The 288,358-nt window shown below is 39.1% G+C and overlaps 2 protein-coding genes and 1 non-coding gene across 14 annotated transcripts; all 3 read left to right on the forward strand.

Moving 5' to 3' along the window:
• Positions 1-51,386: 51,386 nt before the first annotated feature.
• Positions 51,387-187,110, forward strand: IL1R1 (interleukin 1 receptor type 1). Of its 7 annotated transcripts, XM_066377493.1 has the most exons (15): positions 51,387-51,531; positions 51,630-51,783; positions 53,951-54,209; positions 127,698-127,774; positions 131,997-132,048; positions 132,442-132,508; positions 140,247-140,481; positions 140,590-140,779; positions 141,632-141,800; positions 143,603-143,668; positions 178,336-178,447; positions 179,755-179,906; positions 181,943-182,086; positions 182,775-182,942; positions 183,854-187,110. In XM_066377493.1, the coding sequence occupies exons 6-15, from the start codon at positions 132,448-132,450 to the stop codon at positions 184,273-184,275; spliced, it is 1,719 nt and encodes a 572-aa protein (XP_066233590.1). In that variant the 5' UTR covers positions 51,387-51,531; positions 51,630-51,783; positions 53,951-54,209; positions 127,698-127,774; positions 131,997-132,048; positions 132,442-132,447; the 3' UTR covers positions 184,276-187,110. The 7 variants fall into 7 exon arrangements, with proteins under 7 accessions (XP_066233590.1, XP_066233594.1, XP_066233589.1 ...); XM_066377492.1 differs by lacking the exons at positions 51,387-51,531; positions 51,630-51,783 and adding an exon at positions 75,465-75,533 and having other exon boundaries at positions 53,739-54,209; XM_066377491.1 differs by lacking the exons at positions 51,387-51,531; positions 51,630-51,783 and adding an exon at positions 130,676-130,839 and having other exon boundaries at positions 53,739-54,209.
• On the forward strand, positions 179,209-179,324 carry LOC136401854 (U5 spliceosomal RNA). The gene has a single exon (XR_010750781.1). It is a non-coding gene; the product is annotated as a U5 spliceosomal RNA (small nuclear RNA).
• A 53,506-nt stretch (positions 187,111-240,616) lies between the features above and the next one.
• Positions 240,617-281,447, forward strand: IL1RL2 (interleukin 1 receptor like 2). Of its 6 annotated transcripts, none has more exons than XM_066377504.1 (11): positions 240,645-240,743; positions 241,225-241,294; positions 242,101-242,335; positions 244,284-244,479; positions 245,236-245,395; positions 250,113-250,187; positions 253,926-254,055; positions 254,789-254,925; positions 267,225-267,368; positions 275,322-275,483; positions 278,066-281,447. In XM_066377504.1, the coding sequence occupies exons 1-11, from the start codon at positions 240,741-240,743 to the stop codon at positions 278,482-278,484; spliced, it is 1,731 nt and encodes a 576-aa protein (XP_066233601.1). In that variant the 5' UTR covers positions 240,645-240,740; the 3' UTR covers positions 278,485-281,447. The 6 variants fall into 6 exon arrangements, with proteins under 6 accessions (XP_066233598.1, XP_066233601.1, XP_066233595.1 ...); XM_066377498.1 differs by lacking the exon at positions 240,645-240,743 and adding an exon at positions 240,759-240,956; XM_066377501.1 differs by lacking the exon at positions 241,225-241,294 and having other exon boundaries at positions 240,617-240,743.
• The last annotated feature ends 6,911 nt before the right edge of the window (positions 281,448-288,358 follow it).

Raw genomic sequence — 288,358 nt, forward strand, 5'->3', positions numbered from 1 at the left:
ATTTGTGATAATATCAAGAGACATGTGTGATACTGAGATTGTTACATTTTTGAAAACAGAATTATCTTTCTAAGCGATATACAGAAATATTTATGGGTGATAGTTGAGATTTGCTTCAAAATAATCCAGTGCTAGGTGGGAGTATTGCTGAAATAAGACTGGCCAGGTGGCAACACTGATGATGGGGGTGCATGTGGTTACTTACATTGTTCTCTTATTTTTGTTTATGTTTAAAAATGTCCATAATACATAGGGAAAGAAATAACCCAAGTACCCACTAGACAAGAGAATGAGTATGTAAACTGAGGTATAATAGCATAGTGGAATCTTATACAGTAGTGAGAATGAACAAATTGTGGCTACATGCAATATTATGGATACATCTTAGAGGATGACCCTGTTATATATAAAGTGAAAAACAACTAAAACTAAACTCTCTCACTCTCTCTGTGTATACATACACTGTATACATATTTATGTATATTGAAAAGCACATATGTAATAAAACTATTTAAACTATATATAGATGCATGTGTCTATATTTAAAGGTCACATGTAGAAGTTTAATTGCTTAAATTGTCTACATTCCAACAAAACAAGGGAGCGAGAAACCCAAGGTTCAGAAGAGTGAATACATCTAGTGGCAGGTGGGAGATCTCATGTTGGCTGGTGGATTATTATTGTTTATTATCAAACAGATTACAAAACAGGGCACACATGGACAAATGAAGAGTACTTGTCTTGAATTAAGGATTCTGACTAATCTAATTCTGTGCACCTGCATCCAAATTAAAAAAAAACAACAAGGTGGTTTCTTTCCTTAATATGGCCAATTTAATTAATTTTATGTTGATTCTATTGGTTTAACTCTCTAAAGGTGAGGTTTTTTACCTCCCCCGATAAAATTGGGGGTGGGGGTGGGACAGGGCAGTATATAGCATTTGACAACCTCACACTGCAATGCATTACTTCTAGGAAAAGGAAAATACTTATGTAATTAAACAAGACCTCTCCAAGAACTCACTGGGAATGACAGTGGACACCAGAAACAAGTACCAACAATAATTTATGCAGTAAAAAATAAATTTGATATCTCAAGTATTTCATATGCTATAGAAATATAGAAGAGTTTTTCAAAAAGGCTGGAATGGAGCACTGACTGTGTGGGCCTGCAGGGAGGACCATTCTTGTTGAGACATCACCAGCATCTAGTGTGGTACCTTGCCACCTAGAAGGGATTTAAGAAATGTCTGCTGAGCAGATAGATAAATAAACTGCATGTTCCTTGGGTTTTCCCAGGACTGGCCAGCCTGTGTGGACAACAAATGTTGCTCCCAGGGGGACGCTTCTAAATTTCCTTGCTCTTAACCCGGTGCCCACGCTCGTATTGGTTATTCCCATGACTCCCATCACTAGCTGGCTTAGACACATTCACAAGCCTCATATTCTTGTGGTTGTTTACTTCTTGTCATTTCTACCTATTGGCGACTGCCACTCGTGCCAGCTCTTCGGGGCTCCTTGCTGCTGTTACTGCCCGCCAAAAGCGCACTGTCACCCCACAGAGAGCACTGTCCATCTGCTACCCTGGGCTGCAGCTGAGGTTCCCAGTGAAGCCAGGAGCCTCCCCGTATACTCCCGGAGATCCCACTTCCAGGGCTCACCCCATCAGTCAGTGGTGGCGTGGGTGCTCAGCCATGGGGTGTGCCCTCCTCCTTCCTGACGTGCCTGCAGAAACCACTTCTGTATTTTTCTTCAGGCAAAGGCTCATGCAATGCAAAGGAACTCCTAGAGGTGCTGCCCATGGGTCCTTCGGAACCAGCCCAGCTTACAGTTCCCAGTCTCCTGAGGGAGGCTGACGTGTTGGGTGTAGGTCAGGAGCTACTCAGCTGCAACAACCAGGGGAGAAAAAGTTTTCAATATGGGAGGAAAAAAAAGCAAGAAGGAAGAAGAGAAAATCAACATTTAAGCCTCTATGATGGGAACAATTTATATGTTTTATTCCATTTAATCCTCAAAAAAGTCTACAAGGTGACTACTGTAACCCACATTTTCGAGATGAGTAAGCAGAGGCTCATTTAGTGGAACTACATTGTTGAGAGTGTGGTTTAGATGTGCAGCAACACAGGAGTTCCTAATACCAAAGTCCAGAACTCCACATGGCTGGAGAACAGCTGGCCCCTGCTGGGCTGTGGCTTGGAGAGAACACAGGAAGGAACCAGGCAAATGCCTGCTGTCGGAGGAGTGGGGCAAGCTGGCTGCTGAGAAGCTCAGCTACACATTTTGGATTTCTCTCCAAAGTCACCAAAGAGGCAGCTGGAATCTGTGTGGGGACAAGAGTGACTCTAATAGGGGTTCCTTTACAAGGAACTGAACACAAGAAATGGAACCCTAGTGTTCCTGTCCCTTACAGTATTTTCCATGTTTTTGTTCTCTTGGCCTTTGGGACTCCAACCAGCCTGTGGCTAACTAGGGAGCTGCCATGTTCCACGGTGAGGGAGAGGAGCAGCCCACCAACCTAGTTCCTTTCACCTGTCTGAGGCTGCTTGCTCGTAATAGATACAAATGAACTTTTCTGAATCTTCCTGAGCCCGATGATGGACAACGTAGATATAGCACCTAGAAGACTCAGAAATGATTATGAGCAGCATGGAAATTAATTTGGATGCAAAACCATGCTATACTCAGGGCTGAAAAATCACCCTATTTCCTGTCCCAAATTACTGCATTGAAATGTAGGTTTTATTATTGTTCAGGGATGGTGAGGCTGATAGATAAGGGGATGACTGTCACTGAAAAGATGGTGTGTTACTCACCATTCCCAAGAGAAGGGCATTACCACGGGGAAGCTCCAGAGTGACTGGAAGGAGGGGACGTGAAGAGAAGCATCCACCTTTACTGTGGTTTCTATGGAAGGAAAGGGTAGGGAGGGAAGGCAGGCTCAGGGCGGGCTAGGCTGAATGATCGCTCTGGGGCCGAGGGGCTGTCCCAGTTTGTCTGGTGCCTGGTGTAGGGCAAGTGAATAGTGGCAAGGAGTATGAAAGACCCATGAAGGAAGTGGTTGAGGTGTGCGCTATGTATTGGTTGCTTTGCATTTGAAAACCACGCTCTAGGACCTGGTGAGCCCTGGGAGGGGCAGGCCCTTCAGAGTCAGCAAGGTCCGGATGTCAAAATATCAGAAATGCCTGGTTAACAAAATTATGCCCGGCCTTGTCTCATTCAAACACAGCTTATTTGAAGTTCTGAGAGGAAATTAAATGGCCAAAAGCGAAGAGCCAACAAAAATAGGATATATTCCAAGTTTTATTTTATTTTTGCAAGGATAATCTCAAATCCATTTTATGAAGTACAGTTATGCTAGTCAAGCAGTTGTCATTAATCTGTCCAGCATTAGCAGTAAAAGGTTACTGGAGCAGAAAAGTAGCTTTGTATCATATATAGCCTTGCCAATATCTAAAAGGACATAAAAAAATATTCTATAGCCCAAATTTGATTTTAAACTCCTTCCCATTATCAAGTTTCTAAGGAGACATTCAAGTTCAAAGATTAGGTTATTTTGCCCTTGTAAATTCAAATATAAAATAATAAACTTTAAAATGTTGAAATTAAGTCTGAGTTTTCTCCTTCATAATTCCTTCTTGCTCAGTCCCAGTGAGAAGACATTTCTGTCTGGGAAGAGGGTACAGCAGTCTTCTTTGGCCTCTCACATGTTCCCTTTAACAAGTCCCAGGTGTTAATACAAGATTATCACAGCGCTGCACCAAACTATAAAATAAGCTGTCCCCTGGATTCCAGAGCAATTTTCTGAGCAAACGTTGCTTTCAGAACCTGAGGGTTTGCAGTATCTACAGGAAAGCCTGGGGGTATCTGGGCTAAGAAGGGTAGTTCGTGGCCAGCAGAGGCTGTTGGTTCTTAGAGTGCAGACCCCAGACCTGCACCACCAGAATCACTGGGAACTCCGTGGAAAGGAGCTGCTCATGAGACTTGGCTGGACCCAGTGCCCATGGGTCAGGAAGCCCATCACGTGATCGAAGTGTGTGCTCAAGGTCTAAGCCTGTAATGCTGGTGGCCATGCGCAGGCAGGTTCACAATGGAGTTGGGCACATCACAGAAGAACCAGGAGTTGAAAGGCATTGGGCCATTCCCTTTTATTGGATTCTCGCAGAGGCAGGCCAGCAATCAGCCTCCAGGGAAAATACCTTTAGCCTTATGTAGGCAATACATGTGGCTTTCTGTCACGTGCTCACCCACTAATCATGCAAAGTGCAAGTGAGCAAGCCTAACACAGCTGTTTCCCCACCATCTCCAAGGGAAGCCCTTCAATTTCCCAGGCTCTGGGAACTTTTTGGTACCTTTTTTACTTTTTTTTAGTCAGTGAGAGGAGGGTGGCAGAGACAGACTCCCACATGTGCCCTGACTGGGATCCACCCGGCAAGCCCACTAGGGGGCAATGCTCTGCCCATCTGGGGCAATGCTCTGTTGCTCAACACCCAACTCTTCTTAGTGCTTGAGGCAGAGACCATGGAGCCATCCTCAGTGCCCAGGGCCAACTCACTCCAATTGAGCCATGGCTGCAAGAACAGAAGAGAGAGAGAGAGACAGAGAGAGAGAGAGAGAGAGAAGGGGAAGAGGATGGGGGTGGAGAAGTGGATGGGCACTTTTGTGTGCCCTGATTGGGAGTTGAACCTGGGACATCCACACACCAGGTTGATGCTCTACCACTGAGCCAACCGGCCAGAGTTGGTGCCTTTTTTCCTGACCCAGAATATTTGGATCTTCCTAATGAGTTTTTTCTCAAGAGTCTTGTGTGTTGAGCCCTGTCTGGTGGCAGAGCTTCCCAGTGTGTGGTTAGCAGGCACATACACTCCTGGGTTGGATAGCTGGTGACCGTGGCCTCTGGCTGTGGAAATTTCTAGGCCTCTGCACCTTTCCCAAGGGAGGGTTATCTTCCACCCCCCCCCCCCCAGGTACCAATTTACCCTCAGCAGATCCAGATTTACCCTACCTGTGCCTTGGGGTCCTGTGAAGGTGGCCCTCTCACTATGTGCTCCTCCGTCATCAGTTTTCCTCAGCTTTTGAATGATCAAGACCTTTTGTGGTGTTTCTCCTACATAAATGTTTTTTCTTAATATTTTAATTTTTTAAATTACAGTTAACATACAATAATTTACTAGTCTCAAGTGTATAACATAGTTGTTATACATTTATATACTTTACAAAGTGATTATTCCAATCAGTCTAGTACCCATATAGCACCATCCAAAGTTACAATATAATTGGCTATATTCCCTATGCTGTACTTTGCATTCTTGTGACTATTTTTTATAACCACCAGTTTGTATTTCCTAATCCCTCCACCGTTTTCACTCATTCCCCAAGCATACATTTCTGAAGTGAAGGGAGATGCTTTGACTCAGTGTGTATGAGGTGAATGGGGGCCCCAGCTTTAGCTGCATGCTGGGACCCTCTGGAGAGATTGAAGCAGTGTCAGTGACTTCTGGCCCCTCCATCCATTCTGCTGCAGCCGATCTGGGTGCTGGGAGTTGCCTAAGCCCTGCAGGTGGTGCTAATGAGCATTCTGGGTAAAGGGCCTGCTTTAACCTCTTCTGTTTTCAGGCTCGTGGGCCTGAAAGCCCTCCTTCATTTAACTTTGCTTTCTGGATCAGGCATTCCTTCATTCATTCTAGCATGTTACTCTGGATTTTCTCTCACTTGGGTCTTCCATGTGAGAACTATAACATCAGTCAGTTTGGGCTTCCCAGGAACACCCTGCTTACCTTTTCTAAACTAGATAATCCCACTCTATGCTCTCAGTCTAACATCTGTCCCTGGCTAGACTCAATGCCACTGTTGTAACAGTCCCCCTTTACTGTGCCTCGTTTGTGTGTATCTCCCTTTGTTACTGTCCTAATTATATACAATTTCCAGCCACATTCCTTCAGCAAATAATTCATACCCTGAACAAGCACAAAAATTTAAGATGCACTCTCCTTGGCCCAGGTGGGCAGGCAAGCTGGCTCTGCCAATTCAGGCCTCGGTGATAATGCAGAGGTGGTAGGAAGCTTGCCAGGTGGATCCCGGTAGGGGTGCATGCAGGGGTCTGTCTCTCACGCTCGCTTCTCACTTAAGCAAAATTAAATAAATTAATTAATTTTTTAAAAAAAGCTATGGGTGCTTTCCCTTGGGGGCGATGCTTCCCAACTGCTCTCCTTCCACTGTGAGGTGTGGTTCCCTGATGCCCTCAGCCACCACCGTGAGGGGCGGTGTTCCTGATCCTTTGCCCTCCCCTGTAAAAAGCATATTTCCAAAGTTTATTTCCTGGCCTGTCTCTGTGAGCCTTCAGTAAACGGGTATGGTCGTAGCCTGGCACCTCAAACGTAGTACAGGGCTGGGCAGTGCCTGCTCTGCTCCTCTCTGAAACTCACAAGGGGCCCCCACCTCCCTCCACTGGACTAGTGAGGGGTGATGGTCCAAGAGTGTGCAAATGGAAGAAAACACCGGGAGAGAAGACCAACCCTTACTCCCTAAAAACAAGTAATGTTTGGTTATTTGTAACAACTGTCCTGCAACTTCCATCATTATTTCTGTCCAATTCGTCATTATCAAGAATTTCTTCCCTGAAAAAGGAAGAGTAGAGTGGCTGGGCTCTGGTCAAAGTTTGAGTACCACTGGGCTATCTCCATGGAGGCCAGACTCAGCAGTGGGACAGAGCCTTTGTCCAAGCCTTTGTTTCTTGAGTGATGTGGTCTCACCCTCTGTCTGAAAGAACATTTGTACCAGAGCCAGTCCAGCTGTTGTTCCCAGACATTCAGAAGAGAGGAAGTCCTTCCATCCTGGTCCACAGTAGGTGATCGGTTAGTGCTTGTTGAATGAATAAATGAATGCCCAGAGACTGTTGGCTTTTCTGCAACTCGCTCTCCTCATGCTTTTTCTTCCTCCCTAAGCTCTACACCGATGTTAGGATTCTGTTCACTACACTACCAAGCCTTTTCCAAATCCTGGAACAATCATTCCTGGTCCTGAATTTCATTTGGGACTTTCTTACAATGCTTAGTGCTTTTCAATGACCATGTCCTTGATCACATATTTTCTCTTTTCTCCCTTATGATCTGTAATTTGAGGGCAGTTGCCAGGCTCTGACATTGTTTTATCTCTTTAATGCATTGTGCAAACTATCAGAAGAAAAAGCACATGGTAGACATGCAGAAGCTCTGAGCAGGAAAGCTGGTACCGGAGCCGCCACCCCCAAAGGGGACCTTGGTACGCAGAGGCCAGTTGAGCCAATCAGATTCTCTCCTGGTGCCTGACCACGCCACAGAGTCAGCCACAGAGTGCCAAAGCGGAGTGCTAGGTATGGCGGGGCTGGGTGTCCTGACCGCTCACAAGGAGGGTGTCTCTGCTCCCTTCTGCTGTCAGAGGCTCCTTTTAAGACTGAATGCTGCCAGGTTCTGCCAGCTTCATCTTCAGCCTTAAGCTCTTTTTATCTGAGGATGAAAAGAACTCTCACCCCCCTTTCGTTTTAGCTTAACATCTCTTTCAACAAAGTGGGGTCAATGGGAACTTGGTGTGAGCAGAGTAATTTAATAAGTTACTGGTCTGGTTCTGAGTGTCTTCTGTTCTGTGGACTTGGAATTTCCTGTTTAAACATTTCATCATTGGACACAGGGTACTTTCTGGCTTCTGATGCATAGAAGCCTATAATTAAATTATTTCAGAAGCCAAGAAAAACATTTTTTAGAATAAAGTCGTGTGGGAATTCTATCAGGTGCTAAGTATACTTTTCTTGGTAAACATTCAAATCTCCTTTATCCTTTATAGTCAGCATTTACTCAGCAGTGTCTATCCTGGAGGAAACTCAAGCTTATCTTCAAAGTCAAAATTTGATTTTTGAAACCTCCGGGAGATAAAGGATCCTGATGAGTTATCATAGGGATGGTAAATAAAAAGTTTCCTGTAGCACTCTTGAAATTACAGTCTCTCGGTATAGAAGACTTATGAAAAGGACACCCTCAGTGTCCTCAATCTCCCTTTCCATATGTCCCATTCCCCTAAATATAGAGCATGTGGTGATAGAGTAGGAGTGAGGGGGGGTTGGTGGACCATGAGCCTCTTAAATGCCCCATGCTAACTGAAAACACCGACTCCAATATTCTCCTCCAATAACCCAAAGAAGGTTCTCTATTTCCTTACTCTTAGAAGCAAATTATTTTTTTAAAAAAGAAAACAAATTAAACACCACCCCTGAGCTGTGCTTGGAGGGTTGTGGAGGAGTCCCACTGCCAGATGATAGAGCACTTCCTGGATTCCTAGGAGCTTGTGGAACAAGAATGGGCCTGGCGCTTCCACAGGTGTACATGCTTGTCCAGTCACACCAGCAGTGACTGCCACTGATGCATGGGCCATAAGGATGGCAACTAAATGTCTTTAGCTCTAGATCTGTACGCAGCTGGTTGCAAGTAACAGAAAACTGAATAGAATGGTTTAAACAACAACAACAAAATTTTTTTCTTACATTGTCATAATTATAGCTCCACAATGTAAGGGTAAGTGACTCTTGACATTTTGAACTCTTCTCATTGTCACAGGTTAGTGTTGGAGTGGCAGACATAGAGCTTACATTCAAGACAAGGAGAAGGGGAGAGGGAATGCTCAGGCTTTTCTCTACCTGCAAACCCTTGCTAGAGCTCCCAGAGGGTTCTTCTTATTTACCTTAGTCCCAAGGGAGTTTGAGCTCAAAAGTGGTGATCAATCTTTGCTGTACAGTCCCTGCAGAAGGGGTGTGGCCTCACGGGTGTTATCGAGGGATGACATGATGCAAACGAACTGGCTGTGAGGATTTAACCCAAGCATAAAATAGTGAAAGGGACATCAACAGGGTCTGTGGTGGATTAAAGACCATTGCCCATTCTTTGCTTCTCCCATCGTGAAGTGGCATTTAAATCTCCTTTCCTAAACTTGGTCTGATCTTAGTGACTTCCTTGGCTAATGGAATTAGGCAGAAGAGACTAATTTTTGGGACTTTCAAGATCTGTTCTACGAATCCCTGTAAGCTTGTGACTGGGAGGCTTGAAAGGAACACTCAACCTCTGGTCCTCAGCTACCATAAAAGGTGTCCAAATGCTCTGAAGCTGCCAGGCTGGAGAGACCCTATGTAAGCACTCCAGGTGTAAGCCGAGCCCAGCCTTTGAGCTGCCTCTGCTGAGGTGCCAGACATATATTAGAGTTCTGCACAGCAGGTCATCTTCTAGCTGTGTGCCAGAAAGCAGCCTCTGTTGACAGCATATGGAACAGATGAATCACCCAGCTGCCCATATTCCTGACCTACACAGTCATGAGATAAAGTAAGAAACTTGTTGTTTTAAGTTCCTAAGTTTAGGAGTAATTTCTTACTTAGCAGTAGGCAACTGGAACATGACCTTCACCTTCTAGTTTCTGAATCACTGTGGTCTTCCCTTAGAAGGACATATGCCATCTTTAGATTTAGGCAAAAATTTAGGTTCAAATTCAGTTGTTTGGATGAAGTTATAATATGTACACATTTAGACACCATCGGGAAGTTTAGACATCTCTTTTTCTCTGTGATCAATGTTTGAAATAAAAAAAAATTGATTGATTTTAGAGAGAGAAGAAATGGGGGAGAGAGATAGAGAGAAGGAGAGAAACATCTGCTTGTTATTCCACATATCTATACACTCATTAGTTGATTCATGTATGTGCCCTGACAGGGGATGAAACCCACAACCTTGATGTATCAGAACAATGCTATAAGCAACTGAGCTACTTGGTCAGGGCTTCATATCTGAAATTTTGGATTAAGCATCTGAAGAACTTGCCCCCAGTTGGTGAAAGCACACTCTGTTCTCAGCACTGAATTTTAAATGGTGGACATGAGTCTTAAGTGTCAATCTAGAGACATAACATACTAAGTGGTGGAAACTATACATATTCTGAGGAGGTTTCCATAAGAGGTTAGTAAGCACAGCAATGATTGTGAATGTGCTTTCTGAGAGAAAACTCAGCAGAAAGAGAAACAAAAACTTGAGGCATCTGGGAGAGACTAAGCTGGGTGCTCAAAAGGCAAAAGTATGGATTTGACAGTTTATGTCCAGACTAGAGGATTTCCGGCAGGAAGCAGTGGTGCACCATGCCACAGACAAGTTCTGAAACTACAGTGCAGCTTTCAGGTGCCCTCATCACAGTCTCTGGTGACCTTGGTTATTTATTGATTGTTGGAAAACAGACACCCTCTTTTACTAATTGTGTAATTAACTTAGTGAGGCACATCCCTTTTTGGGGGATGAATTGGAGAACCCCTTTTTCACTGAGTGGAGAGCCCCAATGAATCTTCAGTCCATTTTCATACCTGTTTAATAACAATGGGTTACTAGAACAGTTTAGTTCTAATTTTTAAGAGTTAGTCTTGCTCACTGTAGATTTTTTATTCTCACAATTATCCACTGTTGTGAGTGTGTATGTATGGATGTGTATGTGTTGTATGCTGTGTTTGTGATGAGCTTGTCATCTCACACCCTCTTTATTTACCGTGAACTCACACCTCTGGGTTGGTTGGGACCAGCAGGAGGGAAAGGAGAAGCTCTGTGGTTATATGCTTTTGAGCAGGCTGCTGTCCTTTTCCTACTGGCCATCACTGCTTTTCCATCTTCCCTTGAACTGGCCTGGGGTCCTTTTGGCACTTTACACCAAATTCTGGCTATCTGGAGGTGGGAAAGGGCACTGGTTGTTTCTCAAGGGTCCTGTGAAGGGTGATCTGATCCTGCACACCTACCTCATTTTTATGATAATCCCTAGCATCTTGGTCTTTCCTGGTTGAAGATCCTCAGCTTGTAGGCTAGCTTCAAAGATCATGCTTTCGATCAAAAAGAAAATAAGGCTGTTCCTGAGCCCTGAGTAAGTTTTAGTCATTTTGAAGAACGCTTTCATGAATGTTACTTAATCAGGTCCTCTCAACACTGGATGGAACAAAGGTCGAGAGGGGAAAGACAGCCACGCCACACTCATACTCAGGGGCATTGCCTGGATTTCCACCCCAGTTCCCTGCCTTTAAGACCAGTGTTTATTTTCTACACCATGTATACATTGCCACAATCAGTAATTTTTACTTCTGAGAACTTATTTGAGCCCCATTTTGTCTTTTTGAAGATATGGTAACCCAAAGTTCACTCTATTTTCAAATATGGCTGAAACTCATTTTTTTGTGTAAACACAGGATGATGGTTTGCTTATTACAGCAGTGGCTTTGCTGCCCTTTGACTTATAGATTTTTTATTCTCACAATGAAAGGATGTCAAGAAATGGTCCCAGTAAATGGTTGTATTTCTTCTCAGGGTAGTAATGAATAGGTTGAGTGTCTTTATCTTATAAAAATAGTATAGAAGACTTCAGTGGAAGTCATTTTAAGGAAAAGTATAATCATAAAATGTTCCCAGATAAGTAAAACCATAATTTCCTGCCCACTATGCATTGCATTGCCAGACCTTCTTGAAGTTCATCAGCTCTATCTGGAAATACTATCTGGAAAATTGAGAGTCATTGCAAAGTTAGAGATTTCCCCATGTACTCTCTCAGTTTAGACCACATAGGAGCACTCATTTATCTTGAAAGTTGGTTTTGGCCCTCAGGTTTCCTGTCTAGACTTGCTAAATGCCTGCTACTTTACTGGCTGTATTTTGAAGTCATCTGGTTAGATCTGGGGAGATCAGAAGTAGGACCAGAATACAGGGGAGATGATGCCATCCAGAGAAGGTAGTTTATCAAAACCTGGAACTTCCATTCAAACAAGTCAAGAATAGGCATGATACACCTATAGAATCATAAGGTAATTTAAATTAGATTAACTCAACATACCGGAACATACTAGAGGGTGCCACTTGATGTTTGAGAGGGACAAAGACAATGAAATATATAAATATCATTAAGGAAATGTATGGAAGTCACTCATGAAGAGGTGGCATATGTCAAAATAACAAAAGTTTTAAGTAGGATCTAAATTATTCTTTCTACTGCAATAAGTACATATCTATGAGATAATTTTTAAAGGTGTTTTTTGTGTCAGTATACTAAAAAATTATTTAACCATTCTGTATCATAAGAAATGAAGTCGATTCTAATTTTAATGATCATAAACAAAGTCACAATAAACATTCTAACCTCTTCTGATACCTATCTAATTACAGCAGTCCCTTGAATAACAATTTGTTTATAAGGTGTTGATGGGATACCACAGAAACTTTTGTTCATATCAGTTAGCTTATAGTAAAATTGGTTTTGTTTTACAACTTTCCTGCTTAAAGTTGCAGAACCTATTGATGATGTTAAATGAGGATCTATTGTACTTCCTTAAGTCAAATTCTCAGAAATGAATCTGCTGAGCCCCAAAGAGGTGCCTTTCAAAGGCTTTAGGTAAAATAGCTTCACAAAAGTACTACATATTTACAATTCTTGACATTGCTGAGAAGACATGTTTTCTTTTAGAGAAATGTAAGGTCAATAAGCCACTAAACCCAGGAAGTGGAATTCGCTCTTTAAGTGTTTTTCAGGATGTTACCCTGGGGAGAAGTGGATAACATCCTTGTTTCCCTCCAGTATTTGGAGGTTGCTTTCTCACATCAACACATAAATGGAATATGTCCAATATTTGGAATCAGCTATTTGATGGCCATGGTTATGATGCCATGTCATGCCGGCAAGTCCCAGGAATCCTCAGGCTATGAGTTTAGAACTGGGCTCTATGTGCCTGGGAGACCGTGGAACATAGCACTGAGGGGATGCTGCCCCAGGGATCTGTGAGCCCAGACTGCCAGGATCGTTAGGCTTTGGGCAGACAGATCATTGCTGAGTCAACTTTTCAGGTTCTTAGCAACAACACATTCTTACATGACCTGGGAGCTCCCTAAAATCTTGGAAGAAACTGAGTGCAGATCATTAATTTAATTAATTAGTTTATTTATTTTGTGAGAAAGAGAATAAAAAAGACAGGAAGGGAGAGTGAGGGTGAAAAGCATCGACTTGTAGTTACTTTTGCTTTAGTTATACATTGAGATTTTTATACATGCCTTGACCACGGTCATGCCAGTGGCCCCTTGCTCAAGCCAGAGATCTTGTGCTTTACATGGAGCAACCTTTGGCCTCAAGCTGGGATCATGTGGGTGATCTCCTGTTCAAGCTAGTAACCCAGTGCTGACGAGCCCACACTTAGAGCCAGTGACTTCACGGTTTCCAACTGGCCATGTTAGCATTCTGGCCTTTCTTCACTGAGTCACTACTGGTCAGGCCAGATTATTAAATTTAATTAAAATATTAACTTAAAATAATTATTCTTGCCCTGCCAGTTGGTTCATGATGGAACGTTGGCCTGGCATCTGGATGTCCTGGGTTTGATTCCTGGTCAAGGCACATAAGAGAAGCAACCACTTGCTTCTCCACCCTTTCTCCTTTCCCTTCTCTTTATCTGTCTCTTCTCCTCCCACAGCCAAGTCTCCATTGGAGCAAAGCTGGCTCGGGCACTGAGGATGGCTCCATGGCCTCCACCTCAGGCGCTAAAATGGCTTCAGTTGCAATGAAGCCATAGCTCCAGATGGGCAGAGCATCGGCCTCTAGTGGGCTTGCTTAGTGGATCCCAGTTATGATGCATGCAGGAGTCTGTCTCTCTGCCTCTCTGCTTCTCACTTAAGAAAAATACAAAAAACTATATTCTTAAAAGCAATTTCTGTACCAGACATTCAGTGAAAGTGGTTGACCAGAATGGCTGTGAGAAGGTATATTTGAGAAACCAAAGAAGAAAGGTTTTAGTTTTGTATTTACCATAGCCTGTACACAGAGAACTGCTTTTTCTGCACCTGCAACCTCTACTACCTCAATTTATTATATATTAAAAAACAAAAAACTCCAGGCAACAATTTTAGCCTTGCAGTTGTCTTTCACCTCCAGGCATTCCATTCCCTTCCTGGACTTCTCCAGAATGCACCAGGCCAAGGAGATGATGTATATGAGGTGGTTCATTAAGAACCAGAGTTCAAATCCCAGCTCAGCCATTTGCTGAATCACTGTGTGAAGATGGACAGGCATCTAAAATCTCTGTAAACTTGGAGGATCATTTTTATCTCATAGCATTTCTTTGGTGATTCAATTAAATAGGATAATACATGGTATCTGTCACAGAATAAATGCTTCTTAAATTATAGTTGTTATTAGATGACCAGTGATTATTTCCAACTCTAGGTCTCTGTGAGCCTAGGTCCTGGGCGTTTTCAAGTTCCAGTGATTTCTTATTTTGTTGGTTGACTTCCCAGATTTCTGGGAGTTTCATGTCCCTTGTGTCCACCCATATTCTGTTCAGCCTGAAGTTCTCTTCTAGGAACAGTGCCCCTTAAATCAGTGTTTGCTACTTGAACACACATCTTGCTTTCAATAACCTGTAACTCTTTGCAAACTATGGGTAATTTTTACATGCTGAACAGATTAGGGAGCCTGTATAAGGGCATGCCTAGTGGTTAGGGTCATACAGGTTTTAGAATACAAATCTGTAAAGCTAAAAAATATATTTTTAGAGTAAAATTGAATTTTGCCCTTCTGTTTCTAAAGCAGAAGCAAGGCATACTCCTGGATATATAGAAGATTTAATGGGTAATGAACACACAGTACAATATACAGGTGATCTATTATAGAGTTGTACACTTGAAACTTATATAATTTTATTAACTAATGTCACCCAGGTAAATTCAATTAAAATATAAATAAATAAAACATAAAAGTTTCAAAATAAAATAAATAAAAATAATGCATGACCCTGCAGAGCAGAGAGTGACCTAATGGGACATGTTTCCAGCATGTCAGCACCTGATGAGGGATGTGGTAGATGCGTAAATGTGTGAAATGGATGTGGGCCTCGGTAAAGTCTGGCCAACATGGTGGTCCTGGTCATGTTTCCATTAACATTTGTAAGTGAAGGTTATTTGGGGTTAGAACCAGAGTGATCACCTGCACTCACTGATTTGTGGAAGAGAAGTTTACCTCTTCATATACTGATTGTGCATCAGCCTCAAATATATCTGAAAGCATAAATAAGCGAATGTTATCTGTGGTTTTCTCTGGGAGGGAGGATGAGCATCTGGGATGGGAATGATACTACTTTTAAAAGCATTATTTTACCAAATGCTCATATTACTCTTCCACTGCTGACCTAGACTGACTTTCTCTAGCTATATTAGAAATAACTCTGTGATCTTAGCCATATATCATAAATATTCCTGAATTTCATGTTTCTTATTTGCAAAGCAAAGCATTTGAGTTAGTGTTCTTTTAACTTCTTTTCTAGTTCCTTCAAAGGGTTCATTAAAGACTCAAATACTTTAGGAAGTTGGTTGTCCCTGAAAACAATTTCCCACCTGAGATATTTAAGTTGGCAATGATGCCTGCATAGTGTTTTGCAACTCAACAATCCTGTTCCATGAAGAGCCAAGACAATGGAGATATCTAAGGTTAATCACACAAGCTTCCTTGTCGCCAAACAGGACCAGAACAGGATATTGTGTATCACTTCCAGTAGATTCAATATAGACAAGAGATCTTCCTGTTTGTGTGAATGGGCGGGTCTATTTAAATCCTTTTACGTCTAGCCAAAAACTGGGATTCAGGCGAACAACTAAAGGAAGCCAGTTGCTATTTGATGATGATGCATGAAGTCTTCTATGATCTCTCATCGAATGGCCTTGCGTTTAGAGCAGTGGTTCTCAACCTTTCTAATGCCATGACCCGCAATACAGTTCCTCATGTTGCGGTGACCCCAAACCAAAAAATAATTTTGGTGGCTACTTCATAACTGTAATTTTGCTACAGTTATGATTCGGAATGTAAATACCTGATATGCATTATATATTTTCCGATGGCTTTAGGTGACCCCACCGGGGTCGCGACCCACAGGTTGAGAACCGCTGGTTTAGAAGCTCTCCTCATTCTTGCCATTGATACCAACCAGTCTTTGAAAGAAACCATTGAGTCTTGGCTGGCTAGTAATCTTCAAAAAAATTCCTAGAGCCTGACCAGGCAGTGGTGCAGTGGATAGAGTGTCAGACTGGGATGCAGAGGACCCAGGTTCAAGACCCCGAGGCCGCCAGCTTGAGCGTGGGCTCATCTGGTTTGAGCAAAGCTCACCAGCTTGGACCCAAGGTCTCTGGCTTGAGCAAGGGGTCACTTGGTCTGCTGTAGCCCCCCAGTCAAGGCATATATGAGAAAGCAATCAATGAACAACTAAGGTGTCGCAATGAGAAACTGATGATTGATGTTCTCATCTCTCTCCGTTCCTGTCTGTCTGTTCTATCTATTCCTCTCTCTGACTCTCGTTCTGTCTCTGTAAAAAAACCCACAACACAAATCCCCTCCCCGCCCCCCAAAAAAACCCCAACAAAAAAAGAACACATTCCTAGAGTGGAAACATTCATGGTTTACCAATGCTAATGAGCTTAAATAAATAGATGGTCATTTCTCCCCTCAGTGGATGATTTTAACAGGCTGGAGGATACTGTTAACATTCATTTGAGGCAAATTGATAAAGTAGGGTCAGTGACAGGAACACAATTATATTGTTTAGTTTTTTAGGTTTTGTTTTCCAAAAATTTATCTCCTGTGTTTTCTAAATATGAAGAGGGTTAGGGTCGTGGATACATGGGCCATTTATTTGCCACTCTCAACTATTCAGAATAGAGTTAAGAGTTTGGAAGAAAGTGAAAATACCCTTTAGATGGTTATGATAATTATGTATTAGTTGTCTTTTACTGTTTAACACATTTCTGAAAATTTAGTTGTCTAACCAATGATAATCATGTATTAGGTCACAGTCTCTGAAGCCAGCAAGTTAGGAGTGCTTGCTGTGCTGGCTTAGGTGTTTCATGAGGTTGGTGCAAGAATTTCTGTCATATGAAGGCTTGACTCTGGCCTGAGGATTGGTTTCCAAGGTGACTTGTGACTGGCAAGTTGATGGTGGTTGTTGGCAGAGGACATCAGTTTTTGGCCATGTATATTCCCCATGGGACAGCTTGAGTGTCTTCTTTACTGGCTTCCTCCAAGGTGTGTGATCTTGAAATCATGTGGATGCTGCAATGCCTTTTATAACCTAGCCTTAGAAGTTACCTATCTCCTGTCATTTCCATAGCTCAGTCCTGATTTAATAGTAAAGATACAAAGGGCGTGAATACTAGAAGGTAAGGATCATCTGGTAAAGAAGAGTCATCTTGGAGGCTGAATACTGCAGAGTCTAGTAACATGCGGTAGCCAAAGATCTGAATCGGCCGTACTGTGACCCCATTTTTGAGGTCATTGATCTCTTAGACTGCCCTCTGTGTGCCCTAGGCCTACAGATGTTGCCACTACTTGGTTCAGCTATGGCTCCTTACTAATTCCTAAGGAAGTCTTTGGACTCAGGACTTTATTATAACCACAACAAGATTATTTGGTAATAAAATCCAGATGGCCCAAAGCCCACATGAATTTATGTACATCCAATTGTAATAATGCACAAATGTATACTCAGTATAATCCTGACAATAATTACCAATATTTCCTCTTTGGAGAATCAGTGACATTCACTGCCCTAAGGAGCTATGGCACTGTGTCTGTCCTAATCTGTCCTCTTCTTTGATTGACTTTGATGGCTTTTGTATTCCACATGATCCAAACTGTCTTACACTTTCGATTCAGCTGACATAGTAGTTATTACACATTGCTCAAAAATTGTCCTTATAGGACTGAGTCTTATTTGTGGTATCTCATGAGCTCCATTAACTGTGTTTCTAGTGCTCTTGATATTCATTCATTCACTCACTTACTCACTCATTCACTGATTCATTCATTTGTTCAACTGTGACCTTGTGCCTACTCTATGCCAGGACTGGTGTGGAGCACTGGTTTTCCTACTGTCTAGTGCATGATGTGTAGACCACAACAGGGCTTGAGCTGGGGTTTCCTCCATTACAGTAGGCTCTTCTAAATGCTTCTGTAAAACATCCTTTCACAAAGTGATGAGAAAGCTGCCTGCCACACAGATTTGAGAGGTAGCCCTCTTGTAGGCAGAGAACAAGTGCTGTTGGGGCTGACTGCACTAGACGAACCCCTGGAAAGGTCCTTCTTTTGTCACATGGCTCTCTTTTCTTTTTTTCCCCATGTTCCAACATCCTTTCAGTTGAGATACTCACAGGCTGTGGTGGCTGTGGGACTTTGCATCTTTCTTGATTTTTTGGTCTCTTTCACAAAGGTCTTATCCAAGAGCTTACTCATCCTCTGACACTTGCATATCTGGCCTCCCAATAACAAGGTCATTCAAATCAGCTCTTTAAAAAGGGGAAGTGGCTGCTTAAAGTGGGTAGCATGACAGTAATGTAAAAAGTCCATCAAAAGAGATTGAGGAAACATGAAACGATACAAAGTAGGTGTAAATACTTAGAGCAGCCATCCAGGGACATTAAGAGCATGGCCAGCTGCCCCACACTTCTTGTTAAGAGAAGCATAGAGCCCATACAATCCCTAGTCTACTGGAAGGAAAACCAGTCTGGGGACAAGGACTCTATGGCTATGTGGAAATGGACACTCTACTCAGTAAGGTGATTCGCAAGGAGAGGGGAGGCTTCTAGAACTCAGGAGTGATGGCAACTTGTTCTTCTTTTGAACAAGCTGGTTCTTCTGTTGAATTAACTCAGATGTCAGCCAGGCTATGAGAGTGGGATAAAATGAGCCTACAGATTCCTTGTTCATTAATATTATCATTTTGGGGGTGGTTATTAGGCTCTGCTTTGGTGTGGGTTTTAGGAAGTAACCAGGAATTGACAGATCACTTGTGTAGTGTATTGGGAGGAGACTGGTTTGTGGAGTGTGTTTGTCTGTGTGTGCATATGCCAGGCTGGTGGTGATTGGCATGTTTAGAATCATTAGCTTCCTCCACAGTTTATAAAGATGTGAGGGCATCTGCACACTTACCTTGCTCTTTCTCCTCCTTATGGAAAAAGTGTTTTCTCCGCCCAGCACAAAAGGTCATCTGTAAGCCAAGCACCAAAACAATTTTTTAAATATTCTAATTACCTGAAAGGGAAGACAAATAAACTGTTTAGTTAATACATTTGATTTCATGTTTGCGCCAGACCTGTGGTGGGGCAGTGGATAAAGCGTTGACCTGATTGCAGGTTTGCAGTAGGTATGTGGGATAGAGAAGTATAAGGGGTCCTTGGGTTATGACACATTTCCATTCTTACAACAGTGACATAACCCGAATTTTGGTATAAATTGAAACACACCCTAGAGCACAACCAAACTAGTTTGCCCACATAGCCTGTAAGAATGACACTAACAGTGTAAGCCAAAACACTCATGTCTCAATTTTTAAAATTTTTTTCTGGGAGTGAGCATCATAAACTCGAAATGTTGCATGTTGAGATGGCTGTAACTTGAAGACCCCCTGTAATAGCATTACCAGAAGTCACAAGGTTTCTCTGCTTGTTAATTGGAGGCACAGTTGTGTCAGATCTTTGACAGTTCACCAACACTCCCTGGGACGCTCTCATTCCAGAGAATCTGGTGTAAACCTAAAGGCAGTTGATTACTCAGCCATTCATGTGTGGACTTTAGGATGACAGTAAGGAAACCTAACATTTCTTGGCTGCCTGCTCTGACCCAGGCACCCATGCAAATTCTATTCATTGTAATGAGTCCTCTGAGCTGTCCCACTCAGTCCGTATCAATACTTTTCCTTTAAGAGATAAGCAGCCAGTTGACTTAGGGCTTGGTAGAATTGTCCACTACACTTTGGAGAGCAAGGTGAGGGAAGATTCCTATAGCCTGTGTCCATGTCTTTATGGACTCCTGTCTCTTTCTGGCAGACAGAAACCTTGCTGCTTTTCACAGCTAATGCCACATGAATGGCTCTTTTTAGCTCTGGTACTCTATGATAGGGAGCCCAGCTTAGGGTTTAGGCCCCACACCTCTCTGGGTTAACCTTTCCACAGTTGAGATAGTTCTCTGGAACCTCAGCCATGGCTTATGTGAGCAGGGCCAACTCTTTTTGCAACTCTGCCCTTCCTACCAGTCGCGATGCAGCTTCTTCTGTGAATTCTTGGCTATAAGACTCCTCTTCATTTAGTCCTGAGTTGGTTTTTCAAGATTATTGTGAAAATAAAAGCAGGGAAACCAGTTAGTGAGCTGGGACAATGGAGCCCAAGGCATGACAGGGTTCTGGGTTAAGGCAGTAGAGAGTCAGGGAAGAATACAAATTCAACATATGTTTTAGTAGCAGGTGCAATTGCACTTTTGAAGACTGAGAGCACTAGGCAGTTAGTTGACTGAACCAACAGGAGTGTTGATTTGGTGAGTGGCTATGCCATCACTCAGGACAAAATGGAGAACAGGGTGGGCAGATAGTGCAAGTGGTCTTTGGGTGCGGTGACACTATCAACCACAACCACGTTCATGATTCTCTCTGCTCTTAATCAAACTGACAACAAAACCTTCCTTGAAGCTTGAAGCTTTCTTCAGGGCACATTTCTGTGGTATCAGGCTTCTTGTAAGCATACCCTTTTCTCAAGTACACCTCTTTTCCTCCCGTTTTTTTACTCCAGACCAGAAATGAGAGCATCAGACCAGGGAGAGAGGTGTCCATGGGCACGAGCCCCTATAATCACCTTTTAATCACACACATGGTTGACCAAAAGCACTCGATTCATTTTGTGCTACACAGACTTAACCTAAGACCTCTTAAGAAATTTAATAAAAAGTCCTTCCTTCTTCCTGATTGGTGGTAGCACAGTGGATAGAGCATTGACCTGGGATGTTGAGGACCTAGGTTTAAAATGCTGAGGTCTCTGACTTGAATGCAGGTTCACCAGTTGAGCAAGGGTTCACTGGCTTGAGCATAGGATCATTGATGTGATCCCATGGTCTCTGGTTTGAAACCCAACATCATTGGCTTGAGCAAGCGGTCATTACCTTGGTTGGACCCCCCTGGTTAAGGCACTAATGAGAAGCAATAAATGAACAACTAAAAAGTGCCATGACTACAAGTTGATGCTTCTCATCTCTCTTCCTTCCTGTCTTTATCTCTCTGTCTCGGTCCCTCTCTCTCTTGCTAAAAAGAAAAGTCCCTCCCTCAGGGATGGGCAATGGGTTCTAATGATAATAAACAAGCACTCTGTAGGGGACTGAAGTATATGGTTCCTGCTTCAGGGTGTGTGCAAATAGAATGTGGCACCCTGGGGAGTTGTGTAATCAGGTTCTGCCAGCATGCAGTTTCCTGGAAGCAAACAGTTTCATTGCTGTTTCTACATCAGAATTAGCCAGACTTCCCATGAACATATTAAGAATGCATATGAAATTCTGGGACATTGGTCATGTATAATGTTAGTGGTGTATTTACAGTAAAATAAATTTCTTTCTCTTGAGAGCGAACAAGATCTAGACAGTTTATAATCATAGTCTAGAGGGGTCTAAGGTGAATACATTGTTTTTTGTGGGAAGTGGATCTGGTTAATAATTCCTGAAGAAGGGAGGGTTTGGGAGTGGGGAGCTACAAAGTAGAGCTGTCATCCAAGCCCTGAGACTTAGGGCTGGCGGTGTATCTGTCAGACAGGGCAGACTCAGCATTCACTTGGACTACTGAGAAAGAAGGACTCAGCATTGTCTTCAGCCCTCAGCCTGGTCCCAGAAAGGCTTGTCACACTGAGGGTGTCCTGAGACATCCTCTTTGACCTACATGGCTAGTGGGGAGGCCCTCATTGCCTGCTGAGCACTTGCACAGCTCGTCAGGGCTGCCACCCTGGCACAGTCCTGTGAGAGAAAGGAGCACCACCCTTTCTGGTGGCCTGATTCTCCCTCTGAAATGTTTGTTGCTGTTATTGTGTTATCGAATAAGAAGCCAGCAGAGACAAACAGTATGGGCTCTTCAGCAGCCCCACAGACAGCTCTGCTATGGGGTTGGTGGCAGTTGCAAAGGTGGGAATGAATTAAGAGAAGAAAAGAAAACTGCAGACTTTCTGAGCTAATTATTTTAGCTGTTAAAGAATAATAGTTTGGCTAATGCAGTCCAGAAAAGAAGAAGAAATCACATTTTTGAGATGTTCAGGGCTTATTTATTTATCACACAACTCTTTTTAAAATAGTGATTACCAGTTTCCTGAACTGAAGAGCCTTGTTTGGAGCCAGAGGTTCTCTGGGCAGTGGGAGTGATGGAATCAGGAGATGGTCTGTAAGTGACTGATCCTCAGACCCAGCTAGAACTTCTCGGGGTCCTTGGGCCAATTATTTAGCTTTTCTGTGCCTCAGTGTCCTCATCTGTAAAAGACCAATGATGAATATTGGTGGAAGCTAAGGCACAGGGTCTCTGTGGGGACTCTTGTTCATGAATTCCTGAGTGTCGACTTAGGGAACAAAACAGGTGCAGGTTCTAGTCCTTGAGGAGAATGAAGGAAAAACAATAGAGAAGTGGGGTCAGTCAGGTAGGGCCAGGACTAGGGAGAGGGAAACACATACCCAGGGCTCCAGACTGAAAGCTGCACACATGCTGTGGGCACCAGCAGGGCCCTGAGTGAGAGGCCTCCTTACATTGTGTTCTCTGGGCACCTAACTAGGTGGGGGTGCCGGGGGTAGTGTGGATCAAGGTAGGGGAAGTGAATAGCAAACCTCTTAATAGATATTAGCTGCTCTTAAAAGCAAAAACAAGAGGAGGCAGGGAAGATTCTGAAATAAAACTATGAATTCTCAAAAATTTGAACAAGGGGTGGGGGCATTGAGCATTGGAGCAAATAGTGAGACATACCTGGAAGTACTGGTTCCCAGCTCTAGCTGCACTTGAGAGAAGCTGGGAGTCAGGGCAGACATAAATTGAACAAAACAGCAAAAGCATTCATGCTGCAGTAAGAGCAGGCCAAGATATTTTAGTTCAGTTGATCTTGGCTGGGGCCCAACATTGTGACTCTGATAACATGGTCCAGGTTGAAAACTGTAACCTGAGAGGTGGAATGATATTTGAATCATAACATCGATCACCTGGTGGGAGCATACCATATGCCAATCACTGTGTCAAAGGTTTTCCAAAAAGTATCTCATTTTCCCTCCCCTAATTCTGCAGAGGAAGTAATACAGTCATTCCACTTCACAGATGAGAAAATGGAAATGATGAGATTTTATGTAAATTTCCCAAAGCCATGTAGTTCACCACCAACATGCATTGCTTTTCTGTCATAGCCTAGACAATAACTTATGTTTTCAATGGGTCAACTACATTATCAAGAAAATATTGAATGTGTGTCACGAGCTATGCTTAAGAACACAGGGCACAGTGGAATTTATTTTATAAAGATTAACAAAATAGTTGTAAGTTTACAAAGTTGACTGTTCAGGATTGTGAACTCTGATTCCTGGAAAATCCATTGACCAACGCCTTTCAGAATGTCGCCCAGTAAGTGCAATGTGTCTGCTCTACTCGGTAGAGCTGAATCAGGCATGAGGCGGGGCTTTTCAGTGCTGACGCACCAGAGCAGGAACTCAGAAGCACCGAAAACCCGTGCTCTTCTCCCTGAACCACAAGGTCAAGTTTAAGAGGAAACCGACGTTTCTGGAAGGAGAATTAGCCAACTCATAAAGGAACCACTAAATCTGGGAGGCCACGAAGGAGAGAAAATGCCAGAAATATAAAAGCTTTTAGCCATAGTGTGCAAGCTCACAAAGAGGGATTGGGACGGAGCTGCCCAGCAGTTCTGGAGTGAGAATGGAGAAGCTGAAGTTAGGGAGTGCCTGCTGATGGATGACAAGAAATCCAGTTCTGTCCTCTATCTCCTCCTCCTTCCAAAGTGTCACTGCAAAATCCCACTCTTCTTCTCACTACCTGTGTGACCTTAGGCAAGTTACTGACCTTTCGTGAGCCTTGACAAATGATAGCTAATGCCATTGTTTATTGTTATTCAAAGAGGCTGAGTCTTTACAGGATTATGTAATACATAACCCATCCTCATAAAGCACTGTGGTGGGCAAACTTTTCCAAAAACTACAAGATAGTAAATAGTCTAGACGTTGTGGGCCAAGAAACAAGTATATGTTTGCCTTGGGTAGCAGGCACACCTTCCGCCCAGATACATCTGTTGGAGACAGTCTCAGAAAGAGGAGCAACCTGCTGGCGCCTGGAAACCAGATCAGTGGAGTGGGGTGGTGAAGAAGACTGGGCCCTCACCATCAATTTCTCTTTGTCCCATGACACTCAGACCCTCTCCTCCTAAAGAGCCAGACTGTCTCTCCTCGGACAGTGGACCAAGAGTGAAGTGACGGGGTCTTTCACTCCCAGGCTGGGAACCCAGCTAATGCTGAGAGCAAAGTAGGAGCAAAGGTGGAGGGGACACTCCAGCTTAGATTAACAATGTTTGCTGGTGCTCCCAGGCCATACAAAAACAAGAATTAGGCAATACTTGACCTGTGCCCATGTTTGTTGATCCTTGATGTAGCAGGAAAGACCTAAATTTAACCCCAGTGCAAGTAGGGGGATGACCATTGAACATGCCATCACTTGCATTCTCCAAAGCATAACCTATTAATGAGTTATGAACACACTTCAATGGGTCATAGCATTTAAAAAAAATGAAACAGAGAGAATGGATCCAGATCTTCAGTTGCATCCGTGTGCACATCAATGTATGCTCTGGATGCAACGTCAAATATATCTCTTACCGAGGATTTGGCTCTAGGCATACCTTTTGGCTTTTGCAAAGCTCAGAAGACATCTATTTCTTATCTATTCACCAAGTATACATGGAGCACTACCTTGTGAAAGTTCAGGTATAAGTACTTTAAAGAAAGAGGTCAAGCATAACCTTCTGTTATCTTGAAATTCACCATTTTAGCACATGGGCTGGGAATGAAGGGAGAAGTTGATTCTACTAGCATGCAGAACAAATGTATATTCCTGGGAGGACCCTGGAGATGGGCAGGTCTGTGCTAGCATAGCCCTCACCATCATATCTCACACATTTGCACAAGCAGAACATCTCAAAGAGTCTTCAATCTAGTGGTTTTCAGACTATGCTCTGAGGAACCCTAGTGTTTCTTCATGTGCCTGGAGATCCCAAAGGGAAGAGACTCCCGCCTTCCCTCCACAATTTCAATCAGAGGAGTTGCTTTGCATTTTCTTTGCTATATATTGAGATGATGCTACTTTCTTCTGACTAAAGGGCTCCAATTCTAGAACATTAAACAAGCAAGAGGCATGACAACCATCTTATTTTATCCAACTGACTTTATACCTGGGAAAACCTAAAGTACTCCAGAAAAGAATAGCAGTGTGAATTAAGACTGGCCTTCAGATCTCTACTCCGACCTATCCAGTGATCCTTCTACCCCAACGAGATGCTGACTAAGGAGTGCTCAGCCCTGCTCTGAGGGTGACTCCAGTTACCACATCACAGTCCAGCCAGTAAGAGACAATGTTATAACACTGAGCTCAACATCAAGGGAAAAATCCAGGAGGATACATTGTTTCAAATAATTATTGAGAAGTTGTCACAATTTGTTCCCCAGAATTAGTTATCATGGTTTGGGCACAATCAAGCTTTGGGGTCTTGGACAAGACACTTCACTTCTCTGGACTTTGGTTCACTGAAGTTCATTGAAGTCTTCTCTGATTCTCTGTTCTGAGTCTTCAGAAAAAGGCAACTTCAGGCCAAATTATTCTGGTAACCATTATTTTATCTCACTACTATGTCACACCTTTAAGGAGTGCTAACAGTTGTCATCTACAGCCAGTCTGGGCAACAAGACAGAGCTTCTTGGAGAAACCATGGAGATGGAGAGGGTAACTCAGGGCTTCTGCTCCTAAGTCTGCTCAGCCCTGCAGAGAACAAGGCAGCTTTTTTTGAGATTGAGAGCATTAACTGAGCTGTCCCAAATGTTGAAGCAACTCTGCAAGTTTATGAGATGTCATATGATTGTCCAAGGTGTGTAGAATTGGGATGGGGAGAAAAAGGGGCAGGAAGAGGTCAGAAAGAAGGAAAAGAGAGAGAAAGAGAAGGAAAGTTAGGGAAGGAGCTTGAGTTTGAGGCTTGAAGATATCGGTTATCACTTGTTGACTGTCTTCTGTGACAAGAATTTTATATACATTATCATCTCAGTAATATTTATAGTACAGTATATACACAATAAACACATTTTACAACAAAGAAAAGTGAGACCCAGAGAGATTAAAAAAATAATTTCAGTAACATAGCTATCAAATGACAGGTCTGGTCTTTCACCTTGGTTTCTCTGATTCCCAATTTTTTGATCATCCTACTCTCTCATGATGTCTCAAGTGTGAGGCTTAGATGTGCCCAGAATATTTGTCACTCAATGTTGTGCAGGGATAGACCAGAAGAGACGGTGGTCATCTTTACCACTTAGAGTGAAAATGGGCCATGAGATGGGCAGATGTTCAAACTCAGCTAGAACATTGCGTCTTTGGCAAGAAGGTGACCATCTGGGACATCTCTAGTCTCCAGTGTCTGGTCATCAAATGCACCCAAATCTTCACAAGTCTGGTATCCCATAAGGCAGTGGTCCCCAACCATTTTTGGGCAATGGACTGGTTTAATGTCAGAAAATATTTTCATGGACTGGTCTTTAGGGTGGAACAGATAAATGTAACACGTGACTAAGACAAGCATCAAGAGTGAGTCTTAGATGGATGTAACAGAGGGAATCTGGTCATTTTTAAAAATAACACATCATTTAGACTTAAATATAAATAAAATGGAAATAATGTAAGTTATTTATTCTTTCTCTGCGGACCAGTACCAAATGGCCCATGGACTGGTACCAGTCCATGGCCAGGGGGTTGGGGACCACTGCCATAAGGCAACAATAAAGACAGAACTATTATTCATAAAGATACTGGTAACCCTTTATATACAATATTTTCACAAACTCTTTACAACTTTGACTGTTTCCTGAAGAACTATATTTTATGAATAAGATTATTTATAAGTGGTCCCACCATAGTGGGGGAAAAAACAAATTTGGAACTGAAAAGTCCCTTCACCTCTCTTAACCTCTGATTCTTCGTTGGCAAAATTGAAATAACCACCATAACGTCCACACAGGATCGATGTGAAGATCAAATGAAGTGATGTGTCTAAATCTTATAAGTGCCTAGATAGTAGTTATTTGATTTTCATGCCTCTAGGCAATCTGTTGTCCCATTAAATGGAGGATGCTCCCCTTGTCTCGAGAAGAGGCTGGAGGAGAGGATGATAGTCCTTCTGAAATTCTATGGGTTTTCTCTCATTTGATTTTTATAGCAATTCAATGGGGAATTGAGTGTGATACACTGTTCCCACCTACTTTACAGGTGAGGAGCAGGAAGTTTGGGAAAGTCAGTTAAATGTGGGCAGGCTAGCTTGCCCCACCAGGGAAAGCTGCAGATATTGAAATTACAGATAGAAGAGACCTGGGAGCAAGGGACACACATATCATTGTCACCTCAGTAGACTCCTGGTACCCCACTTAGTTCAGTAAAATGCACTGAAGGTTTGGAGCCAAATGCCCAGCTATCATTTAACTCCGAGGAGGGGAAATATCTGGGAGGGAAGAGGGCCAAGAAAGAAAAGCCTCAATTAGTTTTGGGAAAACATCATGGGCTTAGAATTTTTAAACATCACTTTGGTTGTGTCCTGGGGTTTCTCATGTAGGAAGTAATTAAGAAGCTGCTACAGTGAGAAGTTGGGTCCCCACATCTCAGGTGTTATCCCATTTGTTCACAGGCATGTATTCATGTGCCAGAAACTATCTTCTACCAACCTTCCAATAATTGCTCTGTGACCCACAGGAGAGGGAAAACTTGTACTCACAAGTAAACAAACTTCAAAGGGCTGTATACAAGGGAAAACTGATCATGTACCTTGGAAAAGATGTGAAAATACATTTCATAACAGGGGCAGTGACTATTTATTCAGCAGTATACAGAAGGCTAGTACAAAGAAGATCTGTAGACAGATCATGAAGACTGTTCTAGGGAGTAACACTGTAAGGTCTTTATGATTAGGTGAGTTTTTAAATTTTAGGATGTGTGGTGTAAGTTCTGTTGAATATGGAAGGTCTGGCTTCCTAAAAAAGATGTGAAAATAAATTACCCCAAATTTACAACTGAAGCTATGTACACAAGTGTCTGAGGTTGTGAGTACCCAGAAAAAGATTCAGGGTTCCAATGGGGTTCCAATTAGCATGTGACATGGGCCAAGCGACTCACGGGACACCTCAGCTCTCCACCTACAAACAGAGCACCTCTTGAAATGAGGTGACATGAATAGAATCATTTCACATGACTCCATAGTTAAGGTATCATGTAATTTATTTTTTCCCAATTATTTTTTTCTGGTCTTTAATGAAAATCTCAAAAAAAAGGGTATTTCTATGAACACAAATCACTGAGTTGTCAGCATAGCCCTGAGAAAGTGATGACTTATTTTGGTTCTCAGAGGGGTTTCCTAACTTGAGAGGTTCCCCTGGCGAGTCCACCCCCTCATTTCTGAACAGGAAAAAGAACCATTTACCACCACAGTCTCCATACTGGACAAACCATTTGTTGAAACAGCATGATGTTGAGTATAAGTTAAATAATGCAAATGAGTGCCACATTTCACTTGAATTCACTTGATCTTGACTGATGAGAGACATTGCAAAGGCTTTGATTTATTTCAAGAATAAATTCCAAGCTTTTCATTTCAATCTAGTATTCCACTTTCAGCTCTGGATGTAATAGTAGCAACTAAAAAACTAAGAAAAGAAAAAATTTCAAGGAGAAAGAAGACCCACATTCCCTTCCCTATGATAATCTCATGGAGAGATGTCTTGCCTGAGTTACAACCAGCCAACATCTTACACTGAATGTGTCTGTACCCATCTTTGATTGTCATGTAACACTGCACTCTCAGAATGTCAAGTACATGAAAAAAAAAAAAAGAATGTCAAGTACATGAGAAAAAATAATCCCCAAACAATTTACCTACATGGTAGCCTTAAGAAATAAACCAGAATATTCTTCTCACTATTTTTAGAAATGAGAACACAGTAATACAAAGAAAGGCACACTATTTGAGATGGTGAATGGATAAGGACAGGTCACCTAGGCCTTAACTGATAATATCATACTCACAGCTACAGTAATTAGTTCAGACAGGGGCACAGGGCATAAACTGGGCAAGTTAAATGCTTCCTTGGGATTTTACAGCCAGAAATGTAGGGGAATATGATCTTTCATGTGGATTGTTGTGCAAATATAAGGTACACCGTGAGCTATCAGTGGCCAATATACTTACCACATGAAGAGAACCTGTTTGTCCAAGAGACACAAAGATAAGGCACCTTGATTATCCTTGGATCCAGCCAAGCTTGAAATGGTTCTTTTCCTGGTTTTTACTTTACTGTTTTATGAACCAATAGATTTCTTCTCTCTCTCTCTCATGAGCTACTTTGAGATGCGTTTTCATCTGCAAATAAAAAATATTTATTAATGCAAGTGCTTAGTTTTGAGGGGTAAGATTATGTGTAAAAACTTTTATGCCTTTTGATTCCCAACCAGGGCACACAGGAGAAGCACCTCTCTGCTTCTCCACACTTCCCCCTCTCCTTCCTCTCTGTCTCTCTCTTCCTCTCTCTCAGCCAGGGCTCCATTGGAGCAGTTTACCTGGGCACTGAGGATGGCTCCAAGGCCTCTGCCTTAGGTGCTAAAATGGCCTCAGTTGCAATGGAGCAATGCCCTAGATGGGAAGAGGGTTGCCCACTAGTGGGCTTGCTGAGTGTATCCTGGTTGAGCTCATGTGGGATTCTGTCTCTCTGCCTCCCTGCTTCTCATTACAGAAAAATACAAAAACAAACAAACAAAAAAACTAAGAAAAGAAAAAATTTCAAGGAGAAAGAAGACCCACATCCCCTTCCCTATGATAATCCCATGGAGAGATGTCTTGCCTGAGTTCCAACCAGCCAACATCTTACACTGAATGTGTCTGTACCAAAAGAAACTTTTATGCTTTTAATCATCTGTATATTTCAACCATGATTCAGAAAAATACCTCCACAAAGAACCCTAAGTGACCCAAATGAAAAACATGCAAACTAGAAATCTTGAAAAGTATAACCTTTATAAATACATTGAAGACAGAAGTTGGCTGCTCATTCTGTCCAAATTTGAAGTTAATCATTGGTCAAAGATAGTCAAACTAGGGGTTTTCCAAACTAGGATGTGTAACAGGATTTTGCCATTTGAATGTTATCCAAAGAAAATACTTCAAAAGAGAAAATGTCAGTGGACTCACTCAGCCTTTTAATTTAAGAAGAAAAAAATGTTTGTTATTGTGAAGCTATAAAAACATTTCCAGGAAACTAAAGTATAATGTTTTCTGGAAAATATAATTGCTGTTTTGTGCTCACTAAGATGTTTTATTAGTAAAGAGCATTTTATACCGTGTCTCTAATTTCTGGTCTGCTGTTGCTGGTGGGCCAGTGTTCTCATGTAATCCTCAGTTCACTGTGAAGAATACTCACAAGCTGAACACTATGAGGCCCACAGTGTCATAGGCACAGTCCTAACTATGACTTTGCAAGGTACATATTCTAACAGAGAAACCCCAAAAAGGTAAATTTAACAGTTCTGTACCCAAGATCCCAGATTTATACAATAGAGTTGGAATTAAAGACCCTAGTATGTGTTCTCAGCCCAGTTTCTTGTGGTTCTCAGTTGTAAATGGTAAAGAAAATTCACTTGGCAAATGTATTAGCACTGAATTATTGCCATTCTCACCACCACACAGTCAAGACCGCATGATGATCATCTTCCATGGTGAGGTAAGATGTGAGCTATTGGAATGATGCTTAGTCTGTTAACATTTCTCAGATTCTATTACCCCATGATTATAAGTTGAAGAATGATGGTTTTGCAAGGAACTCATGGGTTGAATAGAAATACTTTTCTTTTTCTTTTTCTTTTTTCTTTTTTCTTTTTTAACAGAAGGAGAAATTGAGGTGACCAAGATTACACAGCAGTGCCTGGTGACAGAGCTTAGGCCTAAACACAGGTCTCTCTCACCTGAACAATCACTTTGCCTCTTGAACTTTTCTATCTTACTATATGTTTGTCTGCAGCCTGGTGCCCAACAATTCCAGGACCATCTGCACATGGTTAGTCTTGCAGGATAACAGATGGGCAGACTTGATGGAAGTCTAAAGACTAGAGCTTTGCTTGATTCCAACTCCCCAAAACTCTGGTGACATTTGTACTTTTATAAAACTGTTAATTTTTTCCATTTTCCTTGTATTTTAAGAATTGGTGTCAATGTTTTGATAAACATACTAAACATTTTGAAAGCAAATCTTGAGCAAGATGTAATCCTCACCTCCTCCCAGGAATAAACTGGAGTTATAAATAAATTTAAAAAGAATAATCAAGAAAAAGCAAGACAAACTAAATGAAGAGGAGTCTTATAGCCAAAGATTCACAGAAGAAGCCATATTGAAAAAGGTAGGAAAGGTAGAGATGTGAAAATGACTGGCCCTGCTCCTGCAAGTTTTGACTGAGGTTCCGAGGAAATATCTCACTGTAGTAGGGGTGCTAATCTTGAGAAGTGTCGGGCCTAAACTCTAAGCCAGGTACCCACAAGGAATTAGGCTGTAAAAAGCATCAAGATTTTTGTATGCCAGAAAGAGTTGGAAGTCCACAGAAGCATGGGCAACCTATTAAACAGCCAATGCACAAAATACTGGTTATAGCTACTTGCCATGGGCTGTGTGGAATAGTGTTCTTTGAAAGGAGTCTGCAGTTTGTGGCTCTGGGAAGAGACATGGTAGGGGTCAACCACCAAGACCTCCTTGCTGAGTCATCTCCAATACCAAAATCAACACCTTTATTGGGTAGAGCATTCCATTTTGTGCAAGCCCGGGAAAAAAACAGTTGGCTCACCTCAGAAATCTCTATTCCCACATCTTATGAAGATTGGGCCCTGCTGAGGAGTTAGAGGCCCTGACAAGAGAGTAGGGGTCTAGACATAATTGGGGGTGACAGAGATTCAGTTGTCTGCTTTGAAATGGGAGGTATTACCCTCACTTTCCCAAGAATCTGAATGGTCATTTCCCGTCATGGAGATTTAGTAGAGCCACTCTCCTGGATGTTGGCAGACCATATCTTGGGGTTCTGGAGGCCTCACCCACCTGAATCTTAGTGGCTCCACCCCACTGAGGTCAGAGGAGAAATCTGGGACAGACTGAGTTCTGTCTCTGGGCTGGTAGCCTCACCTACTACCTTTCCTGAAGCCAGATGAGCACCTCTCCATCATGGGAGATCCACTAGCCTCATCTTCCAGACTCTACCAAAGGATCTTACAATGGCCAAGCCCAATAAGCAGCCAGCAGACAGAGGCAGCTGGAGGTGGACCTCAGGGTGCCTTAGGTCTTTTGCTGACCTGTCCTTAGCCTTAGTGTGGGTAAAAGCCAACTTTGGTATACAACTTGGTCCTTCCCACACACACTTAAGCAAGAAAAATCAGTTTGTTACATACAAGGGATCTCCCATAAAGCTGTCAGCTGATTTCTCAACAGAAACATTTCAAGCCAGAGGGATTGGCATGAAATATTCAAAGTGATGAAAAACAAGGACTTATAACCAAGACTACTTTACCTAGCAGGGCTGTCATTTAAAATTGAAGGAGACATAAAGAGCTTCCCAAACAATAAATAGCTAAAGAAGTTTGTTACCACCAAACCGGTATTACAAAAAATGTTAAAAGGCATGCTTGAAGAAGAAGAAGGAAAAGGAGAAGGAGGGGGAGGAAGAAGACGAGTGAGAAGAGGATGAGAAGGAGGAGAAGAAGAGAAACACAGTTAAAAGAATAAAATGGCAATAAATACATACCTATCAAAAATCACTTTAAATGTAAGTGACTTAAATGTTTCAATCAAAGGTCATAGTTTACTTTAATGGATAAGAAAGCAAGACCCATATATATATATATATATGCTGTCTGCAAGAGACCTGCTTCAGAATGAAAGATACACACAGACTAAAAGTCCAGGGAATGAAGATATTTTATGCAAATGGAAATAAATAAAAAAAGTGGAGTAAAATACTTATCTTACAAAATAGACTTTAAAATGAAGGAAATATTAAGAGATAAGGAAGGACACTACATAATGATAGAGGGAGCAATTCAACAATAGGACAGAACCCTTGGTAAACATTTATATACCCAAAGTTAGTGCATCTAAATATGTAAAGCAAATCTTGGTGGAATAAAAGGGAGAGATCAACAGCAATACAATTATAGTGGTGATTTAAAACCCCATTGACATCAATGGATAGATATATCTTGCAGACAGAAAATTAAAAAGAAAACAGCAGCCTTAAATGACACACTATATCAGCTGGATTTAATTGATATCTTCAGAACATTTACTCCAAAGAAGTAAAACAGTCATTATTTGCAAATTACATGCTACTGTAAATAGAGAACCCTAAAGACTCCACCAAAAAAATTACTGGAACTGATAAATTAATTTAGTAAAGAAACAAGATACAAAATATATATCCAGAAACCAGTTGCATTTTTATACATCAATGAAAACCTATCAGAAACAAACAAATAAAAAGCAACCCCTTTCACAGTTCCTTCAAAAAAAAATACCTAAAAATAAATTTAAGCAAGGGTGTAAAAACTTATACAAACAATTGGAATCATATACCATGTTCAAGGATAGAATAAATTAACATCATTAAAATGTCCATATTACCTAAAGCAATCTATAGATCCAATGCTGTTCTTATCAAGATACCAATGGGGTATTTTACAGAACTAGAACAAATATTCCAAAAATTTATGTGGAAATACAAATAACTCCAAATGGCTACAGCCTTCTTGAGAAAGAAGAACAAAGTTGGAAGAATCATGCTACCTTATATCAAAGTATACTACAAGGCCATAGTAACCAAAGCAGCATGGTACTGGCATAAAACCAGACATATACATCTAGGAAAGATAACAGAGAGCCCCCAAATCAACTCATACCTATCTGACCAATTAATATTTATAAAAGGAGACAAGAACATACAAAGGGGTAAAGACAGCCTGTTCTATGAATGATGTTGGGGAAACTGGACAAATATAGGCAAATAAATGAAACTAGACAATCTTTTTACAACATACACAAGAATAGACTCAAAATAGGTTAAACTGTTAAATATTAGACAGGAAATAATAAAAGTCCTAGAAGAAAACATAGGCAGGAAACAGTCGGACATAGCTCTTAATATTTTTTCAGATATATCTTCTTGGGCAAGGGAAAGAAGATCAAAGATAAACAAATGGGACTGCATCAAACTAAAATGGTTTTCCCTGGCCAGTTGGCTCAGTGGTAGAGCATCGGCCTGGCGTGTAGGAGTCCCGGGTTCGATTCCCGGCCAGGGCACACAGGAGAAGTGCCCATCTGCTTCTCCACCTCTCCCCCTCTCATTCCTCTCTGTCTCTCTCTTCCCCTCCTGTAGCCAAGGCTCCACTGGAGTAAAGTTGGCCTGGGTGCTGAGGATGGCTCTGTGGCCTCTGCCTCAGGTGCTAGAATGGCTCTGATTGCAGCAGAGCGACACCCCAGATGGGCAGAGAATCCCCCCCTGGTGGGCATGCCAGGTGGATCCCGGTCGGGCACATGTGGGAGTCTATCTGACTGCCTCCCCATTTCCAACTTCAGAAAAATACAAAAAACAAACAAAGAAAAACAACAACAACAACAAACTAAAATGGTTTTGCACAGCAAACAAAATCACCACAAAATGAAAAGACAACTTACTGAATAGGAGAACATATGCACCCAAGCATCTGACAAGGGAATAATATCTAAAATTCACAAAGAACTTATAAAACTCAATATATACACACAAGAAAACAAACATTCTGATAAAAAGTTGTCAAAGGTCCTGAGTAATTTTCTAGAGAGGACATACAGATGGCCAATAGATGTATGAAAAGATGCTCCACATCACTAATCACCAGAGAAATGTAAGTAGTGTAACCTCACACCTGTCAGAAATGTAACTTCATACTTGTCAGAATGGCCTTCATTAATAAATCAACAAACAAGTGATGGTGAGGGTGTGGAGAAAAGGGAACCCTCATGCACTGTGGTGAGAATGCAGACGGGTACAGCTGCTGTAGAAAACAGTATATACTTTCCTCAAATAATTAAAAATAAAACTGTCTTTTGACCCAATGTTCCTACTTCTGTGAATATATCCTAAGAATCCCAAAACACTAATTTGAAAGAATATGCTCCCTTATCTTCATTTGGTTATTTACAATAACCAAAATCTAGAAACAGAACAAGTGCCCATCAATAGATGATTGGATAAAACAGTAGTAGTATATTTACACAATGGAATACTATGTAGCCATAAAAAGAAGAAAATCTTACCTTTTTTGACAGCATGAATGAACCTGGAGATTATTATTCTAAGTGAAATAAGCCAATCCAGGAAAGACAAGTACCATATGATTTCACTCATATGTAGAATCTAATAAACAAAATAAACTAACAAGCAGAACAGAAACAGACTCATAGACAGAAAGCAGGCTGACAGCTGTTGGGGGCAGACTTGGGGGAGGGTAGTGGAGGGATAGGAAACAGGAAAGAACAAAAAAAGAAAAAACTCATAAAACAGAAATATTTATAGCATGAAAATATAACATTTTCTCATAATCTTATAATGCATACTTTAAAAATTATGTATAAATAATCAAAATAAGTAAATAAATGAACTATTTAAAGATTCTCACCTGCTCCCTGCCCCTGTCCTCTCATCTCTGTTCATATTGTCACTGGAGCAGCCCAGTGACACCCACTGACACCCACTAACGCGACCATTGGACCTGCTTTATTCCTGTCTCTGAGGCAGTGTTTTGTGGGGGTGGCTTCGGAAGTTTCCAGAGACCTTCTGTAGCTTGTTAGGGCTGTGGGCATACCGAAGCTTCCCACAGGCCATCTCACAGGCACACCACCCACTTGCTGCCCACCCACAGGTTCCACGTTGGCAGCAGGGCTTCAGTATGATTGTTTGCATGGAAGTGAAGACATAGATGCCTCCTTGGTTTGGCCCTTCCCATCCCTACTTCCAGTGCAGCTCCAAACTCAGTCATATTCCCTTAGTACAGGGGTCCCCAAACTTTTTACACAGGGGTCCAGTTCACTGTACCTCAGACCATTGGAGGGCCAGACTATAAAAAAAAACTATGAACAAATCCCTATGCACACTGCACATATCTTATTTTAAAGAAAAAAAAAACAAAATGGGAACAAATACAATATTTAAAATAAAGAACAAGTAAATTTAAATCAACAAACTGACCAGTATTTCAATGGGAACTATGCTCCTGTCACAGACCACCAATGAGAGAGGTGCCCCTTCCGGATGTGCGGCGGGGGCCAGATAAATGGCCTCAGGGGGCCACATGTGGCCCGCGGGCCATAGTTTGGGAACCCCTGCCTTAGTACTTTTTGTGTTATGTGCTTGTTCAAATGAGTATGTCTCCTGAGTTATAGGTTTCAGTTCATGGAATAAACTCTATGCCCCAGGTTTCTAGGCTTTTGGCTCTTGATAGATAAGAATAGGTTTCTTGAATTTCACAATTAAAAGCAAAAATAAAAAAACTCACACAAGTAGTTTTTCACTCAAAGGCCGGACTTAAAAGTCAAGGCTTTTAAGATGAGTGTTTTGACAACAATCAGTAGCTACATGAGATTCTGATTTAATCCTGCAACTGCCCTCTCTGTAAGACAGTGCTCAGGGAAAGCTGCCTCCCACGGCAGAGGGAGGGCAGTGGGTATGGGAAGCACAGGCGGAGAAGTGAGTTTGGAGGGTGGTTTGAAAGCTTCTGGGAGAAACTGAAAATTTGACTTTGAGGGGAGGGTCACCTCTGCCTAAGCCTGGAAACTTATAACAGAAAAGGAGCCTGGCACGAACCCATGCATACAGCTGGCTGAGTCTGTGGCGTGGGAACGTTATAAAACAGCCTGACCCCTGGGCACATCAGGGAGAGCAGAGTGGAGGAAGGTGGTGCAGTTAGTTCCTCAGAAAGTTTACCTTGAGCCACCTACTGGCTCAAGATAGGCACAGCTGGGTGCCACGCCTGGCCTCCCACTCCATTCTTAGTGTCTTGTATTCATAGCATGCCCTTCCTTGACAAAGCATTTTGCCTCAGCCTGCACTCTGCAGAGTGGGTGTGATTATTAGTATTCCTGGAAAGGAAGACGGGCCCCAACAAAAGCAATTCATCTTCGTCAGGTCCCAGAGGAAGGTCATTCAGTGTTTGTTGAGCAACCCTGTATGTCAGGTATGAGCAACACAAAGTTTTGTTTCTTTTGTACTTTATAAAATTTTCAAATGACACACTAGAACTCTGGCATTTAAATGAAAATCTACAAGGAGTTTGATATCTTTCTAAGTCTCTGTAACACATTATACTGTGCATAGGAATATTTCTCACCTTACATACACATACACAAACATACATACATGCCCTGCCTTGTTCAACATTTCATTTAGAAGAATTGCTAGCCTGATAACCAACGATAACTGACAACAATATAAAACATTATTGAAGACCCTTTAAAACATCAAACAAAGTAAAACAGAGCTGTGAGCTTCCATAGAAGGGGCTCCCTCGCCACTGGCCTCTGGGCTGCAGGGCTGGCTTCTCTCTTCTCCTTCCTCTGGAGAAAGGAGACCTGGCCCCAAGTATTCTGGGGATGAGGCCCAAGGTTCCACTCATTGGCAGCTCTTTGCTTGCATTTTTTCATATTGAAAATGGGAGGTGACATCAGTTTAAGAAAAATTTGTTTTGACTAATTATCTGAAAAGTACATTGAGCAGCCGGATGATATTGCCAAGGCTCCTTTTCAGCTGGCTGGTTCAGTGTGTCTAAGGTTCCCCAAAGGGCCCTTCTTGGTTTTCCTGAGGGTACGTCTGTGCCTGTGTCACTACCAGGGTCAGGATGTCCAGCATGGCCCCTCAGGAAAGTATTGCTGCCTCTGAGGTGGTGGAAAAGATGTAATGTCAGAGGAAGATCCATTGATCTCCAAGCAAAAATTATTTTCAGGGAGGTCTCTCTTTACTCTAAGAAAATTGAATAACAACTGCTATTAATTAGCCAGTTTGTGCCAGGCTTCTGTGAAGTAGTTTTTATTTATTTGAATTACTTTTAGAGGTCAAGACACACATTGTATTTTAAGAAAGACAAGGAATTGGAGAAAATAATCAAAGCCAATTGATCTTATTAAGATATTTGGTGACAATGCCTTTAATATCTGTTATAAGATAATTTATTAAATGATGTGATCTAGAGCACTTCAGAGTTCCAAAACTGAAATACATATTTATGCATATCTTTATATATTAAAAGTAATACATACTTATCGCTAAAACTTAAAAAATTCAGAAGTATATAAACTTAGAAATAAAAGTACACCCTTTCCTTATGATTCTAATTCATATCTCTATCTACGGATCAGCTTACTTTTTTAACTAAAATGGGAGATACCAGTAAAAATACCTAATAGAAATCCATGCGTGGCATTGTTTATACAGCTACCTATACTTTTTATTCCCTGCACAGTATTTTATTATATGGCTGTGTCATAATTTATTGAACCAATTCCTTACTGATGGCTAAGTCATGAGGCTTTTGTCCTCAGGTATCAGAAAAAGACTCAAACTGGTTTAAACAATAAAGAAATAGCTTATGTCACTAAAGTTTAGAGAAAGGGTGGCTTCAAGATGGGATCAGGCTAGTGGCTCTAGCTCCATTGGTTGTTATTCTTTTTAGTATTTCCTCTGTGTGTTGTTGTTCTTGTTTTTAGAAGGTTGTCTTCCCTCATGGTGGAAAATGGTTGTTGTAGCAGCACCAGGTGCTAAAACCTCACATCGGGTCTCAGAGGAAGAGACAAGCCTCTATGCCAAGACAGAGTCATAATTCATGCTGGCTGGACCTTTGTAACCTTCCTTAATCTGTTGCAATGTCCAATAAAGAGTGCTCATTTTTTTCTTGACATTCTACTAAGTGGGAAGATTGGAATAATTTTCACAATGACATTTAATAGAGTAGTAAAACCATAAAACAAGGAATTTTATTCTCATTTAAAACAAAGCTTATTTCAAATGATAGAATTTTTGGTGACTTTTATTTTTTTCTTTACTAAACATTTCTGTAGTTCATGAATTTTTCAATGCATCATTTTTATAATAAGATAAACAATGTCATTTGCCATTATATATGTGTGTGTGAATATATATACACAATCTTATGTATTTACATAGATCCTTCATACATTTTTCACTTGTTTTCTGACTTGAATCTTGGCAAAATCTGTGGTTAAGTTGGATTACCTTGGGCCACTTTTAACCAATCATGTGACCTTGCACAGGACCCAACTTCCTCAAGACTTGCAAGTAACACAGGTTGTTGGTAGTGGGAGTTGAATTAGACTGCCTCTAAAGACCCTCTCAGCTGACAGACCTTTGGCTCTTTGAGCTTCCTCTTATCCAGACAAAAACTTCTTTACCAAATCTCCTCTGTTAAGCAGTTTGGACAAGAAAATATGTGTGCATTCAACAAATATGCATAATGGCATGCTATGACTACGACTCTGTGCTAGAGCCATGGTAGACACTCAAAAAGTCTTGGTACAATAACCCTACCTTAGGAGCTTGTGAGCTGGTAGTGGCAATGAAGTGATTCATGAAGTTATAACAAATGTTGAAAAGCATACCTAAAATGGGAGATACAGATTTAAATGTTGCAAAAATGCAAAGATGAGCACCATCTATTTGAAAAGAAAACAATGAATGCTACTTCTTTTCCATGAGATTAGATTGCCACTTTAGAGCTCTTAATTTATTATATATATATGGTATATATAAAGCTCAGAAATTATATAATATATAATTATATGTAAGTATTTAATACATAATGTATAGTAATATATGATAATATATATATAATATCTTAATCCTTGATTTTAGAACAGCAGTAAAACACACATGCATATACACAAAACACACATATTACATAAAACTGGTGTGTAGAAATCACAGAACTCTAAATTCAGAGCTGGCTATAAAGAGAAAAATTTAATACATGCATTAAAAAAATGATTTCTCACTATTTAATAGTTTAACTTGAAATTCTTCCCTCCTTAGCAACCTTTTCAAGGAACACACTGGAAAAATATTCTCTGAAAAATTTGCTAAGAAGGCAAAGTCATAGTTTGTTGTTTTAAACTTGGTTATTATTAACTCTACCAATTCTCATCTCTGTTTCTGTTTCTTTCCCACTGTCTTAAAGCTCTGGCACCATTCTCTCTGCAAGGTGAGTAAGTCCAGTGTGAGTTTGAGCTCTTGCTGCTCAAATCTGAACCCAATCCCCAGCCCAGCATAAATCCGAAAACCTTACCAGTTACCTAATGTCTCTGCCTTAAAGGCTACTGACTTCCAGTGTGAAGGAAGATTCAGGATTCCCCAAGTTTGGTATCCTCACCACTACTTTTCTCATTATCTTTGTTTCAGACATTAGATTCTGTCTCATCCTTAGTTTCCCTTTCAGCTGTATTTCTGTCTAGGCCGCGGAAAGTTTTAGGTCTTCTGCTTTGGCTACCGACTGCAGAAACAACCATGGAACACTGATCTGCCTATTTGGGTTTGCAACTTTCTTTTCGGTTCAGTGCATCAAATTGCTTGGAACCAATGGAATAAGTGGGCATTCTCTAGTGAAGCAATTCTTTCCTCTTTACAGACTTTTGTGGTCCTCTGCCAAGGAGGGCTCAACTGTCATTCAGACATTCTGGTATTATTTATCCTCCTTCACCTGCAGTTTTTCTATGTCTTTCCCAAAAGAACTTAGTCAATAGGGTCTGGGGTTTTCGATTCAATCCTTCTTAGGACAGAGTATGTGATTGTCATAACCATAGGAAAGACACCTACGAATCCAGAGGCTGTAAAGTTATTTTACTGTAAAAGGATAGAGAAATTGAAGGAGGAAATTCCATAAATTAGAAACTGACATAGATGACTCCAAATATGATTTTCAAGCTCTTACCTGAGAAGGTGTTCAGCTGTGGGTGTTGGTTCCAAGGTAATGTGAGAATTATACATGAAGTTATAACACATTCATTACTCTCCACACTTCCTTTGTGCTATATGTCACACAATACATTGTTATTTTGGCCTCTAAAAATTATCTTTTAAAGAATTTAAATAATAAAAAAAATCTTATGTATGTACCCATGGAGTTGCTATTTCAGTTGCTGTTTATTCCTCTATATAGATCTAGATTTCTGTTGGTTTAATTTTCTTTTTGCCTGGAGGACTTCCTTTAAAATTATAGGTTGACTAGTAATAAATTATTTCAGCTTTTGCATGTCTGAAAATAACTTTTTTTTCCTTAATTTTAAAAGACATTTTTGCTGAGTAAACAATTGTAGGTTGACAGTTTTTATTTATTTATTCTTTAGTGCTTCAAAGATATTGGCCTGAAGTTTTCTACCTTGCATCATTTCTGGTAAGAAATCAACTTTCAACCATATCTTTGTTCCTCTGTTCTCTGGCAGCTTTTCAAGTTTTTTCTTTGTCACAGATTCTAAACATGTTAATTATGATGTGTCATGGGGTAGTTTTTTCATGTTTCCTATGCTAGAAATCTGTTGCATCTCTTGGATTTGTGGGTTTATAATTTGCCTCATGTTTGAAAAATTTTTGGCCTTATTTCTTCAAATATATTTTTTCTAGCCACCCCCCTTACCTTGCTTCCCTGCACAAATTTTAGAGACTACAATCATAGGCATATTTGGATGCTTTAATTTGTCACAATGCATCTAAATGTTCTGTTTACTTTACTCCACTTTTTTTTATTCTCCTTGTTTCATTTTTGGATGGTTTCTCTTTCTATGTCTCAGGAATAAAAATTTTTATTTCATTAAGTGTGATTTGAATCTTAAAAAATCTCTTTCATGTCTCTACTAAACATGTCTGGATTAGCATTCTGAACATAGGGAATAACTGTTTTAAGATTCTTGTTTATTAATTCCATAATGTGTGTTGTTTCTGGGTAAGTTTTGATTAATTGATTTTCTTCTCATGATGGGTTATGTTCTCCTGTTTTTTTGCTTTCTCGGTAGTTTTTGATTGAATGGTAGACATTGTAAATTTTGCATTGGCAGGCAAAATATACATTTTTCTCAACTGCACATTGAACATTATCTGGAATAGACCATATGTTAGGTCATAAAATAATCCTCAATGCATTTAAAAAGATTGAAATTATACAAAGTTTATTCTTCAATCACAATGGAATGAAGTTAAAAATCAATAAGAAAAAGAAATTTAGGAAGTTCATGAATGTGTGGAAATTAAACAATATATTCCTAAATAATAAATGAATCAAAGAATAAATTAAAAGAGAAATGATAAATAGTTTAAGATGAAAGAAAATAAAAACACAACATGCCAAATGCATAAAATGCAACTAAAGCAATACATAGAGGATGATGTAGAAATGTAAATGACAGTATTTTAAAAGATCTCAAGAAAATAATCTATGTTTTCTACTTTCAGAAACTAGAAAAAGAAAAGAAATAATCTAATTAAACAATGATAACAGGATTTGAACAACCATTTCTCCAAAGAACTAATATAAATGATCAATAAACACATGAAAAAGATGTTTAACATTAATCTTTAGGGACTGTAAATCACAATATAATGAGAAACCACCTCACATCTACAGAATAACTAAAATGAAAACACAGGTAATAATAAATGTTGATGAAGATGTGGAGAAATGGAACATTCATTCACTGTTGGCAAGAATGGAAAGTGCTACAGCTACTTTGTAAAATGGTTTGGCAGTTCTTCAAAATGTTCAACCTAGAGTTACCCTATGAGTCAGCAATTCTACTCCTATCCAATGAAACACAAATAACCTGTTTACTATTGTTCATAGCAACATTATCTGTAATAGTTAAGAAGTGGAAGCTACCCATATGTCCACTAACTAATAAATGGACAAACAAAATGTGGTATAGCCACACAATGAAATACTATTTGGCCATAAAAAGAAATAAAATACTACCAATCTACACTACATCGTGGATTAAGGTTGAAATCACTATGTTAGTAAAAAAGAAGGTAATTGCAAAAGACCATCTTTATATGAAATGTCTAGAATAAGTAAATCCATAAAACAGAAAGTAGTTTAGTGGTTGCCAGGGGATGGGAAAAAGAGGAGTGGAAAATAGCTAACCACTAATGTACATGAGGTTTCTTTTTGGGGTGATGAAAATATTCTGAAATTATAGGGGCAGGCAAAAGTAGTTTACAGTTGTGAGTGTATGAAACAGTTTATTCTTATATTACTATGTACTAATTATTTTACTTTTTTTGAGAGACAGAGACAGAGACAGACAGGAAGGGAGAGAGATGAAAAGCATATCAACTTGTAGTTGCAGCACTTTTTGTTGTTCATTGTTTACTTCTCATATGTGCTTTGATTAGGGGGCTCTAGCTGAGCCATGACCACTTGATGAGGCCAACGACCTTGGGCTTCAAGCCAGCAGCCTTTGGGCTCAAGCTGTGACCATGGGGTCATGTCTATGATCCCATGCTCAAACCAGTGATCCCATGCTCAAACCAGTGATCCCATGCTCAAGATGGGGAGTCTGTGCTCAAGCCAGCAACCCTGTGCTCAAGCTGATGAGCTTTCACTCAAGCCAGATGAGCCCAATCTCAAGTCAGTGACCTCTAGGTCGCTGGGTCTTCAGTTTTCCAAGTTGACACTTTATCCACTATACCATCTCCTGGTCAGGCTAATTCTTGTATTATTTACTTGTATTACAGCTATAACTATACTGTTATCTATCCACCCCTGTACAGAGTGATGATAGATGCCCAACTTCATGAATATATTAAAACCCACTGAATTGTACATTTTTCAAAGGAAGAATTTTATAGTGTGTAAATTATATCTCAATAAACCTTTGTTAAAAATAAAAATATATGAGAACAGTGGTGGGAGTCAACTGGTTTGCACCAGTTCGGCAAAACCGATACCTATTTTTTGTTGAGTTCAGCGAATCAGGTGTTAAAAATGGCATTTGTAATCAGAGTTCTCTCTAAGGTGGGCTCCTGGGCAGTCATCCAATGTGGAAATCACAAATTCACATTCCTTACTGTTTTTTAACATTCATCTATGCAACAGTGTATTCTAAGCGCCCATAGTAATGTTCATTCCGTCCATAGGTAAAAAAATTGCAAGTGAGGACGCCAGTCAAAAGCAATATGGAAATACCTTAAATAACAGTTTTATTTTTTTTGTCAGGTATTATTTAATATTTTTTTCATTAATATTTTAAAAATTTCTTATACCATAACCTAGTTTTGTGTACCTCTTTTATTGTTCTTATTTAAATATTAAATGCATGAAATCATAAACTACCTTTCGGTATCTCTTTTTTTATACTTAAAATGGTCATTAGGGCAGAGAACTGGTTGTTAAATTATTTGAATCCCACCATTATATGAGAGCTCCTATTTCTAAATGCAGACATTTTAAAAATTCTTGTAGAAATATGCTGAATTAATTGAAGCCGGTTGTGGCTGGGAGAGTTAGAACCACACCCAAACGTCTATCTGGTTCTCTTCCAAGAATCAAAGACAGAATCTTCTAACCTGAAACATTTCAAAGCATCTATCATCCTGGTTCTGTCAATGATTGAATTCTCACAGCGGAATAAGAGTGAGGATTGAGTTAGACTCGTGGTACCCCGGGACAGAAAAGAACAGCTTTTCCTCCATTCTATGCTCAGGGAAGCACCTTTGCTACCAGTGAGTAATTCAGGTTCCTGATGGAAAGAGAGCCAGAACCCTTGTCACACTTGATTAGAAGTTCACAGTTAATTAGACCTGAATGACTATTTAATTTTTGTGTGCAAGTTGGAGTGCACATGCAGGAGCTCTTGTACAGTAAGGAATTGCTACCCTGAGTGATGTTAGGGCCTCAGGTTGCTAGTGGATTTAGGCTATCTGACCAGGGGCAGTTTTAGGGGCTCCTCTCTTGGTTATCTCAGTGTTCAGTCAGTCACTCATCATAATGACCAATTTTTTATTGAATTTATTAGAGTAATATTAGTTAACATGATTATACAAGTTTCAGATGTCCAATTCTATAACACATCTCTGTATATTGTATTGTGTGTTCACCCTCAGTTGTCAGTGACACTGTGGGAGTGTACAGAACAGAGAAAATGCAATCTATTTTTAAAGAAGCTAAAATATGGGTCACAGAATGTCTCATTTCAGTGTTTCTCAAACCTCAGCTAATCTCTCAGGATCACTGGAGGACACAGATTGCTAGTTTCTGTATCAGTAGATGTGGGTCAGACATCGTACCATTTTGCCATTCACGCACATGATTTTTTCTTTTCCTCATCCTTCTTTTTCTTCTCTAAATTTTCTTTCATTTCTTTTTGGATTTATAATGAGCTCTTTCTTTGCTTCCTTATATTGTATATTACCTTCATGAAATTTTAAGCTAATCCTTTAATAAGTGTTATTTCTGGAATTTTTTCCCACTTGGTCCATTGCTAGAAAAGACAAGAAAAGAAAGTATGTATTGTACCTTCTCAAAAATTACTTTCTTGTTTGTCTTGAGGCCAAGGATGTGTAGTATATCTGGGAATGCTATGGATGAAAGTACATTCTTTTCGTTTTCAGACATCATTTATTTACTTTATTTTTTTAATTGATTTTACTTTATTGTGTTTACATAGATTCTAGTGTTGCCCTGAATGCACCCTCCTCCCCCATATTCCCCTCAACATCCCCCTTGCCTTCCTCCCTATAGCGCCCTCCCCCCTTCTCTTCAGGTTAATCCCATCCTGTCATCATTGATTTACTTGATAAAATCATTTTGGAATCAGAATAGATTACAAGTTGTTTTTCTTGAAAATGGTGTTATGATTATTCTATACAATCAGCCTAAGGCAGGTGATAACAGAGGTGTTGGTTTTCCTGCTTTTTCTTTTTCAATCTGTTCTGACAAAAAGACAGTCTTATCTTATGAAGTCATGGAATACTACTTCTCTCTCTTTAGATGCTCTAAGTGAACATAGCTTCTGAGGGGCTGTCTTCAGGGAAAGATTTTGTTCTGGGAAACGTTGAAGATAGTTGTCTGCTCAGTGAAAGAGAGCTAATAGTCCAGGCTATTAGATTGTCCAGGTAGGTCCCTCAGAAATTGTTAGTTTTTCAATGTTTTCTAGTAACTAACATGGTGAAAGTGAAGCTTTGCAAGTGAACAACTTCCTCCCAGGAACTATAGTCAGGGTTGGAGTTTGGACTAGTGCCAGTTTTATGAGAGAACAGAAGTGACGTTAGAAGCTTCATGAAGTCAGCAGGGCCCGCTCCCATGGGACTGAAAGATCTGGAGGGCAGACATGTGACTCAGCACACGGGAGCAAATGCTGTTTCTGAGACGTTTCTGAGAACGTCTAGTCCTGCTCTGGACCTGAAGATTTCCTGTTGCTGACTCAGTTCCATACTTCAGAGAACATTTTCATTGAGTAGGCATTTGGAAATAAAATACAAAATATGAGCAAAGTTACTCTGAGAAACTTTCCAATCTGTCAGCTACAGAAGTGTACTAACAATGCCTATAATGGACTCATTTATTTTTTCTTCTCTTCTTTTCTTTTCTTTTTTTCTTTTTCTTCTCTCTTTTCTTCTTTGCTTCTTCTCTTCCCCTAACCCTTCCCTTCCCTTCCTTTCTTCTCCTTTCTCTCTCTCTTTCTTTCTTTCTTTCTTTCTTTCTTTCTTTCTTTCTTTCTTTCTTTCTTTCTCTCTCTCTCCCTCCCTCCCTCCCTCCCTCCTTCCCTCCCTTCCTCCCTTCCTCCCTCCCTCCCTCCCTCCTTCCCTCTTTCTTTCTTTCTTTCTTTCTTTCTTTCTTTCTTTCTTTCTTTCTTTCTTTCTTTCTTTCTTTCTTTCTTTCTTTCTTTCTTTCTTTCTCTCTCTCTCTCTCTCTCTCTCTCTCTCTCTCTCTCTCTCTTTCTTTCTTTCTTTCTTTCTTTCTTTCTTTCTTTCTTTCTTTCTTTCTTCTTTCATTCATTTCTTTTTTTTTTCAGTAGCTACTTTCTCCCCAGATGGACGTTTGTTCTTCAGGGTGCTGGAGTGTACCTGGATGAGGTGATAGCATTACCTTGTGCTTAGTTCTACTCATTTCTTTTTATTTTCTTTTTTCTTTTTAAATAAAGTAACTGAAATGTCTGAGTGGTCAAGAGTAAACCCTGAATCAGCCTTGACACAAGCAGATATGGGCTCTTTTGTTTTCAGCTTCTCTGGTCTAATGTCTGATTGAAGTAACAGAACCGTTCGATAGATCTGAGCACTGCTGACGAATCATTTAAGCACTTTCCTCAAGTATCTAAAACTAAAATCTCAGTTATTTAAAAACTACAGTGTAGCCTAGTGTGTTGTAAAGATGAAAAAAATCAATATATACTTTAGTCAAATATTTGTTTTGGCATTACTACTTAGCTCTGTGGCCTTGGGAAAGGCCTCCTTGAGTCTCTGACTCTCAGTTTCCTTTCAGTAAATCAGGCAAAAATAAGATAGGCCTTGGAAGAAGCCCGTTTAAATAAAGCCTGATTAAATTAAACACAGCCCATTGATGTTACATTAAAGTAAGTTATGCAAAAGTGAACTTATCATGGACAACTCGATGCATTTTTACAAAATCAAGTTTTGTGACTCCACTATAATTTATTCATATAGTATACTGTTGATGACACTTAGGTAGTTTCTAGTTTTGGGCTATGATGTACAGTGCTGTTATGAATATTCTGTGTTTTGGTGAACATTTCTACATTTTTCTGTTGGTCATAACCCCAAAGTGAAAAATAAATTCTTACTCCCAAGCCCTTAAAATTTATTTCACTTTTTTTTGTTAAAAGTCTTTATTGTTTTACCTTTCACATTTAGATCAGCACTCTGTCTATAATTGACTTTTGTGTATGATGTTAGGTGGTAATTTAAGGTCCAATTTTAATTTTTCCATTTTAATATAAGAAATGATTTATTTACAGAAATGAATTCACTTTTCTGACTTACTTCAGTATCATGTTTGCTGTGACTCAGATAACTGTGTATATAGGAGTTTCTTTCTGGACTATTCATCCTGTTGTCTCGGTCAGTGTACTTGTCCTTACACTGATACTATACTGTCTTAATTACTATAGCATTAAAATAAGACAATATCTGATGGCTAAGTCCTTCAGCTTTATACTTCTCCAGATAGCCATTTTTGTGATTTTTTTCAGTATAGAGAACTTTCATATTTATTTGATTTGTTTTAAGCCAATTCTATTTTTAATGAGAATATATATGTCATTCAAATTTTTATTTATTGCTTATTCATTAATAAAAATAAAATTGGTTTTTATATTGACCCTTTACCTAATAACTTTGCTAAATTCAATATATAATATATATAAACTTATGAATTATATATATTACTTTGTAGATGTTTTTGTTTTTGCATATTATAAGTGTAAAAAAATGTTAACTGCAAATAACGGCATTTGTTTGCGAAGCTTGGTTTCAATGGTTATAGAGTCCCTAGTGAATACTCTAATTGTCTTTCCACATTTAGAACATATTGTTCCAATGTTCTTGTACTTTCTTCTTTTATTAAATTTTTATTTTTAGTTTATTGTGTTGCCATGGTTTCAAATGTCTCACTCAATATAATACCCTTTACACACCACATCATGCCCCCCATGCCTCATGCAAAGTCTTTTTCTACACACATTTCCCACCTTTTGACCCCCTCACCCTACCTTTCCCCCCTCTCTCTCTGGCTATTGTCACCCTGCTGTTTGTATATTTGTGATACAGTGGTCTCTCGTCTATCATGGGGGTTAGGTTCCAGAACCCCAGTGATAGGTGAAAATCTGTGAAGTAGCAACTTTATATTTATTGTATTATTTATATATATTTTAAGGCTTTATAACCTTCCTTACACTCTTATAAACCTATTGCACATTGTTATTAACCTTTTCCACACTTACTTTGCCAGAGAAATAATTAAAATAATAAATATCAAAATACCTGTATACCACAAAATCCCAAGATATAGCAAAAAATCCACAATACAAAATTAGATATATACAATGTAAAAAACCCCGATGCAGCGAGACCTAGAAAAGTGAACCGCGATATGGTGAGGGACAACTGTATATATATATGATTTTGGTTAATCCCATTACATTCTTTGATTCTGTCCCCTCATCTCCCTTCCTTTTGACAGCTGACCATCTGTTTCCTGTGACCCTGCCTCTAATTTCTATTTTGTTTTGTTTCTATTTTGTTCCTCAGTTTATTGCATAATAATCTCCAGTCTATCCATGCTTATATGATTTATATAACTCAACAACAAAAAACACCCAAACAATTCAATTAAAAAATGGGCAAAAAACCTGAATAGGCACTTTTCTGAAGAGGACATATGGATGGCCAGTAAACATATGAAAAGATGCTTAATGTCACTAATCATCAGAGAAATGCAAATTAAAACCACACTGAGATATCATCTTACTCTTGTCAAATGGCTGTCATCAATAAATGAACAAAAAACAAGTACTGGCGAGGATGTGGAGAAAAGGGAACCCTCATGCACTGCTGGTGGGAATGCAGACTGGTGCAGCCACTGTGGAAAGCAGTGTGGAGTTACCTCAAAAAATTAAAAAATGGAACTGCCTTCTGATTCAATGATCCCGATTCTGGGAATTTTTCTTAAGAATCCTGAAACACCAATTTAAAAGGATTTATACACCCCTATGTTCATTGCAGCATTATTTATAATAGCCAAGATTTGGAAACAGTGGGTGAGTGGATAAAAAACTGTGCTACATTTACACAATGGATATTACTTAGCCATAAAAAAAGGAAATCTTGTGCTATGCTAAGTGAAATAAGCCAGTCAGGAAAAGACAAGTACCATATGACCTCACTCACATGTAGAATCTAATGAATAAAATGAACTAACAAACAAAATACATAGACAGCAAGCTAACAACTGTCAGGGCAAAAGTGTTGGATAAGTGGGTTGGAGGGTTTGAGAAAGAAAGGACGAAAAAAAGTAAAAATTCATAGACAGAAACTACAGTGTGGTGATTGCTGGCATTGGGGGGCAGGGGATGTGAGGTAGAGGAAAGTATGGGGGGGATAAATGGTGATGGATGAAGACTTGACAGTATACAGAAATGTGCTGTAGAACTGAGCACCTGAAACCAGTATAATTATGTTAGCTAGTGTCACCCCAATAAATTCAATCAATCAATCAATAAACCAAAATTTTGGAAGAGAAACATTTAAAAAAAATAAATAAATGCAGCTTCTGATTGAGTAGTACAGATATTGAGCCTGAGATTCTGCATCCCTAACATGTTTCCTCATGGTACTGCTGGTTCCTGGACATACTTTGTGCAGCAAGGGCTTAAACTATACTCTATTTTATTTTCAGATGCAGAAACTGAGCTACAGAGAAATGAAGTGATTTCCTTTAAGCCACAGGAATGAAGTTAGAGCAGACTTTTTTATTCAAGTCTCCTGGGGCCCAAGTCAATGTTTTTTAATTACAAAACTAATGGACTTAGTAAAACAGAGGTCTACCATCCTTTTTCAGGACCCATGGCATGTGGAAGAAGAGTTGAGGCTAGATTCCGGGTATGTACATGCTTGCACACGCATGCACTCTTACACACACATATTGTTCATTCTTCTTTACCTTCTCCTTTCTTACCAATTGTGATCTTCGGGAAACATGGTTCATGGATCACAGGGACCACATGTATTCCAATCACTTTAAAGATATTCTTAAATACAAGTTAATTGTGAATGTGTAAGCTTTTCCCTGAAATATTCCAGGATATACATAAATTATTTCTGACTCTTTAAATGAAAATACAGATGTTCTGGAGATTGGCAAAGACCATGTTATTGATAAATCCAGGTCATAATGATATCTTCTGATAATTTTAATAGTTACTCTGGGCTTGGCCTAGTAAATTCTGTGCTCTAGCATTCATAAACAACCCTGGGGTTTGGGAGATTTTTCTTTAACTTCTGGTATTGAATTTTTCTTGCCAGCTATGACTGTTTTCCCTGAACTCTGTGGGGGAACTAAGCAATTGCAAAATCCCAGTGTGTGTGGATGTGTGCATGTGTTCGTGTGTGTGTTCACACATGTTAACTCAATAGCACAGATTCCTGACATTTTTCTCCTCACTGAGAAGCAGAAAAGAGGGAGGGAGAAAAAATAGTCTTGAGTGGAAAAGAGAGTCAGAAAAATCCTTGAAATGACATCTCTCCTTTCTGCTAGGATCTGAAAAGATAATAAGCTAAACTGATTTTTAAACTGGGTCACAAAGTTCCATTTTGGGAAGCAAATAAGTATGGTAAGTTAAGCCCTTAGATCATGTTCACAGTCTACCTATCTACTTGATAATAAGTTTCTTGGGGCCATGGCTTGGTGTTCCTGTTTTTTTTTCCAAAGAGCCCAGAGGAAGGTCTTGTGCCCAGTGGGAGGACAGAAGCATTTCTTGAATAAGATATTCATCCTTCAGGTGCAGCAACCCGGGAAGATGCTATTGTGTTTGAGTGTAACAGCCATCTGGGAACTCACGAGCAGGCATTTATTTGTCTAAACGGTACAAACCACTGCTGACTACTACTTCTCCTTACTGGCCTCATCTTGCCCACACAAATCCTCCTTTGTTTTCTCTCTTTATTTCTGGGAAGAAAGATTTAAAGGGCAAAAGAAAAGGAAGAGGAACAGCCAGAGGAGGATAGGGAAGGGAGATGGGAGAAGGAGAAGAGAGGGAAGAGCCAGTGGCAGACCAGCTGCTTGTGCAGAGGAAAAGGAGCTTCGACTCCTTCGCCCAAGCTGTCCCTCCATCTGGCTTCCCAGCTGCCTCTGCTCTCTGCGGCAGGGGCTTGTGCATGTCAGGACACTCTTGGTTGCAGTAATCAAAAGCTCAACTCCACTGACCTGGTTTAGAAACACCAAAGAGGACATATTGGCTCTCGTCATTGAACATTCCAGAGATAATCTGGGTTGAATCAGCTTCTAGCATGTTCTCTGGAAAACCTCCTCTGTGTGTGGGCTTCATCATCAGATGTGTTTTTCTCTTTGTCTTAAGAGGGGTGCCCATGACAGCTTCTTGAAGGGGTGCTTCCCAGCACTGTTGAGCAGAAGCACTAAGTGTTGGTCAGGCTGGGCCAGCCCTATCCTCTCACTCTGCCCAGAAGTATGCCATGTACTGCCTGGCTTTGCTCAGGGTGTGCCCATCTTTGAGGTCGTTGGAAGGGAGGATGGGATGACCTCTGCTGGTTCAGAACAGTGGGAACAGAACATGGTTCAGATCAGTTGGGGGTGGTGTTCATCTCCACAATGGAGGAAAGGTAAAGAGTTTTCCCCAGTCTTTGAGGGGCTTCTCAGCTATTTCTGTGAGATTGTCTTTAGTGGACTATTGGGTCATCAGATGGACTAGACCTGAACATTCACACACAGACAGGTTAACATCAGTAAAACCATTACAGGAATGTCACCTTAAACTTCAAGAGCCATCTGGTTATCCTTAATGTTTTTGAAATTCCTGTCCATGGCTAAAGGGGAACATTTTGTCACTCAGTTAAAGCTCATTAATCTACCTATTATAGTCAGGAAATTGTACTGTCCCTGAGTACATATGCCCTGTTCTCAGATAAATAACATTGATCCCATGTAAAACTTGAAGAGCAGTGCCAGACTGGGTTCTTTCATTACTGACTAACAGATTTTGGGGGGAAAGTACCTTCTTTTTCTATGCTCAGTTTCTTTATCTGTAAAATGGGTCCAAAGAATTTAAATTTCCTAGAAAACTGAATGGCTAGTACATGCTCACTCTTGCTGTCTTTGTTATTATCACAGAGAGAAGGCACAGGTTTGGAGCAAGGAGACACAGTCAGGATGATGCAGGGAGTCTACCTGAGTGAATGGTGGTGAAGACTGGGAGTAGCAGGAGGAGAAAAGAAGGGGGAATGTGTGAGTGTGGGTGAGGGTCACATTCAAGAGGATAAGGAGAGAGGGGCAGGACGTTGGCTGCAGAGCATGTGCAGGCAAAGGTTTGAGCAGTGTCTTCTGGTGTCAGTGAGTGGCTCATCCAGATTGGTGCAGGGGCTTTTGTTTCAAGGGCGCTGGGGACAAGGTAGGAAGGTGGGTGGAGGCCAGCTGATGGAGGGCTTGCATGCCAGAGCAGGAGGTGTGGCTGTATTCCCTGTTGTGCTGCAGATTTTAGAGTAGCACTCTGGTAAGCTGTGTAGTGTTGAGAATATGAATTTGAATGCGGGACACAGGAGTGGCCATCGGCCCTGGATGGGTTACGCTGTCTCAGGGCACATGGCTTGGTGGTGAGCACATCATGAAGAGGTCCCATGCTGGAAACCTGGAAAACACTGGATTAAGGATCCTGTAGCATCATGTCTGTGGATGCTGTTGTAAGAAGGATTGGGAAGTCAGCAGGAGAAGGAGAGGGCCTGAGACCCCAGGCTCAGATGATGGGGACATATCACAGGCTAGACATGTCGGGAAGTGTTGTAGAGTTTTAATGTGAAGTCACATGAGCAGAGAGAGGCAGGACCTTGCGAAACGCTGGACGTGAGACCACAGTGCAGAGTGCGGTATTTTCTAAGGTTCTGGCTCGTTTTCTGAATGATTTTGGCTGTCTGCCTGGCTCTGAGTTTCCTCCTTCCAGTTCCCCACGTGTCCCTGCTGAGGGCTGGAGCCCACACAGGCTCGGATACAGGCGTCTCTCAGAGCCCACTTTTTTCTTTCAGCTTTAGCACAGTTGGGTCGTCTGACAGGATGTGAGGTGTCACTTCCACGCTGCAGGAACCAGATCCATAGCTCTTCTGAAAACGAAAGAAGAATTAGCCACTCTATCCAAGGCTGACTTCAAAATGCGTGTTTGTTTTTCATAACCAGTATCAGCTCAGGGGGCTCCACTTGTGGGCAGAACCCTGTGGGCCTGCGCTGAGAACGACCACCTCCCGCGAGGCCCGCCATTCCCAAGTCTCCAAGTGATGAAGAAAGAAGGTAAGATGATGAAATGCACTTCATGTTTTTGTTCCTGTACTTTTTCCTCCTTTTTGTTTACTTGTACAGGGATGAAATGTTTAGGTGGAACAAACAGAATCTGATGAAACTGATAATGTTACATTGTTTGTTGAAACAAGATTTGAAGATTTTCTGGGAGTTTCCTGGCTCTGTAGACATATTTAACATTAAAGTATGTCTGGGAGCCATAGTAAAAAAAAAACTATGATATGGCTGTTTTAGTCTCTGGAAGGTTAACCATGCAATATATGGGAAATATATTTTATTACCCTCTACTACTTATAAACCATAAATAGTTTTGTGATTTTTGGTAGATTGTGAGGTTTAATTGCAGGGTGTTATAATAAAGTCTTTTTATTTGTCCCTGATGTTACAATTAAGATTTATTTGATCACTTTCCATTAAGCTTCTACAGATTCAAGGGATATAATCTGACTCAATATTTGACTGAAGGCATTGCATTATTATAAACAGACCCACTGGGTGCATTTAAAATGATAATGTATTGTGTCAGCAAGACTTGTATGTGTTTCCTTCAATAAGGGCTTAAAATGAAACCTTAGAAGCAGGAGCATATTTTTTTCAGAGGCTTTACAGATGTGAGACCTATCGCTACAAGAAAGGCTGTGCACTCTCCTAAGCGGTGATAAACATTGCCCTGTATTTTTTATTGGACACCCTTGACCTCTTGTCTGTCAGCACTGTTGTTGTGTGAATGAACAAGAAATTGGGACACAATCTGGCGGAGTCAAGAAAGGAAATAAGAAAACAAAAAGGAGAACAAAATGATGTTTAACGTTCAACTTAATCAAACTTAAAACTCGGTTCTTGTGTAAAATGGCAGTTTGTACTGTGACTACGAGGGTGGGAAGAGATGGATGTGGGAGGAGTTGTTTTGAAGGATATAGCTAATGAACAGCAGGTTTGGGAAAACAAAGTGTTTGTTCCCAGGTGATTAGAGACCATGTGTTGTGGAGTCTGAGTGTGTTCTCTATAAATTGTCAATCTGTTGGATAAAGAAAGAGGACAGTGCTGCTCAAAGGAGCAGAAAACACTTCTTGAGATGAATTTGACCTTCTTGATAGTGATGATGAATCTAAAAAAGATACTAATGGCCTTTCTCAAATCACTTGCAGTTGTTAATCTTGTAGCCCACACACACTTTGGGCACCTGCCTGTTAGCTTACATGGAAGAAAAATTTGACAGGTGTGGTTAAGGACTGGCTAAGACCACTTCTAAAACATATGCTTAAAATTATACACGAAAAGCACATATTCACTGTCAAAAATAAAACTAAAAGAAAATACATATAGATAAATTAAAAGGTGAAAGATAAAAACCTATTATTATACAACATTGTGGTAAGACATTTATATAATTTACAAAGTTATCCCCCCGATGAGTTTAGTACTCACCTGGCAAATGAAACTACATATTATAAACAATTGAATGTTAACTGTAATTGAGAAAAAATTTTTTTTGACAGAGACAGAGAGAGAGTCAGAGAGAGGGATAGATAAGGACAGACAGACAGGAAGGGAGAGAGATGAGAAGCATCAATTATTAGTTTTTCATTGCGGCACCTTAGTTGTTCATTGATTGCTTTCTCATATGTGCCTTGACAGGGGGGCTACAGCAGACTGAGTAACCCCTTGCTCAAGCCAGCAACCTTGGCCTCAAGCTGGTGAGCTTTTTGCTCAAACCAGATGAGCCCGTGCTCAAGCTGGCGACCTTGGGATCTCGAACCTGGGTCCTTAGTGTCCCACTCTGACGCTCTATCCACTGCACCACTGCCTGGTCAGGCTAATTGAAATATTTTTAAAAATGCAAAACCCCTATCAATTTGAGATAAACACTGTTAACATTTTGGTGGGTGTGCTTTTTTCTTTCAACATATGTACATTTGGAGAAAATTTTGTACTTGTACTGTGCTTGTTATTTCCCTCTCAGAAATTATTGTCAACATCTTGCCATGTGAACCAATTTTTTTTTTCTATAGAAGCTTCTAAATCCCATTATACAGATGATTTGTTCACTCTTGTTGGAATATATTTCATTGTTTTCTATTATTAATATTACTAAGACTAACATCTTTGTAGTGAAAACTTCTTATCAATCACTTCCGGATTCTTTCATTAGGACCATTTAACAGAGATGGAATTGTGGGGTGAAAAGGCACGAGTATGCTTGAAGCTCTTGATACTTGCTACTAAATTAATTTAGGAAAATGCTATTAATTTATAGTCCCTCCAGTGCTGTATGAATACCATTTTCCAACATATTGGGTTTTAACATTAAAAGAAGAGTACTAATCTGGGCCCTGGCCGGTTGGCTCAGTGGTAGAATGTCGGCCTGGCGTGCAAAAGTCCTGGGTTTGATTCCTGGCCAGGGCACACAGGAGAAGCGCCCATCTGCTTCTCCACCCCTCGCCCTCTCCTTCCTCTCTGTCTCTCTCTTCCCCTCCCGCAGCGGAGGCTCCATTGGAGCAGAGATGGCCCGGGCGCTGGGGATGGCTCCTTGGCCTCTGCCCCAGGCGCTAGAGTGGCTCTGGTTGCAACAGAGCGACGCCCCGGAGGGGCAGAGCATCGCCCCCTGGCGGGCAGAGCTTCGCCCCTGGTGGGCGTGCCGGGTGGATCCCGGTCAGGCGCATGCGAGAGTCTGTCTGACTGTCTCTCCCCGTTTCCAGCTCCAGAAAAATACAAAAAAAAAAAAAAAAAAAAAAAAAAGGAGAGTACTAATCTGATAACTGGCAAGGCTACTTTGTTGTCTTAATTTGCTTCAAGGAAACCATTTGTGAAACCTTCAGGTTTCTTATTCTACCTCCTGTGGGTTCAGTTTCTTGTCTTTTTGGCTACTTATTAACGAAACAAACATCTCTTATAGTAATTTAGGACAACCTAATTTCTCAGCCCTTTGACCTCATTTAATGTTGCTCAGCCAAGTCTGCTGAGTGTGAGTGAATTTGATGCTTTTGATCTGATTTTTTACCATTTGAACAACCAAGGGAAAATCCCAGTATTTATAATTTTTATCTCATTTTTAATCTTTAAAATTTAGAGATAAGAACTGACTTTCTACCTCACCACAGGGCTGCACTGGGATCATAAGGAGACAAGATAGAGGGAAGTTCTTCGAATAAAAAAAATGTAAAAATACGAAACAGTACTATGGTTATGATTGTTACTATGAAGTTTATTTTTATTCTGACTTTATAAAGCATGTAGTGTTTGGGGAGCTGGATGCTGATACTTTGGCAAAGTCTTCTAATCCTGCGCTTGGAAAGCTGTGAGTGCACTAGAGTGGGTTTCTCCATTCATAGATTCAGTGGCAGTATTTGGTGCCTGCTGGCAATGCATGGACATACTTCAGATTAAACATGGTTTTTACTTGGCTGCTTCTTTGTCTTGCTTGTTGTATGCAAGGACAACACTCTATCCTTCTTCTGTTGCATTGTCATTGCCCACTTGCTTGGCTCTGACCCCTAGTGAGAGCTCCTTGAAGGCAAGGGCTGGTTTTATGTGCGTTTCTCTCTCCAGAGCCTGGTTTTGTGTCTGACACCCTGTGGGGGCTCAATAAATGTTTCTTTTTTCTTCTTCTTTTTATTCAGCGAGGCGGGGAAGGCAGAGACAGACTCCTGCATGCGCCCCGACCAGGATCCAGCCAGCAAGCCCACTATGGGTGATGCTCTGCCCATCTGGGGCGTTGCTTTGTTGCTTAGCAACAGAACTCTTCTTAGTGTCTGAAGTGGAGACCATGGAGTCATCCTTAGTGCCAGGGGCCAACCTGCTCCAATTGAGCCATGGCTGCAGGAAGGGAAGAGAGAGAGAGAGAGAGAGAGAGAGAGAGAGAGAGAAGCAAGAGGGGGAGGGATTGAGGAGCAGACAAGGACTTCTTCTCTGTGCCCTGACCAGGAATCAACCCAGGACATCCACATGCCAGGCTGATGCTCTACCACTGAGCCAACCAGCCAGGGCCAATAAATGTTTCTTGAATGAGGCAACCGAAGAGAGCTAGAAACATTGTTACCTGATATTGTAAAGACAGGAACATCCCAAAAAGGGATTACAGAAAATTTGTAAAAAAAAAATGGAGCTTTTTAAGCGGGCAAATAGATGATTTTGTTTGTTTAGTTTAGTTTAGATTGGCTTTCATTTTTATTGAGTGAATCTTTAAAGCTCTTAATAAATATTAGGCAAATGCATATAAGCATGAGTAGAAGCAGGATAATGGAGAGCACAGCTTTGGTAAGTGCAAGTGAATACGGAGTTTCACTCTGATCCTCTGTTTCATGTTAGGCTGTTACAGTGAGGACCAAAATGATATTTAGCAATGGTTTAAATTTGGTACTGAATAGAAAATCATGATGGCTAATGATAGAGTACCCACCACTATGTGTGAGACCTGGTTCTGAGTGCCTCATAGAGGAGGTAGTCATTATTATCGCCTGCTTTTGCAGATTAAGTAAGTGAAGCACAATTGATTTGCCTGAGTTATACCAGTAGTTGGTGCACAGCTGGAATTTTTTACATCAACAGTTTTATTCTGGAGTCCATGCATTGGTGAGGGTAGGACTGACCAATGAAGAAGGACAACTTTCTGGGTAGTGTACTGTGCAGATATATGGTTTTGGGAAGGCTGATGACGTTCATGTTCATTTGGGTATATGGTCACCATTTATTGCATTCCCACTAAGGAAACGCACTGTTCTGGGTTCTTTACACCCCTTATTTCTAATATTTCTCACAAACTTACAAGATTGGTATCATTATTGCAGCTTAGGGCTAAACCACTTGAGACTCTGAGAGATTCAGTAAGTGGCCCGAAGGTGGCAGCTAGGGCTAAAAGAACCTAGCCTGCGGGCCAAATTGATGTGGACAGCTGAGCGCTGATGTTCTTGGTTCTTCCATCCAAAGGTGCCGAGCGGTCATTTGTGCTGCATTTGGAGGTGCTGAGTCTGGAAACCCAACCACATCAGACCCTTACTTGGGGGTTAGGGGAGAGGCGTCGAACCTCAGTCATCCTAAATTTCGTGGACCAGTGTGAATGGCTCCTGGGATTGATTTTCAGAGCAGATGCTCACTGGCAGGACCATCCAATTTATCATATCAATCCAGACATGCTAAATGTTTGAAATACATGGGGACATTTTCCTAATAAGTCTTATCTTGATTCCCCAGTTCTGTGCCAAGGAAGTTTTAAGACTTTTTCCAAGGGCCTAAGTGGTATATATGTTTGCTAGCTTGGGAGCAGAGGCCCAAATTTGTTTTATTCTGGGAACTTATTTATCTTCTCTTTGCTTATTTATTCCAGTTATGAAGGTAAGTGTATAATTTATATTGGTATTTTATGTATTTTTCTCTTAAACTTTTCAGTAAGATTTTGGAATTAAAATTATTTTAAAATAGATGACATATGGTATATTTACTTTTGAATAGATATCACACAATTTTTTTTTATTTTTATTGAGAGGCAGGAGGCTGAGATACAGACTTCCATATGTGCCCCGACTGGTATCCACCTGGCAAGCCCCCTACCAGGTGATGTTCTGCCCATCTGGGGCTGCTGTTCCGTTGCTTAGCAACTGAACTGTTTTAGCACCTGAGGCAAGGTCATAGGGCCATCCTTAGTACCTGGGGCCAACTTGATCGAATCATTTGAGCCATGGCTGCAGGAAGGGAAGAGAAAGAGAGAGAGAGAGAGAGAAAGAAAGAAGGAGGAGGGGTGGAGAAGCAGATGATCACTTCTCTTGTGTGCCCTGACCAGGAATCAAACCCAGGACTTTAACACTCTGGACTGACGCTCTACCACTGAGTCAACTGGCTGTGGCTGATATCACACAATTTAAAGGGCTATTCAGTGAGTCTCTCTCTTTCTTTTTCCCAGCCATCTCTTTTCCTCCTTCTTACTAATGGGTAACGGTTATTAACATTTTCTTTATTTCTTTCCACCTCTTTCATCCTGTGTTAGTCAAGGTTTCCCAGAGACACAGGACCAGTAGGATACATGTATCTCTCTAGAAAGGAATTTTTATAAGCTATTGGCTCATATGTTTTTAGAGGATAAGAAATCCTATGATGGGCCATTGCAGGCCATAGATCCAAGAAACCTAGTGCTTGGGAGCCAGAGAGCCATTGGTGGGCATTCCAGTCCTTCTCTGAAGGCCTAAGAACCAAGGGCACCAGGGAGAGAAGACAATATCTTAGCTCAGGCAGTCAGACAGAGTGATTCCAATCTTCCTTTGCTTTCTCACTCTACTTAGTCCACGAGCAGACTAGATGATGTCTGCCCACATCAGGAGGACCATCTGCTTTATTAGGTCCACCAATTCAGATACTAATTTCTTTCAGAGACTCTCTCAGACACACCCAGACACAGTGTTTAACCAGCTCTCAGGGCATCCATGACCCAGTCAACTTGATGCAGCAAATTAACCATGACACACACTAATATTACTTTGTTTCATTTCTGTATCTAACAAGTGATATTCTTAACCTTTTGGGAGACTCTTTTATAATTTACAGTTTTTTCACTATTACAACCAACGTTTCAATGAAAAATAGCCTTGCCCACATCATTTCGTAGAAGTGTAAGCAAGTGTGTTGGCTAAATTTCTAGAGGTTGAGTTGCCAGGTCAAAGGCTATATGTATTTGTGGTTTTGATATTTATTTAAAAATTGTCCACCCACTACCCATCAGGCATGTGCAAAGGAATGTTTCCTTATGTGTTTGTCAACACGTTATGCTAGCTAGCTGGTTTTTATTAAACTCTGGTGGTCTTATGGGAAGAAGAGATGAACTCAGTATGTTTTTCAAATTTTCATATCACTTGTTATGATGGAGGTTTTTTTATTAAACCTTTTTAAGAGAAGTTTTAGGTTCACAGCAAGATTGAGGGGAAGCACAGAGAATTCTAATGTACTACCTAACCCCACACATATAAAAACTCCCCTGTGATTGATACAGCTGCCTCCTTAGAATGGTACATTTGTTACAATTGATGACTCTGCAGGGACTGACTCATTATTATCACCCGAAGTCCATGGTGTCCGTTAGGGTTCACTGGTGGTGAACATTCTTGGGGTCTGGACAAATGTGTAATAACATGGATCCATCATTGTAGTGTCATACGGAGTACTTTCATAGCCCTAAAGTCCTCTGTGCTTAACCTATTTATCCCTCACCACCTCAACACCAGGGAGCCACTGATCTTTTTACTGTCTCTACAGCTTTGTCTTCCAGAATATCATGTACAGTGGTCCCTCTTCCATTGCGGGCGTTAGGTTCCAGAACCCTCTGTGATAGGCCAAATATGAAGTAGTGACCTTATATTTATTTTATTATTTACAGATATTTTAAAGCTTTATAACCCTCCCCCACTCTTATAAACCTTTCCTACACTGTTATTAACCTTTCCCACACTCTTATAAACACTTTCTACACTTCAAACCTATGTAAAATCCTGCAATATAGTGTAAAATCTGATACAAAATTAGATATATACAATTTAAAAATCCGTGATGCAGTGAGACCTCGAAAAATGAACTGTGATATGGCGAGGGATGACTGTAGTTAGAATCATACAGTAAGTAGCCTTTCAGATTGACTTATTTTATTTAGTAATATGCGTTTAAATTTCCTTTCAGTTTTTTTTAAATTTTTCATTGCTTAATAGCTCATTTCTTTTTAGTGTTGAATAATACTCTACTCTCTGGACAAACCACTCTCTGCCTACTGAAAGATATCTTGCTTGAAATTATGAAGTTTTGGAAATTATGAATAAAATTTCTATAAATACCCATGTGCAAGTTTTGGTGTGGCTATAAGTTTTCAGCTCTTTTGCTAAAATACCAGAGAGTGGGATGGCTGGACCCTAGAGTAAGGAGTGTGCCTGGTTTTGTTAGGAGCAGTCATGCTGTCTTCCACAGTGGCCGTAGAGTTTTGGTTTTCTGTTAGAAATGAATAAGAGGTCCAGTTGTTCCAGACCCTTGTCATTATCTGTCACTTGTCTGTGTTCTGAATTTTGGCTATTTAAATAGATGTGCAGTGGTATTGAGATTATTTTAAAAACATTTATGATTGTAACTTTTGGTTCATTTAACAATTGTTTAATCCCTCCCTGGCTGTGTGGCCAGCTTTCAGAAGCCACAGTGGGGAATGCAGATCTGGCTGCTGTCTGCAGGGGTCACAAGAAATAGCCATGCAGCGGCATGAGTAGCACCCGTAATGATAAGCACTATGAGCCTGGTGATAGGGTGTACTGGTAGGGGAGGGGTGAGGTCTGAAGCAGACAGGCTTAGGGAAGAGGGGACAGCAGCAACTGAGCTGTGTTGGAGGATTAGAAAAAGGGCATGCACATGGCAGTGCAGTGAGAAGGAAGAAGATTCTAGGTGAGCTGAGAGACAGAGGCGGGGGCCAGATCACTATGAGCATTTGCACTAATGGCAAGGACTTTGAATTTTCTTCTAAATTTCAGGTAGCTTCAGTCACAGGCTGGGAAGACAGTGCTGGAATCTAAAGTCCTACTTCATAGACCATAAATGCCAATGACCTGATGTCAAGGAGGCACAGCTCCCATGCACAAGCACTGGGGGATGTCATTGTAATTACTGGAAAAGGTTGTGTCAGGAGTGATATCTGTTTTAAATCTTGCACCTAGGACACAGCACACCCTCTTGTCCCACCCTAAATTCCTATGTTTGTGACAAGTGATGAAAACTTCCCTAAATATGGCATTGGAGACACTCTATGTCTCCCAGAAATAAGACATAGTTTATAAAGGGCTCTCTCATTCATAATCTTATGCAGTAATAAATGCACTGATCATCCAGACAACTTGTTATGGAATATTCAGTCTGGGCTAAGCCTTATGCTGGTGCTCCAGGTAGTGAGAGGAAGAGATAAAGCAAGGGAAATGACAAAGATGAAGGAAATATGACGCAGCTTACAGTCTAGTTTTGTGACAGAATCAAATGTCAGCAATGCAAAAGAATGCAGGAAGGGTACAGTGGAGAGGGCTAGGTCACTTATGTGTTCCCAGTGAGAGCTCTGGCCTTGCAGTGTGGGGGCACATGCAAATCCGCCTCAGGGACCTGTGTGGTGTTGGGGAGACCTTTGGGGCTGTAACTTCTCTTATATCCTTCTCTGCAGGTGTGAGAAGGGTTATCCTCTAACTTTAGAGCTGAAGGAACAGGATCTTTATTCCAGACCACTGAATAGACAAGGGAGGAGTTGGCACTGGTCTCTGGACTCCAAAGCCATGGCTCTCTTTGCTCCACAATAGAGCAGAATTACTAAGCCTGATTGTCTGGGGAAGGCCCTCAGGAGAAGATCTCTGTCTGCTCTGCATCCTCTTCTCTCTGCCCCTCTGGTCCCACTGTTCTGGAGCTGCTTTGTTCACCAGTCTACAGCATGGGTAGAGCCCCACAGGAAGTGTGTGACCTGGACCACAACCTTGGGTGCCCGAGGATGAGGCTCTGAGCCAAGAGATACTTCCATATTGTGAAGAAACACAGGGGACCCAGACACAGCACTCAGGCCTATCACTGTGACGGAACTAGTCATTTGCAGAGTTGAGTGGGGATTAGTGTGTGTGTGAGTGTGAGTGTGAGTGTGTATATGTGTGGTGTTCCTAAGATGAATGCTTTGGGACCCAGTAGATGTGTTAAGGCATGCAGGTTTCCATGGATGTAGAAACATCTGGGCAGAAAGTGGGAAGGCTTCCAGGTCATTTAACACCCCAGGGAGCTTTGCCTCTTGGTCCAGAGAAAAGAGGACAGGGTTTGCTTCTGAGACAAAGAGACTCTGCGGTGAATTTTAGGTGCTCAACCCAGACAGAATTGCTCTAGGGAACACAGCATGGGTGATAATGATAAGCAAAAGAGGCCTCCAAAGGAATATTTACAGGAGAAAAGTCCTGAAATATATTTATAAAGCTTGAAATGTCTGACTAAGCGGTGGCGCAGTGGATAGAGCATCAGACTGGGATGAGGAGGACCCCGGTTCGAGACTCCAAGGTCACCAGCTTGAGTGCAGGCTCATCTGGTTTGAGCAAGGCTCACCAGTTTGAGCCCAAGGTTGCTGGCTCGAGCAAGGGGTCACTCAGTTTGCTGTAGCCCCCCCCCCCCCCCCGTCAAGGCACATATGAGAAATCGATCAATGAACAACTAAGGTGTCGCAACAAAAAACTGATGATTGATGCTCCTCATCTCTCTGCGTTTCTGTCTGTCCCTATCTATCCCTCTTTCTGACTCTCGATCTCTGTTTAAAAACAAACAAACAAAAAAAAACTTGAAATGTGGCTGTGCTAATCATAATTAAAATAAATATTTTAGGATTTACAGGTTTTTAGGCTTTTATTTTTTTTTATTTATTTTTTTTGTATTTTTCTGAAGCTGGAAACGGGGAGGCCGTGAGACAGACTCCCGCATGTGCCCAACTGGGATCAATCCAGCATGCCCACCAGGGGGTGATGCTCTGCCCATCTTGGGGCGTCGCTCTGCTGCAATCAGAGCCATTCTAGTGCCTGAGGCAGAGGCCACAGAGCCATCCTCAATGCCCGGGCAAACTTTGCTCCAATGGAGCCCTGGCTGCGGGAGGGGAAGAGAGAGGAAGGAGAGGGGGAGGGGTAGAGAAGCAGATGGGCACTTCTCCTGTGTGCCTTGGCCGGGAATCGAACCCGGAACTCCCCTCACGCCAGGCTGACGCTCTACCACTGAGCCAACCGGCCAGGGCCAGGTAGTTAGGCTTTTAGTTTTCCTATATCTGTTTAGTCTGTCCATGACTATGGTATGACTAGCATTAAAGACTAGGATTTCAGTAAAAATTTTGCAACTTTGGTGTCTGAAGCCAATCGCCAAATCAAAGAATGAATGAAGGATGACATTGGTATAGAACTAGGTGACAGCATGCTTGTGTCTTTTGTGGAAGTTTGCCTCTTTTTAAAATAATTTTAATAATTTAATAATTTGTGAATACACTTATAAGTTATGCTCTGCTTTTTTTCTAAACATGCTGAACCTCTTGGCAACGAGGCCTTTTTTAGCTGAGACTAGCAGTGTTGCTTTTAGTGACTCAAGCCCCTCAGTCATTTATGCCAGCAACATATTCAAACATGAGCCACAAAACCAACATATTCTAAAGCCATGAGTTAGCTCCCCTAAAGACTGATGTAGGTTCCCTGATTCTATGCTCAGAGTTAGTGAGAGGGTAGAACTTGATGGAAAATCCTGGAAAGACTTTTCTTAGCTCTTTTATCACTTGCAATTTTATTTGCTAGTCCCTCTGTCTCTCCACTGGGCTGATCAACAGCTCTTCTATCTTGGAGGTACCAATAGCGCCAGGCCTGCCTGCCCAGGCACCAGCAGTCGTCCAGCTCCTCCCGGCAACATCTGGGCACTTTTCATACATTGCCTATGTTCCTTACACAGGCTTTAGCATTACAAATTGTCCCAAAAGAAACTGAGGTCCAGAGATAGCAGGCGGTTTCTTACGATTAGGTAGTAAACAACTAAGAGTCAGGATTTGACATGGGTCGGCTGGACTCTCACACCTGTTTTCATGTCATTGTGCTGAAAGAAGGGGACTGGAGGAAAGGTCGCAATAGAACTATTTTATGGGATAGTTCTATTGAAGATGTAATTGGAGCAGTCAGGTGTGTATGAGTGCTAGGGTTTTTCAGAGTTTGTTCTTATGAAGACACCAATAAGGCTCCCTTCCATGACCTCTGATAGGAGTGCATCATTCCAATAGGCACATGTTATCTGTGAGCTAGTTTTTTAAAAAACGTATTATGTACAAGGGTTAATTTCCAGCCTCTGAAATGGCAAATAGACAATATTTAAGCTAAATCAATGCAACTGAAATATATAAATTCAAGTATAATAAGGACCTGATAGATATTTCTCTGAAATGATTAAACAGACCCTGCCTGAAGTAGGTAAGAGAAACCTGGTGTCACAAATAGTATAACCTGTTTGTTAAAAAATAATCCATATGTCAAAAATATAAGAGAGAAGTGTTGACAAAGGTATGGAAAAAACTAAATCCTTGTTACTATTGGTGGGAATGTAAATTATACAGTGACAAGAAAAACAGTATGGAGGTTTCCCCCAAAACTATAAGAGTACTACCATACGACCCAGCCACTCACTTCTGGGTATTTATCTGAAGGACATGAAAATAGGATCTCGAAAAGAGTTCTCCACACGCATGTTTATTGTAGCATTATTCACCATAGCCAAGGTACGGAAACAACCTGTGTTCCATACTATATATCTAAGATGGATAGAACATGAAGGCATTAAGCTAAGTGAAATAAGCTAGACAGAGAAAGACAAACAATATCGCTTATATGTAGAAGCTGAACTCAGAAAAACAAAGGGTAGAGTGGTATTAGCAGGAGCTTGGTGGAGGTGGAGGGTGGTGAAATGGAGAGATGTTGGCCAAAGAATACAGACTTACAGTTATAAGATGGACAAGTTTGGGGATCTAATGTACAGCATAGTGATTACAGTTAATGATACTGCATATATGCTTGAAAGTTGCAGAGAGTAGATCTTAAAATAAATGCTAATTCTGTGACATGATAGAGGTGTTAGCTAATGCTACGGTATTAAAATATATAAATATATCAAATCAACACATGGATACTTTAGATTTATACAATGTTATATGTCAACTATACTTTAATAAAGCTGAAAACAATACAACTAAACAGAAAGAGGATAATCTGTAAAACTATTAGCAAAGATTCACAGGATTTCTTTTTGGGAGGGAAACTGTACAATTTATAGTCAGTGGTGAGAGAATGTGTACTTAGACTTAGTTGACTTCAAAAACCTGTGTGAGCTATTCATGACTACCTCTTTAAATAAATCTTCCCCAAGGTCTAAACATTTCTCTAGATTAGTTCAGTGGATGACTGAGTTGACTCATATAGAGAAGGGGGAGGTTGCATGTTTACTATTATAATAACATGAAAAATTACACCCAACACCAATTACCATGCTTGAATATTTATCATCAACCTCAAATTCTGAGATTTACTTAACTGCAAGATCAGAGTTCTAAACTTTTTTTTAACCTGGTTGAAATTTTAAAGAAATTTTGTAAGGTAATGTGACATAGTATATAGAAATTAGGTTCATAGACAAGTAAAAAATGCTGGTGGGGATGGAGTGGTGAGGACAGGCACTTTGTTTCATCTGGAACTGATGTACAGATCATAAACCATCATTCCAGGCAAACCTGCTGTGTGTAGATGAGCCCTTGAAGCCAAACTCTGCATTCGCCTGGTCCCAGTCTGCTGTGGCAACATGGGAAGGGGTGTCAACTGTGTTAGTGAACCCACTCAAGGACATACAAACAAATCAAACCTTGCTGAATATATGTTCACCCTCTGTGATAAACAGCTGTCAGTCCTGGCCAAATATTGGAATCACCCAAGGAGCCTTAAAAAAAAAAAAAAAAGAACTGACCCCCTCCCCATACACTACTACTCCTGAGCTTTTGATGTGATTGGTTTGGGATGGAGCCTGGGCACAGGGATTTTTAAAAACTCACCAGGAAATTAGACTGTGCAACTGGTAGAAGGTGGGTTGAAAAACCACTGACCCAGGAAGTAGACAGCTATAAATTCAGCATGTTATGGATGTAAACAAGAAACTGGCTGAACCAGGCTGTCCTGAGTGATTGCCAAATCCAGCCTGCCAGAGGCATGTAGGTCTATTTCCCAGAACACCTTATCTCCATGATTTAGCAAAGGCTCTCTGTCGTGTCAGTGTGGTCTGAATTTTCTAAGACACAGTGAGTATCAATACAGTTAACTCTTGAACATGCAGGGATTACGGGCACTGATCTGTGCACAGCTGAAAATGCATGTATAATTTTTGACTGCCCCACAAGCTTAACTTCTAACAGCCTACTATTGACTGTTTACCAATAAAATAAACAGTCAATTAACACATATTTTGTATGTCATATGTGACATAGACTATATTCTTGCAATAAAGTAAACTAGAGAACAGAAACTGTGATTAAGAAAATCATAAGCAAGAGGAAATACATTTATAGTATTTATTGAAAAAAAATCCATGCATAAGTGGACTTGTGCAGTTCACACTTGCATTGTTCAAAGGTCACCTGTTAATGTACCAGTTCATTCATTTAGCACAGATTTAAAGATCTGATTTGTTCAAGCTAAAGGGGAAGAGTCTACTTTTCAGCATGGGGCTGTGTAGCAGGGAAGAGAAGAACTCAAACAATGCAAGGTGATGGTTGCCAGTGCTCTCTGGAGGGGGAGGTGAAGCACAAAGGTTGGAGAGGAGATAGGAGGGTGAGAAGACCCTAGAATACATTCTGGAAGGGGTGTTAAGGATTTAGAGTGGCCTTGGAAGGATGAGAAGGAGGGAGCTGAGCCTGAGGAGGAAAAAGGTCAATTTTCTGGGTAGCCTTTTTCTAGGAGAGGCTGTGATGAGGAGCTGTAAAGAGAATTGGGGTGTCATTTGATCCAAGCCAAGAAGCATCAAGTGCCAGGTGGGAAATATTTTAAAAAGTAGGCTTGAGAGACACTAACATGGATTTGGAATGTGAGATCCAGTGACCAGGGCTTTATCTAGGAGCCAGTGGGGAGCCTTGCCTGGCACGTTTTAACAGCCATGATTGAAGCATGGGATAGATTGGGGCTTGCCTAGCACTTTTCATCCGGTTCATCTGCATCATTTAGAAGACAAGTGTGTTTGGTACAACCATCTGGTTTGACAGGGTGGGAAAGAAGCTTGTGTGGGTTGCACATGTCAGTTTTCATTGACAAGGTGGGTGTATTGCATTTGAGGTGGTTCTAACTTTTCCCAATGGCTGCCTTATTCATCTCTCCTTTTCTCTAAACTCTACCACTTGTCCCTCCCCAGTCCTCCTGAGGAAGACATTTAAGAGCTTTCCCCCTCATCCTACACAAATATTTTTGTCTGGATTAGTAACAGTGAAATTCTGAATGTAAAAATATTGTGTGGCCAGCCATTAAAAGATTTGATAATTGGCATAGTATTTAAAAATCTTGGCCACATGGACTCTTCAGTGAATATGTTAACTGTTTTTCTTTCTTTTTTTCAAAATAACAGAAACAAAATTTAAAAATCAGCCAGGTTTTGGCACAACTGACCAACACACTTTGGTAAACAATGTTTCTGGATTAATTTTAATGCATCTCAATGCTCTTCAGTGAATATTATTTACAAGAAAGTCTGTAAGTGCTGGTAGTAAACCAGCCTGAAAGGGGAGTAGACAGAGATCAGTTTCCCTGGACTTGAGATCACTCTGTCTCAGTCTGATTTTCTGATTTTAAAGTACAGAAAATATTTATTAAGTGCTTTGCACTGAGTTAGACATGTTAGAGGATACAAAAAAAAAAAAAAGGCTTTTGTCCCCAAACCTCTTGGGTTTGCTTTTTCTCTGTTGGAAGATGTGCGTGAACACATGGCAGCGGGCCTTCCATACTTGGTCCCAGTGTTTGCTTTAGGGCTGGGATACCATTTTTTCTAGATAAAATTTGCATATCTATTGTTTCTCAGTTCTGCTTCTTACTGCTGTCATATGAATTCATAATACCACTGCAATATGTTTGACCCAGTTTGAAAGAATCTAAAAATAAATGGTGAAGGAAAAACAATTATTTACAAATGAATCTTAGGTATGTGACACAGTAAGGAAATAAAATACCAAAAAGTCTCAATTTTAATGTCTTGGTTTTTAATATTGGGCAGTGTTGTCCCATATCTACACCCTTTCTCCTCAAACCAAGTGTCCAATTTTGAATTTGAAGGACATCCTTATTCTACACTTGAAATCATGGTGCCTTCCTGACTTATCTTTGGTGGGCCAAGATAACACACAAAATACCCACTATGTGCTAACTACCACAATAAGCACTTTTTCTGTCTTGTCACATTGTGGCCAGATGGGCTCTGTTATCCCCATGTCACAGATGGGGAGCTAAATCTGAGAAAGCACAACTGGAAAGAGGCCATGATGACCTCCACTAGCTACGACATGAAGCTCTTTGTAGCAGCCCTGCGTACAAACATTTGTTGCTTCACTTTCTTGCTGACATCACACAGTAGAGTGGTGGCATATGTTAGCATGAGTTACCTCTGACTTCTTAGATCCTTAGACAGCTGCCAACATTTCTCTTCACTCTGCTCAAAGAGCTGTCTTTGAGTCTTATCTTTTCTTCTGACATGTTCTCACCTTATTTATTTATTTATTTATTTATTTATTTATTTATTTATTTATTTATTTAGGTGACTCTCACTTTGTTCCAAAGAGGACTGGAGGCAGCTGTTGCTTGTTTAAATATTTGTCCAGGTCTTCTGGCCCCTTAGAGATGTGTCATAGTGTTTCTCGTAAACAGTGCTTGTGTGGGAGGGGACACTGCTGTGCAGAAGACATTAACTCCATCTGGAGCACCAGTGTCAAAAGTTACCTTCATTAATTAAGACTCTGAAAAAGTGCCAACACTGCTGTCTTTTGGGAGTTTTCCATCAAAATTAGTACATGGACATGGTAAAGAATATGTTTGTGAAGTATCAAGAGAAGAAAAAAATATATATAATTTGCTCAAAATAAGCATATGAATCTGTCAGAAGCAAAGAAAACATTTACTGAAAGGCATTGATAAAAATCATAATTCAGTGCTGAAGTTAGGGACCTTTCTTTCATAATTCAAACATATCTAGTTTAAACTTAAGCTCTTTACTGCTCTTCAAAAATATGCCTTTGTCCATCGAGGGTTTTCCCTTTCAAAACACTTTGTACTATCATATAAACTTGGGATATTTACCATGGAAACCAAATTACAATTCCTTTGATCTGCTAAAAATTAGAATATAAACTTTGTGCAGTCAGTAGGTGATTGTTTTATATGTAACTTCATCAAATTAACTAAAACTGAAACCTCAATGACAAAGTGTCATAAAGCAGTTGTAATATTCACTTGAGCATCAGGTGTTGAGAAGGATGTATGGTACACCTGGTGACAGGTGGCCTTCTCAGCTTGCTGGGGACAAAGGCTGAGGGCTTCACGAAAGTTACGGAAGTAACAGACCTCTTGCTCTTGGTCACACAGGTGGGTTTTAGTTGTAACTCATTCTCTTGGTTATTAATATCTTTTCAGAACTCTGTAACGGCCCCTTTGAGAACGCAGGTGGACAAATGGTGTTATCTTGAATTGGCTCAATCTGAAAGGTTTTGAGATCTCAAGCTTTCTTTTACAACCTCAGTATAATCAGATTTCACATGCTTATTTGCCTAGATCAACCCACATCTCTGTCATGTGGTATTTAATATTAAATACTTCAGCACAGAGACTTTGATGTGTTGTGTGAGTGTGCATATTGTGTGTGTGTGGGTATTGTACAAATGTGAGTTTTTTGTGTATATTGTATGTTGTGTTCTGAGGTTTGAAACCCAGAGGTCGCTGGCTTGAGTGTGGGCTCTTCTGGCTTCAGCACAGGCTCACCAGATTGAGTGCCTGGTTGCCAGCTTGAGCATGGGATCATCAACGTGATCTCATGGTCTCTGGTTTGAAGTCCAAAGTTGCTGGCTTGAGCCCAAGGTCCCAAGGTCACTGGCTTGAGCAAGGGGTCACTGGCTCAGCTGGAGCCTCTGGTCAAAGCACATATCAGAAACAATCAATGAACAGCTAAAGTGCCACAACTATGAGTTGATACTCTTCATTTCTCTCTCTTCCTATCTCTCTCTCTCATCCTTTCTCTCTCTCTCTCTCTCTCTCTCTCTCTCTCTCTCTCTCTATATATATATATATATATATATATATATATATATGAACAATCAATGAACACTTTAGCTGTTCATTGATTGTTTCTGATATGTGCTTTGACCAGAGGCTCCAGCTGAGCCAGTGACCCCTTGCTCAAGCCAGTGACCTTGGGACCTTGGGCTCAAGCCAGCAACTTTGGACTTCAAACCAGAGACCATAAGATCACGTTGGTGATCCCATGCTCAAGCTGGCAACCAGGCACTCAAGCTGGTGAGCCTGTGCTGAAGCCAGAAGAGCCCACACTCAAGCCAGCGACCTCTGGGTTTCAAAACTCAGACCTCATTATCCCAGGTGGATGCTCTATTCACTGTGCCACCATTGGTCAGGCTGTGTGTGTATATATTCATGCGTTTTTTTGTGTGTGTGTTTTGTGAATATTTTATATGTTGTCTGAGAACCCACCATATATTTTACCAGGTGCTTCATAAATATTTATTAAAGGGAAAAAAGCCCCATAATTTCTGCCCTAGTGAAGCTCACTGTACAAACTCAAAGGTTGGATTGTCAATTTCTTGTGGGCACACTGTGTTTTGTGTTCATTTTTATGTTCTTTAGTGTCGCACAGAGGGAGGTGGTGCTGGCATAGAATAAGTAGGGGCTCAGGTGGGACATGTATATTGTGTACCAACACAGTTCTTCTCCCAAGCTTAGTCTTCTTGAAGCAGATACTTATTTTTCACATCCAGCTTCTGACACACTACATAACTTTCTTCTTTATTAGTTTATGTTTTATTGTCTATAGAATGTGAGCTTTATGTGGATGGGAATCTCATCTGCTTTGTTGCCAGTTATGTTCCAAGAACCCAGAACAATGCCTGGCATAGAATGCAAGCTCTATACATATTTATTGACTGAATACATGCAAGAATAAACAAATTTCAACATGTTTTGTCTAAGTCAATATTTTTAGTCAAATACAGGTATTATTATCACTGCCATAGTTTACTTTAGATCTCAGTAACTCCTGGTAAATAGCCTCTGAAGATTTCTCTCTCTTCCTCAAAGAGAGAAGTCTTTGGTCCTCTTCTGAAGGTGACTATAGTACCCTGTTGGGATCACCTCCCATGCTAGTATTATGGGAAGGAGTAGTTAATCCCATGGTGAGAAGTATCATCCTCCTTGATCGGTGGTGGTGGCCTCTGTCTTGGGTCTTTGCTGCATCCTTTGCATTATGTGTTTATTGTGGGCTGACAGGTCTCACCTGGGGTTTGAGACATCTAGCCTCCCAGTCCTAATAACCGAGGGCCTTGCCATAACCATAGATGTGGTTCCAGGAACTCTTGGCAGCTTCTCCCATTTTGCTGGAACAACTCCCTGGGCTCTGTGAATTCCCCTGTGCCTGGATGGAATCCAGGTATCACTCCATGCCCACCTTCTCTGAGGGAATTGTCATCTCTCAGACAATCCCGGGGAATGAGGCCACCAACCCAATGACTGCAAGTTTCTACTCTCCCTTCTAGACTTGACTGTAAGAGCCAAGTTGTTGCTTCCTTCTTTTTCTCTTTCTCTGGGCTCTTCCCATCAGCCACAGGATGTCCCTTCCTTCACCAATCCCCAGCTGTGTGGTGGAAGAGTTCCCCTGCCCTTCCCTAGCCTTGCTTATTCTTTGCTTTATGGGTTTAGTCTTCCCTGATTCTTGAAATGTAAAACCCAGTTTAATAAGTTCCAAATAAATCCTGTTTTTCTCTGTACCTGACACAGTTTTCACCACTTTAAGATACATCTTCTAATACATGACAGATCATAGTTACTTGGCAACATTTTTTTTTTCCTATTGTATATATTACAATTAATGACATTTTCTATTGTGCATATTACAATTAAAGGCTATGGACTTAAACTCTATTCTGAAACTCTATGGTCATTGATCTAAACTCTATTCTCAAGTTTAAAGATGAACAATATCTTCTTTGTTCTTGCCTTCATCTTCCTCTCTCAAGGTAATGGATGCCTCTCTTTCAAAGGTGTAAAGCCACCAGGCAACTGGAAATAATTAAAGGGTAAATGAAAACAGTATACATTGCCTCATATGTTAAAAAATGTAATTACCAGAACATAAGATCACCCTTTGAATCAATAGAAATGAGATTAGACCACCTTCATGCAAAGTAGACTGGCTTTCAAGCTATCCCTTGGAATACAGCTAAAGAAAAATGTGTGTTCATCTCAAAGAGGCCTGACCTTACATGAAGAAAAGACACAAGGTGACCCAGACATTGGGACAGTGCCCATTCAGTCCATGGACAAGTCACAAATACCTGATACTAAAATCACCCTCCTGTTTGAGTCCTTGATCATTAAGAACACTCTGATGATATCATGCTTTCCCTAGTGTGTCCTTTCTAGAGAAGAAAACAGGTTGTCAGTAAATAGTAATAGCTTGTCCCTTTTGCAGTTATAGTTTTTATTTTAAGCTAAAAGTCAGAATTCTATTCTGGACTTAAACATTTGTCTCAGAACATTATGAGTGTAGGACACGAAGAACCCTGAATCTGTATGATGAGAGCTGGGCCCTAGAGACAAGTGAATACACAGGTGAAGGGAGTTTTTCAGGACACTTGGGGTTAGCCAGATGTCCTTTATAGGTACACTTTAACCTCAAACAAAGCATTTATTTTGAAACTTTTATACACAGGTCAGAGTTTTTTTATTGTTCTGTCTGTTCTATTTCTGTCTCTGTTTTTGTCTCTGTCTCTCTCACACACACATAAATTATACACACACAATAAGAAATGCATGGGCAGAGAATAAAAATGGGCCAAATCTGGCAATAGCAACCAAATCTAAGATAAATTTTCCCTAATAAGAGCATGGACACCGAGTTAGATGTACATGATTGTAAACAATAGAAGTTGGCCATTGAAAGAACCATGGACTTTCATGGTTTGAATAAGCTTTATTAGTTTGAATAAGCTAATTTTGATCAAGCAAAAAGAGAGAATTGTAGTCAACATTCAGGAATGCCTCCAACCCAAGGCAGAGATGCAATCTGCTTCTGGAAGGGTGGGAAGCAGCTGGAAATATTGTTTGTCAGAATCTAAAGAACTCTCTTTTCTTTTCTTGTCTCGACTTTTTGCTTTCTCTTCCTCTGCAACCTGGCTTTCTTTGCCTTTCTGGTTTGTATGAAAGAAGTCACCCTGAATCTCACAAAAGAAGTCAAAAACAGAATAGTATCTTCTTTGTTTTGAGTCCATCAATAACACATAGAAATTAGCTCTGTATTTCAAGATCGATGCAAACTTCTTGGGAGGGAGAATGTGAAAGTTCTACCTATGGGTTTACTAAACACCCTTGGCCCAATCAGACATGGTCAAAAATTTCTTCCAGGACATAGGGGGTGATGTCAGAGAAATGGCAGCATGAGAGTTACTCCCGATCTCTTCCCTTGAAATTTCAACAGGTTTTGGAACTATATGCAGAGAAAAAAACCCAGATGAACCTGAAATATACACACACCAGATAGACAAAGGTATGATTGTGTGAGAAGGTGGGCCAAAGATAGAATCCATTCATGGAAGAAAAAAGCTAGAGGACAGAGTTTCTCTCTTTCCTCACTGATCTGAGGGAGGGAGGCACAGTTAGTGCGGGCTTTGTTTCAGAGCTGGGAGAAGAGGAGAGACTGAGGGGAAGGAGCCGAAATAAGGCCTGCAGCCAAGATTGGGAGCAGGGCTGGTTCATGCATCTGCCTTACCTGTTTGCAATTGCAGGCACTGGGCACACATAAAGCCTGTGGCATGCTTCCAAGAACTGTGTGCATATAGCACATGGAAATTGGCCCACAGCGTGCTGAGGCACATTTTAACTGCCTGTGTGGGCCCACAGAGTTCGGACTACCTGGTGCGGAGGTGCCTTCCAGCTGCCTGTGGGGCCCATGGATCTGGCCTGTATGGATGGAGGCATGCTTGATCAGCAATCTGTGCCCCTCCTGCTCCTGAAGCTCAAGCTTGGGCATCAGCTCATGGAGCAAAGCCCCTGCCTTACACAGGGATGTGCTCTGAGTGATATTGGAGGGACTAGGCTGGGTCACCCCATCCTCCCAGATCCCGCATTGCTCTCCTTGCTGTGCAAACACTGGCAGTGGTGGATCCCCCTCAGCTGGGTCTTCAGGTTGCTCTATCCTGTGAAAGGTGTGGGTACCTGGGCACTTGATGCCCTGCTTTATTGGGACATGGGAAGGGGTGCAGGAGGACCCCAGATGGCCATTGCTAGAGCCATAAAATTGCAAAGCACTAATAACAAGCCCCTCTTACCAACACAACTGCTGGCCCTGCCTGCATCATTACAACACTGATGCTTTAGCAGAACTCTGCCCAAGAATCTCTCAGAGGCAAATCTTATAGTATAGCGCCTCCTGTGAGAAAAAGCAATAAGTTATATCTCAAAATTGGAAAAAAAAACCTTTTTATTTACTTTTTTTCATTTTTTCTTCTTTCTATTTTTCCCATTTAAACTCACTATCCTTAGTAGGTATATTTTATATTCTTGGTTTTTGCAAGGGTTTTGTTTCTGACACTTTCTCTTTTACTTCTTTTTATTTTTCTCTTCCCTTTCTCAAAATTTTCTTTTTTTTTCTCTGACCTGAACATCATTTCTTATCAAATTATTATATTTTGGACTCATACTCTTTTTTTATTAATTTTAATTTATTGTATTAACATGGATTCAAGTGTTTCAATGAATAAAACACCCTCACCCCCACCTCTGTGTCCCTATTTATACCCCTTTTGCCCCCCTCCCCCTAACTCCCTCCTCCTTTCCTCTGAGATTTACTGTACTGTTATCTTATCTCTGTGATATATATATATAATTTCCTATGGCCATCCCCACAGTGTCTTTCCCTTGGCCTCCAACTTTACACTCTTCTCACACATTTCTAGTTCTCTCAGCTCTCCCTCCACTGGAGCCCTGGGTAAGTGGCTGTGAACAAGATATTCTGTGCAGGCCCTTTAAGAGGGAGCCTACATCTTCAAGAGCTCTGTCTTTTTCTCCCAGACAGAAACTCAGCTCTTTTCACTGCAAAATGCTATGTGGGCACCTCTTCTATGCTCTGGGTCTCTAGGCTGGAGCTAAGGGCCTGGGGCTGAGGACCCACACTTTTAGGCAGCCCTCTCCACAGTGAGAGTTCCTCCAGACCCTCAGCCACCACTCACCCCTGGGAGTGGTGTAGCCCTTTCTGCGTCTCTGCCCTTTCTACCAATCTTGGTGAGGCTTCTTCTGTGATCTTTGGTTATAGACTCCTCTTTATTTAATCCAAAGTTGGTTTTTAAAGATTAATGCTCTTAAATTAAATTGTAATTTAATTTGGTCCTCAGAGGTGGTAGTTGGAACCTCTGCCTGCTATGTCGCCATCTTTGAATCCCCCTCATACTTACTTTTTTTTGTGGCGCTTAGTTTGTTTTTGAATTTATTATTCTCTCTTTTTAAATTTTTTCTCAGTTTCTGCTTTTTGTTATCTGTACTTTTTGTTCTACTTATCATTATTTATAGAATTTTTATTTTTTCAATTTTTATTATTTTTAGTTATTTCTTGTTAGTGTTATTAACAATGCCACTCTCAGATTCTATCAATGAAAAAGAAATAAAATAGAGATATACAAGACAGAGATATAGCTTGATGATGAAAAAAAATCTCCAGAAAAATGTCTCAATTATATGGAAATCTTGGAGCTAAATGCCAGAGGATTCAAAATTCAAGCTCTAAAAATACTCAATAAGATATAAGAAAATGCTGAAAGGCAATTTAGTGAGCTAAAAAAACAACTTGAACAAAAAGAGTACTTCACCAAGAAAATTGAAATATAAAAAAGAACGAAACATAGATGAAAAACTCAATACATGAACTGAAAAATGAAGTAACAAGCTTAACTAATAGAACAGGCCAGATAGAGGAGAGAATTAGTGACATTGAAGACAGGCAACTAGAGAAACTACAGAGAGAAGAAGAGAGAGACTCATGAATTAAAAAATATAAGAAAGTCTTACAAGAATTCACTGACTCCATCAGAAAGAGCAACATAAGAATAATAGGTATACTAGAAGACGAAGAGAGGAAAAAAGGAATAGAGAACACATTGAAACAAATAATCGATGAGAACTTCCCAAGCCTGTGGAAAAAGTTAGAGCCTTGAATCCAAGAAGGAAACAGAACACTGAGTTACCTCAACCCAAACAAACCTACCGCAGCCACATCATAATGAAATTATCACAAATAAGTGACAAAGGAAGAATCCTCAAGCAGCTAGGGATAAGAAGAATATAATATATAAAGAAAGACCCATTAGGCTATCATCAGATTTCTCAGAAGAAACTCTATAAGCCAGAAGAGAGTGGACCCCTACATTTAAAATACTGACAGAGAGAAAGTATCAGTTAAGAATACTATATCCATCAAAGCTATCCTTCAAATATGAAGGGAAAATGAAAACATTTACAGACATAGAGAAGCTGAGGAAATTTATCACCAGAAAACCCCCACTACAAGAAATACTAAAGAAGATTATCTGACCAGATACAAAGAACAGAACAAAACAAAATTACAGGTGAAAGCTCCAACAAGACCACAATAAAACAAAAATACTCTATGACAGCAATAACATAAAAGGGGAGAGGATAAAGATCAGCAGTAACAAAGCAGGATGGAGTGCAGAAGCACTCATGAGATAATGAACTCTAATAAATATGATAATTTTTTTAATAACCCAATGGTAACCACCCCTGAAAATGCCACTACTGAAACACATAGCTTAAAAAAAGAAGAAACAGAGGATAGAAGTATGGAATTCCACCAAACAAAAACAAATGACAGAAAAACAGTAAAGAAGAATGAAACAAGACACAGAGCTATCAGAAAGCAGTATATAAAATGGCAATAAGAAATCCTCAAGTGTTAATAATTACACTAAATGTATATGGATTGAACTCACCAGTAAAGAGGCAAAACCCAACTATATGCTGCCTTCAAAAGACACATCTAAGCTACAATGATAAAAATAGATTCAAAGTAAAAGGTTGGAAAAAAATTCTTCAAACAAATAATATCCAAAGAAAAGCAGGTGTAGCCATACTCATATCTGACAATGCTGACTATAAGACAGTAAAGGTAAGCAGAGACAAAGATGGTCATTTCATAATGATAAAGAGGAAATTTTATCAAGAAGACATAACACTTCTTAATATATATGCACCAAATCAGGGAGCACCAAAATATATAAGACAGCTACAAACTGATCTAAAAATACAAACTGACAAGAATACAATTATATTTGGAGATCTCAGTACACCATCAATGGCTTTAGATCATTCATCCAAACAGAAAATCAACAAAGAAATATCCGCCTTAAATGAATCACTAGAAAAAATCAATATCATAGAAATCTACAAGACATTTTATCCCAAAATGTCAGCATATACATTCTTCTCCAGTGTACATGGCACATTCTCAGGAATAGAACATATGCTGGGCCACAACACTAAAATCAACAAATTTAGAAAGATTGAAATTATACCAAGCATATTCTCTGACCATAATCCTTTGAAACTAGAATTCACTTGCAAAAAAGAAGTAAAAAAACCAACAAAAATGTGGAAATTAAACAACATCCTTCTAAAAAATGACTGAATCAAAGAATAAATAAAAGCAGGGAGTAATAGATATATACAGGCAAATGAAAATGATGAAACAACATATTAGAAACTCTGAGGTGCATTGAAAGCAGTAATAAGAAGGAAGTTCATACCATTACAGGCTTATAAGAAAAAACAAGAAAGAGCCCAATTAAACAACTTAACATCACACCTTGAAGAACTAGAAAAAGAAGAACCAGCGCAATCCAAAACCAGTGGAAGAAAGAAAATAATAAAAATTAGAGAAGAAATAAATGAAATAGAGAACAGAAAAACTATAGAAAAAATCAATACAACAATTAGGTGGTTCTTTGAAAAGATCAACAAAATTGACAAACCATTGGCAAGATTCATTAAGAAAAAAAGAGAATGGACTAATATAAACAAAATCCTAAATGAAAGAAGAGAAATCACCACAGAAATCATAGAAATTTAAAGGATCATTGTAGAATACTATAAAAAACTTTATGCCACCAAATTCAACAATCTAGAAGAAATGGACAAATTCCTAGAACAATATAACCTTCCTAGACTGAATCATAAAGTAGAAAGCCTAAATAGACCCATAAGCAGGGAGGAAATAGAAACAACTATCAAAAACCTCCCCCAAAATAAAAGTCTGAGGCCAGAAAGCTATACTAGTGAATTCTACCAAACCTTCATAGATTTGGTTTCTATCCTTCTCAAAGTCTTCCAAAAAATTGAGTAAGAAGCCATACTTTTAGCCACATTTTATGAGGCCAACATAACCCTCATACCAAAATATGGCAAAGACAACACACAAAAAAGAAAACTACAGACTAATATCTTTAATGAATACAGATACAAATATCCTAAACAAAATACTAGCAAATCAAATACAACAACACATTAAAAAAATAATACATCATGATCAAGTATGATTCATCCCAGAAACACAAGGATGGTTCAATATATGTAAAACAATTAATGTAATACACCATATCAACAAAACAAAGAACAAAAACCACATGATCCTATCAATAGATGAAGAAAAGGCATTCGATAAAATACAACATCCTTTTATGTCTAATACATTTAACAAAATAGGTATAGAAGGAAAATATCTCAACACAATTAAGGCCATTTATGACAAACTATCAGCTAACATCATACTAAATGGTTAAAAACTGAAAATGTTTTCTCTAAAATCAGAAAGTAGACAAGGCTGCCCACTCTCTCCACTCTCATTCAACACAGGGCTGGAGGTTTCAGCCAGAGCAATTGGACAAGAGAAAGAAATAAAAGGCATTCATATTGGGAAAGAAGAAGTAAAGGTTTTACTTTTTGCAGATGACATGATTGTATATATAAAAAACCCCACAGACTCCACAGAAAAGCTATTAGAAACAATAAACCAGTACAGTAAGTTTGCTTTCTTATATGCAAACAATGAAACTTCAGAAAATGAACTAAAAAAATAATCCCTTTTACAGTTGCAACAAAGAAAATAAAATACCTAGGAATAAACATAACAAAGAATGTAAAGGACCTATATACTGAAAATTACAAAGTGTTATTAAAGGAAACTGAAAAAGATACTTCTTGATCTTGGATAAGAAGAATAAATATAGTTAAAATGGCCAAATTACCCAAAGTAATATATAAATTTAATGCTATTCCCATCAAAATCCCAATGTCACTTTTTAAGAAATGAAACAAAAAATCATCAGGTTTAAATGGAATCATAAAAAGTCCTAAATAACCAAAGTAATTCTAAGGAAAAAAAAAAAGCTGGAGGCATTAGAATATCTGACTTCAAATTATACTACAGAGCCACGATAATCAAAACAACATGGTATTGGCAGAAAAATAGACACACAGTGCAATGGAACAGAATCAAGAGCCCAGAAATAAAACCACATAAATATGGTCAAATCTTCTTTGATAAAGGAGCCAAAAACACAGTGAAGAAAAGAAAGCCTCTTCAGCCTGACCAGGCAGTGGTGCAGTGGATAGAGCATAGGACTGAGATGTGGAGGACCCAGGTTCGAGATCCTGAGGTCACCAGCTTGAATGTGGGCTCATCTGGTTTGAGCAAGACTCACCAGCTTGACCCCAAGGTGGCTGGCTCGAGCAAGGGGTCACTTGGTGTGCTGTAGCCCCCTGGTCAAGGCACATATAAGAAATCAATCAATGAACAATTAAGGAACCACAATGAAGAACTGATGTTTCTCATCTCTCTCCCTTCCTGTCTGTCTTTCCCTATCTGTCCCTCTCTCTGACTCTCCCTGTCTCTGCCACACACACATACAAAAGCCTCTTCAGTAAATGGTGCTGGAAAAATTGGAAAGCTACATGCAAAAGAATGAAACTTGACAACAGTTTGTCTTCTAGCACAAAAATTAGTTCAAAATGGATCAAAGACCTAAATATATAAGTTCTGAAACAATAAATTGCACAAAAGAAAACATAGATACTAAACTCATGGACCTTGGCCATAGAAAATATTTTATGTATTTGACCCCAAAGGCAAGGGAAATAAAGGCAAAGATAAATAAGTGGGACTACATCAAACTAAGAATATTCTGCGCAACAAAAGAAACTGACAACAAAACAAACAGACAGATAACTAAATGGGAGATATTTTTAAACAACAGATCAGATAAGGGATTAGTAGCCAAAATATATAAAGAACTCACAAAACTCAGCAACAAACAAGCAAACAATACAATAAAAAAATACAAAGAGGACATGAACAGACACTTCTCCCAAGAAGAAATACAAATGGCCAATAGATATAGGAAAAGGCACTGATCTTCACTAGCTATTAGAGAAATAGAAATCAAAACTACAGTGAGATACCACCTCACACCTGTTAGATTTAGCTATTATCAACAAGACAGGTAATAACAAGTGTTGGAGGCTGTGGAGAAAAAGGAACCCTCATTCACTGTTGGTGGGAATGTAAATTAGTACAACCATTATGGAAGAAAGTTATGGTGGTTCCTTAAAAAATTAAGAATAGAACTACCATAATGACCCAGCAATCCTTCTACTGGGTATATACCCCCAAAACTCAAAAACATTGGTACATAAAGACATATGCACCCCCATGTTAATTGCAGCATTGTTCATGGTGGCCAACACATGGAAACAACCAAAATGCCCTTCAATAGAGGATTGGATAAAGATGTGGTACATATATACAATGGAATACTACTCAGCCATAGGAAATGATGACATACTATCATTCACAGCAACATGGATGGACTTTAATAACATTATACTGAGTGAAATAAGTAAATCAGAAAAAGCCAAGAACTGTATGACTCCATACATAGGTGGGACACAAAATTGAGACTGATGGACAGAGATAAGAGTGCAGTGGTTACCAGGGGGAGAGGAAAGGAGGAGAGGAAGGGAAGTAGGGGGAGGCACAGGAGCATAAAGAGAAACAGATATAAAGTGAGGGAGGATGATTTGACTTTAGGTGATGGGTATACAACATAATTAACTGTCCAAATGATGTGGAGATGTTTTCTCTAAATCTAAGTACTCTAGTTGACCAGTATAACCATGTTAAATTTAATTGTCTAAACAAAAATAAAATAAAAAAGAGTATCTTCCTAGTCCCACACCTATAGACTGGAGGTGGGGGTCAGGGAAATTGGTTAGCTTTCCTGACACAAAGAAGCATGAGTAAGGGCCAACCCAAATACATTTACATAAGTGGAGAAAGAGTGAAAGTAACCTTGAGTTAAATATTGAAGCACATCCAGTCTATTTCCTTAGGGTGACATTCCATTCCAATCTAAGGTATATTGATTCAAAAGATAATATAATATAATGTCAAAGTTTTATTAATCAAAGCTATTTAACCACAGATGTGCCAGTGCCATGCTATTCGTATTACATGTAAAGTTGTGTTTATACCTTATTGGGAAAGCATTGTGAAGCTCACTTTGTGAAGCAAGCTGAGTTTTCTTCCAAATGCATTTAGCTTTATTGGAATGAAGTACTCCTAGAATTCCATGCTTAAAACAAATTTGGATAAATCAAAGCAAAATTAACCATTAATGGACTAAGGGAAATAGTTCTGAATTATATCGATAATTTTTATATATGCAACAATAAAATGTTACAGTTTAAAATAATTTACACTAATACAATTCCAAGGAAATATAAAAATATAGGTAGTGTCTTATATAGGTCTTTCTAGGCTGATAGACATCAAGAAATGAGATTTAGAAGAGATTGTAAAGGGAAATGGAGAGGAAGAGGGAGAGGAAAAGGGGAAAATGTAAGGAGTAAGATGGAGAGAAAAGAGGGTCTACTGGGTGAGATGATCAAAATATGGCATTCAGATGGTACCCTCAATATTGAGATAGAGAAAGCTTAAATAAGGATGACTTGGAATGTGGCAGAGTGACTACCCTTGTAGCTCTTGAGGCTGATGACTGGAAGGATTCTCCAGAAGCTCTTCCTTGGCTTCTACCAGATTATCTAGAACCTATTGCTCATTTAGCATGTTTTGTCTTCCTTCTGCACAACAACTTGGCAGGGAAATCACAGTGGAGGATCTACTCTTGCAACTTCCTTCATCATCTTTGCATGAGGAATAATTCTTAGCAGGGATTTAATCTGGTTCAATGTCTCCTTTTCCCTTTGGTCATCACTCTTGGTAATTTATTGTTTCTTGGACTGAGAGCTCCTAAAGAAGTGAAGGGAAGAGTTTCTGAAATGAGTGAAGGTCAGTCACAAAGGTGAGTTTAGACTTAAGTCACATTTAACAGCCAGAATACACAGTGTGGCACAAAGAGAGGAATTGGAATAAGGGAGATGTTTAAAGGGAAAAGCACAAAATGTTAAGACCTTCCAGCTCCACTGTGGCACTTGTTTAGAGATGTCAACCAACATATTGGGTCAAGTCCTTCTTGAGGTCTTGGATATAATATACTAAAGCAGAGTTCACATTAATATAAACAAGTTCAAAACAAAAAGCTCTAGTTACCTGAGCTTTGAAAGGAAAGCTAAGCAAAGCTGACATGGCCTCTCAGAGGGTCTGTCATTGAAAAATACTTCCTTTGTGATGTTTGGGAAGCTGCAAGACTTGCAATTTAAAAGGGTCCTTCTAAATGACTGACTTGTTGTGAAACCAGCTGTAAAATGTAGATGAAGAATGGAGCAAAATCAAAGATGAACAAATAAACAACAAAGACAATTCAAGGAAAATTGTATCTTTATCTCCAACCCATAACTTTCTTTTTTTTTTAATTCATTTTAGAGAGGAGAGGGAGAGAGAGAGAGAGAGAGAGAGAGAGAGAGAGAGAGAGAGAGAGAGATGGGGGGAGGAGCTGGAAGCATCAACTCCCATATGTGCCTTGACCAGGCAAGCCCAGGGTTTTGAACCGGTGACCTCAGCATTTCCAGGTCGACGCTTTATCCACTGCACCACCGCAGGTCAGGCCCATAACTTTCTTTTGAGGGATGAATTAGAAGGTTTAGATTAGTAGTTCTTAATTTCAATAGACTTAACACTGTTTTTCTTAATAAATATAACATTCTCTTTACTATCCTGTAATAAAATTCACTGATCATATAACATATGCACAGTGGTGGGATTCAAATAATTTAACAACTGCTTCTCTGCCCTAACAATCATTTTAAGTATAAAAGAACAATATACCAAAAGGTAGCTTATTATTTAATTCATTTAATACTTAAATAATAGTAAAAGAAGTACAGAAAAGTAGATTATGGTATAAGAAAGAGTTTTAAAATTTAATGAAAAAATATTAAATATTGTCTGACAAAAATAAGAAAACTGTTAAAATATTTCCATATTGCTTCTTGACTGACATCCTTACTTGCAATTTTTTTTCCACCTATGGACAGAATATGGGTGCTTAAAACACTGATGCAGATGAACGTTTAAAAAGAGTAAAGAATATAAATTTATGATTTCTACATTGGGGGACTGCCCAGGCTCCCACCTTAGAAAGAACCCTGATTACAAGTGCCATTTTAACAACTGGTCAAACTTAACAAAAATTTAGTTACTGATTCTGTCAAACCAGTGCAAACCTGCGAAATTCCACCACTGCTTATGCATGGTATTAAAAATTCAAACCATAATGTGAAGGAGAAATGAAAGTCATTTTATCTTGAGTCCAGTATATACCTAAGTAGGCATGACTGAACTAGGAGACACAGAGAAGGTGTTAGATGCAGTGATACACAGAGAAGTCCGTAATATGGCGGCTGTAAATACAGATGGAAGTGGTCTATGCTTTTCTGGAGATTCAGATATCATGAATGGTACTTCCTTTGGTGATGTGAATTTTTCTTCCTGAGAAAAATCTTTCTTCAATTTTCATAGAAAAAATTTTTACTTCGCCTAAATTTTCATGGTAGCTTTATTTCTGGAAAATTCAATATATACTAAACCTGTACAAAAAGTACTTTGGGTATCTATGGAAAACAGAGTTAGACTCCAGGCTCAAATTTTGTCTGCATTGTGGTCTGGTGAGATACTTGAAAATTTTGTAGGATGGGGCATGATTTCTTGTGCAGTGCTGTCCTGGGTGTTATAGCACCTCTAGTAGCCCTAACTTCTGTCCGCTAAATACAGTCTACCAAACAGACAATCCAAAGTACTTCCTCTTGTACTGAAAACTTCCTTAGGGTCTGCCCTGCTCCTCTGGAGACCCACTACCACACAGTCATAGGTTGGAAGGGCTCTTAGGCATTTCTGGTCTTCCTGGTTATGAAGTGTTTGTCTAAGGAGCAGTTGGCAGATTCCCAGGTACCATTTAGACAGTCTGTTCAGGAGGTTGACTCTCTGGAGCACAGAGACAGGGATGAGGTCCACTGATCTAGCGGTTCCTCAATCTGATTTATGAGGTTGCTTTTCTATTGCTGAGGCCAATGGCTGTCCCACCTGGGTGTGAAGGAGGAAGGTTTTTAGGGTTAGTTTTTTTCCCAGCTCACTTACTAGCCCAAAAGGCAAGCCATCAATTAGAGCAGCTGATCTAAGCTCCTATATACATCCCCCTTCTGGGTCTTGAGTGTGGCATCCTTGGAGATGGTTGGTTATTGAATTGGACTTCAGCTTTCTCAGCCCTTCTTTGCATGTTCAGGCCCCTCACTTTATCAAGGATGAGAAACACTCTCCAGGTCTCCATCTTTTGATGTCCCATTGGCTGAGTCAGCTTTCTACCTATCTTTAGAGGGATTCAAGACAGGAAAGTTGTCCTAAAACTAATGACCTGAACGTTTGCATGGATAGGGTTGGCGAGACCACATAAAGATGGCGGAGAGTATGGATAACTGTTGTGAAAAAGAGTTGGGGCAAAGAAGAGAAAATATTGTAAAAATAGAAAGGATAAAACATGCTGGAAAGTGCAAGGACTTTCAATGTGCAGAGTTAAGTGATTTATTCATTCATCTATTTATTCATTCAGTAATTTAAATGCACTTAGCACATTCAAACTTTCTTCAAGATGATGGTAATACAGCAATGAATAAAACAGACCCAAACCTTTCTCTCATGGTGCTCACATTATAGTAGGGACAGACAGTTAATAAAACAAGATCACAATCAATATAGTAAGTTAGATGGTGACACATATTATGAAGCACCAGTAAGGACTTCCGACGGAGTAAGGATATGTGTTTGTGCGTATGTGAGTGTACGTGCACCTCTAATGTCTAATGACATACAATACCTGTTTGGCAATGAGGAGGGGCATTGCTTTGGCAACAGTGATCTCAAATTTAGCAGTGTAGAGGGGGTGGGAAAGAGATATTGCAGTTGTCAAGACAGGAAATTATTCAAGTCTGGGTAAAACTTTTTAACAGAGAAAAACAGAATCATTCTAGTATGGTAATAACTAAATTTCTATGTTTGTGTAAGGAATATTGAGAAACTTCTGATTCCAAACTGACCTTTTGTTTCCTCTAAGTCTCTGTTTACCTCTGAGTACTGTTTCAATTTCAGTTCCTGGTAGTTCTCTGCAATATAGATGCATTTCACTGCTCTATCACACAGAGACCAAGTTATTTATACATTTCACACTTACTTTCAAGGTTGTGCAGACGCATCCTGCTTTTCAAATGTGGTTTTGGTTGGTGTTTTTGGAATGAAGACTTCATCAGCTGTGTTAATTCATGTGACACTTTTAGCCAGAAATATTGATCCACTCTTTACCAGAAAACTCCCTATTCCAAAATGACATCACTTAGGACAGCGGTTCTCAACCTGTGGGTCGTGACACCAGTGGGGGTCGAATGACCAAAACACAGGGGTCGGCTAAAGCCATTGGAAAGTACATATTAGGCGACCCCTGTGTTTTGGTCGTTCGACCCCCACCGGGGTCGCGACCCACAGATTGAGAACCGCTGCCTTAGGAATTTATGCCTAATAAAACTTCTGTAGTATTTGCTTATATGCATAATGTTATGCAGTTACAAACATTGTCAGGTATATTCACTGGGGAACAAATTTTTTTTTCATTTTCTGTTGCATGAAGTTTTAGAACTGTTTCTAAATATTTCTGCATCGCTGATTCCAAATCTGAAATCCGTTTTTTGGTGCATGCTCTAGTTTTTACCCAATTTTAATTTTTTTTTTTGGTTAAAGTTAATGCCATGCATTGGTTTTTAAATTGGAGTTAAAGGGCAATGACTCTTGGATTGAACATAACCATAATGTTTTACAAACATCACTTTTACATAATTGTAGTTGTTTTTAAATGTAAAAAATTATTATCTGAAAAAAAAACACCCTCTTATTTTAAGAGTGAATCATAGCTTTTTTGAGTAGGCGTAAATGTAAAAATAGTCCTGACACCTTCTGTTATATGTGGCTGTTACACACTTCAACGTCAAAGGCGCAATATTTTATCATTTGTGACATGTGCATATGTGCCTAATTTCAAGTTCCCCTTGGCAATCAAGACAAGAATTGGGCTCCTCATATTGTGTGTCATAATTGGGAGGAAAACGCAAAGGAATACCTTTTGGTATTCCCATGGTTTGGCGTGAACCTAAGGACCACAGCAGTGACTATTATTTCTTTCTGATCCATACAAAGGGCATCGGCAAGAAAAAATGGCATATGATTGCATATCCTAATATTCCTTCAGCAATACGACTATTCCACACTCTGAGATACTCCCGGTTCCAGTTTTCAATGGTTTTATTTCATCTAAGGATGAAGAAAGTGAACATGGTGATCAAGTGTATTTTTTATAAAGATTTTATTCATTCATTATAGAGAGGGGGGAAGAGAGAAAGAGAGAGAGAGAGAGAGAGAGAGAGAGAGAGAGAAGGGGGAGGAGCAGAAAGCATCAACTCCCATATGTGCCTTGACTAGGCAAGCCCAGGGTTTTGAACCTGCAACCTCAGCATTTCCAGGTTGACACTTTATCCACTGCGCCACCAAAGGTCAGGTGATCAAGTGTATTTTGATAAGATGCATGAGGAAATGGTTGTAGAATCTGAATGGTCTTCTTCTGATGCCAAGCAGTCATTAACCCCTTAGCAGTTTAGCCAACCTGAATTGAATGAATTAGTAAGAGATTTGGGCCTATCAAAGAAAGCAGCTGAGTTATTAGCCTCCAGGCTCTAAGAAAAGAATGTATTTCACCGGTCAGCTAAAGTATCCCATTTCAGGAAGTGCAAACAAATTTTTGTGAACTTTTTTTCCAAAGACAAACACTTTGTTTACTGTCATGATATCAGTAGTCTGCTCAGTCAGCTAGGCATTACCACTTACAGTCCAACAGAATGGCAGCTATTTCTTGACAGCTCTAAATGGAGTCTGAAATGTGTTCTCCTAATGTTTATGCAGCAGTTCCAATTGGTTATTCAACTCATCTGCGAGAAGATTATAATGACATAAAAATTGTCCTCGACTTTCTGAAGTATGAGAAGCTTAACTGGATCATTTGTGTGAATCTTAAAATGGTAAATTTCCTGCTAGGACAACAGAAAGGTTTCACGAAGTATCCTTGCTTTCTGTGTTTGTGGGACAGCTGAGCTCGGGAGAAACACTGGACACAGAAGGAGTGGCCGAAACATGAAGCTCTGGAAGAAGAGATGCAAAATATTGTGAATGCACCTGTAGTTAATTGAGACAGGATCATTTTCCCCCCACTTCACATCAAACTTGGCTTAATGAAGCAGTTTGCCCAGGCTTTGAATAGAGAAAGTGAATGCTTTCAACATATTATTTCTGCTTTTCCTGCCTTGTCTTTCGAGAAGATAAAAGCAGGTGTATTCTATGGACCTCAAATTCAAACCCTCATACGTGAAGAAGAATTTGCCAGGAAGATGAATAAGGAGGAGAAAGCACATGGCAGTCTTTTGTGGCAGTTACAAAGAACTTCCTTGATAACAAAAAAGCAGAAAACTATGAACTTCTGGTTCAAAAGATGCTGTTGGCTTTCCGTGACATTGGATATAACATGAGTGTTAAGATTCACTTCCTGAACAGTCACCTTGATAAGTTTCCTGAAAATCTTGGCGCTGTTAGTGATGAGCAGACTACTGTTAAAGCATCAAACAAGATTGTCCTCAACAAGTACACAAACGCAAGAGCTACAAACACAAATTTTTGCCTGAATAGAATTTAAATAAGTTTTGTGCAAGTTTTATGATTAAAATAAGTGTTTTAATATGTTCTATTTTAAAATTGAAGATAAATTTTGATGCAATCATGTATTAGTGTATTAGTGTATTTACTGCATTATATAAATTATATTTTTACAAAGATGATGCCCAAGAAGACATTCTACTACATTATGTTAAACTAAATGTTGAAAAATTTTACAATAAGATGAAAACCTAAAATCCTGAGTTGCAAAAAGTATGTAGCTTACAGAGAAAAACTAATGTCAGATTTGAGATCAGCACACTTGAATTAGGTATGAATAAGTGTTTTTGTGGATGTAACAAAAATTTTGTTCCCCAGTGTTATCTGTAATTTCTGAAAAACTTTTCAGCGTAACTGGGCAAGAATTTTTCTTACCCATTTCATAGGTTCATAAAACTTGACTAAGTTACCCAAATAAAATTAGCATCTGACAAATAATGATCATCTCTACCATTAACTATGTCAGACAGTGTTTAAATGCTTTTTACATAATAACTTTTTCAGTCCTCACAACAATCCAATAAAGTGGGGACTATTAGTAACATTATTTTACTGTCCAAGAAACTAAGACATAGAAAAGTTCAGTGGCTTGCTCAGTCTACATAGCTGGTACATGGTAGAGCTGCACTCCAACCTGCAGCAGCTCCTGCATATTTTAGGGTTTTTTTTTTTTTTTTTTTTTACTGTACAGAGAGTGACATCACAACAGTAAAAGGTAGCAGTGTGAGTGGGAAAGACTTTGGAGAATGTGCTGAGTCCCAGTTCTATTATTTAACTCACGGGATAATCTGAGATAAGTTCCTTAAGCTTTCTGGAATGTCTGTTTTCTGTCTATGAAACAAGGGGATAGTGATACTATTCATGGTGTGGTGAACTTGAAACATGACATCTTATTAAAACACCTAACATTGTCAGACATGTAATAGGTGCTTGGTATTTATGTTTCCTTCTTACATAAATCATCAGTTATTAGGCATGGGTCAGATGGTTAGGAATGTTGTGGTGAGATGAATTGGAAATGGGTCTGACTGGCAGTGGTGCAGTAGATTGAGCATTGGCCCAGAAAGTTGAGGGTCCTGGTTCAAAACCCTGAAGTCACTGGCTAGAGTATGGGCTCAGTGACTTACATGCCAGCTCGCCAGCTGGAGTGCAAGGCTGCTGCCTACAGTGTGGGGTCATCCACATGATCCCAATATCTCTGACTTGAGCAAGGGGTCACTGGCTTAGCTGGAGTCCTCTGGTCAACACATGTATGGCAAGAAATCAATGAACAACTAAAGTGAAGCAACTAGAGTTGATGTTTCTCATCTCTCTCCTCTCTCCTCTCCTTTTGTCTTTCTCTCTTAAAAAAAATCGGAAATAGCCCTGGTGTTTTGCATACCATTTGAGACATTCAGGATGGGACCTGTGCTATGTAAAAGAGCAGTAAAGATCTCAGTGATGAGTTAGGGTATGATTCCTTATGGATGAGGCTTATAGAGGCTGCTGTTCTGTGAATATATCACTTCTAAGTCTAGGTAAAGGTGAAGCCTCTGGTGTTGGGGTGATTCTCCCTTTAGGCTGCTGGATCTGCTCTTTGTCCTTATTCCTGAGAGTATGCTTCCATGAACTAAACAGCAGTCTTTGTAGGGCTGCAAAAGCTTTATGTAGAAGTACTCAAACTTTTGTTGTAAGAATCCCTTTGCATTCTTAAAAATTATTGAGAACTTTCAAAAGATTTATTTTCATGGTTAACTCTATTGATATTAACTGTATTAGAAATGAAAACAATTTTAAAAATGAATTTTTATTGATCATTTAAAATAACAATAAATTTATTACCTTTAACATAAATAACATTCCTTTTATAAAATATGTATTTTGAAAACAAAAACATATTAGAGAAGTGTTTTAGTGTAGAAAAGCATTGTTTTACATAGTTATGGAAATCACTTCAATATTTGGTGCATCAGAAGACTGATGAATTTTCATATCTGCTTCTGCATTCAGCCTTTGACATACATATATCATGTAGCTTCTGAAAACATACACTTGTGACAGAATATGTGTGTAGAAGGGACACATTATTATTATTAGAGTAGTTTTGACTTGTGAACCCTTGAAAGGGTCTCAGGGACATTTGAGAGCCACTCATGTAGAATACCTTTTTCTCTTTAATATTTTTTCTAACATTCTCAGAATTTCTTCTCAACTTCTCCCTCTGGATGGCTCTGTTAAACCAACCAATCACAGTTGCCAGTAATCTGTTCTTTAAAAGTCTTGGGTTTAACAAATCTGTAGATAGAAGATTGTGTTCTTTGGACTTTATATATATTTTTTCCTCACTATTTTATTTGCCTTTTTTTCCTCCTTTCTTCCTTTCTTTCTACCCTTTCTTCCTTCTCAACTATTTTTCCTTCCTGTTCTTTGTGGCACAACCATGGGAGTTTTTAATTTATGCTGGGGCTTCACAACTAGCCTCTTTGCCTCAAGGACACTTGCCAGGCTGTCCCTTACCTGACATCAGTCACAATTTGCTTCCTCAAAAGTCTTGACTTGCGTCAGCTTGGTGTGTGGATGTCCCAGGTTTGATTCCTGGCCAGGGCACACAGGAGAAGCACCCATATGCTTCTCTACCCTTCTGTCTCTCCTTTCTCTCTGTCTCTCTCTTTCTCTCCTGCAGCCAAAGCGCCATTGGAGCAAAGTTGACCTGGGTTCTGAGGATTGCTCCATGGCCTCTGCCTCAGGTGCTAGAATGGCTCTGGTTGCAATGGAGCAATGTCCTAGATGGGCAAACTATCGCTCCCTAGTAGGCATGCCAGGTGGATCCCGGTCGGGCTCATGTGAGAGTCTGTCTCTTTGCCTCCCCGCTTCTCACTTCAGAAAAAAAGAAAGTCTTGTCTTGGCTAACACTTATTAATTCTGAGTTATGTTCTATCAGTATTTCAAACACTTTCCAAACACAATTAAAAGAAAAAAAATTTTAAGGTTGTGCCACTTTAGTGGCAGACTATGGAAACTATGTCCCAGAATTTTACTGCCAGCCAAAATTGAGCAGTAGGGCCTGGATTTAGTTTAAAACAAACAAACAAACAAAAACAGAGGCAGTCCCCAAAACATAAACAATACATGAAACTAGATTGCTTAAGATGTTCAAATTCAGCCAATGAAAGACAGTGATCCTTAAGAGACAGGAACCAAATGAGGTGAGCCCTGCAGTTGTTCCTGCATACTGACTTGAAAGAGTTTCCAGGATGTGGAAGAGTGTAAAGCCATTCCACATGAAAGGGGACCAAAGCGCAATTGAAGAGACAGAGCTGAGAGCCAAGGAAGACCAAAGTAGCACCAGGTCACAGGAAGGATGCTGTAGAGGAGAGAGCTGCAACTAGAGAGAACTTCAGATCTGCAGAGGGTCCCCTTAAGAATCAGCAGTGTACCAATCAGTGCATGCATGTGAGGAAACTAACCTGCTCACAAAAATTAGGGGATATTTTATCACTTAAATTAATTTTGAAATAACCCCTAATTTTTGTGAGCAGTATACTTGAGGCCAGAAAAAGAGCTAACCTAAAGGATTAAATAAAATAGGAGAGAGTGCACAAGGCTAGAAATAATTTCTACCTCCCAAACTGGAAAACCTCATAAGTCACAGGCATTTGGAAGAAGACTAAGAAAGATCATGCTTCAGCAGTAAGACAAAATAAACTCCAAAATGTATGCTGCTGTGGCCTTGCCTAACAAGTCATAAAAACAAGACCCAGATAATCAAAGTATTTATAAAAACTCAGATATATCCCAGAACACAAAAACATCCAGCATCCAAAAAGTTAAACTCCACAATGTTTGGCATTAATAAAAATTAGCATGTATGCAAAGAATAAGAAAATAAGAAGAAAAATAAATCAAAAGCAACAAAGCACACACACGTTAGAATTAGAAGATGAAGATACAGTATTAGAACAGTTACTATAATTGCGTTTCATATGTTCAAAGAGTTATGCAGGTTAATAAAATATGCAAAAAAAAAGACACTTGCAACTTTTAGAGAGGAAAACTATAATATCTGAGATAAAAATATACTGGATGGGATTAACAACAGATTAGACATTGAAGAAGAATTTAAAGATAGAACAATAAAAACTATCAAAATGAAATACAGAGGAGGGAAAACAAACAGTATCAATAAACTGTAAGACAGTTTCAAGCAGCTAAGTACACATGTAATTGAAGTCCCTAAAACAAAGGAGGGGAGATGACAGAAGAAATATTTGAAAATAATGGCCAAAACTTTTTTCAAATTAGAGGAAAATTATAAACCCACAAGTCCAGGAAGCTCAATGACCCCTAATATACACACACAAAATATACCAAATTTCATTATAATCAAATTACTTAAAGTAATAAGGAAAAAAATCTTAAAAATAGCCAAAGGGGGGAAGAAAAAATATCTGAAGAGGAAATAGGATGACATAACAGATTTCTCACAGAAAAAAATGTGAGCTAGAGACTTTGGAGTCTTATGTCTAATGTACTGAAAGAAAAAAGTAAAACTGTCAACTTAGAAATCTATACACACACAAAAAAATCTTTCAAAAATAAGGCAAAATTAAACTCTTTTAAACATAAAAAGCTGAATTAGTCACCTGCAAATCTGTACTACAAAAATATTAAATGGAATAGTTTGGCAGAAGGAAAATGAAACAAACTAGATCTATCCAAAAGAATAAAAGACACTAGAAATGGCAATAAAATTATTACTTACATTTCTTTAAAAGAAAATTGACTCTTTAAATAGAAGAAATAATAGTGTAGTGTGAGATTGATAACATATGTAAAAATAAAATGAATGACAAAAATTGCACAAAGGCCAGAGAGGGAGAAATGGAAATATGGTATTGTAAGATTATTATATGTGAAATGATATATCACTTAAGGAGAAATTTTTAAATGTCCAGTTGAAAAAGCAGAAAAGTGTCAGATTAATGACTTCAGCTTCCACCTTAAGTAACCAGAAAAAGAATAAATTATATCAAGAGCAAGCAGAGGATAAGAAAAAAAAATAAAGATCAAAACAAAAAGCAATTAAATAGATAATAAAAACACAATAGAGATAATCAGTGACACCAAAAGCTGGTTCATGAGAATATCAATAAAGTTGACAAATATCTAGCAATAATTATTAAGAATAATCAGGAATTAGCCTGATCAGGCAGTGGCTCAGTGGATAGAGCATAGGACTGGGATGCAGAGGACCCAGGTTCGAAACCCTAAGGTCTCCAGCATGAGTGCGGGCTCATCTGGTTTGAACAAGGCTCACTAGCTTGAGCCCAAGGTCACTGGCTTGAGCAAGGGGTCACCTTGGTCTGCTGCAGCTTCCCCCCTGGTCAGGGCACATATGAGAAACAATCAATGAACAACTAAGGTGCCACATCGAAGAATTGTTGCTTCTCATCCCTCTTTCTTCCTGTCTGTCTGTCCTTATCTGTCCCTCTCTCTGTCTCTCTCTGTCCCTGTCACAAAGAAATATCAGGAATTATGTGCTATCACTGCACTACCTTACAACTATTAAAAGAATAATACAATACTAGAAATAAAATTATGCAAAAAACTATTAAAACTGAGGTGAAATGGACAAATTCTTTGAAAGATATCTAATTCAAGAAGAAATAGATTACTTGAATAGCCCTCTGCTAAAGAAAATAAATTTGTAGTTAAAAACCTTTCCACAAAAAAAACTTCAGAATCAAATCACTTCCTTTGTGAATTCCATCAAACACTTAAGAAGAATTAATATTAATTCTGCATAAATTCTTCCAGAAAATTGAAGAGAAATATATACTATCCAACTCAAGAGTTCTTTGCAACTCTATAAGACTAGCATTACTCAGATATCAAAAACAAACAGATTAGAAAAAAGATAACTACTGACCAAGATTCCTCATGAGGGAAGGTATGATTTAGCTGAGCAACGAGAGACAGATTGAGTGATGACATGGTGGATTGAAAGGAAAGACAAAGGTATGAAGATGTTTTTCTGCTGAGGTAAAAATTTAAAATGAGCAGATTGTTTATTTTTGGATGAAAACTAGCTTGCCAGAGACTGACACAAGTTCCAAAGATCCTGAATTTTCTAGACTTTAGAGAAACAATGATCAATAGAATGGTTTGTAGTGGCGGAGATATTCAATGGCTGTGCTGTTCAATATGGCAGCCACTAGTAATATGGAGCCAGTGCATCTCAGGAACTGAATTTTTAATTTTATTTATTTGTGAATAATTTAAATAGCTTCATTTTTCCATGTGTTATCTGAATCAGACAACATAGATCTATAGAAATATGCCTTCTGAGAGCCCATGCATAAGTTATACTCAGGGAAACTTCTGTATTTCCTGACCAAAGTCTTGTCCAATCTGGATCCTGAATGTTTTATGCCATTGTTGGAGAATTGAGATCTTAGGCTTTCACTATTGCCACTCAAGGCCCAGTGATATTCATCTCCTATGAGGACAATGACAACTATGTTTTAGATTGTAAGCTGAGCTCATCAGCAGACCTAACTATCCCAGAGTAGGAAACAATCAGCACCCACCATCCAGGCTCTTTTTTTTTTTTTTTTTTTTTTTTTTTGTATTTTTCTGAAGCTAGAAACAGGGAGAGACAATCAGACAGACTCCCGCATGCGCCCGACCGGGATCCACCCGGCATGCCCACCAGGGGGCGACACTCTGCCCACCAGGGGGCGATGCTCTGCCCCTCCGGGGCATCGCTCTGCGACCAGAGCCACTCTAGCACCTGGGGCAGAGGCCAAGGAGCCATCCCCAGCGCCCGGGCCATCTTTGCTCCAATGGAGCCTCGGCTGCGGGAGGGGAAGAGAGAGACAGAGAGGAAGGAGAGGGGGAGGGGTGGAGAAGCAGATGGGCGCTTCTCCTGTGTGCCCTGGCCGGGAATCGAATCCGGGACTTCTGCACGCCAGGCCGACGCTCTACCACTGAGCCAACCGGCCAGGGCCCATCCAGGCTCTTAATTCAGTGATTTACTTATGAAGATGTGAAGAAGGAATCACTGGCACTATGTCCTCTTCTCCCAACCCTTGAATCCAAGGCAGAGAACTGCCCCAGCTCTCATCTGCCCTTAGGATAGTCAAAGACAACAGTAATTGTTATTGGAGAGCAGTTCACTTACAGCTAAGTTGATACCAACTTGTTTTTTTCTGAGGAAAGAGGAAAGAAGGGAATAGTTGTCTAAAGTTTCAACTACTTTTGCTAGTGGAGGCTTATTTCTCATGGATTGCACTATTTCTTGAAAAATCATTGAATAACAACTCTAGAAACTAAATAATTCTTGCAGTTAGCATTTATTGAAAAAAAACAAGGTTATAGTTACTTCTTTTATTCTACAAATCTTTGTCTAAAAATTCTAAGCATGTTTAAAATCAAATCTACTTGACCATTTCCTATTGCTCATTTTTTCCTTTGTTTGCTGATGAGATAATAATGATAATTTTAAGGACGTCCTTTGTAGCTGGGCAGGGTTTAGAGGTGAGCTGGAGAAGGTGTAATTTTAATTCTGAGGGCCTGGCATGCTAAGCTGACTCTATATGGTACAGCATGGGCCATTAAGAATCATGACAGATTTCTGAGTATGGTCACTGCTTTCTTATTACTGAACTACAAACACAGTGACTTAAAACAGCATTCTGTTTATTATCTACATGATTCTGTGGGTTCCTGGGGCTTATCTGGATGGTTCTCCTTTGGGGCCTCTATTGTGAAGTAGTCAGAAAGTGGCTGATTAGGGTTGACAGGTTTAATAACCAAAATGGTGTACTCTCATGACTGCAGTTGGTTCTTACTTACTCCACAAGTGGATAAGCTAGGCCTGTGGACTGCAGTGCCTCCATGTGGCTTGGGATTGCTAATAGAGGGCAGTCTCAGTACAGTAATACTTCTTACCTGGCAGCTTTCGGCACCAGGAGTGAGTGTTCCAAGAAGCCCAGGAAGAAGTTAGAAGCTTTTTGATGATAAAGACTCAAAAGTCCCAGAAGGGCAATTCCACCTTTTTCTATTGCTGAAATTCATTGAATAAATCACTGACACCACCCCAGACTCAAGGGGAGGGAATTTAGACTTCACCTCTGTAGGGGAAACAGCTGTTAGGATTGTTTGCTTGCACTTTGCATGATTAGTGTGTGAGCACCTGGCAGGGCCACGTGTTTGTAGCTACATAAGGCTATGGGTACTTTTCCTCAGTGGGGATCACTTGCCCTCTGCTGTGAGAAGAGGTTTTCCCCTGCCTGTTTGCTCCCCCACCATTGCAAGAATCTTATAAATGGTAATAGGCCCAACACTTTCTGGCTCTGCAGTTCCTGTACCTTTTGCCTGAATCCAATGTGAACCTGCCTGGCCTCAGACACTGGTTTTACATCTGGCATAGTTGGAAAGATTCAGGTCAGATTAGTATGGAGCGCCACCAACACCCTTGAAGAGTGGGCTAGAAGAGTGGCCATTCCTGAGCATGTGGTTTTCTGTGGTTACCCTGTTGGGGGCCATGGGCTGGTTGTTTGTTTGTTTTTTGTTTTTTTTTTTTACAGCCCTGCAAGCAAAAACTAAAAGCTTTGACCAACTTCAAGAGCTCCAGTGTGAGCTTGAGGCTGAGTGCCAACAATGCCTAGAACTGGAATGGTTGCTTGAGGAAGAATTGTGGGTTTGAGACCTTCAATTTACACTAGAAGCTGAACTCTGGCAGCAGCAGTTGTTAGAGAAACAGCTGCGGGTTCAAGAGCTCCAGCTTCAGTTTTTTAGGCCAAGAGCCAGCAGCCATAAGAGCCAAAGTGGCCTCTGAAGAAGTGCTGATGTAGTGACTCTGAGTCAGGTGTTTCAAACTCCTCCTTCTCTGAAGAGGAGGAGGAGGTTCTGGCTGAAACTGTGGTTGGCAGACTCAGAGCCAGGCTGGTGGTCACTCAGAAGGTAAAAACCCAGCAGCAAAAAGTGCCTCAGGGGCAGGCACAACCTCCCTCCACAAATAGTTGAGCACTCTTTGGTCCAGCCCTACACTCAGATAGAGTTAATGGAGTTAGGGGCAAAATTCAGGCAGAAACCCACTGAGCTCCTGGCAGCTTGGTTGTTGCAGTAGTGGGACATAGGGCATTATGTTCTTTGGAGCAGAGATGGAGAAATTAGCCACCATTACCACACACTCCTTGAGACAGTGTCTTCAGAACTGCCATGACAACCCAGGAAATCATACCCTATTAGGATGGGTGATGGTTGACATTTATACAGTATGGCAGAATGCTAGAGACTTTCTGGGGCTGGTGAATTGGTGGCAGTCATATACTGAACTGCAATAGGTCCTCTAGGAACTGGGTATGAGGAATGCTGCTTTCAACCTGAGGTCCCATAGGCCAGATGAAGAAATACATATTGCAGGGATGAGAGACCTTATTCTCAGAAGTGTCCCATCTGCTCTTTTTGGGTCACAAGTGGCTATCTTGACCCTCTATGTGGGGCAGCCCATCAACACTGTTATACAGATGGTGGCATATTTGGGAGAGGTAGAAGCAGTGTGGTGCTGTGGGGGACAAGTGGGCTGTTGCCTGTGCTGCCCCTCTCTCCCTATAACAGGAGAAATGGGTCTGTAAATGTTACCCAAACAGATGTGGACAGATTTGATTGAGGCCAGGGAAGATAGAGAGAAATTATATGGCAGGTTGTGGGGCAGCTGTGTTAGGCTTGCTTGCAGGGTTACCAGCTGTAATCACTTTGTGTGATTGGTGTGTGGGTGTGTAGCAGTGCCATGTGTGTATGGCTTATATAAGGCTTGCACTTGAGAGAGATGGGGAAGTGTGAATGTGCAAATTGCCTGCCCGCCACTGTGAGGGGCCATTTTTCTGTTTGTTTGCCTTTGAGACAGTTTTCCCTGCCTGTGTGTTTGTCTGCCATTGTGAAACTCTATTAAACAAAATGGTCCAATGCTTTCTGGTTTCACAGTTTCTCTACTGTCTCCCTGAATCCAGTGTGAACCTGCCTGGCCTCAGTCACTGGCAGTACATCTGGCATAGTGGGCAGGATTTGTAGCAGATGGGAATGGAGCCGCAGCCACCCTTGAGGGGTGGGGTTAGAGGACTGGTTGTTGTTATGGCTCCTGTGGCTGTGCTTTTGGGGTCCGTGGGCTGGCTGTTTTTTACAGCCCTGTGAGAGGCTTCTTGAGGTCAATAGCTCCAGAATGAGCTACAAACCTAGTGGCAGCAATGGTTTGAACTGGAGTGCTGGAGAAGGAGGCTGAAAGGATTCATGAATTGCAGTTTGCCCTGGAAGTTGAACATTGGCAGTGGCAGTTGTTGGAGGAACAACTGCAGGTTCAGCATCAGGCCAAGAGCCAGTAGCTGCAGGAGCTGAAGATGGAACTATGTTGGCAGAGTGGCTCTGAGTTGGCTGAAGCAGATGTTTTCAGCTCCTCTTCTGAGGATGAGGAGGCTTGGCTGAAGCTGCCATTCGCACACTCAGAGCTTGGCTAGTGGTCGTCCAGAAGGTAAAAACCCAGCAGCAAAGAGTACCTACTGAGCCCCTGGTAGAATGCTGCAATTGTGGGATGTAGGGGTGAATGGCATCATGCTCTCCAGAACAGAAATGGAGAGGTTGGTCACTGTTGCCCATGTTCCTCCTTGGGGCAGTGTCTTCAGAGCTTCTATGACTACAAGGATGAAGGAGGAGACCTGAGGCCTTATGTGAACCTAGTTGCCTGTAATAGACATTTACCTTGGTGATTTGCACAGACAGCTGTGTTGTTGATCATGAACTGACTCTTGGACTGCAACCAGAGGGGGGGTCACTGGCTCCCTTGTTGGATGGACATGCCGCCTTTGGACAGTATGAGAGACCCTGATTGGGGGGGCAGTTTTGGTGGACGCCCTTCTGCACCAGGAAGCTGCTTCTCACCCAGTTGCAGAGACACACCAAGGACACTTTTTGCTCTCAATGGACATGGCCCTGAACTGTACAAGCACTGCTCCCCCCCCCCCATGATGGTTGGCCTTGTTGGCACCATGGAATGGGGAGTTGGAGGTGGGCTTCCAGTTAATTCCCTTGGAAGAGTGCTCAGGGAGACATTGTGAAGGGCACATCTGTAATTGTCATTTTTGGAATGTATATAATGTACCTATTGTGAGGTGAGCAACCCTAAAGGGATGGAATGTGGGATAGCTGTGTTAGACTTGCTTGCGGGGTTACTGGCGGTAAGCACTTTGTGTGATTGTTACATGGTACATAGCAATGCCACGTGTGTATGACCTATATAAGGCTAGGGGTGCTTGCACTCAGGGAGATTGCGATACATGGATTGCCTGCCCCCCACTGTGAGGGCCATTTTGCTGTTTGTTTGCCTGAGAGGCGGTTTCCCCTGCCTGTGTGCTTGTCCGCCATTGTGAGACTATTAAATGGAATGGCCCAACGCTTTCTGGCTCTGCAGTTTCTCTACCATCTGCCTGAATCCAATGTGGACCTGCCTGGCCTTGGCCATTGGCATTACACAGGTCTAATAGAGGCTTGTTAGAGCTTTGGTGGCAGCTTGAGCTGCAAAAGAGGTTCTGACCACTAAGAAAGTGGGGATAGTGGGTCGCCCTGGCAGCAGCCAAGAAAATGGCTGGGGTTTGGGTTGCATGGTTGCAAGATTACTTGTTAGAGATAGCTGAGGGAGAGGAGGATCCCCAAGGCCCATTGTTCCAGTTTGAATAGGGGGAAGGTCAAGGGACCCATCTAACAGAGACGTGTGGGGACTGGAGACCCCATAAGGAATTGACAATCCACTGGTCAGCTTCTAGAACTGTCAAGGTGGCACAGACCTTGAATGCATTTGATCCCTAAGCTTTGAGAGCTTGACATTCATGTGACCTCTGAGAGGTTTGGATGGGGCCCCAAAGGACGAGCACTTATGGAAAGGTGCTTAGGTCTGTTATCAAAGTGCTGTATGGCTAGTTGCCTGTAATGGACCTTCACCTTGGGTGATTTGTATAGACAGCCGGGCTGTCTATCATGGACTGATCACTGAGTGAGGTAATGGACTCTTGAAGCAGGCACTTCAATAAGAAGGAAGCCCCATCTCCCTTGCTGGATAGACACACTACTTGTGGACAAGAGACCTTGATGGAAGGCCCCCAGCACCTGAGGAGGCCCTTGTATGCCAGGAAGCTGCTCTCATCCAGTTGCAGATATGCACCAAGGACATTTTACTAAAGCTGGGCTTTGGGCAGCAGGGCAACGTACTCCTGCCTGTCACAATAGCCTTCCTTAAAGGCCAACAGCTTCAATGGACATGGTCTTGGATTGTACAGGCCGCCAACCTGATGGGTGCCTGTGTTGGAACTGTGGAGTAGAGGGCTGGAGGTAGGCCTCCAGTTAACTCCCTGGGCAACCAATACCTAGTCACCTAAGGTATTATCCCTTGAGTGCTCAGGGAGATGTCATTGTGAACAGCATCTTTGTAATTATCGTCATCTTTGGTATAGCTTGTGCTATGGCTATAGTCTCTTTTTATGTAATGTACCTCACTCCTTGCACAGGGATCAATGTGGAAGATACTTGTTGCATAGATTGTGAGGCAAGCAACCCCAAATGAGTGGACTGTAGGTAAAACAGCTATGTTCAGCTTGCTTGCTTGCACTTTGCATGATTAGTGCGTGAGCACGTGACAGAGCCACGTGTGTGTAGCCTATATAAGGCTATGGGTATTTTCCTTCAGCTGGGATCACCTGCCTGCCACTGCAAGGGACAGTTTTCCTGTTTGCTAGCCTGCCATTGGGAGAATCTAACAAATGGGAATGGCCCACTGCCTTGAGGAGATGTTTTCCCCTGCCTGTTTCCTTGCCTGCCACTGGGAGAATCTAATAAACGGGAATGGCCCACAGCTTTCTGGTTCCACAGTTCTTCTATCATCTGCCTGAATCTAATGTGAACCTGCTTGACCTTGGCCATCGGCATTACAACCTCTTAATTGGAGGAGGAGCAAAAAATTTCAACCATCTTTAATTTACTACAGTGATCATATGAAAAAGAAATTACTTAGAGAAAATAAATTGGCAGTTCTATTCAGAAAGAATCAGAGTTGAAAGGCTATGTGGGGCAGCTGTTAGGCTTGCTCACTGGTTTACTGGCTGCAAGCACTTGGCCTGATTAGTGCATGAGCACATGGCATTGCCACATATGTGTGTATGGCCTATATAAGGCTATGTGTGGTTGTGCTCAGGGGGTTTGTGGATGCGGATTGCCTGCCCGCCACTGTGAGGGCCATTTTTGCTGCTTGTTTGCCTAAGAGGCGGTTTCCCTGCCTGTGTGCTTGTCCACATTGTGAGACTTTATTAAACAGAATGGCCCAACCCTTTCCGGCTCTGCAGTTTTTCTACTGTCTACCCGAATCCAGTGTGAACCTGCCTGGCCTTGGCCACTGGCATTACATCTGGAGTGATTGGCAGAATTCAGAGCAGATAGGTATGGAGCCACTGAAACCCTGGTGGAATGGAATAGAGGAGTGGTTGTTCCCAGTGGCTCTCCTATTTGGGATCATGGGCTGGCTATTTTTTATAATCCTGTGAGAAGAAACCAAGAGCTCTGTGCGAGAGGCTGAGTGAGGTTGCAAGCTCCAGGATGAGCTGCATACTGAGTGCTGACGGTGTGAACTAGAGCAAGCACTGAAGATGGACACCGATCGGGTCTGAGAATTGCAGTGGGTGGTATAGGCTGAGTGCCAACAGCACCTGGAACTGGAGCCGTCTCTGGACAAATAGTTACAGGTTCGTGAGTTGCAGTTTGCCCTGGAAGCTGAACATTGGCAGCGATGGCTTTTGGAGGAACAACTGTGGTTTCAGGAGCTTGAGAGTCAACTTCAGGCCGAGAGCTGGCAGGCACAGGAGCTGAAGCATGCACAGACAATGAAGCTGTATTCATGCCAGCAGAGTGGCTCTGAGTCAGTGGGAGCAGGCATTTCTAACTTCTCCTCTTCTGAGGGGGAGACTCAGACCACATCTGCCATCTGCAGAATCAGAGCCTGGCCAGTGGTTGCCAAGAAGGTATAATCCCAGCAGGCAAGAGTCCCTCAGGGGCAGCTACAGCCTCCTAACTAGATAGTGGAATACTCTGTGGTCTGGCTCTACACCTGGGCAGAGCTGATGGAGTTGGGGGTGTAATTCAGGCAGAAACCCACTGAGCCCCTGGCAGCCTGCTAGATATGGTTGTGGGACATAGTGGTGGATGGCATTATGAGCTCCAGAACAGAGATGGACCATAGGCTGTGAGGGTTGCTTCCCGTGCTGCCCTCCCGACTAACAACAGAAACAGTCCTGTGAAAGTTACCTGAATACAGATGTGGGTAGATTTGATTGTGGCTGAGGCAGATAGAAATTAGATAGCAAGTCTAGTAAAGTCTTGTTGGAGCTTTGGTGGCAGCTTGAATCAGAACAGAGGTTCCAAGTGCTGAAAAAGCAGGGTAAGCAGGTGGCCCCGGCATCTGCCAGGAAAATGGCTGGAGTTCAGGTTACAGAATCCCCAAGACTCCTTGTCCCAATTTGAATAGGGGGAAGGGCGAGGGACCCATTCAACAGGGATTGGCAGAGGCCAGAGGCCCCATGTGAAATTGGCAATCCACTGGTCCCCTTCTAATGTGCAGCAGGTGTTGGCATTAGAAGGTAATAGGTGCACTTTTTTTTTTTTCAGCAGCAGCAGCAGCTAAGAGAACTGTTAAGGCAACACAGGCCTTAAATGTGTTTGACCCCGCCAGGTCCTGTGAGCTTGTTGAGGGGTTTGGATGGGGCTTGTGTCAATGGACAGCATACTATGGAAAGGTGCTGAGGTTCGTTAATAAAGAGCTATATGGTTAGTTGCCTATAATAGACGTTTACCTTGGTGAGTTGCACAGACAGCTGGGCTGTTGATTGTGGACTGACTCTTGGACTGCAACCAGAGGGGGGTCACTGGCTCCCTTGTTGGATGGACATGTCACCTTTGGGCAGTATGATAGACCCTGATGGGGGGGCAGCACCTGTGGAAGCCCTCCTGCACCAGGAAACTGCTCTCACCCAGTTGCACAGATGTACCATGGACAGTTTTTGCTCTCAATGGACATGGCCCTGGACTGTACAGCCCACCCCATGATGGGTGGCCTTGTTGGCACTGTTGGGTGGGGAGTTGGAGGTGGACCTCCAGGTGACACCCTAGGCAAAGCACTCAGGGAGACATTGTGAAGGGCACCTTTATAATTATTGTAATTATATTGTATAACTTTTGCTGTTGCCTTAGTCTCTGTTTCCTGTCATGTAGATTGTGAAGCTAGCAACCCTAAAGGGGTGGAATGTGGGGCAGCTGTGTTAGGCTTGCTCTCTGGTTTACCGGCTGCAAGCACTTTGCCTGATTAATATGTGAGCACTTGGCAGCACCATGTGTGTATGGCCTGTATAAGGCTATGGGTGCTAGCAGTCAGGGGGACTGCGGCTGTACAGATTGTGTGCCTGACACTGTGAGGGGCCATTTTGCTGTTTGTTTGCCTGAGGAGCGGTTTCCCCTGCCTGTGTGCTTGCCTTTGGGAGACTTTATTAAACAGAATGGCCCAACTGTTTCCGTCTCCATAGTTTTTCTACCATCTGCCCAGCTCCTATGTGAACCTACCTGGCTTCGGCTGCTGGCATCACAGGCTGCAACATTAAAGTCTGGCTTGCAGGAAAGGGAAAGTGATAAAACTTAGAGACAAATTACAGAAACTTTCAGAGAACCAAAAATGGTGAAACTGTATAGAATTAAAGGGGAAAGAATATTACATTTAAAAATGACTTTAGGGGAAGGCAGTACTCTTATTATGTGAGTCACATATGACTAAGCACAAAGGTTTTAATAAGCCTTTCTTGTATGACGTGGTTAAGCTCATAAGCCTTTTGGATAGTGATGGATGGTTTGGTTATTGGTGCTTTACATTTCATATGTTGAAGCAATCATCACATCAAAGACAGCTGGCAGTGGAGAGTGGCTAGAGTCCACTTCTGTTAGCTGCAGCAGTTCTTGGAATTAACAAATTTGGTCACTGTGACTACTGCTGTGCTCTTTCTGTGTTAGCTTGGGAAAATCCAAGTGCAAGAAGTCTCTTTCAGTATTTCCTCATTGAGTATGATTAATGCTGCTAATAGAACAAGTTGGCTGGGTGGCCACCATGTCTATCTTTTCTTCCATTTCTCGCAGGGTGGGTTAAGAAATAGTTTAATGCCTAAGGCGATTTTATTATATTTTACATTTTCTTAGCACCTCTTATTTCTAGTCTACATGTGACTTTCTGATTTATTGAGGTTATGCATAATCAGACGAGCCTGAATAGAAAGATGATCATGGAAGTCCACCTATATACAACTGCTTAGAGAAAGGGAAAATGTTGAGGTGATCAGAACTAAGGAGGTGCAGAGATGGAGAGTAATAAAAGACATAGATTTAAAAAGTGGTTATTTGGAGGTTAGCAGATGGAAAATGTGTGAAAGGAGCAGAAAACTAGGCTATAGAGCTATAGAAGGAAGTCCATCTAGGACAGTGGTTTTCAATTTATCTCATGGAACACTGTGGTTCTGGGCGTGGTTACTGGCAGTTCCATAAACCAAAAAAAAAAAAAAAAGTGTGATTTTTTTATTTTATTTTCCACAATTAAAGTCAATTTAGCTCATGAAACTTCATTTCCATCTGGTGCCACAAGAAAAAATCTTGCCAGTTCAGAATTGTTTAATCTTCACTGGTTTAAGACTCAGTCTCTCTGGGGTAACAGTCATATCTGTTCAAAATTCTTCCCTCTCCAAACCCTTTTATGTCTCTAGATGGTAACTTGAGTTCTTTGGGGAGGGCATGGGCAATGCTTAAGCCTTGTTCTGGCACCCGGAAGGGTTTCTATCTATAGGTTATTCTCTGGATTTACTGACCTCAGCTGACAGTGCACTTGCCCTATAGTCCTCAACTACAAGGGCTCTTCTAGATGTTGGCCTTCTCAGGCCCTTTGCAAGCCCTTTGAGGATTTGGGCACTCTTAGCACTCTGAGATGCACTGGACTTTGTCCTCAGACCCAGTCAGTTCTGTGGTTAGTGCCTGCCTTGGCATGGACCATGCTGGTGGGCATGGGCTTTTGTATGACACTGGTGGTGTCCAGGGCTACTGTAATGCTGGTGGCCGAGGCCAGGCAGGTTCACACTGGATTTGGGCAGATGGTGGAGAAACTGTGGAGCTGGAAAGCATTGGGTCATTACCATTTAATAAAGTCTCACAATGTGGACAAGCACACAGCCAGGGAAAACCACTTCTTAGGCAAACAAATGGCAAACTGGCCCCTCACAGTGGCGGGTAGGCAATCTGTGCCTCTCCAATCCCCCTGAGTACAAGCAGCAGTGGCCTTATAGAGGCCATACACATGTGGTGCTGCCAGGTGTTCACACATGAATAAGGCAATGGGCTTGCAGCTGGTACACCAGTGAGCAAGCTTAACACAGCTGCTCCACAGCTACCCACTGGGGAGCCCAGCAGTACTTCTCCCTTTCAGGATTCCTGTCACTCTCTGCTCTCAAGAGAACACTAGAGTTTCTCCTGCTTGGTGGTGGTGAAGAATGGGGGAACCGTTACAACTCTCAGACTTCTTCCAACGTTGGGAAACACCCTTCATTTTCCCTCTACTTTTCTTCCCGCCCTTTCCTCAAGTCTGCTTCTTTGAGTGGGAAAATCAATACTTTTACATCAGAATACATTCTTCTGAACTCAGTGGTTTAAGATATTCAGGCTATGCAAGGTCTCCAACATTTGTTTTCAAAAAAACAAGCACAATAATGCTCTCCCTTGAAAGGCTTTCATGCCAGTGTTCATGTTTATAACAGACACATATGTCATAGGAAGTTTTTATTTTTCAGGTCATCAGATCAGGTTGTACTGGGCTATGTGATTTTGTTTCATGTGCATTATTAGGTACTCTTTCCTCAAAGGATCTCATGATCTGAAAAGCTTGACAGGTGACAGACTGAAAATCCTTGGTCTCTCTTAAGGAAGGTGGCCCCCAGGGATGGCAGATAGTCAAGTCTTTCAAATTATAAGAGTCTCGAGGTGGGGGAATAGTGAGGAAGATATGCTCCAAAAGGTGTCCCAAGGCTAGAGTATTTTGTTTCTCCGGAGTTTTTGTAAAGAACATCTGTAACAGCTTGATGGAGTGGTGTGTTTCACCCTGAAGCATACACTCGCATTCAGAACATTTGTGTGGAGCTGAGGCCAGACTGGGGAGTGACATGGGAGTGACAGTCTGCCCCTCATGATGCTTACAACCCAAGGGGTGGAGTAAGGCAGGTGGACAACTGAGTTACCTAGAAAAGGAAGCAAAGGGAAGAGAGAGAGGAAGTGGTCAGCATGGCTGGGTGAGAAAAGAGGTAAATTCAAGGTCCCAGATAGAATAGTGGTTATAGGTGAGAAGGAGAGGTCTTCAAATCCCATCCCCACTTGTGCAGGTATTTAAGACTCCCACCTGATTCTAGGGACCCTATGTGTTAGCAGGGCATTTGGGGTAGGGGGGAGGTGTCAGAATGTAAAGAAAAATGAAATAAAAGTACAATTTAATTTCCACATTATTGCAAAAATAAATTTTACTTTCTATTTGTGAACTATTCAAAAACCTTCATTACATAAATGGTGAGATCAGGTTATGTTCATCAACATATAGCTTCCGACCTAGTTCTGCAGCATGGATCCAGGCCCACCTATTTTAGTGTTCAGTGACTGCCACTTGTACACGTGTGCTGTAGTAGCTTCCTGTGAAAGGTTTGGAGTAGGGGCATCACAGGGGAACTTGTAAGAACAATTGTTCACTGGCCGCACAGTGAATTTCACTATTGCCTGGGAGCTTCCCAAACACTGACCTTCATGCCTCCGTCCATCCATCCCAGAGATTCTGATATGGCCCATCGGTCATTTGTGGTTCAGATCTCCACAGTGCTTCTAATGTGGAGTTAGGGTTGCGAGGACCAGCATTCTAAAAAGGGATACTAAGAGGATGTAACTTCTGATGAATTCTCATAATATTATGTCACTGGCTTCAGATTTGAGCATGTTTTCCCTAGAAAGAGGAACCATATAAGCTCTGAAACCAGATTTAAAAAAAAAAAAATTGTCATTATGCCAGCCCACAAGACAGTGTTAGGGCTGATGACTTATTGCTGCTTGTTCCTTTATACTTTGCTCCAGCTCGGAATTATCTGGGGCAGCCCAAGTCACCTCAATGCTTGAGTTTCTGATGGAAATATCAAGGGATGGGGTAAGGAAACAAGCTCCTGTCCAGCCTGGACGGGATACAGGAAGGGATGGAGTGTTGTGTAAGGAGGAAGCAAGCGTTTACTCAGTGGCCCCTGGAAGATGACTCAGCCTTCCAAACAAGCTGAGATCCAGGTGCTTGTTGGAGAGGAACTGAGCGGTCGGGGAAGACCAGGTTCCAAGCTGCTGGTAGATAGTCTTGGAGCCTGGACTCCAGCATCAGTCCGTCCCTCCCTGCTTGGAGTTTTAGGTGTGAACCTGGCCATTGATTGCAGTCCTCTGAGTAAAAACTTTCATTTGCAAAATGAGTTAGTGGGAGTAACAGGGTTTTAAGCTAAAAGAATACCGGGTGTGGCCAAGAAGCCCAGTATCAAGACTACCACGTGTAAACTGCTTTTTCATCCTGGGCGTATAACAACAACAATAAAAGTACCAGGCGACTCCAGTGGAATATCAGCTCCTATCGCTGGTTTCCAGTAACTGTTTATGTCATCCTCCCGTCACTCCCCGTAAGCTGGGAGCTGCTGTGACCCCTTTTCACAGGAGAGGAACCAAAGGAATAAAGAAGTAGGTGACTCGACCAAGGTCACCAAGGCGCTGGAGCTCGGTCACACAGGTGAGTGCTGAGCGTTTAAATCCAGCTCGAGCGCAAGTCTGGGGCCCCGCAGTGGGTGGCAGCGCGACAGCGAGGTCTGGGAGAGAAGTCCCAAGTCACTCGGGCCGGACGGGGACGGGCGTCACTGGGCCTCACTGCCTCCGCCCCCAGCCCGCCCGGTGCAGGTGGGGCTGGAGCCCTTGCCGCGCCTCGTGGTCTGGAGCGCGCAGGGCGGGTGCTGCTCGTGCCCGCCACTGGGAGCCAGGAACCAGGAGCCAGGAACCGGTCAGAAAACGCAGCGGTGGCCAGTGGAGGGATCGTGGCCTAGCTGCGCTCCCCGGGGCGGTGGTAATGTGAGCGCCCAGCTCCACACCCGGAGCACCCGCGCTCAGCTCGTGGGTCGATGGGCAGGGTGTGTTGCCACCCGCACGCCCCGTTGGAGCTAGCCCAGATGGGACCGCTGGAGCGGGCGGAGCAGGGCAGGGGTCATAGGTGGGGGGCGGCTGGGGACTTGGACACCTTCGAGGCATCCCTTTTCCTTTCTGCAGAGCATAGAGTGCGGCCTTTCAAAGTTACCCATGGTATTCAGTTTGTGTAGGAGGGCGATGGTGATTACCTCTGTGCGGTTCTTTTTCGTTTGTATTGCTGTTTGGAGCAGGATCAAGGTAGTTAAGATCCTTTCTTGAGGGAGGGGGGGAGGGCGGACTTGCCGATGGTTCTGGATAGTTCTAGGTGGTGTGCACGTATGTGGGCTGTGTGTATTTGTGTGTGTGTGTGTATGTGTAAATAGCTTCCAGATGTTGTAATCTGGCCACGTTGAACTGGTTTAGGAGTGTCCCTCTATAGGGGTTTAGGAATTTACCTCTTAAGGGTTTAGGCTCAGAAGGGCCAGGCTCTTTAAAAAGAAGAGGGATGAATGCTCTGAACACAGTGGGCATTGTTTCTCCAGATCAAGGACAGTACTGGGTGGTATACCTACAGTTACCAAGACAATGCTCATTCAGAACAGGTATGTCCAGCACTTTACAGTTTATAAGGCCCTTTTGCACTTATTTCTCTTTTATCCTCCTAACAGTTTTGTGAGATGCTACTATTACCCTTTGTTTTCATTAAAGGGAACAGAAGCTTAGCAGGGTGACTGACCTGTGGGAGAACTGGCACCAGAGGAGAGTGAGAGTTCCAGACTCCAAACATCATGACTTCTACTTATGGCATGGTGGCTCCCAGCAGCCGCTACTTCTCAGGGTTGTTCCTCTGCTCAGCTGGTAGGGAGGAACACTGCTGAGCAGGGTGTGAGATTCCTGCCAGGAGCTGTTATCTGCCCTGTTTCCTAGATGCAGGACATGCTTGTCAGATGGTCACTTTCCAGTGGTGTTAGCTCCAGAGCTTAGAAACTGAGTAAGGGCCACTGAAGTCATGCAGAAAACGTAAACTGACATTCTCCTTCATGAAACATGATGCCTGGGTCACCCTGACTGAGGGCCAAGCCTCTGGATGTTGAATATACAAATAAAATTCTTCTGTGACTACTGATGGGCTGAGGAGAGGCAGAAGTGCCTCCCACTCCCTCCAATTTACTGTGCCGCTATGGTGGTTTTTTTCTCTCTTGACTCCTTTAATTTCTTATTTATTTAATATCCTACTTAATATTTCATTTAGTATTTGGTATTCATGTCCTATACTATGTTGTGTAGTAGACAAAAGTGTGGGGCCTTTGGGATGGGGATTGGTTGGGAGGAGGGGTGTGGACCCTGGTTTATTTCCACTCTTATTTGGCTAGCCGACACTCTGATGTGTGACATTCTGGGGTGACCTCCGTGTGGTTTCAGAAAGGATGATTGACCTGAATTCTCATATGGCCAAACCCTCCATTTCTAATAAACTTTGCTGAGTCTGGTGTGGCAATAAAGTGGCAACAAGGCTTACTTTATGGCTTTGAAACAACTAGCATCTTTTGAATAATTCCTTTACTCTTGGTGAAACATTTCATAAAATTAGTCACTTACTTACTTATCAAATGCTTATTGGATGTGTATTTTGTACCAGATACGGTTTAAAGCACTAAAGATAGAGCAGTGACTGTAATAGATGAAAGTCATGCCCTCTAATGGACATGAGTGCTCCGGGTGAAGTCAAAGGACCTCTTCATCTCTCTGCATGATGGATGTCATGAATTCACCCCTCTGAGCAGGGTGTGGGTACACTGGCTGCTCACACGCAGGATCAGCTCCAGTGGAGAAGACAAGAAGAAAGTGGACATGGACACAGCTCCTTGGCTCCCTAAAGAATAGCAGGGCTTTTGAGATAGACTTGGTGGCTTGGCTCTTAACTTGGACCAGGGCAGATGGGAAACCTGTGGCTGGAATGTGCAATGGGAGCTGTGTATCTACCTGGAAGCAGGGAGAGATGTTGTGGAAAAAATGGGCCATTTTCAAAGTGGCCAAGCTGGACAGTTGCACTAAAGCTGCCATAGCCTTGGGGGTAGGAATCACAGATATTATTATCATCATGCTATGTGACAGACCCACTGTGAACTTTTCACTTTCAGGGACAAAAGTCCTCAGGGAGCCCTGTGACACATGGGCCATGACCTAGCTGTATGTTCCCTCCCTGCTGTGGGCAGCAGGCAGTTGGCTTGGGTTTTCCTGTCCTTGAGGCTGTCAGGTAGGCTGACAGGGTCTGTACTGTCAGCAGCTTTGTCCCTCCCCACTGGTTGCCTGCCATGGCCCAGGAAATGCTGCTGAAGCTTCCTGGCCATGCCCAGCAATGGGGAGCATGTGGAGGCCCTGGCAGAGCTTTTCGTCAAATGCTGAAAGGGGCTGAGTACCCACGGCCCCTGGTCACCTGCACATCTTTGGATTCTGTGCTGCTTCCTCTTTTCATGGCTGTGGCAGAGTAATGGAGGCAATTTTTTTCATTCCTTTCTGTTCTGGAAAGGATTTATAAGATTACATGCATTAAAAACAGGTGGAAACAAAAACAAGATATAGAGACAGAATGGAGACAAAGAGTAGAGACAAGTGGAGCCTGAGTCTAGAAAGGAATACCACAGTCAGCCTTACAGTTTTATTCTCTATGGCTTCAGTTACCTGTGATCAACTGTACTCTGAAAATATTAAATGAAAAATTACAGAAGTAAATGATATGTTTTAAATAGTGCACTGTTCTGAGAAGTGTGTTGAAATCTTGTACCATCCACTCCATTCCACCCGGACGAGGACGTGACTCATCCTTTGTCTGGTCTCTCCATGCTATGCATGCTCCTTGTCTGTTAGTTGCTTGTCAGATTGACTGTCACAGTAATCACAGTATAGCAGTGCTTGTGTTCAAGTCACCCTTATTTTACTTGATAATGGCTGAAAGTGCAAGCATAGTGATGCTGACAATTCATGCATGCCATAGAGAAGCCATCAGGTGCTTTCTTTCCGTGAAAAATTATGTACATATAGGAAAAAACATAGTAGAGATAGCCCTTGGTATTGTCTATGGTTTCAGGCATCCACTGGGGATCTCAGAAAGTATTGCCTGTGGATAAAGGAGGACTACTGTAAAATGTAAACCTTGCTGCACTATATGCTTATAAAATCACCAAGTGGGTCTGTGAATATGGAGGTGAGACCCGTGCCCCAATCCTGCCTTTCCCTTGGTACCCTGAGACATGCCAGGATTGGACCACAGAGCAAACAGATGAACATCTCCAGAGTATGTCCAGGTACTGGTGTTTTAAAGCCCCCAAATGGGTCTAACACGTAGTCAGGGTTGGTATGCATGTTCTTGCAGGCAGGGGGCACAGTTGTCTGTGTTTTCAAGATGGAAAAGAAGTGTTCAGGAGAAGTAAAAGCATTCCTGGTACAGAGAGAAGCCAGAACTTTCTTGTGAAGGTCCTCATGTAATAGCAAGTTTGAGGGTTTCTCTTGAAATGACTCTCAGTGAAAGTGGAGTTTGGTAGCCGCATTTCAGCTGGAGTCAGGGTGCTAATGGGTGGGGCATTGAGGCAACATGGGCCCCACATGTCTGGCTTCCCTAACTGAAGAATGTATAACCAACCCTCTGGAATGCAGTCAGTGTTCCTCAACAAGAGTGAAGAGTTAGATGCTGTCACTTTAGGTCAGTGCTGTGCACTTATTCAAAACCCAATATCCTCTTTTAATGCAAGTATTTTATAACACTGTTTTTAAAATTCTGAAGCAATATAATAAAACTTACCTACAACATAATTTGCAAATAATCAATACAATAGCTAAATGTGTGTGTGTGTGTGTGTGTGTGTGTGTGTGTGTATATATATATATATATATATATATATATATATATATATATATATAAAATTTGTATTAAAATGTGCATTTTGGTGTGTGGATGTGTGGGCAGAGGCAAACTAGAACCTAATGAGATCACCAGATGCTTTATGTAGACTTAATGTAGAAAAGCATAGGACAGCTACAATTGCAGTCTGGAACAGATGTAATTCATCCACAACTCCATGATGAATGACTCTTGGTCAAGGTCTTAATGGTAGTCAGAGGCAGTCTCTCAATTTTTAGAGTAGATGCATTTCTGGGAAATTCAGTATGTATGGAAAGTGTGCTAACAATGCATATATATTTTATATAAGTATAGGATGGGTCAGGTGCTGGGCTCAAGAATAATAAATGATGTTTTCCAACAGTGTAAATGTCTGTGTAACACCTGGCAGTCTTGTAGAATAAAGGACAAGTCTTCACTGGACAGAACTTCCTTTCACTGTTTTAGATATCTGGCATTTCTGGCTTCGAGTACTAAATGCATCATTGTGAGCGTTTAAAAATCTTCCCCGCAGTTTCCAAAACGCTTCCCAGGGGCCATACTTGCCCTTTGAGAACCACTGTTTTCCTCACAGCACTTGGAAGGAAGTGAGTAAAGCACTCATGCACATGTGTGCCCCAAAGAAGTAGGAGCCAATGGGGTGTAACCTTGCTGACAGTCTGCACTCATGTTAACTGTCAAAGGATAGTGAAAATGGTGATTAGAATCAGAACATTGGGGACCGTGTGCAGTTGGGGGGAGTGACAGCTAAGGGACATGAGGAGAGAACTTTAGGGGGGATGGAAATGGTTTATATCTTAAAAGAATACTGGTATATGCAGTTGTCACAGTTAATGGAATTGTACACTTAAGATTTGTTGTGTGTTTACCAAATGTGTGTTTTGAAAAACTCACAGGAGTTAAAACAATGCAAAATTCTTTTGGAGAATGCCTACTCCTCTGAGACTCTACCTGTAGACCCTCCTGTTCTTGCCTGACTGGTAGACAGTGCTCGGGGACTCCCAAATTTCTGACAAAGCTTGTGTGGTAGGACTCAGTGTCATAGTCTTTGGCAAGCACCTCAGTTGGAGTTGTGCTAGAAGGATGATAGAAGCTGGGAAGGGCAAGGCAGAGCACTTTAAAAAGGGACAAGGGGCAGGAGACCAGACCATTCTTGTCTCTGGGTCTGGTTCCTGTTGTCCAGGAGCCCTGGGAGGTTTGAAGGGGCAAAATGTAGATCTAGTGGTGAAGAGGCTTGGGCATTCATGTCTGTGGTCCTCTTATGAGAGTATTCCCATCTCTTGTGCTTTATCCCCCCCTCCCCCCATGCCCTTAAAACCCACATGAACCACCAATCTGGTGGCTTTGTACCTTGTAATGGCTGTATAACTTAGATCTCATGGCAACCCCAAAGAGCTCTGTGGCTTTTTTTTAATCTTCATATCCTTGTGCAGGAGATCTTTGAATGACTAAAAAATATCCTTTGCTTCATTTGTACAACTAAATAAGTCACATAAATTGACTGTGAGCTAGGCTTTTGGATCCATCGGCCGATTGGAAGATTGCCAGGCTTTCGGTGGTTCTTGGGATTTCAGGGTTTCTGAGCTGTTGAGTGTTTCTGTTGCCTTTTTTGTGGAGTGGTTCTGTTTGTTCATCATTCTGCAGAGCTTTTTTTTGGGGGGGGGGATCTGTGAGAACCATAATGAACCACAGTTGGGTTTTAGGATGCCAGCGTGTGGAGGAGTGTGTGTCGCTCATCAATGCAGAATGTAAACAGCGTGTCACATTTGGAGAATCCTTTGAAGTCACTTCCATGTTCTCCATCCCTGTCTTGAGTGGGGGACCATCCTGGAAGCCTGCTCAGTAGTCAGGGTTAAGTGTTTTCTGTCTGGCTCCATGCATGTGAGTTTGTGGGGCCCAGGTGCTTCCATTCGCACAGTTGGGATGGCAAGAGGACTGTGGGTGTTGACAGAGGACAGTATGTCTCAGGGTTTCCCACCAAAGAACTCCTCTAGGGAAACGAAAAGCAAATGCTCAGTTAAGCAGTTCAAAATACCCCCTTTAAGAGCTTTATCTTCAATATCTCATGTTTTATCTCTTGGAAGTTTTTTTCCCATTTCATAATGTAGCCTTTTTTTCTCTAATACAAAAATGATATTTCCTCAGGAAGACTGACTCTGAGTTCTTGGGCTACATATAATTTCTGCTTGGTGGTAAAAGTACAGAATTCTTAAGTGTTTTCTTCAATCATGTGGTTCTATGGCTTTATAAATGTCTTCATGCCCGGTCTTTAAAACTGACGTTTTGGGTCTTAACAATATTGGAGATTGTTAATAACTGTTTGAATCCTGGTAACAGGTAAAGATCATAATTTTCAGTTTTGTTTTAATACCATAACCTCTTCCTCATATGTATTTTCACAGGTTCTCAATAGATGATGGAGGTTGTGATATTTCATGAGCCAAAGAACCTGCTTTAGTTCTTGCTTTGTCCAGAGACTCATCCACAGTCATTTCTCAGTGCTTGTCAATTAGGTGGAGCCTAATTCTGTGAATGTTTCTTTTTCCTATATTTCTTTCTTCCTTTTCTGTCTGTCTTTCTTTTTTTACGTGAGAGGAGGGGAAATAGTGAGACAGATTCTCTCATGTGCCCCAACCAGGATCCACCCAGCAACCCCCGTCTGAGGCCAATGCTCAGACTATCTGAGCTATCCTCAGTGCCTGGGGCTGATACTCGAACCAATCAAGCCACTGGCTGCAAGAGGAGAAGAGAGAGTGAAGGGGGAGGGAGAGGAGGAGAGAAGCAGATGGTTGCTTCTCCAGTGTGCCCTGACTGGAGATTGAACCCTGGACACTAGGCCAACACTCTACCCACTGAGCCACCTGTCCAGGGCCGAATATTTCTTCATCATGTCAAATAAATATATCTACACATGCTAATTAAGGTTTGAGATGCAAAGCTTATTAAATTATACTGTGTGATTATTTTTGAGGTGCTTAATGTGAAGAGTGAGTTGTACGAGGTAGAAGTGTGGAAAGTAGCCTGACCAGGCGGTGGCGCAGTGGGTAGAGTGTCGGACTGGGAAGCGGAAGACCCAGGTTCGAGACCCCGAGGTCGCCAGCTTAAGTGTAGGCTCATCTTGTTTGAGCAAAACTCACCAGCTTGGACCCAAGGTCGCTGGCTCAAGCAAGGGGTCATTCGGTCTGCTGTAGCCCCCCAGTCAAGGCACATATGAGAAAGGAATCAGTGAACATCTAAGGTGTCGCTACGGAAAACTAATGATTGATACTTCTCATCTCTCTTCATTCCTGTCTATCTGTCCCTATCTATCCCTCTCTCTGTCTCTGTAAAAAAAAAAGTGTGGAAAGTACCATTAGGACTTTCTTTTCCATTGCAGAAGTGGGACTCTGCTATTTCTGGTCCCCTGGAAGAAGGAGGAGTCACCTACTACTGTCTTATCTCTCTTCAAGGGCATTTGCAGATGTTTGGCTGGGCAAAATGTCCCTTAGACCCAGGAAAGAGAGGTTCCACCCAGGCCCTGGAGGGTTTTGCTCTGTGTCTCAGCCAGCCACATGCTTGGCATAGCCTTGAGTCTGTTGGACCAAGAGGATATGTCCACCGGAATCAGTGCTCACTAGCACCTCTGTCTAGACCATGATCCATGTACCCAGTGAGACAGCTGGAATTTTTTGCCCCAGCAGCCTGTGGGCCTCATGTACAACTCACTCCATTGTCTGTGTGCCTCTCTGGTATGCAAAGTGGCCAGGGCCTTACTGGAGTGAGGGAAGGGGATATGTGGTTTGGGGTGTCTACCTGTGCATGCTGGGGGCCCCTCCAAATATGGGATGGAGCTGAAGGCAGGCTGGGAGTTAGGCCTGGAGGTTAATATAGGGAGAAACAGCACAAGGCACTGCTCTGTGCAGACGCATTGTGTACACTGCCCCCAGTGCCAGGTGCCTCTGCTGCTGCCACTGTTCCTGCAAGTAGAGCTACGCTGCTCATGCATCCTCATGCTGTCTGGGGTGTGTTTGCTTTGTGTCACCTTGGTCCCATGCCTGGCTTTTGTCTCGGAAGGCAAGATTCACAATGTGGGGTAATGCCTCAGGAATGAGAAGCCAATTCCCCAAGAATAAGAAGGTGCTAAAGACACCATGTGGTCAGCAATCAGTAGGAATGAATGCCTCTCCCCTGCACTGGGCCCTGAGTCTTCAGGAATCTGAGCGGGTTTGTGTGACGTGCCTCTGTTCCCCAGCAGTTCCATTTCGTGTGTCTGCACTGACTGAAGTTTCTTACAGAGTAACAGGACAGTGCTATAGATAAAGTCAATCCTTCCTGGAAGAGGGGCTTCTCTTGGGGCCCAATATGTTGTTCACTGTTAGTTCTTTTATCTAATCTCTGCTTTGTAATTCAGTTCACGTGAAATTTCTTATTTTGGGTCTAGTAAGAAATGGCTATGAAGTCTCAAACATACATTTTCATTTTATCTTTAATAAGCAAGTAGCTTTGTATGTAAGTTCCGTGTACCACCTGGTCATGTTGTCATATACCAATATTTCTAAATATGTCAGAATCACCAGAAAGTAAGGGGAACTACCCTGGGAAATTTAGAATGGCCAGTTTTTTCCTGCGATTGCCACAGTAAGCTATGCTTCCTGTATGTATTCACACCTGATATCCTAGAGGAAATGGGCCAGGCTGCTGGATATGGGGTGACTGGCAAAGGCCTTCAGTCAACCCCAGCCCTGGCTGCCTGCCCTGGGCTGGGCATCAGGACCTCCATGCACCGCCTCGCCTTCTCATGTCAGCTGGAAGCTGCTCTAGAGAGGGTGGCAGGGAGTCTGGGAAATTTCACAGGTAGCAGGAAGGAGCAGTGTGTTAGGACTGGTTAATTTAATATGGGAGTTAATCTTTTGCCCTTCTTTGTTTTATGTGTAAGATTCATCTGCAGAATTACACAGTGAAATAAATCTGTGACATTATTACCAACATTTTCTAAGATTGTATTTTGAATTTTACTATAAACCAGTTTCAGAAATCATGACAGACTTCCCAAAGTTGCCTCTGAAGAAGGGAGGTCTTGCTTACCTGGTGTTCAGTGTCCTCTGGCTGACAGCTTCCTTCTCCAGGTCTGCTCCAACTGCTCCCACCCTTGGTCTGCCCCAGCCTCCTAACTTCCAGCCCTTTGTCTGACTCCTCCAGGTTTCCACCTTCCACAGTCTCATTCCTGGCCATCACGAGACTCCAGTAATGGTTCCCCTGGCATTTCTGTTCTCTGACTTACACCTGGTACCCAGTGTCATCCTTTGCCCCTTTGATTCTAGGCCAGGTTTCTGTCCCCATGTGATCTGCTGCAAAGATGGCGGGTGGATTCCTCCCTCCCTTCCTCCCTTCCTCCCTTCCTCCCTCCTATACTTGCCTTCTTCCCTTATTCTCTCCCTCCCTTCTGTTTTTTCTCCCTCCTTTCCCAACCCCTCCCTCCCTCCTTTTCTTAATTTCTCTCTTCCTCTCTTTCTTCCCTTCCTTCTGAACTATTTGTTGAGCTCCTATCGTATGTAATATATGTAGGGTGGGACTCTCCTCATAGGAGTATGGGAAAGAAGAGGAGCTTCTCTGTACTTTTCTGCCCTGGCCCAGCAACCAGGGAAGCTACCCATTGCTGCCAGAAGGAGAAACTAGGTTCTCAGCACTCCTGGCAGTGGAGGAAGGCAGTGTCTACAGGGGTCCCTGGGAGAGGCTGCTGATCAGAATATGCTCAAGCAGGGAAGTCCTAGAAGAAGCACGCCAGCCAGGATGGGTAGAATTGAATGACAGTCTTGGAAATGCTACCTAGGCACCGCAGAGGCAGAATGGCACAGTGTGTACAGAGGGGCAGGCAGGAGACCTAGAAGGCGACAGTGCGCGTTGGAAGAGGAAGGTAGAAGAGCAGGCGGGGAGTGGTCCCATCCCAGGAAGTCAGGTAGGAGGGAAGGGGTAGGGCCAGGTGCTGCAGAGCTGTCCTGTAGGTTGAGACTGAGGCCCTTTGCATGGGGGTACTCTGAGCGTGGTGGCCTGGGTCGTGTGCCTCAGAGGAATTGTGAGGACAGGAGGCAGCCGGCAGTGCTGTCTAGCATTGGGTGGGAAGTGGAGGAAGTTTAATGCAAAGAGGAAGAAGGAAAGTGAAGTGTTTGGGGAGACATATAGTGTCAGGTCCTCTGTACATGGTTTCCATGGCTTCCAAATATATCCACTCCTCTTGCTCGTCTTTCCTCCTTGCCACATCTCTTCATTTTTCTGACATTCTCCACTCAGTGCCCATCAGCTGCAATCATTTCTTGGCTGCACGATGGGAGGTTGGGGCACTGTGTTGGTACCATGAACAGGAGGATCACATGGTCTTCTCTTTGATTTGGTGGTATGTTATGAGTCACATTGATGAGCTGCCATACCTCTGGAACCTGTTATGTTGCGTCTTTTCTCATAAGTCTAGAGTGACTGCTAAGGTAGTATTTAGTCCACTTTGTCTAAACAGAATGTTATTTGTGCTTTTTTATGGATTGGACATGAAAGCCTTCCAAGCTTTCCAAAGGCCTAAGGAGGTGATTCAGACCTCATAAAATAGAAGACTTGGAAATACTAAAATTAAACTGCAACAGCAGAGAGAATGAGTGGTGAAGTGTCTACAGGACATAATGGGATGGAAGATACAACTCAACCTTTTTGAAGTTATTTTTAATTATTTTAATTTGCAATGCAGGTATAGTTCGTTTGGTATAAGGAAAGGCGAGGATTCAGTGATTATGTGTATTTTTATTTTTTAGACAATTAATTTTAACAGGGTAACATTGATCAACTAGAATACATAGATTTAGAGAAAACATCTCCACATCATTTGGACAGTCAATTATGTTGTATACCCATCACCCCAAGTCAAATCATCCTCTGTTACCCTATATTTGTTTCTCTTTATGCCCCTCCCCTCCTCCCATCCCTTTTCTTCTCCTCCCTCCCCCTCCCTATGGTAACCACTGCACTCCTATCTATGTCTATGAGTCTCAATTTTGTGTCCCACCTATGTATGGAATCATACAATTCTTATCTTTTTCTGATTTACTTATTTCACTCAGTCTTATGTTATCAAGGTCCATCCATGTTGTTGTAAATGTCACTATGTCATCATTTCTTATGGCTGAGTAGAATTCCATAGTGTATATGTGCCACATCTTCCTTATCCAATCCTCTATTGAAGGACATTTTGGTTGTTTCCATGTTTTGGCCACTGTGAACAACGAGTATGCCTTTTCTTTTGTTTTGTTTTTTTTTAATTAAATTTAATGCAGTGATATTGATAAATCAGGGTACATATGTTGAGAGAAAACATCTCCAGATTATTTTGACATTTGATTGTGCTGTATACCCCTCCCCCAAAGTCAAATTGTCTTCTGTCACCTTCTATCTGGTTTTCTTTGTGCCCCTCCCCTCCCCCACCCCCTCTCTCCTTTCTCGCCCCATTCCCCCTCCCCCACCCCCATCCCTGTTGTCATCACATTCTTGTTCATGTTTCTGAGTCTCATTTTTATGTCCCATTTATGTATGGGTTCATATAGTTCTTACTTTTTTCTGATTTACTTATTTCACTCTGTATAATGTTATCAAGGTCCATCCATGTTATTGTAAATGATCTGATGTCATCATTTCTTATGGCTGAGTAGTATTCCATAGTATATATATACCAAGGCTTTTTAATCCACTCGTCCTCTGATGGACACTTGGGCTGTTTCCAGATCTTCGCTATTGTGAACAATGCTGCCACAAACATGGGGGTGCATTTCTCCTTTTGGAGCCATTCTATGGTGTTCTTAGGGTATATTCCTAAAAGTGGTATAGCTGGATCAAAAGGCAGTTCGATTTTCAATTTTTTGAGGAATCTCCATACTGTTTTCCATAGTGGCTGCACCAGTCTGCATTCCCACCAGCAGTGCAGGAGGGTTCCCTTTTCTTCACATCCTCGCCAGCTTACTGCCTATATTTTCTTCTAAAATGCTTATGGTTTCATGGCCTACATTTAAGTCTTTTATCCATTTTGAGTTTATTTTTGTGAGTGATGTAAGCTGGTGATCTAGTTTCATTTTTTTTGCAGGTAGCTGTCCAATTTTCCCAACACCATTTGTTAAAGAGGTTGTCTTTACTCCATTGTATTTCCTTACCTCCTTTGTCAAATATCAGTTGTCCATAGAGTTATGGGTTTATTTCTGGGTTCTCTGTTCTGTTCCATTGATCTGTATGCCTGTTCTTATGCCAGTACCAGGCTGTTTTGAGTACAATGCCCTTGTAGTATAACTTGATGTCAGGAAGTGTGATATCTCCCACTTTATTCTTCCTTTTTAAGATTGCTGAGGCTATTCGTGTTCTTTTTTGGTTCCATATAAATTTTTGGAATAAGTGATCTATATCTTTGAAGTATGTCATTGGTATTTTAATTGGTATTGCATTGAATTTATAGATTGCTTTGGGTAATATAGACATTTTAATGATGTTTATTCTTCCTAACCATGAGCATGGTATATGCTTCCACTTGTTTGTATCTTCTTTGATTTCTTTTATCAATGCTTTATAATTTTCCGAGTACAAGTCTTTAGTCTCCTTGGTTAAGTTTACTCCTAGGTACTTTATTTTTTTTGTTGTAATAGTGAAGGGGATTGTTTCCTTAATTTCTCTTTCCTACTGTTCATTGTTGGCATATAAAAATGCCTCTGATTTCTGAGTATTGATTTTATATCCTGCCACTTTGCTGAATTCATTTATCAGGTCCAGTAGAATTTTGACTGAGACTTTAGGGTTTTCTATATACAATATCATATCATCTGCAAATAATGATAGTTTTACTTCTTCTTTTCCCATTTGGATGCCTTTTATTTCTTTTTCTTGTCTGATTGCTGTGGCTAGGACTTCCAGAACTATGCTGAATAAGAGTGGTGAAAGGGGGCACCCCTGCCTTGTTCCTGATCTTAAGGGGATTTCTTTTAATTTTTGCTCAGTAAGTATAATGTTGGCTGTGGGTTTGTCATAGATAGCCTTTATCGTGTTGAGGTATGTTCCCTGTATTCCCACTTTGCTGAGAGTTTTGATCATAAATGGGTCCTGGATTTTATCAAATCTTTTTCTGCATCTATTGAAATTATCATATGGTTTTTCTCCTTCTTTTTGTTTATGTGATGAATCACATTGATTGATTTACGAATGTTGTACCAGCCTTGCCTCCCCAGAATAAATCCCACTTGATCATGGTGTATGATTTTTTCCATATATTGTTGGATCCGGTTTGCTAATATTTTGTTGAGGATTTTAGCATCTATATTCATCAGAGATATTGGCTCATAATTTTCATTCTTTGTGTTGTCTTTGCCTGGTTTTGTAATCAGAATTATGCTCGCCTCATAAAAGAAGCTTGGAAATCTTCCTTCCTCTTGAATTTTTTGAAATAGTTTGAGAAGGATAGGAATTAGTTCTTCTTTGAATATTTGGTAGAATTCAGTTGTGAAGCCATTGGGCCCTGGACTTTTCTTTGTTGGGAGTTTTTTGATAAATGTTTCAATCTCATTTGGTGTAATCGGTCTGTTTAGGTTTTCTGATTCTTCCAGATTGATTTTTGGAAGATTATATGTTTCAAAAAGTTTGTCCATTTCATCTAGGTTGTCGAGTTTTTTGGCATACAATGCTTCATAGTATTTTCTTACAATATTTTGTATTTCTATTGTGTCAGTCATTATTTCTCCACTCTCATTTCTAATTTTATTTATTTGAGTCCTCTCTCTCTTTTTCTTGGTGATTCTAGTTAAAGGTTCATCAATCTTGTTTACCTTTTCAAAGAACCAGCCCCTAGTTTTATTGATCCTCTGAATTGTTTATTTAGCCTCTATGTCATTTATTTCTGCTCTGATCTTTATTATTTCCTTCCTTCTCCTACATTTGGGATTTACTTGCTGTTCTTTTTCTAGTTCTTTTAGATGCAGGGTTAAGTTGTTTATATGAGCTTTTTCTAGCTTCTTAAAGTGTGCCTCTAGTGCTATGAACTTCCCTCTCAGTACTGCTTTTGCTGTGTCCATAAATTTTGAGTTGTTGTATGCTCATTGTCATTTGTTTTTAGGAATTTTTTATTTCTTCTTTGATTTCATTCTTAATCCATTCATTATTTAACAACCTGCTATTTGGTTTCCATGTGTTTGAGAATTTTTGAGCTTTTCTGTTGTGGTTCATTTCTAGTTTCATGCCGTTGTGATCGGAGAAAGTGCTTGATATGATTTCAATCTTCTTAAATTTGTTGAGACCACTTTTGTGCCCTAACATGTGGTCTATCCTAGAGAATGTACCATGAGCACTTGAAAAGAATGTATATTCTGCTGCTTTAGGGTGAAAGGTTCTGAAGATATCTATTAAATTGAGTTGATCTAGTGTGTCCTTTCAGTCTGCTGTTTCTTTGTTAATTTTTTTCTTGAAGATCTATCTAGTGATGTTAGTAGGGTATTGAAATCCCCCACTATTATAGTGTTGCTGTTGATCTCACCCTTTAATTCCATTAAAGTCTGCTTTATATATTTAGGTGCTCCTATATTAGGTGCATAGATATTTATAATAGTTATATCTTCCTGTTGGATTACTCCATTTATCATTATCTAGTGGCCTTCTTTATCTCTTACTATATCCTTTGTTTTAAAGTCCAATTTGTCTGATATAAGTATTGCTACCCCAGCTTTTTTTTCATTTCCATTTGCATGAAATGTTTTTTTCCATCGTTTTACCTTCAATCTGTGTGTATCTTTTGTTCTAAGGTGTGTCTCGTGTAGACAAGCATATGTACGGGTCCTGTTTTCTTATCCACGCAGCTACTCTATGTCTTTTGATTGGATCATTTAATCCATTTACATTTAAGGTTATTATTGATATGTAGTTGTTTATTGCCATTTTATTCTTTAAAGCTGTATTCCTTTTTTGCTATATTCTTTTCCTACTTTGATCTGTTTACAACAGGCCCCTTAACATTTCCTGCAGCATTGGTTTGGTTGTAATGAATTCCTTGAGTTGTTTTTTGTCTGGAAAGCTTTTTATTTCTCCTTCAATTTTAAATGATAGCCTTGCTGGATAAAGTAGTCTTGGTTGTAGGTTCTTGTTCTGCATTACTTTGAATATTTGTTGCCATTCCTTATGGCCTCAAGTGTTTTTGTTGAGAAGTCGGACGTCATCCTTATAGGGGCTCCTTTGTAGGTGATATCTTTTTTCTCTCTTGAGAATTTAAATATTGTCTCTTTATCGCTTAGCTTTGGTATTTTAATTATGATGTGTCTTGGTGTAGGTTTCTTTGGGTTTCTCTTTAATGGAGTCCTCTGTGCTCCTTGAACTTGTGAGAGTTTCTGTTATATTAATTTAGGGAAGTTTTCAGCTATGATATGATTGAACAAAGTCTCTATCCCTTGTTCTTTTTCTTCTTCTTCAGGAACCCCTATGATGCGGATGTTATTTCTCTTCATGTTGTTATAGAGCTCTCTAAGAGTTTCCTCAGACTTTTTGAGTCTCTTTTCTTTTTTCTTCTCTGCTTTCATGCCTTCATTCTAGTTGTCCTCCAACTCACTGATTCGATCCTCAGCTCTATCTATCCTGTTTTTAATTTGTTCCATTGTGGTCTTTATTTCTGATATTGTATTTGTCATCTCCAACTGATTCTTTTTTATACTTGCTATTTCTTTATTTAGGTGTTCATAATGACCATCCATTGTTGTTCTAAGATCCCTAAGCATCCTTACAATCATTATTTTGAACTCCCCATCTGGAAGTTTGTTTATTTCCATATCACTCAGTTCATCTCCTGAAGGTGTCTCTTGTGGTTTCATTTGGATTGCACTTTTTTGTCTTCTCATTATGTCTGTGTTTGGGTGTTTTGCTTATAGAGCTGGTTGAGTCTAGGCTTGGTGTTGTCTGTCTCCTGTTTTCAGTTGTGTTATTTCTAGGCCTTCTTGGGTTGGTATCAGCTATTATTTGTAATCCACTTTCAGATTTGGGCAGCTTTGAAGTCTTGATTTGTTTGTTTTCTTAACAGGTGATAGTCTTGTTTACTGATCTCAGCAGGGGTCTTCCTTGAAACTGTATCCAGGAATGTGATGGGTGTAACCTGAGACTCTGAAGGCCTCTTACACCAACTAATCTCTTTGGGGGCAGGGTGTTTTCTCAGCTTCAGTAGGGGGAGGTGTATCTCAGATCTCCATGGAGACCTGAGTTACTGCCCCTCCTCCCCACTTCTTGTTTTCAGCTGTGTCTTGTTGCGCTGATTGGAGCTGGAGAGATGTCTGGAGATCTCTGATCCGGAAGCAATTCAGTACTGTTTGTGAGGAAGGATCAGTCCCTCCCCCAACTATGGCCGCCTCCAGCATGAATGAGTCAGCTTTTTTTAGGTTGTTTCCTGCATTCCTTAGCCCCTCACAGTCTGTCCCTCTCTCTTTCCTTTCCACTTGGAAGATAAGCTGGTCTTTTCAACACACCTCGCTCCTTGGTTGCCAGGCAAAGGGCTATGAGCAGTATTTTCTGCTTTTTTTCCTGGAGTTAGATCCCCTCTGGGCTCTCAGCCTCACCCCCCCCCCATTCCTGTAAGCAGGGAAGATTCAGGCACTCCCTACCAGGTTTTTTGTGGCTTCTTCTTTGCTCCTTGGTTTTTGAGAGCTGTTCTTGTAGCCCAGAGTTGGTTTTTCATGCTTATTTTTCCTAAATTGATTTGTATTCCAGTTTGGTGGTGAGAGCTGGGCATCTGTGCATCTGCCTACTCCACTGTCATCTTCAGGTCCATAGGTGGCTTACATTTCTTACACTTCTATTTTCTTGCAGTCCTTCTTCTAAATCGCGCGCATCTCTGCCAAGCAGCCTGCTGAGACCTCACGTTGTTTCCACTTGAGTATGCCTATTCTTAAAAAGAGCTTGTTCGTTTGGTTTTGACATCTGGTGCATTTCTCTGAGCTCTATTCTCCAAGTGCATTAGGCTATGAGGTCCCAGAGGTGTGGGATTCATTTCTGCATCTGTGTCTAGCACTGTACCAGGCATGTGCATAAATGCCTCACCTAGTGACTTGATTTTCTGAGACTGGGGAATGTACATGCCTTTAACAATGACTTGGTTTTGTAAGCTTTTTTAAAAAAATTTTTTATGCCTGTTAAGATCTTTGTGGCTGTTGGTGACTTTAAGATTATTCACTCAAACTTAGGCCCATGTGTTCTTCCTCCTGCAGGTAGATGTGCCCTGTGAAGATGGTGATCCTTTCCTGAGCAGCAGGACCACTTCCTACAGGAAAAGGCCTTTTTGGAGGTAACAAGGCTAGTTCACCCCAGGGGTCCACCATCAGCTGAAGTCCTGCATCCTCAGTTTTAGGTGACTCTGGAATACCTCATATTGTGTACAAAATATTTTATTTTTCTCAGTACATTTTTCTTTGGGTCAACTCCATGGTTTTATCAGATTTCTGAATGTGTCTGTGATCCCATTCAGAGCACTTCCACTCACTTCCCCCTCACTTCCCCAGGGTTACTATTCCCAGAGCTACAGCTATGACATATGTTGTGATGGCTTCTAATTCCGTATCTGTGCGCTGGCCAGTTCCAGCATGTTCCAGGCCCTGCTGTCCACTTTACTGAACTTTCACTCACACTCATAGAGTCTTGATTTCAGTTGGAAGCAGCACTGCTCACCTAGTCCCAGGAGACATAGGTCTGTTGATGCCATGAGTGACAACCTCTGGGTGTCTCCTTGTGATGGCTGGATGTCAGAACCTGCCCTCCTTACCTAGATCTGCTACACGCTGGTCCCCACCTGAATGAATCTGGGCTGGTAAGTCCCAGACCCACTCAGTCACCCCTTCTTTGCCTCTGAAGGGTTATGACCTGTGCCTCCATCTGTCAGTCTGTCCCTGCTGGCTGGCTCACGTCTCTCCTCTGGTTCTCCCCCATGGCAGCCTACTCTCCCACTTTCCCAGTTGTCCCCAGTTTATATGCTATACCAGGGCCGACATTTCTGTAACAAATGAAAATCTGATTGTATCCTACCCCATGGCTTAAAACAAGTGATGTTTTTGGCCACCTACAAAGTACAGTCCCAATGCCTCAGAAAGACTTTTCCAGTTTTGGGTACTTTCAAGTCTCTCTAGCTTTGCCTGTTGACACCCTACCTTTGCTTTATGCTCCAAATATGATCTCTTCCATGCCCTATCACCCTGACTTTTCTGAACTTTCACTCACTCAGTCCTCCTCCAGGCTGCATCGGGGTCTAGCCTCCCTCATCTTCTGTGCATCTCTGTTCCCATGGCTACCCCCCACTACTATAGAACTCTCCATGAACATGCCTATTCCCCCATCACTCTATAACTCTCCATGGATATACACATTTCCCCTGCTGGCTGATGACCTCACTGAGCCAGGCCCTAGGTCATTATTCCTACTTTTGTTTCCGGGGCCATCTGTAGATGCAGGCACATAGTAGGTATTCAATAAACAATTATTGAATTTGGCAGTGAACGAATGAAGAAATGAATGGACCGTTCAAGGCATTTCCCTAAATCCTATATTTGTCATCAGAGCATGCAGTGATTTATAATGGTGAACATTTGTATGTAATCATTTGCCAGATAATTGTCTCAGCCCTTAAATGAAGACAACTCATTTAATTCTCACAACAAATGTCAATGTTACTGTTATTCTGTTTTTTTCAAATGGGGCACTGGAGCATGAAAGTTGAGTGCTGTTGATGGGGTATGTGGAATGCATCTTGTGATCCCATGTGGCCAGCTGCCTAAATTGTGACCTCCTTGCAAAGAAAGTTCTTCTTCAATATTTTATTTATCTATTGATTTATTTAGTTTTTCTGTTTTTGTCTCTGACATTAGCACACTGCCTGGCCCACAGTTGAATACAAGTGTTGTTGAGGGGCTTCCTGACTTGGTCAGTTTTTCAGTGACTGGCAATGTGGAGGCTGGTCCCATTTGGCTTTTCATGTGGAATTTCAGTCTTGGTTTGTGTTAATTTTTGTTGGGAGTGTGGTTTGTTTAGTCTCGGGTACATCTTTACCTTTTTCCTTTCCATGGTGCTTACTCCCTTGTGTCATCTGACCCTAACCCTACTGCCATGCCTGGAGCTGAACCCCTGACCTTAAGGTTCTGGGACTTGCATGGATTCAAAAAGTCCCCTTCTGGGAAAAGGGGCCACTTTCCCATTCTGCTTTTTCCCAGAATAGTTCTGGGAAAGATAAATAAAACTGGGACATATGGGGCTTGGCTTCTTTGTTTTATGGACTATTAGAATAAGAAGAAGTCTGAGATCATCTGACTCCTTGACCACCTGTACAAATGAGGGAATGGAAGCCCAGAGAAAAGTCACACTAGGCAGCCGAGTATGGCTTTGGACTTTCAATTATTATTTTCATATTATCTTTAAATTTTAGTAATATAATTTAACTGAATATATCCCGAGTATTATTGCTTCAACATGTAACATAAAATTACATCAATTTAAATATTATTATTATTTTCCTTTTCTTGTTATCTTTTGCTCAATTCTTCGACCCCCTTACCTGGTCCTCCTTCCCAAACAGCTGTCAGCATGCTCTCTATGAGCCTGTCTCTATTTTGCTTGTTAGTTCAATAGATTCCATATATGAGTGAAATCATATGGTACTTGTCTTTCTCTGACTGGCTGAGACTTGTAGTTATTAATTTTTCTTTTTGCTCACAATTCATTAAAAATTTTATCTTAAGATATGCTCTGTATGAATGCAGTCTAACATCTTCTTTTGCTTCTCCCCAGCCTCGTAATCAGACAAGCCAGGTCTTGTACTAAATGAACTAACAGCTGGCCATGTTCATTAGTGGTACAGTGCCTTTCATTTGTTTTTGAGAAACTAACGTGAGTTATTGCGTGGCTTGGAACTGGTAATTGGGAAACATTTTAACCTTTTATTTTCTTCTTCCCTAGCAGAGAGACTTAAAACACATTTCCTTACTGATATGGAAAGAGCTAATAGGCATGCTGTAAGACGTCAAAGCTTTCTGTCATATTTTAATAATATGAATATAGTTGGGTTTTTTTTGTGTGTGACAGAGACAGAGAGAGGGACAGACAGATAGGAAGGGAGAGAGATGAGAAGCATCAGTTCTTCATTGAGACACCTTAGTTGTTCACTAATTGCTTTCTCATATGTGCCTTGATTGGGGGGCTACAGCAGACTGAGGGACCCCTTGCTCAAACCAGTGAGCTTGGGCTCAAGCTGGTGAGCCCTGCTCAAACCAGATGATCCTGCACTCAAGCTGGTGACCTTGGGTGTTCGAACCTGGGTCCTCCGCACCCCAGTCTGACGTTCTATTCACTGCGCTACTGCCTGCTCAGGTGAATATAGTTTAAATGTAAATATGATAGTACTATGAATCTAGGCTAATTTGGGAGAAGGCCAATTTATGTGAATAGAGGCAAAATTACAAGGCATTTAAGGAATACATTTATTTAAAACTACATTGTAACATTTTTATACCTTTTAATGCCACTTCTTAAATAGAACATTTTCCAGCTACTGTTTAAATGATTTTAAGTCATTAGAGAATGAACTAGTGATGTCTTGGTGAAAATATTTTGTGTTTGCAATTAACTTATAAATGGCAGATTTTATCAAAGCATAAAATTATCAAAGCACGGTCTGTTCTGGACCTTGCCACTAAAATTGGTGAGACAATAACCATTGCTTTTGTTCATTTTTTTCCCCATCCATTCCATGAGAACTAATTAAGAACTTCTGAGTCCTAGTGCTAAATGCTGGGGGATGTGGCTCTTGTCCTCATGAGTGGTGGCTGCTATAGTGCAGTGCTGTCCCTGTCCTTGGTGGGGGAGCAAGTTTGTTGGGGAGAGTTTGGTTTGGAGCCTAAGAGTTTGAGGTACTCAGGGGCCCTCAAATATAGATTTGTGCAAAAGTTTCCTGAAGGTCCAAGACGGGAACTTACTGCATAATAGGGTCCTCATCCAGGAGCACCTAACAGGAACACCCAAAAAGAAGAGAGGTTATACTGAACATTAACTTCATTTGGGCTTGAGAAGTTTAGAAAAGTAGGCAAAATTGAAAAATTTCCCCCCCACATTCACTTGAAATTATTTTAGTGATTTTTTGTAGATAACTCAATGCTATGGTCTCCTTCCAGCATGAAATAAGTGCTGATGAACTTTCTGCCATATATGTGGACAAAGCCTTATAATTAAAATAAGTTACTAAGACTACAGTTTAATACATAGTCCTACTGATGATCTATACCTGTTGTAGCTAATGCTATGTTGGTATGGCCTTCCAAGCCACAATTTATTTTTACTTTGTAATATAATTAATACATGCTCATTGTAGAAATTTTAGAAAGCGCCAGAGAAGGGAAAACCACCCAACCACAAGAACCAACCCAATTAATATATATATTGTTATCTTTTTGGTCTTTTGTGTGTGTGTGTGTGCATTTTCATGCAAATGCATAATTTTATATAAGTAACTTAGTGTCTTACCATTTAAGATGAAGGTGTGACCTCTGAGCTGGACCTGGAAGTGAGGGGTGACTTTTGCAAGTGAGTACTGTTACTTGCTGTGTGCCAGGCAGGGAACAAATCCATATGATTAGTAGTAAGCTGGTTTAGGGTCTAGTAAGTGTTCTACTTTGAATGTAGTGTAAATAAGATTTGGGGGAAATTTAAATGGTATTCAAGACTAAAAATGAATATTGGGACAGATGAAGGAAGTTTTCCTAATCTTGAGTTGAACTAGTCCCCACTTCTGTTAAAGGTCTTTATTTCCCCTTCCCCCATTTCCTATCCAGAAAGATGATCACATTAATGATTTGGAGAGACTAAACCTATCAGTGTGACATGGTGGTGAGGGTGGGAACAGGTATTAACTTTAGAGATTTTCTGGAATAGTAACATTTTTTATTTTTTGTTTTTCCTCCATTCCTGTTTCTCTAGGAGAATATGAAAGTGTTACTCAGTCTTGTTTGTTTCCTAGCTCTACTGATTTCTTCTCTGGAGGCCGGTAAGTTAAGCATTTCTGTGTATTATTATTGGTTTAGATTATTTGAGCCAATAAGTCTACCCTTTGCTGAGGAGACCTGCGTGTGTTAGAGTGTGCCTTCAATACTTAATGCTGTTTACAACTCTGCTTTCAGCTTTACTTCCTGCTTGTGTTTGACCTTAAGGTCATCCATATTTAAGTGACTTGTGCCTTCTGTGGTTTTCCCTTGGCATGTACACAGCCCTGCATACATATGCACACTTCTGAATTACCCAGGAATATATTAGAGCTTTTCAAATCTCCCCATGGGCATTTAGTTCCCCAGATCTTCCTTTTTCTTTTGGCCAGACTCTTTGTGTCAATTGGTATCATGGCTTCAGGCAGCTTCAGTGTTAAACAGTTGCCATTGATTGGTATTTTTAAACAAACATTCAAGGAGTAGGACTTTTCCTGTGGAGCTCTGAGTCAGGACAATAACAACACCATTCTGTGAGTGTGACTTTTCCACAGAACTTCCAGTCATGCCAAATTGTGGAAATGCTCAGGAATGGGACATTGTAAGGGCCCCTAAACCTAGCGTGCTCTTGCAAGCCTGCTGGTTTTCACAGCTGTTGGGAAGGCTGCTGCTTTTCAAGTTTATAGTGGAGCTGGAAATAGAGGAGGACAAGAGTAATTTAAGTTACAAAACCACAAATCCTGCGGTTCTCCAGAGATTCGGCTGTTGCTGGTGTTTTTTAAAATAAATGTTCTCATTGTTGCAACCTATTGATTTTGAAAAATTTCCAGTCTTTTTGTTGTTTTTAAGGAGGAATGAATTTATGGAGATCTACCATTTAGAAATCCTGCCTCAAAAGCTCAGAAGTGTTTTGTTTTTTGTGTTTTATTTTACATAAGGATAGCCATATTTTTTATAAGACTGTCTTTTCTCCAGTGAACTTCCTTCATGCCTCTGTAAAAAAAATCAGTTGAATATGTTTGTGTAATTTATTTCTGGGACCTCTGTTCTGTTCAGTGACCTACTTAGCTTTATGCCAATACTACACTGTCTTAATTTGTATGGCTTTATAATAAATGTTGCAATAGGCAGTATAACTCTTTTAATTTGGTTCTTTTTAAAACAAAGTTGTTTTGACTAATTACATATAAATTTTAGAATCAGCTTATAAATTTATATAAAAATGCCTGCTCAGATTTTGATGGGGATTGAGTTGAATATAATCAATTTGGAGACAACTAACATCTTAATGATATTGAATGTTCTAATCTATAAACAGATTATACAGGGAGGGGTTCCTCAGGGTAAGACAGTCTCGACATATGATATTTCGAGTTTATGATGCTCACTCCCATAAAAAGTTTAAAGTCTCAACTTTAAAAAATTGAGACTTGAGTGTTTTGGCTTACACCATTAGCATTGTACTTACAGACCATGTGGGTGAACTACAATAGTTTGGTTTTGTGCAGTGGAAGAATACGCAGTATTCTTTTTCTGTAGCTTAGTTGTGTTTTTTGTTCTAGATTATGATTTTACAACTGTGTTAGGATAGGTAAGTGGCTTAGGCTAGGGTGTGTTTCAACTTACACCAAAATTCGGGTTACGTCACTGTTGTAGGAATAGAACTGTGTCTTAACCCGAGGACACCTTATATATTTCTCCATTTATTTAGATGGTGTTTAATTAATTAATTAATTAATTAATTTTTTGTGTGTTTAATTTATTTAAGCACTGTTTTATACTTTCAATTGGATAGGTCTGATGCATATTTTATCAGATTTATCCTTAATTATTCATACCTTTTGATACCATTGTAAATGGTATTTTTTAAGATTCAGCTTTTCATTGTTCTTAGCTAGTACATGCAAACCCATTCAATTTAGCATACTCATTTACATTGCAATTTATTCTTCGAGGTCTTCTGTAGATTTCATAGTATATTCCACATACATGATCCTGTTGTTTCCAACAAATAAAGCCATTTTACTTTATCCTTCAATCTGGATGTCATTTATTTTTTTCTTGCCTTAATGTACTAATTAGATTTTCCAGTACACTGTTGAATAAAAGTGGTTAGAGTAAACATCCTTACCTTACTCTTAAGCTTAGTATATATGAGAGCTGTAGGTTTTTCATAGCTGTACTTCATCAGGTTCATGAAATTTTCCTCTATTCCTAGTTTGCTGAGAGTTTTTATCATGAATAGATATTGGATTTTGTCAATTTCTCTGCATCTACTGAGATATTATATAGTTTTTCTTTTAAACTCTGTTAATATATGGAATTTCATTGATTGAAGTTTTTGAATGTGAGTCCAACTTTGCATTTCTAGAATATTATATACATCATAATATATTATTGTTTTTGATATGTTGTGGGATTCAGTTTGCTAAACTGTTTTAAAAAGATTTTGCATCATTGTTGATGATGAAGATTGGCTTATGTTTTATTTTATTTTATTTTCTTGTAATGTCTTTGTTTGGTTTGGTATTAGAATAATGTTGACCTCATAGAGTGAATTGAAAAGTGTTACCTAACTCTTCAATTTTCTGGAAGAGTTTGTGAAAATTGGTGTTGTTTCTTCTGTGAATATGCCAGTGAAGCCATCTAGGCCTGAGATTTTCTTTGTGGAAGGTTTTAGCTATAAATTTATTTTCTTTAATATCTATAGGACCATTCAGGTTATTTATTTCTTCTTGAGGGAGCTCTTATATTGTCTGTGCCTTTCAAAGAATTTGCTCATTTCACATAAGTTGTTGAATTTATTGGCATAAATTTGTTCTTAACATTTTCTTATTACCCCTTTAAGACTGTTTTAATGAGAGATATCATCTCTCTTTCTTCCTGGACAGTCTGGCTAGAGATTTAACCAATCTTAATGATTTTTTGAAGGAACTTGCTTTTCGTATCTTTGATTTTTCTCTATTGTTTTTTGTTTTCCATTTCATTGATTATCTCTTGGATTTATATTATTTTTATCTTCTTATTTTGAGTACAGTTCTTTTTCTCTCATTTATTAAGTGGAAATTGAAGTCGTCACTATGAGATCTTTTTTCTGATATAAGTATTTACTACTGTTCGTTTTTCTCTAGACTATTTTCATTACATACCATTAATTTTGACATGTTGTGCTTTCCTATCATTCAGTTAAAATACTTTCTATTCTCTCTTTTTATTTCTTCTTTGATTCATGGGTTATTTAGACATGTGATTTTTAGTTTTTTTATGAATAATACTTTTTATGATTGCATTCTGCATACTGTTAAAGTTATGTTCTAGTCTGCTGGTACTTGATGGAGCTGATAATTTAGAACAGTATGGTGTCCTAGTTGACAGTATATATTTTTTAAACATTTAAAATGTTTTCTCAAATATACTGGGAATTCCTAGACATCTTTCTGTTACTGGTTTCTAATTGAATCCCATTGGCACCAAAGAATATACTTTGTCTAATTTAAATCCTTTTAAATGTATCAGTTATTGGGTTATGAGCATGAATATTACATATCTTGATAACTTTGTTGTGTTTATTTTAAAAATGTGTATTCTGCTATTGGTGGGTAGGATTTTCTATAAATATCAATTATGCCAAATTAGTTGATATATAGTTCAAATCTTTTATATCATTCCTGATTATTTATCTAATTGTTCTACTTATTTATCAATCACTGGAAGTAGGGTATTGGAATCTCTGACTATAATTGTGGGCTTCTCTATTTCTCCTTGCAGTCTAGCAGTTTTTGCTTCTGGTATTTTGAAGCACTGTTAGTAAGTGAGTAAACATTTAGGATTACTATGTACTTCTGACGAATGACTTCTTTATCATGATAATAACCTTCTTAACTTTTTTTTTTTTTTAACAGAGACAGAGAGAGTCAGAGAGAGGGATAGATAGGGACAGACAGGAACGGAGAGATGAGAAGCATCAATCATTAGTTTTTCATTGCGCGTTGCGACTTCTTAGTTGTTCATTAATTGCTTTCTCATATGTGCCCTGACCGCGGGCCTTCAGCAGACTGAGTAACCCCTTGCTGGAGCCAGCGACCCTGGGTCCAAGCTGGTGAGCTTTTTGCTCAAGCCAGATGAGTCCGTGCTCAAGCTGGCGACCTCAGGGTCTCGAACCTGGGTCCTTCCACATCCCAGTCCAACGCTCTATCCACTGCGCCACCACCTGGTCAGGCATAACCTTTTTTTTTTTTTTTTTTTTTTGTATTTCTCTGAAGCTGGAAATGGGGAGAGACAGTCAGACAGACTCCTGCATGCGCGCGACCAGGATCCACCTGGCACACCCACCAGGGGGCGACGCTCTGCCCACCAGGGGGCGTTTCTCTGTCACGACCAGAGCCACTCTCGTGCCTGGGGCAGAGGCCAAGGAGCCATCCCCAGTGCCCAGGCCATCTTTGCTCCAATGGAGCCTCGGCTGCGGGAGGGGAAGAGAGAGACAGAGAGGAAGGAGAGGGGGAGGGGTGGAGAAGCAGATGGGCTCTTCTCCTGTGTGCCCTGGCCGGGAATCAAACCTGGGACTTCTGCATGCCAGGTCAACGCTCTACCACTGAGCCAACCGGCCAGGGCCAGGCATAACCTTTTTAACTTTTTAAAATTAGTATTAACATTCTATATTCCCCTCTGCTTTTTAAAAAAGTTTTTGATGTATGTGTATCTTTATATTTAATTTTGTTTTATTGATTGCTTTTAGAGAGACAGAGAGAGAGAGAGAGAAAGAGAGAGAGAGAGAGAGAGAGAAAGAGAGCATTCATTTGTTGTTCCACGGGTTGTACATTCATTGGTTGCCTCCTGTATGTACTCTGACCAAGGATTGAACCCACAACCTTGCTGTTTCTGGATGATGCTCTAACCAACTGAGCTAACTGGCCAGGGTCTGTATCTTTATACTTAAAGTTTGTGTAAGGCCTGACCAGTGGTAGCTCAGTGGATGAAGTGCCGGTTTGAAACCTTGGACTTGCCTGGTCAAGGCACATAAGACAAGCCATCAATGAACAGCTAAAGTGAAGCAACTATGAATTGATACTTCTTTCTCTCCCTCCCTCCCCTATGAAGTCAATAAATAAAATCTTTAAAGAGTGTGTGTGTTAGGCAGCATACAGTCGAATCCTTCTTACCTTATCTAATCTGACCATGTCTGCCTTTAGGTAGGGGTGTTTAGACCATTAAAACTTTAAAATATGATTATTAATATGTTTGAGTTTAATTTTAGGACCTTGTTATTTTAGTTTCTATTTCTCTCATAAAATCATTGTTTTTTCTCTTTTTGCTGCCTTTTGGATTGATTGAGGTTTTTATATGATTCATTTTATCTCCTGTGTTGGCTTATACTAGTAACTGTTTTTGTTCTTGTTTTTTAAATAATTGCTCTTGGGATTCTAGTGTCCATTTCTTTTTATCATTGTTTACCTTTAAGTAGTACTATATCATTTCACATATGGTATGAGAAACTTAAAACAATATACATCTTTCTAGATCTTGGCCCTACTGTTTCTTTGCATTTTACTACTTTATATGTTATAAATTTCACAATACATTATTATTTTTGCTTTAAAAATTCAGTTATTTTTAAAAGGATATAAATAATAAAAGAATTATTTTATAATTACCCATATAGTTAATATTTCTGGTGTATTTATTCTTTGTGTAGATTCATTTTTTATTGACCTTATTTTCTTTATTTCTGAAGGGCTTCTTATATTTTTCTGATAGTACAGATCGATTTGTGATGAATTTTTACAGTTTGTATAAAATATGTAAGAAATTTTATTTTGCCTTTATTTTTGAAAGATACTTTCACTGAATATAGAATTCTAGGTTATTTTTTTTCTTTCAGTACTTACCTTTATTTTTGTTTCCTTCGGCCTGTTGTGTTTCTGACAAGAAGGCCATATCCTTTTCCTTTGTTTGGCAGAGTTTCCTTCGTGCTTCTTTTGCTTGGGCTTTATTGTGATTTTGGGGTTTGTGAGTTCCTTATTTCAAAATATCTTGAAAAACTTTAACCAGTATGTCTTCAAATACTTTTTATGTTTCATTCACCTTTCCTCCTTTTCAGGGATTGCTATTACATGTATTGAAGTTGTCCTACAGCCAACTAACGCCCTGTTTATTTTGTTCTGATATTTTTCTCTCTGTGTTTAATTTTGAATAGTTTCTAATGTCTTAAAGTTCACAAATCTTTTCTCCTGAAATGTCAAGTTGGCCATTAATCACATTGAGTGTTATCTTTGTAAGTCAACATAGTTTTCATCTCTAGAAATTTGCTTTCAGTATTTTTTTAAAAAAAACTCTGATGTCTGTTCTCAACATGTTTGATTATCTTGAATAAGTAGAGTGCAGTAGTAGTAGCTATTTTAGTTTTTCCATTGATTAATTTGTCATCTCTTTCATTTCTGGGTTTATATTGATTATTTTCTACTTTTTATTGGTTATATTGTACTGCTTCTTTGCATGCCTAGTAAACTTTGATTAGATATTAGACATTGTTATTTTTGCCATGTTGGGTGCTAGATATTTTTGTATTACTAAAAAATGTTCTTGGGTTTGTTCTGTCACAGGTTTGTTACTTGATTCTTTTGGGTATTTAAAAAATTATTTTTTCATTGATTTGAGAGACAGTGAGGAAGGGAAAGAGAGAGGTTGGGGAAGGAAGAGAGAGAGAGAGAGAGAAGCATTAATTAGTTGTTACATTACACTTAGTTGTTCCATTTAGCTGTGTACTCATTGGTTACTTCTTATATGTGCCCTGACCAGGGATCAAACCTGCACCCTTGGTGCACTGGAACAGGGCTTTTTCCACTGAGCAGCTCAGGCAGGGCCTGATCCTTTTAGGTCTTTCTTTTAAATTTTATTAGTCATGATCAGAAAAAAGTTTTATTCTAGGCCTAATTTGCCCCACCTACTGAGTCATAGTCCTTCTGGCTATTCTACTTTATGTCCCATGGTTAATGAAGCTTTCCATTCCAGTTGTTAACAGCAACTATTTCCAGAATGGTGTGTGTTCCAGGTATTATATACTCTAATTCTTTTGACAGTTCTCACTCTGGTGGGAAGTTTTATTATAAACTTATACTAAGCAATACTCAACTGAAACCTGAGAGACGCTCTGTAGATCTCCAAAGTGCTTGCTCCCTTCCTCTCTCTTTCCCTTTTCTTCTCTCAGTGTAGTGCTAATCTTTTTGGTATTCTGCTCTGCAAGCTTTTGGTTCACCTGGATTCCCAGCTCAATTTCCTCAACTCAGAGAACAATGGACTTTGTCTTTGATTTCTCCTTGTAATATCATTGCTTTGAATCTCTCTAGGCAGTAATTTGGAAAAATTACAGGACTTGCCTCCTTTCATTCCATCCCTACTGGTATCTATGTCCTTTGTCCAGAGGCTCAAAGTCTTGAACACTGTTGTTTCATATCCTTTGTCCATTTTTCAGTTGTTCAGGTAGGAGGGTAAGTCCAGTCCCTGATACTCCATCTTGTACTGAAGCAGATCTTTTGCCTGCTACATTTTCACCAGTTTTTAGATGAATTAAGAGAGGAGGAGAGATTAAATTACTTTCTCAGGGCACTCAGGTAGTAACACAACTGGATTTGAATATAAATATTTCAGACTTCCACGATAAGGCTGTTAAATCAAAAGGATGTTAAAACTCTCATAGTTCATATAAACTGATGTATTGAATACTTGATATGTTTCTATATAGATGTTACAGTAAGAAATATTGACAAATTTCATACAGAATTTGCTTTTCCTTTCTCCTTTTTAAAGGTGAATGTGAGGAACGTGAAGAACGAGTAATTTTAGTTTCTTCTGCATATGAAATTGATGTTCGTTCATGTCCTCTTAACCCAAATGAAAAAAAAGGCACTATAAATTGGTATAAAAATGATAGCAAGACATCTATATCTACAGAGAAAGACTCCAGAATTCATCAGCACAAAGATAAACTTTGGTTTGTTCCAACTGAGGTTGAGGATTCAGGACATTACTTTTGTGCAGTGAGGTAAGAAAGGAACTAATGTGTTACAAACATATGTTTTATGTATCTACAGTAGTTAAAAACGGAAAAATCCTTTAATGGTGCTTAATTCTTCTATTTTGATTTGTTTAGTAATTCAACTTACTGCCTCAAGATTAAAATAACTGCAAAATTTGTACAACATGAACCTGACTTATGTTATAGTGCACAAGCTTTATATACACAGAGACTACCTATTGCAGGAAATGGACAACTTGTTTGTCCTCATTTGGATTCCTTTAAAGATGAAAACAATAAGTTACCTGAAATACAGTGGTATAAGGTAATATTATATTAAATATACTTTTTACTTTTATTAAATATATATATATATTTTACTTCCCCAGCTAGTACAATATCTTTCTGTCATAGACAATATGTTGAATCTGCAAAGTACTTTTACATTTGGCATATTGTTTTCTTTGAGTGGTGAAACTTAATAGGCAATTTTAAACAAACGTTGTAAAACTACATATATTTTATTTGCAGCTTAATTAAAATCTTACTTTTTTATTTTTGTTTAATAAGTTTTTGTTGAGAAGAGTATAGTAAGAATAAAAAATTTAAAGAAAAGACTGAATATAAATTATAGCATTTTTAAGAAATAATTATTTACTACAAAATATATTCTTTAATGTTTTATTAAAAATATCAAGTGGTCCTTAAATAACTTGGTAGTTTCTGTAACAGTCTTAAAAGTGATGGCTAGCACTGCATGGAACACATCATGTTTGGTACCTTGGACCTACCTAGTTAGTTGGAGCTTACTTGGGAATGCAATCTATGAAGGGTAAGAAACTCAAAATCAATAATATAAGTGAAGAAAGAAAGTGCAGCATTACAAAGAAATTATAGTGTGTTTTCTTTTTAATGCCAAATAAATTTGTCTTTAAAGGGCAAGGCTCATAGGCCTAAACATTTAATATCCTAAGATTATAATTTTGACATTTGCCATAAAATTGCAATATTGAAACTTGTATGCAAGGAACCTTTCTTTGAATATCTATGCATATTTGTGTATATATACTTATAAAATATACATGTGCTGATATGAAAACAATGGAATTTTTTTTCCTGGCAGACTAGAGAAAGTTATTAATTGGTTGCAATATTTCATTCCTGTCATTTTATCTAGGATTGCAAACCTTTACTTCTTGATAATATAAACTTTGTTGGAGAATCAAGTAAACTCATCATCATAAATGTGACTGAAGCTCATAAAGGGAACTATACTTGTCTTGCGTCCCACACCTACTTGGGAAAGCAATATCGCATCACCCGCGCTGTAGAACTTTTAACTCTCGGTGAGTCCTAGTTTCAGTCCTAGGAAATTAAATCTGGGCAGGCCCAGAGACCATGATGCTGATACTGCTTTCGCTGTCAATGAAGGAACTGAGTCTGTGAGAAGCTATGACTAAATCCATGGCTTAAGCCAAAGGTCACATGGTTTTAGTTTTTGTTGCTAAATAGTATGTACATTACTTTCATTCCTGCTTCAGATGCAGTTCTAATTAAACATCAATGTGAGCTACATTTTCAATGGAACTAGGAGGCTCATTCTTTGAGATGGCTAAAGATGCTTCTTTCTGAGAGTTCTGGGGCTGGTTGCTGGCTGGTATATGAGGATACTCTGATGACCTTCCCTTGGGGAATCTGAGTGTTTAGCGATGAGCATGGTGGCATGGATGCTAAGGGGCTTTGGAATAAGTTACGCTTCCAGAATCTACCTCTTGGTAGATCCCTGTAGCCCAGTTACTTTACATATCTAAGCCTCTGTACAAAGATGGTACAACTTTTCCAAGTTGTTGGAAAGATTAGAGATCAACTGTATGGTTATGTGTCTGGTGCAGAACAGATAAGCAATCAGTAGATATATTGATAATTATTCTTGTTAATTTCTGGAGGCTTTTAATTCTCTAATAACCATGTTTCATATTAAAAACTATTTCACAACAAAATGCACTCTTACAAATTACCTAGGGATGGGAAGAATGTTCAACCTTTCTGTAAGTATCAGATTTTGTTAAGTATTCAGTAATATACAAAGAGTTACTCTAACCAGGGGTTTGAAAGTAAAAGGGGTCTCTATTAATAATTATGCTGGGACTACAGGCATAAATAGGGAATATCCCAGAGTCACCCAGAATATGATTGCCTACATCTAGATGAGCTTTCGCAATTGTATAATAATTTACGTTTTCCCAAAGTTTATTTTATTAAATCAGAGTTAATTTCTATAAGCTATTTGAGATTTTAGTAGCCTTTCTCTGGTCATTCTAAGGCTCTGGTTTTTTTCTTGAGGTATAGAAACCAGACCAACAGATATATTTTTTATCTCCTTTTCTGATTCCTTATGTAGAAATAATATACTTAACTATGGATGAGATAATTTTTATTTTCTTCTAAAGGAAGATTCATAGCTATTTATTAAACAGCTACTCTATGCCAAGCACTGTTCTAGGTATATATTAGCAAACAAGAGCCAGTATCCTGCTTTGATGGAGCTGGCTTGTTTTTATGTTTTGTTTTTGTTTTTGAATACTTGACATTCAAGTTTGTAGATTCTCAAGATTGGCCATGGGTTATCCCTTAAAGCCAATTTTCTTGTAAATAAAATTCAGAATAATTACTGGAGCTACTTAATATTTGTATGCCTGATAATAAATACTGCCAAATTCCTTGACATTCTACTCTTGCATTATAATTAAAAGTACTGATTATAACAGGTCCAACACTGGATGACCCCTCTGGGGAGTAATGCTCCACCCATGGAAGTACCTGTCCACTTGTTCCTGATTTGCTCTAAGAGAGGCATTGTCTGGAGCCCCAGGCCCTGGTGTTGTGTGTGGTTTTCTGTAGCACCAACCTCCATGGGTTCAGAAGGGTGTAGGCTTTGTAGTGGGTATTCATGTTTTTTCTGTGGCTGCATGTTGCCCTCCTTCCTTCACCTCTTGCCTTCTCTCCAGCCTTAAATGCTCTATGCACTTGAGAGAATATTTGCCTGGATACTGTGTAGTATATTTTGGTATATTTGTCCAAGTGTTGTTATTAATTGAGATTCTGATCTATACAAGACTGAGAAACACTATGTATGTTTTTCTTTCAGAGGAAAATAGGCCCATGAGGCCCGTGATTGTTAGTCCAGTTAATAAGACGATGGAAGTGGTCTTAGGTAAGTGGCCTCCAATTGGTATGCTGAAAGAATTATTTTGAATTCAAGGCTAAGATAAATTATACTTTTATGACACATAACTTGAGCTGTTTACTGGATATATCTATAATTAGAGAGACAGTGGCATAGATTATGTCTAACTGTTTCTTTGGATTTCTTGTTTCTTATGGCACAAATCTTATCTTTTATGATGAACCCATCCTTGCTTTCTTGTGGAAACTTATTACTCATGAAAACAGTTGCTAAGGGCCAATATTAGCAGACCTAGGAATGAGAAGTATAATTTATTTGGCACACGATGAATCTCTTACAAGTAGATTTAAGCTTTTAGGCAGAAGAGTAAGACTACAGGTCAAAAAGATAGTCATTTTACACCTGGGGCTTAGGGGCAGAGACACACCCACCACCTTTCCTAATCCCTGAATTGCTGCAGGCTCTAGATCAGGGGTAGTCAACCTATTTATACCTACCGCCCACTTTTGTATCTCTATTAGTAGTAAAATTTTCTAACCGCCCACCGGTTCCACAGTAATGGTGATTTATAAAGTAGGGAAGTAACTTTACTTTATAAAATTTATAAAGCAGAGTTACAGCAAGTTAAAGCATATAATAATAATTACTTACCAAGTACTTTATGTCGGATTTTTGCTAAATTTGGCAGAATAAATCTTTATAAAACAACTTACTATAGTTAAATCTATCTTTTTATTTATACTTTGGTTGCTCCACTACCACCAGCCATGAAAGCTGGAATGCCTACTAGTGGGCAGTAGGGACCAGGTTGACACCACTGCTCTAGACTCTACCAGAGGTTTATTCAATGGTTCGGCCCAACAAGCAGCCAACGGACTGGCTGCAGGAGGTGTTACTCAGGGAACTTTGGCCTTTTAAGTGGACCTTCCCCCCAGGCCCAGAGTGGGTAAAAGCCAGCCAAGGTGTGCAGCTTTGTATTTCCATGTGCACCTGGGCCCAGCAGCGGCAGCCACAAAATCTGAATTGCTTGTAGCTCCAAGAAAGTTGCTGAGGGCCAGTCATGGGCAGTGTCTTCCACTGGTCTGTACTGGGTTCCTAACAGGGAAGCCCAGGGATGGCACATCCAGTGGCCAGCTGTAGAGAGCATTGGTTCAGGACCTAACAACCCTTGTTATAGTGGTATCCTAAAGAAGGGCTTTTCACACCTGACCCAACTGATGCGAGTTCCGCTCTCTGTGATCAGCACTGGCAGAGTGGCTCATGTGCATTGGATAGGGTGGAGCTTCACAGTTAGCCAGCCTGGGTGCTGGATATCCTACTTGCTGGGCTAAATTCCACAAGAGAAAGGGAGACAGGCTTGGAGTATGTACATTTAATGTGTGGGTCCCTGTAAGCCTATTGTTGGATCTGGTTGAGGGGCTAAGCAACTTTCTGGGGAGGCACAGTCAACCCCCAGGAGAGGACTCTCTCAGTCTTCCTCCCTGGGACCAGGGTCTCACCAGCTTTAAAAACTGCAGAGGGGACTGTTGGCCACACTTGATCTGAACCTGCTGCTCAACTTGTTGGGGAGAAATAAAATTTGAGAATCCAGCAATGGCTGAGGGATTAAGCTCTGGAGGAGAGGCCAAATTGCCTGGACTGAGATCCTGACCAAGAGACCCCTGAATTAGGGGGTCCCACTAACATTGTATTCCCAACCTCAGTTGCCCTAAGCTACCAAGCATGCAACCTGTAGAGGGGTTGGTTTGGTGAGGCCTGTATGATCCCACACTACAGTCTTTCTACAGAAGACTCTGTGGGAAGACCAAGCAGCTGCCAGAGGAAGAGGAACAGCTGAAAAGTGGAGACAGATCTTACAGAGCTTGGGGCTTTTACAGAGCTGCTGTCATCTCTAAGCAGGAGGTAGCTGATCCTTATACAAAGGTTGGTCCCTCCCACACTACCCAGGCACAGAAAATGTAGACACAAACAGCTTAAAGAGCCATAGCTGCAGATAGGTAGCCCTCAGCGGGTTACAAACAACAGATGACACCAACCCAAGAAGATCTAGAGCCAACACAACTGGTAGTGGGTGGCAGACACCACAAAACACAGACTCAGCTACACAAGCAGCAGGCCCAATGGAGGAGTCTAGCAGGCACCAGACACTGTGAAGAATAAATACGCTCAACAGGACAGACATTGCACAGTGTGTAATACACATGATCAAAGTTAACTCTTAGATCCAGCCAGCCTGAAGTGATAACAGTATCCACAAAAGGACCAATAGCATTCAATACTCATATATAGCAAGAGGGAAAATAGTACCCACAAGAAGTATTCCTAAAACAAGGGGAACAGGTGTCTGGGAGGTCAGTACCACTGAGCTCATCTTCTTCATAAAGACACCACAAAACTTTCAAAGTCAGTGCTACCTAATACACAGACAAAATGGCAAACAGAGAAATGGGACTCAAATGAATCAACAAGAGAAATCCTTCAAAAACAAACAAAATGAAATGGAAGTAACCAAACTATCAGATGTACAGTTTAAAATAATGATTTTTAGGATGCTTAAGGATCTTAGCGCAACAATGGATGGATGTAATGAGCACCTAAATAAAGAGATAGCAAGCATAAAAAAAGACATTAAAATTATAAAAAAGGACCAGTCAGGACAAATACAATATCAGAAATGAAGACTCAATAGAAGGAATCAACAGCAGGCTAGATAAAGCAGAGGATCGAATCAGTGATTTGGAGACCAAGATAAACAGAAGCACAGAAACAGAGCAACAAAAAAGAAAACTAGCTCAAAAAGACTGAGGAAATGCTAAGAGAGCTCTGTGACAACATGAAGAGAAACAACATATGCATCATAGGGATTCCTGAAGAAGAAGAGAAAGAACAAGGAATAGAGAAGCTATTTGAAGAAATCATAGCTGAAAATTTTTCTAAACCGATAGAAAATGTCACACAAATTTAAGAAGCACAGAGAGGCCTGACCAGGTGGTGGCACAGTGGATAAAGCACTAGACTATGATGCAGAGGACCCAGGTTCTAAACACAGGGGTTGTGGGCTTGAGCATGGCTCATCTGGTTTGAGCAAGGCTCACCAACTTGAGGCCATGGTTGCTGGCTTGAACAAGGGGTCACTCAGTGCGCTGTAGCCTCCCAGTCAAGGCACATATGAGAAAGCAATCAGTAAATAACTAAGGTGCCACAATGAAGAATTGATGCTTCTCATCTCTTTCACTTCCTGTCTGTCTGTTCGTATCTGTCCCTCTCTCTATCTCTTTCAGTCTATGTCACACACACACACACACACACACAAAAAGCACAGAGGGTCCCATTAAGAGAAACCCAAGAAGGCCTACACCAAGACACATCATAATTAAAGTGCCAAAATTAAGAGACCAAGAAATAATACTAAAAGCTTCAAGAGAAAAGCAGTTAATTACCTACAGAGGAGCCTCCATAAGGATGATATTGGACTTCTCAACAGAAACAGTTGAGGCCAGAGGGATTGGCCAGAAATATTCAAAGTGATGCAAAACAAGAACCTACAACCAAGACTTCTTTATCCAGCAAGGCTATCATTTAAAATTGAAGGAGAAATAAAAAGCTCACCAGACAAAAAACAACAACAACAAAATAATTACAACCAAACCTGTACTGCAAGAAATGTTAAGGGGCCTGCTGTAAAAAGAGCAAAGGAAAAACAGAAATTGAGAAAAAGAGGATTGTAGATTTAAAAGATAAAATGGCAATAAATAAATACACATCAATTATAATTTTAAATGTAAATGGATTAAATGCCCCAATCAAAAGACATAGGGTAGCTGCATGGATAAGAAAACAGGACCCATACATATGCTGTCTACAAGAGACACATCTCAGAACAAAAGATACATATAAACTGAAAGTGAAGGTATAGATAAAAGTCTTTCATGAAAATGGGAATGTAAAAAAAGTTGGGGTATCAATAATTATATCAGACAAAATAGACTTTAAAACGAAGGCTATAGGAAGGGATAAAGAAAGTCACTATATAATGATAAAGGGAGCAACCCAACAGGAGGATATAACCATTGTAAATATTTATGTGCCTAATATAGGAGCACCTAAATATATAAAGCAGACTTTGATGGAAATAAAGCATGAGATCGACAGCAATACTATAATCATAGAGCATTTGAATATCCCACTAACATCAATGGATAGATCCTCAAGACACAAAATTAATAAAGAAGCAGTGCCATTAAATGACACACTGGATTTAATTGATATCTTCAGAGTTTATCACCCCAAAGTAGCAGAATATACATTCTTTACAAGAGCTCATGGTATGTTCTCTAGGGTAGACTACATGTGAGGATACAAAACAAGTCTAAATAAAATTAAGAAGATTGAAGTCATATCAAGCATCTTCTCTGCTTACAGTGGCATAAAACTAGAAATCAAATGCAATAGAAAACTGAAAAACATTGAGACACTTGAAGGCTAAATAGCATGTTATTATTAATAAGTAACAAATGTGTTAACAATGAGATAAAGAAAGAAATAAAAAATTTCCTTGAAACAAATGAAAATGGTGGACATACAACAAATCAAAATTTATGGGACATGGTAGTCCTGAAAGGGAAGTTCATAGCATTACAGGCATACATTAAGAAGCAAGAAAAAGCTCAAAAAATAAAAATTAAAAAAAAGACAACAATAAGCCTAGACTCAATCAGCTCTATAAACAATACACCCAAACATACAGACATAATGAGAAGACAGAGAAATACAATCCAAATGAAACCACAAGAGAAACCTTCAGGAAATGAACTGAGTGATATGGAAATAACCAAACTTCCAAATGCAGAGTTTAAAATAATGATTGTAAGGATGCTTAGGGATCTTAGAACAACAATGGATGGTCATTACAAACACCTAAATAAAGAAATAGCAAATATAAAAAAGGATATTGAAATATTAAAATAGAATCAGTCGGACATGAAAAATACAATATCAGAAATGAAGACCGCAATGGAAGGAATTAAAAATAGGATGGATGAAACTAAGGATTGAATCAGTGAGTTGGAGGACAAGATGAATGAAGTCATGGAAGCATAGCAGAAAAAAGTAAAGAGACTCAAAAAGTCTGAGGAAACTCATAGAGCTCTGTGACAACATGAAGAGAAATAACATCCACATCATAGGGGTTCCTGAAGAAGAAGAGAAAGATCAAGGGATAGAGACTTTGTTTAATCATATCATAGCAGAAAACTTCCCTAAATTCATGCATGAAAAACTCTCACAATTCAAGAAGCACAGAGAACTCTATTAAAGAGAAACCCAAAGAAATCTACACCAAGACACTTCATAATTAAAATATCAAAGCTAAGTGATAAAGAGAAAATATTAAAAGCTGCTAGAGAAAAAAAGCTATCACCTACAAAGGAGCCACCATAAGCATGACATCCGACTTCTCAACAGAAACACATAAGGCCAGAAGGGAATAGCAAGAAATATTCAAAGTAATACAGAACAAGAACCTACAAGCAAGACTTCTTTATCCAGCAAGGCTATCATTTAAAATTGAAGGAGAAATAAAAACTTTCCCAGACAAAAAAAACAAAACAAAACAAAACAAAAAAAAACCCTCAAGGAATTCATTACAACCAAACCAATGCTGCAGGAAATGTTAAGGGGCCTATTGTAAACAGATCAAAGTTGGAAAAGAATAGAGCAAAAGAGGAATACAACTTTAAAGAATAAAATGGCAATAAACAACTACATTGTTTATCAATGTAGTTGATACATTGATACATTATCAATAATAACCTTAAATGTAAATGGATTAAATGATCCAATCAAAAGACATAGGGTAACTGCATAGATAAGAAAACAGGACCAGTACATATGCTGTCTACAAGAGACACACCTTAAAACAAAAGGTACACATAGACTGAAGGTAAAAGGAAGGAAAAAAATATTTCATGGAAATGAAAAAAAAGCTGAGGTAGCAATACTTATATCAGACAAAATGGACTTTAAAACAAAGGCTATAAAAAGAGATGAAGAAGGCCAATACATAATGATAAAGGGAGCAATTGAACAGGAAGATATAACTATTATAAATATCTATGCACCTAATATAGGAGCACCTAAATATATAAAGCAGACTTTGATGGATATAAAGGGTGAGATCAACAGCAATACTATAATAGTAGGGGATTTCAATACCCCACTAACATCACTAAATAGATCCTCAAGAAAGAAAATTAACAAAGAAACAGCAGACTGAAAGAACACACTAGATCAACTCGATTTAATAGATATCTTCAGAACCTTTCATCCTAAAGCAGCAGAATATACGTTCTTTTCACGTGCTCATGGTACATTCTCTTGGATAGACCACATGTTAGGGCACAAAAGTGGTCTCAACAAATTTAAGAAGATTGAAATTATATCAAGCACTTTCTCTGATCACAATGGCATGAAACTAGACATCAACCACAACAGAATACTCAAAAATTCTCAAACACATGGAAACTAAAGAGCAGGTTGTTAAATAACAAATATATTAACAGTGAGATCAAAGAAGAAATAAAAAAGTTCCTAGAAATGAATGATAATGAGCATATAACAACTCAAAATTTATGAGACAAAGCAAAAGCAATACTCAGAGGGAAGTTCATAGCACTACAGGCACACTTTAAGAAGCTAGAAAAAGCTCAAATAAACAATTTAACCCTGCATCTAAAAGAAGTAGAAAAAGAACAGCAAGTAAAGGCCAACTGTAGTAGAAGGAAGAAAATAATAAAGGTCAGAAATAAATGACATAGAGGCTAAAGAAACAATACAGAAGATCAATGAAACCAGGAGCTGGTTCTTTGAAAAGGTAAACAAGATTGATGAAACTTTAACTAGACTCACCAAGAAAAAAAGAGAGAGGACTAAATTAAATAAAATATGAAATGAGAGAGGAGAAATAACTGACACAACAGAAATACAAAATATTGTAAAAAAAATACTATGAAGAACTGTGTGCCAAAATATCTAGACAACCTAGATGAAATGGACAAAATCCTTGAAACATACAATCTTCCAAAAATCAATCTGGAAGAATCAGAAAACCTAACCAGACCGATTACAACAAATGAGATTGAAACAGTTATCAAAAAACTCCCAACAAAGAAAAGTCCTGAGCCTGATGGCTTCAGAAGTGAATTCTACAAAATATTCAAAGAATAACTAACTTCTATCCTTCTCAAGCTATTTCAAAACATTTAAGAGGAAGGAAAATTTTCAAGCTCCTTTTATGAGGCGAGCATAATTCTGATTCCAAAACCAGGCAAAGACAACACAAAGAAAGAAAATTATAGGCCGATATCCCTGATGAATATAGATGCTTAAAATCCTCAACAAAATATTAGCAAACTGGATCCAACAATATATATAAAAAAATCATACACCATGATCAAGTGGGATTTTTTCTGGGGAGGCAAAGCTGGTACAATATTTGCAAATCAATCAATGTGATTCATCACATAAACAAAAGGAAAGAGAAAAACTACATTATAATATAAATAGATGCCGAAAAAGCATTTGATAAAATCCAGCACCCATTTATGATCAAAACTCTCAGCAAAGTGGAATACAGGGAACATATTTCAACATGATAAAGGCTATCTATGACAAACCCACAGCCAACATTATACTTATTGAGCAAAAATTAAAAGAAATCCCCTTAAGATCAGGAAAAAGGCAGGGGTGCCCCCTTTCACCACTCTTATTCAGCATAGTTCTGGAAGTCCTAGCCACAGCAATCAGACAAGAAAAAGAAATAAAAGGCATCCAAATGGGAAAAGAAGAAGTAAAACTATCATTATTTGCAGATGATATGATATTGTATATAGAAAACCCTAAAGTCTCAGTCAAAAAACTACTGGACCTGATAAATGGTTTTAACAAATTGGCAGGATGTAAAGTTAATACTCAGAAATCAGAGGCATTTTTATACACAAACAATGAACAGTCAGAAAGAGAAATTAAGGAAACAATCCCCTTCACTATTGCAACCAAAAAATAAAGTACCTAAGAGTAAATTTAACCGAGAAGATTAAAGACTTGTACTCGGAAAATTATAAAACATTTATAAAAGAAATCAAGGAAGATACAAACAAGTGGAAGCATATACTGTGCTCATGGTTAGGAAGAATAAACATCATTAAAATGTCTATATTACCCAAAACAATCTATAAATTCAATGCAATACCCATTAAAATAACAATGACATACTTCAAAGATATAGAACACATATCCCCAAAATTTATATATCTTGTAGCAATATTTTTGCCTATTTATCCCCATAGGCAAGTGAAATAAAGGACAAATTTAAAAAATTAGACTATATCATATGAAAAAGCTTTTGCACAGCAAAAGACACCATAAACAAAATAAAAAGACAACCCACACAATGGGAGAACAGATTTGCCAGTATATCTGATAAGGGGCTAATAACCAAAATTTATAAAGAACTTCTAAAACTCAACCAGGAAGGTAAACAATCCAATTAAAATATGGGCAAAGGAACTGAGTAGACACTTCTACAAAGAGGACACAAAGATGACTAATAGGCATATGAAATAATATTCAACGTCATTAATTATCAGAGAAATGCAAATTAAAACCACAATGAGATTCTACCTCATACCTGTCAGAATGGTGCTCATTAAGAAATCAATGCACAATAAGTGTTGACTAAGGTGTGGAGGAAAGGGAACCCTCCTGCACTGCTGGTGGGAATGCAGACTTGTATAGCCAGTGTGGAAAACAGTATAATTTCCTCAAAAAGTTAAAATTGGAACTGCCTTTTGACCCAGCTATCCCACCTTTAGAAATACAGTGGTATCTTGAGATACGAGTTTAATTCATTTTGTAGCTGAGCTCGTAAGTCAGTCAACTCATATATCAAATTTCTCCCTTTTAAAATAACTGAAATAGATTTAATCCATTTCAGCCCTGTAAAGCATCCCCAAACCATCCTAAATTATGAAAAGACTTATTTTTAATTAAGGAACACACATGTATACCTTACCAATCCATAACAAAATATATGAAATAAAAGAAAAAAAGTGTTATTTATTACTGTATTCTTACCTTGGAGACAGACAAGTGCAGCTAACAGAGGTGAATGGCAGAGGAGAAGGGAGGGAGGAATGGATGCAGGCAGTGTAGACACGTAAACTAAAACTGCACTTTCTTAACACTAAATGTAAACTAAAACTGCATTTTCTTTACTTTAAACAAAACTAAAACTGCACGTTCTTTACTTAAAATGAAACCACAATTCTAGCCAGAGCAATCAGACAAGACAAAGAAATAAAAAGCATCCATATCGGAAAAGAAGAAGTAAAGGTATCACTTTTTGCAGATGATATGATCCTATACATTGAAAACCCCAAAGAATCCACAAAAAGACTACTAGAAACAATAAGCCAATACAGTAAGGTCGCAGGATACAAAATTAACATACAGAAGTCAATAGCCTTTCTATATGCCAACAATGAAACAATTGAGAACGAACTCAAAAGAATAATCCCCTTCACGATTGCAACAAAAAAAATAAAATACTTAGGAATAAACATAACAAAGAATGTAAAGGACTTATATAATGAAAACTATAAACCATTGTTAAGGGAAATCGAAAAAGATATAATGAGATGGAAGAATATACCTTGTTCTTGGCTAGGAAGAATAAATATAATCAAGATGGCTATATTACCCAAAGCAATATACAAATTTAATGCAATTCCCATCAAACTTCCAATGACGTTTTTTAAAGAAATAGAGCAAAAAATAATCAGAATTATATGGAACTATAAAAAACCCCGAATAGCCAAAGCAATTCTAAAGAAAAAGAATGAAGCTGGGGGCATTACAATACCTGACTTCAAACTCTATTATAGGGCCACTACAATCAAAACAGCATGGTATTGGCAGAAAAATAGACACTCAGACCAATGGAACAGAATAGAAAGTCCAGAAATAAAACCACATATATATATATAGTCAAATAATTTTTGATAAAGGGGCCAAGAACACACAATGGAGAAAAGAAAGCCTCTTCAATAAATGGTGCTGGGAAAACTGGAAAGCCACATGCAAAAGAATGAAACTGGACGACAGTCTCTCCCCCTGTACAAAAATTAACTCAAAATGGATCAAAGATCTAAACATAAGACCTGAAACAATTAAGTACATAGAAGAAGACATAGGTACTCAACTCATGGACCTGGGTTTTAAAGAGCATTTTATGAATTTGACTCCAATGGCAAGAGAAGTGAAGGCAAAAATTAATGAATGGGACTACATCCGACTAAGAAGTTTTTGCTCAGCAAGAGAAACTGATAAGACAATAAACAGACAGCCAACTAAATGGGAAATGATATTTTCAAACAACAGCTCAGATAAGGGCCTAATATCCAAAATATACAAAGAACTCATAAAACTCCACAACAAACAAACAAACAATCCAATAAAAAAATGGGAAGAGGACATGAATAGACACTTCTCCCAGGAAGAAATACAAATGGCCAACAGATATATGAAAAGATGCTCATCTTCTTTAGCTATTAGAGAAATGCAAATCAAAACTGCAATGAGATACCACCTCACACCTGTTCAATTAGTTGTTATTAGCAAGACAGGTAATAGCAAATGTTGGAGAGGCTGTGGAGAAAAAGGAACCCTCATACGCTGTTGGTGGGAATGTAAAGTAGTACAACCATTATGGAAGAAAGTATGGTGGTTCCTCAAAAAACTGAAAATAGAACTACCTTATGACCCAGCAATCCCTCTACTGGGTATATATCCCAAAAACTCAGAAACATTGATACGTAAAGACACATGCAGCCCCATGTTCATTGCAGCATTGTTCACAGTGGCCAGGACATGGAAACAACCAAAAAGCCCATCAATAGATGACTGGATAAAGAAGATGTGGCACATATACACTATGGAATACTACTGAGCCATAAGAAATGATGACATTGGAACATTTACAGCAAAATGGTGGGATCTTGATAACATGATACGAAGCGAAATAAGTAAATCAGAAAAAACCAGGAACTGCATTATTCCATACGTAGGTGGGACATAAAAGTGAAACTAAGAGACATTGATAAGAGTGTGGTGGTTACGGGGGGAGGGGGGAATGGGAGAGGGAAAGGGGGTGGGGAGGGGCACAAAGAAAACAAGATAGAAGGTGACAGAGGACAATCTGACTTTGGGTGGTGGGTATGCAACATAATTGAACGACAAGATAACCTGGACTTGTTATCTTTGAATATATGTATCCTGATTTATTGATGTCACCCCATTAAAAAAATAAAATTATTAAAAAGAAAATGAAACCACAAAAACTTAATTGTAAAAAAATGCATTTTCTTAACTTTAAGCTAAAGCTAAGCTTAACATTATGTATTTTTTATTTAATCATCACCTGTTTTTGCCTTTTTGGCTGCACTTTCGACAATTTCACTTGTAGGACTTTTGAATAAAAATCTATCCAAAGAGGTTTGCTTTTGCCTGCCTTTTAAAATGTTACGGAAATGTGACAAACAAGTGTCATTAAAAAGTGCTGAAGCACGACCAGTTGAAACTTTTTCTGGGTGTTTCTTTTCAGTTAAACTTGAAAACTTCTCCCACATTGCCAGCATGTCTTTAATTTCACTTGTAGAAATCACTTCTTCCGACTCCACCTTCTCCTCACTATGAATCTGTTGCATCATCTGTAGCTCCTTCAACTCCTCAGTTGAGAGTTTCTCTTCATGTTTCTCAACGAGCTCGTTTACATCACCCTCATCTACCTCCAGACCCATCGACTTTCTGAGGGACACAATCTCCTCCAACGTTTCTACCTCAGTCTCGGTCTCTGGTTCGAATCCTTCAAAGTACCTGTCTGCAACAACATGGGGCCATAACTTTTTCCATGCCGAGTTCAAGGTTTTTCTTGTAACCTCTTGCCATGCCAAGTCAATAATGCATAAACATATCATGATGTTGTAGTGATCTTCCCAAAACTCTCAAAGGGTTAGAATTGTATTCTCAGTCTCCTCAAAGCAGCAGCGGAACAAGTGCTTTGTATAAAGCTTTTTAAAATTGGAAATGACCTGTTGATCCATAGGTTCCAAGATTGAAGTCGTGTTGGGTGGGAGGTAGAGGACTTTCATGAATTTGCACTCATCGAGAATGTCATCTTCAAGACCAGGTGGGTGGGCTGGAGCATTATCAAGAATTAGTAATGCTTTCATTGGGAGTTTATTTTCTTGAAGATATTTCTTCACTGCAGGACCAAAGATGAGATTTACTCATTCAATAAAAAACTGCTGCATAACCCATGCCCTAACATTGGTGTGCCACATAACCTGCAATTTTTCTTTAAGAATCTTGTGAGTCTTAAAAGCTCAAGGATTTTCAGAATGATACACTAGCAGTGGCTTTACTTTACAGTCACTGCTAGCATTTGCACACAATGCAAGGGTCAGACGGTCCTTCATGGGTTAATGGCCTGGCAGCTTCTTCTCTTCTGCAGTGATGAAAGTCCTCCAGGGCATTTTTTTCCAAAACTATCCTGTTTCATCACAGTTGAACACTTGCTGGGGGATGTAGACTTCCTCTGCGATAAGCATAGCAAAATGTGCAATGTACTCCTCAGTTGCCTTAACATCAGCACTCACAGCTTCACCATGCCTCACCACCGTGTGGATGCCAGATCACTTTTTGAAATTTTCAAATCAGCCGTGACTTGCCTTAAACATATCTTCTGCTGCCTCTTTTGAGGTTGATGGTTCTTCTTCAAGTCGCTGTAAATAATATGTACCTTTTTGCATATTACAGTCTCCATCACTGTAAGTCCTGCCTGCTTTTCTCTTTACCCACACCAGCAGAAGCTTTTCCATTTCTTCATGGATATTTGTTCTTAATTGGGACAGAATTGTAGTTCCTTTCACTGGATTTGCAGTTTTGATGGCATCCTTTTGTTTAAGGATGGTACAAATTGTAGATGTATTGAAGTCGTACAGCCTTGCCAGTTCAATCACTCATACACCACACTCATGTTTTTCTATTATTTCTTGCTTTACTTCTACCGACATCATTCTCTTCTTTTCACCACTGTCCTTTACATTCACTTTCTTCAGCCCCATGATATCACACAAAAAAAGTTAATAAAAAATGCAAAAATGATGCAAGAACGAGTACAGTGTGTGAGATTTTACTTGATTCTGTGGGTAACACAGAAAGAACGAGATGCTGGTGTTGTGCTGCTGGTACTGGACCTATGCGTCAATGTACCAACTAGTGGCAGCTTCCCAAATCATAAATCATACCTCAGAATTTCTCTTGGATCTTGAACAAAAATCCAGACCAAGTCGCAGCTCATATCTTAAAAAAAGTATGTTGGTCTGCTCGTATCTCAAGATACCACTGTATATCCTAATAATACCAAATCACTGATTCAAAAGAAGATATGCATTCTCATATGTATTGCAGCATTGTTTACAATAGCCAAGAATTGGAAACAGCCCAAGTGCCCATCAGTAGACGAGTGGATTAAAAAAAGTTGTGGTACATATATACAATGGAATAATATGTGGCCATGAAAAAGAAGGAAATCTTACCTTTTGTGATAGCATGGATGGACCTGGAGATCATTATGCTAAGTGAAATAATCCAGGCAGAGAAAAACAAATATCATATGATCTCACTTATATGTGGAATTTAAAGAACAAAGTAAACCAAAGAACAGAATAGAGGCAGAGGCAGGGTCACAGGGAGCAGAGGGACAGCTAGTTGTCAGAGGGAAGGGTGATGAGGGAATAGGATCAGAGGAGGTGAAGAAATTAGTGAAATTATATATACATACATAACACATAGATACAGATAACGTTATCTGGACATAAATCCCAAAAGGAAGGGGGAGGGAATTATGGAAGGGGGGCAGGAGGGGTGTAATTGGGGGCATGGGGGTGAGGTGAGGGTATTAAATTGAGTGGGACAATTGAATCCATGTTAACAAAATAAATTAAAATTAATAATTTTTTTTTAAAAAAAGAAACAATGAGTATTTAGAGAAGATTTTAAAGACCTTTAAAACCACTAATAAACTCTCTTTAGAGATAAAAATTATGTAATAAATATTAAAATAAAACTAGTCATTTTAGAAAAATACTGTTTCAAGTTAGTGAACACTTTTTATTTCAGGAATAAAGAAATCTTATAAGCATTTAGAACTGCACTAAGAAATTCAATAGCCACTGCCACATGTGGTTATGTATATGTAAGTTTAAATTACATAAATTAATTCAATTGAAAACTAGTTTCTCAGTCAAGAGTTTAATAGCCATATATGACCAGTGACTACAGTATTAACACAAACAGAAGATATTTTCACCAACACTGAAAGTTCTATTAGAAACTATTGCTCTCAACATAAAAATAGATATTTGTACCAGAGTATCAAAAATCAAGTTGGCATACAGAATTATTTTATATAATAGTAACTGCATTAAGACAATGAACAATTTACAGAGATTTGAAGATGAGAATTTGTGACCTGTGGATTCTGTATTTAGCCAAGTTGTTATTCATGGTAAAAGGTGATATAAAGACATTCTTTTTTTTTTTTTTTTTGTATTTTTCTGAAGCTAGAAACAGGGAGAGAGAGTCAGACAGACTCCCGCATACACCCGACCGGGATCCACCTGGCACGCCCACCAGGGGGCGACGCTCTGCCCACCAGGGGGCGATGCTCTGCCCCTCCGGGGTGTTGCTCTGCCATGACCAGAGCCACTTTAGCACCTAGGGCAGAGGCCAAGGAGCCATCCCCAGCGCCTGGGCCAGCTTTGCTCCAATGGAGCCTCGGCTGCAGGAGGGGAAGAGAGAGACAGAGAGGAAGGAGAGGGGGAGGGGTGGAGAAGCAGATGGGTGCTTCTCCTGTGTGCCCTGGCCGGGAATCGAACCCGGGACTTCTGCACGCCAGGCCGACGCTCTACCACTGAGCGAACCGGCCAGGGCTAAAGACATTCTTAAGCCCTGACTGGTTGGCTCAGTGGTAGAATGTCTGCCTGGTGTGTGGAAGTCTCTGATTTGATTCCTGGTCAGGGCACACCAGAGAGTGATCATCTACTTCTGCCCCCCTTCTTTCTCTATCTTTCTCTTCCCCTCCAGCATTTATGACTTGGTTGGTTGGAACAAAGTTGGCCCCGTGGTGCTGAGGATAGCTACATGTCCTCACCTCAAGTGCTAAAATAGCTTGGTTGTTGAGCAGTGGCCCAAACCATCGCCTGGTAGGGGGGCTTGCCAGGTGGATCCTTCTCAGGGTGCATGCAAGAGTCTGTTTCTGCCTCCCCATCTCTCAACTTAATTTAAAAAGAAAAAGAAAAAAACCTGACTAGGTGGTGCAGTGGATAGAGCATTGGACTGGAATGTAGAGGACCCAGGTTTGAAACCCTGAGGTTGCCAGCTTGAGCTCAGGTTCATCTGGTTTGAGCAAGGCTCACCAGCTTGAGCCCAAGATCGCTGGCTTGAGCAAGGGGTCACTTGGTCTGCTGCAGCTACCCCCCCCCATCAAGGCACATATGAGAAAGCAATCAATGAACAACTAAAGGTGCCACAACAAAGAATTGATGCTTCTCATCTCTTTCCCTTCCTATCTTTCTGTCCCTATTTATGCCTCTCTCTGTCACAAAAAAAGAAAAAGACATTCTTTGATATAAACTAACAAATATATGAAAACTTAAAATTAAACATAGGCTAATAGAGTCTAGAGCAGTACTTCCTAATCTTTTCTTTTCATGATATTTTTTAGAACCTAAAAAGGCATTTTTCACTCTAGTTCTCTTCCCTATCTCAAATTTTTAATACCACAGATATAGTATCTACCTGTTGATGTACGATGGTACTTTGAGGGACCACAAACCATTGTAACAGCTTATTTTCTTGCCCCTTTAAAACAATAAAACAGTCAAAGTATTATGTGCCCAAGATAAAATGTACATGGATATTTTCTTGATTTGGTGCTAGAGAGATATTTTAGAAAATAATAGTGAAAACAGATGAACAGTTATAAATTTTACCAAAGAAAGGAAAAATATCTGTACCAAGGAATTTCTATAAACAAAAAAATGAAATGAAAGCAACTAACTCTGAAGGATTTTTCGAATAGTTTTTATGTATGACGAAAAGTTAGTGTCTTTGATGAATAAAGAACTGCAAATCATGTTTTATATAAAAATGCAGTTAAATAACAGTAGGGATAGCAAGCAATTCTTAAAGGGAAATGAATACTAATCTTATGAAAAACATGTTAATTTACTGTTAACTCAAGAAATGCAGGTGCAAATTTAAACAGATTATTTTTCCTCTGAATTGGCAATGACTAATCTGGGGGTTTGGAGGATAAGTGGTCCTTGCCCATGCTGCTAGGCACAGCGTGAAATGTACAATTTCATTTGGGAGAGGGGGATTGGCCTTTAAAATGTGTAACTCAAATGGATTAAAGTCTTAAGTTTTAGACTTGGAGCCATAAAATCCTAGAAGAAAACAAGCAATAAAATCTTGGACATTTCTTGTAGCAATATTTTTTTCTAATATATCACCTTGGGCAAAGAAGACAAAAGAAAAAATAAACATTTGGGATTATATCAAACTAAAAAGTTTTTGCACAGCAAAGGAAACCATTAACAAAATGAAAAGACAAATCATCCACTGAATGGGAGAACATAGTCACTGATACATATGAAAAGGGCTTAATTTCCAAAATTTATTAGGAACTTACAAAGCTCAACACCAAAATAAATAAATAAATAAATAAATAAATAAATAACCCAACTACAGCAACAACAATAAAAAAATCCAATTAAGAAATAGGCAAAAGAACTGAATAGACATTTCTCCAAACAGAAGGGAGATGACCAATAGACATATAAAAAGATACTCAATGTCAGTAATTATCTGAGAAATGCAAATTAGAACCACAATGAGATATCACCTCATACCTATACCTAACAAAATGGCTATCATTAATAAATCCTTAAACAACAAGTGTTGGGGAGAGTGTGGAGAAAAGGGAACCCTTGTGCACTGCTGGTGGTAATGCAGATTCGTGCAGCAACTGTGGCAAGGAGTATGGAGTTACTTTAAAAAATTAAAAATGAAGCCTGACCAGGCAGTGGCACAGTGGATAGAGCATCAGACTGGTATGAGGAGGACCCAGATTTGAGACCCCGAGGTCGCTAGCTTGAGCGTGGGCTCATCTGGTTTGAGCAAGGCTCACCAGCTTGAGCCCAAGGTCTCTGGCTCGAGCAAGGGGTTACTTGGTCTGCTGTAGCCCCCTGGTCAAGGCATATATGAGAAATCAATCAATGAACAACTAAGGAGCTGCAACAAAGAATTGATGTTTCTCATCTCTCCCTTCCTGTCTATCTCTATCTGTCCCTCTCTCTGACTCTCTCTGTCTCTGTCACAAAAAAAATTAAAAATGGCAATGCCTTATGACCCAGTAATTCCACTTCTGGGAATATATCCAAAGAAACCCAAAATACTAATTCTGAAGAATATATGCACCCTTGAGGCAAGACAAGATGGCCACGGAGTAGGCAGACGTTCCAAGTCCCACATTCCAGAACCAAAGTGGATTACAACTTAATTTTGAGACCAACTTTGGACTAAACTAAGAGGATTCCACAACCAAAGAACACCAAAGAACCCACACTGAGACTGGTAGGAAAGGAGGAGATGTGGAAAGGGGTTTCCTGCTCCCAGGAGCGAGCAGTGGCCCTGAGTGACTCTCGTGGTGGGGAGGATTGCCTGGCAAGTTGTGGATCCTCAGCCCCAGAACTGGAGTCCCAGCCTAGAGCGCTGGAGCCTGGAAGGGGCAAATATACTGTATTTGGCTGAGAAAGGAGCCTAGATACTGTTTGAGAGAAGGAGACAGAACTCTTGGACCCAGGCTCCATATTAAAGGGACCGTACAAAGAGCCTCGCTCACAGTCACCTGCCCAGGGCTCCAGGAGTGGGGAGAGCTTGGAGGACTGGAGTTGCCAGGGGAGAGAGTGGTCTCAGAGGCCCAGGGGGAGACATTTTTAGGGATGGACACCACAACTCCTGGGCTAAAAAATGCCCCAAATCTAATGTGAACATTTTTCCTTGGAGCAGTAACACCAGCAAAGGGAAGAAATTACCCCACATACCGGAGGTTCTCCTGCTCCAGTCAGAACAAGGAGGCTCTTAGAAGCAGGTAGCACATTAGGGACACAGGTACTGAGTGCTGGGGTCTGAGCTACACTGCCCCTCCATGCTGCTGAGTGCTCACTGGAGACGGGTGGGCAGGTGGCAGTGGTGTGCAGCTGCAGGAGCCAAGGCGGTCCAAGCGAGCATGCGTGGGCCTGCCCATGAAAGCAGAAGCTGCGGAGGCAGCTGCAGAGGTTGGAGTAAGCACGCTAGCCTGCCTGGGATGAGAGCCCAGGCAACTACAGAGGCAGTCTGAGCATGCACGAATGGGCCCATCTGCAGAGTTGGGAGCCACAGTGGCTGCTGTGAAGGTCAAGTGAGTGCGCAACACCCACGGCTGAGCCTGGGTGACTGAAGAGGTGGTCCAAGCAGGCGCATGCGGGCCACCCACAAAGACAAGAGCAGAGCTGGGTGTCTTGGCGGCTGCTGCGGAGGTCCAAGCTTGTGTGCAATCCCGCCTGCCCTTGGAAGCAGAGGGGACCTGGATGACAGCAGAGATGGTTTAAGCATCTGTGTGCATGTCTGCCTGCAGAGGAAGAAACTGCACAGCTGCTGCGGAAGTCCAAGCTTATGCAATCATGCCTGAGGTGTGGGTCTGCCTCTGGCAGTGGCTGAGGCTGGGGTGACAGCAGAAGCAGTCTAAACAGGTGTAGGGGGAAGCGCGGTGGGCTGCTGCAGAGTTCCAGGCTTGCACGCAATCCAGCCCACAGCGTGAGCCCACTCTTCATGGTGGCTGGGGACCCAGAAACCTAGGGGGTGGTTTGAGTGGGCATGCATGGGCACACCAGGAAGAGCAGAAGCTGTGGTGGCTGCGGAGGCAAGCTGGCACTGGCAGTGCCCGAGCCCAAAAATCAAAGGTGGCAATAGCAGAGGTAGGGGGGCCGGCAGGCAGACCACACATCAGGAGTACAGAGGCTATACCCACTAGATCCCTGAGACCACAACCTTCTGAGTGCTGAAAAAAAAGAAAAAAACAAATTAAAATTAAATTAAAAGTCTGGATAGAAAGACATCTGAGGCTAAGGGGTAAGCCACATCCAATACCAGACCTAATCACTGAATTATAGTACTGAGCCCAACAAGTAGCCAGCAATAAGAGGAAGCAGAAAGTGGATCTCAAGGGAACTTGAACTTTTAAAGGAACTTCCCCCAGGCCAAGAGTAGATAAAAGCTAGCCTAGGAGTGCAGTGATATTTACAATGGCACCTGGGCCCAGCAGAGGCAGCCACAAGATCTGGATCACCTATAGCTCCAAAAAGGTTGATAAGAGCCAGTCACAGGCTCCCACTGATCTGCACCAGTCTCCTGCCAGGGAGGTCCAGGCAGGCACATCCAGTGGCCAGATATGGAAAGCATCAGTTCAGGACCTAACAACTCTTGTTAGAATGGTAGCTTAAGGAATCACTCTGCACATCTGACCCAGCTAAGACACAGGAAATGCTGATACAAATAGCAAAAGGAATAGTGATAACAGATAAGTAGTTCACAGCATATTACAAACAACAGCTGATACCAGCCCAAGAAGACCTACAAACAACACAACTGAAAATTGGAGGCAGACAATACCAACACTAGACTCAGCTAGCTATACAAAAACACACCAAAAGAAAAAGTGTATACACAGACAAAATGGGAAGACAAAGAAATGCAATCCAAATGAATCAACAAGAGAAATCCCCCCAAAAAGAACTGAGTGATCTGGAAATAACCAAATTACCAGATGCAGAGTTTAAAATAATGATTGTTAGAATGCTCAAAGATCTTAGAGCAACAATGGATGGACATAATGAACACCTAAAGAGATAACAGCATTAAAAAGGACATTGAAATCATAAAAAAGAACCAGACAGAAATGACAAACACAATATCAGAAATGAAGACTACACTAGAAGGAATTAAAAGAAGGCTGGATGAAGCAGAGGATTGAATCAGCATCTTAGAGGACAAAATAAGCGAAAGCACGAAAACAAAACAGGAAAAAGAAAAAAGGATCAAAAAGTCTGAGGAAACTCTAAGAGAGCTCTGTGACAACATGAAGAGAAACAATATCCATGTAATAGGGGTACCAGAAGGAGAAGAGAAAGAACAAGGGATAGAGAACCTGATTGAAGAAATTATAGCTGAAAATTTTCCTAAATTTATTGAGGAAAGAGTCACACAGGTTCAAGAGCAGAGAAAAAAGAACCCCCCGAAAAGAATCCCATTAATAAAGAACCCAAAGAGACCCACACCAAGACTCATCATAATCAAAATGCCAAAGCTAAGAAATAAAGAAAGAATACTAAAAGCTGCAAGAGAAAAACAGTCAATCACCTACAAAGGAATCCCCATAAGGATAACATCCAACTTTTCAACAGAAACACTTGAAGCCAGAAAGGAATAGCAAGAAATATTCAAAGTAATGCAGAACAAGAGCCTACAACCAAGACTTTCTTTATCCAGCAAGGCTATTGCTTAAGATTGAAGGAGAAATAAAAAGCTTCCCAGACAAAAAAAAATAAAGAACTAAAGGGATTCATCACAACCAAACCAATGCTGCAAAAAAATGTTAAGGGGCCTATTGTAGACAGAACATAGCTGGAAAAAAAAAATCTAGTAAAGGAGGAATGTAGATTTAAAGAAAATAAACAACTATATATCAATAATAACCTTAAATGTAAATGGATTAAATACTCCAATAAAAGACATATGGTAGCTGAATGGATAAGAAAACAGGACCTGTACATATGCTGTCTATAAGAGACCCACCTCAAAACAAAAGATACATATAGACTGAAAGTAAAAAGATGGAAAAAATATTTAATGCAAATGGAAATGAAGAAAAAAAATGCTGGGGTAGCAATACTTATATATGATAAAATAAACTTTAAAACAGACTATAGCAAGGGATAAAGAAGGTCACTACATAATGATAAAGGGAACAATCCAACAGGAAGAGATAAATATTATAAATATTTATGCACCTAATATAGGAGCACCTAAATATATAAAGCAGACTTTGATGGATATAAAGGGTGAGATCAACAGCAATACTATAATAGAAGGGGATTTCAATACCCCACTAACATCACTGGATAGATCCTCAAGAAAGAAAATGAACAAAGCAACAGCAGAATTACAGGACACACTAGGTCAACTGGATTTAATAGATATCTTCAGAACGTTTCACCATAAAGCAGCAGAATATACATTCTTTTCAAGTGCTCATGGTACATTCTCTAAGATAGACCACATATTAGGGCATAAAATGAGTCCCAACAAATTTAAGGAAATTGAAGTCATATCAAGCATCTTCTCTGACCACAATGGCATGAAACTGGAAATCAAGTACAATAGAAAAACTGAAAAACTTTCAAACACCTGGAAAATAAACAGCATGTTATTAAATAACGAATGGCTCAACAATGAAATCAAGGAAGAAATTAAAAATTTTCTTGGGACCAGAGGAAACAGAACAGAGGAAAAGGGAATGATAGGATGGGATGAACCTGAAGGGAAGGGGGAGGGCGCTATGGGGAGGAGGGCAAGGGAGATGTTGAGGAGAATACGGGAGAGGGAGGATGCATTTGGGGCAACACTAGAATCTATGTAAACTCAATAAATTAAAATCAATAAAAAAATTTTCATGAAAAAAATGAAAATGAGCATACAACGACTCAAAATCTATTGGACAGAGCAGAAGCAGTCCTGACAGGGAAGTTCATAGCATTACAGGGATAATTTAAGAAGCTAGAAAAAGCTTAAATAAACAACTTAACCTTGCAACTAAAAGAACTAGAATAAGGCCTGACCTGTGGTGGCGCAGTGGATAAAGCATCGACCTGGAAATGCTGAGGTTGCCGGTTTGAAACCCTGGGCTTGCCTGGTCAAGGCATATATGGGAGTTGATGCTTCCAGCTCCTCCCCCCTTTCTCACTCTCTGTCTCTCTCCTCTCTCTCTGTCTCTCCCTCTCCTCTCTAAAATAAAAAAAAAGAACTAGAATAAGAACAGCAATTAAACCCCCGAGGAAGTAGAAGGAAGGACATAATAAAGATCAGAGTGGAAATTGATGACATAGAGACTAAAAAACAATACAGAGAATCAATGAAACCAAGAGCTGATTCTTTGAAATGGTAAACAAGATCAATGAAACCTTAGCCAGACTCAACAAGAGAAAAAGAGAGAGGACTCAAAAAATAAAATTAGAAATTAGAGTGGAGATGTAACAACTGACACAGCAGAAATACAGATAATTGTAAGAAAATACTATGAAGAAATGCATGCCAAAAAATTAGACAAGCTAGGTGAAATGAACAAAGTTTTTGAAACATATAATCTTTCAAACAGCAATCTAGAAGAATCAGAAATCTTAAATAGACCGATTACAACAAATGAGATTAAAATGGTTATAAAATACTCCCAACAAACAAAAGCCCTGGGACAGATGGCTTCACAGGTGAATTTTGCCAAATATTCAAAGAAGAACTAACTCCTATCCTTCTTAAGCTATTTCAAAAATTTCAAAGGAAGGAAAACTTCCAAGCTCCTTTTATAAGGTGAGCATAAATCTGATTCCAAAACTAGGCAAAGATAACACAAAGAAAGAAAACTATAGACCAATATCCCTGATGAACTTAGATGCTAAAATTCTCAATAAAATATTAGCAAACCAGATCCAGCAATACATGAAAAAAATCATACATCATGATCAAGTGGGATTTATTCTGGGGAGACAAGGCTGTACAACATTTGAAAACCAATCAATGTGATTCATCACATAAACAAATGGAAGGATAAGAACCACATGATAATATAAATAGATGCAGAAAAAGCATTTGATAAAATCCAGCACCCATTTTTGATCAAAACTCTCAGCTTGGAGATGACGTCAGAGTAATGGCGTGGTAGGAAGCGATACCGATAAATCTCCCCCAAAACTCAACAAGATCTTCAACCAGAAACAGAAAAACCTATCCTTGGAGCCTCCAGATGTTTCGCAATACACCTGAAGGTATGGTCGAGCAAAAAATTGGCTAAATATATAATCAAACCCCGAAGGAAATAGGGAGTAAGAAATGCTCTGCCTTCCTCACTAACCTAAACAGGGTGGCTTTCACTGGGAACTGAGAATATAGAAACTGAGGTGGGTAAAGGGTAAAGGGGGTGAATAGATCCAGGCCGCGGCACAAACGGCCGAACCAGGCTGTGGCACAGAGATCCAAGCCGAGGAAAAACTGTTCCTGTGGCAACCCAGTCAATACAAGCTAACACTCGCACCAAACCCAGACAAAGAAACACAAGCGGAGCAGCCATTTTCCCCGATCTCCTGGTCAGTGTGCGCAGATAGTGGGCGAGAGATTCCTTCCAAAGACCTGAGAGTGTGTGCCCGTGTTGTCCCACAGAGAGGCAGAGTCAGAGGCCTTTGTGTGGGCCAAAAGCAGAATCTCCGGGCCGCCCCAGCGCCCTGGGAAAGCCGCGCATGGAGAGGGAGCGAGAACTAATTCCAACACTGGAACTTTTCCGTGTGGGAGGGGGATTCACTCAGAGGGTGAGGTGGCAGACCTGATATCCTGGTCGGTGCGCACACAGAGTGAGCAAGAGATTTCTCCCAGCACCTCAGGAGTGGGTGCCCGTGTTACCCCACAGAGGGGCTGAGTCAGAGGCCTCTGTGTGGGCCGAAAGCGGAATCTCCGGGCCGCCCCAGCGCCCTGGGAAAGCCACGCACGGGGACGGAGTAAGAGCCAATTCCAACACAGGAACTTTTCTGTGTGGGAGGGAGATTCACTCAGAGGGTGAGGCGGCTGGCCTGATATACTGGTCTGCGTGCGCAGATAATGAGCGAGAGATTCCTCCGAGTGCCTCGGCAGTGCCCGCCCGTGTTATCCCACAGAGGGGCAGAGTCAGGGTCCTTTGTGTGGGCCAAAAAGCGGAATCTCAGGCCGCCCCAGTGCCTTGAAAAAGCCGCACCCGGGGACAGAGCAAGAGCCAATTCCAATGCTGGAACTTTTCCGTGTGGGTGGGGGTTTCATTCAGAGTGTGAGACTGCTGGCCTGATATCCTGATCTGTGCACGCAGATAGTGGGCAAGAGATTCCTCCAAGTGCCTCGCGGTGCACGCCCGTGTTATCCCACAGAGTGGCAGAGCCAGAGGTCTTTGAGTGGGTGGAAGCCTTGCCTGATTATGCTAGCAGCTCTGACTGACTGAGCCTTACCCAGAGCCCTGTGCTGAGTGGGAATAGAGTGGGGAGTTGCCAGCTCTTTGAGCCTCTTACTATCCAGGCAGAGGCAGCAGCAACCCCATAGCTGGATTATCAGGCTACTAATTGAGGAAGGAAAGACTAGGAGAAAGGCTCCAGGAACACGGACTCTCTCACTGGCAGAGCCTATAAATACTAATGAGCCTTGACTGCCAACGAGACTGAAGCACAATACACGACATCGCCACAGAGACTTATCAACTGCAAACCTCTACCTGAGCGTGCCAAAGGGGCAGAACCCGAGGCACAGAGTCACCGACCAGGAAGAGGGAGAGAAAAGAAAAAGCAAGAAGATAACCTCTCAAAATCAAGAAATATACGCAGACTTTATAGCCTATCCCATTTTATTATATTTGTTCATTTGTTTCTCTTATCTTCATTCTTGATATTTTTTATTCCTCCTCCAATTTGGTCATTTAACTCTCTGCCGGTCTTACTCTTTTCTCTCCTTGAACTACACTACCCATAAGTGTTACATCTCCCATTATCTTTTCTTTCCTCTTCCTTTCTCTCTATGAGGGTTGCACTCCAAAACACTTAACTCTCTCTCTCTCTCTCCTCTTTTTTCTTTTTTCTTCTTTTAGTGGTTCCCTCTTTTTTCTCTCTCTCTTTCTTTTCTCCCTCTATATTAGTTTCTTCCTTTCTCCATTACGTCTCCTCTCATTCAAACCTCAATAACGAACAATATCTTATCTGGGACTCAAACTTATGTTTGTGGCATTTTGGGGGGTTTTTACTTCACCTTTTTAACACACTAGCAGTGCTCCCATCCCTGGCTCTCCATTTTATCTAGTTCTTGTTCCACTAAATACAACAGTAATTTTTAATTTGACCCCCCATTTTCCTCTTTCCCTCTATTCCTCTCATCATAACTCTTAGTCAACCAACACCTAAAAGAAAATCATTTTATTATTGACCCAATATTCTTTCTTATTTGCTTTTTGTGGGTTCATATGCCCTTTTTTTTCTTTTTGCCCCTTTATTACTTCTCCCCAATTCAGGCCCTCCATTCCAGGCATTGTTTGTTCTATTTAGTACAATATAATTCACAGTTCACCACAAGATTTTCTCAAGAAAGAGGGGAGAGGAGAGGAGAGAAAAAAAGGAGGGGGGGGATAATTTCCTTTTTGTTTTTATTTTAATTTTATTTTTCTCTATTTCATTATTAACTTTTTTTAAAAAAATAACACTTCAATTTTTTATTTTTTTAACTTTTTATTCTTTATTTAATCACATTAATGCTATCAACAAAACCACCCTCAGTTGCCATTAAGAAAGAGAAAATCAAATATCATGGATACAAAAGAAAGAGAGGTAACACAGCTAGATGAGAAAAAAATCTATGGAGAAAAAATTTAATATATTGAAACCTTGGAGGTAAATGACAGAGAATTTAAGATAGAAATCCTAAAAATCCTCCAAGATATACAAGAAAACACAGAAAGGCAATTTAGGGAGCTCAGAAAACAACTCAATGAACACAAAGAATATATTTCCAAGGAAATTGAAACTATAAAAACAAATCAAACAGAGATGAAAAACTCAATTCACGAGCTGAAAAATGAGGTAACAAGCTTAGCTAATAGAATAGGCCAGATAGAAGAGAGGATTAGTGAAATAGAAGACAAGCAACTTGAGGCACAACAGAGAGAAGAAGAAAGAGACTCAAAAATTTAAAAAAATGAGACAGCCCTACAAGAATTATCTGACTCCATCAAAAAGAATAACATAAGAATAATAGGTATATCAGAGGGAGAAGAGAGAGAAAATGGAATGGAGAACATACTCAAACAAATAATAGATGAGAACTTCCCAAGCCTGTAGAAAGAACTAAAGCCTCAAATTCAAGAAGCAAAGAGATCTCAGAGTTTTCTTAACCCCAACAAACCTACTCCAAGGCATATCATAATGAAATTGGCACAAACCAACGGCAAAGAATAAATTCTCAAGGCAGCCAGGGAAAAGAAGAATACAATATATAAAGGAAGGCCCAATAGATTATCATCAGATTTCTCAGCAGAAACTCTACAAGCTAGAAGAGAGTGGACCCCAATATTTAAAGTCCTGAAAGAGAGGAACTTTCAGCCACGAATACTATACCCATCAAAGCTATCCTTTAAATATGAAGGAGAAATAAAAACATTCACAGATACAGAAAAGATGAGGGAATTTATCATCAAAAAACGCCCACTCCAGGAATTACTAAAGGGGGTTCTCCAATCAGATACAAAGAACAAAAAAAAAACAACAAAGCCACAAGTAAAAGTTCCAAGAAGAACACAATAAAACCAAATTTAAACTGTGACAACAACAAAAAGAAAGGGGGGAAGAGGATGGAGATTAACAGTAGCAAAGGACGATGGAGTGCAAAAGTACTCACAAATAGTGTGCTACAATGAACAGGGTAGGAACCCTTTTCATTACTTAAAGGTAACCACCATTGAAAAAACCACCACAGAAGCACATGAGATAAAAAAGATAGCAACAGAGGAAAGATGTATGGAATACAACCAAATAAAAACAAAAGAAGGAAAAACGAAAGAGAAGGATCCAACAAGACACAAAACTAACAGAAAGCAATATATAAAATGGCAATAGGGAACTCACAAGTGTCAATAATTATGCTAAATGTAAACGGATTAAACTCACCAATAAAAAGGCACAGAGTAGCAGAATGGATTAAAAAAGAAAATCCAACTGTATGCTGCCTACAGGAAACTCATCTAAGTAACAAGGATAAAATCAAACTCAAAGTGAAAGGCTGGAAAACAATACTGCAAGAAAATAACATCCAAAAAAAAGCAGGTGTAGCAATACTCATATCTGGTAATGCTGACTACAAGACAGCAAAAGAACTCAGAGACAAAAATGGCCATTTCATAATGGCTAAGGGGACACTGAATCAAGAAGACATAACAATTCTTAATATATATGCACCAAACCAAGGAGCACCAAAATATATAAGACAGCTACTTATTGACCTTAAAACAAAAACTGACAAAAATACAATCATACTTGGAGACCTCAATACACCGCTGACGGCTCTAGATTGGTCATCCAGAGAATCAACACAGACATAGTGGCCTTAAACAAAACACTAGAGCACCTGGATATGATAGACATCCACAGGACATTTCATCCCAAAGTGACTGAGTATACATTTTTCTCCAGTGTACATGGATCATTCTCAAGAATTGACCATATGTTGGGCAACAAAAACAACATCAGCAAATTCAGAAAAATCGAAGTTGTACCAAGCATATTTTCTGATCATAAAGCCTTGAAACTAGAATTCAACTGCAAAAAAGAGGAAAAAAATCCCACAAAAATGTGGAAACTAAACAACATACTTTTAAAAAATGAATGGGTCAAAGAAGAAATAAGTGCAGAGATAAAAAGATATATAAAGACTAATGAAAATGACAATACGACATATCAGAATCTATGGGATGCAGCAAAAGCAGTGATAAGAGGGAAGTTCATATCACTTCAGGCATATATGAACAAACAAGAGAGCGCCCAAGTGAACCCCTTAACTTCACACCTTAAGGAACTAGAAAAAAAAGAACAAAGACAACCCAAAACCAGCCGACGAAAGGAGATAATAAAAATCAGAGCAGAAATAAATGAAATAGAGAACAGAAAAACTATAGGAAAAATTAATAGAACAAGGAGCTGGTTCTTTGAAAAGATCAACAAAATTGACAAACCCTTGGCAACACTTACCAAGGAAAAAAGAGAAAGAACTCATATAAACAAAATCCAAAATGAAAGAGGAGAAATCACCACAGACACCGTAGATATACAAAGAATTATTGTAGAATACTATGAAAAACTTTATGCCACTAAATTCAACAACCTAGAAGAAATGGATAAATTCCTAGAACAATAAAACCTTCCTAGACTGAGTCAAGAAGAAGCAGAAAGCCTAAACAAGCCTATCAGTAGAGAAGAAATAGAAAAAACCATTAAAAACCTCCCCAAAAATAAAAGTCCAGGCCCTGATGGCTATACAAGCAAATTTTATCAAACATTCAATGAAGACTTGGTTCCTATTCTACTGAAAGTCTTCCAAAAAATTGAAGAAGCAATACTTCCAAACACATTTTATGAGGCCAACATAACCCTCATACCAAAACCAGGCAAGGACTGCACAAAAAAAGAAAACTACAGACCAATATCTCTAATGAATACAGATGCTAAAATACTAAACAAAATACTAGCAAATCGAATACAACAACATATTGAAAAGATAATACATCATGATCAAGTGGGATTCATCCCAGAATCTCAAGGATGGTTCAACATACGTAAAACGGTTAACGTAATACACCATATCAACAAAACAAAGAACAAAAACCACATGATCTTACCAATAGACGCAGAAAAGGCTTTTGATAAAATACAACACAATTTTATGTTTAAGACTCTCAACAAAATGGGTATAGAAGGAAAATATCTTAACATAATAGAGGCCATAAATGATAAACCATCAGCTAACATCATATTAAATGGCACTAAACTGAAGGCTTTCCCCCTTAAATCAGGAACAAGACAGGGTTGTCCACTCTCTCCACTCTTATTTAATGTGGTACTAGAGGTTCTAGCCAGAGTGATCAGACAAGACAAAGAAATAAAAGGCATCCATATCAGAAAGGAAGAAGTAAAGGTATCACTTTTTGCAGATGATATGATCCTATACATCAAAAATCCCAAAGAATCCACAAAAAGACTACTAGAAACAATAAGCCAATACAGTAAGGTTGCAGGATACCTAATTAACATACAGAAGTCAATAGCCTTTCTATATGCCAACAATGAAACATTTGAGAACGAACTCAAAAGAACAATCCCCTTCACGATTGCAACAACAACAACAAAATACTTAGGAATAAACATAACAAAGAATGTAAAGGACTTATATAATGAAAACTATAAACCATTGTTAAGGGAAATCGAAAAAGATATAATGAGATGGAAGAATATACCTTGTTCTTGGCTAGGAAGAATAAATATAATCAAGATGGCTATATTACCCAAAGCAATATACAAATTTAATGCAATTCCCATCAAACTTCCAATGACGTTTTTTAAAGAAATAGAGCAAAAAATCATCAGATTTATATGGAACTATAAAAAACCCCGAATAGCCAAAGCAATCCTAAAGAAAAAGAATGAAGCTGGGGGCATTTCAATACCTGACTTCAAACTCTATTATAGGGCCACGACAATCAAAACAGCATGGTATTGGCAGAAAAATAGACACTCAGACCAATGGAACAGAATAGAAAGTCCAGAAATAAAACCACATATATATAGTCAAATAATTTTTGATAAAGGGGCCAATAACACACAATGGAGAAAAGAAAGTCTCTTCAATAAATGGTGCTGGGAAAACTGGAAAGCCACATGCAAAAGAATGAAACTGGACTACAGTCTCTCCCCCTGTACAAAAATTAACTCAAAATGGATCAAAGATCTAAACATAAGACCTGAAACAATTAAGTACATAGAAGAAGACATAGGTACTCAACTCAGGGACCTGGGTTTTAAAGAGCATTTTATGAATTTGACTCCAATGGCAAGAGAAGTGAAGGCAAAAATTAATGAATGGGACTACATCAGACTAAGAAGTTTTTGCTCAGCCAGAGAAACTGATAACAAAATAAACAGAAAGCCAACTAAATGGGAAATGATTTTTTCAAACAACAGCTCAGATAAGGGCCTAATATCCAAAATATACAAAGAACTCATAAAACTCAACAACAAACAAACAAACAATCCAATAAAAAAATGGGAAGAGGATATGAATAGACACTTCTCCCAGGAAGAAATACAAATGGCCAACAGATATATGAAAAGATGCTCATCTTCTTTAGCTATTAGAGAAATGCAAATCAAAACGGCAATGAGATACCACCTCACACCTGTTCGATTAGCTGTTATTAGCAAGTCAGGTAATAGCAAATGTTGGAGAGGCTGTGGAGAAAAAGGAACCCTCATACGCTGTTGGTGGGAATGTAAAGTAGTACAACCATTATGGAAGAAAGTATGGTGGTTCCTCAAAAAACTGAAAATAGAACTACCTTATGACCCAGCAATCCCTCTACTGGGTATATATCCCAAAAACTCAGAAACATTGATACGTAAAGACACATGCAGCCCCATGTTCATTGCAGCATTGTTCACAGTGGCCAGGACATGGAAACAACCAAAAAGCCCATCAATAGATGACTGGATAAAGAAGATGTGGCACATATACACTATGGAATACTACTCAGCCATAAGAAATGATGACATCGGTACATTTACAGCAAAATGGTGGGATCTTGATAACATGATGCGAAGCGAAATAAGTAAATCAGAAAAAAACAGGAACTGTATTATTCCATACGTAGGTGGGACATAATAGTGAAACTAAGAGACATTGATAAGAGTGTGGTGGTTATGGGGGGGAGGGGGGAATGGGAGAGGGATAGGGGGTGGGGAGGGGCACAAAGAAAACAAGATAGAAGGTGACAGAGGACAATCTGACATTGGGTGGTGGGTATGCAACATAATTGAATGACAAGATAACCTGGACTTGTTATCTTTGAATATATGTATCCTGATTTACTGATGTCACCCCATTAAAAAAATAAAATTATTTAAAAAAAATAATAATAATAAAAAATCAAATGCTTAAAAAAAAAAAAGAGAGACATTGATAAGAGTGTGGTGGTTACGGGGGGAGGGGGGAGAGGGAGAGGGAAAGGGGGAGGGGGAGGGGCACAAAGAAAACTAGATAGAAGGTGACAGAGGACAATCTGACTTTGGGTGATGGGTATGCAACATAAGTGAACCACAAGATAACCTGGACTTGTTATCTTTGAATATATGTATCCTGATTTATTGATGTCACCCCATTAAAAATACAATTATTAAAAAAAAGTCTCAGCAAAGTGGGAATATTGTGAACATACCTTAACATGATAAGATCCACCTATGACAGACCCACAGCCAACATTATACTCAATGGGCAAAAATTAAAAGCAATCCCCTTAAGATCAGGAACAATACAAGGGTGCCCCCTTTCACCAGTCTTATTCAACATAGTTCTGGAAGTACTAGCCACAGCAATCAGACAAGAAGAAGAAATAAAAGGCATCCAAATTGGAAAATATGAAGTAAAACTACCATTATTTGCTGATGATAAGATACTGCATATAGAAAACCCTAAAGTTGCAGTTTAAAAACTACCAGACCTGATAAATGAATTCAGCAAGGTGGAAGGATATAAAATTAATACTCAGAAATCAGAGGCATTTTTATACATCAACAATGATCTGTTAAAATAGAGATTAAGAAAACAATCCCCTTGACTATTGCAAGAAAAAAAATAAAGTACCTAGGAGTAAATTTAACCAAAGAGATTAATGTTTTTGCTCGGAAAATTATAAAACATTGATAAAAGAAATCAAGGAAGATACAAACATGTGGAAGCATAGACTGTGTTCATGGATAGGAAGAATAAACATCATTAAAATGTCCATATTACTTAAAGCAATGTATAAATTCAATTCCTATTAAAATACCAATGACATACTTCAAAGATATGGATCACATATTTCATATGGAAGCAAAAAAGAACATGAATAACCTCAGGAGTATGAAAAAGTAGAATATAGTGGGTGGTATCACACTGCCTGATATCAAGTTATACGACAAGACCATTGTACTCAAAACAGCTTGGTACTGGCATAAGAACAACCATAAAGATCAATGGAACAGAACAGAGAACCCAGAAATAAACCCGGAATGTTATGGGCAGTCAATATTTGAGAAAGGTGGTAATAGCATACAATGAAGTAAAGACAGTCTCTTTAACAAATGGTGTTGGGATAATTGGACTGCTACCTGCAAAAAAATGAAACTAAACCACCAACGTACACCATTCACAAAAATAAACTCAAAATGGAATAAAGACTTAAATGAAGTCCTGAAACCATAAGCATCCTAGAGGAAAACATAGGCAATAAGCTCTCCAACATCACTTGCAGCAATACATTTGCTGATTTATCTCCATGCGCAAGGGAAATAAAGGACAGGATGAACAAATGGGACTATGTCAAACTAAAAGTGTTTGCACAGCTAAAGACAATATGAGCAAAATAAAAAGGCAAACCACACAATGGTAGAACATAGTCAACAATATGTCTGATAAGGGTTTAATAACCAAAATTTATAAAGAACTTGTAAAACTGAATACGAGGAAGATAAACAATCCAGTCAAAAAATGGGCAAAATGAATGAATAAACACTTCTCTAAAGAGGATCTACAGATAGCCAAAAGATGAAAAAATGTTCAACATCACTAATCATTAAAGAAATGCAAATTAAAACCACAATGAGATATCACCTCACACCAGTCAGAGTGACGCTCATTAACAAAACAACACATAATAAGTGCTGATGAAGATGTGGAGAAAAGGAAACCCTCCTGCACTGCTGGTGGGAATGCAGATTGGTGCAGCCTCTGTGGAAAACAGTATGAAGATTTCTCAAAAAATTAAAAATGGAACTGCCTTTTGACTCAGCCATTAATTACGCTTTTAGGAATATATTCTAAGAACACCAAATCACTGATTCAAAAGAAGAAATGCACCCTCATGTTTATGGCAGCGTTGTTTCAGCCCAAGTGTCCATCAATAGACTAGCAGATTAAAAAGCAGTGGTACATATACACAATGCAATACTATGTGGCCATGAAAAAGAAGGAAATCTTACCTTTTGCAACAACATGGATGGACCTGGAAACTATTATGTTAAGTAAAATAAGCCAGGCAGAGAAAGAAAAATACCATATGACCTCACTCATTTGAGGAATCTGATGATCAATGTGATCTGAGGAATGGAACAGAGACAGAGGTGGGATCAAAGGTCCAAAGGAAAAGCAGACAGAGGGAAAGGTGAAGATAGGATGGGATGAGAGCAGAAAAGCAAAACCGGGAGGAGGGCATTGTGCGGAGAAGGGCAAGGGGGATGTGGTGGGAAACACGGGGGAGGGAGAAGTATTCGGGAGGGGGAATACTTGAATCTATGTACACCCAATGAATTAAAATAAAATAAAATTAAATTAAAAAGGAATATATGCACCCTCATATTTCTGCAGCGGTATTTACAATAGCCAAGACTTGGAAGCAGCCCGAGTGCCATCAGTAGATGAGTAGATAAAAAAAGCTGTGGTACATATAAACAATGGAATACTACTCAGTTGTAAAATAGTAGGAAATATTACGTTTTGTGACAACATTGATGGACCTGGAGAGCATTATGCTAAGCCAGTCAGAGAAAGACAAGTACCCAATGATTTCACTTATATGTAGAATCTAATGAAGAAAATAAACTACCAAACAAAATAAAAATAGAGTGATAGATAACAGACAACAGACTGATAGCTGTCAGAGGAGAGGTGCATTGGGGGCTTGCTGAAAAAGATAAAGCGATTAAGTAAAGAAAAAAATAAAGCTCATAGACACAGGCAACAGTCATGATTACAGAGGGAAAGGGGTGGGGAGGTAGAAGAGTGTAAAGGGGGAAAAGTAGTGATTAAAGGACACGACTTGGAGTGGTGTACAGATATACTATGGAATAATACACCTGACACCTATGTAATTTTATTAACCAGTGTCACTCCAATAGATTAAAAAAATTAATAAAATGTGTATCTCTTTTAACTGAATTCTGTTTCTGGTTTTTTTTACTCTAAGTAGTGCCTCAGGGTATGTACAATATTGATGTATAAGAATGTTTATTGAAATAGTAATCACTATAATGAAAAATTAGAAACACTGTGTTTAGCAATAAGAAAGTAATTAATCATATTATATCTGTATTGTGGAATACTAAGCAGCCATGAAAGAGCCAATTTGGGAAGCTAATCATGTGAGCCAACATTCCCAATGCAACAATAATTACAAATAGTAGATAAGAACACTTCATTTAAAAAATTGCATATGTGCATAGAGAAGATAAGGAATGAGAAAAATAATGTTACTAATAGTAATTATCTCTAGGTGGAAGTTTTAAAGGTGACTTTTCTTTGTGCTTTCTTAGAATTTACAATTTTTATTCAATAGCCATTTGTTACTATAAATGGATAGATCACATAAAGTCAATTAATGTTATGATTAAAAATACATTACTTTGCAGGATCCCAGCTACAGCTGATATGTAATGTCACTGGCCATTCCAGTGACTATGTCTACTGGAAGTGGAATGGGTCACTAATTGATGATCCGGTGCTGGCACAAGACTCTACACAGTAAGTGTGCTAAGAGCCAACCATGGACTAAAGAAGTGGTGGTGTTAAATTGCACATCATACTTTATACAACCTTGATAGTTTAGAAGTTAGTTGACAGTTGAGAGGTTCTTAACCCTTTGCTGTCCATATTGAGTTTTCCTAAGCTAAACAGGATTTACAAGATCTTGTATGTTTAAGATAAAAATATGTGTCATTGTGGTTTAAGAGAAGGCTTTCTCTCTTATTTATTTATTTATTATTTTGACAGAGACAGAGAGAAGGATAGATAGGGACAGACAGACAGGAAGGGAGAGAGATGAGAAGTATCAATTCTTCGTTGTGGCACCTGATTGCTTTCTCACTTAGTTGTTCACTGATTGCCTTGACTGGGGAGGGGGGAGGGTTATAGCAGACCGAGTGACCCCTTGCTCAAGCCAGCAACCTTGGGCTCAAGCCAGGGACCTTGGGCTTCAGGTCAGTGACCTTTGGGCTTCAAGCCAGCAACCTTTGGGCTCAAACCATCAACCATGAGGTCACATCTATGAGCCCGCACTCAAGCCTGTGACCTCGAACTTTCAAACCTGGGTCCTTCGCGTCCCAGTCTGACACTCTATCCACTGAGCCACTGCCTGGTCAGGCGAGAAGGCTTTCTTTTAAATTAGTTATATATATTGCAACATTCCTATGAAGCAATTTTCCTGAATAACTCTTCATGTTATTTTCCTTTTTTTAAGTAGTCTAAAAAAGATTCATTAAATAAAGTCAAGAATCATGCATTTCATGTTCTGTTTTCTCTTCAGATTGTATAAATTTTTCGCCTTTTACTAAAGATTTCCGTGGAGAGGAACGACTCTGAGTTTTAACCCAATATTTTGAGGCTTTGTCTTGGCAAGGCTAAAAAAAAAAAAAAAAAAAAAAAAGAATCATGCATTCCACAGCTAAAGTCTCCAGTGATTCCCTATAATCTCTCTAGGAATAAACTCCTGACATCTTATCATTAATTCGAATTCTTTGTCATCTGCCCCATTCTACTTTTGTTCTGTATCTTCTTCTCTGTGCCCAATGGAGACCGGAATGCATATGTTCATATTTCTCTTCTTGAAGGCTGGTGATTTTAATTCAATTTCTCTACTACTGAGTCTTACTGACAGTGGACATAGGGCTATAACATCTCAAATCAGTATTGCTAACAGCCTGATTATTATACCTGTGCTTAGGGCTGGTGATTTATGCAACAAATAAAGAGATAAACCATGCACATATGTTTTATTTGTTGCTGATACAGTTTACTTAAACAGCTTAATTTACTCTCTTTCTTTTGAACAGAATGGAAAATCTTTCATCCAAAAGAAGGAATACAATCATCGTAATGCTTAATATTTCAGAAGTGAAAAGTAAATTTTATCTTTATCCATTTATCTGTGTAGCCAAGAATGCATATAGTATAAATGCAGCATATATCCGATTAATATACCCAGGTAAACAACAAAACTAGTTATTGAAATGTAATTTTGTTTTAACATGGTAAGATTCTGTGACCTTGAGGTTTATGATTCTATTTCCTCTGTCCAGAATGTTCTTGGATTCCTGGTAACTTGAAGAACTTCTTTCCTTTTTTTTTTTTTTTTTTTAATTTCTCAGCTGAACTATTTCTTTTGCTAGGGATCTTGTCTCTGCCAAAACAAATGAGGTTAAGGCCTCTGTTATGTACTTCCATAGCACCATATGACCCTGTCATAGTATTGATTATATTTAGTTTACTTGACTGTAAATTCTGTGATGGTGTACATCATTTATCTTACTAATTATTTTGTTTCCAGAACTAGTAGCAACCTAAGTATGTGCCTAGTGAATATTTTTAGGTTAATGATGGATGCACAGGAGAAGTCTAAATGTTCACTTTCCAGAGAGGATGTCAGAAGTTACTGATTTTCATGAGTTGTAAAATCTTAAGACACAGTATTGAGAGTATTGATGAAATATTTTAAGATAATTTGTAGTTAAATTAAAATAGGGTATTTATGAATGTGTACTTGGGAGAAAATCTAAACAGACAATCTATTAGAATTGTAAATGAATTTAGTAAGATCACTTATTTTATATGTAGTGGTTATATATATATATATATATATATATATATATATATATATATATATATATATATATTAACACCAACAACAAACCAATAGAAATTAAATTGAAAAGGTAACATTTATAGTAGCAGCAAAAATTATCAGACATAGGATTAAATTTATCAAGAGCTGTTTAAGACCTCTGTAATACAAACTAAAAAAATATATTATTGAGATAAATTGAAGAAGACCCAAATCGATGGAGGGATATACAATGTTCGTAGACCAAAAGACTCAATATTATAAAGATTTTGTCATGGCTGGATCATTCATTTGGTTAGAGCATCATCCCGAAAAAACAGAGGTTTCCAGTTTGATCCTCTGTCAGGGCACGTATAGGAACAGATCGATGTTCCTATCTTTCTCTCTCTTCCTTCCTCTCTCTCTAAAAATCAATGAAATAAATATTTAAAAAAAGAAAAAAAATTAGTTGTCCCCAAGTGAACCCACTCAAAATATCAGCACTGTTTGTGTAAGTATATATAAGTGTGAGTGTATTGTTGTGAGCAGGCTTATTCTAAAGGTCTTATGGAAATGTGAAGGGCCAAAATAGTCAATATAGCCATGAATAAAAACAAGTCTAGTAGACTTATACTATAGATATCATGATCTTGTATGAAGTTATAGTTATGAAGACTGTAAGCATAAACTATCAATTGATCCAATTGACAATTGTTCTGGAAAATAATATATCTTGATTTCTACTTCATACCCAAATCAATTGCAGGTGGATCAAAGACCAAAATTGGAAAAGTAAAATAAGAGAGCTTAAAAGCTTATTCTCTTTTGCTAGATGCCTCCACAGCACCTGTCATTTAGAACTCATTTTCTTCTTTTTTCTTTTTCTCTACCTTCCTCCTTCTTACCACCCCTTTACTCTACTCTTCTGCCCCTCTTCTATAATTAATCATAGGATGAATAATTAGCAAATGAAGCCTGGAAGACATGGAAGTGTAAGACATTCTGTGTAGCATCTCAACCCTTCTTTTCTTTCCCCCAGCCTACACTTTTTACCACCTAACTCTTCTACCTCTAGGAACTTTTGTTGGCTTTTGAGTGACTTTGACCAGTTTTATTATGGAGTGCCCTATCCTATAAGCTTTGTAATTTTTCTATGAGATTGTATATTATACTACTCAGTTAGAAATTTAATACAATGCACCTTAGTTTTTTTGTTTGTTTGTTTGTTATTTTTACATAGTATCTATTCTAGTTGGCTTTATACATCAATATCCATTATTAAGTGATAATGAATGGGTTAATACTACCTGGGATTTGGGAAAGCCAGATATGATTTCTATGGGATGATAATGTTTAAATTCCTTTGCTCAAATTTTTAATTCTTTTGGTTCTAATAATTTTCCCCCTCTCTTCTGCTTTAGCCCTCAATTTTCAGAAGTATGTGATTGGTATATTTGTCATGTTAACAGTCATTATTATAAGCTCTGTTTTCATCTATAAAATCTTCAAGGTTGACATAGTACTTTGGTACAGGGATTCTTGTTATGATTTCTTCCTGAAGAAAGGTACGATTTTGTATTCTATACAATAATTTCTTGTTGAATAAGGGAATAGTTAAAAGATATAGAATATAACTAAGAGGGGTTTTACTTAAATTTTAAAATGAAATATGACATATTTAAAATAGTAGTTATTTGATAAATCATTATAGTTTCAAAAGTGTTGTTTTCCAAATTATTGTTTTACTGTTCATATTGGTGGAATAAACAGGCATTTAGAGCATCTGTTTATAAATTCAGTTATTCAGAAGCCATTGCTAAGGACCTGCTGTGTGCTGGGTAGGACACAGATTACCCAAGATTTGCCATCAAATCAAAGAAAAGACTTGACTTTCATGCATCACGGAAGGACTCTTTTCTTTTTAAACCTTGCAAGAAACCGAGTGATACAATGGTAGAATTCAGTGCTGTACATTTTGGGAGGAAAATAAGAATTGAAAGATAGTTCCCACTCAGAAAATTAAAGAACTCTGCATGTGAAGTGGCCATGAAATAATGTAAGAACAACTTTGTAGTAAAACACAATGAATAGGAACTTGTAAGAGTAGATAGAGCATTTGTATTATATTACAGCTTCATTCATAATTCATATGAAAAAATTAATAATTTTTTCTGAAATGCATGTTTGCAATATTGACTTTACCAAATCTCTTATTTTTCATTGTGGTTCTAATATTGGACATTTTCTCTTTAGGTTCAGATGGAAAGACCTATGATGCATACATACTATATCCAAAGACCCTTGGGGAAGGATCTACCTCTGACTCAGATATTTTTGTGTTTAAATTCTTGCCTGAAGTCTTAGAAAAACAGTGTGGATATAAGCTGTTCATTTATGGAAGGGATGACTACATTGGGGAAGGTATGAACATAATGGGAAAAAGTAAAAATCTTGTTTTGAAATAAATTTAATTATTAAATTAATTGGGTTACTTAACTTTGGTTTCATTTTTCTAGAAGACTATGGCAAAGGCTGACATATCTGACAATTTTAAGAACCTTTTCTGTGGTGCATAATGATGATTTTCACATTATTTAATGCAGAGTATTTACTTTTCTTATTTTTTGTGGAAGCCACAATTAACTAGGTTGTATTTCGTTTTTGAAAACTTAACAACTAGTTAGATCTGAAAATTGCTTTACAACTGATACAATAAAATAGCCTGACCAGACAGTGGTCCAGTGAATAGAGCATCACACTGGTATGCAGATGACCCAGGTTCCAAACCTCGAGGTCGCTGGCTTGAGCATGGGCTCATCTGGTTTGAACAAGGCTCACCAGCTTGAACCCAAGGTCTCTGGCTTGAGCAAAGGGTCACTCAATCTGCTGTAGCCCCTTGGTCAAGGCACATATGAGAAAGTAATCAATGAACAACTAAGGTGCCGCAATGAAAAATTGATGCTTCTCATCTCTCTCCCTTCCTGTCTGTCTGTCTCTATCTGTTCCTCTCTCTGCCAAAATAAATAAAATAAAATAATAAAATAAAATAAAATAAATAGGTGTGGTATAAGATCAAGTGGTTTAACAACAAGGTTTTAAAATTTCTACTGAAAGTATCTCAGTCTTAAGTGAAATACTCAATTTTTGTTGGTCAGTTTTTTTGAGCTGATCTCTAAAACAGGAAGCTCCTTTAATCTTAAGTACAGCAAAAAAAATGTTAGAAGACATGGTGGTATGGTGATAGGAACCTTCTGTGGGTTTGGTTCTGGAGAGACTGGTTATAAATTATAAATAGAAACCTTACTTACTATGCCATGCTTTGTGTTTTTCAGACTTTGTTGAGGTCACTAATGAAAACATTAAGAAAAGCAGAAGAGTGATTATTATTTTGGTCCGAGAAACATTGGGATTCAGCTGGTTGGGGAGTTCATCTGAAGAACAGATAGTGATGTACAATGCTCTCATTCAGGATGGAATTAAAGTTATCCTGCTGGAGCTAGAGAAAATCCAGGACTATGAGAAAATGCCAGAATCTATTAAATTCATTAAACGGAAATATGGGGCCATACGCTGGTCAGGGGACTTTACAGAGGAGAGGTCACAGTCTGCAAAGACAAGATTCTGGAAGAATGTCCGGTACCACATGCCAGTTCTGCAGCAGCCCCCTTTATCCAAGCCCCAGTGGCTGTTCCCAACCACAGGACCAGAGTCCACGGAGCAACTGCACAGGGAGGTACATGTACCTCTTGGGTAGCAGGGAGAAGCTTGGCCAAGAGTTATGTGAGTGGCTCCCGTCTTTATGGTGTTGCAAGCTGGGCTGTGCTTCCACTGAATTCTACAGTCATAAGATGTACCTGTGTAACCCCTTATCCCCAAGGCCTCCACACTTGGAACCGGATTGTTAAGGGAACAGGATATGGCAGCAGTAGCAGGTCAGGACAATTCAGAGCAGAGGGCTTGGGAAAGCCTTAAAAAGCCAACAAGTGCTATCTGTGCATGTGTGAGAAAAGGCACTGGGAGGGTAAACATGAGGAGAAAATATTCAGAAAATATAAATTATTTAGAGACAGATTTATTCAGTCATTGATAGTTCATAAGGTGGGGCTGTGGTCCAATGGCAATTGCTAGGATCCCTTGCGTGGCCAGCGAAGTCTCGAGACTATTGATTTTTCTGAAAAAGTAGAAGTATTCTTGGAGAGCTTCCCACTTGCCTTGCATTTTTTATACACATAAACAGCTAGCAGGTAGTTTCCAAAAACTGAATTTCATTTTTTATACCTTAAATCTGTCATTTCAATGAACAAAGGGATTCCAGAATTCTGAGGTTTTGATAGAACCTTAGCTTTCCGCTGGAAGGAGCAAGAGTAGCAGAGAATCAATCCCCTCTGAAGGCGTTCCTTCCTGGAATGGCCATTTTGCTCTACCTCATTCTTCTGCATTTCACTTGGCTCGTCACTTCTTTAGATGGACCACTTCTTCCAAAAGCCACTTCAAGTCCTTTCTGGTCACTTCCTCCCTCCACTTTGTCACACATACATCGCACAGATTTACCGCCCTTCATACAACACTGTTCTCATCTCATCCCACTCCGGCCACATTGCCTCCATGAGGTTCTCTTGGTTCAGGAGCAAAATTCCAAGTTCTCCATTAGCATTTCACCAGTGCTTCCAAACCTCTCATCTGTCCACATGGCCATCCTCTCCCTGTTCTGCTGTAGGAATTCCCAGGTTAGCTCTGTGTGCCTTCGAATCTGCCCCCAGCACGCTGCCCATCTCTGCCTCCTTCCTATCTCCTCTGACCACAAGACCTTCTGGGATTTTTTCCAGCTGACCAGAATTCAACACTTACTCCCACTCTGTTTCCCAGGAGACTCCTCTCTGTCCGGCAGTACCTAGAGCTGGGTGTCATTATGAGAAGTTGTTCTGACTCCAGCCTGAAGCCCTGCTCTCTGGGAGTGGCTGTTGGTGTTTCTCCCTTTGCCATCTGCATAACCTTCCTAAGTAATTTGCACATGTGTCATAGATTTGGGTAGTACTTTGTTTAAAAATATCCACTGATTATTTAATGTTTGCAATCATCTTGATTTTATAGGGAGGAAGTGACCTGTTGTAAAACAATTACACTCTTGGTCCTGGACTTGCCCTCCTGTGCTGGCTTCTAGGACAGTGTTCTAGAGGTTAAGTCATGCATGACCCTTTCACCCGCACCCTGACACATTTGTTGGAAGAAATGACAGTTCTCTAGGATAGTGGCTGAGTCTAACTAAGATTCTTCTAATTAAGAGACAAAATTCCAAACTTTTGCATGTTGGGATTTACAAAAATTATGTTAGATTTTATTAAAAATAATCTGCTTTCGTTCTTTTCCTAAAGGTAAATGCATCTTGGTAAATTTAAAATAAGAGAAAGTTGTGGTTCTTTTATGTAGAAATATATTTTTTAAAATGTGATAATAGTTCTCAAGATACTTAAAGAAAGACCCTTGAAAACTGCAAAGTCACGTTTATGTGCCCTTTACTGAAATTGTGAAAACATGGACAGGCCTTCTGGTTTTTGTATTTAATATTTAATAAGACAGGTGAACGCAAACATTTATTTGGTATCTTTTTTTCCTGAAAAGTAGTCAGAACTAGAACTAATAGACAGAAACAGAGTTTAATGCCTTCACTTTGCTCTCCCTACCCCCACCCCCACCCCATTTTCTCTTTGATTCAATTTGACAGCCTCAAGTAATAGTGCCTCCTCGGAGCTGTTGTTTTTAAACAAGTGCTCTGTTATTATCTGGTAGCACACAGAAACTGCAGCCAGAAGTTTGGGGGTGGACAGGGGACTGTCATTTCCCAAAAAGGCTGATCAGATGCGCTAAATCATGCTGAGTATTTTCATTTGGTCATCTGTAAAATGTATTTGTATGTGTAGTTCCAAGAAAGTCAATTTTGAAACTTAAACTGAGCAGCAGAATGGACCAGAAACTAAGGAGGAGGAAAATTAAGCAGGAATGACCAGTGCCATTGCACCTGGAATTTAGGGAGGGGCAAGAATCCAGGGCTGTGCCTGGGCGTAGAAGGGGTCCCAGGAGAAAAGTCCCCCTGGCACCCCCACCCACATGGTGGGGCTCCAGAGGAAGGAGTTACACTCACAGGTCTCTGAGAACTTCCTTTGTTCTATTGTTTTCCCTAAAAAACCTCTTTTAAGGTCTTCCTTTCAGAACTTCCCCATTAATTAGATTTTACTGCATTTTCTAATGGTATTTTTTTTTTCTCAGCCTGAGTGTTTAAGAAAACTTTGCACGTGCACTAAAGTATTTCATTTCAATTTGTTAACACTTGCTTAGCAGAGTTTATATTTTCATTTTACTGACTCCATTTTATTTTCAATTAAAGCAAAAGTATTGAGCCAAATTTTTAAAGGACATTTTTGATAAATTATATTTTTACTGGTTAATGATGAAGTGCTTTTTACAAAGTTGTGTGTATAATTCTGCAGCAGATACCAAATATTTTTATATAGTAAAAACACCAATTTATGTACAGCATGTATCATTGATTAATGGACTGTACATTTTTTCTAATAAAATTGTCAAAACCTGGCATTGAGTATGCTCATGAAAAATTATTTGCTTGCCCTCTCCTGGGTTTACCTTCACATGCCCAGGTCTGATGTGGGGAGACAATGCCTCTGCCTAGGGAGGTGAGGGGTCATTAGCCAAACAGTAAGCTCTAACTCCCATTTGTAGACTTACCCATACAAACAGCTTGCTTCTTAAAGGATTATAATGTATGTCTTATTCTTATTAAGCTTTCACTTGTCCAGCAAATAAGGACAATATTTGTATACACTTTTACTTATACAAACGGTTGGGTTTTTTTAAAATTTTCTTCTTTGACTCAGGAGGTAAAGGCAATTGGCAAATAGGTGTCAAAAATGCAAACTCTAATGAGCACAGATCCTGGTGATCAGGGAGCCTGTACACCAGCTTGGTCAGTGTCCTTTTGTCACAGCAGCTCTGACAGGTGTGTCAATGTAGTCAGAGTGGGACTCTACTCTTCCTTTTTTAAAAAATTTTATTTATTTATTTATTGTGTTTACATAGAGTCTAGTGTCTCTACAAAAGCATCTCCCTCCCTGTATTCCCCTCAACATCTCCCGTACCCCTCCCAACAGTTTGCTCCCCCCTTCCTTTCATGTTTAATTACATTCCTCAGTTCACATTGTTCCTTGGATTCCTCAAATGAGTGAGGTCATATAATATTTTTCTTTCTCTGCCTGGTTTATTTCACTCAACATAATAGTTTCCAGGTCCATCCATATAGTTGCAAAATATAATATTTCCTTCTTTTTCATGGCCCCATTTGTTTTCTATTGTAAATGTGTACCACTGCTTTTTAATCCACTCATCCACTGACGGACACTTGGGTTGTTTCCAAATCTTCGCTATTGTGAACAATGCTGCCATAAACATGGGGATGCATTTATTTTTTTCAGTCGGTAATATGGTGTTCTTGGGATATATTCCTATAAGTGGGATGGCTGGGTCAAAGGGCAGTTCCATTTCTAAGTTTTTTAGGAATCTCCATACTGTTTTCCACAGTGGCTGCACCAGTCTGCATTCCCACCAGCAGTGCAGGATGGTTCCCCTTTCTCCACATCCTCGCCAGCACTTTTTCTGTGTTGTTTTGTTGATGAGCGCCATTCTAACTGGTGTGAGGTGGTATCTCATGGTGGTTTTAATTATCATTTCTCTAATGATTAGTGATGTTGAACATTTTTTCATCTGTCTATTGGCCATCTGTATGTCCTTTTTGGAGAAGTGTCTTTTCATTTCTTGTGCCCATTTTTTGATTGGATTATTTGTCTTCCTGGTGTTAAATTTTACAAGTTCTTTATAAATTTTTGTTATTAACCCCCTTATCAGATGTATTGTCGAATATGTTTTCCCATTGTCTAGTTTGTCATTTTATTATGTTCATATTATCTTTAGCTGTGCAAAAGCTTTTTAGTTTGATATAGTCCCATTTGTTTATCCTGTCTTTTATTTCACTTGTCTGTGGAGATAAATCAGCAAATATATTGCTGTGAGAGATGTCGGTGAGCTTACTACCTATGTCTTTTAAGATGCTTATGGTTTTATGACTTACATTTAAGTCTTTTTTCCATTTTGAGTTTATTTTTGTGAATGGTGTAAGTTGGTGGTCAAGTTTTATTTTTTTGCAGGTAGCTGTCCAGTTTTCCCAACACCATATGTTAAAGAGACTATCTTTACTCCATTGTATGCTCTTACTTCCTTTGTCAAATATCAGTTGTTCATAAAGGTGTGGGTTTATTTCTGGGTTCTCTGTTCTGTTCCATTGATCTATATGCCTATTCTTATGCCAGTACCAAGCTGTTTTGAGTACAATGGCCTTGTAGTATAACTTGGTATCAGGGAGTGTGACACCTCCCGCTTTATTCTTCTTTTTCAAGATTGCTGAGGCTATTCATGTTCTTTTTTGGTTCTATATAAATTTTTGAAATATGTGTTCTATATCTTTGAAGTATGTCATTGGTATTTTAATTGGTATTGCATTGAATTTATAAGTTGCTTTGGGTAATACAGACATTTTAATGATGTTTATTCTTCCTAATCATGAACATAGTATATGCTTCCACTTGTTTGTGTCTTCCTTGATTTTTTTTTTTGTATCAATGTTTTATAATTTTCTGAGTACAAGTCTTTAACCTCATTGATTAAATTTACTTCTAGGTACTTTATTGTTTTGGTTGTAATAGTGAAGGAAATTTTTTTTTTTAATTCTCTTTCTGACATTTCATTGTTTGTGTATAAAAATGCTTCTGATTTCTGTGTACTAATTTTATATTTGCCACCTTGCTGAATTCATTTATCATATCCAGTAGTTTTTTGACTGAGACTTTAGGGTTTTCTATATACAGTATCATATCATTTGCAAATAATGATAGTTTTACTTCTTCTTTTCCAATTTGGATGCCTTTTATTTCTTTTTCTTGTCTGATTGCTGTAGCTAGGACATCCAGTATTATGTTGAATAAGAGTGGTCAAAGGGAACACCCTGCCTTTTTCCTGATTGTAGGAGGATTGCTTTTAGTTTTGTTCATTAATTATGATGTTGACTGTGGGTTTGTCATAGATGGCCTTTATCATGTTGAGGTATGTTCCCTGTATTCCCACTTTGCTAAGAGTTTTGATCATAAATGAGTGCTGGATTTTATCAAATATTTTTTCTGCATCTATTGAAGTTATCGTGTGGTTTTTGTCCTTCTTTGTTTATGTGGTGGATCACATTGATTGATTTACGAATGTTGTACCATCCTTGCCTCCCCAGAATAAATCCACTTGATCATGATGAATGATTTTTTTCATGTATTGCTGGATCCGGTTTGCTACTATATTGTTGAGGATTTTAGCATCTAAATTCATCAGGGATATTGGCCTATAATTTTTTTTCTTTGTGTTGTCTTTGCCTGGTTTTGAAATCAGAATTATGCTTGCCTCATAAAAGGAACTTGGAAGTTTTCCTTTCTCTTAAATTGTTTAAAATAGCTTGAGAAGGATAGCAGTTAGTTTTCTTTGAATATTTGATAGAATTCACCAGTGAAGCCATCAAGTCAGGGCTTTTGTTTTTTGGGGAGCTTTTTGATAACTGTTTCAATCTCATTTGTTGTAATAGGACTATTTATGTTTTCTGATTCTTCCAGATTGATTTTTGGAAAATTATATGTTTCAAGGAATTTGTTCATTTCACCTAGGTTGTCTAGTTTTTTGGCATACAGTTCTTCATAGTATATTACAATATTTTGTATTTTTTTGTGTCAGTCGTTATTTCTCCATTCTCGTTTCTAATTTTATTTATTTGAGTCCTCTCCTTTTCTTGGTGAGTCTCATTAAAGGTTCATTGATCTTCTTTACCCTTTCAAAGAACCAGCTCTTAGTTTCATTGATCCTCTTTATTGTTTCTTTAGCCTCAATATAATTTATTTCTGCTCTGACCTTTATTATTTCCTTTCTTCTACTACCTCTGGGCTTTTCTTGCTGTTCTTTTTTTAGTTCTTTTGATGAAGGGTTAGGTTGTTTATTTGAGCTTTTTCAAACTTCTTAAGGAATGCCTATAGTGCTATGAACTTCTCTCTCAGGACTGCTTTTGCTGTGTCCCATAGATTTTGAGTTGTTGTGTATTCATTATCATACATTTCTAGGAATTTTTAAATTTCTTCTTTGATTTCATTGTTTACCCACTTATTATTTAATTACATGCCATTTAGTTTCCATGTGTTTTAGTATTTTTCAGTTTTTCTGTTGTGGTTGATGTCTAGTTTCATGCCATTGTGATCAGAGAAAATGCTTTATCGATTTCAGTCTTCTTAAATTTGTTGAGACCACTTTTGTTTCCTAACATGTGGTCTATCCTAGAAAATGTACCATGAGCACTTGAAAAGAATGTATATTCTGCTGCTTTAGGGTGGAAGGTTGTAAAGATATCTATTAAATTGAATTGATCTAGTGTGTCCTTTAAGTCTTCTCTTTCTTTGTTAATTTTCTTTCTTGAGGATCTATCTAGTGAAGTTAGTGGGGAATTGAAATCTCCTACTATTATAGTATTGCTGTTGATCTCGCCCTTTATATTCATCAAAGTCTGCTTTATATATTTACATGCTTCCATATTAAATGCGTAGATATTTATAATGGTTATATCTTCTTGTTGTATTGCTCCCTTTATCATTATGTAGTGACTTTCTTTATCTTTTACTATAGCCTTTGTTTTAAAGTCCTTTTTGTTTGATATAAGTATTGCTACCCCAGCTTTTTTTTCATTTCCATTTGCATGAAATATTTTTTTTCTATCCTTTTACCTTTAGTCTATGTGTATCTTTTGTTTTGAGGTGTGTCTCTTGTAGACAGCATATGTATGGGTCCTGTTTTCTTATCCATGCAGCTACCCTATGTCTTTTGATTGGATAATTTAATCCATTTACATTTAAGGTTATTATTGATATGTAGTTTTTATTGCCATTTTGTTCTTTAAAGCTATATTCCTCTTTTGCTGTATTCTTTTCTCTCTTTGTTCTGTTTACAACAGGCCCCTTAACATTTCTTGCAGCCTTGGTTTGGTTGTAATGAATTCCTTCAGTTTTTTTTGTCTGGGAAGCTTTTTATTTTTCCTTTGATTTTAAATGATAGCCTTGCTGGATAAAGTAGTCTTGGTTGTAGGTTCTTGTTCTGCAATACTTTGAAAATTTCTTGCCATTACCTTCTGGCCTCAAATGTTTCTGTTGAGAATTCAGATATCATTTTTATGTGGGCTCCTTTGTAGGTGATAGCCTTTTTTTTTTCTCTAGCAGCTTTTAATATTTTCTCTTTATCTCTTATCTTTGCTGTTTTAATTATGATATGTCTTGGTGTAGATTTCTTTGTGTTTCTCTTTAATGGAGTTCTCTGTGCTTCTTGAACTTGTGTGACTTTGTCCTGCATCAATTTAAGGAAGTTTTCAGCTCTGATTTGATTGAACAAGGTTTCTAACCCTTGTTCTTTCTCTTCTTCAGGCACTTCTATGATGTAGATCAGGGGTCTCAAACTTGCGGCCTGCGGGCCACATGTGGCCCGCTGAACAATTTTGTGCGGCCCACAGACTAATCCACAAAGTTTGAACAAAATTGTTCGGCGGGCCACGAGTTTGAGACCCCTGATGTAGATGTTGTTTCTCTTTAGATTGTCACAGAGCTCTCTTAGAGTTTCCTCAGATTTTTCATTCTGTTTTCTTTTTGCTGCTCCACTTTCGTGTTTTCATTTATTTTGTCTTCTAAATTGCTGATTTGATCCTCTGCTTTATCCAGCCTGCTATTAATTGCTTTTAGTGTAGTCTTCATTTCAGATATTGTATTTGTCATTTCTGTCTGGTTCTTCTTTATTATTTCAATGTCCTTTTTAATACTTGTTATTTCTTTATTTATGTGCTCAGTGTGATCATCCATTGTTGTTCTAAGATCTTTCATCATTCTAATAACCATTATTCTAAACTCTGCCTCTGGTAATTTGCTTATATCTGTCTCACTCAGCTCTTTTTTCGAGGGTTTCTCTTGTTGAGTCATTTGGATTACACTTCTCTGTCTTTCCATTTCATCTGTGTTGCCCTGCACTTTCCTGGTTGGGGCCTGGGGCAGGTCAGTGGGAGTCACTGCATATGACTGGTTCTTATCCACTTTTTGGGAGCTACAGGTTATCCAGATCTTGTGGCTGCCTCTGCTGGGTCCAGATGCTGTTGTAAATATCAGCTGCACTCCTAGGTTTGTTTTTATCTACTCTTGGCCTGAGAGAAGTTACTTTAAAAGTTCAAGCTCCCCTAAAATCTGCTTTCTGTTGTCTTTTATTGCTGGCTACTTCTTGGGCTCAGTACTGTAATTCAGTGATTAGGTATGGTATTAGATGTGGCCTACTTCTTCGCTTCAGATGTTTTTCTATTTAGACATTTTAGCTCCCAGTTTGTGGTTTTTCTACCAGATCACCACTGCTGTTGCTGCCTAGGGCTTTTTGGCTGAGGTGCTGCTAGCTCCAGCCCACCTCCATGACCACCACTGCCCTGGTTGGCCTCGCACGTGACTGCATGCCCGTTTGGACCACTTTTGGGACTGCCTTGGTTGGCTCAGATGTCAGTGGCCACCTCAGGGGGTCGTGCGTGCCCTCTTGGATCTCTGCTAGGTCGCCCATGCTGACGTTACTGCTGAGGGCTGGAACTCTACTCTTAGTCCTGCCTCCACCATCTACTTGGTTGTGAAAATTTGGGCAAACAATTTGAAAACCTGTTTTCTTGCCCATAAAGTGGATATAATACCTAAATCATAGTGTTGTGTAAGGATTAAAAAGATGAAATACATTAGGACAATCAGTGTCTAGCATACAGCAGGTGTTCAGAAAATGGTAGCTTTGTTAGTAGCAATTCTCCAAATAAACTTGATTGTTTCAAGTCATAGTAAAATTTGCAGAAAGAATGGATAGAGAGAAGATAAACCTGGAAGTAGCTATTGACACCAAGGGAGGAAGCAAAGCAATCCTAAAAATAAAGACAAGATAAACAGATGAAGTTGTGTGATGAAGAAACAGGAGCTCTGGCCTCCTTTTAGCCCAGGGAGTTTCTGTGTCCCTGACCACTGATGGCCAACAACTGCCATTCACATTGACCTTCTGCTAGCCCCCAACTTTAAAAGATGTTTAATGGTTTAAATCAAGAAAGAGATTTGTTTAACATTCATGAGAGATTTCTAAATATATATTAAAAATGTAAGAACTTAGAAAAACTTTTGAATCAGCTCTTCAGAAAGCTTGGCTGTACGGAATTTCTCACTGGAAGGGTTCAGAGAACTTTTTACTATATAGGGAAGAAAAAGCAGCTGTACAGGTAACAACACAAGAATGAACTATTCCATATATTCACAACTATAAACCTACTTTCTCCAACCCCTGCAATTAGGCTATTATACCAGCTAGGGTATTCTTTAACAAACAGAAAAATCAATACTAGCAGCCATCTAAGTCTAATTTTTGTCATGAGGATTTTTATTCCTATTATTTACCAGATAACTTTTCCTCAGAATTGCTTTTATTTTTTATTTTTTGTCTCTGGGATAATGTCTTCAACTGGTGGGAAAAGACCTGATTTTGAAACAGAGCAAAGCATTTGGTTAATCTTAAACCTCAGTTTTCTAATTTTTAATATAAGATTTCTAATGTTTCAAGGTTTTTATACATGAAAAATCCCCTGTACAGCAACTAAGATAAAATCTCAAAGCAAAATACTGTATATTTTCTTAATTTTACCTCTTTGTACGGATGAAAAAAATTTACTTTCCAAAATGTATCTTTTTAAAAATTCTAGGGTTTTGGATGTGGAGGGAGAGTAGGGTTTATAATCTTGGTGTTAACTTTTAAAAATGAGAGCTTTCATTTAATACAATTTTAGCAAGTCAAATCTGTCTTGGTATTTTTAACATAGTGGGTTTCCCAAATATTAATTGAAATATTTTAAAGTATAAGGATTATACAAATATTGATCTACTTACGACCTATGCAACTTACTACTATTCGACTTTACGACCACAATCACTAGCCACGACTGTTCCGCATCTGGCAGCGCAAGCGTTGCCCAGCTTGGCATATGACAGTGCAGACCTGCTTCCGGCAGCACTACCATCTCCACGTGCACCATTTCAACTCTTATCCCAGACTTGGTACAGCAATTTGTGTTTTGTGTTTTGGATATTTTTCATCAAACCCCTCCCAAGATGTCTACCAAGATGAAATTGTCTTTGCAAATATTAAACCAATTGTACTGGTAATGCAATGTTTTACTTAAACTTGACAAATGTAAAAATAAGAAACAAAATGGTGTAGAGATGATACAAATGGCACAAAATGAACAAAGAAAATTATGATATATAATAATAAAAGAAAATTATGATAAAATATGACTTAAAGATTTTTATAACATTATTTTACAGTACTGTACATTTAGCCTACTCAACTTACAACCAAATCATATAACTGGTCTGTCGGAACCATTCATGGTCATAAGTCGAGCACTATCTAGCTGTACAGTGATAAAAATCAAAATTTCCTCAACTAATTTTTCAGAAGAAAATCCTCAGTTTTGAGGCAAGTATTTGTGAGTGTGGTGAATTTGGTTTATGTGGAACCAAAGAGGGTGACAGATAGGAAAGAGAATGACTTAGGTTTAGAAGGGGGAAGTTGTTTCTTTTCTTTCTTTTTATTTTCTTTCTTTCTTTCTTTATTTCTTTCTTTCTTTTTCTGACTAAAAATGAACAAATGAATCATGACAGTAGCAAGAATTCATAATATACAAAAAATAGATTACACCTGAAAATGTACATGGGGAAGAACATTTTTGGTGTAATATTTATTTTATAATAAAAATATGAAGGTGTGTGTGTGTGTGTGTGTGTGTGTGTGTGTGTGTGTGTGTATGTGTGGTGTTAGAGATTAGATTTAGGGAGAATAAGGATTATTAGAAATAGATGACACTATTTAAAATGAAAAATAACCTTTTGAACTAAAAACATGCCCAGCTTAACACATATTGCTCAGGTTTTTTCCAAGAAAGTTTTGGCTGATTAGAATACATAAATTCTGTACAGTCAACTGAACTCTAAGCCCAAATATTAACATAGCAGTTACTAAAATTTATAGTATTTAGACCAGTTGAACCTGTACCACATGCATCTAGACTCACAGGATCCTGTTAATTTCTCTTGCATTGTGCTCAACCAGTTGGGAGATAAATTTACTCAAAAGGGAAAGTCAATGAAGCTTGTTTTTCTTAGAACATTTGGCCTGGAAGTGATCCCAAGTGTCACTCTTCTGAGTCTGGGACAGGCTGCACTGATGCCATTCCACAGTGTTCTTTTGTTTACTTTCATTAAACATACTCAGGGAATAAGATTCCTCAGACTCCATTAGTGAGGGAGTATTGCATGTCTAACAGTCCTTGTGGGACCCACTTCTGCTTTTGCCCAAGTGATGATCCAGTCTGGCCCCTGCTATTTTCTCGCTCCTCAGCCATTTTGCACTGCTATCCTGCTTTTCTGAGACAGAGTCTAGCTTATTCACCTTCCCAAGGCTGTGGTCAGTGGCCACCTGTCTCAACACTTGAAATTGTTATATGATATTCCATAATTCTGCCTTCTACATTATGATTGCTTGGGAATTTTTTACCCCAAGTCCACCCTCAAATTTCAAAATGTAGAGAACATATTTTTGCTCTCAAGTTTACTTTTGGGTTGTTTAAAAGTGCTAACCAGATGCATTACACTAGGCACTGAGAAAATGACATAGTTAGAAAAAACAAATCTAGCTATAGAGAGTATTGTGAAGAGAAAGTTATTCAGGAAACAAACTTATCTGATAGAAAATGTTAAAATTCCTGACTGAAATATACAGACCTTATCATTTGGAATTGGGATATGGAAGTTCTTGGATGGACGAACATTAGGAATAAAGAAAGCTGATTAAGAAGGAGTAAAAGGTTAAAGAGAAAGGCCATTAGGAAGCTGGTATGGTAATGCTTCTGTGAGTTGATTGTATTAGAAACATTTTTCAAAGTAAATTGAAAAAATATATTTTTTTGTATTATGGAAGCAATATTAGTTATAAAGAATGCATAAATTTCTGGCTAGAAGAAAAAGGTCAGTCAATCTCACAACCTCAAGATAATTAACACTTTATTGTCTTTCTATAAATGTCACTGAGATCATACACCATTTGGAGTTTAAGACCCCAACATTTTAAACTTGTAAAAATATTTGCTCACAGTATTTAAAATATGATCTCTGAGTGACCACTGAGTTTTTCAAAATGTATGGTCCACAGTTTAGCTTGTCTGCTTTGGTTGGGCTATTTCCAGGTTTTAGCTGGAAATAGTCATCCTAGCCCCAATATCTTAGTTCACTTTCCTGATGAATAGATTTGCTTTGCTTAGAATAGATTCCTAGAATCAGTGGGAAGGAGGGCATTGGACTTTTTCAGGTTCTTGACTAATTGTGTCTGTAATACTCATGTTTAAATCTTTACCAATTTGATAGGCAAAAAGGTATTCTTTATGATATTTTTTGCAAGGTAAATAATGTTGAAAGACTCAATTAACATTGAAAGTTCCTGGGGCCATTCCCTGCCCCCCAATTTTTATTTATTTATTTTTTCTGAAGCTGGAAACGGGGAGAGACAGTCAGACAGACTCCCGCATGTGCCCGACCGGGATCCACCCGGCATGCCCACCAGGGGGTGACGCTCTGCCCACCAGGGGGCGATGCTCTGCCCCTCCGGGGGGTCACTCTGTTGTGACCAGAGCCACCCCAGTGCCTGGGGCAGAGGCCAAGGAGCCATCCCCAGCTCCCGGGCCATCTTTGCTCCAATGGAACCTTGCTGCGGGAGGGGAAGAGAGAGACAGAGAGGAAGGAGAGGAGGAGGGGTGGAGAAACAGATGGGCGCCTCTCCTGTGTGCCCTGGCTGGGAATCGAACCCTGGATTTCTGCACGCCAGGCCGACGCTCTACCACTGAGCCAACCAGCCAGGGCCCCTGCCCCCAAATTTACTACAACCTTCAGCTAGTCAGTGAGAGGGCTGAGAATAGAACTGAGATGTTCTGATTCCCAGATAAACAATCTTTTTAACCATCCAGTGTTACCAGATATTATTGATTAGGGATAAATGTAAGACTTGCAATAAGGAAAGTATAAGCATAGATGAAGGAAGTGTGGCTTAGCAGCAATGAAAGATTTTAGGGTATTATTATGCAGTGATTCTAGAGTGAATGGATGTGCAATATGGGAGCAAAAACAAGCCAAAAACAGCCATACTTACACAACCAGACCATAAGTTACATTAACACAAATATAATATTTAGAATTGTGAGATGAAGGTCCCATGACCTCCATGTTTCAGAAGCCAGAGGCAAGTCAGCAGGTGAGTGACCCTGAGGCCTGTTAAAACCTCTGACTCTAGGTACTTGGTCCAGAGAGAAGGGCCATTGGAGGAACTTAAGCAATATTAGATATGAAGCAATGTGGAACACAAGATTTTTCTTCTGTGAATCCAAGGTATACCAAGCCACCCTAACTGGATGGGATTTCTTCTTTTCATAAGGAAGGACTGATTTGCTCATAGGCCTACAATATGGAATAGGCTGCCTTAGAGAAAAAGAGTTCCTTCAAGTGTAAGCTGAATAAACTCTTGACAAGGATATGAAGCACTGGATGTATGATTAAACTAAATGTCTTGTAGCAGGAATATCTTTAGAGGGGTGCTGTGCCTGAGCCAAACCACCAGTGCTGGTGATTGTGAAGGTGCGAATACAGCTGTGTGTGTATATGTAACATAAAAGTCATTAAATTGTGAGGGTGTAAGTTGTGATGATTGCATTATGCAGTGCCCCATGTATAGGAGGGTGATTACTACTGTACCCAAGTGATAGTCAAACTTTAGGTTCTATTCCTACCCTGTCATTTAGTGATTCTCTGAATTTCATTTAACATATATTGAAATGAAAAAAGAACAGGAGGACATTGAAATGGATCCCAAACAGGTCTTCCACATATTCTTTTTTTTTTTTTTTTTAATTTTTGTTAAGTGAGAGGAGGAGAGGCAGAGACAGACTTGCATATGCTCTAACCAGGATCCACCCAGCAAGCCCATGGGTGAGGCTCTGCCCATTTGGGGCATTGCTCCATTGCTAAGCAATCAAGCTCTTCTTAGCACCTGAGGCAGAGGCCATGGAGCCATCCTCAGCTGCCTGGGCCAACTAGCTCCAATCAAGCTATGACTGCAGGAGGGGAAAAAGGGGGGGGGTGGAGAAGCAAGAGGGGGAGGAGTGGAGAAGCAGATGAACACTTCTCCTGTGTGCCCTGATTGGGAATTGAACCTGGGTCATCCACATGCTGGGATGACACTCTACCACTGAGACCACTGCCAGTGTCTCCACATATTTATCTCCACTGTCATTGGTTAGACCTAGCCACATCACCTCTTCCTTGGTCTCTTCCAATAGTCTCCTAATGGGGTCCATGTTTCTCCTCTTGCTACTTCATTCCTCAAAACCAATTCTTCACACAGTATCCAGAGTGTGACTTTTGACTTTTCATTGAAGTATATATAACCCATGTTTAGAGGAGAGCACATAAGTGAACAGTTCCATGGAATTTCACAGAGCACACCCATTCTGCCAGGACCTATAGATCAAGAAGGGAAAGTGACCAACATCAGAGCATCCTTGTCATGTACTTTCAAGTTACTTTGCCCAAAGGAAACCATAATCTGACTCTCGGCAGCATAAATAATTTTGCCTCTTCTAGAATTTCTGGTAAATGGAATCATGTAGTATAATATTTTTTATAACCTATTTTTTTTTTTTGCTCAGCACTCCATCTGTGAGATTCATCTGTGAGATTCATCCATATTATTGTCTGCGTTTGTACATAGTTCTTTCTCATGGCTTTATATTATTCCATTGTGTGATTCCAACACATCGATTTTATCTTTTCTATTGTGTTCTTTAATTTGACTTTAAAAATATTTTTATTTTTTACCTACAGTTGACATGAAATATTATATTAGTTTCAGTGCATAACCAAGTCATTAGACATTATATAACTTACTAAGTGATCACCTCAATAAACTAAGTACCCATCTGACATTGTACAGTTATTATAATATTATTGACTATGTTCCATATGCTGCACTTTATATCCCATGACTATTCTGATTTTTACTTCTTATTCCCATACCCTTTTGCAGCCAGTCCCCCAACCTACATCCTGTCTGGCAACCCTCAAATGTACTCTGTTTCTGTTCTGCTTGTTTGCTTATTTATTTATTTATTTATTTTTGGATTCCACAAATAAGTGAAATCATATGGCATTTGTTTTCTTCTGTCTGACTCATCTAACTTAGCACAATACCCTCTAGCTTCATCTATGTTGTTGCAGATGGCAAGATTTCATTCTTTTTGATGAATCAATCATATTCCATTGTATATATGCTCATGTCTTTGTGAATTTATCTATTGATGGACACTTGGGTTGCTTCCATATCTTGGCTATTGTAAATAATGCTGCAATGAATACATGGATATCAGTGTCTTTTCAATTGAGTATTTTGGGTTTCTTTGGATAAATATTCAGAAGTGGAATTTCTGGGTCCTTTTTTGTCTCTTGTTACATAACTTTAGTTTAAATCTATTTTGTCTGGTATAAGCTATTTTGTTACTCCAGCTTTTAGTTTGTTTGCTTTTATTTTTGTATAATATATGTTTTTCATCCCTTTACTTTCTGTCTGTGTGTGTCCTTTGTTCTGAAGTGAGTCTCTCCTAGACAGTATATATAGGGTCTTGTTTGTTATGCACTCAGCATTTGTATGTCTTTTGATTGGAGCATTTAATCCATTTGCATTTAAAATAATTGTTGATAAATATGTATTTATTAAAATTTAATTCATATTTTTTTATCTTTTTTCTTCTTCTAAACTATTTTGAGTTAATTTTGTGTATGGTGTAAGAATGTAGTCTAGCTTAATTTTTTTTTTGTAGTGTAATTTTAAATTGGGGTGTGTGATACCTCCAGGTTTGTGCCCCCCTTCAGGATTGCTTTAGCTATTGAAGGTGTTTTGTGGTTCCATACAAATTTTCGAAAAAATTTTTTTGTTCTACTTCTGTGAAAAATGCCACTGGGATTTTGATAGGTATTGCACCAAATCTGTAGATTGCTTTGGGTAATATGAACATTTTAACAATGTTAATTCTTTCCAACCATAAATATGGAATATATTTTAATTTCTTTGTGTCTTCTTCAATTTCTTATAATAATGTCTTATAATTTTTAGTGTATATGTCTTTTACCACCTTTGCTAAGTTTATTCTTAGGTATTGTATTATATTTCTCTGTGAGATTGTAATTGAGATTATGTTCTTTAGTTTTTTGTGTTTTTAAAATAGTTTTATTTAGACAATTAATTTTAACAGGGAGACATTGGTCAACTAGAGCACATAGATTTAGAGAAAACATCTCCAGACCATTTTGACATTCGATTATGTTATATACCCATCATCACCCAAAGTCAAATAGTCCTCTGTCACCCTTCATTTGGTTTTCTTTATGCTCCTCCCCTCCCACCACCCCATCCCTCTTCTTCCTTCCCCTCCTCCTCATAACTATGTCCATGAGTTTCAATTTTGAGTCCCACTTATGTATAGAATCATACAGTTCTTAGTTTTTCTGATTTACTTATTTCACTCATTAAAATGTTATCAAGGTCCATCCGTGTTGTCGTAAATGATCCTATGCCATCATTTCTTATGATTGAATAGTATTCTGTAGTGTATATATGTACCACACCTTCTTTATTCAATCTTCTATTGAAGGACTTTTTGCTTGTTTCCATGTCTTGGCCACTGTGAACAAGGCTGCAATGAACATGGTGCTGCATGTGTCTTTACATACCCATGATTTTGAGTTTTGGGGGTATATACCCAGTAGAGGGATTGCTGGGTCATATGATAGTTATATTCTTAATTTTTCTTTTGTATTTTATTTATTTATTTTTTATTAATTTTAATTTATTGTGGATTACATGGATTCAAGTATCCCACCAAATATATATCCTTCACCTCCCACCCCCATGTCCTCCCCACACACCCTTAGCCCCCCTCCCCTGAACACCCTCCATTCTTCACTCTAAGATTTGTCATCCTGCTATTTATATCTCTGTATTATGTATATATAATTTCATGAATCCCTTTACCTTCTCTGATCCCATCCCCTCATCCCCCTCTCCCTCTGACTGCTGCCCCTCTGGTCCCTGTGATCTCTCCTCTGCCTCTATTTTGTTCCTGAGTTCACTTTGTTTATTAAATTTCACAGATAAGTGAGATCATATGATATTTGTCTTCCTCTGCCTGGCTAATATCACTTAGCATAATAGCCTCCAGGTCTATCCAAGCTGTTGCTAAAGGTTAGATTTCCTTCTTTTTCACAGCCACATACTATTCCATTGTGTATATATACCATTGCCTTTTAATCCACTCTTCCACTGATGGACACTTGGGCTGTTTCCATATCTTGGCTATTGTAAACAATGCTGCCATAAACATGGGGGTGCATTTCTTCCTTTGAATCAGTGATTTGGTGTTCTGAGGATATATTCCTAAAAGTGGGATAGCTGGGTCTAAAGGTAGTTCCATTTTTACTTTTTGGAGAAAACCCCATATACTTCTCCTCAGTGGTTGCACAAGTCTGCATTCCCACCAGCACTGCAGGAGGGTTCCCTTTTCTCCACATCCTCGCCAGCACTTATTGTGTGTTTTTTTATTGTTGTTGTTAATGAGCTTCATTCGGACAGGTGTGAGGTGGTATCTCATTGTGGTTTTAATTTGCATTTCTCTAATGATTAGTGATGAATATTTTTTTCATATGCCTGTTGGCCATCTTTATGTACTCTTTGGAGAAGTGTCTGTTCAGTTCTTTTTCTCATTTTTTAAATTGGATTGTTTACCTTCCTGGTGTTGAGTTTGAAAAGTTCTTTATAAATTTTTGTTATTAAGCCTTTATTAGACATATTGGTGAATATGTTTTCCCATTGCATGAGTTGTCTTTTTATTTTATTCATATTGTCTTTTCTGTGCAAAAGCTTTTTAGCTTGATATAGTCCCATTTGTTCATCTTGTCCTTTATTTCACTTGCCCGTGGAGATAAATCAGCAAACATGTTTGCTATGAGAGATGTCGGAGAGTTTATTTTCTATGTTTTCTTCCAAGATATTTATGTTTCATGACTCATAATTAAGTCTTTTATTCATTTTAAGTTTATTTTTGTGTATGGTGCAGGTTGGTGGTCTATTTCATTGTTTTACATGTACCTGACCAATTTTCCCAACACCATTTGTTAAAGAGGCTGTCTTTACTCCATTGTATGCCTTTACCTCCTTTGTTAATTATCAATTGGCCACAATGGTGTAGGTTTATTTCTGAGTTTTTTTATTCTGTTCCATTGATTTGATTGACTGTTCTTATACCAGTACCAAGTGTTTTGAGTACAGTAGCCTTGTAGTATATAATCTGATATCAGGAAGTGTGATACCTCCCACTTTATTCTTTTTCAAGATTGCTGAGGTTATTTGTGTTCTTTTTTGCTTCCATATAAATTTTTGGAATATTTGTTCTATATCTTTGGAGTATGTCATTGGTGTTTTAATTGGTATTGCATTGAATTTACAAATTGCTTTGGGTAATATAGACATTTTAATGATTCTTTCTATTTATGAACATGGTACATGCTTCCACTTGTTAGTATCCTCTTTGATTTCTTTTATCAATGTCTTATAATTTTCTGAGTTCAAGACTTTTACCTCTTTGGTTAAATTTACTTCTAGGAATTTTATTTATTATTTGTTGCAATAGTGAAAGGGATTTTTTCCTAAAATGCCACTGATTTCTGAGTATTAATTTTATATTCTGCCACCTTGTGGAATTCCTTTATTAGGTCTAGTAGTTTTTTGACTGAGATTTTAGGGTTTTTGATGTACTGTATCATGTCATTAGCAAATAATGATAGTTTTACTTCTTCTTTTCCAATTTGAATGCCTTTTATTTCTTCTTCTTGTCTGATTGCTGTGGCTAGGACTTCCAGAACTATGTAGAATAAGTTTGGTAAAGGGGGCATCCATGCCTTGTTTCTGATCTTAGGGGATTGCTTTTAATTTTTGCCCATTGAGTATGATATTGGCTGTGGGTTTATCATAGATGGCCTTTATTATGTTGATGTATGTTCCCTGTATTCCTACCTTGCTGAGAGTTTTTATCATAAATGGGTGCTGGATTATATCAAATGCTTTTTCTTCATCTATTGATATTATCATGTAATTTTTATTCATCCTTTTTTTTTATGTAATGAATGATGTTGATTGAATTTGAATATTGTATCAGCCTTGTCTCCCCAAAATAAATCCCACTTGATCATGATGAATGATTTTTTTCATGTATTGCTAGATTTGGTCTGCTAATATTTTGTTGTGAATTTTAGCATCTAAGTTCATCAGGGATTGGCCTGTAGTTTTCTTTCTTTGTAGTGTCTTTACCTGGTTTTGGGATGAGTGTTATGTTTGCCTCATAAAAGGAGTTTGGAAGTCTTCCTTCCTCTTGAATATTTTGAAATAACTTGGGAAGGATAGGTGTTAGTTCTTCTTTGAATATTTGGTAAAATTTGCCTGTAAAACCATCTGGCCCAGGACTTTTGTTTGTTGGGAGTTTTTTGAAAACTGTTTCAATTTTATTTGTTGTAATTGGTCTGTTTAAGTTTTCTTATTCTTCCAAATTGATTTTTAGAAGAGTAAATGTTTCAAAGAATTTATCCATTTTACTTAGGTTGTCCAGTTTTGTGGCATACAGATCTTTAAAGTATTTTCTTACAGTCCTTTGTATTTATGCAGTGTCAGTTGTTATTTCTCCACTTTAATTTTTTATTTTATTTATTTGAGTTGTATTGGTGAGTCTGGTTAAAAGTTCATCAATCTTATTTACCTTTTCAAAGAACCAGCTCTTGGTTTTGTTGATCTTCTGAATTGTTTTTTTAGCTTCTATGTCATTTATTTCTGTTTTGATCTTTAATATTTTCTTTCTTCTACTTCCTCTGGGCTTTATTTGTTGTTCTTTTTTTAGTTCTTTTAATTTCAGGGTTAAGTTGTTTATTTGAGCTTTTTCTTTATTCTAAGGTATGCCTGTAATGCTATGAACTTCCCTCTCAGGACTGCTTTTGTTGCATCCCATAGATTTTGAGATATTGTATATTCATTTTCACTTGTTTCAAGGAAATTTTTTTATTTCTTCCTTGATCTCATTGTTAACTGATTTGTTATTTAATAACATGCTATTTAGCCTCCAAGTGTTTAAATGTTTTTCAGTTTTTCTATTGTAGTTGATTTCTAGTTTTATGCCATTGTGATCAGAGAAGATGCTTGATATGATTCAATCTACTTAATTTTATTGAGACTCATTTTGTGTCTTAACATGTGGTCTATTCTAGAGAATGTACCATGAGCACTTGAAAAGAATGTATATTCTGTTGCTTTGGGATGAAATGTTTTTAAGATATGTATTGAATCCAGTTGATCTAGTGTGTCATTTAAGGCTGCTGTTTCTTTGTTAATTTTGTGTCTGGAGGATCTATCCCTTGATGTTAGTGGGGTATTAAAGTTCCCTATTATAGTATTGCTGTTGATCTCACTCTTTACGTCATCAAAATCTGCTTTATATATATATATAGGTGCTCCTATATTAGGTGCATAGATATTTACAATGGTTATATTTTTCTGTTGGATTGCTCCCTTTATTAGTTTGTAGTGACCTTTTTTATTCTTTACTATAGCCTTTGCTTTAGTCTATTTTGTCAGATATAAGTATTGCTACCCCAGCATTTTATTCATTTCCATTTGCATGAAATATTTTTACTATCCCTTCACTTTCAGTCTATGTGTATCTTTTTTTTTTCTTTGAGGTGCATCTCCTGTAGACAGCATATGTATGAGTCCTGTTTTCTTATCCATTCAGCTACCCTATGTCTTTTTATTGGAGCATTTTATCCATTTATATTTCAGGTTATTATTGATATGTAATTGTTGCCATTTTATTCTTTAAATCTACATTCCTCTTTTTCTACAGTTTGTTTTGTTTACAATAGGCCCTTTAGCATTTCTTGCAGTATTGATTTGGTTGTAATAAATTTTTTGAGGGTTTTTTTTGTTGTTGTTGGTCTGGGGAGCTTTTTATTTCTTCTTCTAATTTTAAACAATAGCCTTGCTGGATAAAGAAGTCTTGGTTGTAGATTCTTGTTTTGCATCTCTTTGAGTACTTCTTGCCAATCCCTTCTGGTCTCAAGTATTTCTGTTGAGAAGTTTGATGTCATCCTTATGGGGGCTCCTCTGTAGGTAATAGACTGCTTTTTTCTTATATCTTTTAGTATTCTTTCTTTGTCTCTTAATTTTGACACTTTAATTATGATATGTCTTGCTGCAGGCCTCCTTGGGTTTTTCTTTAAGGAAACTCTCTGTGCTTCTTGAACTTGTGTGATTTTTTTTCTGCATCAATTTAGGGAAGTTTTCAGCTACAATTTTTTCAAAAAAGTTCTCTATCCCTTATTCTTTTTCTTCTCCTTCAGGAACCCCTATGATGCGATTGTTGTTCTCTTCCTTTTGTCATAGAGGGCTCTTAGAGTTTTCTGTGACTTTTTGAGCCACTTTCCTTTTTGCTGCTCTGCTTCTGTGCTTTTGTTTATCTTGTCCCTTAAATTGTTAATACTGTTCTCTGCTTCATCCAGACTACTGTTAATTTCTTCTACTGCAGTCTTTATATCTGATATTGTATTTGTCATTTCTGACTGATTCTCTGTAATGATCTCAATGTTCATTTTGATGCTTGCTATCTTCTTATTTAGGTGCTCATTATGTCCATCTATTGTTGCTTTAAGATCCTTGAGCATCTTGAAAATTATTGTTTTAATCTCTTCATTTGGTAGTTTGGTTACTTACATCTCATTCAGGTCTTTTTCTGGGGATTTCACTTGTTGATTTGTTTGGATTGCATTTTTCTGTCTTCCCATTTTGTTTGTGTATAGACTCTTTTGGGTGTGCTCTTTGTGTAGCTTGCTCAGTCTAGGGTTGGTGTTGTCTGCCTCCAGCTTCCAGTTGTGTTTTTTCTAGATCTTCTTGGGTTGGCATCAGCTGTTGTTAGTAATCTGCTGTGGGCTACTTGTCTGCTGCTACTTTTCTTTTTGCTATTTGTATTAGCATTTTCTGTTCCTTAGTTGGGTCTGGTGTGAGGAGCCTTTCTTTAAGATACCACTTTAACAAGGGTTTTAAGGTCCTGAACTCATGCTCTCTGCATCTGGTTTCTGGATGTGCCAGCCCTGGACCTCCCTGGCAGGAACCTGGTACAGACTAGTGGAGGTCATTGCCTATAACTGGCCCTTAACACCCTTCTTGGAGCTATAAGTGATCCAGAATTTTTGACTGCCTTTGCTGTGCCCAGGTGCCATTGTAAATATCAGCTGTACTCCTTGACTGGCTTTTATCTACTCTTGGCCTGAGTAAAATCTGCTTAAAAGATCAAGTTTCCCTGAGTCCCATTTTCTGCCGCCTCTTACTGCTGGCTGCTTGTTGGACTTAGCATGGTAGTTCAGGGATTAGGAAAGGTAGTGGGTATGACTTACTCCTTAGCCTCAGATGTCATGCTATCCAGACTTTTTTTTCTTCATCCCTCAGAAGGGTGTGGCCACAGGAGTCCAGTGTGTGAGGCCTCTGAGATCCAAAGGTTTAGTCTGCCCACTGGCCCCTCGCTGCTGCTGCCACTGGCACAGGTTCACAGGAACTGGGGCATGCAGGCACACAGGCACACGGATTCGCTGCTGCCACAGGCATGTGGCTGCTGCCAAAGCTGGACCCGTTCACCCTCCAGCAAATACTCAACAGCATGGAAGTGTGGTGTAGCCTAGACCTCATCACTCAAAACCTGTGTCCTTGATATGCCCACTGCTTCTGAGTGATTATTTGCTCTGACGGGAGTGGGAGAGTCTCTGGTGGGTGTGGTAATTGCTTCCCTTTGTTGGTGTTGCTTTTCCCGGAAAAATGGCCACTTCAGTGTTGGGAACTGACTTAGCACCAAAGTGGCCTTTCCCCACAGTGTCTCTCCCTGAGACTCTGAGTTTACACTCTCCTCTCACAATTCCAGTCCTCTTGGCTCTCTTCTGCCACCGGTGCCCCGGGTAAATGGCTGTGAATGAGGTTTTCTGTGCTTTCCCTTTCAGATGGATCCTGGGTCTGAGGGCTCTCTCTCTCTCTCTCTCTTTTTTTTTTTTTTGAATTTTTCTGAAGCTGGAAACAGGGAGAGACAGTCAGACAGACTCCCGCATGCGCCTGACCGGGATCCACCCAGCATGCCCACCAGGGGCGACGCTCTGCCCACCAGGGGGCGATGCTCTGCCCCTCCAGGGCGTTGCTCTGCCGCGACCAGAGCCACTCTAGCGCCTGGGGCAGAGGCCAAGGAGCCATCCCCAGCGGGTGGGCCATCTTTGCTCCAATGGAGCCTTGGCTGCGGGAGGGGAAGAGAGAGACAGAGAGGAAGGAGGGGGGGTGGGGGGTGGAGAAGCAAATGGACGCTTCTCCTATGTGCCCTGGCCGGGAATCGAACCTAGGTCCCCCGCACGCCAGGCTGACGCTCTACCGCTGAGCCAACCGGCCAGGGCCTGAGGGCTCTATCTCTTTCTCACAAACAGTAACCCAGCTCTTTTCTCAGCTAAATACTCTCTGTATGTCTATTCTAGTCTCTGGGGCTCTAGGCTGGTACTCTGGTCTGGGGGCAGAAGACCCACACCTCTCAGGGCAACCCACCCCACTGTAAGAGTCCCTCCAGGCTGCTGCTGACTCCTGGGAGTGGGGCAGCCATTTCCATGTCTCTGCCCTTCCTACCAGTCTCAGTGTGGCTTCTTTGGTGATCTTTGGTTATATTATAGATTCCTCTTAGTTTAGTCGAAAGTTGGTTTTTCAAGATGAATGTTCTTAAATTAAGTTATATTCCAATTTGGTTCTGGGAGGTGAGAGTTGGAATGTCTGCCTACTCCATTGCCATCTTCTGGTTTCCCTATTTTTAATTTTCTGAGGAACCACCATACTTTCTTCCGTAACGGTTGTACTATTTTACATTCCCACCAACAGTGAATGAAGGTTCCTTTTTCTCCACATCCTCTCCGACACTTGTTATTACCTGTCTTGTTGACAATAGCTAACCTAACAGGTGTGAGGTGGTATCTCATTTTAGTTTTGATTTGCATTTCTCTAATAGCTAGTGAAGATGAGCATTTTTTCATATAGCTATTGGCCATTTGTATTTATTTCTTCTTGGGAGAAGTGTCTGTTCATGTCCTCCTCCCATGTTTTAATTGGATTGTTTGTTTGTTTATTATTGAGTTTTGAGAGTTCTTTGTATATTTTGGATATTAGGCCCTTATCTGAGTTGTTGTTTGAAAATATCATCTCCCATTTAGTTGGCTTTCTGTTTGTTTTGTTGTCAGTTTCTTTTGCTGTGCAAAACCTTCTTAGTCTGATGTAGTCCCATTATTTTATCTTTGCCTTTACTGCCCTTGCCTTCAGAATTAAATTCATAAAATGTTCTCTATGGCCACAGTTCATGAGTTTAATACCTATGTTTTCTTCTATATATTTTTCCACATTTTATATTTAGGTCTTTGATCCATTTTGAATTAATTTTTGTACAAAAAGACAAACTATAGTCAAGTTTTATTCTTTTGCATGTGGCTTTCCTGTTTCCCTAGCATCATTTACTGAAGAGGCTTTCTTTTCTTTATTGTGTGTTTTTGGCCCCTTTATCAAAGAAGATTTGACCATATTATGTGTGGTTTATTTCTGGGCTCTCTATTCTGTTCCATTCATCTGAGTGTCTATTTTTATGCCAATACCATGCTGTTTTGATTATCGTGGCTCTGTAGTATAATTTAAAGTCAGGTATTGTAATGCCCCCAGCTTCATTGTTTTTTCCTTTTGATTACTTTGGATGTTTGGGGTTTTTTATGGTTTCATATAAACCTGATGGGTTTTTGATCCATTTCTTTAAAAAATGACATTGGAATTTTGATGGGAATTGCATTATATTTTTATATTGCTTTGCATAATATGATATGATCATTTTTCTATATATTTTTTTCTATCCAAGAACAAGGAATATCTTTCCATTTCATTGTATCTTTTTCAATTTTCCTTAACAATGCTTTGTAGTTTTCATTATATAGGTCCTTTACATTCTTTGTTATGTTTATTTCTAGGTATTTTATTTTATTTTTGTTGCAACCATTAAAGGGATTTTTTAAAGTTAATTTTCTGATGTTTTATTGTTGGCATATAGAAAGGCAATAGACTTCTGTATATTAATATTGTATCCTATGACCTTACTGTATTGGTTTATTGTTTCTAACAGTCTTTTTGTGGAGCCTTTGGGGTTTTTGATGTACAGAATTATATCATCTGCAAAAAGTGAAACCTTTACTTCTTCTTTCCCAATATGAATGCCATTTATGTCCTTCTCTTGTCTGATTGCTCTGGCTAGAACTTCCAGCACTACATGCAATAGGATTGAAGAGAGTGGGCAGCCTTATTTTGTTTCTAATTTTAGAGAAAATGTTTTCAGTTTTTTGCCATTTAATATGATGTTAGCTTATGGTTTGTCATAAATGACCTTTATTAAGTTGAGATTTTTTTCTATACCCATTTTGTTGAGTGTTTTAAACATAAAATGATGTTGTATTTTATCAAATGCCTTTTCTGAATCTATTGATAGGATCATATAGTTTTTGTTCTTTGTTTTGTTGATATGGTATACTATGTTAATTGTTTTATGTATGTGAACCGTCCTTGTGATTCTGGGATTAATCCCACTTGATCACGGTGAATGATTTTTTTAATGTGTTGTTGTATTCAATTTGCTAGTATTTTGTTTAGGTTTTTTTTTTTTGCATCTGTATTCATTAGAAATATTGGTCGGTAGTTTTCTTTTTTGTGTTGTTCTTGCCAGGTTTTGGTATGAGGGTTATGTTGGCCTCATAAAATGTGTTTGGAAGTATTGCTTCTTCTTCAATGTTTTGGAAGACTTTGAGTAGAATAGGAACCAAATATTCTTTGGATGCTTGATAGAATTCACTAGTATAGCCATCTCGCCCTGAACTTTTATTTATTTTTGATAGTTGTTTCTATTTCCTCCCTGCTTATGGGTCTGTTTAGGCTTTCTACCTCTTCATGATTCAGCTTAGGAAGATTATATTGTTCTAGAAATTTACCCATTTTTTCTAGATTGTTAAATTTGGTGGCATATAGCTTTTCATAGTATTCTATAATAATCCTTTTTATATCTATGATATCTGTGGTAATTTCTCCTCTTTCATTTTGGATACTGTTTATGAGTCCTTTCTCTTTTTTCCTTACTGAGTCTTGCCAAGGGTTTGTCAATTTTGTTAATCTTTTCAAGAAACCAGCTCCTTGTTTTATTCATTCTTTCTATAGTTTTTCTGTTCTCTATTTTATTTATTTCTGCTCTAATTTTTATTATTTCCTATCTTCTGCTGGTTTTAGGTTGCTTTTGTTTTTTGTTTTCTTTTTAGTTTCTTAAGATGTTATGTTAAGTTGTTTACTTGGGCTCTTTTTTATTTGTTCATATAAGCCTGTAATTATATGAACTACCCTCTTATTACTGATTTTGCTGCATACCAGAGATTCTGATATGTCGTCTTGTCATTTTTGTTTGTCTCTCTCTATATATTTTGATCTCTGCTATTATTTTTTCTTTGACCCAGTCGTTTTTTAGAAGTATGTTATTTAATTTCCATGTTTTTGTGGGTTTGTTTACTTTTTTGAAGTTGAATTCTAGTTTCAAAGCCTTATGGTCAGAGAATATGCTTGGTATAATTTCAATCTTTCTGAATTTGTTTATGTTAGTTTTGTGTTCCAACATATGGTCAATTCTTGAGAATGTACCATGTACACTGTTTAAAAATATATACTCTGACATTTTGGGATGAAATGTTCTGTAGATATCTATCATATCCAATTTTCCTATTGTTTTGTTTAAGGCTATTTCTTTATTAATTTTCTGTTTGAATGAATGATCTAGAACCATCAGCAGTGTATTAAAATCTCCAACTGTGATTGTACTTTTGTCAGTTTTTATTTTTAGATCAGTTAGTACATGTCTTACACACTTTGGTGCTCCTTGGTTTGGTGCATATGTATTAAGAAGTGTTATGTCTTCTTGATTCAATGTCTCCTTTATCATTATGAAATTACCATCTTTGTCATTGAATACCTTTGTTGTCTTGTAGTCAGCATTGTTAGATATGAGTGTGGCTATACCTGCTTTTCTTTGGATACTATTTGCTTGGAGAATAATTTTCTAGCCTTTCACTTTGAGTCTTTTTTTATCCTTGTAGCTTAGACTTGTTTTTTGAAGGCAACATACAGTTGGATTTTCTTTTTTGATCCACATTGCTACTCTGTGTCTTTTTATTGGTGAGTTCAATCCATTTATGTTTAATGTAATTTTGAATCCCCTGTCATTTAACTCCAAGGTTTTCAAGTAATGAAATTTTCTAAAAATTTTTCATCACCTATCTAAGCTATGTCTCTGTCTTTTGTATCCATGATATTTGACTTTATTTTATTAATGGCATTTAAGAGTGGTATTGTTAATAACACTAATAAGAGATAATTAAGAAAATAAAATAAAAGTTGAAAAAATACAGGAAAAAATGAAAATTCTATAATGATAAGTGAAACAAATATTACAGAGAACAAGGAGCAGGAACTGAGGAGAGATGAGAAAAAATGAAATAAAAAACAAGCAAAATGCCACAAAGAGAAATATGTGTCCAAAATATAATAATTTGATGAAAATGATTGAATGAAAGAAAAAGAATTAATAAGAAGAATAAGATAAAGGAGAAGAAAAAAGAAGGGAGAATAAAGAGAAAGGACAAAAAAACAAAATACAAAAAAAGAGAAAGAAAAAAGAAAAAGAAAAAAAACAAAAGTAAAGCTTCTGAAGTGAAACCCTCACAAAAAACAAGAATGAAAAATGTAACAACTATGGATAATGTAATTCAAAAGGAAAATAATAAAAAAAGGAAAAAGAAAAAGAGAAGAAGTAAAAATGACAAAAAGCATTTAAAATGTATTTTTTTTTCCTTTTTTTTTTTTTTTCCATTTTTCTGAAGCTGGAAACAGGGAGAGACAGTCAGACAGACTCCTGCATGCGCCCGACCGGGATCCACCCGGCACGCCCACCAGGGGGCGGCGCTCTGCCCACCAGGGGGCGATGCTCTGCCCATCCTGGGCCTCGCCATATTGCGACCAGAGCCACTCTAGCGCCTGGGGCAGAGGCCGAGGAGCCATCCCCAGCGCCCGGGCCATCTTTGCTCCAATGGAGCCTTGGCTGCGGGAGGGGAAGAGAGAGACAGAGAGGAAAGCGCGGCGGAGGGGTGGAGAAGCAAATGGGCGCTTCTCCTATGTGCCCTGGCCGGGAATCGAACCCGGGTCCTCCGCACGCTAGGCCGACGCTCTACCGCTGAGCCAACCGGCCAGGGCCTTTCCTATTTTTAGAGGTAGCTTCTTCCTTTTTTGGGATAGGTGGCGCTGTAGTTTTCCTCTGTGGGACTCTTGGGCAGAGGTCTTCTGGTGTGTCACTGTGGCAATAATGTAGGCTGGGCCTCAGTCCCATTGGCAGATGGGGCTTGTTAGGGCTTTGTAATTAGGGCTCTGGCAATGGCAATCTCAGTTTTCCAGTTGCCTCTCTGCACATCCCTCCCACTGGAGCTAGCAGCCTGGAGACTTAGCTGTGGGGTCCATCTCAGCTACTGTTCTCACAGCAAGGAAATCTATGCACAGCCAGGTCCCCTCTCCAGCGCCACTCAAACCACAGTTCTGGTCAAGGTAGTGGCAACCAGAGCTGCTGGGAAGAACAGGCAGGGCAGGGCACAGACCAAGGAACAAGTGCCTTTCTGTTACACACAGGCAAAATTCTATGGGACGGCGGGCATATCTTGCATGCCTTAGCATGCTGTGGTTTTAATCTACATGGGCTTTTCCTACTTGTGCTGCTTGGTAGCCCACGACAAGCCACGTGTGTATCTAGCTCCCACGACTCCAGCAAAGCACACAGATTATTGCAGCTGCTGTTCAGGCACCCAGTGTGAGTGTCTCAGGCCAAGGGTCTTGGCCTGGCATTGGAGATCATGGAGCCGGGAATGCCTAAAGAGGCTGGTGCCCATGCAGGTGACTATCATTGACAATCTTGAGCTAAGCACTCAGGTCCTTGAATGCGCCCAGTCCTGGGGACTGTGGAGCTGGGAATGACCAAATGCTCATACAGGTGCCTAGCATTGATAATCTTGGGCTAAGCACTTGCCCTGAGCACTCCCCCCTGGTGCTGGTGATGTTAGGTGGAGCCACTAGCACAGCACAGGTGATTTTGGAGTTGGGAATTCACAATGATGGTGGCGCCAGCCCATGCGAGCATCCTGGGCTGGTAATTTTAGGTGGATCCCATTGCCTGTGTGCGTGCCCAGCATTCGCAATCTCAGGCAAAAGCAGTGGGTTCTTCCTTTTTTTTTTATTAAATTTAATGCAGTGACATTGATAAATCAGGGTACATAGGTTGAGAGAAAACATCTCTAGATTATTCTGACATTGATTTGTTGTATACCACTCCCCCAAAGTTAAATTGTCTTCTGTCACCTTCTATCTGGTTTTCTTTGTGCCCCTCCCCTCCCCCAACCCCTCTGTCCTTCTTCACCCCATCCCCCCTCCCCCCACCCCCCACCCCTGTTGCCATCACAATCTTGTTCATGTCTCTGAGTCTCATTTTTGTGTCCCTTCTATGTATGGATTCATATAGTTCTTAGTTTTTTTTCTGATTTACTTATTTCACTCCGTATAATGTTATCAAGGTCCATCATTTCTTATGGCTGAGTAGTATTCCATAGTATATATGTACCAAAGCTTTTTAATCCACTCGTCCTCTGACGGACACTTGGGCTATTTCCAGATCTTCGCTATTGTGAACAATGCTGCCACAAACATGGGGGTGCATTTCTCCTTTCCGAGCCGTTCTATGGTGTCCTTGGGGTATATTCCTAAAAGTGGGATAGCTGGGTCAAAAGGCAGTTCGATTTTCAGTTTTTTGAGGAATCTCCATAATGTTTTCCACAGAGGCTGCACCGGTCTGCATTCCCACCAGCAGTGCAGGAGGGTTCCCTTTTCTCCACATCCTTGCCAGCACTTCTTCTGTGTTGTTTTGTTGATAAGCGCCATTCTGACTGGTGTGAGGTGATATCTCATTGTGGTTTAAATTTGCATTTCTCTAATGATTAGTGATGTTGAGCATTTTTTCATATGCCTGTTGGCCATCTGTATGTCCTCTTTGGAGAAGTGTCTATTCATCTCTTTTGCCCATTTTTGGATTGAATTGTTTGTCTTCCTGGTGTTGAGATTTACGAGTTCTTTATAAATTTTGGTTATTAACCCCTTATCTGACGTATTGTCAAATATGTTCTCCCATTGTGTAGTTTGTCTTTTTATTCTGTTCTTGTTGTCTTTAGCGGTGCAAAAGCTTTTTAGTTTGATATAGTCCCATTTGTTTATCCTGTCTTTTATTTCACTTGTCTGTGGAGATAAATCAGCAAATATATTGCTCCGAGATATGTCGGAGAGCTTACTGCCTATGTTTTCTTCTAAGATGCTTATGGTTTCACGGCCTACATTTAAGTCTTTTATTCATTTTGAGTTTATTTTTGTGAGTGGTGTAAGCTGGTGATCTAGTTTCATTTTTTTGCAGGTAGCTGTCCAATTTTCCCAACACCATTTGTTAAAGAGGCTGTCTTTACTCCATTGTATTTCCTTGCCTCCTTTGTCAAATATCAGTTGTCCATAGAACTGTGGGTTTATTTCTGGGTTCTCTGTTCTGTTCCATTGATCTATATGCCTGTTCTTATGCCAGTACCAGGCTGTTTTGAGTACAATGGCCTTGTAGTATAACTTGATATCAGGAAGTGTGATACCTCCCACTTTATTCTTCTTTTTTAAGATTGCTGAGGCTATTCGTGTTCTCTTTTGGTTCCATATAAATTTTTGGAATATGTGTTCTATATCTTTGAAGTATGTCATTGGTATTTTAATTGGTATTGCATTGAATTTATAGATTGCTTTGGGTAATATAGACATTTTAATGATGTTTATTCTTCCTAACCATGAGCACGGTATATGCTTCCACTTGTTTGTATCTTCCTTGATTTCTTTTATCAATGCTTTGTAATTTTCCGAGTACAAGTCTTTAGTTTCCTTGGTTAAGTTTATTCCTAGGTACTTTATTTTTTTGGTTGTAATTGTGAAGGAGATTGTTTCCTTAATTTCTCTTTCTGACTGTTCATTGTTGGTGTATAAAAATGCCTCTGATTTCTGAGTATTGATTTTATATCCTGCCACTTTGATGAATTCATGTATCAGGTCCAGTAGCTTTTTGACTGAGACTTTAGGGTTTTCTATATACAATATTGTATCATCTGAAAATAATGATAGTTTTACTTCTTCTTTTCCAACTTGAATGCCTTTTATTTCTTCTTCTTCTCTGATTGCTGTGGATAGGACTTCCAGGACTATGTTAAATAAGAGTGATGAAAGGGGGCACCCCTGCCTTTTTCCTGATCTTAAGGGTATTGCTTTTAATTTTTGCCCATTGAGTATGATGTTGGCTGTGGGTTTCTCATAGATGGCTTTTATCATGTTGAGGTATGTTCCCTGTATTCACACTTTGCTGAGAGTTTTGATCATGAATGGGTGCTGGATTTTATAAAATGCTTTTTCTGCATCTATTGAAATTATCATATGGTTTTTCTCCTTCTTTTTGTTTATGTGATGAATCACATTGATTGATTTACGAATATTGTACCATCCTTGACTTCTCAGAATAAATCTCACTTGATCATGGTGTATGATTTTTTCCATATATTGTTGGATCCGGTTTGCTAATATTTTGTTGAGGATTTTAGCATCTATATTCATCTGAGATATTGGCCTATAATTTTCTTTCTTTGTGTTGTCTTTGCCTGGTTTTGTAATCAGAATTATGCTCACCTCATAAAAGGAGCTTGGAAGTCTTCCTTCCTCTTGAATTTTTTGAAATAGTCTGAGAAGGATAGGAGTTAGTTCTTCTTTGAATATTTGGTAGAATTCCATTGTGAAGCAATCGGGCCCTGGACTTTTCTTTGTTGGAAGTTTTTTGATAACTGTTTTAATCTCCTTTGTTGTAATTGGTCTGTTTAGGTTTTCTGATTCTTCCAAATTGATTTTTGGAAGATTTTATGTTTCAAAGAATTTGTCCATTTCATCTAGGTTGTTTAGTTTTTTGGCATACAGTTCTTCATGGTATTTTCTTACAATATTTTGTATTTCTGTTGTGTCAGTTGTTATTTCTCCACTCTCATTTCTAATTTTATTTATTTGAGTCCTCTCTCTCTTTTTCTTGGTGAGTCTAGTTACAGGTTCATCAATCTTGTTTACCTTTTCAAAGAACCAGCTCCTAGTTTCATTGATCTTCTGTATTGTTTCTTTAGCCTCTATGTCATTTATTTCTGTTCTGATCTTTATTATTTCCTTCCTTCTACTACATTTGGGCTTTACTTGCTGTTCTTTTTCTAATTCTTTTAGATGCAGGGTTAAGTTGTTTATTTGAGCTTTTTCTAGCTTCTGAAAGTGTGCCTGTAGTGCTATGAACTTCCCTCTCAGCACTGCTTTCGCTGTGTCCCATAAATTTTAAGTTGTTGTATGCTCATTGTCATTCGTTTCTAGGAATTTTTTTATTCTTCTTTGATCTCATTCTTAATCCATTCATTATTTAACAATCTGCTATTTAGTTTCCATGTGTTTGAGAATTTTTAAGCTTTTCTGTTGTGATTCATTTCTAGTTTCATGCCATTGTGATCAGAGAAAGTGCTTGATATGATTTCAGTCTTCTTAAATTTGTTGAGAGCACTTTTGTGCCCTAACATGTGGTCTATCCTAGAGAATGTACCATGAGCACTTGAAAAGAATGTATAGTCTGCTGCTTTAGGGTGAAAGGTTCTGACTATATCTATTAAATCGAGTTGATCTAGTGTTTCCAATAAGTCTGCTGTTTCTTTGTTAATTTTCTTTCTTGAGGATCTATCTAGTGATGTTAGTGGGGTATTGAAATCCCCTACTATTATAGTATTACTGTTGATCTTGCCCTTTAAATCCATCAAAGTCTGCTTTATATATTTGGGTGCTCCTATATTAGGTGCATAGATATTTATAATAGTTATATCTTCCTATTGGATTACTCCCTTTATCATTATGTAGTGGCCTTCTTTATCTCTTACTATATCCTTTGTTTTAAAGTCCAATTTGTCTGATATAAGTATTGCTACCCCAGCTTTTTTTTCATTTCCGTTTGCATGAAACGTTTTTTTTCATCCTTTAACCTTTAACCAAGTGTGTCTTTTGTTCTAAGGTGTGTCTCTTGTAGACAACATATGTATGGGTCCTGTTTTCTTATCCACGCAGCTACCCTATGTCTTTTGATTGGATCATTTAATTCATTTACATTTAAAGTTATTATTGATATGTAGTTGTTTATTGCCATTTTCTTCTTTAAAGGTGTATTCCTTTTTTTGCTATATTCTTTTCCCACTTTGATCTGTTTACAACAGGCTCCTTAACATTTCCTGCAGCATTGGTTTGGTTGTAATGAATTTCTTGAGATGTTTTTTGTCTGGGGAGCTTTTTATTTCTCCTTCGATTTTAAATGATAGCCTTGCTGGATAAAGTAGTCTTGGTTGTAGGTTCTTGTTCTGCATTACTTTGAATATTTCTTGCCATTCCCTTCTGGCCTCAAGTGTTTCTGTTGAGAAGTCAGATGTCATCCTTATGGGGGCTCCTTTGTAGGTAATAACTTTTTTTTCTCTTGCAGCTTTTAATATTTTCTCTTTATCGCTTAGCTTTTGTATTTTTATTATGATGTGTCTTGGTGTAGGTTTCTTTGGGTTTCTCTTTAATGGAGTCCTCTGTGCTTCTTGGATTTGTGAGAGTTTCTCTTGCACTAATTTAGGGAAGTTTTCAGCTATGATATGATTGAACAAAGTCTCTATCCCTTGTTCTTTTTCGTCTTCTTCAGGAACCCCTATGATGCGTATGGTATTTCTCTTCATGTTGTCACAGAGCTCTCTAAGAGTTTCCTCTGACATTTTGAGTCTCTTTTCTCTTTTCTTCTCTGCTTTTATGCCTTCATTCCAGTTTTCCTCTAACTCGCTGATTCGATCCTCTGCTCTATCTATCCTGTTTTTAATTCCTTCCATTGTGGTCTTTATTTCTGATATTGTAGTTGTCATCTCCGACTGATTCTTTTTTATACTTGCTATTTTTTTATTTAGGTGTTCATAATGACCATCCATTGTTGTTCTAAGATCCATAAGCATCCTTACAATCATTATTTTGAACTCCGCATCTGGAAGTTTGATTATTTCCATATCATTCAGTTCGTCTCTCGAAGGTGTCTCTTGTGGTTTCATTTGGATTGCACTCCTTTGTCTTCTCATCATGGTGTTTTATTTGTAGAGTTGGTTGAGTCTAGGCTTGGTGTTGTCTGCCTCCAGTTTTCAGTTGTGTTATTTCTAGGTCTTCTTGGGTTGGTATCAGCTGTTATCTGTAATCCACTTTTGGATTTGGGCAGCTTTGAAGTCTTGATTTGTTTGTTTTCTTAACAGGTGATAGTCTTGTTTACTGATCTCAACAGGGGGCTTCCTTGAAACTGTATCCAGGAATGCGATGGGTGTAACCTGAGACTCTGAAGGCCTCTTTAGCCAGCTAATCTCTCTGGGGGCAGGGTTTTTTCTCAGCTTCAGTAGGGGGAGGTGTATCTCAGATCTCCATGGAGACCTGAGTTACTGCCCCTCCTCCCCACTTCTTGTTTTCAGCTGTGTCTTCTTGCGCTGATTGGAGCTGGAGAGATGTCCGGAGATCTCTGATCCAGAAGCACTTCAGCTCTGTTTTTTGAAAGGTTCAGTCCCTCCCCCAGCTATGGTCGCCTCTAGCACAGATGAGTCAGCTTTTTTCGTTCATTTTCTGCATTCCTTAGCCCCTCACAGTCTGTCCCTCTCCCTGTCCTTTCCACTTGGGAGATAAGCTGGTCTTTTCAACGCACCTCACTCCCTGGTCGCCAGGCAAGTGGCTGTGAGCAGTAGTTTCTGCTCTTTTCCCACTGAGATCCTCTCTGGGCTCTCAGCCTCATCCCCCCTCCATTCCAGTAAGCAAAGGAGGTTCAGGCACCCCTTACCAGGATTGTTGTGGTTTCTTCTTTGCTCCTTGGTTTTTGAGAGCTGTTCTTGCAGTTCAGAGTTGGTTTTTCATGCTGATTTTTCCTAAATTGATTTGTATTCCAGTTTGGTGGTGAGGTCTGGGCATCTATGCATCCACCTACTCCGCTGCCATCTTTTTCTTCCCCATGTTCTTCCTTTTGTTTGGATGTCTACTCTAACTCAGCTCCCTCCTCACTATCTCCGTTTTTTCTCTTCACTCGGCTCCAAACAAAAGTGCCCCTACCTCAGATCAGTGAGGAAAGTAAAATGCCCCATCCTCCATTTTATATATTCAGCCACTTTTTTATGCAATCATACCTTTATCTGTTGTGTGTAAATTTCGAGTGCTCCTAAGGATTTTTTCTCCGTGTTTAGTTGTTGAATTTGTTGAAATTTCAAGGGGAGAGATCAGGAGTATCCCTCATGCCACCATTTCTCTGATGTCACTTGTCTTTAGTTTTTTTAATGATAGTTTCTTAGTATGTAGAAACACAACAAATTTTTGCTTATTGATTTTGTACCTGAAAATTTACTGTATATGTTTATTATTTGTAATAGTTGTTTTGTTTTGTTTTTTTTTTGCATGTGTGAAATCTTAAGGATTCTCTATAGAAGAAATTATGTCATCCACAAATAGTGACAGTTTTACTTCTTCCTTTCCAATTCAATGCCTTGATTTATCTTGTCTAATTGCTCTGGCTTGGAATTCCAGTACCATATTTAATAAAAGTTGTAAGAATGGACATTCTTGTTACTGATGTTAGTAAAAAGGTTTCAGATTTTCACCATTAGGTATATTGTTATGAAATGTCTGTCTTTGTCTCTGGTTACCTCTCTTGTCTTGAAGTCAGCATTGTCAGATGAGTATGGCTACGCCTGCTTTTCTTTGGATATTATTTCTGGGGTGAATCATTTTCCAACCTTTCACTTTGAGTCTACTTTTGTCCTTGTAGCTTATATGTGTCTCCTGAAGGCAGCATATGGTTGTTTTTTCCTTTTTGATCCAATCTGCTACTCTTTGCCTCTTTATTGGTGGTTTCATTCCATTTAGATTTATGGTAATTATAGACACTTGAGGATTTTCTATAGCCATTTTATGTTTTCTTTTCTGGTAGCCCTGTGTCTTGTTTGGTTCTTCTCTATTGTGGTTCATATTTTTTAAGATTTTTTTTCTTTTTTCTTTTTACATAGAGAGAGAGATAAGGACAAATAGGGACAGGCAGACAGGAAGGGAGAGATGAGAAGCATCAATTACTTGTTGCAGTTCCTTAGTTGTTCATTGATTGCTTTCTCACTTTTGCCTTGATCCGGGGACTACAGTGCAGCAAGTGACCACTTGTTCAAGCCAGCGACCTTTGGGCTCACACCAGTGACCAAGGGTTAAGGCTATGATCAAGCCAGTGACCCCATGCTCAAGCTGGTGAGCCCATGCTCAAGCTGGATGAGACCATGCTCAAGCTGATGACCTTGGGATTTCAAACCCGGGTTCCCTGTGTACTAGTCTGACATTCTATTTACTGTGCCCTGTCTGGTCAGGCTTCTTATCTTTTGTGTTTCTCTGAGTTGTTTTTGTTCCATACTTCTTTATTCTGTTTTCTCTCTCTCTTTTTTTTTAAGTTAGGTGTTTCAGTTTTGTTTTTTTCAAGGGTGGCTACTATTAGGTCATGGAGAAAAAATGTTTTTATATACAAGACTCCTTTGTTTTATGAGTGCTTCTGTACTCCATCCTTGTTTGCTTCTTCAGATTTTTATCCTCTTCACTTCTATGCTTTTGTTTATATTGTAAGCTTGTTGGAGCTTGTACTTGTAGTTTTATTCTTTGTATCAGGTAGAATAATCCCCTTGAGTATTTCCTGCAGTGCGGGTTTCCTGGTGATAAATTACTTCAGCTTCTATATGTCTGCAAAGGTTTTTATTTCTTTTTCATATTTGAAGAATTACTTTGATGGATAGAATTTCTTGGCTGATAATTCATTTCTTTCACTATTTTGATATTTGGATCTCTTCTAGCTTATAAAGTTTCTGCTAAGCAGTCTGATGATAAACTGATGGACCTTTCTTTATATGTTATTTTCTTCCTTTCCCTAGTTGCCTGAGGACTCTTTCTTTCTCATTGATTTTTTAAAAACTTTTTTAATTTTTCTTTTTATTTATTCATTTTAGAGAGGAGGAAAAGGAGGAGGTGGAGGAGGAGAGAGGAGAGAGAGAGAGAGAGAGAGAGAGAGAGAGAGAGAGAGAGAAGAGGGTAAGATAAGAGCAGGAAGCATCAACTCTCATATATGCCTTGACCAGACAAGTGCAGGGTTTTGAACTGGCAACCTCAGCATTCCAGGTTGACGCTTTATCCACTACGCCATCACAGGTCAGGCTCTTTCTCATTGATTTTTGACAGTTTTATTACAATGTGCCTTGGAGAAGACCTCTTTGAGCTCAGGTAACTAGGTGTTCTGTTTGCTTTTTGAATTCCACAGTCTAACTCTTTACATTGCCTTGGGAAGTTCTCATCAATTATTTGAATAGGCTCTCCATTCCCTTCTCCCTCTTTACTTTTTCTGATGAATTCATTATTCCTATATTGCTTTTTCTGATTGAGTCAGACAATTCTCATAGAGCTATATAACTTTTTTAATTCTTGAGTTTCTCTCTTCTTCCCTCTGTATCATCTCTACTTGTCTGTCTTTGATGTCATTGATTCTATCCTCTCTCTTGCCTGTTCTATTAGTTAAACTTGCTAGCTCATTTTTCAATTCATATATTGAGTTATTCATCTCTGTTTATTTCCTTTTAAAGTTTCAATTTCTTTGGTAAAGTACCTATGTATTTTTCTTTTTCTTTTCTTTTTTTATGAGAGAGAGTTCAAGAGTGAGAGAGACCAGAAGGGAGAGAGATGAGAAGCTTCAAGTTGTAGTTGTGGCACTTTAGTTATTAATTGCTTTCTCATACTTGCTTTCACTAGGGAGCTCCAGACAAGCCAGTGACCCCTTGCTCAAGCAAGCTTGGGCTCAAGCCAGCGACCTTGGGATTTGAGCCAGCAACCTTTGGGCTCAAGCCAGTAACCATAGGATTATGTCAATAATCCCACGCTCAAGTTGGTGACCTCAGGTTTCCAACCTGGGACTTCAGTGTCCCAGGTCAACAGTTTATTTACTGTGCTACTGCTAGTCCTGGGTTAAAGTACTCGTTTATTTATTAATTTGATTTTGAGTGGAATAAATTGCTTATCAGTGTTTTCTCACAACTCCTTGAGTATTTTCAGAACTTCAATTTTGAATTCTGTCATTTAACTCCAATGTTTCCATGTGGTTGAGATTGCTTTGTGGAGACTTTTCTTTTTCTTTCTGAATTGTGTCTCTTTTTTGGTTGTTGATGGTTTAACTTCCTACATGACATTTGAGAGTGGCATGGAACTTGCAAGAGGTTTTTCTATTATTTTCCAGTAGGTGGTGCTGGATTACAAGTTTTGGCTCTGTAAGATTCCCCAGGTGGACTCCTGTTATGATGCTGCAGCCCTGATAATGGAGATGGGGCAGTAACCATGAGGATGGGGCAGGCCATGTGGTCAAGGCTTTATGGCTTTTTGTTTTGTTTTCAGTTATGTCCACCTTAGGCCTCCTGGTGTTCTTCCTTATGTTCCAAAAGACCAGGGACCAGACAGAGAGTACCCTTGTTCTCTAGGGGAACAGTGGTTCTAGGGTATGCCACTATTATTATCTGTATTCCATAAGGGGAAAGAGGCAGAATTTGGGAAGTAGGGGAGCAGCACATTTTATTTCTCTGTGTCCATCCTGAGTTCAGGCTGCTGGTGGACTGCATGGGAGCATTGGCAGGGTCTCAGAGTTTTCTCTTCTTCCCTGTCCCTGCAGTCAGCCTCTGCTTTGGTTTAACATTTCTGTAAGCGCCCCCCACCACAATCTCTCCACTCCTCCTGGTAAAAGAAACCCAGACACTCTAGATTTCTCCCATCTCTGGAACATTACCACAGGTACTTATTCTTTTTCCATTGGTCTCTACCCTTTCCATCTTCAGTGAATTTGAGGAGTGCATCTTTTCAGGCATGCCTGCAAGCCCAGCTAGGGTTAATTTACTGAATTATAGTTGTTCAATTTGTTGAAATTTCAAGGAAAAAGATCAAGAATATCTCTCATACCAGCATTATTCTCCAGACAGAATATTCTTGACTGATAATTTGTATCTCAATATTTTGAATATGCCATTCCACTCTTTCCCTTGGAAAGTTTCTGCTGAGAAATCTGAGAATAGCCTGATGGATTCTTTTTGTAGTTTCTTCACCCTAGATGGCTTAAGAATTCTTTTTTTAAATTATTGCCTTTTGACAGTTTTAATATAATGTATCATGGAGAAGATCTTTTTCTGCTGTCAGTGTTCTGCTAACCTCTTGAACTTGTCCGGTTTCTTCCCAGGTTTGGAAACTTTTCATTTATTATTTTTTGAATAGGCTGACTCTTCCCTTCTCCATCACTTTTCCTTCTCGGATACTCATTATCTTCATATTTCCCTTTCTAATGGAGTCACATAGCTTGTATATTGTTCTTTCATTTTTTAAGAAAAATCTGTTCTTTTTTCTTTTCCACTTGAATCAGTTCTACATTTCTATCTTTGAGCTCAGTAATTCTGTCTTTCATATAATCTGCTTCATCTCATTTATTGAGTTTTTCAGCTTCAATATTCATTTAGGTTTTTTTAGAGTTTTGATATCCTTAGCAAAGTATTTCTGTTCATTAATTTTATTCCTGAGCTTATTGAATTGCCATTCTAAATTTTTTTGGTATCTTTGTGAGTTTCTTTATTATAGCTATTTTGAATTATCTATTATTTATATCACAATCTTCCATGGTTTTGAGTTTGGTTTCTGGAGAATAGTCATTTTCCTTTTGTGATACCATCTGACCTTGTTTATCCATAGTGTTTTTTCCCTCTGTCAATGCATTTGAAGTAGTGAGCACTTTTCTTATTTTGGTACCATTTTGTTTTTAACAATTCAGCAGGTAGATAAAGGTCTTTTCGTTTGTTTGTGTTCCAGTAGATAGTACTATGGTGCAATTTTTTATTTTATTTTTTCTGTGTACTACTACTGTGTCTCTGAGATCCCTGGTACACTTTGCTCATGAGAGTTTCTGCCTGGGTTACCAGAGTGATGCATGTCTCAGCTGTCTGAGTTGTCTGGGTGTTGGGACGCCACCACAATATTGTGAAGGGATGTGAAAGGTGTGTGTGTGTGTGTGTGTGTGTGTGTAGGAGACAAGTTTGCAAGCCTGCCATGCTGCTACTTAGTTTACTATGACCACTGGTGCCACCATGCTGTGGCCAGAGGGTTGGAAACACATCTCTGCTGCTGTTACCAGACTCTGGTGGTAGGAGCACCACCATAATCAAGGAAGGAATCCAGATGCTTTGTACTGACATTACTCTGATCTCCTTACCTTTTGCTGGACTGTGGTATGGGGCCTGTACACCAACTCCTTTGCTATCATGTCTATTGGGGCTGTGGCTGAGATGAAGGAACTGGTAATATGCTCTTTGTTTCTACCCTTTCTTCTGTCCGGCCCCCACTACATCTGCCAAAATACCCACCTTCAGATGTATCCATGTGTGAATCTTTCAGTAGGCTAAGCAGAGGAAGCTTTGCTGAGTTTTAAATATCTTCCTAGTTGTTAATTGAAAGAGAGATATGGAGGGGTCATCTCACTTTCCCATCATGGTGACATCATTCTACTTTATTGTTGATGACAAATTGTGTAGTTTCTTGTTTTTGACTACTATGAATGCTACTGTTATGAACATTCTAACAAATATCTATTTTGATGAACATCTATGTGATTTTCTATTTGGTATATTCCTCAAAATAAATTTGCTAAGTCAGCTGTAGTAGATAATACCAAATAGTTTTCTCAAGTTTTGTATAAGACAGCTTTAGTTATTCCACATTCTCTGCAATTCTTGGTATTGTCAGTCTATGTAATTTTAGTCATTTTAATGGGCTTTTCATGGACAGCATCCTTTTTTATACTTGTATATTTATTTATTTATTTAAAAATTAAATGTAATGGGGTGACATTGATCAACAAAAATATATAAGTTTCAGGTAAACATTTCTATAGCATTTGAACTGTTTATAATGTTGTGTACCCATAGCCCCAAATCAAATAATTTTCCATCACTGTATATTTGTTCCTCTTTACTCCCTACCTCTACTCTCTCCCCTACATTCTCCTCCCCCTGCTAACCACTTTACTTTTATCTATATCCATGAGTCTCAGTTTTATATCCCACCTATATGTGAAATTGTATATTCTTAGCTTTTTCTGGTTTACTTATTTCACTCAGTATAATGTTCTCATGGTCCATCCATGTTGTAAATGACAATATATCATCATTTCTTATGGTTGAGTAGTTTTCCATTTTATATGTGTACCATACCTTCTTTATCTAACCCTCTATCAGCATGACATTTTTAAAAGATAAATTAGATTCTATATCTTTTATGCTACAAATTGTCTAAAAGTTTTTAATTTTTCCTAGAGTAAAATGTCATCATCTTATTATTGCCCACACGTGTCTGGATTTCTTTCTGCCTCAGTCACTTTACAGTCCTGTTTATTCACTGTATTCCACTGACTTAATTTCTGTTATTTTGAGTTTTCTAAACTGTTTCTTCCTTCAGAGATATTTTCTTCCTTTTATGAGGAGAATGCTTCCCTTAGATATCTACTTGGTCGTCTCCTTATCATTATATACTCAAGCCTCAGCCAAATTGTTGCTTTTGTAGTGGAGCCTTTCTATACACCTTATCATATCACCATAGTTTATAGCTTTCATGTTTCTCACTTACCTGAAATAATCTCTTTAAATTTTCTTATTCAGTGTTTTTTCCGTTCATCTTCCCATTTCCCACTCTACATGGTAGGCCCTGGACTATAAGCCTGAAAAGGCTATCTCCTCTACAGCTTTGTTTCTGGCAAGTAAAATGTCTTCTGGTACATAGTAAAAACTGTATAAATACTTAAATGAATAAATAAACTAATGAATGGAAGTTGAAGGAGAGATTAGTCCTAGAACCTCAGCAAACCAAATGCTCTGTCATTCCTGTTTCTTCTCCTATCTCTAGAAGTTCACTCCTGTCATCAAAAAAAGTATTCTATAAAACTTATATTATGTATTCTCAAATGCCTCAGGAAAAATGTGAGGATTTAGGATCCTAAGGGTATAAAAATCTTGGTAGGGCATCAACCTCTCAGCCCAGCTTGATGCTCATTTATGGAACATTTGACCACAACATGTGAACATAGTTCTACTTAATTCTCACTATAAACTTTCTCTTCAGAGTGAGGAAATTAGCTGATATTTAGTTAGAACAAATAAAGGTAGTGTGAATGGTATAAAATATACATTCACATATGAAATCTTTAACAAAAATTATTGTCTTGCTACTCTCTTGAATATGCCTCACATCCTGGTGTGAGGATCAGATGGGTTAAAGTAAAATATGAATTTAGCAATGCCTCAATAACACACACATTGATGTTTTACAATTGTTCTCAAGAGGAGGTGATTGTAAAAGTAGCTGCTATACCTTATAACAAGCATAAACCAATTGAAAGAGTCCATTACCCATGGTTTGTGACTAACAGCATAAATATCTAAATATACCACCACTGAAAATATATCTGCAACTGGAAATACTGTGATAAGGAAGAGTTGGTAGGAAGATGGTGATAAAGAATTTTGAGTTCATCAAGGATCTGTTAATGTCAGACTCTGCAATGGAGGTTTTACAAATGTCACCTCTGAAAAGTGGATCTAATCATCTCTATCTTATAAATAAGAGATACTGCTGAGGTTTGATTCTTGTCAGGGAGAAGACATTGAGGAGCATCTGTACCTCCCTTTGAAGATGACCATTTGAGACAGCAGAGGTAGAATTTAATGGTTCTCTACAAATTAATAAGAGCATGACACACCAAGTGGGTAAAAGGGCAAACATATGAGAGTAAATGTCACACAGAAAACACATGAATTACCAAAGATGTCTTATCTGAATTAAAAATAAAATTAAAATAAAATCAGAGGGAAGATTTTACATCACTTGATTGAAAATTAGCAATGTAAAAGTGTGACATTACCAAATATTGGCAAAAGCATGAAGTATGAAACCCTTATCCTCCAAAGGACACAAATGTACAGAAAATTAGGGATTTTCTAACACAATTGAAGGTACAATTATTCAATGATCCTGCATTTTCCCTCACTAGACAACTTCTCAAAAAACCCACACAATAACAAAAACCCACACTACAATATTAGTAGTAAGAACAGCACATAAATTTGAACTAATCTATATGTCCAAAGGTGATGGAAACATAAATGGGCTATATTTATGGAATGGAATACTATACAGTAGTGACCTTGAGTGAACAAGAAGTACACATCTCCAAGTATTTGAATATCACAAATATAATGTTGAGTGAGAATCAGCAAATTATACAATTATAGAGTAGGGTGCTTTTGATGTCAAGACTAAAAAGTCCTATACAAGAATGCTTTATATTGCTTAAGGATCATACACACACCATACACATCAGGATAAAAAGCTTAGAGTAGTGGTGGAAGAGGTGGGAGAGGTGTATATAGAAAAATTGCTAATTATTAGTCTGTGGCTAGGTCTTGCTTACATGATTTATCATTTGTTGTGAGTTATTTAGCTCTTAAATATTGCATCATCCATATGTTAAAAATATAAAAAGTGAAAATTAGAGGGAAAAAATAAAGTAATTTAATTTGGGAAACTTCATCATAAAGGAGTACTTTCTTGTGGTCATAACAAAGCAGATCTAAACTTTTCTACCTAGAAAATACATGAATAAATTTTGTTTGAATTCTTTTATTCCTCTTTCTCCATAAAAAAAAATGCTATTCAGTTAATTTGATTTTTCAAGGTAATTAAGAACCTGCAGTAAATTTTGGTTTTTGGCTTTTTAATTGCAAAGTTCATAATCCCCAAATCTGTTATGTTTTTAAAGCCAGTGGTTCATTTTCCATGTATCAGTAAACACATTTGGCATGAAAACTTTCTCTGAAAGTGTAAATATCAATATTATGTCCGTGGCCTCACTAGCAAAGTGAAATGTCAGAAATGTACAATAAAAAAAAGATGCTAAAGGGACACTGAATGGCCCTTCATAACTTCATGAAATTTAGGGCAATTGTACTGATTAGACTTGGCACACATACTGATCCTCAAGTCATAAAAAAACAAGATAAGGGACACATATGTTTATTCATAAGTAGAAACTAAAAAAGAAAAATAAAAAGATTTAGAAACAACTTTTAATAGTGCTTAAACAAATAGTTGTTAAGTGCAAATCACTTAATATTTTTTATAGTAACCCTTTTGTTTTGTTTTGGGTGGGGGCATAAACCTTATAAAATGTGTATGTACAGAGGAAATTTATTTAATGCTGACATTAGGGGAAGTTAATAAATACTTCCACTTATAGCTTACCAAAGGGTTTTTCTCCAGTGTCTAGTAGACTTTTAGAGATACTACATGACATGTTCCATCATAAGAAATTAGATGTAGAAGCAGATATGAGAATCTAGCTGTCTTCTATTAAGTTACACATTAAAGAGATTTCCATGAATATGTAGTTGTTTGTAGAACAATATCACTTTTCTCATTAAGTCTCTTTTGGAAAAGAAAGTTACTTTTTAGAAAATGTCTGATAATAATTTTATTGTTTTATTTAAAATAAATAAGAAAATAAGTGTTTAAAACACTCCATTTTGGATCCAAAACACTCTATTTTGGAGATCCCAAAATGGCAATGGAGTAGGCAGATGTTCCATTTGTAGCCTCCCATTGTAACTAAATTTAAGAAAAATCATGTTGAAAAATCAACTTTGACTACATTAAGAGAAGTCCATAACCAAAGAGTCACAGAAGGCACATTGAGACTGATAAGAAGGGCAGAGATGTGAAAAGGGCTTCCCTGCTCCCAGGAGCAAGTGGTGGCTGAGGGTCTAGAGCAGTGGTTCTCAAAATGTGTGCCAGGTGCGCCCTAGAAGATTTCCAGGTGTGTCCTGTGGTATTCCAGAGAAATATGTGCCTGTTGGGGACCAAAAAACCAACAGAGTTTTTGGAGTTTAGATTTTTAGGGGACAGAGGTGTGGGGAATTGGCTGTAAGCTGACAGTCTGCCCAATCCCCCACCTACTTGCTTGATTAGGTTGCAAAAGACTGTTAAGCTGTGGTCCTGGATTGTTTACACTACCCCCCATGTTCCCTGGAGAGCTGGAGGCAAGTTTCTTCTATCCTTTATTTGGTGTAAAGTTAAGATGATATGTATGGTGGGGGTTTTGGATTGATGATTAAACATAAAGAATTGTCTCTTGAATCCTCTTGGATTTCTATAAAAGAAGAATATGTGGCAATATTTAAAAAGCTTTGAACATTTTGCTACAATTTTCAACATCTTATTTATGTGATTTAGGATTTTCTATCTTCAACACAATTAAGAGTAAAAAGAGAGGAATTCTTCAACGTATTGACAAGAAAATGAGAGTTTGCCTTTCAAATATATGTCCAAACACTGAAGAAATCTCTAGGACACATCAGGCTCATCTTTCCCATAAACACAAGAATAAAAAAATCTTAACATATTCGTGCTGGGACCTGCTGAATTTACTAAATCTTACTAAGTATCTATCTATCTATATAAAAAGATAACTTTTTTGGTTTTTTATTTTTATTTTTTAACTCCTCTTTTTTATGAATTCTAAAAAGCATAACTCAAAAAATGTGACATAAAAATGTTTTTAATGTCAGAATAAATTTAATTTTGTCATATTTATTTTGTTTAATTACCATGAAAACATGCTTGGACTTTATATTTTTCTTTAATATTTGACTTAATTATTATACCATACTACCCAGAAATTTGTATATAGTGCGCCTACAATTATTTGTAGAATTTTAAATGCATCCCAACTTCAAAAAGTTTGAGAACCACTGATCTAGAGGGACTGTCAGCTGCAAGGAGGTTTTCCCTGAGAGGGGAGGATCCTAAGCCCCAAGCCAGGTGCCCATCCTAGAGCACCAGATCCTAAAAGAGGTGCCCACATGGCATTTGGCAGTGTATAGAAGTGAGGTTTCTTTTTGTGAGGAAGTGATGGGACTTCTCAGAGATGAAAGCACACTCTTAAATGGGTCAATGAAGAATTTCTCATTAACATCCACTTACCTATGGCTTTGGCAAAGGAAAGGCTGGGAGGGCTATATTTGCATGAGGAGAGTGTGAACTTGGTGACCCAGGGAGAAGCACTAAAAGGGAAGGCCACCAGAACCCCTGTGTGAAGTCATTCTCCAATACTGCAGTTGTCATTTTTCTTTGGGTAGAGTAGTCCCCGCCAACCAGCATCAGCCTAGGGGAAAGCAACTTCCTCATCCTTGAGAATCTCTCTTGCTTCACCCTATGGAGATAAGGCACTGTTGCAAATTAAGCAGCCTTAGTGAGGAAGCAGGAAGTGTATCAGTGACTCAGTTGTCTGGCATTGAGCCCAAACTCTCCTGAGAAATATGACTGATGTTCCTGCCTCATGAGAGATTCAGTAGAAACTGTCTGGATATTGGGAAGACAAAATCTCTGGGTTTCATAAGCCATACCCACTGGAATCCTAGTGGCCACACTCTACTGAGGTCTGTGAAAAAAGAACACACTGACACTTGGGGTAATGGGGGAGGAGCCACACCCACCATCTTTCTTAATCCCTGAATTTCCCCAGCTCTAGACTTTACCAGAGGTTTTTTCAGTGGCCAAAGCCAACAAGCAGCCATCAGAGACAGCAGAAAGTGGATCTCAAGGAATCTTGGGCCTTTTGCTGACTTTCTCTCAGGCTCAGTGTGGGTAAAAGCCAGCCTAGGTTATTTGGTTTGGTATTTCCATGTGCACCTGGTGCCAGCAGAGGCAGACACAAACTCTGATTTGTTTGTAGCTCCAAGAAGGTTGGTGTGGACCAGTCACAGACAGTGTCCTGCACTAGTCTGCACCAGGTTCCCTCCAGGGAGGTCCAGGGCTGGCACATCCAGTGACCAATTATAGAGAACATCAAAGCAGGACCCAATAACCCTTGCTGGAGTTCTGTTTGAAGGGAGGGTGTGTTGGACACTGGGCCCTATTAAGGTGAGTTCTGCTTTATGTGTTCAGCACCTGTACAGCAGCTTGCACATGCATTGGACAGAGTGGAGCTTCACCATCAGCCAGCCTGGGTCTCAGATAGCCTGCCCCCCTGGGCTAGGTTCCACAGGGGAACAGGAGAGAGACTTGGTGCATGAATATTCAAAGTGTGAGTTGTTAGGGCCTATTGTGATTGAAGGGCTTAACCACTTTGGGGGGGGCACAGTCAGTCCTAGTGAAGGACTCTCTTGGTCTCTCCTTGAGACCAAGGGCTCCCCAGCTGGAAGAAATTCTGCAGAGGGGGTTCTTGGTTTCACTTAATTTGAAACAGCTGCTAACCTCACTAAAGAATAATAGGATTGGGGTATCCAGAAATTATGCTCTGGAGTAAGGGCCACTTTCCCCATACTAAGCTCCTGACTAAGAGACCCCTGAAGTAGGGGTCCCACTAATATTATCATCCTGACCTCAGCTGCCCTAACCCACCATGCTTGCAACCTCTTGAGGAGTTCATGGGATGAGGCCAGGCTGAGCCCACACTACAGTCTTTCTACATAAGACTCTGGGAAGACCAGGCAGCTGCAAGATGAGGTGGAGCAGCTGAAAAGTGGAGGCAAATCTTACGGCACTTGGGCCCTTTAATGGAACTGCTGCCAGCTCTAGGCAGGAGGAAGCTAATCTTTATACACAGGTTAGTCCCTCCCACACACATCCAAACACAGAAAATATAGACATAAACAGTGAATAGAGCAATAACTCCAAAAGGTAGTCCATGGTGGGTTACAAATAATGGCTGATATCAGCTCCTACCTGAACCCCACCCAAGAGAACCCAGAATCAACATAACCAGGAGTGGGTGGCAGATACCACACCAATGACAGACTCAGCTAGCTACAAAAGCAGCATGTCCAAAGGAAGAGTCCAGCAGGCACCAAAAACTGAAGAATAAATATGCCCAACAAGACGGACACTGCACAGCATCTAAAACATGTGATCAAGGTTGACCTTAGAGGCAGCAGCCTGAAGGGATAACTCCACTATGAAAGGGCCAACTGCATTCAAGAGTCACATAGAACTGGAAGGTAAATATAACCCTCAAGAGACATTCCTAAAACAAGGAACTTAGGTATCCTGAAGGTTAGTACCACTGAGTCCATCTTACTCAAAAAGAGACCACAAAAAATTGAGATAGAGTAGAGATACCTAATACACAAACAAAATGGGAAGACAAAGAAATATACCCTAAATGAATCAACAAAAGAATTCCCCAGAAAAAGAATTAAAATAGAAGTAACCAAACTACCAGATGCAATTTTTAAACTAATAGTTATTAGAATGCTCAAGGTTCTTAGAGTAAGAATGAATGATCAGAATGAGAACTTAGTAAGAAGGACACTGAAACCATAAAAAAGAACCAGTCAGAAATGACAGATACAATATCTGAAACGAAGACTGCACTAGAAGGAATCAGGAGCAGGCTATATGAAGTGGAGGATCAAATCAGTGATTTAGAGGACAAGATAAATGTAAGCACAGAAACAAAGTAGCAAAAAGAAAAGAGGCTCAAAAAGACTGATATCTAAGAGATCTCTGTGACAACATGAAGAGAAACAACATCTACATCATAAGGGTTCTTAAAGGAGAAGAGAATGAACAAGGTGTAGAGAACTTGTTTGAATAAATCATTGCTGAAAACTTCCCTAAATTGATGAAGAAAAAAACCACACAAATTCAAGAAACACAGAGTCTCATTAAAGATGAACCCAAAGAGGCCCACACAAAGGCACATCATAATTAAAATGCTAAAGTTAAGAGACAAAGAAAAAGTACTAAAAACTGCAAGTGAAAAGCAATTAATTACCTACAAAGAAGCCCCCATAAGTATGACATCTGATTTCTCAACAGAAACACTTCAGGCCAGAAGGGATTGCCAAGAAATATTCAAAATGGCAAAAAAGAAAGCAAACAAAACAAGAACCTACAACCAAGACTACTCTACTCAACAATGCCATCATTTCAATTTGAAAGAGAAATAGTTTCCCAGACAAAAAAAAAAGGCTAAAAAAGTTTATTAGCACCTAACCAGGATTGCAAGAAATGTTAAAGGGAAGGGCCTGCTATAAGAAGAGGAAAGAAAAAATAAATAAAAAGAAAGAATTATAGGTTTAAAAAATATAATGGCAGTAAATAAGTACTTATCAATCATAACCTTAAATGTAAATGTATTAACTATTCCAGTCAAAAGAAATAAATTAGCTGAATGGATAAGAAAATAAGATCTGTATATATGCTGTCTACAAAAGACTCACCATAGAACAAAAGATACATATGACTGAAAGTAAAAGGATAGGAAAAAAATTATTAAAATGAAAATAAAAAAGAAAGAAAAGCTGGGGTAACAGTTCTTATATCCGACAAAATAGCCTTTAAAACAAAGGCTAGAGTAAGGAACAAAGAAGGTCACTACATTATGATAAAAGGAGCAAGCCAACAAGAGAATATAACCATTGTAAATATTTATGCACTCAATATAAGAGCACATAAATTAAAAAAGGATTTTGATAGACATAAAAGGAGATTGCAACAGCAATACAGTCATACTAAGGTATTTTAACACCTCACTGACATTACTGGATAGATCTTCCAGACAGAAAATTAACAAATAAACAACTGCCTTAAATGACACACTAGATCAACTAGATTTAATTGATATCCTCTGAACATTTCACTCCAATCAACAGAATATACTTTTTTTTTTCAATTGCATATGGTACATTTTCTAGGAGACAACACATGTTAAGACATGAAACAAGTCTCAATATATTTAAGAAGATTGAAGTCATGCAAAGTATCTCTCTGACCATAATGGCATGAAACTAGAAATCAACTGCAATAGAAAAAGTGAAAAACATTCAAACACTTGGAGGCTAAATAACATGTTATTAAATAACAAATGGGTAAACAATAAGATCAAGGAAGAAATAAAAAATTTCCTTGAAATAAATGAAAATGAACATATAACAACCTAAAACCTATGGGACACAGTGAAAACCATCCTGAGAGGGAAGTTCATAGCATTACAGGTATACCTTAGGAAGCAATAAAAAATCTCTATAATTTTTCATCTAAAAGAACTAGAAAAAAAAAACAAAGAAAACCTAAAGGAAGTAGAAGGAAGAAAATAATAAAGACTAGAGTGGAAATAAATGACGTAGGGGCTATAAAAAAAAGAAAATACAAAAGATAAATCAAAAGAAGAGCTGATTCTTTGAAAAGGTAAACAAAAATGATGAACCTTTAACCAGACATATCCAGTAAAAAAGAGAGAGAACATAAATAAATAAAATTAGAGAAGAAAGACAAGTAACAACTAACATCACAGAAATACAAAGGATTGTAAGAACATATTATGAAAAACTATATGTGAAAAAATTGGACAACCTGAGAAAAATAGATATAAACTCCTAGAAACATACAATTTTCCAAAATTGAATCTGGAAGAATCAGAAAATCTGAGCAGACTTATTACAACAATTGAAATTGAAACAACTATCTAAAAAACTCCCAACAAACAAAAGTTCTGGACTGGATGGCTTCACAGGCAAACTTTACCAAACATTCGAAGAAGAACCGACACCTATCCTTCCAAAAAATTTAAGAGGAGGGAAGATGTCTCTTATCATTTTACGAGACAAGCACTATTCTAATTCTAAAACCAGATAAAGACACTACAAAGAAAGAAAACAATAGGCCAATATCCCTGATGAACATAGATGCTAAAATTCTGAACAAAATATTAGTAAACTAGCCTGACCAGATGGTGGCACAGTGGATAGAACAACAAACTCAAAATGGATAAAAGACTTGAATGTAAGTCACAAAACCATAAAAGTCCTAGCAGAAAACATAGGCAGTAGACTCTCAGACAGCATCGGACAGGGATGCGGAGGACCCCAGTTCGAGATCCTAAGGTTGCCAGCTTGAGCACGGGCTCATCTGGTTTGAGCAAAAGCTCACCAGCTTGACCCAAGGTCGCTGGCTCGAGCAAGGGGTTACTTGGTCTGCTATAGCCCCTGATCAAGGCACATATGACAAAGCAATCAATGAACAACTAAGGTGTTGCAACAAAAAACTGATGATTGATGCTTCTCATCTCTCTTCATTCCTGTCTGTCTGTCCCTGTCTATCCCTCTCTCTGACTCTCTCTTTCTGTCTCTGTAAAAAATAAATAAATAAAATAAAATAAAAAAATTAGTAAACTGTATCAGCAATACATTAAAAATGGTCACCTATCATGATCAAGTGGGATTTATTCTGGGGAGGCAAGGCTGGTACAATATTCACAAATCAATAAATGTGATTCATCACATAAACAAAAGAAAGGATAAAAAATCACATGATTATATCAAATGATGCAGAAAAAGCATTTAATAAAATCCAGCACCTATTTATAATCAAAACTCTCAACGAAGTGGGAATACAGGGAACATATCTCAACATAATAAAGGCCATATATTAAAAGAAAACCCAGTCAACATAATACTCAGTGGGCAAAAATTAAAAACAACCCCTTTAAGGCCCTGGCTGGTTGGTTCAGTGGTAGAGCATCGGCCTGGTGTGCAGGAGTACCGGGTTCGATTCCCGGCCAGGGCACACAGGAGAGGCGCCCATCAGCTTCTCCACCCTTCCCCCTCTCTCCTTCCTCTCTGTCTTTCTCTTCCCCTCCTGCAGCCAAGGCTCCATTGGAGCAAAGATGACCCGGGCGCTGAGGATGGCTCTATGGCCTCTGCCTCAGGCACTAGAATGGCTCTGGATGCAACAGAGCAATGGCCCAGATTGGCGGAGCATTGCCCCTGCTGGGCATGCCGGGTGGATCCCAGTCGGGCGCATGCGGTACTCTGACTATCTCCCCGTTTCCAACTTCAGAAAAATACAAAAAAAAACAAAACAAAACAAAAAAAAACCCAACCCCTTTAAGATCAGGAAAAAGACGGGATGTCCCCTTTCACCACTCTTCAACATACTGGAAGTCCTAGCCACAGCAATCAGAAAAGAAATAAAAATAAAAGGCATCCAATTGGAAAAGAAGAAGTAAAAGTGTCATTATTTGCTGATGATATGATACTGTATGTAGAAAACCTAAAAACTACTATACCTGATAAATGAATACAACAAGGTGGCAGAATATAAAATTAATATTCAGAAATTAGTGGCATTTTTATGCACCAACAATAAACTGTTAGAAAGAGATATTAAGGAAACAGTCCCCTTCACTAATGCAACAACAACAACAAGAAATAAAGTACCTAGGAATAAATTTAACCAAGGAGGTAAAAGTCTTGTACTCAGAAAATTATAAGACATTGTAAAAAGAAATCGAGGAAGATACAAACAAGTGGAAGCATATACTGTGTTCATAGATAGGAAGAATTAACATCATTAAAATGTCTACACTACCCAAAGTAATCTATAGATTTGATGCAATTCTTATTAAAATGCCAATTGGATACATCACATATCTAGAACAAATATTCCAAAAATTTATATGGAACCAGAAAGGACCTGAATAGCCTCAGCAGTCTTGAAAATGAAGAACAAAGTGAGAGGTATCACACTTTCTGAAATTAAGCTATATTGCAAGGCCATTGTAATCAAAATGGCATAAAAACAGGTATACAGATCAATGAAACAGAACAGAGAATCCAGAAATAAACCCACTCCTTTATGGTCAATTCATATTTGACAAAGGAGTCAAGTGTATACAATGGAGTAAAGATAACCTCTTTAATAAATGGTGTGGGAAAATTGGACAACTATATGTAAAAACTGAAACTACACTACCAGCTTATACCATCACAAAAACAAACTCAAAATGGATAAAAGACTTGAATGTAAGTCACAAAACCATAAAAGTCCTAGCAGAAAACATAGGCAGTAGACTCTCAGACATCTCTCGAAGCAATATTCTTGCCGATATATCTCCTTGGGCAAGTGAAATAAAAGACATAATAAATAAATAAGACTATATTAAACTTAAAAGCTTTTGCACAGTAGAAGACACCATTAAGAGAATAAAAAGACAATCCACTTTATGGGAGAATATATTCACCGACACATCTGACAATGGGTTAATAACCAAAATTTATAAAGAACTTATAAAACTCAACACCAGGAAGACAAACATTCCAATTAAAAAATGGGCAAAGGCATATGAAAAATTCTCAGCATCACTAATCATTAGAGAAATGCAAATTACCAATATAAACAAAAACACTTTGGCTCCCTAAATAATTTTGAACAGCATGGATATTTGCAAACTACTGGCTACCAGCCTATTTCTGGAAACCTTGTTGTCAATGCATTTGCTCCATTCCTTCCCCTGCTCCTGTGGTTGCTTCTGCCTCAGTGCCTTAAAGCCCAAAGACCATCAGAAATAGCTTGCATAATAAATTAAAAATAAAAATAAAAACCTTAACCACAGTGAGACATCACCTCACACCTCTTAGAATGGCTTTCATTAACAAATCAACACACAAGTGCTGGAGAGGGTGTGGAGAAAAGGGAACCCTCCTGCACTGCTGGTGAGAATGCAGACTTATGCAGCCACTGTGGAAAACAGTATGGCACTTCCTCAAAAAATAAAAAATGGAACTGCCTTATGACCCAGCTATCTCACTTCTAGAAATATATCCTAAGAATCCAAAAACACTAATTAAAAAGAAGATATGCACCCCCATGTTCACTGTAGCATTGTTTGTAATAGCCAAGATCTGGTAACAGCCCAAGTGTTGACAGTGGACGAATGGATAAAAAAGCTGTGGTACATATACACAGTGGAATAATACACAGCTGTGAAAAATAAGATAATCTTACCTTTTGAGACCTATGCTAAGTGAAATAAGCTAGGTAGAGAAAGACAAATATCATATGATCTCACTTATATGTGGAATCTAATGAACACAACAAAGTGAAGAACAAAATAGAAACAGAGACAGGGTCACATGGAACAGATGGGCAGCTGTCAGAGGGAAGGGGAATCATGATGGTATCAAAAAGGTGAAGGGATTAGCCAAATTATGTATACATAACACGTAGATACAGAGAACAGGACAGCAAGTCCCAGAGGGAAAGGGGAGATGGAGGTAGGGGGTGGGTGGGCAAAGGGGGTGAAATGGGAATAGAAAGAGACTTTGCATGGGGCATGAGGGATATGATGCAGGGGCTTGAGGGTGTTATATTGAGTGGGACACTTGAAACCATGTCAACATAATAAGTTAAAAATAAAAATTAAAAAAAACTCTTCATTTGAATTTGTAGCATAGTAAACAATGACAGACAAAACTCATATGAACAAAAACACTTTGGCTCCCTAAATAATTTTGAACAGCATGGATATTTGCAAACTACTGGCTACCAGCCTATTCCTGGAAACCTTGTTGTCAATGCATTTGCTCCATTCCTTCCCCTGCTCCTGTGGTTGCTTCTGCCTCACTGCCTTAAAGCCAAAGACGTCAGAAATAGCTGGCTAGAAATCTTTTTTTTTTTTTTTTTTGTATTTTTCCGAAGTGAGAAGTGGGGAAGGGAGGGAAGAGGGAGGAGGCAGACAGACTCCCGCATACGCACGACGGGGATCCACCCGGAATGCCCACCGGTGGGCGATGCTCTGCCCATCTGGGGCGTTCCTCTGTTGCAACCGCAGCTGGAGCCATTCTAGCACCTGAGGCAGAGCCATTCTCAGCATCTGGCCCAACTTTGCTCCAGTGGAGCCTTGGCTGTGGGAGGGGAAGAGAGAGAGAGAGGGGAAGGAGAGGGGGAGGGGTGGAGAAGCAGATGGGCGCTTCTCCTGTGTGCCCTGGCCGGGAATGGAACCCAGGACTTCCACACACCCGGCCGGCCAACGCTCTACCACTGAGCTAATCGGCCAGGGTCTGGCCAGGAATCTTTTGAATGACGGTCACATTTTATATTTTGTTCTAAGTCTCAATGCTCCCAGGCATATCTCTGGGGTATCACCTGATGGCCAGGGGTAACAGATCCCTGTTGACAGTCTCTTATTGAAAAGTTTCAGAGGAGCAGCCTTTGTGCTCCAGAAATTTGAGCATCACCATGGGATGCCTGCTTTCTAGATTTAACCAACCTGGTTCGGACAGATAAATGATATTTCTTACAAGCCACCTGGGATGGTTTCCACTCTTGGAATGTTCAATATCGGCCAATGCAGGGCATGTAATAACTACTCAGGTGGGGTCTGCAAAGGAACGAGTAATTTATTTACAAGGACAATTCAGAATAGACTTAAACAGACATTACTGGTCAGGGACCAGAAAACCAGGCAACAAGCCCTCAGACCAACTTCCTAGTATGATGCCATGTTCCTCCCTACACTTCCTTCCCTTGGATAAGGTAGGCCTGCCACGCCCACGGCGGCAAAAACACCTCCTGATATGGAAATGCCTGGCAAAGTTCATTTTCCGGGTTTCAGCTCCTCCACTCTCTAGAAGTCCGGCACGATCCGGTCCCGTCTCACCGGCAGACACGGGGCTGGGGTCCATGGTAGGTTCGCAGCGAGGGAGAGGCGGCCAACAGATGCGCAACCCCGAGGCTAGAGGCCTGACTCCGGGTGGGGGCCGACCAAGCTGTGCGGCCGTGGGGGAGCGGACGGACGCTTTCTCCAAGCGGAGGTGTGCCGCCTGCATCCACCTGCCGGTCCGTCTTCCTTTCTTCCTGCTGGTCTTTGCCAGGTAGACCTAAGCTGGCTTGTCCCTGGTGAATTGGCGTTTGGAGCGTAGTCTTCATCGCCAGCCCTGCGGATGAGTCCAGGACGCGCGTGGGTGGGAGTTGGGGACCAGGGCCCTCCGCTGCGGCAGGCTGGGAGACGTGCCTCCCAAGGGGCGCAGGATCCGATCCTGCGCGGTTTCCAGATGGCCGAAGGAGATGCCACCGCGTCCCCACAGGAAGCGGCGCGCGCGCGCGCGCGTCCTGGAAGAGGGAACCCCACTCCGTCTCCTCCCACCCTCTTCTCTCTTCCTTGCAGCCTGATATGGGGATGATATTCCTTCTGCTGTGCGGTGTGTCCATCGCTCTTCCACTTTTTATCAGAGCAGGTAGGTGGAGTTAGTCCTCGGGTCTCAGAAGCCGCCCTCAGCCGCATGCCTCCCTGCGATTCTGGCAGCTTGGTGTGCGGACCTGAGCCTTGGCTGTGTAACTCTGAGCCTTAACTGATTACACTTTTCCCAGTGGACCAGGCAGGGTTCCGAATAATGGGGGTTACACTTCCAAGTATCTAATGCTCAGCTCCAAATATCACCTTTAAACTTTGAGGTGACTTTGGAGAGGAGGAGGATTAGGCAAATTTTCAAGTCAAGACTTGAGTTAAACGGTTCAAATGGGAAGAATGCTATTTTGTATGACAGCCATTTTATGACCCAGGATAAAAGCAAATAAACTATTAATAAAAAGTCTTCCAAGAAACAGAAAACTAAGCAATTTGGTAGAGAAGATCTTTAAAGTGAGTAGATCTTTAAACAATAGTTTTTGGTATGGGATACACCTTTTAAGACAGAGAGAAATTGTCGGGTGGCAGGACAAGAAAAAAGGACAAGAATGCTGAGAGAGGACCATTTCCTTTGGTGGAGGAGGAGGAAAGAATGAAGGGTCTTAGAATGGGAGGGAAAGAGGGTGTCCTTCCAGATGAGAAGATGACAGTGAAGAGGACACAGTAAATTCTGTCATACAGAGACATCGGAAGGGCTTTGAATTATGCTTTCAAATCAACAGACTATTTTTAAGAAACTTTCACACTGAGGAAACTCAAATAAAATTGGCTAGGAAATTGACACATTTGTTAAAACTATTAATAAATAACACAAGGGTTCTCTTTCATAATTATTTTTCCCTTCCTTTCCCCTAGATGAATGTCAGGACATTAGTATGCAAAATGAGACACCTTTGGTAAACCAGCCATTTGCTTTCAATTGCACATACCCTCCAATAACATCTGGGAAAGCACATGTAGCGTGGTATAAGTACCCTAACAAAATTCCAGTATCCAAAGATATACAATCTAGAATCTACCAGGATCAAAATTGGATTTTGTTTCTCCCCCTGGCACGGAGGGACTCTGGGATCTACCAATGTGTTATAAAGTAAGTTTCTCATTTAAAATAGAATTAACACTCTATTTCTATCTTTCACGTATATATAATTGGTACTTCCTTCTTTCCTGGAATGCCCAAAGTTTTTGTGATAGATGGCACATCCAGATAGGAATTAGCCTCCTTTGAGCACTTTTTTGGTAAGGAATCTGCTATGGAAATACAACAGTGACCAAGCACCAAGTTTGTTCCAGAGCCTTGGGTCTAAGCCCTGTGCTAGAAAGTAGTATGATATAAATGAATGACACAGGTCTGGTGGGAGACAGCTGAGTCTGGTGGGACTGCGGTGAACTGGAAAACGTATGCCCCACTATAAGCAACGGTCTATTTATCTCAAGTCTATTTTCCAATTTATAAAGAAAACCTGTGAATTTGTGTGTGTGTGTGTGTGTGTGTGTGTGTGTGTGTTTGTTTGCATGTGGCCTAAATAAAACACATCTGTGGAGCAAATATTACTTGAGGGCCCCAATTTTGTTTCTTTCCCTTACTGAAGTATACAACCTTAACAAATTATTTGACCTCCCTGAGCCTTGGTTTTCTTATCTGTAAAAAATGGGAGTCATGTCTGCCTGAAAGGGCTGAAATGAAAATTAGCTGAAATCATGTGTGGGGTCGGTATCTCCGAAACGGAGTTGTATTCTCCCTCTCTTGTTTTGTTTCCCTGGAATTTGCTGGCCCCTTTTGTGTCCTAGCATGGCCTGTGTCCCACTCTGATGTATGCCAGGTTCCTTATTTTCATATGTCAGATTGACTTGAAGGACAAAATTACTTTAGTGGTACACAAATAGGAGTGGCCATTAGCCCATTTGTCTGACCTTTCATGATTTCACTCACTTCATAGATGAAGTTTCTGACATCTTGGAGAGTTCTGCTCTCCTGGTTTTACTCTTGACTATAAATAAACTAGGGTTAGAGGTTGTATATCATACAAATTCACCTTTATATCTAGACTAGATTTAAAATGTTTAAATCTGGGATCTGTGAAATGGAAAAAATCATCTTTTGTAGCAAGTAAACATAGATACTGTCTTTCATGGAAGAAAATAAACAGGAATTCTCACAGAATTTTAGCATTGATATGATATATGTTTAGTAAACTGTATTTTTTATTTCAAATTCATATGAAATTTGTATGAATAATAAATTCCCCATTATTTAATATTCAGTCACATTTACCTTATTATTCTCTCTCTGTATATGTATATGACACAAAATATATTTCTGTATCATTTTTTCCCAAATCATTTCAGTTGTATATATCATGTCCCTTGACCCCATAATATTGTAATGTGTATTTCCTATAAACAAGGATCTTTTCGTACATAATCACAGTATGGTTAACACATTCAGGGAATTTTACTATCATACAATATTTTTAATCTGATTCTCAATCCATATTCTAATTTTATCAATCATCTCAGTGATTACCAATATAAAATTTTTTTTTCCCTTTTCAGTAGGGATCTAATTCAAGATCATGCGTTGCTTTTGATTGTCATGTATTTTTTATCTCTTTTCATCTAGAATAGTTCCTTAGCCTGTTTTTTTATGATATTGACATCTTGAAGGAATACAGGCAATTATTTTATGTGATATTCTTTTATTTGGGTTTGCCAGATATTTCTTCATGGGCCTCCCTGGTTGGAATGTTGTGAAAGTGATCTTGTCTTTTTCAGACAGCATGAGGTGGCAACTGGTGTCCCTTTGCCCCTCGGTGACAATGTTCATTTTGATCACTTGTTAAGGCACTACCCAGTGTTTCCACTGTACAAATAATTTTTTCTTTTTGTAATTAATGATTTGTGAGATGTGTATTGTCTTGTTTCAGATAGAGGGTTGCACAGTACCTTGAAGATGATTTGGACACAGTTGAAGATGAACGGAATCGTTTGATTTTGTGATTGAGTTTATAAGGTTTCAATCTCTTATTTTCTTACAGTAATACAAATATGTGTTACCAAATACATGTAAACCTGACTGTGCTTGAAAAACAGTGGTGTAATACTTCCGGAGACAGTCAAATACATTTATCAGATGAGTACAAACAAATACTACATGTTGGAAAAGATGACAGTCTTATGTGTCATCTGAATTTCCCGAAGAGTTGTGATTTGGATTCAATAAAGTGGTATAAGGTAAAAAAAGGGGGAGGATTTTTCTATTAATACTTTGTTTCCTCCCCCTCCCCTTTCTCCTCATCCTCCTCCCCTTCCTTGTCGTTGTCGTCTTCTTCTTCTTCTTCATTATTATTATTATTATTATTATTATTATTATTAAGTGAGAGATGGGAAAGCAGGGAGGTAGAGAGATAGACAACAACCAGAGAGATTACTCTCAAACAAATGTAATCATCTTATTCACTTGTGTAAAGGGCTTCTAATGTTCATTCCCTCTTCATGGTGTTCTATGAATGGATGCCTGGCCATCTCCCTGGTTTCATTCTCTCCACTCTCCCATGGCCAGAATATCTTAGCCAGAGGCTCTGGCTATTTTATGCCTTGGAACCATTGTACAGGCTGGGCCAAGAGTGTTCTTTTTGGTCTTTAAAATTTACTGTCAAATGCTGGCTGACATTATTATGAACATTTTAATTATAAATCTTATTAGTGAGCTATTGGCCAAGAATACGTAAATAAAAATCAAAACCTTCTGAAAATTTAAACTCTAAATGCCTCAGTGGATGACAGCAGAGGCTGTCCATTAGACTTAATATTTATAAAACTCATTTTAGCCTGTTAAAAATTTTCCGTCAACTCTTTGTTAGGTTATAAACTATTCAATGTCTAGGAAACATAGGTTTCTTTTATCTTTTTACTGTTTATAGAATGGTGCCAACTAGGAATGTAACTGATACCCAAAAGACTTTATAAGTTAATTTTTTTAAAATTTAGGACTGTAAAGAGATTAAAGGAGAACGATTTACTTATTGGGGAATAAAACTTTCAGTGAACAATGTTTCGGCAGAAGATGGAGGGAACTATGCATGTGAAGCCAGATTGACACTGGCAGGAAGATTATACACGGTTTTAAATAGAATTGCTGTGAATGTCAGTAAGTATGCTCATGTTCATTGTCTGTACTGCCTCTCAACTTTGTGGAAGATGACTCTCAGACTTTAAGACAGATGATTCTTTATCCTGATTTTCCTGAAGGTTAGCAGGCTCTAAACTTGTCATTTTAGAAGAAAGCGGTAGAAAAAATGAATCAAAATGGTATGAGCAGTTTAATTTCTTCACCTGAGAAAACAGAATACTCAAAACTCTTGATTAATTGTAATTAAGAAAAAGCCTGTTGGTTTATTTATAGAAATTAAGTGAGATTATGTATGTAGAATAGCTACCGGGATGCCTGGTTAAGGATAGGTATTTAGTAAATGGTGGCTGTTGTGAAAATAACTCTATTTCCCTTAGCCCTCACTGATGTGTCTCTTTCAGTGGGCCACACAAGCTTCAACCTCTCCTGTGTCAGCTGCCGCAGAGTTGAAGGTTTCTGGAATTGGTTCCAGTGTGATTTTAGTTCCCAACCCAGAGCAGCTGGTTTTCTTGAACATAAAACCTGGAAATTTGAAAGCAGAACCTTAGGGGTAGAAAAAAAAACAAATAAAAATCTATCTCAAGCTATTAATTTTACAGAGGTCCAAAAGGAGAACAACTTACTGAAGCTTACAGTGCTGGTTAGTGCCAGAAACAGAGCCAGAACTCAGGCATTCAGGGCATAGGAGCACATTGTTCCTTCTAAACACATTCAGCAAGGAGTTTCTGCTGTGTTGCCTTTTGCCTTTTAAATTTTTTTCTTTGTACAGCCTGACCAGGCAATGGTGCAGAGCATCAGATGGGAACACTGACCCCGAGGTCACCAGCTTAATTGCAGGCTCATTTGGCTTGAGCATGGCCTCACCAGCTTGAGCACTGGGTTATTGGCTTGAGCAAAGGATCATAGACATGATTCCATGGTCACTGGCTTGAGCCCAAAAGTCACTGGCTTGAGCCCAAAGGTCACTGGCTTGAGCCCGAGATTTCTGGCTTGAGCAAGGGGTCACTCACTCTACTGGAGCCCCCTGGTCAAGGCACATATGAGAAAGCAATCAATAAACACCTAAGGAGCCACAACAAAGAATTGATGCTTCTCATTTCTTTTCCTTCCTGCCTGTCTGTCCCTCTCTCTGTCTCTCTCTCTTGCTAAAAAAAAAGAAAAGAAAAAAAAATTACCATAGAGAGTTGTTTTTTATATTTACTCATCTAAGTGGAAAGAACTGAAGGCTAAACATATCTTTATTTTTTAAATAAATCTATTGAGGTAGTATTGGTTAATAATACTATATATGTTTTAGATAAACAATTCTGTAATACATCTGTGTATATATCTTTGACTTGGACCTTCATGTTTGTCACAGATATCTGTCAGACTTTATGTACTGGGGATACTTAGATATTTCTTGATGGTGTGGTTCTCTTAAGAGATGTGTCCAGCATGAGTGGCTTCCTGCTTGTCACCTGGAGCCTCTTAAGTATGAAAATTAATTGCACTAGCTTTTATGATTTTTATGCTTTAGGTTTTATGCTAAGTGACATAATTCTGAAAGTAGGCACTTTCTTTCTCTTGTTCACAGTTGAATCTCTAATACTTAACCCATTGCCTAACCTACATAAGGCACAAGTCTACGTTTTACAGAATAATTAACTACTATTATACTTTAGTTTTATTGATAGCTGAGGGAATTTTTTGAAATGTAAAATTTCAAATGCAACTGAAAAATACTTCAAGAGGTCACTGAGTTCAAGAGTATACATCTCATGTCATTAAAGCAAACATTTATTTTTTAAAATTTATTTATTTATTTATTTATTTATTTATTTATTCAGTAAGAGGAGGGGAGGCAGAGACAGACACCTGCATGCTCTCCAATCGGATTTACCTGGCAAGCCCAGCAGGGGGCGATGCTCTACCCATCCAGGTGTTGCTCCATTGCTTAGCAACCAAGCTCTTCTTAGCACCTGAGGTGGAGGCCGTGGAGACATCCTCAGTTTCCAAGGCCAACTTGCTCCAACAGAGCCATGACTACAGGAGGGAAAGAGAGAGAGAGAGAGAGAGAGAGAGAGAGAATCAAGAAGGGGAGGGGTGGAGAAACAGATGGGTGCACTTATTCTGTGTGCTCTGACTGGGTATCGAGCCTGGGACATCCTCACACCAGGCTGATGCTCTACCACTGAGCAAGCCGGCAAGGGCTGTAAACATTTATTTTTGATCTGTTATATGCCCTAAATTATTAAAACCTGATAAGTAAAAAAATTAAAAAAACATTGTTTCTTCTATTGAGAAGTTCTCAGCCTAGTGGTAGTGAATCTAGAGATCTTAACAATTGTGGTAAGGATAGACTTATAGACAGGAAATGATTCATAAGTAGCCACAAGGGTGGCAAGTAAATGGTCTGGAAGGCTTCCAAGAAGAAATATCTTCTCCACTGAATTTTGAAGGAAGAGTAAAATCTACATAAATAAAGAAGAGTGAGAAGGTGCAGAAAGAATAGTGTAAGGCAAAGCATAGATGTGTCTACCATCATAGATTATGTTGAAAGTAAAACTAATCTTGTTAGAGCATATGTAAGTATGAGGTGAGGAGTGGTGGAAGCTGAGGACATTGAGACAAACAGTGGCAAGGTCAAGGAGGCCGGTTATATACAAGCTTTACCATGTAGCCTCTGAACAGCCTCGGGATGGGTATAAGTACAGAGTGACAAGGCTGTATCTGTGATGGGTGACAGTTTTGAGATGATTTGAGCAGGAATTGAAGAGGGTCTGGAGGCCTAGACCATTTAGACTACTCCTTCAATGTCCTAATAATCTAAACTTGGATGGAAGTAGTAGGGCTTCTTTTTAGGTAGTTATTTAGTGACTCTTTATTCAGTGTTTAAAAAGGCCAGTCCCTGTGCTAAGCAGTGAGACATGATGGTGAGGAAGACAGCCAGGACCACTGCTCTGAGGGAGCTTTGAAGTCTGAGCAGGGAAGGAGGCAGAGAGTTATCAGGTAGTCTATTAATGAGTAATTACCAAGAAGATTAATGCAATGAAGGAAAGGAAAATATGAGATCAGATAGACAAGGACCTGTTGAGAAGACAGTGGGTCAGGAAAAGCTTCCTAGTAATAGTGATGTTAGTGGTCAGGAAGCATTAACTTTGTGATGGAATGGCAAAGATTTTTTGAGACTGAGGATGCAGCTGGAGTGAAGGCCCTATAACAAGACAGACCACACTGTCTGAAGGACTGAAAGCAGACAGGTTGGCTGGTGTTATGCAGAGTGAGGGAGGCAATGGCAGTTTGAAGTTGGAGAAGTAAACAAGGCCAAGATTAGGTAGGAATCCAAAGTGAGGAGTATGGATTTTATTCTTAGAGAAATGGTAATCAGCCGGAGAGGTTGAGAGCAGGAGAGTTGCTGGTGTGATACCAAGTAGGCACAGACAACATGGTAACACTGAAGATAGAATGATGTGAATTGATTTGAAGCATTTTAGGAGGTAAAATCCACAGTTCTCAGTGTTGGCTTGAATATGGGGTAAGGGATGTGGCAAAGTCAAGGAAGCTAGGCCTTTGGGCATACATAACTGATTGGGTGGAGATATTATTCAATGAAATAAGATAACTTTGGAGGAAAACTGGGTTTGGGAGTGTAATCATGAGTTTTGTCATGGATAAGCTGAATACTTGGTATTTTTGAGATGCTCAAGTGGGGATATCCAGTAGGCCTTCATCTCTGTGGGTCTGGATCTTAGAGAAACAGCTGGAGATACAACTTGTGAAATCACTGACATTTAGATGGTAATTGAAGAGCTGGATGTAAATGAGAATGCCTCAGGAAAATAGAGGGTGTAGAAGTGAAGAAAGAGGCACAAACTGAGAAATGGTAAGAGGTGATTGATAATTTGAAGGGGGTAAAAAAAGCTATTGCCTAGAATGACTTCTAAATTTTAGATGTGTGTGATCACTTGGAAAGTGGAACATTATCTACTGGTGATGACTTCTGTTTGGAGTATATTGACTATGAACTGTTTATAGAAGATGCAAATTGCCATCATAAAAGATATATGTTTTTGCATTTCCCTATATTACTTTTTTTCTAACTTTTCCACAGTCCACCCAAATGTATAGGAAGAATATGGGACTAAGAGGGTGATTGCTAAATTTTCATGGAAAAATGGAGAAAGGAAGAAGCCAAGAAAGACAAAAGGGTGAGGGATCAATATAAGGTAGAAAATTATAAAGTGGGGTAGAGAAATGAAAGATCTGAAGAATAAATGGAGGATAAAGGATGGAAAGAATATGGAAAAGCAGGGTTGGAGAATGGAGGAATGAGACTGAAGATAAAATATTAGGGTCATTATTTTTCTCTTTCTAGAACCTAAGCCAGAGGTTTAATAATAGCCACTGCTTAAGAAGTATATTTGGATTATTAGTCATTAAAATTTTATTACACAGTCTCACCAGCTTATATTTATATCAAATAGATGATGGCAAAGCAAACTTTCTTGGTAGGCCAGCTTTTAGGGTTTTGTTATTTCCTTAGCAATTCAATTATTTCTGGTTTAAAAATATGCATTTATGAAGTGATGTTTTGTCATACCATGAGTTCTGTTTTTAATTGACAAATGTTTTTCGAAGGTCTGCTCTGTGCCAAGTTTTTTTTTTTTTTTTGTAATGTTATTATCACATCAAAGTAGTGAGGAATATATCATATGTGATTCTAATGCAATTTTCTGTGGGTATGATTTCTTAGGAGTAAATGTTGGACATGGAGGAAGAATCCCTAAGATAACTTATCCAATAAACAATACCATTGAAGCACAGCTTGGTGAGTAAAGTTGTGGAAGCCACTGGGAACATTAAGGGCAGAAATCAATATGTCCACATAGCCTTGTGAGTTTTTTGAATTTTAAGGGTAAGGACAAATTCCATAAACACCCAGTTTCCAGCTGTAGATGTACCTGAGCTCATCAGGAGAAGCACCAAAATAAACAGTTCAGAGCTGAGTCTTGGGGAAGTTGAGGCATCGAAGTTCTGGCAGTGAGCACCATGGGTCTAAATCAGTGATTTTTAACCAGTGTGCCACAAGAACTTTTAAAATGTAGACTATCCGACTATTTAATCAGAGTCACTGACCTCTTTTTCCTTAGATTGCCAAATAAAAAGAAAATGACAACAGCCCATACAACAATAGCTGTCCAGTGTGAATAAATATATATCGTTATTTTTGTGTCAGATTGGCAAAAAATATATTTTTTGGTGTATGGCAAATTTTAGTAATTAATTTATGAGTGCATGAGATGGAAAAGGTTGAAAATTGGTGGATGAAATGATTAATGTAAATCTGTTTATGTGAAGACAATAAAAAGGTAAAAATAATTACTGAAAGAGATGATACATAATATAAATTACTACTATAATATTGGTCAAGAATTCTGAATTATATAATCTTGCAGTGGAAAGTATACTAAAGGCATAGGGAGAGTTATCATGTTATATTCCTTATTTTACACAGGAAGGGATCAGTAAACATTGTCTCAGTTTGTGATCTAAGTGGAGAAAAAGGAGCTCAAATTATTATTTTTTAAATTTAAAGGTAATCACCAGTAAAATAAAAACAGGTTGAGTAACTTCTGAAGACAAAAAAGAAAAGTTCTATTAAATGACAGATGCTCAGGTTGAGTCAAATATTAAAAGCTGATTACATGCTATTCTCAAAAGACATAGATCTAAAAGTAAATGACCTAGAAGATTAAATATAAATTCGTAAGTGAGATATATCTTACAAAAATTAACACAGAAATCAGATTGGCAACATTAATCTTTTAATTTGATAAATATATTTTAATGAAAAAAGTTAACTGACAAATTGAATTGATACTAATAAAAATTAGAATACCTCCCCCCTCAAAAAAAATTATACGTCAAATAGCAGTGCATCAGAATATTTGAAGCTAAAGGTCTCAGGTATACAAAAACAATATAAGATAAAACAATTGTTTCGATTATTGCGGGAGATTTCAACATACTCTGGATTTGACAAATTTGTTAGTCAAATAAAGATCTAAAAGAGTCTAATAATATAAGAATAATGTATTAAATAAATCATACTCATACACATCTGTGAAAAACTTAGAGTCCCAAAAGAGGAAATAAACAGATCCTATGGTACAATCGCAATGCAGTAAGTCTAAAAATTTACAACAAAAATCAAAACAATAATAAACTCCACAAAAATAAAATTAACTAATTTTAAAAATTAAGCAACAACAAATATGTCTTCTAATTATTTGCTTTGCTGGTTAGATTTCATCCAACATCAAGTTACAGATTATTTAGCAAATAATGGCATTGGAAGCATGTCAAGCTTCATGATCGGTGACCAGTGCTGAATTCCAAACTGTAGCAGGAAAAATGACACCCAAAAGGAGTATAATAGACACCCAGACAACTTAATAGAGGAAGATGAATTTATTAATAGCTGGCAAAGCACGTGATGCTAGTAGTACCAAAGCACAAGCTCCCCGAAGTTATATTTTTTACATCTTACATACCGTTTACAGTGTCCATGCAAGGGGCATGTGACAAGTGCCTGATTTCTTTGACTTCTTTGTGTGTAGACCTATATAACTTTTGAGTCCCCAGAAGGGGAGGAGGTATGAGGGGAGATTTGGCCTGTCTGTCCTTGACTGTTCATATATATTACTTTCCTTGCTGGTGCTTTAAGTTTTTTTCAGAGAGCTGATAAAGGGTCTACAGCTGTAGTTTGTTACTTTTCAAACTTTCTCAGTGAGCCCTTTGAGCCCTTCCTTCCTCAGTTCAAAACCTGGAGGTCACTGGCTTGAGCGCAGGATCACAGACATTGCAGGCCCTTTTTCCTGCATTCTTCTGGTTTTTTCCCTCTCCAAACAAGATATAAATGTCATCACTAATAATAGGAAGTGTAGAAATAATTAAGTATGTAAACTAATCATTTAACAACATTTTAAAAAGGGGCAACTAACTAAATAACCCCTTGGAAGAAAATAATGAATTTTAATAATGAATTTATTAAATGATAAGTTCCAGAGTTGGTTCTGGGATAGAAAGTTTGAGGACAGAAAATAGAAAAGTCCAGCAAATATAATCCCCCAAAGTGGAGAAACTGAAATATAAAAGAAATGAGAAAGCTGATAAAAGAACAAGTAGAAAGGAGATAAAATCTGTTTAAAAGGCTTTGTATGTACATAGTTTAATAGAGGTCTTGTAAACCTTCAAGGAAATAATAATGGTCATAATAGAAGATATTTGTCTAATGTTACTCACCATGTGAGTTCTCTAATGGATTTTATAAACACCTAGAAAAGATAAGTGTATTCGTTAACTCTCTTAATTAACTTTGTTCCCTCTTCTTGTCTTTGAAAATTCTAGCCCATGTGTTTAAACAATAAAAAGACAAGAGATATAAACCTTGAAAAAAGAAGGTCAGCATATATCTATTTTAAGTGATAGATGGATATTTATTTGGAAATAACTAAGAAAATTCTCTAGAAAACCATAATCACTAGCAATTTTTCAGTAAGTTATTTCAATATAAAATAAACTTTCAAAGCTGACATCATTTTTATATGCCTGAAAGAATCACATATTATGTAATTTGAAAAAAGTGACATTTATAATCACAATAAAATAGCAACACATTAAGAATAAAATGAACAGGGAATTTGAAAGACCTGCTTAAATACATTTTAAAAATTGCAACATTTTAAGCCAGAACATTGAAGAAGACAAGTTTTAGTGATTTCCTTCCCATGTTACTAAATGGGAACACTCAAAAGTAGGTTATTTCTCCCAGGCTAACATACAACTTTAAAATAATATCAATTAAATTGCACTGAAATTGTGAAACTTGACAAAGTTTTTCTAAAATTCTTGTCAAAAAATGCTGGCATGAGTTAGCAAACCAATAATTGAAAGAAGAAATAGAGATAATTTCTACTATATATTAAAGTGTATTGATTGTAAAATTATACTAAGTAAATGTTAATATTTACATATAGATAGATTAAAGAAGCATAAAACAAAAACAGATGCTAGATATAGGAATTTAGTAAAAGAGATTTGGGGCATTTAAAAAATGTATAAGGAAGAAGAAACAGTATATATGTGATTTGTTAAATTTGAAGAATATGTAGTTTATTCTTTACCTACTACCATATACAAAACACATTTTTAATGAATTAAGGAAATGCATATAAAAATAAAATCAGAAAAGTGACATTAAAATATAAAGACAGATTTTTATCTAATGTCAGAATGATGTACTTTTGAAACAAAAGCAGTGGGAAAAGAATAAAAAAATCAGGCAAGCATAAATAATGTGAACATCTGTATTGATGAATAATGGTAAAAATTGCAAGGTCCCTTGTCCCTTGTGATCTCTGCCCAATAAAGTAGATCATAATTGACCTCAGGAATGTATTTTTGCTAATCGAAAGATAATCAAGGCTCAAAACAGGGTATATTTGTTAATCAGTTCATTTTTGGTAGAATTTTTATTTAATGTTTATGACTTTGGTTTTTGTAGGCTCCACCCTTATCGTAAACTGCAGCATAATAGACACGAAGGATAATACAAATCTTCGATGCTGGAGGGTCGGTAGCACTTTGGTGGATACTTACTATGAAGAGTCCAAACGAATCCAAGAAGGAATTGAGTAGGTATTTGGTTTTTCTGGCTTCTTTAAAAGCTAGCAATACTTTCTTCATTTAAGTGGTTTGGTGTTAGTACTACTTTTTTTTTTTGAGGTGGTTCTCACTGCCTCCTCATCACTTCTTTTGGCTTTGTCTTTCAAAGATCTCTCAGTGCTGCTATGTGTGAACAAGCAACTGGTTCAAAGAAGTGCGAGATGCTCAGATTCTCAATCCTTTCTATATCCTAGTTTGAGATAAAGTGAAATGGGAAGTATGGCCTGTAGGCAATAAGTTTAACCCTGGTCAGCTACTGGTCTCATTTCTAGTCAGTCATACAATGAACCCTGGGCCTTCAAGACTTAAGTAGCAAAACAAGGGGCACCTCAGGGACTCTTGGGGAGATAGTGCATAATTGTTAGATGATTGAGTGGTAAGAATCGAATTTATAGTGGTCTGAATAGAGTGGTGTAAAATAAGACCATGAACTAAGGGCAGAAGAACTTGTGTTGGCCTTGCTGTGTAGATGAGTTGGATAAGTGGAGAGGGAGAGGGAGACCTTTAATGCTGAGGGTGGTATCTGTGATTAACAGAACCACGCCTCTTTGTCACACTGTCTCCAAGATAATGCAAATTTTGAACTACATACCTCATCGAACTACTCAGTGAATAGGGTAAAATCATCCCCTAGACTAAAGCATATAGAATATGTTGGGTAAAATATGACATGTATTAATGATTGGCTCTTTTCTTTTACAGAACCCAGGTTTCTTTTCAGGAACATAATTTTTACACAGTGAACCTAACCTTTTTAGAAGTGAAAAAAGAAGATTATGGCCATCCTTTTACATGCCATGCTGGCATGTCTGCAGCATACTTTATGTTAAAACCCCCAGGTAATGTTCCTGTGGTTAAATACTGTTCAGAATGTTCAAAAATGATGGCAGGGAAATGCATATGAAAGGCAAATAGTAATAAATGTTTGGCGTGAGGCAACAGAGTGGTAATAAACAGACAAACTGAATATGAAATCTGGGCAAGAGCTGATGTAATGTCTGACGACACTGCAGTGAGGCTGTGACTGCAATGTACTAATCTTTTAAAGTGCCATATTTATATACATTGAGGTTCTATGCATCAAAATTCTAGAAAACAGAACTGTTCCTCTTAAATAAAACCCAATTGCTCAACATTTATAAGCATGTGATAGTCATCTTCAACTTTTAGGGTTTTTTTTTGTTATAAATAATAGGATGCGAAAATAAAATATTTATGTATATTTTTATCATATAACTTTGTAAAGTTATCTATAAAGGCTGAATTCTGATACTTGAGAAGAAGGCCTTCAAACTTAATGTATATACATAAATTGTTTCTTAACATTGTACAGAGCATGATTACCCACAGGAGGTAATAGAACCAGAGGGTAGGTAGTGATGGATACAAACATCATCTGGAAAGCAGCTATAAATTAATTACTAACATATCAAGGGAAGCATCTGAAGCATCTTGTAAAATGTTGATGTGTGGCTTACCAAGACTGTTTTTCTTTCTTGATTCTATTAATATTAATTTTTTTTCTTTTTGGCTAACTACATGCAAGAGAGAGAGGGCTTGAATTTTCCAGTGTCCCTTAATGATCAGTTAAGCCTGTGTGTGCATGTATCTAGCTAAAATCCTACCAGAAATGTTTTCTAGAACTTAACACAAAATACTAGTTCAGTGTATGCTGAATGGAGCTGTCACATGTACCTTAGCCCCTGCCAAGTCTCTGACCTCATGAGTGCCCCAATGAATAACACTGAATAAGGATGTGTCCACAGCAGCTTGTGACCCTGACCTCACCTCCATGACCTGGAGGCCAAGGTCACTGTGTCCCCAGTTGCCGTAACTGTGAGTAAGTACACAGCACTTCCTCTCCTCACCTGGACCCAGGGAAATCTCTTTTGGATTGCAACAGGTGGATAAAGTCTTGGGCTCATCAGCCACTACAGTCCATTTTCCTCTTCCCTTCTCATAGAAAGTCATTTTTGATCATTTTCCTCCCAATCAGTGCTGTGAATCTTATCTCTTTTGGTGACACATCTGGGTGATTCTCGAGGTTCTGTCATCAGTCTCATGGCTTCAACTGTCATCTCTGTGCAGATGCCATTCCACGTCTCCAACCATATTCTCCCTTTCCACGCGGCAGCCCTGTACTTCCAGCTGCTGATTGCACTTACTTAAACTTTATATGAAAGGGAATAGTACAGAGATGGGTTAAGGTCAGTTGAGGCCCTGGGCGCAGAAGAAAATATTGGGTCCCTTAAAAATAAATAAAAAATATTCTGCACTATTAATGTTAAAATTGCACATATGAAACCAAACTTGGTGTCATTAGAAAAAATGTAAAGATGGGGTTTTGCGGGGCCCTTCAGAAGTCGGGGTCCTGGGCGCATGCCCGGTGCACCCTCCGTTAAATCCGCCTCTGGAATATATAGTATATTTCTTTTTATGTTTTGCTTCTTAGGTTTATGGGTTTCATTGTTGTCTTAGTGATGTACCCTGTAGCTGTAGTTCATTTTTATTGTTGAATCATATTCCATTGAATAACGAAATCATAACTTATCTATTCTACTCTATGTATGTCATCCTCTGAGTTGTTCTCAGCTTGGGACAATTTGTAAACAATGTTGCTGTGGAAATTTCTGAGTGTGTGAGCTTGTACTCACTAGAAGCATTCCTCTACAGTATTTCGTTAGAAGTAGAATTGCTACAGAGAGTATTCTAGGTTCACCCCTGAGAAAAGAGGGAGCTTAACCGTGGGAAACTTTAGAGATTGCATAATACCTGAAGTGGTTATAATTGAAATCTGCCTCAATTTAGAAGTTTGAGTTCTTTGTTTAGTAACCTTGAATGAAAATGACCAGCATAGATTTTCTCTGCTAGTACTAATTTTTAGATACTGAGTACTTGGAAGCACTGTGTTCAGAAGGATTTCAAGGCAAAGTCCAGGCTGAGAGAAATAATTCTGTTATCAGTTTATACTTGCAGATCATGCAGGAGGGAGGTGGGTGGTTTTTTCTTCTTTGCTGTGGATCAGTTAGGAAAGCTGTGCTTAACAGATTCACCTTTGCTTATTTCACATATCACATGCAATGCATTTTTTTTTGGACATGTGTATTTTGTTTTGTTTCCCCTGAGTTCTTAGAAACATTATTCTCTTAAATCCAAGCCCCTGGGTTTACTTAGGGCCAGAGGTAAGGTTACAGGTTCTCCATTTGAATTTCACAGTTCATTTGAAGACACATCCAGATAGAATCTTGTTTAGTTTATCTGAAGCAAGGTCACTAGAAAGTTGTTTGGATGGCATGTACCTTTCAGTGAATTTCTTTTAACCACTTATTCTCAGATACCATCTCAGTTTAAGGCTGGTGGTAGCCATATGGACCCAAATGGCTAATATTACCCTTACATAACCTTCAACAAGCTGCTGGTGTCTCAACAGTGAGTTTTCTACTTACTTCAGTTTCAAAGCTCATATTCCCTTTGAACTTATTCATTCATTTCTGTTTCCAATTTTATCATCTTTTAGAAAAGAAGGTATCAACTCTCCTGAATTCAAGTATTTCAGGCTATCACTGTTGTCTACTTATCAGGGGATTCTGAATCTCACAAATCGTGTGAACATGGTCTCCTTATCATGGACATTGACAATACCAAGACCTCTGAAATGTACATTACGGGTTCTCAGACATCGGTCCTCCCAAAGAGAGAGGTGGCATTGGTGTTCCAAGAACTTGGAAGGGGCAAAGACATATGGGGGTTGGGAGGGAAGGCAGAATCCATTCAAGAGTTAGAAACTAGAAGTGCAAAGAAGTGGTCAGAATCAGATTGAGCACCAGAGTGCAGAGCAGATCCACTTGGCTGTGCTGGGACTTAATGGATTGATGTTGTTTTGGCCCAGAACTATGTAGACATTGTGTCTATAGATATTGTGTTTTATTGTGTCATGTATTTGAAGACATATGGTCATTGCTAGAGATGTCTTTGGCCTCAAAATGTTTGCAACATGGTGTGGCTTAAGTCAGGTTGTAGTAAGTGCTTTAATGAGTATTTTAAAATTGTTAATGCTCTGTGAAATCAAAGAAAAGTGAATCCCACTCCTCACCCCTAAACATAGCTTCTAGCGGCAACTGGAGGATCATGAAGAGGATCTATGAAGGAAGTGGTATATGTGGTGGGTTCTAAGAATGAAGAGGATTTCTCTTCCTCTCTCCTCCTTCTCCTTTTCTAATTCTCTCCTTCTTAGAACCTCTTTCTTGGGCAACACAAGTTTGGGTTTTGGTGAGGAAGAAAGCTGTGATGTTCCTCTTGTCAGCTATGTAAGAAGGAGCATGATTTTTTTGCAGAATTGGAGTTCCAGAGGAACTGGTTCTGCTCCTTGATCATCTCCTGCCCACAACTTTTTCCATAATTGCTCTGTGGTGTGCTTACAAGCAGAGCAAGACATAAACACCCTTCCTGAGACTGCATCGCTCAAACAAGCACCCAGTCCAGGCTCTGACACAGAGAGGCTCAAGTGGGAGTTTGGCTTTTAGCCAGTCTTGTAGAGCCAACAGAAATGTTTTCCAAGGGAGGCAACTGATGGTTCTTTATGACACGACTCCTGCCATTCAGTTGGGAGTAATGAAGAAAGCAGCTGTAACAATATTATAATCAAGAATGTGTGTCAATACCACCTAGGGAACTTTCCTAATCATGTACTAGGCTTCCAACCTGGAGTGCTGATTCAGGTGGACTTGGCCATATGTTTTTCAACAGCAGTCCTCACACATTTGAAACCATCCTGTATCTGCCTTTGGGCACTGCGGTTCCGCAGAATTTCCTTTCTCAGGTTCCCAAGAAGACTTTGTTCCTAAAATGCATAGGTCAGACTAGATTATTTGACTCTCATGTATATTATTTTTTTTAATAAATTTTTATTGATGTTAATGGGATGACATTAATAATTCAGGGTACATATATTCAAAGAAAACATGTCTAGGTTATTTTGTCATTAAATTATGTTGCATACCCCTCACCCAGAGTCAGATTGTCCTCCGTCATCCTCTGTCTAGTTTTCTCTGTGCCCCTCCCCCTCCCCCTAACTCTCTCCCTCCCTCCCTCCTGCGTCCTCCCTCCCCCCACCCCTGGTAACCACCACTCTCTTGTCCATGTCTCTTAGTCTCGTTTTTATGTTCCACCAATGTATGGAATCATGTAGTTCTTGTTTTTTTCTGATTTACTTATTTCACTCTGTATAATGTTATCAAGATCCCACCATTTTGCTGTAAATGATCTGATGTCATCATTTCTTATGGCTGAGTAGTATTCCATAGTGTATATGTGCCACATCTTCTTTATCCAGTCTTCTATTGAAGGGCTTTTTGGTTGTTTCCATGTCTTGGCCACTGTGAACAGTGCTGCAATGAACATGGGGCTACATGTGTCTTTACGTATCAATGATTCTGAGGTTTTGGGGTATATACCCAGTAGAGGAATTGCTGGGTCATAAGGTAGTTCTATTTGCAGTTTTTTGAGGAACCACCATACTTTCCTCCATAATGGTTGTACTACTTTACATTCCCACCAACAGTGTATGAGGGTTCCTTTTTCTCCACAGCCTCTCCAACATTTGCTATTGCCCGTCTTGTTGATAATAGCTAATCTAACAGGTGTGAGGTGGTATCTCATTGTAGTTTTGATTTGCATTTCTCTAATAACTAATGAAGCTGAGCATCTTTTCATATATCTGTTGGCCATTTGTATTTCTTCCTGGGAGAAGTGTCTGTTCATGTCCTCTTCCCATTTTTTTATTGGATTGTTTGTTTCTTTGTTGTTGAGTTTTATGAGTTCTTTGTAAATTTTGGATATTAGGCCCTTATCTGAGCTACTGTTTGAAAATATCAGTTCCCATTTAGTTGGCTGTCTGTTTATATTGATATGAGTTTCTCTTGCTGAGCAAAAACTTTTTATTCTGATGTAGTCCCATTCATTTATCTTTGCCTTCACTTCTCTTGCCATTGGAGTCAAGTTCATAAAATGTTCTTTAAAACCCAGGTCCATGAGTTTAGTACCTATGTCTTCTTCTATGTACTTTATTGTTTCAGAGCTTATATTTAGGTCTTTGATCCATTTTGAATTAATTTTAGTACACGAGGACAGGTTGTAGTCGAGTTTCATTCTTTTGCATGTGGCTTTCCAGTTTTCCCAGCACCATTTGTTGAAGAGGCTTTCTTTTCTCCATTTTGTGTTGTTGGCCCCCTTATCAAAGATTATTTGACCATATATATGTGGTTTTATTTCTGGGCTTTCTATTCTGTTCCATTGGTCTGAGTGTCTATTTTTCTGCCAATACCATACAGTTTTGATTATTGTGGCCCTATAATATAGTTTAAAGTCAGGTACTGTAATGCCCCCAGCTTCATTCTTTTTCCTTAGGATTGCTTTAGCTATTCGGGGTTTTTTATAGTTCCATATAAATCTTATGATTTTTTGTTCCATTTCTTTAAAAAATGTCATAGGAATTTTGATGGGAATTGCATTAAATTTATATATTACTTTGGGTAATATGGCCATTTTAATTATATTTATTCTTCCTATCCAAGAACAAGGAATATTTTTCCATCTCATTGTGTCTTTTTCTATTTCTCTTAGCAATGCCTTGTAGTTTTCGTTATATAGGTCCTTTACATTCTTTGTTATGTTTATTCCTAGCTATTTTATTTTTTTTGTTGCAATCGTGAAGGGGATTATTTTTTTGAGTTCGTTTTCTAATATTTCATTGTTGGCATATAGAAAGGCTATGGACTTTTGTATGTTGATTTTGTATCCTGCGACCTTACTGTATTGGTTTATTGTTTCGAGTAATCTTTTTGTGGAGTCCTTTGGGTTTTCGATGTATAGGATCATATCATCAGCAAAAAGTGATACCTTTACTTCTTCTTTTCCGATGTGGATGCCTTTTATTTCTTTGTCTTGTCTGATTGCTCTGGCCAGAACTTCTAGCACCACGTTAAATAAGAGTGGAGAGAGTGGACAACCCTGTCTTGTTCCTGATTTACGGTGGAAAGTCCTCAGTTTTACTCCATTTAATATGATGTTGGCTGATGGTTTATCATATATGGCCTTTATCATGTTGAGATATTTTCCTTCTATACCCATTTTGTTGAGAGTCTTAAACATAAAATTGTGTTGTATTTTATCGAAAGCCTTTTCTGCGTCTATTGATAAGATCATGTGGTTTTTGTTCTTTGTTTTGTTGATATGGTGTATTACGTTAACCGTTTTACGTATGCTGAACCATCCTTGAGATTCTGGGATGAATCCCACTTGATCATGATGTATTATTTTTTTAATATGTTGTTGTATTCGATTTGCCAGTATTTTGTTTAGTATTTTAGCATCTGTATTCATTAGAGATATTGGTCTGTAGTTTTCTTTCTTTGTGCCATCCTTGCCTGGTTTTGGTATGAGGGTTATATTGGCCTCATAAAATGTGTTTGGAAGTATTGCTTCTTCTTCAATTTTTTGGAAGACTTTGAGTAGAATAGGAACCAAGTCTTCTTTGAATGTTTGATAGAATTCACTAGTATAACCGTCTGGGCCTGGACTTTTATTTTTGGGGAGGTTTTTAATAGTTTTTTTCTATTTCCTCCCTGCTGATTGGTCTGTTTAGGTTTTCTGCTTCTTCATGACTCAGTTTAGGAAGGTTGTATTGTTCTAGGAATTTATCCATTTCTTCCAGATTGTTGTATTTGGTGGCATATAGTTTTTCATAGTATTCTACAATAATTCTTTGTATATCTATGATGTCTGTGGTGATTTCTCCTCTTTCATTTTGGATTTTATTTATTTGAGTCCTGTGTCTTTTTTCCTTGGTGAGTCTTGCCAAAGGTTTGTCAATTCTGTTGATCTTTTCAAAGAACCAGCTCCTTGTTTTATTGATTTTTTCTATAGTTTTTCTGTTCTCTATTTCATTTATTTCTGCTCTGATTTTTATTATCTCCTTTCTTCGGCTGGTTTTGGGTTGTCTTTGTTCTTCTTTTTCTAGCTCCTTAAGGTGTGAAGTTAAGTGGTTTACTTCGGCTCTCTCTTGTTTGTTCATATAGGCCTGAAGTGATATGAACTTTCCTCTTATTACTGCTTTTACTGCATCCCAGAGATTCTGATATGTCGTATTTTCATTTTCATTTGTCTGTATATATCTTTTGATCTCTGCGCTTATTTCTTCTTTGACCCATTCATTTTTTAGAAGTATGTTGTTTAGTTTCCATAATTTTGTGGGTTTTTCCCCCTCTTTTTTACAGTTGAATTCTAGTTTCAAGGCTTTATGATCAGAGAATATGCTTGGTACAATTTCAATTTTTCTAAATTTGCTGATATTGTCTTTGTGGCCCAACATATGGTCAATTCTTGAGAATGTTCCATGTACACTAGAGAAAAATGTATACTCTGTCACTTTGGGATGAAGTGTCCTGTAGATGTCTATCATATCCAGGTGTTGTAGTATTTCATTTAAGGCCACTATATTTTTATTGATTCTCTGTTTGGATGACCGATCTAGAGCCGTCAGCGGTGTATTGAGGTCTCCAAGTATGATTGTATTTTTGTCAGTTTTTGTTTTAAGGTCAATAAGTAGCTGTCTTATATATTTTGGTGCTCCTTGGTTTGGTGCATATATATTAAGGATTGTTATGTCTTCTTAATTCAGTGTCCCCTTAATCATTATGAAATGACCATTTTTGTCTCTGAGTACTTTTTCTGTCTTGTAGTCAGCATTATCAGATATGAGTATTGCTACACCTGCTTTTTTTTGGGTGTTGTTTGCTTGGAGTATTGTTTTCCAGCCTTTCACTTTGAATTTGTTTTTATCCTTGTTGCTTAGATGAGTTTCTTGTAGGCAGCATACAGTTGGATTTTCTTTTTTAATCCATTCTGCTACTCTGTGCCTTTTTATTGGTAAGTTTAATCCATTTACATTTAGTGTAATTATTGACACTTGTGGGTTCCCTATTGCCATTTTATAAATTGCTTTCTGTTAGTTTTGTATCTTGTTTGATTCTTCTCTTTTGTTTTTCTATCATTTGTTTTTGTTTGTTTGTATTCCATACTTCTTTCCTCTGTTGCTATCTTTTTTAAGTCAAATGTTTTTGTGGTGGTTTTTTCAATGGTGGTTACCATTAAGTAATGAAAAGGGTACCTACCATATTCATTGTAGTACCCTTTCTTATTAGTATTTCTGCGCTTCATCGTCCTTTGCTACTGTTAATCTTCATCCTTTCTCCCCTTTTTTTTCTTTTGTTGTCACAGTTTAAGTTTGGTTTTATTGTTTTCTTGGTGGAGCTGTTACTTGGGGTTATGTTTTCTTTTGTTCTTTGAATCTGGTTGGAAATCCCCCTTTCGTATTTCCTGGAGTGGGGGCTTTCTGATGATAAATTCTCTCATCTTTTCTGTATTTGTGAATATTTTTATATCTCCTTCGTACTTGAAGGATAGCTTTGATGGGTATAGTATTCTTGGCTGAAAGTTTCTCTCTTTCAGGGCTTTGAATATTGGGGTCCACTCTCTTCTAGCTTGTAGAGTTTCTGCTGAGAAGTCTGATGATAATCTAATAGGTCTTCCTTTATATGTTGTATTCTTCTTTTCCCTGGTTGCCTTGAGAATTTTTTCTTTGTCATTGGTTTGTGTCATCTTCATTATGATGTGCCTTGGAGTGGGTTTGTTTGGGTTAAGAAAACTCGGTGTTCTGTTTGCTTCTTGAATTTGAGGCTTTAGTTCTTTCCACAGGCTTGGGAAGTTCTCATCTATTATTTGTTTGAGTATATTCTCCATTCCATTTTCTTTCTCTTCTCCCTCTGATATACCTATTATTCTTATGTTATTCTTTCTGATGGAGTCAGACAATTCCTGTAGGGCTTTCTCGTTTTTTATTATTTTTGAGTCTCTTTCTTCTTCTCTCTGTTGTGCCTCAAGTTGCTTGTCTTCTATTTCACTAATCCTATCTTCTATCTGGGCTGTTCTATTAGCTAAGCTTGTTATCTCGTTTTTCAGTTCGTGAATTGAGTTTTTCATTTCTGTTTGATTTGTTTTTATAGATTCAATTTCCTTGGTAATATATTCTTTGTGATCGTTGAGTTGTTTTCTGATTTCCCTAAATTGCCTTTCTGTGTTTTCTTGTATATCTCTGAGTATTTTTAAGATTTCTATTTTAAATTCTCTGTCATTTGGCTCCAAGGCTTCCAGTATGCTAAATCTTTTCTCCATAGATTTTTCCACATCTATTTGTGTTACCTCTCTATCTTTTGTATCCATAATATTCGATTTCCTTTTTCTTATTGGCATCTGAAGGTGGTCTTGTTGATATTCTTAATTAAAATTAATAAAGAATAAAAAGGGAGAAAAAAAAGAAAAAAAAAAAAGAAAAAACAAACAAACAAAAAAAACACTCCACACACAAAAAAAGTAATGATTTATTATTTCCCCCTTTTTTCTTTCTTCTCCTTCCCTCCTCTCACCTCTTTAGGTAAATATCGTGATGACCTGTGAATTATATTATGCTAAATGGAACAAAAACTGCCTATAACGGAGGGCCTGATTTGGGGTGAAGAGTTCAAGGGGCAAAAAAGGGAGTAGGGACCTACTAAATGCAAGAAAAAAAAAAAAGAAGGATATCTTAGACAAGCATAAAATGATTTGCTTGTAAGTGATGGTCGACTAAGAGATATAATGAGAGGGATAAAATGGAAACAGAAAAAAGGAGAGAAAAAATAATATTTAAAGAAGAAAAAAATAAAAATAATAAGTAAAAATCTGTTGTATTAAGTGGAGTGAAGACTAAATACAATGGAGACTTTGGGTTGGGAGGAATGCTAGTGAGTTAAAAAGCAATGTAAAAAGTACCCAAAATGCCACAAAAACAAACAAATAAAGGAAAACCAAGAACAAAAGCAGAAAAGAAAAGAAAAAAAAAAAGAACAAACAACAAAAACAAAAAAAACTTGAGTTCCAAATTAAATAATTTGTTTGTAATTGAGGATTAAATGAGAGGAAAAGTAAAAGGAGAAAAGAAGGAACGAATAGAAAGGAAAAAATAAGAAAAAGAGAGAAAGAAAGGAAGAAAAAAAGGAAAGGGAAAAAAAACAAAAAGAAAACAAAAGGGGAGAGAGTGAGAGTTAAGGATTTTGGAGTGTAACCCTAAGGGAGAGTAAGGATGAAGAAAAGAAATAAAATGTAACACTCATGGGTAGTGTAGTTCAAGAAAAGGGTAGCATAAGATGGGCAGAGAATAAAAGGTCCGAGGTGGAGGAAATACAAATAAAGGCAATAAGAAAGAAGAGAGAAACAACAACAACAAAGAATTAGTGGAACAAGTTATAAAGTCTGTGGATTTTTCTTGATTTTGGAGGTTAACTTCTTCCTTTTTCTTTTCTCTCCCTCTTCCTGGTCAGTGACTCTGTACCCCAGGTTCTGCCCCTGTGTCACGCTTAGGTAGGGATTTGCAGTTGATGGGATTCTATGGCAATGTCATATAATTGGCTTTAGTCTCACTGGTAGTCAAGGCTTGTTGGCGTTTGTAGAGTCTGACAATGAGAGAGAGTTTGCTTTCCTGGAGTCTCTCCCCTAGTCTCCCCTTCCTGAATTAGCAGCCTGGTGATCCAGCTATGAGGCTGCCACTGCTTCTGTCTGGGGAGTAAGAGGCTCAAAGAGCTGGGAAATCCCCACTCTATCCTCACTCAGCACAAGGCTCTGGGTAAGGCTCTGGCAGTCAGAGCCTCCAGCGTAATCAGGTGGGGCTGGGAGTCAATTGTTGTCAAGGTGACTGTTCAGCGCCTAGCATTCAGTTGGACCACTCAACCCAGGCTTTCCACACTTTGTAGCCTGTTTTGGCTGGAAAGAAGATGCACTATTCGCTGCTTGCTATATAGATCTTAATATCTGCCAAGTCCCTCTTGTTAGGTATATCCCTGAATATGGAGGCTCTGTCTATCAGAAGTTGCCCCCGCCCCTTTAGCGAAAGGCACTGAAAAATATTATGCCTCTTGTCTTGGATCGCTGAACTGGGAGAGATCTTATCAATTAGAGCCCCGTGGGTGCGTAGATTTTGTGGGTTAAGCTAATTTCAGTGATTGGATCCGCAGCTGTGCTCCAGAGAGTATTTCAGGCTGCCTGCGCGCCCCTCCCCCAACGCTTGATTGTTAGCTCGAATGGCTGGGTGAGGTGCCCCGTCCACGGAGAGAATCTCCTGACTAGTAAAGACAGGTTTGGCGCCCCTCCTGGACTGCGTCACGGGGCTCGCGCGCGCGCACGGCTTCTTAGAGCACGCCAGTGGTGGCCGGCACTCCCCGGGACGCGGCTCGGGGCACGGGTGCGCGGCTTCTCAGAGCAAGCCGGTGGTTGCTGGCACTCCCCGGGACGCGGCTCGGGGCGCTCGCACGCAGCTTCTCAGAGCACGCCGGTGGTGGCCGGCACTCCCCGGGACGCGGCTCGGGGCGCGGGCGCGCGGCTTCTCAGAGCACGCCGGTGGTGGTCGGCATTCCCTGGGATGCGGCTCGGGGCGCGCGGCTTCTCAGAGCACGCCAGTGGTTGCTGGCACTCCCCAGGACGCAGCTCGGGGCGCGGGCGCGCGGCTTCTCAGAGCACGCCGGTGGTTGCCGGCACTCCCTGGGATGTGGATCGGGGCGCGCGCGCGCGCGCACGGCTTCTCAGAGCACAGAGCACGCCGGTGGTTGCCGGCACTCCCCGGGACGCGGCTCGGGGCGCAGGCGCGCGGCTTCTCAGAGCACGCCGGTGGTTGCTGGCACTCCCCGGGACGTGGCGTGGGCAGCTGCACGTGTGGGTTGACTCACCCCAGGCGTATTCCCTCCTCGGCAACAGTCCTTTCGCTTTCAGTGTGTGTGTGGAACTCCGGGATGCTCCGAGGATAAATTTTTCTGTTTCTAGTTGATAAATTTGTTGAGATTTTGGGGAGATCTGTCAGACGCGCTGCTCACGGCACCATTTCCGTGACGTCACTCCTCATGTATATTATTTAACTAAAAAGAAATATTTAAGCAGTTTCCTTTTTCATTGATATCTAATATATTTTTTTCAGCATTGGTAATGTGATAGGTATCTGTCAAATGTGTAACTGACACTTTGTATCATTATTATATTATTTTGCTGTCATTTGCAGTGCCAGATTTTGGAGCTTACTTGATAGGAGGGCTGCTGGCCTTCACAGGTGCAGCAGTGTTGGTCATGTGCATCTACAGCATTTTTAGGATCGACATTGCACTTTGGTGTCGAAGTGCCTTCCATTCTGCTGGGACTATAGAAGGTAAGTGTGGGGAGACACTGAAAACTGACTCATCATTAGTATTCACGTATTCCTATGAACACTGTAAATATTCTTCTTCATATTTTACTAGCTTGCCTTATATATGTTGTTGGCGAATTAAAAGGAAAGAATCTCCTTGGAACTTTTCATATTTCTGAGAAATTATTTTTCCAAGACCACCTAGCACTATTCAGTCAAATCAGGCTCTTAGGTTAGTACTGAATGAATCAATCTTCTGGGTCCTCCTGCAACCAGTTTCGAATGGTTCTCACCTCCACTGATAGAAGCAAAAAAAGGAAATTTACCCTTAAGCAAAGTGCTCTTCATCCATGATGTAACCGTAACTCAGTGAATGCTGGGACAGAATGTATGTTTTGCTTGCCACAGCACCTTATGCCCGGTGTCTGGAAAAATTTGTCTCCCCTTCGCAAGTTTGAAGAAAGAAAGACTCGAGTAAAGGTATTTAATTGTATATCTTAATTATGGAATGAGAAAGAAGAAGGAAAAAAGGAAGGAAAGAAGAGAGGGAGGGAGGAAGGAAAAAAGGAAGGAAGGAAGACAGATTAGAACCCATCTCACAGAGTGCTATGTGAGGAACTGAATTGAAGTTCAGGAAAGCACTGAGTAGAGACCTGGGGAACAAGAGAGCTCCCTTGTTGTATGAAGGCCAAAGCCACCTGCCACTGCTGCTCTATCTGCTGGTTAGAGTTTGGTTGCTGGAGCCTACTCCTGCTACTTAGCATGAAAAACACCTCAGTGTGACCCCAAGACTCTGAGAAGCCAGCATTCCCCACCATTGTAGTTTTAACTCTGTGATATACAGGGTGGAGCAAAGGTAGATTTATGGTTGTGAGTAGACAAAACAGTTTATTATTAAATTATTTGTTAATTATTGTAATTTTTTCCATATGAACAACTATAATCCTACTTTTGCCAAGCCTTTACATCTGTCTCAGAATGGATATGATCTATTAAGGCCTTGAAAAAGGTAACATCTGCTTTTAAGTACCCTAATTATTATAATTCATAGAAGGCTGAAGGAAGTCTGTGCAGCTCACATGCAGAGAGATGCAGAGATTTATACCTTTCAAGTTCAGAACTTACAACAAGAGCAGAAATAGGGGGAAAATAAGTGTCGCACTTGCTTTATGAGTCCCTATCCAGAGAAGAGCTCTCTTTACACTACAGGCCTGCTTTGCATATAAAATCCATGATCAGAGTTGTTATACACATGGTTAATAAAACATAGATGTCTTAACTTGGACTTTATTCAACATTAAATTTTAGAATTCAAATTTTTCATTCCTTGAGCCTTTGAAACAAAAGAAAGCAACCAACTTTTTCTTTCTTTTTTTGAATTTTGATGACAGAATTCAATTATGAACTTTTGGCTTTTGGTATCCAGGGTAACCTGAAGCCCCTCCAGTGCTGGGGACAGGCAGGTGGACATGGGTTTTTGTTGGGCGGTGGTCCCTGCAAAGGCTGCTCCATGTAGTCGCCTGTGATGGAGCTTCAGCCTGCCTCTAGCTGAGCAGAGACTTCAGTGCATCCGCACTTGTGCTTTCTGACCTATACATGCAAGTGGTTTGACTGCACTCTATCAACTAACAGGGGACTACATAGATTTAGGTGGTGTTCCCAGAATTCTGGCCCCATAACATCTATCTCTTCCTGACTCACTGCAGCTCTGGGAACATGAGTAATGGGTGGGTGGTAAAGATGCCAGTTAGCAGGTCAAGTTTAACAGGAAGAGAAGAAAGGAATAGTGACTCACCCTGAGTCGGGAACTGAGCAGAGGAGAGACTCAGGGAGCCCCACCCTCTGCTGAGCCTGGGAAACATCCCAAATTCAGAACCAGTGGACTGAGGGCTTGCAGATAGGGAACTACAGTCAGCCAGTGGTCCCCTTTCCTCTTTTTGTTTTAGTTCAAAAAAATCTATGCACAGTTTGTGATTAAATTCTTGACAGCTTAGTCCATGAGAACTACTATCCTGTAATATCCTTTGGAATGTTAGCTTTACCAGTGAGCTAGTGATGGCACTTAAAGATGAGTCTCAGATGCTGCTTCCAGCTTTGCCTTCCTGAAAGACAGTTTCTGGTTATTTAGGGACATGTGGAATGATGGATGGCACACACAAATAAGGAAGTAAGAGAAATTGTGTCCTTTTTGTGATAAAGTATTTATTTCATAGATTAGTCAGCCTTTATATGTGATTAATAGTTACATGTGTTTAACTCAGTTTTATTAAGAATTATCAGTAGGCTTAGATAAAGCTCATGAATTCTTTATATTCTCTATTAAGTCACAGGTGGTGCTTTAAAAATTATCTTGCCAGGTGTGCATATGTGTACAAAAATATGAGGATCAATTTACAAATCTTTTAAAGTGATGTGTATATGCCTCACCTTATTCCATATAAGGTGGGGAAAGTTCAATATATATATATATATTCATATGAAAAAATTATAATAATTAACAAATAATTCAAGAATAAACTCTGTGTTTTGTGTACTCACAACCATAAATCTACCTTTGCTCCACCCTGCATATCATAGAGTTAATATATATTCAATATAATGTGGGGAAAGTAGAACAGAACAATTAGAAACAAGGCAAAATAAGTACAGTGAATGCAGGCAAACAAAAGAAGAATGGTAAAATAAAGCTAGGGTAGCATTCATGACCAAATTTCAGACAGGTTGTTAGGGTGAGCTTGCTTTAGAAGCAAAAGCAAAAATAATCACACGATTCACTGTGTACTGTTCACAGAAACCTTTCAGTTGCCGCTGAAAGCACATGGCCTTTTTTCAGGACAATTTTTCGAGAAACATTTTTATTTTTTGTAAGGGATTGTCATTTTTCAAAGATGTGATGCAGTGAACACTGTGTGCAGAAACATGTAATAGATTTTATGTGGCCTTTCTTCTAGTGTCTTCTGTTCACCTTAGAGCTATAGTACCAAATCTCATGCTATTCAGTAAAAGCACTTACAGGAAGGCCAAATTAATTGTCTGATTTTTTCCACTGGTCCACTTTGATCAGATTAAAAATTTAGAAAATTGGGCCCTGGCCGGTTGGCTCAGTGGTAGAGTGTCAGCCCGGCATGTGGAAGTCCTAGGTTCAATTCCCAGTCAGAGCACACAGGAGAGGCACCCATCTGCTTTTCCCTTCTGACCCTCCCTTTATCTCTCTCTCTCTTCCCTCCCCATAGCCACGGCTCAATTGACTTGAGTCTGTCAGCCTGGGTGCTGAGGATGGCCCCATTGAACCTCTGCCTCGGGCACTAAAAATAACTCAGTTGCTAGGATGGCCTCAGATAGGCGGAGCATCTGCCCCAGATGGGGATTGCCAGGTGGATCCCAGTAAGGGCATGTGCAAAAGTCTGTCTCTGTCTCTTCCCTACTCTCACTGAAAAAAAAAATTAGGGAATTGAATAATTTGTATGCAATCTTCCATAAACATTAATTTATGTAAATACATTTTTGTATTATTACCAACAGCCAATAAGAGCATATACTGATACTTTAACATCAAAAATAAGGTTGAAACTCCTTAAAAAATGAAAGAAATGTAACCAGAACCTGGATAAACTGTGACCCACCACTCTCTAGAGGTGATCTGTGAGCATCTGCTGGCTGGCCCAGTTTACTCAGAAAACTTTCCAGTAGGTCTACACTTTTACAATTTCCTTGATGAAATAAACAGTTGGGTGTGTCCAACTCATTGTTATCTGTTTCTATTTATTATTATTTGATCAATTGCTATTGTAGTTATCATGGTTGAGAAACAGATGACCTCAAAACTTAATGAAACAAAACAATCATTTATTTTGCCTGTAGACTCTGTGGATCAGGAATGTAGGGACACTCCATGAGAATGGCCTGTCTTAACTCCATGATTTCTGGGGTCTGAGCCAGAGAACTGGAAGTTGATTGTGTTTTTAAGCTGGTGGCCTCAGCTCCTCTCCACAAGGGCCTTTCCAAGCAGTGTCTTTCGCCTATGTTGGGCTTCCTCACAACATGGTTTCTGGCTTCCAATGGCTAGTGTTTCCAGAGCAGGAGAGCCAGGGAAAAGCCATATTTTACTTTATGACTAAGATTCTGGATTTCCAGTATTGATTCTATTGCATTCTCTCTGTCAAGGCAGCTACAGAGTCCTACCCAATTTCAATGGAGTGAAAACAGATTCCACCTCTTTTGGGGCTGTGACAAAGTTCTGAAAGAAAACTCAGGACTAGACATATTGTTGGACAGTGATTTATAAAAAATACAGTCTGACACAGATGCCCAGGACTAACAGGGATAAGTTTTGTGAAGCTTCCTGATTCTAATTGTCATCTCAGCTGCACCAGATGGAGCAGTTGAGCTGGGCTTGAATCAAAATTGTGCACTTACCAGCTGGGAGACTGTTGAAATTTTCCGCACCCTTACTCCTAATCTGAGAATACAAATGTAACCCCCACCGTGGACTGTGAGAGGCAAAACCATGAAATGCTGGTGTGCAGTGGTATAAGAGGGCCCTTCAGAATTATCCAGCTGAAACAAAAAGCAAAATGAATGTAGCCTGGTCTTTTGCTATACTGGTCAGTTTTATGAAATGCTCTTTTGAAAGTGATGAAACCCCATTGCATTTTGAGAACAAGTTAGGAAGATATATTTCTACTCAAAATCTTAGTCAGAAAAAAATGAGCAAAAAAATTGAGAGCAGGCTTATATTTTCAGGTTTTAAAAGGTGTGAGATTTTCTTCTGTCTCTGAGTTTGCACATTGCACAACAAAGGTTACCTGTGTCCTGAAATGCCTCTCCTAAAAAGTGAATGTGAAGCACTATCACTTAATAAAAAGGAGACTTCACTTAGTAAAAATGATTTTTTAGTTCCCTTTTACTTTACTTTCCTTTCCTTTTTTACCCTTCCTTCTTTCCTCTCTTTCCTTCTTCCCTTTCTTCCTTCTCTCTCTCTCTTTCATCAGAGACAGTGGGGGAAAAAGATAAATAGATTGAGAGAAGAGAGACACCTGGCAGGGCTTGGAACAGTGATGTCAATAAACCTGCCATTTGTTGTAGTTGAGAGACCAGGAAATACTGCATTTGCTGTGGGGAGGGGTCACCATTATGCTGAGGATAGAGTACGGACCCAACCAAACTTTGTTATTAAGGGATAAATATTATCATACTTTTAATTGGGAAAATTTAATTTTTTTTCCTCCAAAGTTTCAAAATATAAGGACTTTGTGAAATCTTTTAAAAACTCTCTTTGTGTTTGTGTGTGTATATTTATGTATGTGTGTGTGTATTATAATATACATAATCCTCTGACTTTATAAAGTCAAGTGTATGACATTAATTTATTTTAAATTTTTATTTAGAAATGTAGGGCTAGTAGCCACAGCCACCATCACAGCCGTCTGGCCCATTCAGGTTCACATTAGATTTGGTAATGAAACAATGGAGCCAAGAACTGATGGGCCATCACCTTTAATCCTAGCTTGCACCCAGCGGGCAAGTAAAAACACACACTGGGCTCCAAAACCCACTCATTCAGTGCTCACAAAGCTACTTACTTATCTGAGTTTCCTAGAATCAAAGGTTTCTAGCTCATTAGCCTTATTCACCTCTGTTCCTCATCTCCTTCTCTCTGCACTAACTCTGCACAACTTGGCTTCTCCTTCAGCACTCTGCCATCTTGGCTGCCTCTCCTCTCCTCCACATGGCCTTTCTCTGCTCTCCTCTAGCATGGGCTCCTCGTAGAAGGTAATCCCTCTTCTCCCCGAAACAACACGATCTCTCTTCCTATACGGAGTGAAATAAGTAAATCAGAAAAAAAACTAAGAACTACATGAATCCATACATAGAAGGGACATAAAAATGAGACTCAGAGACATGAACAAGAATGTGATGGCAACAGGGGTGGAGGGTGGGGGGGAGGGGGGATGGGGTGAAGAAGGAGAGAGGGGTTGGGGGAGGGGAGGGGCACAAAGAAAACCAGATAGAAGGTGACAGAAGACAAATTAACTTTGGGGGAGGGGTATACAGCACAATCAAATGTCAAAATAATCTAGAGATGTTTTCTCTCAACATATGTACCCTGATTTATCAATGTCACTGCATTAAATTTAATAAATAAATTAAAAAAAAAATAAATAAATAAAATAAAACCTTTTGGCGTGAAAGCCCTCCCCCAACACATATTAACATAATCACACTCATCCCAAGCAATCACCTGGGCAACGGGCTTCTAAGTGGGCAGTGCCACCTTTAACAAAGTGAGCACAATATATTTTATCTGCCCAACAAAAATGTTAAATTTAACAGTGTGAGATTTATCAATAAAAGTACATTGGTTTCAGATAAACATTTCTATAGCATTTGAACTGTTGATTATGTTGTATACACAGCACCCAAAGTCAAATCACCCTTCCCACCCACCCCCCACTCCCCTTTCTCCATGTCCCCTTCCTCCTGGTAGCCACTTCACTGAGACATGAGTTTCAGTTTTATATTCCATCTATGTGTGAAATCATACAGTTCTCAGCTTTTTCTGATTTACTTATTTCATTCAGTATAATGTTCTCAAGGTCCATCCATGTTGTTGTAAATTGCACTGTGTCATCATTTCTTATGGCTGAATAGTATTCCATTATATATCTGTACTATACCTTCTTTATCCAATCTTCTATTGAAGGGCTTTTTGGTTGTTTCCATGTCTTGGCCACTGTGAACAATGCTGCAGTGAACATAACATGGGCGTGCATGTGTCTTTACATACCAATGTTTTTGAGTTTTAGGGGTAGATACTCAATAGAAGAATTTCTGAGTCATATGGTAGTTCTAGTCTTAATTTTTTAAGGAACCACCATACTTTCTTCCATAATGTTTGTATTAATTTCCATTCCTACCAACAGTGAATGAGGGTTCCTTTTTCTCCACAGCCTCTCCAACACTTGTTATTACCTGTCTTGTTGATAATAGCTAATCTAACACGTGTAAGGTGGTAGCTCATGGTAGTTTTGATTTGCATTTCTCTAATAGCTAGTGAAGATGAGCATCTTTTTATATATCTATTGGCCATTTGTATGTCCTCTTGGGTGAAGTGTCTATTTGGGTCCTGTCCCCTTTTTTAAATTGGATTGTTTGCTTATTTGTTGTTGAGATTTGTGAGTTCTTTATATATTTTGGATATTAACCCCTTATTGGAACAGTTGTTTGTAAATATCATCTCCCATTTGGTTGGCTGAATATTTGTTTTGTTGTCTGTTTCTTTTGCTATGCAGAAGCTTTTTAGTTTGAGATAGTCCCATTTATTTATTGTTGCCTTTCCTTCCCTTGCCTTTGGGATCAAATTTATAAATTGTTCTCTGTGGCTAAGTTCCATGAGTTTAGTACCTATGTTTGCATAGGTACTAAATTTATTGTTTCATATCTTATATTTAGATTTCTGATCCATTTTAAATTAATTTTTGTGCAGGGAGACAAATTGTAGTCATGTTTCATTCTTTTGCATGTAGGTTTCCAATTTTCCTAGCACCATTTATTGAAGAAGCTTTCTTTCTCCATTGTGTTTTTGGCTCCTTTGTTAAAAATCATTTCTTCATATATATGTGGTTTTATTTCTGGGTTCTCAGTTCTGTTCCATTGATCTGTGTTTCTGATTTTCTGCCAATACCATGCTGTTTTGATTATTGTGGTTCTGTAGCATAATTTGAAGTCAGGTAGGGTGATACCTGTGGCCTCACTGTATTTTACCTCTCAGCACAGCACAGCCAGTTCTTAGAGTCTGATCAGATGCTTGGTCTTTTTACAGATCAGTGTGAAATTTCAGTGATAGAATTCACTGGTAGGTTTATTGTGAGATTTGGCCTATTTTGCCTTGTGCAGTTAGGACTGTATGCTGTTACACAGGACCTGTCAAAGTGACTTTGATGACACCTCTTTCTTCATCCATTTCCTTTTCAGATGGAAAGCTGTATGATGCATACATCTTGTACCCCAAGCTTCAACGAGAACACCAGAAATGTAATGTGGACACACTGGTTCTGAAGGTTCTGCCTGAGGTACTGGAGAGGCAGTGTGGATATAAGTTGTTTATATTTGGCAGGGATGAATTTCCTGGACAAGGTATGTTTTAAGTGCAGTAGAAAAACAACTAATAATGTAAAAATATAAAGGACACTTCATTCTTCACTTTATAACTTGTGGGACCTCTGCTTTCCTTCCCCACTGAACCAAAAGAAGTCTTTTATCTCCCCAGCCTTTAACCCCTAAGCTGAGGAGCTTAGAACCATGTTATCTTCTCTCATTAAGCTCACTCCTACAACAGGATAACTGGGATCCTAGCTGATATAATGTGCAAGAACATAGTTAAGCCATTCATATAAACAGGTGGAGAATGACATAACTTTGACCAAGAGACTGAAAGTGGTCACTTGCCCTGATGTTCTTGAGCCTAACTGCTGAATATTTTCTGTCAGTTTGAATATGTAAATCAACTCATGTTTAAAGCTGATTTTCTAAATCTCAACCCCCTAATCCTTTCCTATCTAAATAAAATACATATTTACTTCTTTCTTTTAATAGCTTTGGGCATTTCAGTTAACATCTTTGAATCTTAGTGGTCTCATCTTTCAAGTGGGGATAAGAATGCTTCCCTGACTTGGTGGAAAGAATTAAGAGAGTTTAAACTTGAATAGGGACCAGTTAGAGCTCAGTACATATTAAATATTCAAGGGATGAGTGTTTCTCTCTTTGAAGGTTATATGGAATTTGAAATAAATTATTTTCTAGTCACTGGGAAACCAAGATTACTAATTTATAGCATTTGGTAAATGGCTTATTCTGGGTTGTTTTAAAAGGTTTCTCAATGCTTTGGATTTATAGGCTACTCATAACCTCAGTGAGAGTACAACTATATCTTAACCTACAACTTTTCTAGTTATGACTTTATCCTCTATGAAGAAATGAAAATTTAGTCCAGTGTCATTATAATTATGTAGAAGAGCTCCGATTTCATAATTATAACAATACTTACTCATTTACTGATTCAAAAAGTAGTTATTAAATGCTTGCTATGTGCAGGGTAATGTTATAGAACATTAAAATAAATCAAAACAATTATCAAACAGAGTCTGAGCCCAGAAAGGGTCTGCTTTCGGCCAGCTTATAGTGTGTGGATTCTTGACTTCATTCAGGAATGATTTCTTAGCGTGAGTCCAAGTGATTTTGAAAGTATGTTTATTATAGCTGGGGACAGTGCAGTGAAGGAAAGGTTTTGTCTAGAAGCAACAGGAGAGAGCCTGGGCAGGGCTGCTTTGGTTCTCTAGAAATGTAATAGGAAAGACGTGAGCCATGCTGAGCTTCCTGGACTCACTGAGCAGTTAAAAGTAACAGTGATAGAAGTGAGCCAAGGTGGTCTGCTTTTAAGTTACTAGAAAGTCAGAGGAAAAGGGTGCCTTGCAGATAGGTTCAGGAGGTTAGCCTGGGATGAGCTGCCACTGCCTGCTGCTCCCCTAGTTGCAAATCTTATGAGAACCCTTAGAGTTTAGGAGAAAGAAAGCAGAGACACATGCCTAAGGGAGAAAGGCCTGGTTGTGCTCTAGAGAGAGCATGCTTTTGGGGATGTTATTCTCTAGTCTTATATATTAAGTATAAGGAAAATATAAAACTTGATCTTTATTTCTAAAAAAGACCAGGTTTTCTCACAGCTAAAAATTTCAAGAACTCTTCCCTGTTCCTAGAAATCATTGGGTATGTTAATTGGTTTCAAGTAAGTCCTATAAATCCTAGTCATTTAAATAGCTATAAAGCACAAGAGGAAAACACAAATATATATGAATACATTTGAGCTAACTACATTTTTAAAATTTTTTTAAAAATCTATTTATTAAAAAATAATACATTCATTATCTTATTCTGGACCTTCGGCTAAGTCTGGGGATACAAAGCAGGGTATGATAAGATCTTCATTCTGAGAAGTTCACGGTCTGTAGAGGGAGCATTAGGCTGAGGAAAGTGATATACCAACAACTATCAAAGCATGTGATTCATGAACATAAAGGACTAATTTTTTTATAAAAAGTTAGGATGTTTTTACAGAAGAGAAGATAAATGTTAAAAAAAATTGTTAATCCATTTCTAAGTCATATTTGTTTGTTGTTTGTCAGTGAAAGGGAGAGGGGAGGAAGGGAGGGAGGGAGAGAGGGAAGGAGGGAGGGAGGAAGGAGGGAGAGAGGGAGAGAAAGAGAGAGAGAGAGGCAGGAAGGGAGAGAAATGAGAAGCATCAACCTATAGTTGTGGCACCTTAGCTGTTCATTGATTGCTTTCTCATATGTGCCTTGACCAGGGAGCTCCAGCTAAGCCAGTGACCCCTTGCTCAACCCAGCAACCTTGGTCTTCAAGCCAGAGACCTTGGCCTTAAGCCAGTGACTATGGGGTCATGTCTATAATCCCTTGCTTAAACCAGAGACCTCACATTCAATCTGGGGGATCCCACACTTAAGCCAGCTTAAGTTCAGGGTTTTGAACCTGGGTCCTTAGTGTCCCAGGTTGATGCTCTATCCACTGTGCCACAACTTGGTCAGGTCTAAGTCATGTTTGTTTTAATTAAAGTTTCTTCTTAGTGCCCATTTATAATGTTCTCAAGAACATTAAGGCCTGTGTTGTTTTAATCAGAGATCTTCTGCATCTTCTTTCTTTATTTGCAGCTATGGCTAATGTCATCGATGAGAACATCAAACTGTGCAGGAGACTGATTATCATCATAGTTCCAGAATTGTTTGAATTTGACCTATTAAGGAACATACCAGAAGACCAAATTGCAGTCTACAATGCTCTCATTCAGGATGTGATGAAGGTCATTCTGATTGAGGTAGAGAAAGTCAAGAACTATGCAGCCATGCCAGAATCAATCCAGTACATCAGACAGAAGCATGGGTCCATCCAGTGGAGTGGGGACTTCACAGAGGAATCATCATGTGCAAAGACCAAGTTCTGGAAAAAAGTGAGATATCACATGCCACCCAAAAGGTTTCCACCACCTTCTCCAGCCCAGCTGCCAAAGCACAGTCCTTGTGACTTCACAGATGGCAACTGGGAGGTCCATGTAGGGTTTTTCACCCCATAATGGAGAGTTTGTCCTCATGAAGTGGCTCAATGTTGGACAGGATGCATTGCATACATGCCATCTGCTTGAGGCTTAGCATTGTGTACTTTGTGAGAGAGACTGTGCTGTTCGCTCATTTTGATCAGAGATACTTCTTTAGAAAAAGATATAACCTCTCCAGAAAACCCTTATTAACAATTGGCTCTGAACACTAATGAACATTTGCTGAACATGGATTGGATTTAATATTGATCCCCTGAGAAATGAGATAGAAGAAGCTGTAGAGTTGTAGTTCAGATGTCAGGAAGTTAGCACATGGTGTGGCACTTGTGCTGCGAAAGATAGCAGGAAGGCAGTCTGTAGGCTTGGAGAGGGCTGGCAAAAATAATGGCAGTTTTTATGCCTGACCAGTGTCCATGGGGCCCTAGTACTCAGGAGATATTTGTTATGTTTATGAGCACTTCTCATTCCTCTTATGCAAATAAATAGCTATGACCACAGTCTTAGTAAGTTGATACTGGAAGCAAATTAAAGGTCACCTAGATCAGTAAGACCAAGAGTGGCAACATTGGAATTGCCCATTAATCACCCTCTTAGAGAGCCCCATCCTTTGAAAGACTTTATCTTTCAAACCAAAATAAATTATAATTTACTTATTTTTTCAGCTGGCCTATGTCATCCAGAATTCTGAACAATATGTGAGAGACATGGTTCTTGCCCTGAGATGATGTCATTATAGTTCAAGCAAAACAAAGTAATCTTTCAGTGCAACCTCATTACAGATGAATTTGTGATTTAACAGTCGCAAAGACTTTTAATACTAAAATTTGGCTGTAAATTCTTACCACAACTCTCAAATACCTTTAACTTGAGGAGCTTAGCTATAACATAACAATCATTGTGTGTTTGGTTGACTACACTGAGGCCTGCCAAGATATAAAGTAAGATTCAGAAATTGGTGGCATTTTTATACACCAATAATGAACTATCAGAAAGAGAAATTAAGAAAATTTTCTCATTTACAATTGTAATGTCAAAAAAATAATAAAGTACCTAAGAATAAATTTAACCAAGGAAGTAAGAGACATGAATTCAGAAAACTATAAAATACTAATAAATAATAAAGAAAAAAATAGAAAAAAAGAAAGAAATTGAGGAAGATAAAAATAACTGGAAGCTTATACCATGTTCATGGATAGGAAGAATTAACATCATTAAAATGTCTATACTACTCAAAACAATCTATAGATTCAACATAGTTCTTATAAAAATACCAATGGCATATTTCACAGAAGTAGAATAAATGTTCCAAAAATTTATATGGAACCACAAAAGACCTCAGATAGCTTCAACAATCTTGAGAAAGAAGAAATTGGAAGCATCACATTACCTGGTGTCAAAATATACAATGAGGCCAGAGTAATAAAAATAGCATTATACTGTCATAAAAACAGACATATAGATAAGTGGAACAGAATAGAGAGCCAAGAAGTCAACCCACACTTCTATAGTAAATTAATATTTGTCAAGGAAGGCAAGAACATACAATGGGATAAAGACAGTTTATTCAATGTTGGAAAGATTGTTGGAAAAATGGTGTTGGAAAAACTTGACAGATATATGCAAAAAAAATGAAACTAGACCACCTCTTTATACCATACATAAAAATAAACTCAAAATAATTAAAGATTTAAAAGTAAACAGTAAAAGCATAAAAATTTTTAGCAGAAAGCACACTGTAAAGTATTGGACATTTCTCATAACTATTTTTTCTGACATATATCTTTGGGCAAGGGAAACAAAAGAAAAAATAAACAAATGGGACTAAATCAAATCAAAAAGTTTTTTTCACAGCAACGGAAACCATCAACAAAATGATGACAACCTACTGAATGGGATAACATATTTACCAATAATACATCTGATGAAAAGTTAATATCTAGAACAAAGACTCCAATTAAAAAGTGGGCAGAGACTGACCAGATGGTGGTGCGGTGGATAGAGCATCAGCCAGGGATGCTGATGAACCAGGTTCAAAGCCCTGAGGTTGCCAGCTTGAGCATGGACTCATTCTGCTTGAGCATGGGCTTACCAGCTTGAGTGTAGGGTTGCTGGCTTGAGAGTGGGATCATAGACATGACCCCATGGCTGCTGGCTTGAGCCCAAAGGTTGATGGCTTGAAGTCCAAGGTCACTGGCTTGAGCCCAAGGTCGATGGCTTGAAGTCCAAGGTCACTGGCTTGAGCCCAAGGTTGCTAACTTGAACAAGGAGTCACTGGCTCAGCTGGAGCCCCCTGGTTAAGGTATGTATGAGAAAGCAATCAATGAACAATTAAGGTGCCGCAACTATGAGTTGATGCTTCTCATCTTTTTTGCTTCATGTTTGTCCCTCTCTCTCTCTCCTTCATGTGCACATGCACACTAAAAAATAAAATAAACTGGGCACAGACCTGAATACTTTTCCAAAGAGGATATACAGATAGTCAATAGACATGTGAAAAAATGCTCAATATCACTAGTCTTCAAAGAAATGCAAATTAAAACCACAATGAGATATTATCTCACACCTGTCAGAATGGCTATCATCAATAAATCAACAAACAACAAGTGCTGGCGAGGATGTGGAGAAAAGGAACCCCTCCTGCACTGTTGGGAATGCAGATTGGTGCTGCCACTGGAAAGTACTATGGAATCAGAAATTAAAAATGGAAATGCTTTATGACCTAGTGATTCCACTTCTCAGAATTTATCTGAAGAAACCCTAAACACTTATTCAAAAAATATATGCATCCTTATGTTCATTGTCAAGTTCTTTACAATAGCCAAGATTTGAAAGCAGCCCAAGTGTCCATAAGTTAATGAGGGAATAAAAAAGCTGTGATACACTTAGACAATGGAATACTACTCAACTGTAAAATAGAAGGAAATCTTATGTTTTTGCAACAGCATGGATGGACCTGGAGAGTATTACACTAAATGAAATAATCCAGTGAGAGAAAAAATATACCATATTATATTACTTATATGCGGAATCAAATGAACAAAATAAACAAAATAGAAACAGACTCAAAGACACAGAGAAAAACCTGACAGCTGTCAGAGGGGAGGGGTGTTGTGAGGCTGGATAAAAAATGTGAAGGGATTAAGAAAAATAATTGGCCTGCTATGGTCAGAATATTTACGTCCAACCAAATTCACATGTTAACATCCTAACACCCAATGTCATGGTATTAGGATGTGCAGCCTTTTGGAGGTGATCAGGTATTAAAGGAGGAGACTTCACAAAAGGAGACCCCAAAGAGCTAGTTCCCTAGTCCCCTTTACCATGTGAGGACACAGTGAGAAGCTACCACCAGAAAGAGGACCCTCATCTGACCATGCTGGCTTCTTGATGTTAAACTTCCAGCTTCCAAAACTGGGAGAAATAAATTTTCAAGTTTAATGAGCCACCCAGTCTATAGTATTTTGTTCTAACAGTTTAAACAGACTAAGGCATAGCTTAATAGTCAACAGGGGCTGAAAGGGTGTTAGCCTGTGGGAAGGACAGGAGATGAAGGCAAGGCCTAGGGGATTGAGGAGGTGAGATGCATGATCTATAATCCCAGTATGGAGGGAGGAGCAGAATGTATTGGGGGGACAGGATCAGGTAGGTCTGGGCTCTTCCTCACACACTGTGGATGGTGTGGAGTTTTTGATGGGAACTTATACGATAAAAGGCACATTCTGGGCTTTTAGAATTTATGTTCCAAGGTGATCTAGTGTTATATATTTCTCAACTCCTGACTCAACATCTAGCCACTCTTTATTTTATTTAATATTTGCTCTTTAAATATTTTTAAACACTGGTAAATGCATAAAACACAAAATTTATCGTCTCAATCATTTTTAGTACACCGTACAGTGGCATGAAGCATGTTCACACTGTTGTACAACCATCAGCACCAGCATCTCCAGAACTTTTTCATCTTCTCAAACTGAAACGGTACCCATTAAACACTAATGTCCCATTTCCCTCTCCTCCCACCCAGTTCTTAGCAATGGTTTACCTTCTATGTCTATGAATTTGACTACTTAGATACCTCAAACAGGTAAAATACTACAGCATTTGTCCTTTTGTGACTGCCTTATTTCCTCAGGATTCATTTATATAATTTGCTTTTTGTTTCATTATTTTTATCTAGTCCTTCCCTCCCTTCTTTCTTTCTTCCCACTTGAACGGTGCTCTGAGAACAGAAATACTTTATTTTATTATGAGGACAAGGGTAAATCCCCAGAAGTAATAAGCTCATTAGGGGTTTTGTAACTAGCTGTTTGTAATTTTTTTGCATCTTAGTTTATTTCTCTGATGTGGGGATCATAAGTCTTTATGGAAAATGAGCCAGTTGAAGTAATATGAGCTGTTGGTCATAGTAGACTAAAAGAGCAAAATGCTGCCTGACCAGGTGGTGGCACAGTGGATAGAGCATCAGACTGGGATGCGGAGGACCCTGGTTTGAGACCCCGAGGTCTCCAGCTTGAGCATGGGTTCATCTAGTTTGAGCAAAGCTCACCAGCTTGGACCCAAGGTCACTGGCTTGAGCAAGGGGTTACTCAGTCTGCTGTAGCCCCGTGGTCAAGGCACATATGACAAAGCAATCAATGAACAACTAAAGTGCCACAACAAAAAACTGATGATTGATGCTTCTCATCTCTCTCTGTTCATGTCTGTCTGCCCCTATCTATCCCTCTCTCTGACTCTCTCTCTGTCTCTGTCAAAAAAAAAAAAAGAGCAAAATGCTGGCTACTGATATATAAGGTGACCAACATTTTTACAATGAAAAGGAGGACAAAAATAAATTGAAGAAAACAATATTGTAAATAAAAGAAACATTTTATTCATTGCAACAATAATACAGTATAATATGATAAATGCATAATAAAATCATTTGTAATATTTTATATTGTAATTATGCTTATATGCCTATTAATTTTTAATAATTGTAAGATTATCTAAATGAGTACTTTTCCATTGGATCAATATTTTTTGTCAATGTATCATCTTGTAACAATGTATTGGAAATATCTGAACAAGAAATTCCTTCATATTTAATTTCATGGCAAGGTGCTGCAGCTAGAGTATCAACATTCAATCTTGATTTCTCACTTGTCCAAAAATCATTAGCAATTGAAAAACTCTTTCAATTGCTGCATTAGTTCCAGGGCAGCACAATGTAAATTGAACAAGAATAAGTAAATTTTCACATGGAATATGTTCATTTTTGAAATGGCTGAATATTTCCACCCATCTTTTATCAATTTTGATGTGTTCGTTTTCCCATTGTATTCATTTTTCAGAATTTAAATATACATTCAGTCTTCTAATTTCTTCAAAGAGACAATTGTCTATTTTGATGGCTGGCATTTCTTTAGATAAAAACTCAAGACAAGATTCAATGTCTGTCCAATATACTTGCGATGAAGTAAAAAAAAACACCATTGAAAACTGTTATTTCCCGTGATGTTTGTTTCACACCATTCTTCGATATTTTGAAAACATGTCTGGTAAAAATTCTGCACTTCTTTGATAAACTTTTCTGTTATGCCTGGATTTGAGTCCTCTAATTCTGATAATTTTCTTTTTACAATTATGGGAAGAAATTTTTCTTCAAAACCAGATTTATATTGAAGGATAAAGTCATTCAAAATAAGACTAACTTCCGTAGCTGAAATGTGTTCACCTTCAATCTTTTGAAGCATTTTGTGAAAAATAGATGCTTGATTATGTACATAATACATTAATATCTCAGATATTTTATTATTAAAAAACAATTCCAGGATTTTAGGATATTTGTCTAAACTTAAAAAATATAAATGGAGAGGCTCAAATAATTGTAGAACACTCTCTATAGCAGGTGTTAGAGCAAGCCTTCTAACTTTTGAATATCCTAAAAATTTTTGTGTTCAACATTTACTTCACAAAACTGTTTTAAAGTAGCAACACAAATGGTAAAATGACTAAAATACATATAAATTGTAGTTATTCTACATCAATTGGCATGGCACATGACGCTGTGTTGATTGCATTTGACAAAATATGTGCATTACAACCTATTTGTAGTATTTTCTTTTGGAGTAACTCTTGTAATTTTACATACATATTATTCACCCCATTGCATTTTCACCCACAAAATTTGTATTTGTATTATCAGCCATTATTGCAACAACTTTGGATTTCAAATTGTTTTCATTTATTATTCTGTATAGATGGTTTAACAAAATTTCAGAAGTTTCCCCCTCAATGGATTCTAAATCTAAAATTATTACTTGAATGCTTTGGTAACATGAAAATATCTTACTATTATTGGATACAATTTAAATTCATTAGATTTGATGCATCAGATAACATTGTTACAAATGCTGCAGTTTCCAAGTCCTCTGTATTTTGTCACAGTAATTTATTTGTATTTTATTTATGATTTTAATTTGTGTTTACATAGATTCAAGTGTCCCACTGAATATATCACCCCCACCCCTTTATTCTCCTCGCCCTCCATACCCCCTCTCCCCAATACCTTCACCCTTTCCTCCAGGACTTGCTGTCTTATTCCCTATAATGCTGTGCTATGCATATATAATTTTATTAATCTGTTACCCTTCTCTGATCCCATCTCCACTTCTACTTTCCCTCTGACCGCTCTCCCTCTGTTCCTTTGCTCAGTTCACATTGTTCATTGGATTCCTCAAATGAATGAGGTCATATGATATTTTCTTTCTCTGCCTGGCTTATTTCATTTAGCATGATAGTTTCCAGGTACATCCATGTTGTTGCAAAAGGTAAAATTTCCTTCTTCCTCATGGCCGCATATTATCCCATTGCATATATATACCACTGCTTTTTAATCCACTCGTCCACTGACAGACACTTGGGCTGTCTCCAGATCTTGACTATTGTAAACAATGCTGCAATAAACATGGGGCTGCATTTCTTTTTTAAATCAGTGATTTGGTATTCAAAGGATATATTCCTAAAAGTGGAATAACTGGGTCAAAGGGCAGTTAAATTTTTAATTTTTTGAGGAATCTTCATATTGTTTTCCACAGTGGCTGCACAAGTCTGAATTCCCACCAGCAATGCAAGAGGGTTCCCTTTTCTCCACACCCTCTCCAGCAGTTATTATGTGTTGTTTTGTAATAAATGCCATTCTGACAGGTGTGAGGTGGTATCTCATTGTGGTTATAATTTGCATTTCTCTAATGATTAGTGCTGTTGAACATTTTTTCATCTGCCTATTGACCATCTGTATGTCCTCCTTGGAGAAGTATCTATTCATTTTTTTTTTTTGCCCATTTTTGATTGGATTGTTTACCTTCCTGGTGTTGAGTTTTACAAGTTCTTCATAAATTTTGGTTATTAACCCTTTATCAGACTTATTGGCAAATATGTTCTCCTATTGAGTGGGTTGTTTTTTTATTTTGTTAATTGTTTCTTTTGCTGTGCAAAAGCTTTTTAGTTTCATATGGTCCCACTTGTTCATCCTGTCCTTTATTTTACTTGCCCGTGGAGATAAATCAGCAAAAAATATTGCTACGAGAGATATTGGAGAGTTTAATGCCTATGTTTTCTTCCAAGATGTTTATGGTTTCAGGACTTACATTTAAGTCTTTTTTTAATCCATTTTGATTTTATTTTTGGGAATGGTGTAAGTTGATGGTCTAGTTTTATTTTTTTTGCAGCTACCTGTCCAATTTTCCCAACACCATTTGTCAAAGAGACTGTCTTTACTCCATTGTATGCTTTTATCTCCTTTGTCAAATATCAATTGTCCATAGAGTTGTGGGTTTATTTTGGGGTTCTTTGTTCTGTTCCATTGTTCTGTATGCGTGTTCTTATGCCAGTACCAAGCTGTTTTGAGTACAATGACCTTGTAGTATAACTTGATATCAAAAAGTGTGATACCCCCCCCCACTTTATTTTTCTTTTTCAGGATTGCTGTGGTTATTCGTAGTTATTTTTTTTTTTGGTTCCATATACATTTTTGGAATATTTGTTCTATATCTTTGAAGTATAACATTGGTATTTTAATAGTAACTCCATTGATTATAGATTGCTTTGGGTACTATAGATATTTTAATGATGTTTATTCTTCCTATCCATGAACACAGTATATACTTCCACTTGTTTGTATCTATCTTGATTTTTTTTTATCAATGTTTTATAATTTTCCGAGTACAAGTCTTTAACCTCTTTGGTTAAATTTACTCCTAGGTGCTTTATGTTTTTTGTTGGAATAGCGAAGGGGATTGTTATTTTAATTTCTCTTTCAGACAGTTCATTGTTGGTGTATAAAAATGCCACTGATTTCTGAATATTGATTTTATATCCTGCCACCTTGCTGAATTCATTTATCAGGTCCAGTAGTTTTTTGACTGAGACTATTGGATTTTCTATGTACAATATCATATTGTCAGCAAATAATGATAGTTTTACTTCTTTTCCAATTTGGATACCTTTTATTTCTTTTATTTGTTTGGTTGCTGTGGCTAGGACTTTGAGAACTATGTTGAATAAGAGTGGTAAAAGAGGGCATCCCTTTCTTGTTCCTGATCTTAAAGGGATTTATTTTTTTTTTTGCCCATTGATTATGATGTTGGCTTTGAGTTTGTCATAGATGGCCTTTATCATGTTGAGATATGATGTCTGTATCTCCACTTTGCTGAGAGTTTTGATCATAAATGGGTGCTGGATTTTATCAAATGCTTTTTCTGCATCTACTGATATTATCATGTGATTTTTATCCTTTCTTTTATTTATGTTTTGAATCACATTGATTGATTTGGAGATATTGTATCAGCCTTGTCCCCTTAGAATAAATTCCACCTGTTCATGATGTATGACTTTTTTTATGTATTGCTTGATTAATTTTGCTAATATTTTGTTGAGAATTTTAGCATCTAAATTTATCAGTAATATTGGTCTATAGTTTTCTTTCTTTGTCATGCCTTTGCCTGGTTTTAGAATCAGGGTTATGCTTGCCTCATAAAAGGAGTTTGGAAGATGTCGCTCCTCTAAAATTTTTTTAAAATAGCTTGAGAAGGATAAAAGTTAGATTTTTTTTTAATATTTGGTAAAATTTGCCTGTGAAGCCATCTGGCCCAAAACTTTTGTTTGTTGGGAGTTTTTTGATAACTGTTTCAATCTCATTTGATGAAATCGGTCTGTTTAGGTTTTCTGATTCTTCTATATTGATTTTTAAAAGATTTTATATTTTGAGGAATTTGTCCATTTCACCTTGGTTGTCTAATGTTATGGCATACAGTTCTTCATAGTGTTTTCTTGCAATCATTTGTATTTCTGCTATGTCAGTTGTTACTTCTCCTCTCTCATTTCTAATTTCATTTATTTGGGTCATCTCTCTTTTTTTCTTGATGAGTCTGGTTAAAGTTTTAGCTATCTAGTTTACCTTTTCAAAAAACCAGCTCTTGGTTTTGTTGATACTCTGTATTATTTTTTAGCCTCTATAACATTTATTTTCACTCTGATCTTTATTATTTCCTTCCTTCTACTTCCTCTTGGTTTTACTTGCTGTTCTTTTTCTAGTTCTTTTAGGTGTAAGGTTAAATTGTTTATTTAAGCTTTTTCTAGCTTCTTAATGTATGCCTGTCGTGCTATGAACTTTCCTCTCAGGACTGCTTTTGCTGTGTCCTATAAATTTTGAGTTGTTGTATGTTTGTTTTCATTTGTTTCAAGGAAATTATTTATTTATTCCTTGATCTCATTGTTAACCTATTCGTTATTTAATAACATGCTATTTAGTTTCCAAGTGTTTGAGTGTTTTTCAGTTTTTCTATTGTAGTTGATTTCTAGTTTCATGCCATTGTGATCAGAGAAAGTGCTTGATATGATTTCAATCTTCTTA

The sequence above is a fragment of the Saccopteryx leptura genome, chromosome 3 (genome assembly GCF_036850995.1).
Source record: "Saccopteryx leptura isolate mSacLep1 chromosome 3, mSacLep1_pri_phased_curated, whole genome shotgun sequence".
Lineage (NCBI taxonomy): Eukaryota > Metazoa > Chordata > Mammalia > Chiroptera > Emballonuridae > Saccopteryx > Saccopteryx leptura.

What these genes read in the sequence shown, in the direction of transcription:
- IL1RL2 (XM_066377504.1), top strand. An exon ending in CTTTATGTTAAAACCCCCAG is followed by an intron (nt 254,926 to 267,224) that starts GTAATGTTCCTG and finishes TGTCATTTGCAG; the next exon opens with TGCCAGATTTTGGAGCTTAC. An exon ending in TTCTGCTGGGACTATAGAAG is followed by an intron (nt 267,369 to 275,321) that starts GTAAGTGTGGGG and finishes TTTCCTTTTCAG; the next exon opens with ATGGAAAGCTGTATGATGCA.
- IL1R1 (XM_066377493.1), top strand. Translation starts at nt 132,448, where the DNA reads ATGAAAGTGTTACTCAGTCTTGTTTGTTTCCTAGCTCTACTGATTTCT. An exon ending in CTGAAATACAGTGGTATAAG is followed by an intron (nt 140,780 to 141,631) that starts GTAATATTATAT and finishes CATTTTATCTAG; the next exon opens with GATTGCAAACCTTTACTTCT. An exon ending in CTGGCACAAGACTCTACACA is followed by an intron (nt 178,448 to 179,754) that starts GTAAGTGTGCTA and finishes TCTTTTGAACAG; the next exon opens with AATGGAAAATCTTTCATCCA.